General features: G+C 37.2%; 1 protein-coding gene across 1 annotated transcript in view; it reads left to right on the plus strand.

Moving 5' to 3' along the window:
* The window catches only part of stxbp4 (syntaxin binding protein 4), a gene marked incomplete at both ends in the record, with an annotated part of 243,413 nt that extends 236,222 nt beyond the window's left edge, over nt 1-7,191 (plus strand). Inside the window, 2 exons of the mRNA XM_079261137.1 lie at nt 6,916-7,049; nt 7,178-7,191. Of these exons, the coding sequence (XP_079117263.1) occupies nt 6,916-7,049; nt 7,178-7,191 (148 nt within the window). The remainder of the gene's footprint in view (nt 1-6,915; nt 7,050-7,177) is intronic.
* Nucleotides 7,192-288,358: the final 281,167 nt, after the last annotated feature.

Raw genomic sequence — 288,358 nt, forward strand, 5'->3', positions numbered from 1 at the left:
CAAACATATAGAGACACATCCTGTAGGACAAACGGACAGAGACACATCCTGTAGGACAAACGGACAGAGACACATCCTGTAGGACAAACGGACAGAGACACATCCTGTAGGACAAACATATAGAGACACATCCTGTAGGACAAACATATAGAGACACATCCTGTAGGACAAACGGACAGAGACACATCCTGTAGGACAAACATATAGAGACACATCCTGTAGGACAAACGGACAGAGACACATCCTGTGGGACAAACATATAGAGACACATCCTGTAGGACAAACGGACAGAGACACATCCTGTAGGACAAACATATAGAGACACATCCTGTAGGACAAACGGACAGAGACACATCCTGTAGGACAAACATATAGAGACACATCGTGTAGGACAAACAGACAGAGACACATCCTGTAGGACAAACATATAGAGACACATCCTGTAGGACAAACGGACAGAGACACATCCTGTAGGACAAACGGACAGAGACACATCCTGTAGGACAAACATATAGAGACACATCCTGTAGGACAAACGGACAGAGACACATCCCTTAGGACAAACGGACAGAGACACATCCTGTAGGACAAACATATAGAGACACATCCTGTAGGACAAACATATAGAGACACATCCTGTAGGACAAACGGACAGAGACACATCCTGTAGGACAAACGGACAGAGACACATCCTGTAGGACAAACGGACAGAGACACATCCTGTAGGACAAACATATAGAGACACATCCTGTAGGACAAACGGACAGAGACACATCCTGTAGGACAAACGGACAGAGACACATCCTGTAGGACAAACATATAGAGACACATCCTGTAGGACAAACATATAGAGACACATCCTGTAGGACAAACGGACAGAGACACATCCTGTAGGACAAACAGACAGAGACACATCCTGTAGGACAAACATATAGAGACACATCCTGTAGGACAAACATATAGAGACACATCCTGTAGGACAAACGGACAGAGACACATCCTGTAGGACAAACAGACAGAGACACATCCTGTAGGACAAACATATAGAGACACATCCTGTAGGACAAACAGACAGAGACACATCCTGTAGGACAAACATATAGAGACACATCCTGTAGGACAAACGGACAGAGACACATCCTGTAGGACAAACATATAGAGACACATCCTGTAGGACAAACAGACAGAGACACATCCTGTAGGACAAACATATAGAGACACATCCTGTAGGACAAACAGACAGAGACACATCCTGTAGGACAAACATATAGAGACACATCCTGTAGGACAAACGGACAGAGACACATCCTGTAGGACAAACATATAGAGACACATCCTGTAGGACAAACGGACAGAGACACATCCTGTAGGACAAACATATAGAGACACATCCTGTAGGACAAACGGACAGAGACACATCCTGTAGGACAAACGGACAGAGACACATCCTGTAGGACAAACATATAGAGACACATCCTGTAGGACAAACGGACAGAGACACATCCTGTAGGACAAACATATAGAGACACATCCTGTAGGACAAACGGACAGAGACACATCCTGTAGGACAAACATATAGAGACACATCCTGTAGGACAAACGGACAGAGACACATCCTGTAGGACAAACGGACAGAGACACATCCTGTAGGACAAACGGACAGAGACACATCCTGTAGGACAAACGGACAGAGACACATCCTGTAGGACAAACGGACAGAGACACATCCTGTAGGACAAACGGACAGAGACACATCCTGTAGGACAAACGGACAGAGACACATCCTGTAGGACAAACGGACAGAGACACATCCTGTAGGACATGGACATCATCATACATTCTTAACAGGTGGAAAAGGTTGTCCTTGTCCTGGTGGATCTGTCAGGATCTCCCTCTGGCTCTGGCTCTGGTTCTGGTTCTGGTTCTGGCTTTGGTTCTCCCTCTGGCTCTGGTTCTGGCTCTGGTTCTGACTCTGGCTCTGGTTCTGGCTCTGGTTCTCCCTCTGGCTCTGGCTCTGGCTCTGGTTCTGGTTCTCCCTCTGGCTCTGGCTCTGGTTCTGGTTCTGGTTCTGGCTCTGGTTCTCCCTCTGGCTCTGGTTCTGGTTCTGGCTCTGGTTCTGGTTCTGGTTCTGGCTCTGGTTCTGGCTCTGGTTCTGGTTCTGGTTCTGGTTCTGGTTCTCCCTCTGGCTCTGGCTCTGGCTCTGGTTCTGGTTCTGGTTCTGGTTCTGGCTCTGGTTCTGACTCTGGCTCTGGTTCTGGCTCTGGTTCTGGTTCTGGTTCTCCCTCTGGCTCTGGTTCTCCCTCTGGTTCTGGTTCTGGTTCTGGTTCTGGTTCTGGTTCTGGCTCTGGTTCTCCCTCTGGCTCTGGTTCTGGTTCTGACTCTGGCTGTGGTTCTGGTTCTGGTTCTGGTTCTGGCTCTGGTTCTGGCTCTGGTTCTGGTTCTGGTTCTGGTTCTCCCTCTGGCTCTGGTTCTGGTTCTGGTTCTGGCTCTGGCTCTGGTTCTGGTTCTGGCTCTGGCTCTGGCTCTGGTTCTGGCTCTGGCTCTGGTTCTGACTCTGGCTCTGGTTCTGGTTCTGGTTCTGGTTCTGACTCTGGCTCTGGTTCTGGTTCTGGTTCTGGTTCTGGCTCTGGTTCTGGTTCTGGTTCTGGCTCTGGTTCTGACTCTGGCTCTGGTTCTGGCTCTGGCTCTGGTTCTGACTCTGGCTCTGGTTCTGGTTCTGGTTCTGGCTCTGGTTCTGGTTCTGGTTCTGGTTCTTTGTTTGGTTCTGGCTCTGGTTCTGGTTCTGGCTCTGGTTCTGACTCTGGCTCTGGTTCTGGTTCTGGTTCTGGCTCTGGTTCTGGCTCTGGTTCTGGTTCTGGTTCTGGCTCTGGTTCTGACTCTGGCTCTGGTTCTGGCTCTGGTTCTGACTCTGGCTCTGGTTCTGACTCTGGCTCTGGTTCTGGTTCTGGCTCTGGTTCTGGTTCTGGCTCTGGCTCTGGTTCTGGCTCTGGTTCTGGTTCTGGTTCTCCCTCTGGCTCTGGTTCTGGTTCTGGCTCTGGCTCTGGTTCTGACTCTGGCTCTGGTTCTGGTTCTGGTTCTGGTTCTGGTTCTGGCTCTGGTTCTGGCTCTGGTTCTGGCTCTGGTTCTGGTTCTGGCTCTGGCTCTGGTTCTGACTCTGGCTCTGGTTCTGGTTCTGGTTCTGGTTCTGGCTCTGGTTCTGGCTCTGGTTCTGGTTCTGGTTCTGGTTCTCCCTCTGGCTCTGGTTCTGGCTCTGGTTCTGGTTCTGGTTCTGGCTCTGGTTCTGGTTCTGGTTCTCCCTCTGGCTCTGGCTCTGGCTCTGGTTCTGGTTCTGGCTCTGGCTCTGGCTCTGGCTCTGGTTCTGGCTCTGGTTCTGGTTCTGGTTCTGACTCTGGCTCTGGTTCTGGCTCTGGTTCTGACTCTGGCTCTGGTTCTGGCTCTGGTTCTGGTTCTGGTTCTGGTTCTTTGTTTGGTTCTGGCTCTGGTTCTGACTCTGGCTCTGGTTCTGGTTCTGGCTCTGGTTCTGGCTCTGGCTCTGGTTCTGGCTCTGGTTCTGACTCTGGCTCTGGTTCTGGTTCTGGTTCTGGTTCTGGTTCTGGCTCTGGTTCTGGTTCTTTGTTTGGGTCTGGCTCTGGTTCTGGCTCTGGTTCTGACTCTGGCTCTGGTTCTGGTTCTGGTTCTGGCTCTGGTTCTGGTTCTGGTTCTGGCTCTGGTTCTGGTTCTTTGTTTGGTTCTGGCTCTGGCTCTGGCTCTGGCTCTGGTTCTGGTTCTGGCTCTGGTTCTGGTTCTGGTTCTCCCTCTGGCTCTGGTTCTTGTTCTGGTTCTCCCTCTGGCTCTGGTTCTGGTTCTGGCTCTGGCTCTGGTTCTGACTCTGGCTCTGGTTCTGGTTCTGGTTCTGGCTCTGGTTCTGGTTCTGGTTCTGGCTCTGGTTCTGGTTCTGACTCTGGCTCTGGTTCTGGCTCTGGCTCTGGCTCTGACTCTGGCTCTGGTTCTGGTTCTGGTTCTGGCTCTGGTTCTGGTTCTCCCTCTGGCTCTGGTTCTGGTTCTGGCTCTGGTTCTGACTCTGGCTCTGGTTCTGGTTCTGGTTCTGGCTCTGGTTCTGGTTCTGGTTCTGGTTCTGGCTCTGGTTCTGACTCTGGCTCTGGTTCTGGCTCTGGTTCTGACTCTGGCTCTGGTTCTGGTTCTGGCTCTGGTTCTGGTTCTGGTTCTGGCTCTGGTTCTGGTTCTTTGTTTGGTTCTGGCTCTGGTTCTGGTTCTGGCTCTGGCTCTGGTTCTGGCTCTGGTTCTGACTCTGGCTCTGGTTCTGGTTCTGGCTCTGGTTCTGGTTCTGGCTCTGGTTCTGGTTCTGGTTCTGGTTCTGGCTCTGGTTCTGGTTCTTTGTTTGGTTCTGGCTCTGGTTCTGGTTCTGGCTCTGGTTCTGACTCTGGCTCTGGTTCTGGTTCTGGCTCTGGTTCTGGCTCTGGTTCTGGCTCTGGTTCTGACTCTGGCTCTGGTTCTGGTTCTGGTTCTGGTTCTGGCTCTGGTTCTGGCTCTGGTTCTGACTCTGGCTCTGGTTCTGGTTCTGGTTCTGGCTCTGGTTCTGGTTCTTTGTTTGGGTCTGGCTCTGGTTCTGGCTCTGGTTCTGACTCTGGCTCTGGTTCTGGTTCTGGTTCTGGCTCTGGTTCTGGTTCTCGTTCTGGCTCTGGTTCTGGTTCTTTGTTTGGTTCTGGCTCTGGCTCTGGTTCTGGTTCTGGCTCTGGTTCTGGTTCTTTGTTTGGTTCTGGCTCTGGTTCTGGCTCTGGCTCTGGCTCTGGTTCTTCGTTTGGTTCTGGCTCTGGCTCTGGTTCTGGCTCTGGTTCTGGCTCTGGCTCTGGCTCTGGTTCTTCGTTTGGTTCTGGTTCTGGCTCTGGCTCTGGTTCTGGTTCAGGTTCTGGTTCTGGTTCTTTGTTTGGTTCTGGCTCTGGTTCTGGCTCTGGCTCTGGCTCTGGTTCTTCGTTTGGTTCTGGCTCTGGCTCTGGTTCTGGCTCTGGTTCTGGCTCTGGCTCTGGCTCTGGTTCTTCGTTTGGTTCTGGTTCTGGCTCTGGCTCTGGTTCTGGTTCAGGTTCTGGTTCTGGTTCTTCGTTTGGTTCTGGCTCTGGCTCTGGTTCAGGTTCTGATGTCCTCAGAGTTACTAGGGGCTCAGTGTGTTCTGTAAGGAGGACTCCCCCCACCATGAACCCTTTAGTCTGGGTTTTCCTCCCTCGGCGGTCCGGACCGGCCCGGTTCGGTCCAGTTGGACCAGCAGCTGGTCCTTGTTAATGGCCGCCTGCCGTGATGGTGGCAGCCGATTGGACAGGAGGGTGTGAGGTCACAGCAAGCCACCAATCACTGATCAGTGTGTAGAAACGCCACAGAAGCAGAAACACTACTTTTTCTTCTTTCATGTGATGTCATATCAACCTCCATCCTTCCTTTACTGTTTCCTTTCATCCTTTATTCACTGTTTCCTTTCATCCTTCCTTTTTAGTTTCCTTTCATCCTTCGTTTTTAGTTTCCTTTTGTCCTTCTGTTTCAGTTTCCTTTCATCCTTCCTTTTTAGTTTCCTTTCATCCTTCCTTTTTAGTTTCCTTTCATCCTTCGTTTTTAGTTTCCTTTCATCCTTCCGTTTCAGTTTCCTTTCATCCTTCGTTTTTAGTTTCCTTTCATCCTTCCTTTTTAGTTTCCTTTCATCCTTCCGTTTCAGTTTCCTTTCATCCTTCCTTTTTAGTTTCCTTTCATCCTTCCTTTTTAGTTTCCTTTCATCCTTCGTTTTTAGTTTCCTTTCATCCTTCCGTTTCAGTTTCCTTTCATCCTTCCTTTTTAGTTTCCTTTCATCCTTCCTTTTTAGTTTCCTTTCATCTGTCCTTTTTAGTTTCCTTCCTTCTTCATGAAGATTCATTTTCTTTGTCCTTAATGTCGCATCTGCTTCCTTGTTCTGTTCCTCTATCCCTTCATTCATCCCTTTCTTTTCCTTTTCATCTTTTTTACGAACATTTTCATCTGTCCTTTTCTTGTTTTTGTACTTTTCTTCTTTTCCCTCCTTTTCTGTGAATACTAATCCTTTTTGTTTCCTTTTATTTGTTTTTTCCATTTGCTTCTTCTCCTCTTTCTTCCTCCATCTCTCCATCAACTCGTTTCCTTTATGTTTACTTGCATGAAGTTTCTTTCCTTTTCTGACTTTTTGTTTTTCCATCTTCTTGCTCGCCTTCTTCTTCTGTGGTGTTCTGACCTGTGATTAGACGCTGTCCCTCCTGCTTGCATAAGCTGGACGTGTTCTTCAGTCACCCATGGCTGAAACCTCCCGCTAACTTCCCGTCTGTCCCGTCCAGGTCGGTGGGACACCTCAGCTTGTCTTTCGTAACGCCAGACGCCCTGCTTTCATGTCCCCTCACCTGTCCGCCTGTTTCCAGGCCTCTCATTGGCCGAGTCTTTGTTGAGACTTTCTTTCTGAACACTGTTTCATTGAAGTTGCAGCATTTTGTCCAGGTTTGGACAAACGTCCACCTGGCAGTCCGCTCAGAGCACAGCTGAGTTCTGCACAGATTACATGGACAGAAGAACAAAAAGTTTGGTTCTGGACCCAGATCAGAGCAGTACTGGAGTCCCATCAGAGCTGCGATCAGACACTAAATCTGTCCTCATGAGTAGACATAAGTCTCTTCGGTGTCCATTCTTCCATTTTCTCCATCAGTTTGAGACTCCAGGATGGATTTTTCCTCCTTGTTTTTCTTGTTTAGATTTTTCCTTTGACATTCCATCTGTTTGGGTCTAATTCAGGGAGATGAAATGGACAGTTTGTTCTTTCTTCAGGTCTCAAGGTGGACATTCTTTGTCTGTTCCTGATAGATCTACATCTCTATGTGGACTTCTGTAGAAAGGGATTTGGTTTTTGTCCTCTGACTGATGTCCTCTTCTCAGCAGCTCCGGAGATGTCAAGGTTGGCTCGTCTTCTCATGTCCCTCTTCCACGTTATAAGAGTCCATGGACGGCGTCCACGCTGGCCCAGGAGGCGAAGGAGCTTACTCAGACAGTCAGGGCCCTCCTCGAGGTGGACTGTAAGTGATGTCAGCTGCAGGCCTGCATGTCCTCGTCCTCTTGCTGCTCCTCCTTTGTGCCACCCTGCATGCATCTTCGTCCGGATGAAGCTGAAGCCACCGCTAAGTGACTGTCCTCCCCGTTTCAGTGCTGACCTTCTAGAGAAGAAGAGCATCAGATGGACGTCCCTTGCCACTCCTTGTCTCCTGTGAAATCTGCATGAAACATGCTCATCTCTGAGAGGCAGCTGATTGGTCAGCTGATGTCTTCTGGAGCGCCAATGCCGAACAGAAGCTTGTTTCTGGTGAGTCGACCTGCAGTCGACTCGGACGGCGTTCCTGCAGGGCGACACACTGGAAGAAGCTGACGGACTGCAGTTTGTTCTGTCACGTGATCAGAGGAACGGCGCCACATCAGTCAACAAGAAAAAAATTTTTTCTTTAAAAATCCAACAAAGCCTCTTCGATATGATTATTTTTTTGTGACATTTTAGAGTTTTTTTCTTTTTAAACTCCTTCTGTCCTGGAGAGACGGACTTCAGAAGATGTGAAATCTAAAAGGTGCCTGAACTTGTTCCACATCGTGTGAGAAATGGACAAATCTCCCCGAATGTTGGCGATGTCCTCCGCCTTCCAGCCAGACTCCGACGTATTGGTACAAACCTTCATCCAGTAGGACCAGTGCTAGCTTGGCGTTGGTGGCGTTCTGTAGCTTCGCGCTTCTCCTGAACTTCCCGTTTCCTACTCAGCATTCCAACAGCTCATGTTTGTGCAGTAGATTAGCTGACTAAGCGAAACATCGCCCGAAAGCACAGGGGAAGACATCCAACGCGCCAGAAACACCCAGAGAGGTTGAAATGTTTTGGTCCCGATCCGGTCCACCCTGGCTGGGGTTCTCAAACGGATCGGGTTTCAGTTCTTTGCTGAAGCTGCTGCTGTGGAAAATCAGGCAGCAGTTTCTGTGTTTGACCAGCTGGGCTGTGATGTACATGAAGAAATAAAGTTCTGATTCAAACACGCCTTCTGCAGCTTCAGACCTTTTTATCAACGAATCCAGAAAGATCCAAACTGGTTCCAGAGGCTTCCGGTGCTGGTCACCTTTACAGCCTCCCTCTGATTGGTTACATATTATAATCAATATCGTTAGGAATAAATTGAATTGTACCAAATTAACCCTTTCATGCAAAGAGGATACCACAGCAAACACTAGTGCTGCTATCTAGTAGATACCAGTGTAGGCGGATCAATGCAGATAACATCCGTAGTGAAGGTATTGGCTGCTACTGGTCTGATAACTGGTGGTGTCAGAAACAATTTTTTATTTTTACATGAATGCCTTTACACCTGATCAAAGCTACCAAACACTCAATCGTTTGAAGACTTTCAGACTTTTAACCCTTGAAATGCCTTTTAAATAAATTATTAAAACATGGTATGTATTTTTTATAAAATGAATATTATGGAGTGGCATTTTGGTGCCTTGGGTTAGCTTAATAGATTTGTTTCCCTCATCAGCAACGGAACCAACATGTCAAGTCAAAGAAATGTAAGAATGTGAGATTAAAGCACATATTTTTAGTGGAACTCAACGAGACAATTTTGGTTGTGAAGGTCACCAGAGGAAGAATTTCATACATCATAAAAACAATAATAACAGATAATCAATTTATTTGCGTTTTTTCCAGATATTTTTGCAGAAATTCCTTTGTACAATGGGGTACAAACGGCAAATAAACTCTCTGTATCTTCAACAAGTAATCTGCTTTTTAGACATTTACTTTTAGGTTTTTATCTGGCATCAGAACTTCTCTTGAACTTAAAACCCAGTTTTCTTACTTTGAAATCCTCAGCCAATGTTTCTGGTTGATTTGGAAAGTTTAGCCAATCAGAATTCCCGCCCGTTTCAGACGTGACATGTTTCATATGTAACATGTTTCATACGTAACACGTTTCATACGTGACATGTTTCATACGAGACATGTTTCATATGTGACACTACATACACAACACGTTTCTGTAACGTCCTCTCCTCCTTCCCTCCAACGCTCCACATCACCAGCCTACTAATCACCAGTCTGCAGCCTGATACTAAACACCTGTGCACTGGCTCATCATTCTCACCTGTTCACAGCCCTACATACAACCAGCCAGCTCTCACTCAGTGTGGTTTCACTGATCTGACTGCAGTCCTCAATGCATACCAGCCAGCACGTGCCACAGATCCTCGTTGCTCTTCTTTTGGTGAATAAACTGTCACTACTCGCACCTGCATCCTCCTTCTGCGTGCTCTCTGACGGGACAGTTTCATACATAACACGTTAAATATGTGACACGTTTCACACACGACGCGTCTCATACACGTTTTACAGTCAACACGATTCATACGCAACATGTTAAATATGTGACACTTCATACAATACTTCATATTAGAAACGTTTCATACGCGACACACTTCATCCACGACACATTAAATACGCGACACATTTCATACACAACACATTAAATACGCGACATATTAAATACGCGACACATTTCATACGCGACACGTTTCATACACAACACATTAAATACGCGACACATTAAATACGCGACACATTTCATACGCGACACACTTCATCCACGACACATTAAATACGCGACACATTTCATACACAACACATTAAATACGCGACATATTAAATACGCGACACATTTCATACGCGACACGTTTCATACACAACACATTAAATACGCGACACATTTCATACGCGACACATTAAATACGCGACACATTTCATACGCGACACATTTCATACACAACACATTAAATACGCGACACATTTCATACACAACACGTTTCATAAGCGACACGTTTCATATGCGACACGTTTCATACGCGACACATTTCATACACAACACATTAAATACGCGACACATTTCATACACAACACATTAAATACGCGACACGTTTCATACACAACACATTAAATACGCGACACATTTCATACGCGACACGTTTCATACACAACACATTAAATACGCGACACATTTCATACGCGACACGTTTCATACACAACACATTAAATACGCGACACATTAAATACGCGACACATTTCATACGCGACACGTTTCATACACAACACGTTTCATATGCGACACGTTTCATATGCGACACATTTCATACACAACACGTTTCATACGCGACACATTAAATACGCGACACATTTCATACACAACACATTAAATACGCGACACATTAAATACGCGACACATTTCATACGCGACACGTTTCATACACAACACATTAAATACGCGACACATTAAATACGCGACACATTTCATACGTGACACGTTTCATACACAACACATTAAATACGCGACACATTAAATACGCGACACATTTCATACGCGACACGTTTCATACACAACACGTTTCATATGCGACACGTTTCATATGCGACACATTTCATACACAACACGTTTCATACGCGACACATTAAATACGCGACACATTTCATACGCGACACGTTTCATACACAACACGTTTCATATGCGACACGTTTCATACGCGACACATTTCATACACAACACGTTTCATATGCGACACGTTTCATACACAACACATTAAATACGCGACACATTAAATACGCGACACATTTCATACGCGACACGTTTCATACACAACGCGTTTCAAATGCGACACGTTTCATACACAGAACATTAAATACGCGACACATTAAATACGAGACACATTTCATACGCGACACGTTTCATACACAACACGTTTCATATGCGACACGTTTCATACACAACACATTAAATACGCGACACATTTCATACACAACACATTAAATACGTGACACATTTCATATGCGACACGTTTCATACACAACACGTTAAATACGCGACACATTTCATACACAACACGTTTCATAAGCGACACGTTTCATATGCGACACGTTTCATACGCGACACATTTCATACACAACACATTAAATACGCGACACATTTCATACACAACACATTAAATACGCGACACGTTTCATACACAACACATTAAATACGCGACACATTTCATACGTGACACGTTTCATACACAACACATTAAATACGCGACACATTAAATACGCGACACATTTCATACGCGACACGTTTCATACACAACACATTAAATACGCGACACATTAAATACGCGACACATTTCATACGCGACACGTTTCATACACAACACGTTTCATATGCGACACGTTTCATATGCGACACATTTCATACACAACACGTTTCATACGCGACACATTAAATACGCGACACATTTCATACACAACACATTAAATACGCGACACATTAAATACGCGACACATTTCATACGCGACACGTTTCATACACAACACATTAAATACGCGACACATTAAATACGCAACACATTTCATACGTGACACGTTTCATACACAACACATTAAATACGCGACACATTTCATACGCGACACGTTTCATACACAACACGTTTCATATGCGACACGTTTCATATGCGACACATTTCATACACAACACGTTTCATACGCGACACATTAAATACGCGACACATTTCATACGCGACACGTTTCATACACAACACGTTTCATATGCGACACGTTTCATACGCGACACATTTCATACACAACACGTTTCATATGCGACACATTTCATACACAACACGTTTCATATGCGACACGTTTCATACACAACACGTTTCATATGCGACACGTTTCATACACAACACATTAAATACGCGACACAACACATTTCATACGCGACACGTTTCATACACAACACGTTTCAAATGCGACACGTTTCATACACAACACATTAAATACGCGACACATTAAATACGAGACACATTTCATACGCGACACGTTTCATACACAACACGTTTCATATGCGACACGTTTCATACACAACACATTAAATACGCGACACATTTCATACACAACACATTAAATACGTGACACATTTCATATGCGACACGTTTCATACACAACACGTTTCATATGCGACACGTTTCATACACAACACATTAAATACGCGACACATTTCATACACAACACATTAAATAAGCGACACATTTCATACACAACACATTAAATACGCGACACATTTCATACACAACACATTAAATAAGCGATACGTTTCATACACAACACATTACATAAGCGACACGTTTCATACACAACACATTAAATATGCGACACATTTCATACACAACACATTAAATACGTGACACGTTTCATACACAACACATTAAATACGCGACACGTTTCATATGCGACACGTTTCATACACAACACATTAAATACGCGACACGTTTCATACGCGACATGTTTCATACACAACACATTAAATACGTGACACGTTTCATACACAACACATTAAATACGCGACACGTTTCATATGCGACACGTTTCATACACAACACATTAAATACGCGACACGTTTCATACACAACACATTAAATACGTGACACGTTTCATACACAACACATTAAATACGCGACACGTTTGATATGCGACACGTTTCATACACAACACATTAAATACGCGACACGTTTCATATGCGACACGTTTCATACACAACACATTAAATACGCGACACGTTTCATACGCGACATGTTTCATACACAACACATTAAATACTTGACACGTTTCGTACGTGACACATTTCATATGCGACACGTTTCATACGTGACACATTTCATATGCGCCATGTTTCATACGTTTCACAGTCAACACGTTTCATATGCAACACATTTCATACAAAACATGTTGACATATGTGACACTTCATACAACACCTCATATTAGACACGTTTCATATGCAACATGTTACATATGTGACACTTCATACAACAATTCATATTAGACACGTTTCATACACGACACGTTTCATATACAACACATTAAATACACGACAAGTTTCATACACAACACATTAAATACGCGACACGTTTCATACACAGCACATTATATACGTGACATGTTTCATACACGACACGTTTTGTACACAACACATTAAATATGCGACACGTTTCATCCACAACACATTAAATACGCGACATGTTTCATACACAGCACATTAAATACGTGACACGTTTCATACACAACACAATAAATACGTGACACGTTTCATACGCGACACGTTTCATACACAACACATTAAATACGTGACACGTTTCATACGCGACACGTTTCATACACAATACATTAAATATGCGAAACGTTTCATACACAACACATTAAATATGCGACGCGTTTCATATGCGACACGTTTTATACACAACACATTAAATACGCGACACGTTTCATACGCGACACGTTTCATACACAACACATTAAATACGTGACACGTTTCATACGCGACACGTTTCATACACAACACATTAAATACGCGACAAGTTTCATACACAACACATTAAATACGCGACGTTTCATACACAACACATTAAATACGTGACACGTTTCATACACAATACATTAAATACGCAACACGTTTCATATGAGACACATTTCATACGCGACACATTTCATACACAACACATTAAATACGCGACACATTAAATACGCGACACGTTTCATACACAACACGTTTCATATGCGACATGTTTCATACACAACACATTAAATAAGCGACATGTTTCATACACAACACATTAAATACGTGACACGTTTCATACACAACACATTAAATACGCGACACATTTCATATGCGACACGTTTCATACACAACACGTTTCATATGCGACATGTTTCATACACAACACATTAAATACGCGACACATTTCATACACAACACATTAAATACGTGACACGTTTCATACACAACACATTAAATACGCGACACATTTCATATGCGACACGTTTCATACACAACACGTTTCATATGCGACACGTTTCATACACAATACATTAAATATGTGACACGTTTCATGCGCGACACATTTCATACACAACACATTAAATACGCAACACGTTTCATATGAGACACATTTCATACGCGACACATTTCATACACAACACATTAAATACGCGACACATTAAATACGCGACACGTTTCATACACAACACGTTTCATATGCGACACGTTTCATACACAACACATTAAATACGCAACACGTTTCATATGAGACACATTTCATACGCGACACATTTCATACACAACACATTAAATACGCGACACGTTTCATACACAACATGTTTCATATGCGACACGTTTCATACACAACACATTAAATAAGCGACATGTTTCATACACAACACATTAAATACGTGACACGTTTCATACACAACACATTAAATACGCGACACATTTCATATGCGACACGTTTCATACACAACACGTTTCATATGCGACATGTTTCATACACAACACATTAAATACGCGACACATTTCATACACAACACATTAAATACGTGACACATTTCATATGCGACACGTTTCATACACAGCACATTAAATACGTGACACGTTTCATACACAACACATTAAATACGCGACATGTTTCAGACACAGCACATTAAATACGTGACACGTTTCATACACAACACATTAAATACGCGACACGTTTCATACGCGACATGTTTCATACACAACACATTAAATACTTGACACGTTTCGTACGTGACACATTTCATATGCGACACGTTTCATACACAACACATTAAATACGCGACACGTTTCATACACAACACATTAAATACGTGACACGTTTCATAAACAACACATTAAATATGCGACACGTTTCATATGCGACACGTTTCATACACAACACATTAAATACGCGACACGTTTCATACGCGACACGTTTCATACACAACACATTAAATACGTGACACGTTTCATACGCGACACGTTTCATACACAACACATTAAATACGCGACACGTTTCATACACAACACATTAAATACGCGACACGTTTCATATGCGACACGTTTCATACACAGCACATTAAATACGTGACATGTTTCATACACGACACGTTTTGTACACAACACATTGAATACGCGACACGTTTCATCCACAACACATTAAATACGCGACATGTTTCATACACAGCACATTAAATACGTGACACGTTTCATACACAACACATTAAATACGCGACACGTTTCATACGCGACATGTTTCATACACAACACATTAAATACTTGACACGTTTCGTACGTGACACATTTCATATGCGACACGTTTCATACACAACACATTAAATACGCGACACGTTTCATACACAACACATTAAATACGCGACACGTTTCATACACAACACATTAAATACGTGACACGTTTCATACACAACACATTAAATACGCGACACGTTTGATATGCGACACGTTTCATACACAACACATTAAATACGCGACACGTTTCATATGCGACACGTTTCATACACAACACATTAAATACGCGACACGTTTCATACGCGACATGTTTCATACACAACACATTAAATACTTGACACGTTTCGTACGTGACACATTTCATATGCGACACGTTTCATACGTGACACATTTCATATGCGCCATGTTTCATACGTTTCACAGTCAACACGTTTCATATGCAACACATTTCATACAAAACATGTTGACATGTGACACTTCATACAACACCTCATATTAGACACGTTTCATATGCAACATGTTACAAGTGTGACACTTCATACAACAATTCATATTAGACACGTTTCATACACGACACGTTTCATATACAACACATTAAATACACGACAAGTTTCATACACAACACATTAAATACGCGACACGTTTCGTACGCGACACGTTTCATACACAGCACATTATATACGTGACATGTTTCATACACGACACGTTTTGTACACAACACATTAAATATGCGACACGTTTCATCCACAACACATTAAATACGCGACATGTTTCATACACAGCACATTAAATACGTGACACGTTTCATACACAACACAATAAATACGTGACACGTTTCATACGCGACACGTTTCATACACAACACATTAAATACGTGACACGTTTCATACGCGACACGTTTCATACACAATACATTAAATATGCGAAACGTTTCATACACAACACATTAAATATGCGACGCGTTTCATATGCGACACGTTTTATACACAACACATTAAATACGCGACACGTTTCATACGCGACACGTTTCATACACAACACATTAAATACGTGACACGTTTCATACGCGACACGTTTCATACACAACACATTAAATACGCGACAAGTTTCATACACAACACATTAAATACGCGACGTTTCATACACAACACATTAAATACGTGACACGTTTCATACACAATACATTAAATACGCAACACGTTTCATATGAGACACATTTCATACGCGACACATTTCATACACAACACATTAAATACGCGACACATTAAATACGCGACACGTTTCATACACAACACGTTTCATATGCGACATGTTTCATACACAACACATTAAATAAGCGACATGTTTCATACACAACACATTAAATACGTGACACGTTTCATACACAACACATTAAATACGCGACACATTTCATATGCGACACGTTTCATACACAACACGTTTCATATGCGACATGTTTCATACACAACACATTAAATACGCGACACATTTCATACACAACACATTAAATACGTGACACGTTTCATACACAACACATTAAATACGCGACACATTTCATATGCGACACGTTTCATACACAACACGTTTCATATGCGACATGTTTCATACACAACACATTAAATACGCGACACATTTCATACACAACACATTAAATACGTGACACATTTCATATGCGACACGTTTCATACACAGCACATTAAATACGTGACACGTTTCATACACAACACATTAAATACGCGACATGTTTCAGACACAGCACATTAAATACGTGACACGTTTCATACACAACACATTAAATACGCGACACGTTTCATACGCGACATGTTTCATACACAACACATTAAATACTTGACACGTTTCGTACGTGACACATTTCATATGCGACACGTTTCATACACAACACATTAAATACGCGACACGTTTCATACACAACACATTAAATACGTGACACGTTTCATAAACAACACATTAAATATGCGACACGTTTCATATGCGACACGTTTCATACACAACACATTAAATACGCGACACGTTTCATACGCGACACGTTTCATACACAACACATTAAATACGTGACACGTTTCATACGCGACACGTTTCATACACAACACATTAAATACGCGACACGTTTCATACACAACACATTAAATACGCGACACGTTTCATATGCGACACGTTTCATACACAGCACATTAAATACGTGACATGTTTCATACACGACACGTTTTGTACACAACACATTGAATACGCGACACGTTTCATCCACAACACATTAAATACGCGACATGTTTCATACACAGCACATTAAATACGTGACACGTTTCATACACAACACATTAAATACGCGACACGTTTCATACGCGACATGTTTCATACACAACACATTAAATACTTGACACGTTTCGTACGTGACACATTTCATATGCGACACGTTTCATACACAACACATTAAATACGCGACACGTTTCATACACAACACATTAAATACGCGACACGTTTCATACACAACACATTAAATACGTGACACGTTTCATACACAACACATTAAATACGCGACACGTTTGATATGCGACACGTTTCATACACAACACATTAAATACGCGACACGTTTCATATGCGACACGTTTCATACACAACACATTAAATACGCGACACGTTTCATACGCGACATGTTTCATACACAACACATTAAATACTTGACACGTTTCGTACGTGACACATTTCATATGCGACACGTTTCATACGTGACACATTTCATATGCGCCATGTTTCATACGTTTCACAGTCAACACGTTTCATATGCAACACATTTCATACAAAACATGTTGACATGTGACACTTCATACAACACCTCATATTAGACACGTTTCATATGCAACATGTTACATATGTGACACTTCATACAACAATTCATATTAGACACGTTTCATACACGACACGTTTCATATACAACACATTAAATACACGACAAGTTTCATACACAACACATTAAATACGCGACACGTTTCGTACGCGACACGTTTCATACACAGCACATTATATACGTGACATGTTTCATACACGACACGTTTTGTACACAACACATTAAATATGCGACACGTTTCATCCACAACACATTAAATACGCGACATGTTTCATACACAGCACATTAAATACGTGACACGTTTCATACACAACACAATAAATACGTGACACGTTTCATACGCGACACGTTTCATACACAACACATTAAATACGTGACACGTTTCATACGCGACACGTTTCATACACAATACATTAAATATGCGAAACGTTTCATACACAACACATTAAATATGCGACGCGTTTCATATGCGACACGTTTTATACACAACACATTAAATACGCGACACGTTTCATACGCGACACGTTTCATACACAACACATTAAATACGTGACACGTTTCATACGCGACACGTTTCATACACAACACATTAAATACGCGACAAGTTTCATACACAACACATTAAATACGCGACGTTTCATACACAACACATTAAATACGTGACACGTTTCATACACAATACATTAAATACGCAACACGTTTCATATGAGACACATTTCATACGCGACACATTTCATACACAACACATTAAATACGCGACACATTAAATACGCGACACGTTTCATACACAACACGTTTCATATGCGACATGTTTCATACACAACACATTAAATAAGCGACATGTTTCATACACAACACATTAAATACGTGACACGTTTCATACACAACACATTAAATACGCGACACATTTCATATGCGACACGTTTCATACACAACACGTTTCATATGCGACATGTTTCATACACAACACATTAAATACGCGACACATTTCATACACAACACATTAAATACGTGACACGTTTCATACACAACACATTAAATACGCGACACATTTCATATGCGACACGTTTCATACACAACACGTTTCATATGCGACACGTTTCATACACAATACATTAAATATGTGACACGTTTCATGCGCGACACATTTCATACACAACACATTAAATACGCAACACGTTTCATATGAGACACATTTCATACGCGACACATTTCATACACAACACATTAAATACGCGACACATTAAATACGCGACACGTTTCATACACAACACGTTTCATATGCGACACGTTTCATACACAACACATTAAATACGCGACACATTTCATATGCGACACGTTTCATACACAACACGTTTCATATGCGACATGTTTCATACACAACACATTAAATACGCGACACATTTCATACACAACACATTAAATACGTGACACATTTCATATGCGACACGTTTCATACACAGCACATTAAATACGTGACACGTTTCATACACAACACATTAAATACGCGACACATTTCATATGCGACACGTTTCATACACAACACGTTTCATATGCGACATGTTTCATACACAACACATTAAATACGCGACACATTTCATACACAACACATTAAATACGCGACACATTTCATATGCGACACGTTTCATACACAGCACATTAAATACGTGACACGTTTCATACACAACACATTAAATACGCGACACGTTTCATATGCGACACGTTTCATACACAACACATTAAATACGCGACACGTTTCATACGCGACATGTTTCATACACAACACATTAAATACGTGACACGTTTCATACACAACACATTAAATACGCGACACGTTTCATATGCGACACGTTTCATACACAGCACATTAAATACGTGACATGTTTCATACACGACACGTTTTGTACACAACACATTGAATACGCGACTCGTTTCATCCACAACACATTAAATACGCGACATGTTTCAGACACAGCACATTAAATACGTGACACGTTTCATACACAACACATTAAATACGCGACACGTTTCATACGCGACATGTTTCATACACAACACATTAAATACTTGACACGTTTCGTACGTGACACATTTCATATGCGACACGTTTCATACACAACACATTAAATACGCGACACGTTTCATACACAACACATTAAATACGTGACACGTTTCATAAACAACACATTAAATATGCGACACGTTTCATATGCGACACGTTTCATACACAACACATTAAATACGCGACACGTTTCATACGCGACACGTTTCATACACAACACATTAAATACGTGACACGTTTCATACGCGACACGTTTCATACACAACACATTAAATACGCGACACGTTTCATACACAACACATTAAATACGCGACACGTTTCATATGCGACACGTTTCATACACAGCACATTAAATACGTGACATGTTTCATACACGACACGTTTTGTACACAACACATTGAATACGCGACACGTTTCATCCACAACACATTAAATACGCGACATGTTTCATACACAGCACATTAAATACGTGACACGTTTCATACACAACACATTAAATACTCGACACGTTTCATACGCGACATGTTTCATACACAACACATTAAATACTTGCCACGTTTCGTACGTGACACATTTCATATGCGACACGTTTCATACACAACACATTAAATACGCGACACGTTTCATACACAACACATTAAATACGTGACACGTTTCATACACAACACATTAAATACGCGACACGTTTGATATGCGACACGTTTCATACACAACACATTAAATACGCGACACGTTTCATATGCGACACGTTTCATACACAACACATTAAATACGCGACACGTTTCATACACGACATGTTTCATACACAACACATTAAATACTTGACACGTTTCGTACGTGACACATTTCATATGCGACACGTTTCATACGTGACACATTTCATATGCGCCATGTTTTATACGTTTCACAGTCAACACGTTACATATGCAACACATTTCATACCACACATGTTGACATATGTGACACTTCATACAACACCTCATATTAGACACGTTTCATATGCAACATGTTACATATGTGACACTTCATACAACAATTCATATTAGACACGTTTCATACACGACACGTTTCATATACAACACATTAAATACACGACAAGTTTCATACACAACACATTAAATACGCGACACGTTTCGTACGCGACACGTTTCATACACAGCACATTATATACGTGACATGTTTCATACACGACACGTTTTGTACACAACACATTAAATATGCGACACGTTTCATCCACAACACATTAAATACGCGACATGTTTCATACACAGCACATTAAATACGTGACACGTTTCATACACAACACAATAAATACGTGACACGTTTCATACGCGACACGTTTCATACACAACACATTAAATACGTGACACGTTTCATACGCGACACGTTTCATACACAATACATTAAATATGCGAAACGTTTCATACACAACACATTAAATATGCGACGCGTTTCATATGCGACACGTTTTATACACAACACATTAAATACGCGACACGTTTCATACGCGACACGTTTCATACACAACACATTAAATACGTGACACGTTTCATACGCGACACGTTTCATACACAACACATTAAATACGCGACAAGTTTCATACACAACACATTAAATACGCGACGTTTCATACACAACACATTAAATACGTGACACGTTTCATACACAATACATTAAATACGCAACACGTTTCATACGCGACATGTTTCATACACAACACATTAAATACTTGACACGTTTCGTACGTGACACATTTCATATGCGACACGTTTCATACACAACACATTAAATACGCGACACGTTTCATACACAACACATTAAATACGTGACACGTTTCATAAACAACACATTAAATATGCGACACGTTTCATATGCGACACGTTTCATACACAACACATTAAATACGTGACACGTTTCATAAACAACACATTAAATATGCGACACGTTTCAAATGCGACACGTTTCATACACAACACATTAAATACGCGACACGTTTCATACGCGACACGTTTCATACACAACACATTAAATACGCGACACGTTTCATACACAACACATTAAATACGTGACACGTTTCATATGCGACACGTTTCATACGTGACACATTTCATATGCGCCATGTTTTATACGTTTCACAGTCAACACGTTACATATGCAACACATTTCATACCACACATGTTGACATATGTGACACTTCATACAACACCTATTAGACACGTTTCATATGCAACATGTTACATATGTGACACTTCATACAACAATTCATATTAGACACGTTTCATACACGACACGTTTCATATACAACACATTAAATACACGACAAGTTTCATACACAACACATTAAATACGCGACACGTTTCGTACGCGACACGTTTCATACACAGCACATTATATACGTGACATGTTTCATACACGACACGTTTTGTACACAACACATTAAATATGCGACACGTTTCATCCACAACACATTAAATACGCGACATGTTTCATACACAGCACATTAAATACGTGACACGTTTCATACACAACACAATAAATACGTGACACGTTTCATACGCGACACGTTTCATACACAACACATTAAATACGTGACACGTTTCATACGCGACACGTTTCATACACAATACATTAAATATGCGAAACGTTTCATACACAACACATTAAATATGCGACGCGTTTCATATGCGACACGTTTTATACACAACACATTAAATACGCGACACGTTTCATACGCGACACGTTTCATACACAACACATTAAATACGTGACACGTTTCATACGCGACACGTTTCATACACAACACATTAAATACGCGACGTTTCATACACAACACATTAAATACGTGACACGTTTCATACACAATACATTAAATACGCAACACGTTTCATATGAGACACATTTCATACGCGACACATTTCATACACAACACATTAAATACGCGACACATTAAATACGCGACACATTTCATACACAACACATTAAATACGTGACACGTTTCATACACAACACATTAAATACGCGACACATTTCATATGCGACACGTTTCATACACAACACGTTTCATATGCGACACGTTTCATACTCAATACATTAAATATGTGACACGTTTCATGCGCGACACATTTCATACACAACACATTAAATACGCAACACGTTTCATATGAGACACATTTCATACGCGACACATTTCATACACAACACATTAAATACGCGACACATTAAATACGCGACACGTTTCATACACAACACGTTTCATATGCGACACGTTTCATACACAACACATTAAATACGCAACACGTTTCATATGAGACACATTTCATACGCGACACATTTCATACACAACACATTAAATACGCGACACATTAAATACGCGACACGTTTCATACACAACATGTTTCATATGCGACACGTTTCATACACAACACATTAAATAAGCGACATGTTTCATACACAACACATTAAATACGTGACACGTTTCATACACAACACATTAAATACGCGACACATTTCATATGCGACACGTTTCATACACAACACGTTTCATATGCGACATGTTTCATACACAACACATTAAATACGCGACACATTTCATACACAACACATTAAATACGTGACACGTTTCATACACAACACATTAAATACGCGACACATTTCATATGCGACACGTTTCATACACAGCACATTAAATACGTGACACGTTTCATACACAACACATTAAATACGTGACACGTTTCATATGCGACACGTTTCATACGTGACACATTTCATATGCGCCATGTTTTATACGTTTCACAGTCAACACGTTACATATGCAACACATTTCATACCACACATGTTGACATATGTGACACTTCATACAACACCTCATATTAGACACGTTTCATATGCAACATGTTACATATGTGACACTTCATACAACAATTCATATTAGACACGTTTCATACACGACACGTTTCATATACAACACATTAAATACACGACAAGTTTCATACACAACACATTAAATACGCGACATGTTTCATACACAACACATTAAATATGCGACACGTTTCATACGCGACACGTTTCATACACAGCACATTAAATACGTGACACGTTTCATACACAACACATTAAATACGTGACACGTTTCATACACGACACGTTTTGTACACAACACAATACGCGACACGTTTCATACACAACACATTAAATATGCGACACGTTTCATATGCGACACGTTTCATACACAACACATTAAATACGCGACACGTTTCATACGCGACACGTTTAATACACAACACATTAAATACGTGACACGTTTCATATGCGACACGTTTCATACACAACACATTAAATACGCGACACGTTTCATACACAACACATTAAATACGTGACACGTTTCATATGCGACACGTTTCATACGTGACACATTTCATATGCGCCATGTTTTATACGTTTCACAGTCAACACGTTTCATATGCAACACATTTCATACAAAACATGTTGACATATGTGACACTTCATACAACACCTCACATTAGACACGTTTCATATGCAACATGTTACATATGTGACACTTCATACAACAATTCATATTAGACACGTTTCATACACGAAACGTTTCATATACAACACATTAAATACACGACAAGTTTCATACACAACACATTAAATACGCGACATGTTTCATACACAACACATTAAATATGCGACACGTTTCATACGCGACACGTTTCATACACAGCACATTAAATACGCGACACATTAAATACGCGACACGTTTCATACACAACATGTTTCATATGCGACACGTTTCATACACAACACATTAAATAAGCGACATGTTTCATACACAACACATTAAATACGTGACACGTTTCATACACAACACATTAAATACGCGACACATTTCATATGCGACACGTTTCATACACAACACGTTTCATATGCGACATGTTTCATACACAACACATTAAATACGCGACACATTTCATACACAACACATTAAATACGTGACACGTTTCATACACAACACATTAAATACGCGACACATTTCATATGCGACACGTTTCATACACAGCACATTAAATACGTGACACGTTTTATACACAACACATTAAATACGCGACACGTTTCATATGCGACCCGTTTCATACACAACACATTAAATACGCGACACGTTTCATACGCGACATGTTTCATACACAACACATTAAATACGTGACACGTTTCATACACAACACATTAAATACGCGACACGTTTCATATGCGACACGTTTCATACACAGCACATTAAATACGTGACATGTTTCATACACGACACGTTTTGTACACAACACATTGAATACGCGACACGTTTCATCCACAACACATTAAATACGCGACATGTTTCAGACACAGCACATTAAATACGTGACACGTTTCATACACAACACATTAAATACGCGACACGTTTCATACGCGACATGTTTCATACACAACACATTAAATACTTGACACGTTTCGTACGTGACACATTTCATATGCGACACGTTTCATACACAACACATTAAATACGCGACACGTTTCATACACAACACATTAAATACGTGACACGTTTCATAAACAACACATTAAATATGCGACACGTTTCATATGCGACACGTTTCATACACAACACATTAAATACGCGACACGTTTCATACGCGACACGTTTCATACACAACACATTAAATACGTGACACGTTTCATACACAACACATTAAATACGTGACACGTTTCATACGCGACACGTTTCATACACAACACATTAAATACGCGACACGTTTCATACACAACACATTAAATACGTGACACGTTTCATATGCGACACGTTTCATACGTGACACATTTCATATGCGCCATGTTTTATACGTTTCACAGTCAACACGTTACATATGCAACACATTTCATACCACACATGTTGACATATGTGACACTTCATACAACACCTCATATTAGACACGTTTCATATGCAACATGTTACATATGTGACACTTCATACAACAATTCATATTAGACACGTTTCATACACGACACGTTTCATATACAACACATTAAATACACGACAAGTTTCATACACAACACATTAAATACACGACACGTTTCGTACGCGACACGTTTCATACACAGCACATTATATACGTGACATGTTTCATACACGACACGTTTTGTACACAACACATTAAATATGCGACACGTTTCATCCACAACACATTAAATACGCGACATGTTTCATACACAGCACATTAAATACGTGACACGTTTCATACACAACACAATAAATACGTGACACGTTTCATACGCGACACGTTTCATACACAACACATTAAATACGTGACACGTTTCATACGCGACACGTTTCATACACAATACATTAAATATGCGAAACGTTTCATACACAACACATTAAATATGCGACGCGTTTCATATGCGACACGTTTTATACACAACACATTAAATACGCGACACGTTTCATACACAACACATTAAATACGTGACACGTTTCATACGCGACACGTTTCATACACAACACATTAAATACGTGACACGTTTCATAAACAACACATTAAATATGCGACACGTTTCATATGCGACACGTTTCATACACAACACATTAAATACGCGACACGTTTCATACGCGACACGTTTCATACACAACACATTAAATACGTGACACGTTTCATACGCGACACGTTTCATACACAACACATTAAATACGCGACACGTTTCATACACAACACATTAAATACGTGACACGTTTCATATGCGACACGTTTCATACGTGACACATTTCATATGCGCCATGTTTTATACGTTTCACAGTCAACACGTTACATATGCAACACATTTCATACCACACATGTTGACATATGTGACACTTCATACAACACCTCATATTAGACACGTTTCATATGCAACATGTTACATATGTGACACTTCATACAACAATTCATATTAGACACGTTTCATACACGACACGTTTCATATACAACACATTAAATACACGACAAGTTTCATACACAACACATTAAATACGCGACACGTTTCGTACGCGACACGTTTCATACACAGCACATTATATACGTGACATGTTTCATACACGACACGTTTTGTACACAACACATTAAATATGCGACACGTTTCATCCACAACACATTAAATACGCGACATGTTTCATACACAGCACATTAAATACGTGACACGTTTCATACACAACACAATAAATACGTGACACGTTTCATACGCGACACGTTTCATACACAACACATTAAATACGTGACACGTTTCATACGCGACACGTTTCATACACAATACATTAAATATGCGAAACGTTTCATACACAACACATTAAATATGCGACGCGTTTCATATGCGACACGTTTTATACACAACACATTAAATACGCGACACGTTTCATACGCGACACGTTTCATACACAACACATTAAATACGTGACACGTTTCATACGCGACACGTTTCATACACAACACATTAAATACGCGACAAGTTTCATACACAACACATTAAATACGCGACGTTTCATACACAACACATTAAATACGTGACACTTTTCATACACAATACATTAAATACGCAACACGTTTCATACGCGACATGTTTCATACACAACACATTAAATACTTGACACGTTTCGTACGTGACACATTTCATATGCGACACGTTTCATACACAACACATTAAATACGCGACACGTTTCATACACAACACATTAAATACGTGACACGTTTCATAAACAACACATTAAATATGCGACACGTTTCATATGCGACACGTTTCATACACAACACATTAAATACGTGACACGTTTCATAAACAACACATTAAATATGCGACACGTTTCATATGCGACACGTTTCATACACAACACATTAAATACGCGACACGTTTCATACGCGACACGTTTCATACACAACACATTAAATACGCGACACGTTTCATACACAACACATTAAATACGTGACACGTTTCATATGCGACACGTTTCATACGTGACACATTTCATATGCGCCATGTTTTATACGTTTCACAGTCAACACGTTACATATGCAACACATTTCATACCACACATGTTGACATATGTGACACTTCATACAACACCTATTAGACACGTTTCATATGCAACATGTTACATATGTGACACTTCATACAACAATTCATATTAGACACGTTTCATACACGACACGTTTCATATACAACACATTAAATACACGACAAGTTTCATACACAACACATTAAATACGCGACACGTTTCGTACGCGACACGTTTCATACACAGCACATTATATACGTGACATGTTTCATACACGACACGTTTTGTACACAACACATTAAATATGCGACACGTTTCATCCACAACACATTAAATACGCGACATGTTTCATACACAGCACATTAAATACGTGACACGTTTCATACACAACACAATAAATACGTGACACGTTTCATACGCGACACGTTTCATACACAACACATTAAATACGTGACACGTTTCATACGCGACACGTTTCATACACAATACATTAAATATGCGAAACGTTTCATACACAACACATTAAATATGCGACGCGTTTCATATGCGACACGTTTTATACACAACACATTAAATACGCGACACGTTTCATACGCGACACGTTTCATACACAACACATTAAATACGTGACACGTTTCATACGCGACACGTTTCATACACAACACATTAAATACGCGACGTTTCATACACAACACATTAAATACGTGACACGTTTCATACACAATACATTAAATACGCAACACGTTTCATATGAGACACATTTCATACGCGACACATTTCATACACAACACATTAAATACGCGACACATTAAATACGCGACACATTTCATACACAACACATTAAATACGTGACACGTTTCATACACAACACATTAAATACGCGACACATTTCATATGCGACACGTTTCATACACAACACGTTTCATATGCGACACGTTTCATACACAATACATTAAATATGTGACACGTTTCATGCGCGACACATTTCATACACAACACATTAAATACGCAACACGTTTCATATGAGACACATTTCATACGCGACACATTTCATACACAACACATTAAATACGCGACACATTAAATACGCGACACGTTTCATACACAACACGTTTCATATGCGACACGTTTCATACACAACACATTAAATACGCAACACGTTTCATATGAGACACATTTCATACGCGACACATTTCATACACAACACATTAAATACGCGACACATTAAATACGCGACACGTTTCATACACAACATGTTTCATATGCGACACGTTTCATACACAACACATTAAATAAGCGACATGTTTCATACACAACACATTAAATACGTGACACGTTTCATACACAACACATTAAATACGCGACACATTTCATATGCGACACGTTTCATACACAACACGTTTCATATGCGACATGTTTCATACACAACACATTAAATACGCGACACATTTCATACACAACACATTAAATACGTGACACGTTTCATACACAACACATTAAATACGCGACACATTTCATATGCGACACGTTTCATACACAGCACATTAAATACGTGACACGTTTCATACACAACACATTAAATACGTGACACGTTTCATATGCGACACGTTTCATACGTGACACATTTCATATGCGCCATGTTTTATACGTTTCACAGTCAACACGTTACATATGCAACACATTTCATACCACACATGTTGACATATGTGACACTTCATACAACACCTCATATTAGACACGTTTCATATGCAACATGTTACATATGTGACACTTCATACAACAATTCATATTAGACACGTTTCATACACGACACGTTTCATATACAACACATTAAATACACGACAAGTTTCATACACAACACATTAAATACGCGACATGTTTCATACACAACACATTAAATATGCGACACGTTTCATACGCGACACGTTTCATACACAGCACATTAAATACGTGACACGTTTCATACACAACACATTAAATACGTGACACGTTTCATACACGACACGTTTTGTACACAACACAATACGCGACACGTTTCATACACAACACATTAAATATGCGACACGTTTCATATGCGACACGTTTCATACACAACACATTAAATACGCGACACGTTTCATACGCGACACGTTTAATACACAACACATTAAATACGTGACACGTTTCATATGCGACACGTTTCATACACAACACATTAAATACGCGACACGTTTCATACACAACACATTAAATACGTGACACGTTTCATATGCGACACGTTTCATACGTGACACATTTCATATGCGCCATGTTTTATACGTTTCACAGTCAACACGTTTCATATGCAACACATTTCATACAAAACATGTTGACATATGTGACACTTCATACAACACCTCACATTAGACACGTTTCATATGCAACATGTTACATATGTGACACTTCATACAATTCATATTAGACACGTTTCATACACGAAACGTTTCATATACAACACATTAAATACACGACAAGTTTCATACACAACACATTAAATACGCGACATGTTTCATACACAACACATTAAATATGCGACACGTTTCATACGCGACACGTTTCATACACAGCACATTAAATACGTGACACGTTTCATACACAACACATTAAATACGTGACACGTTTCATACACGACACGTTTTGTACACAACACATTAAATACGCGACACGTTTCATACACAACACATTAAATACGCGACATGTTTCATACACAACACAATAAATACGTGACACGTTTCATACACAACACATTAAATACGCGACACGTTTGATATGCGACACGTTTCATACACAACACATTAAATACGCGACACGTTTCATATGCGACACGTTTTGTACACAACACATTAAATACGCGACACGTTTCATACACAACACATTAAATACGCGACATGTTTCATACACAACACATTAAATACGCGACACGTTTCATACACAGCACATTAAATACGTGACACGTTTCATACACAACACATTAAATACGCGACACGTTTCATACGCGACATGTTTCATACACAACACATTAAATACTTGACACGTTTCGTACGTGACACATTTCATATGCGACACGTTTCATACACAACACATTAAATACGCGACACGTTTCATACACAACACATTAAATACGTGACACGTTTCATACACAACACATTAAATACGCGACACGTTTGATATGCGACACGTTTCATACACAACACATTAAATACGCGACACGTTTCATATGCGACACGTTTCATACACAACACATTAAATACGCGACACGTTTCATACGCGACATGTTTCATACACAACACATTAAATACTTGACACGTTTCGTACGTGACACATTTCATATGCGACACGTTTCATACGTGACACATTTCATATGCGCCATGTTTCATACGTTTCACAGTCAACACGTTTCATATGCAACACATTTCATACAAAACATGTTGACATATGTGACACTTCATACAACACCTCATATTAGACACGTTTCATATGCAACATGTTACATATGTGACACTTCATACAACAATTCATATTAGACACGTTTCATACACGACACGTTTCATATACAACACATTAAATACACGACAAGTTTCATACACAACACATTAAATACGCGACACGTTTCGTACGCGACACGTTTCATACACAGCACATTATATACGTGACATGTTTCATACACGACACGTTTTGTACACAACACATTAAATATGCGACACGTTTCATCCACAACACATTAAATACGCGACATGTTTCATACACAGCACATTAAATACGTGACACGTTTCATACACAACACAATAAATACGTGACACGTTTCATACGCGACACGTTTCATACACAACACATTAAATACGCGACACATTTCATATGCGACACGTTTCATACACAACACGTTTCATATGCGACACGTTTCATACACAATACATTAAATATGTGACACGTTTCATGCGCGACACATTTCATACACAACACATTAAATACGCAACACGTTTCATATGAGACACATTTCATACGCGACACATTTCATACACAACACATTAAATACGCGACACATTAAATACGCGACACGTTTCATACACAACACGTTTCATATGCGACACGTTTCATACACAACACATTAAATACGCAACACGTTTCATATGAGACACATTTCATACGCGACACATTTCATACACAACACATTAAATACGCGACACATTAAATACGCGACACGTTTCATACACAACATGTTTCATATGCGACACGTTTCATACACAACACATTAAATAAGCGACATGTTTCATACACAACACATTAAATACGTGACACGTTTCATACACAACACATTAAATACGCGACACATTTCATATGCGACACGTTTCATACACAACACGTTTCATATGCGACATGTTTCATACACAACACATTAAATACGCGACACATTTCATACACAACACATTAAATACGTGACACGTTTCATACACAACACATTAAATACGCGACACATTTCATATGCGACACGTTTCATACACAGCACATTAAATACGTGACACGTTTCATACACAACACATTAAATACGCGACACGTTTCATATGCGACCCGTTTCATACACAACACATTAAATACGCGACACGTTTCATACGCGACATGTTTCATACACAACACATTAAATACGTGACACGTTTCATACACAACACATTAAATACGCGACACGTTTCATATGCGACACGTTTCATACACAGCACATTAAATACGTGACATGTTTCATACACGACACGTTTTGTACACAACACATTGAATACGCGACACGTTTCATCCACAACACATTAAATACGCGACATGTTTCAGACACAGCACATTAAATACGTGACACGTTTCATACACAACACATTAAATACGCGACACGTTTCATACGCGACATGTTTCATACACAACACATTAAATACTTGACACGTTTCGTACGTGACACATTTCATATGCGACACGTTTCATACACAACACATTAAATACGCGACACGTTTCATACACAACACATTAAATACGTGACACGTTTCATAAACAACACATTAAATATGCGACACGTTTCATATGCGACACGTTTCATACACAACACATTAAATACGCGACACGTTTCATACGCGACACGTTTCATACACAACACATTAAATACGTGACACGTTTCATACACAACACATTAAATACGTGACACGTTTCATACGCGACACGTTTCATACACAACACATTAAATACGTGACACGTTTCATACACAACACATTAAATACGTGACACGTTTCATATGCGACACGTTTCATACGTGACACATTTCATATGCGCCATGTTTTATACGTTTCACAGTCAACACGTTACATATGCAACACATTTCATACCACACATGTTGACATATGTGACACTTCATACAACACCTCATATTAGACACGTTTCATATGCAACATGTTACATATGTGACACTTCATACAACAATTCATATTAGACACGTTTCATACACGACACGTTTCATATACAACACATTAAATACACGACAAGTTTCATACACAACACATTAAATACACGACACGTTTCGTACGCGACACGTTTCATACACAGCACATTATATACGTGACATGTTTCATACACGACACGTTTTGTACACAACACATTAAATATGCGACACGTTTCATCCACAACACATTAAATACGCGACATGTTTCATACACAGCACATTAAATACGTGACACGTTTCATACACAACACAATAAATACGTGACACGTTTCATACGCGACACGTTTCATACACAACACATTAAATACGTGACACGTTTCATACGCGACACGTTTCATACACAATACATTAAATATGCGAAACGTTTCATACACAACACATTAAATATGCGACGCGTTTCATATGCGACACGTTTTATACACAACACATTAAATACGCGACACGTTTCATACGCGACACGTTTCATACACAACACATTAAATACGTGACACGTTTCATACGCGACACGTTTCATACACAACACATTAAATACGCGACAAGTTTCATACACAACACATTAAATACGCGACGTTTCATACACAACACATTAAATACGTGACACGTTTCATACACAATACATTAAATACGCAACACGTTTCATACGCGACATGTTTCATACACAACACATTAAATACTTGACACGTTTCGTACGTGACACATTTCATATGCGACACGTTTCATACACAACACATTAAATACGCGACACGTTTCATACACAACACATTAAATACGTGACACGTTTCATAAACAACACATTAAATATGCGACACGTTTCATATGCGACACGTTTCATACACAACACATTAAATACGCGACACGTTTCATACGCGACACGTTTCATACACAACACATTAAATACGTGACACGTTTCATACGCGACACGTTTCATACACAACACATTAAATACGCGACACGTTTCATACACAACACATTAAATACGTGACACGTTTCATATGCGACACGTTTCATACGTGACACATTTCATATGCGCCATGTTTTATACATTTCACAGTCAACACGTTACATATGCAACACATTTCATACCACACATGTTGACATATGTGACACTTCATACAACACCTATTAGACACGTTTCATATGCAACATGTTACATATGTGACACTTCATACAACAATTCATATTAGACACGTTTCATACACGACACGTTTCATATACAACACATTAAATACACGACAAGTTTCATACACAACACATTAAATACGCGACACGTTTCGTACGCGACACGTTTCATACACAGCACATTATATACGTGACATGTTTCATACACGACACGTTTTGTACACAACACATTAAATATGCGACACGTTTCATCCACAACACATTAAATACGCGACATGTTTCATACACAGCACATTAAATACGTGACACGTTTCATACACAACACAATAAATACGTGACACGTTTCATACGCGACACGTTTCATACACAACACATTAAATACGTGACACGTTTCATACGCGACACGTTTCATACACAATACATTAAATATGCGAAACGTTTCATACACAACACATTAAATATGCGACGCGTTTCATATGCGACACGTTTTATACACAACACATTAAATACGCGACACGTTTCATACGCGACACGTTTCATACACAACACATTAAATACGTGACACGTTTCATACGCGACACGTTTCATACACAACACATTAAATACGCGACGTTTCATACACAACACATTAAATACGTGACACGTTTCATACACAATACATTAAATACGCAACACGTTTCATATGAGACACATTTCATACGCGACACATTTCATACACAACACATTAAATACGCGACACATTAAATACGCGACACATTTCATACACAACACATTAAATACGTGACACGTTTCATACACAACACATTAAATACGCGACAAATTTCATATGCGACACGTTTCATACACAACACGTTTCATATGCGACACGTTTCATACACAATACATTAAATATGTGACACGTTTCATGCGCGACACATTTCATACACAACACATTAAATACGCAACACGTTTCATATGAGACACATTTCATACGCGACACATTTCATACACAACACATTAAATACGCGACACAATAAATACGCGACACGTTTCATACACAACACGTTTCATATGCGACACGTTTCATACACAACACATTAAATACGCAACACGTTTCATATGAGACACATTTCATACGCGACACATTTCATACACAACACATTAAATACGCGACACATTAAATACGCGACACGTTTCATACACAACATGTTTCATATGCGACACGTTTCATACACAACACATTAAATAAGCGACATGTTTCATACACAACACATTAAATACGTGACACGTTTCATATGCGACACGTTTCATACACAACACGTTTCATATGCGACATGTTTCATACACAACACATTAAATACGCGACACATTTCATACACAACACATTAAATACGTGACACGTTTCATACACAACACATTAAATACGCGACACATTTCATATGCGACACGTTTCATACACAGCACATTAAATACGTGACACGTTTCATACACAACACATTAAATACGCGACACGTTTCATATGCGACACGTTTTATACACAACACATTAAATACGCGACACGTTTCATACGCGACATGTTTCATACACAACACATTAAATACGTGACACGTTTCATACACAACACATTAAATACGCGACACGTTTCATATGCGACACGTTTCATACACAGCACATTAAATACGTGACATGTTTCATACACGACACGTTTTGTACACAACACATTGAATACGCGACACGTTTCATCCACAACACATTAAATACGCGACATGTTTCAGACACAGCACATTAAATACGTGACACGTTTCATACACAACACATTAAATACGCGACACGTTTCATACGCGACATGTTTCATACACAACACATTAAATACTTGACACGTTTCGTACGTGACACATTTCATATGCGACACGTTTCATACACAACACATTAAATACGCGACACGTTTCATACACAACACATTAAATACGTGACACGTTTCATAAACAACACATTAAATATGCGACACGTTTCATATGCGGCACGTTTCATACACAACACATTAAATACGCGACACGTTTCATACGCGACACGTTTCATACACAACACATTAAATACGTGACACGTTTCATACGCGACACGTTTCATACACAACACATTAAATACGCGACACGTTTCATACACAACACATTAAATACGTGACACGTTTCATATGCGACACGTTTCATACGTGACACATTTCATATGCGCCATGTTTTATACGTTTCACAGTCAACACGTTACATATGCAACACATTTCATACCACACATGTTGACATATGTGACACTTCATACAACACCTCATATTAGACACGTTTCATATGCAACATGTTACATATGTGACACTTCATACAACAATTCATATTAGACACGTTTCATACACGACACGTTTCATATACAACACATTAAATACACGACAAGTTTCATACACAACACATTAAATACGCGACGTTTCATACACAACACATTAAATACGTGACACGTTTCATACACAATACATTAAATACGCAACACGTTTCATACGCGACATGTTTCATACACAACACATTAAATACTTGACACGTTTCGTACGTGACACATTTCATATGCGACACGTTTCATACACAACACATTAAATACGCGACACGTTTCATACACAACACATTAAATACGTGACACGTTTCATAAACAACACATTAAATATGCGACACGTTTCATATGCGACACGTTTCATACACAACACATTAAATACGCGACACGTTTCATACGCGACACGTTTCATACACAACACATTAAATACGTGACACGTTTCATACGCGACACGTTTCATACACAACACATTAAATACGCGACACGTTTCATACACAACACATTAAATACGTGACACGTTTCATATGCGACACGTTTCATACGTGACACATTTCATATGCGCCATGTTTTATACATTTCACAGTCAACACGTTACATATGCAACACATTTCATACCACACATGTTGACATATGTGACACTTCATACAACACCTATTAGACACGTTTCATATGCAACATGTTACATATGTGACACTTCATACAACAATTCATATTAGACACGTTTCATACACGACACGTTTCATATACAACACATTAAATACACGACAAGTTTCATACACAACACATTAAATACGCGACACGTTTCGTACGCGACACGTTTCATACACAGCACATTATATACGTGACATGTTTCATACACGACACGTTTTGTACACAACACATTAAATATGCGACACGTTTCATCCACAACACATTAAATACGCGACATGTTTCATACACAGCACATTAAATACGTGACACGTTTCATACACAACACAATAAATACGTGACACGTTTCATACGCGACACGTTTCATACACAACACATTAAATACGTGACACGTTTCATACGCGACACGTTTCATACACAATACATTAAATATGCGAAACGTTTCATACACAACACATTAAATATGCGACGCGTTTCATATGCGACACGTTTTATACACAACACATTAAATACGCGACACGTTTCATACGCGACACGTTTCATACACAACACATTAAATACGTGACACGTTTCATACGCGACACGTTTCATACACAACACATTAAATACGCGACGTTTCATACACAACACATTAAATACGTGACACGTTTCATACACAATACATTAAATACGCAACACGTTTCATATGAGACACATTTCATACGCGACACATTTCATACACAACACATTAAATACGCGACACATTAAATACGCGACACATTTCATACACAACACATTAAATACGTGACACGTTTCATACACAACACATTAAATACGCGACAAATTTCATATGCGACACGTTTCATACACAACACGTTTCATATGCGACACGTTTCATACACAATACATTAAATATGTGACACGTTTCATGCGCGACACATTTCATACACAACACATTAAATACGCAACACGTTTCATATGAGACACATTTCATACGCGACACATTTCATACACAACACATTAAATACGCGACACATTAAATACGCGACACGTTTCATACACAACACGTTTCATATGCGACACGTTTCATACACAACACATTAAATACGCAACACGTTTCATATGAGACACATTTCATACGCGACACATTTCATACACAACACATTAAATACGCGACACATTAAATACGCGACACGTTTCATACACATGTTTCATATGCGACACGTTTCATACACAACACATTAAATAAGCGACATGTTTCATACACAACACATTAAATACGTGACACGTTTCATATGCGACACGTTTCATACACAACACGTTTCATATGCGACATGTTTCATACACAACACATTAAATACGCGACACATTTCATACACAACACATTAAATACGTGACACGTTTCATACACAACACATTAAATACGCGACACATTTCATATGCGACACGTTTCATACACAGCACATTAAATACGTGACACGTTTCATACACAACACATTAAATACGCGACACGTTTCATATGCGACACGTTTTATACACAACACATTAAATACGCGACACGTTTCATACGCGACATGTTTCATACACAACACATTAAATACGTGACACGTTTCATACACAACACATTAAATACGCGACACGTTTCATATGCGACACGTTTCATACACAGCACATTAAATACGTGACATGTTTCATACACGACACGTTTTGTACACAACACATTGAATACGCGACACGTTTCATCCACAACACATTAAATACGCGACATGTTTCAGACACAGCACATTAAATACGTGACACGTTTCATACACAACACATTAAATACGCGACACGTTTCATACGCGACATGTTTCATACACAACACATTAAATACTTGACACGTTTCGTACGTGACACATTTCATATGCGACACGTTTCATACACAACACATTAAATACGCGACACGTTTCATACACAACACATTAAATACGTGACACGTTTCATAAACAACACATTAAATATGCGACACGTTTCATATGCGGCACGTTTCATACACAACACATTAAATACGCGACACGTTTCATACGCGACACGTTTCATACACAACACATTAAATACGTGACACGTTTCATACGCGACACGTTTCATACACAACACATTAAATACGCGACACGTTTCATACACAACACATTAAATACGTGACACGTTTCATATGCGACACGTTTCATACGTGACACATTTCATATGCGCCATGTTTTATACGTTTCACAGTCAACACGTTACATATGCAACACATTTCATACCACACATGTTGACATATGTGACACTTCATACAACACCTCATATTAGACACGTTTCATATGCAACATGTTACATATGTGACACTTCATACAACAATTCATATTAGACACGTTTCATACACGACACGTTTCATATACAACACATTAAATACACGACAAGTTTCATACACAACACATTAAATACGCGACATGTTTCATACACAACACATTAAATATGCGACACGTTTCATACGCGACACGTTTCATACACAGCACATTGAATACGTGACACGTTTCATACACAACACATTAAATACGTGACACGTTTCATACACGACACGTTTTGTACACAACACAATACGCGACACGTTTCATACACAACACATTAAATATGCGACACGTTTCATATGCGACACGTTTCATACACAACACATTAAATACGCGACACGTTTCATACGCGACACGTTTAATACACAACACATTAAATACGTGACACGTTTCATATGCGACACGTTTCATACACAACACATTAAATACGCGACACGTTTCATACACAACACATTAAATACGTGACACGTTTCATATGCGACACGTTTCATACGTGACACATTTCATATGCGCCATGTTTTATACGTTTCACAGTCAACACGTTTCATATGCAACACATTTCATACAAAACATGTTGACATATGTGACACTTCATACAACACCTCACATTAGACACGTTTCATATGCAACATGTTACATATGTGACACTTCATACAACAATTCATATTAGACACGTTTCATACACGAAACGTTTCATATACGACACATTAAATACACGACAAGTTTCATACACAACACATTAAATACGCGACATGTTTCATACACAACACATTAAATATGCGACACGTTTCATACGCGACACGTTTCATACACAGCACATTAAATACGTGACACGTTTCATACACAACACATTAAATACGTGACACGTTTCATACACGACACGTTTTGTACACAACACATTAAATACGCGACACGTTTCATACACAACACATTAAATACGCGACATGTTTCATACACAACACAATAAATACGTGACACGTTTCATACACAACACATTAAATACGCGACACGTTTGATATGCGACACGTTTCATACACAACACATTAAATACGCGACACGTTTCATATGCGACACGTTTTGTACACAACACATTAAATACGCGACACGTTTCATACACAACACATTAAATACGCGACATGTTTCATACACAACACATTAAATACGTGACACGTTTCATACACAGCACATTAAATACGTGACACGTTTCATACACAACACATTAAATACGCGACACGTTTCATACGCGACATGTTTCATACACAACACATTAAATACTTGACACGTTTCGTACACAACACATTAAATACGCGACACGTTTGATATGCGACACGTTTCATACACAACACATTAAATACGCGACACGTTTCATATGCGACACGTTTCATACACAACACATTAAATACGCGACACGTTTCATACGCGACATGTTTCATACACAACACATTAAATACTTGACACGTTTCGTACGTGACACATTTCATATGCGACACGTTTCATACGTGACACATTTCATATGCGCCATGTTTCATACGTTTCACAGTCAACACGTTTCATATGCAACACATTTCATACAAAACATGTTGACATATGTGACACTTCATACAACACCTCATATTAGACACGTTTCATATGCAACATGTTACATATGTGACACTTCATACAACAATTCATATTAGACACGTTTCATACACGACACGTTTCATATACAACACATTAAATACACGACAAGTTTCATACACAACACATTAAATACGCGACACGTTTCGTACGCGACACGTTTCATACACAGCACATTATATACGTGACATGTTTCATACACGACACGTTTTGTACACAACACATTAAATATGCGACACGTTTCATCCACAACACATTAAATACGCGACATGTTTCATACACAGCACATTAAATACGTGACACGTTTCATACACAACACAATAAATACGTGACACGTTTCATACGCGACACGTTTCATACACAACACATTAAATACGTGACACGTTTCATACGCGACACGTTTCATACACAATACATTAAATATGCGAAACGTTTCATACACAACACATTAAATATGCGACGCGTTTCATATGCGACACGTTTTATACACAACACATTAAATACGCGACACGTTTCATACGCGACACGTTTCATACACAACACATTAAATACGTGACACGTTTCATACGCGACACGTTTCATACACAACACATTAAATACGCGACAAGTTTCATACACAACACATTAAATACGCGACGTTTCATACACAACACATTAAATACGTGACACGTTTCATACACAATACATTAAATACGCAACACGTTTCATATGAGACACATTTCATACGCGACACATTTCATACACAACACATTAAATACGCGACACATTAAATACGCGACACGTTTCATACACAACACGTTTCATATGCGACATGTTTCATACACAACACATTAAATAAGCGACATGTTTCATACACAACACATTAAATACGTGACACGTTTCATACACAACACATTAAATACGCGACACATTTCATATGCGACACGTTTCATACACAACACGTTTCATATGCGACATGTTTCATACACAACACATTAAATACGCGACACATTTCATACACAACACATTAAATACGTGACACGTTTCATACACAACACATTAAATACGCGACACATTTCATATGCGACACGTTTCATACACAACACGTTTCATATGCGACACGTTTCATACACAATACATTAAATATGTGACACGTTTCATGCGCGACACATTTCATACACAACACATTAAATACGCAACACGTTTCATATGAGACACATTTCATACGCGACACATTTCATACACAACACATTAAATACGCGACACATTAAATACGCGACACGTTTCATACACAACACGTTTCATATGCGACACGTTTCATACACAACACATTAAATACGCAACACGTTTCATATGAGACACATTTCATACGCGACACATTTCATACACAACACATTAAATACGCGACACATTAAATACGCGACACGTTTCATACACAACATGTTTCATATGCGACACGTTTCATACACAACACATTAAATAAGCGACATGTTTCATACACAACACATTAAATACGTGACACGTTTCATACACAACACATTAAATACGCGACACATTTCATATGCGACACGTTTCATACACAACACGTTTCATATGCGACATGTTTCATACACAACACATTAAATACGCGACACATTTTATACACAACACATTAAATACGTGACACGTTTCATACACAACACATTAAATACGCGACACATTTCATATGCGACACGTTTCATACACAGCACATTAAATACGTGACACGTTTCATACACAACACATTAAATACGCGACACGTTTCATATGCGACCCGTTTCATACACAACACATTAAATACGCGACACGTTTCATACGCGACATGTTTCATACACAACACATTAAATACGTGACACGTTTCATACACAACACATTAAATACGCGACACGTTTCATATGCGACACGTTTCATACACAGCACATTAAATACGTGACATGTTTCATACACGACACGTTTTGTACACAACACATTGAATACGCGACACGTTTCATCCACAACACATTAAATACGCGACATGTTTCAGACACAGCACATTAAATACGTGACACGTTTCATACACAACACATTAAATACGCGACACGTTTCATACGCGACATGTTTCATACACAACACATTAAATACTTGACACGTTTCGTACGTGACACATTTCATATGCGACACGTTTCATACACAACACATTAAATACGCGACACGTTTCATACACAACACATTAAATACGTGACACGTTTCATAAACAACACATTAAATATGCGACACGTTTCATATGCGACACGTTTCATACACAACACATTAAATACGCGACACGTTTCATACGCGACACGTTTCATACACAACACATTAAATACGTGACACGTTTCATACGCGACACGTTTCATACACAACACATTAAATACGCGACACGTTTCATACACAACACATTAAATACGTGACACGTTTCATATGCGACACGTTTCATACGTGACACATTTCATATGCGCCATGTTTTATACGTTTCACAGTCAACACGTTACATATGCAACACATTTCATACCACACATGTTGACATATGTGACACTTCATACAACACCTCATATTAGACACGTTTCATATGCAACATGTTACATATGTGACACTTCATACAACAATTCATATTAGACACGTTTCATACACGACACGTTTCATATACAACACATTAAATACACGACAAGTTTCATACACAACACATTAAATACGCGACACGTTTCGTACGCGACACGTTTCATACACAGCACATTATATACGTGACATGTTTCATACACGACACGTTTTGTACACAACACATTAAATATGCGACACGTTTCATCCACAACACATTAAATACGCGATAGTGTTTCATACACAGCACATTAAATACGTGACACGTTTCATACACAACACAATAAATACGTGACACGTTTCATACGCGTCACGTTTCATACACAACACATTAAATACGTGACACGTTTCATACGCGACACGTTTCATACACAATACATTAAATATGCGAAACGTTTCATACACAACACATTAAATATGCGACGCGTTTCATATGCGACACGTTTTATACACAACACATTAAATACGCGACACGTTTCATACGCGACACGTTTCATACACAACACATTAAATACGTGACACGTTTCATACGCGACACGTTTCATACACAACACATTAAATACGCGACAAGTTTCATACACAACACATTAAATACGCGACGTTTCATACACAACACATTAAATACGTGACACGTTTCATACACAATACATTAAATACGCAACACGTTTCATACGCGACATGTTTGATACACAACACATTAAATACTTGACACGTTTCGTACGTGACACATTTCATATGCGACACGTTTCATACACAACACATTAAATACGCGACACGTTTCATACACAACACATTAAATACGTGACACGTTTCATAAACAACACATTAAATATGCGACACGTTTCATATGCGACACGTTTCATACACAACACATTAAATACGCGACACGTTTCATACGCGACACGTTTCATACACAACACATTAAATACGTGACACGTTTCATACGCGACACGTTTCATACACAACACATTAAATACGCGACACGTTTCATACACAACACATTAAATACGTGACACGTTTCATATGCGACACGTTTCATACGTGACACATTTCATATGCGCCATGTTTTATACGTTTCACAGTCAACACGTTACATATGCAACACATTTCATACCACACATGTTGACATATGTGACACTTCATACAACACCTCATATTAGACACGTTTCATATGCAACATGTTACATATGTGACACTTCATACAACAATTCATATTAGACACGTTTCATACACGACACGTTTCATATACAACACATTAAATACACGACAAGTTTCATACACAACACATTAAATACGCGACACGTTTCGTACGCGACACGTTTCATACACAGCACATTATATACGTGACATGTTTCATACACGACACGTTTTGTACACAACACATTAAATATGCGACACGTTTCATCCACAACACATTAAATACGCGACATGTTTCATACACAGCACATTAAATACGTGACACGTTTCATACACAACACAATAAATACGTGACACGTTTCATATGCGACACGTTTCATACACAACACATTAAATACGTGACACGTTTCATACGCGACACGTTTCATACACAATACATTAAATATGCGAAACGTTTCATACACAACACATTAAATATGCGACGCGTTTCATATGCGACACGTTTTATACACAACACATTAAATACGCGACACGTTTCATACGCGACACGTTTCATACACAACACATTAAATACGTGACACGTTTCATACGCGACACGTTTCATACACAACACATTAAATACGCGACAAGTTTCATACACAACACATTAAATACGCGACGTTTCATACACAACACATTAAATACGTGACACGTTTCATACACAATACATTAAATACGCAACACGTTTCATATGAGACACATTTCATACGCGACACATTTCATACACAACACATTAAATACGTGACACGTTTCATACACAACACATTAAATACGCGACACATTTCATATGCGACACGTTTCATACACAGCACATTAAATACGTGACACGTTTCATACACAACACATTAAATACGCGACACGTTTCATATGCGACACGTTTCATACACAACACATTAAATACGCGACACGTTTCATACGCGACATGTTTCATACACAACACATTAAATACGTGACACGTTTCATACACAACACATTAAATACGCGACACGTTTCATATGCGACACGTTTCATACACAGCACATTAAATACGTGACATGTTTCATACACGACACGTTTTGTACACAACACATTGAATACGCGACACGTTTCATCCACAACACATTAAATATGCGACATGTTTCAGACACAGCACATTAAATACGTGACACGTTTCATACACAACACATTAAATACGCGACACGTTTCATACGCGACATGTTTCATACACAACACATTAAATACTTGACACGTTTCGTACGTGACACATTTCATATGCGACACGTTTCATACACAACACATTAAATACGCGACACGTTTCATACACAACACATTAAATACGTGACACGTTTCATATGCGACACGTTTCATACGTGACACATTTCATATGCGCCATGTTTTATACGTTTCACAGTCAACACGTTTCATATGCAACACATTTCATACAAAACATGTTGACATATGTGACACTTCATACAACACCTCACATTAGACACGTTTCATATGCAACATGTTACATATGTGACACTTCATACAACAATTCATATTAGACACGTTTCATACACGAAACGTTTCATATACAACACATTAAATACACGACAAGTTTCATACACAACACATTAAATACGCGACATGTTTCATACACAACACATTAAATATGCGACACGTTTCATACGCGACACGTTTCATACACAGCACATTAAATACGTGACACGTTTCATACACAACACATTAAATACGTGACACGTTTCATACACGACACGTTTTGTACACAACACATTAAATACGCGACACGTTTCATACACAACACATTAAATACGCGACATGTTTCATACACAACACATTAAATACGTGACACGTTTCATACACAACACATTAAATACGCGACACGTTTGATATGCGACACGTTTCATACACAACACATTAAATACGCGACACGTTTCATATGCGACACGTTTCATACACAACACATTAAATACGCAACACGTTTCATACGCGACATGTTTCATACACAACACATTAAATACTTGACACGTTTCGTACGTGACACATTTCATATGCGACACGTTTCATACGTGACACATTTCATATGCGCCATGTTTTATACGTTTCACAGTCAACACGTTTCATATGCAACACATTTCATACAAAACATGTTGACATATGTGACACTTCATACAACACCTCATATTAGACACGTTTCATATGCAACATGTTACATATGTGACACTTCATACAACAATTCATATTAGACACGTTTCATACACGACACGTTTCATATACAACACATTAAATACACGACAAGTTTCATACACAACACATTAAATACGCGACACGTTTCGTACGCGACACGTTTCATGCACAGCACATTATATACGTGACATGTTTCATACACGACACGTTTTGTACACAACACATTAAATATGCGACACGTTTCATCCACAACACATTAAATACGCGACATGTTTCATACACAGCACATTAAATACGTGACACGTTTCATACACAACACAATAAATACGTGACACGTTTCATACGCGACACGTTTCATACACAACACATTAAATACGTGACACGTTTCATACGCGACACGTTTCATACACAATACATTAAATATGCGAAACGTTTCATACACAACACATTAAATATGCGACGCGTTTCATATGCGACACGTTTTATACACAACACATTAAATACGCGACACGTTTCATACGCGACACGTTTCATACACAACACATTAAATACGTGACACGTTTCATACGCGACACGTTTCATACACAACACATTAAATACGCGACAAGTTTCATACACAACACATTAAATACGCGACGTTTCATACACAACACATTAAATACGTGACACGTTTCATACACAATACATTAAATACGCAACACGTTTCATATGAGACACATTTCATACGCGACACATTTCATACACAACACATTAAATACGCGACACATTAAATACGCGACACGTTTCATACACAACACGTTTCATATGCGACACGTTTCATACACAACACATTAAATAAGCGACATGTTTCATACACAACACATTAAATACGTGACACGTTTCATACACAACACATTAAATACGCGACACATTTCATATGCGACACGTTTCATACACAACACGTTTCATATGCGACATGTTTCATACACAACACATTAAATACGCGACACATTTCATACACAACACATTAAATACGTGACACGTTTCATACACAACACATTAAATACGCGACACATTTCATATGCGACACGTTTCATACACAACACGTTTCATATGCGACACGTTTCATACACAATACATTAAATATGTGACACGTTTCATGATCGACACATTTCATACACAACACATTAAATACGCAACACGTTTCATATGAGACACATTTCATACGCGACACATTTCATACACAACACATTAAATACGCGACACATTAAATACGCGACACGTTTCATACACAACACGTTTCATATGCGACACGACATGTTTCATACACAACACATTAAATACGTGACACGTTTCATACACAACACATTAAATACGCGACACATTTCATATGCGACACGTTTCATACACAACACGTTTCATATGCGACATGTTTCATACACAACACATTAAATACGCGACACATTTCATACACAACACATTAAATACGTGACACGTTTCATACACAACACATTAAATACGCGACACATTTCATATGCGACACGTTTCATACACAACACGTTTCATATGCGACACGTTTCATACACAATACATTAAATATGTGACACGTTTCATGATCGACACATTTCATACACAACACATTAAATACGCAACACGTTTCATATGAGACACATTTCATACGCGACACATTTCATACACAACACATTAAATACGCGACACATTAAATACGCGACACGTTTCATACACAACACGTTTCATATGCGACACGTTTCATACACAACACATTAAATACGCAACACGTTTCATATGAGACACATTTCATACGCGACACATTTCATACACAACACATTAAATACGCGACACATTAAATACGCGACATTTCATACACAACACATTAAATACGCGACACATTAAATACGCGACACATTAAATACGCGACATTTCATACACAACACATTAAATACACGACACATTAAATACGCGACACGTTTCATACGCGACACGTTTAATACACAACACATTAAATACGTGACACGTTTCATATGCGACACGTTTCATACACAACACATTAAATACGCGACACGTTTCATACACAACACATTAAATACGTGACACGTTTCATACACAACACATTAAATACGCGACACATTTCATATGCGACACGTTTCATACACAGCACATTAAATACGTGACACGTTTCATGCGCGACACATTTCATACACAACACATTAAATACGCAACACGTTTCATATGAGACACATTTCATACGCGACACATTTCATACACAACACATTAAATACGCGACACGTTTCATACACAACACGTTTCATATGCGACACGTTTCATACACAACACATTAAATAAGCGACATGTTTAATACACAACACATTAAATACGTGACACGTTTCATACACAACACATTAAATACGCGACACATTTCATATGCGACATGTTTCATACACAACACGTTTCATATGCGACATGTTTCATACACAACACATTAAATACGCGACACATTTCATACACAACACATTAAATACGTGACACGTTTCATACACAACACATTAAATACGCGACACATTTCATATGCGACACGTTTCATACACAACACATTAAATACGTGACACGTTTCATATGCGACACGTTTAATATGCGACACGTTTCATACACAACACATTAAATACGCAACACGTTTCATACACAACACGTTTCATATGCGACACATTTCATACGCGACACGTTTCATACACAACACATTAAATACGCGACACATTTCATACGCGACACATTTCATACGTGACACGTTTCATACACAACACATTAAATACGCTACACATTTAATACGCGAGACGTTTCATACACAACACGTTTCATATGCGACACGTTTCATACGCGACACGTTTCATACACAACACATTAAATACGCGACACGTTTCATACACAACACATTAAATACGTGACACGTTTCATATGCGACACGTTTCATACGTGACACATTTCATATGCGCCATGTTTTATACGTTTCACAGTCAACACGTTACATATGCAACACATTTCATACCACACATGTTGACATATGTGACACTTCATACAACACCTCATATTAGACACGTTTCATATGCAACATGTTACATATGTGACACTTCATACAACAATTCATATTAGACACGTTTCATACACGACACGTTTCATATACAACACATTAAATACATGACAAGTTTCATACACAACACATTAAATACGCGACATGTTTCATACACAACACATTAAATATGCGACACGTTTCATACGCGACACGTTTCATACACAGCACATTAAATACGTGACACGTTTCATACACAACACATTAAATATGTGACACGTTTCATACACGACACATTAAATATGCGACACGTTTCATATGCGACACGTTTCATACACAGCACATTAAATACGTGACACGTTTCATACACAACACATTAAATACGCGACACGTTTCATACACAACACATTAAATATGCGACACGTTTCATATGCGACACGTTTCATACACAACACATTAAATACGCGACACGTTTCATACGCGACACGTTTAATACACAACACATTAAATACGTGACACGTTTCATATGCGACACGTTTCATACACAACACATTAAATACGCGACACGTTTCATACACAACACATTAAATACGTGACACGTTTCATATGCGACACGTTTCATACGTGACACATTTCATATGCGCCATGTTTTATACGTTTCACAGTCAACACGTTTCATATGCAACACATTTCATACAAAACATGTTGACATATGTGACACTTCATACAACACCTCACATTAGACACGTTTCATATGCAACATGTTACATATGTGACACTTCATACAACAATTCATATTAGACACGTTTCATACACGAAACGTTTCATATACAACACATTAAATACACGACAAGTTTCATACACAACACATTAAATACGCGACATGTTTCATACACAACACATTAAATATGCGACACGTTTCATACGCGACACGTTTCATACACAGCACATTAAATACGTGACACGTTTCATACGCGACACGTTTCATACACAACACATTAAATACGTGACACGTTTCATACACGACACGTTTTGTACACAACACATTAAATACGCGACACGTTTCATACACAACACATTAAATACGCGACATGTTTCATACACAACACATTAAATACGTGACACGTTTCATACACAACACATTAAATACGCGACACGTTTGATATGCGACACGTTTCATACACAACACATTAAATACGCGACACGTTTCATATGCGACACGTTTCATACACAACACATTAAATACGCAACACGTTTCATACGCGACATGTTTCATACACAACACATTAAATACTTGACACGTTTCGTACGTGACACATTTCATATGCGACACGTTCCATACGTGACACATTTCATATGCGCCATGTTTTATACGTTTCACAGTCAACACGTTTCATATGCAACACATTTCATACAAAACATGTTGACATATGTGACACTTCATACAACACCTCATATTAGACACGTTTCATATGCAACATGTTACATATGTGACACTTCATACAACAATTCATATTAGACACGTTTCATACACGACACGTTTCATATACAACACATTAAATACACGACAAGTTTCATACACAACACATTAAATACGCGACACGTTTCGTACGCGACACGTTTCATGCACAGCACATTATATACGTGACATGTTTCATACACGACACGTTTTGTACACAACACATTAAATATGCGACACGTTTCATCCACAACACATTAAATACGCGACATGTTTCATACACAGCACATTAAATACGTGACACGTTTCATACACAACACAATAAATACGTGACACGTTTCATACGCGACACGTTTCATACACAACACATTAAATACGTGACACGTTTCATACGCGACACGTTTCATACACAATACATTAAATATGCGAAACGTTTCATACACAACACATTAAATATGCGACGCGTTTCATATGCGACACGTTTTATACACAACACATTAAATACGCGACACGTTTCATACGCGACACGTTTCATACACAACACATTAAATACGTGACACGTTTCATACGCGACACGTTTCATACACAACACATTAAATACGCGACAAGTTTCATACACAACACATTAAATACGCGACGTTTCATACACAACACATTAAATACGTGACACGTTTCATACACAATACATTAAATACGCAACACGTTTCATATGAGACACATTTCATACGCGACACATTTCATACACAACACATTAAATACGCGACACATTAAATACGCGACACGTTTCATACACAACACGTTTCATATGCGACACGTTTCATACACAACACATTAAATAAGCGACATGTTTCATACACAACACATTAAATACGTGACACGTTTCATACACAACACATTAAATACGCGACACATTTCATATGCGACACGTTTCATACACAACACGTTTCATATGCGACATGTTTCATACACAACACATTAAATACGCGACACATTTCATACACAACACATTAAATACGTGACACGTTTCATACACAACACATTAAATACGCGACACATTTCATATGCGACACGTTTCATACACAACACGTTTCATATGCGACACGTTTCATACACAATACATTAAATATGTGACACGTTTCATGATCGACACATTTCATACACAACACATTAAATACGCAACACGTTTCATATGAGACACATTTCATACGCGACACATTTCATACACAACACATTAAATACGCGACACATTAAATACGCGACACGTTTCATACACAACACGTTTCATATGCGACACGTTTCATACACAACACATTAAATACGCAACACGTTTCATATGAGACACATTTCATACGCGACACATTTCATACACAACACATTAAATACGCGACACATTAAATACGCGACATTTCATACACAACACATTAAATACGCGACACATTAAATACGCGACACATTAAATACGCGACATTTCATACACAACACATTAAATACACGACACATTAAATACGCGACACGTTTCATACGCGACACGTTTAATACACAACACATTAAATACGTGACACGTTTCATATGCGACACGTTTCATACACAACACATTAAATACGCGACACGTTTCATACACAACACATTAAATACGTGACACGTTTCATACACAACACATTAAATACGCGACACATTTCATATGCGACACGTTTCATACACAGCACATTAAATACGTGACACGTTTCATGCGCGACACATTTCATACACAACACATTAAATACGCAACACGTTTCATATGAGACACATTTCATACGCGACACATTTCATACACAACACATTAAATATGCGACACGTTTCATACACAACACGTTTCATATGCGACACGTTTCATACACAACACATTAAATAAGCGACATGTTTAATACACAACACATTAAATACGTGACACGTTTCATACACAACACATTAAATACGCGACACATTTCATATGCGACATGTTTCATACACAACACGTTTCATATGCGACATGTTTCATACACAACACATTAAATACGCGACACATTTCATACACAACACATTAAATACGTGACACGTTTCATACACAACACATTAAATACGCGACACATTTCATATGCGACACGTTTCATACACAACACATTAAATACGTGACACGTTTCATATGCGACACGTTTAATATGTGACACGTTTCATACACAACACATTAAATACGCAACACGTTTCATACACAACACGTTTCATATGCGACACATTTCATACGCGACACGTTTCATACACAACACATTAAATACGCGACACATTTCATACGCGACACATTTCATACGTGACACGTTTCATACACAACACATTAAATACGCTACACATTTAATACGCGAGACGTTTCATACACAACACGTTTCATATGCGACACGTTTCATATGCGACACGTTTCATATGCGACACGTTTCATACGCGACACATTTCATACACAACACATTAAATACGCGACACATTAAATACGCGACATTTCATACACAACACATTAAATACGCGACACATTAAATACGCGACACATTAAATACGCGACATTTCATACACAACACATTAAATACACGACACATTAAATACGCGACACGTTTCATACGCGACACGTTTAATACACAACACATTAAATACGTGACACGTTTCATATGCGACACGTTTCATACACAACACATTAAATACGCGACACGTTTCATACACAACACATTAAATACGTGACACGTTTCATATGCGACACGTTTCATATGCGACACGTTTCATACGTGACACATTTCATATGCGCCATGTTTTATACGTTTCACAGTCAACACGTTTCATATGCAACACATTTCATACAAAACATGTTGACATATGTGACACTTCATACAACACCTCACATTAGACACGTTTCATATGCAACATGTTACATATGTGACACTTCATACAACAATTCATATTAGACACGTTTCATACACGACACGTTTCATATACAACACATTAAATACACGACAAGTTTCATACACAACACATTAAATACGCGACATGTTTCATACACAACACATTAAATATGCGACACGTTTCATACGCGACACGTTTCATACACAGCACATTAAATACGTGACACGTTTCATACACAACACATTAAATACGTGACACGTTTCATACACGACACGTTTTGTACACAACACATTAAATACGCGACACGTTTCATACACAACACATTAAATACGCGACATGTTTCATACACAACACATTAAATACGTGACACGTTTCATACACAACACATTAAATACGCGACACGTTTGATATGCGACACGTTTCATACACAACACATTAAATACGCGACACGTTTCATATGCGACACGTTTCATACACAACACATTAAATACGCAACACGTTTCATACGCGACATGTTTCATACACAACACATTAAATACTTGACACGTTTCGTACGTGACACATTTCATATGCGACACGTTTCATACGTGACACATTTCATACAAAACATGTTGACATATGTGACACTTCATACAACACCTCATATTAGACACGTTTCATATGCAACATGTTACATATGTGACACTTCATACAACAATTCATATTAGACACGTTTCATACACGACACGTTTCATATACAACACATTAAATACACGACAAGTTTCATACACAACACATTAAATACGCAACACGTTTCATATGAGACACATTTCATACGCGACACATTTCATACACAACACAATAAATACGCGACACATTAAATACGCGACACGTTTCATACACAACACGTTTCATATGCGACACGTTTCATACACAACACATTAAATACGCAACACGTTTCATATGAGACACATTTCATACGCGACACATTTCATACACAACACATTAAATACGCGACACATTAAATACGCGACACGTTTCATACACAACACGTTTCATATGCGACACGTTTCATACACAACACATTAAATAAGCGACATGTTTCATACACAACACATTAAATACGTGACACGTTTCATACACAACACATTAAATACGCGACACATTTCATATGCGACACGTTTCATACACAGCACATTAAATACGTGACACGTTTCATGCGCGACACATTTCATACACAACACATTAAATACGCAACACGTTTCATATGAGACACATTTCATACGCGACACATTTCATACACAACACATTAAATACGCGACACGTTTCATACACAACACGTTTCATATGCGACACGTTTCATACACAACACATTAAATAAGCGACATGTTTAATACACAACACATTAAATACGTGACACGTTTCATACACAACACATTAAATACGCGACACATTTCATATGCGACATGTTTCATACACAACACGTTTCATATGCGACATGTTTCATACACAACACATTAAATACGCGACACATTTCATATGCGACACGTTTCATACACAACACATTAAATACGTGACACGTTTCATATGCGACACGTTTCATACACAACACATTAAATACGCGACACGTTTCATACACAACACGTTTCATATGCGACACATTTCATACGCGACACATTTCATACACAACACATTAAATACGCGACACATTTCATACACAACACATTAAATACGTGACACGTTTCATACACAACACATTAAATACGCGACACATTTCATATGCGACATGTTTCATACACAACACGTTTCATATGCGACATGTTTCATACACAACACATTAAATACGCGACACATTTCATACACAACACATTAAATACGTGACACGTTTTATACACAACACATTAAATACGCGACACATTTCATATGCGACACGTTTCATACACAACACATTAAATACGTGACACGTTTCATATGCGACACGTTTCATACACAACACATTAAATACGCGACACGTTTCATACACAACACGTTTCATATGCGACACATTTCATACGCGACACGTTTCATACACAACACATTAAATACGCGACACATTAAATACGCGACACATTTCATACGCGACACATTTCATACACAACACATTAAATACGCGACACATTTCATACGCGAGACGTTTCATACACAACACGTTTCATATGCGACACGTTTCATACACAACACATTAAATACGCGACACGTTTCATACGCGACACGTTTCATACACAACACATTAAATACGCGACACGTTTCATACACAACACATTAAATACGTGACACGTTTCATATGCGCCATGTTTTATACGTTTCACAGTCAACACGTTTCATATGCAACACATTTCATACAAAACATGTTGACATATGTGACACTTCATACAACACCTCATATTAGACACGTTTCATATGCAACATGTTACATATGTGACACTTCATACAACAATTCATATTGGACACGTTTCATACACGACACGTTTCATATACAACACATTAAATACGCGACATGTTTCATACACAACACATTAAATATGCGACACGTTTCATACGCGACACGTTTCATACACAACACATTAAATACGCAACACGTTTCATATGAGACACATTTCATACGCGACACATTTCATACACAACACATTAAATACGCGACACATTACATACGCGACACGTTTCATACACAACATGTTTCATATGCGACACGTTTCATACACAACACATTAAATAAGCGACATGTTTCATACACAACACATTAGATACGTGACACGTTTCATACACAACACATTAAATACGCGACACATTTCATATGCGACACGTTTCATACACAACACGTTTCATATGCGACATGTTTCATACACAACACATTAAATACGCGACACATTTCATACACAACACGTTTCATATGCGACACATTTCATATGCGACACGTTTCATACACAACACATTAAATACGTGACACGTTTCATATGCGACACATTTCATTCACAACACATTAAATACGCGACACATTAAATACGCGACACGTTTCATACACAACACGTTTCATATGCGACACGTTTCATACACAACACATTAAATACACAACACGTTTCATATGAGACACATTTCATACGCGACACTTTTCATACACAACACATTAAATACGCGACACAATAAATACGCGACACGTTTCATACACAACACGTTTCATATGCGACACGTTTCATACACAACACATTAAATAAGCGACATGTTTCATACACAACACATTAAATACGTGACACGTTTCATACACAACACATTAAATACGCGACACATTTCATATGCGACACGTTTCATACACAACACGTTTCATATGCGACATGTTTCATACACAACACATTAAATACGCGACACATTTCATACACAACACATTAAATACGTGACACGTTTCATACACAACACATTAAATACGCGACACATTTCATATGCGACATGTTTCATACACAACACGTTTCATATGCGACATGTTTCATACACAACACATTAAATACGCGACACATTTCATACACAACACATTAAATACGTGACACGTTTTATACACAACACATTAAATACGCGACACATTTCATATGCGACACGTTTCATACACAACACATTAAATACGTGACACGTTTCATATGCGACACGTTTCATACACAACACATTAAATACGCGACACGTTTCATACACAACACGTTTCATATGCGACACATTTCATACGCGACACGTTTCATACACAACACATTAAATACGCGACACATTAAATACGCGACACATTTCATACGCGACACATTTCATACACAACACATTAAATACGCGACACATTTCATACGCGAGACGTTTCATACACAACACGTTTCATATGCGACACGTTTCATACACAACACATTAAATACGCGACACGTTTCATACGCGACACGTTTCATACACAACACATTAAATACGCGACACGTTTCATACACAACACATTAAATACGTGACACGTTTCATATGCGCCATGTTTTATACGTTTCACAGTCAACACGTTTCATATGCAACACATTTCATACAAAACATGTTGACATATGTGACACTTCATACAACACCTCATATTAGACACGTTTCATATGCAACATGTTACATATGTGACACTTCATACAACAATTCATATTGGACACGTTTCATACACGACACGTTTCATATACAACACATTAAATACGCGACATGTTTCATACACAACACATTAAATATGCGACACGTTTCATACGCGACACGTTTCATACACAACACATTAAATACGCAACACGTTTCATATGAGACACATTTCATACGCGACACATTTCATACACAACACATTAAATACGCGACACATTACATACGCGACACGTTTCATACACAACACGTTTCATATGCGACACGTTTCATACACAACACATTAAATAAGCGACATGTTTCATACACAACACATTAGATACGTGACACGTTTCATACACAACACATTAAATACGCGACACATTTCATATGCGACACGTTTCATACACAACACGTTTCATATGCGACATGTTTCATACACAACACATTAAATACGCGACACATTTCATACACAACACGTTTCATATGCGACACATTTCATATGCGACACGTTTCATACACAACACATTAAATACGTGACACGTTTCATATGCGACACATTTCATTCACAACACATTAAATACGCGACACATTAAATACGCGACACGTTTCATACACAACACGTTTCATATGCGACACGTTTCATACACAACGCATTAAATACACAACACGTTTCATATGAGACACATTTCATACGCGACACTTTTCATACACAACACATTAAATACGCGACACAATAAATACGCGACACGTTTCATACACAACACGTTTCATATGCGACACGTTTCATACACAACACATTAAATAAGCGACATGTTTCATACACAACACATTAAATACGTGACACGTTTCATACACAACACATTAAATACGCGACACATTTCATATGCGACACGTTTCATACACAACACGTTTCATATGCGACATGTTTCATACACAACACATTAAATACGCGACACATTTCATACACAACACATTAAATACGTGACACGTTTCATACACAACACATTAAATACGCGACACATTTCATATGCGACATGTTTCATACACAACACGTTTCATATGCGACATGTTTCATACACAACACATTAAATACGCGACACATTTCATACACAACACATTAAATACGTGACACGTTTTATACACAACACATTAAATACGCGACACATTTCATATGCGACACGTTTCATACACAACACATTAAATACGTGACACGTTTCATATGCGACACGTTTCATACACAACACATTAAATACGCGACACGTTTCATACACAACACGTTTCATATGCGACACATTTCATACGCGACACGTTTCATACACAACACATTAAATACGCGACACATTAAATACGCGACACATTTCATACGCGACACATTTCATACACAACACATTAAATACGCGACACATTTCATACGCGAGACGTTTCATACACAACACGTTTCATATGCGACACGTTTCATACACAACACATTAAATACGCGACACGTTTCATACGCGACACGTTTCATACACAACACATTAAATACGCGACACGTTTCATACACAACACATTAAATACGTGACACGTTTCATATGCGCCATGTTTTATACGTTTCACAGTCAACACGTTTCATATGCAACACATTTCATACAAAACATGTTGACATATGTGACACTTCATACAACACCTCATATTAGACACGTTTCAGATGCAACATGTTACATATGTGACACTTCATACAACAATTCATATTGGACACGTTTCATACACGACACGTTTCATATACAACACATTAAATACGCGACATGTTTCATACACAACACATTAAATATGCGACACGTTTCATACGCGACACGTTTCATACACAACACATTAAATACGCAACACGTTTCATATGAGACACATTTCATACGCGACACATTTCATACACAACACATTAAATACGCGACACATTACATACGCGACACGTTTCATACACAACACGTTTCATATGCGACACGTTTCATACACAACACATTAAATAAGCGACATGTTTCATACACAACACATTAGATACGTGACACGTTTCATACACAACACATTAAATACGCGACACATTTCATATGCGACACGTTTCATACACAACACGTTTCATATGCGACATGTTTCATACACAACACATTAAATACGCGACACATTTCATACACAACACGTTTCATATGCGACACATTTCATACGCGACACGTTTCATACACAACACATTAAATACGCGACACATTTCATATGCGACATGTTTCATACACAACACGTTTCATATGCGACATGTTTCATACACAACACATTAAATACGCGACACATTTCATACACAACACATTAAATACGTGACACGTTTTATACACAACACATTAAATACGCGACACATTTCATATGCGACACGTTTCATACACAACACATTAAATACGTGACACGTTTCATATGCGACACGTTTCATACACAACACATTAAATACGCGACACATTAAATACGCGACACATTTCATACGCGACACATTTCATACACAACACATTAAATACGCGACACATTTCATACGCGAGACGTTTCATACACAACACGTTTCATATGCGACACGTTTCATACACAACACATTAAATACGCGACACGTTTCATACGCGACACGTTTCATACACAACACATTAAATACGCGACACGTTTCATACACAACACATTAAATACGTGACACGTTTCATATGCGCCATGTTTTATACGTTTCACAGTCAACACGTTTCATATGCAACACATTTCATACAAAACATGTTGACATATGTGACACTTCATACAACACCTCATATTAGACACGTTTCAGATGCAACATGTTACATATGTGACACTTCATACAACAATTCATATTGGACACGTTTCATACACGACACGTTTCATATACAACACATTAAATACGCGACATGTTTCATACACAACACATTAAATATGCGACACGTTTCATACGCGACACGTTTCATACACAACACATTAAATACGCAACACGTTTCATATGAGACACATTTCATACGCGACACATTTCATACACAACACATTAAATACGCGACACATTACATACGCGACACGTTTCATACACAACACGTTTCATATGCGACACGTTTCATACACAACACATTAAATAAGCGACATGTTTCATACACAACACATTAGATACGTGACACGTTTCATACACAACACATTAAATACGCGACACATTTCATATGCGACACGTTTCATACACAACACGTTTCATATGCGACATGTTTCATACACAACACATTAAATACGCGACACATTTCATACACAACACATTAAATACGCGACACATTTCATATGCGACACGTTTCATACACAACACATTAAATACACAACACATTAAATACGCAACACGTTTCATATGAGACACATTTCATACGCGACACATTTCACACACAACACATTAAATACGCGACACATTAAATACGCGACACGTTTCATACACAACACGTTTCATATGCGACACGTTTCATACACAACACATTAAATACGTGACACGTTTCATACACAACACATTAAATACGCGACACATTTCATTTGCGACACGTTTCATACACAACACGTTTCATATGCGACATGTTTCATACACAACACATTAAATACGCGACACATTTCATACACAACACATTAAATACGTGACACGTTTCATACACAACACATTAAATACGCGACACATTTCATATGCGACACGTTTTATACACAACACATTAAATACGTGACACGTTTCATATGCGACACGTTTCATACACAACACATTAAATACGCGACACGTTTCATACACAACACGTTTCATATGCGACACATTTCATACGCGACACGTTTCATACACAACACATTAAATACGCGACACATTAAATACGCGACACATTTCATACGCGACACATTTCATACACAACACATTAAATACGCGACACATTAAATACGCGACACGTTTTATACACAACACGTTTCATATGCGACACGTTTCATATGCGACACGTTTCATACGCGACACATTTCATACGCGACACATTTCATACACAACACGTTTCATATGCGACACGTTTCATACACAACACGTTTCATATGCGACACGTTTCATACACAACACATTAAATACGCGACACGTTTCATACACAACACATTAAATACGCGACACGTTTCATACGCAACACATTAAATACGTGACACGTTTCATATGCGCCATGTTTTATACGTTTCACAGTCAACACGTTTCATATGCAACACATTTCATACAAAACATGTTGACATATGTGACACTTCATACAACACCTCATATTAGACACGTTTCATATGCAACATGTTACATATGTGACACTTCATACAACAATTCATATTGGACACGTTTCATACACGACACGTTTCATATACAACACATTAAATACGCGACATGTTTCATACACAACACATTAAATATGCGACACGTTTCATACGCGACACGTTTCATACACAACACATTAAATACGCAACACGTTTCATATGAGACACATTTCATACGCGACACATTTCATACACAACACATTAAATACGCGACACATTAAATACGCGACACGTTTCATACACAACACGTTTCATATGCGACACGTTTCATACACAACACATTAAATAAGCGACATGTTTCATACACAACACATTAAATACGTGACACGTTTCATACACAACACATTAAATAAGCGACATGTTTCATACACAACACATTAAATACGCGACACATTTCATATGCGACACGTTTCATACACAACACGTTTCATATGCGACATGTTTCATACACAACACATTAAATACGCGACACATTTCACACACAACACATTAAATACGTGACACGTTTCATACACAACACATTAAATACGCGACACATTTCATATGCGACACGTTTCATACACAACACATTAAATACGTGACACGTTTCATATGCGACACGTTTCATACACAACACATTAAAGACGTGACACGTTTCATGCGCGACACATTTGATACACAACACATGAAATACGCAAAACGTTTCATATGAGACACATTTCATACGCGACACATTTCATACACAACACATTAAATACGCGACACATTAAATACGCGACACGTTTCATGCACAACACATTAAATAAGCGACATGTTTCATTCACAACACATTAAATACGTGACACGTTTCATACTAAATACGCGACACATTTCATATGCGACACGTTTCATACACAACACGTCTCATATGCGACATGTTTCATACACAACTCATTAAATACGTGACACATTTCATACACAACACATTAAATACGTGACACGTTTCATACACAACACATTAAATACGCGACACATTTCATATGCGACACGTTTCATACACAACACATTAAATACGTGACACGTTTCATATGCGACACGTTTCATACACAACACATTAAATACGCGACACGTTTCATACACAACACGTTTCATATGCGACACATTTCATACGCGACACATTTCATACACAACACATTAAATACGCGACACATTTCATACACAACACATTAAATACGTGACACGTTTCATACACAACACATTAAATACGCGACACATTTCATATGCGACATGTTTCATACACAACACGTTTCATATGCGACATGTTTCATACACAACACATTAAATACGCGACACATTTCATACACAACACATTAAATACGTGACACGTTTTATACACAACACATTAAATACGCGACACATTTCATATGCGACACGTTTCATACACAACACATTAAATACGTGACACGTTTCATATGCGACACGTTTCATACACAACACATTAAATACGCGACACGTTTCATACACAACACGTTTCATATGCGACACATTTCATACGCGACACGTTTCATACACAACACATTAAATACGCGACACATTAAATACGCGACACATTTCATACGCGACACATTTCATACACAACACATTAAATACGCGACACATTTCATACGCGAGACGTTTCATACACAACACGTTTCATATGCGACACGTTTCATACACAACACATTAAATACGCGACACATTAAATACGCGACACGTTTCATACGCGACACGTTTCATACACAACACATTAAATACGCGACACGTTTCATACACAACACATTAAATACGTGACACGTTTCATATGCGCCATGTTTTATACGTTTCACAGTCAACACGTTTCATATGCAACACATTTCATACAAAACATGTTGACATATGTGACACTTCATACAACACCTCATATTAGACACGTTTCATATGCAACATGTTACATATGTGACACTTCATACAACAATTCATATTGGACACGTTTCATACACGACACGTTTCATATACAACACATTAAATACGCGACATGTTTCATACACAACACATTAAATATGCGACACGTTTCATACGCGACACGTTTCATACACAACACATTAAATACGCAACACGTTTCATATGAGACACATTTCATACGCGACACATTTCATACACAACACATTAAATACGCGACACATTACATACGCGACACGTTTCATACACAACACGTTTCATATGCGACACGTTTCATACACAACACATTAAATAAGCGACATGTTTCATACACAACACATTAGATACGTGACACGTTTCATACACAACACATTAAATACGCGACACATTTCATATGCGACACGTTTCATACACAACACGTTTCATATGCGACATGTTTCATACACAACACATTAAATACGCGACACATTTCATACACAACACGTTTCATATGCGACACATTTCATACGCGACACGTTTCATACACAACACATTAAATACGCGACACATTAAATACGCGACACATTTCATACGCGACATTTTATACACAACACATTAAATACGCGACACGTTTCATACACAACACGTTTCATATGCGACACGTTTCATACACAACACATTAAATACACAACACGTTTCATATGAGACACATTTTATACGCGACACTTTTCATACACAACACATTAAATACGCGACACATTAAATACGCGACACGTTTCATACACAACACGTTTCATATGCGACACGTTTCATACACAACACATTAAATAAGCGACATGTTTCATACACAACACATTAAATACGTGACACGTTTCATACACAACACATTAAATACGCGACACATTTCATATGCGACACGTTTCATACACAACACGTTTCATATGCGACATGTTTCATACACAACACATTAAATACGCGACACATTTCATACACAACACATTAAATACGTGACACGTTTCATACACAACACATTAAATACGCGACACATTTCATATGCGACATGTTTCATACACAACACGTTTCATATGCGACATGTTTCATACACAACACATTAAATACGCGACACATTTCATACACAACACATTAAATACGTGACACGTTTTATACACAACACATTAAATACGCGACACATTTCATATGCGACACGTTTCATACACAACACATTAAATACGTGACACGTTTCATATGCGACACGTTTCATACACAACACATTAAATACACAACACATTAAATACGCAACACGTTTCAAATGAGACACATTTCATACGCGACACATTTCACACACAACACATTAAATACGCGACACATTAAATACGCGACACGTTTCATACACAACACGTTTCATATGCGACACGTTTCATACACAACACATTAAATACGTGACACGTTTCATACACAACACATTAAATACGCGACACATTTCATTTGCGACACGTTTCATACACAACACGTTTCATATGCGACATGTTTCATACACAACACATTAAATACGCGACACATTTCATACACAACACATTAAATACGTGACACGTTTCATACACAACACATTAAATACGCGACACATTTCATATGCGACACGTTTTATACACAACACATTAAATACGTGACACGTTTCATATGCGACACGTTTCATACACAACACATTAAATACGCGACACGTTTCATACACAACACGTTTCATATGCGACACATTTCATACGCGACACGTTTCATACACAACACATTAAATACGCGACACATTAAATACGCGACACATTTCATACGCGACACATTTCATACACAACACATTAAATACGCGACACATTAAATACGCGACACGTTTTATACACAACACGTTTCATATGCGACACGTTTCATATGCGACACGTTTCATACGCGACACATTTCATACGCGACACATTTCATACACAACACGTTTCATATGCGACACGTTTCATACACAACACGTTTCATATGCGACACGTTTCATACACAACACATTAAATACGCGACACGTTTCATACACAACACATTAAATACGCGACACGTTTCATACGCAACACATTAAATACGTGACACGTTTCATATGCGCCATGTTTTATACGTTTCACAGTCAACACGTTTCATATGCAACACATTTCATACAAAACATTTTGACATATGTGACACTTCATACAACACCTCATATTAGACACGTTTCATATGCAACATGTTACATATGTGACACTTCATACAACAATTCATATTGGACACGTTTCATATGTGACACTTCATACAACAATTCATATTGGACACGTTTCATACACGACACGTTTCATATACAACACATTAAATACGCGACATGTTTCATACACAACACATTAAATATGCGACACGTTTCATACGCGACACGTTTCATACACAACACATTAAATACGCAACACGTTTCATATGAGACACATTTCATACGCGACACATTTCATACACAACACATTAAATACGCGACACATTAAATACGCGACACGTTTCATACACAACACGTTTCATATGCGACACGTTTCATATGCGACACGTTTCATACACAACACATTAAATACACAACACATTAAATACGCAACACGTTTCATATGAGACACATTTCATACGCGACACATTTCATACACAACACATTAAATACGCGACACATTAAATACGCGACACGTTTCATACACAACACGTTTCATATGCGACACGTTTCATACACAACACATTAAATAAGCGACATGTTTCATACACAACACATTAAATACGTGACACGTTTCATACACAACACATTAAATACGTGACACGTTTTATACACAACACATTAAATACGCGACACATTTCATATGCGACACGTTTCATACACAACACATTAAATACGTGACACGTTTCATATGCGACACGTTTCATACACAACACATTAAATAAGCGACATGTTTCATACACAACACATTAAATACGTGACACGTTTCATACACAACACATTAAATACGCGACACATTTCATATGCGACACGTTTCATACACAACACGTTTCATATGCGACATGTTTCATACACAACACATTAAATACGCGACACATTTCACACACAACACATTAAATACGTGACACGTTTCATACACAACACATTAACTACGCGACACATTTCATATGCGACACGTTTCATACACAACACATTAAATACGTGACACGTTTCATATGCGACACGTTTCATACACAACACATTAAATACGCGACACGTTTCATACACAACACGTTTCATATGCGACACATTTCATACGCGACACGTTTCATACACAACACATTAAATACGCGACACATTAAATACGCGACACATTTCATACGCGACATTTTATACACAACACATTAAATACGCGACACGTTTCATACACAACACGTTTCATATGCGACACGTTTCATACACAACACATTAAATACGCGACACATTTCATATGCGACACGTTTCATACACAACACATTAAATACGTGACACGTTTCATATGCGACACATTTCATACACAACACATTAAATACGCGACACATTAAATACGCGACACGTTTCATACACAACACGTTTCATATGCGACACGTTTCATACACAACACATTAAATACACAACACGTTTCATATGAGACACATTTCATACGCGACACTTTTCATACACAACACATTAAATACGCGACACATTAAATACGCGACACGTTTCATACACAACACGTTTCATATGCGACACGTTTCATACACAACACATTAAATAAGCGACATGTTTCATACACAACGCATTAAATACGTGACACGTTTCATACACAACACATTAAATACGCGACACATTTCATATGCGACACGTTTCATACACAACACGTTTCATATGCGACATGTTTCATACACAACACATTAAATACGCGACACATTTCATACACAACACATTAAATACGTGACACGTTTCATACACAACACATTAAATACGCGACACATTTCATATGCGACATGTTTCATACACAACACGTTTCATATGCGACATGTTTCATACACAACACATTAAATACGCGACACATTTCATACACAACACATTAAATACGTGACACGTTTTATACACAACACATTAAATACGCGACACATTTCATATGCGACACGTTTCATACACAACACATTAAATACGTGACACGTTTCATATGCGACACGTTTCATACACAACACATTAAATACGCGACACGTTTCATACACAACACGTTTCATATGCGACACATTTCATACGCGACACGTTTCATACACAACACATTAAATACGCGACACATTAAATACGCGACACATTTCATAAGCGACACATTTCATACACAACACATTAAATACGCGACACATTTCATACGCGAGACGTTTCATACACAACACGTTTCATATGCGACACGTGTCATACACAACACATTAAATACGCGACACGTTTCATACGCGACACGTTTCATACACAACATATTAAATACGCGACACGTTTCATACACAACACATTAAATACGTGACACGTTTCATATGCGCCATGTTTTATACGTTTCACAGTCAACACGTTTCATATGCAACACATTTCATACAAAACATGTTGACATATGTGACACTTCATACAACACCTCATATTAGACACGTTTCATATGCAACATGTTACATATGTGACACTTCATACAACAATTCATATTGGACACGTTTCATACACGACACGTTTCATATACAACACATTAAATACGCGACATGTTTCATACACAACACATTAAATATGCGACACGTTTCATACGCGACACGTTTCATACACAACACATTAAATACGCAACACGTTTCATATGAGACACATTTCATACGCGACACATTTCATACACAACACATTAAATACGCGACACATTACATACGCGACACGTTTCATACACAACACGTTTCATATGCGACACGTTTCATACACAACACATTAAATAAGCGACATGTTTCATACACAACACATTAGATACGTGACACGTTTCATACACAACACATTAAATACGCGACACATTTCATATGCGACACGTTTCATACACAACACGTTTCATATGCGACATGTTTCATACACAACACATTAAATACGCGACACATTTCATACACAACACATAAAATACGCGACACATTTCATATGCGACACGTTTCATACACAACACATTAAATACACAACACATTAAATACGCAACACGTTTCATATGAGACACATTTCATACGCGACACATTTCATACAAAACACATTAAATACGCGACACATTAAATACGCGACACGTTTCATACACAACACGTTTCATATGCGACACGTTTCATACACAACACATTAAATACGTGACACGTTTCATACACAACACATTAAATACGCGACACATTTCATTTGCGACACGTTTCATACACAACACGTTTCATATGCGACATGTTTCATACACAACACATTAAATACGCGACACATTTCATACACAACACATTAAATACGTGACACGTTTCATACACAACACATTAAATACGCGACACATTTCATATGCGACACGTTTTATACACAACACATTAAATACGTGACACGTTTCATATGCGACACGTTTCATACACAACACATTAAATACGCGACACGTTTCATACACAACACGTTTCATATGCGACACATTTCATACGCGACACGTTTCATACACAACACATTAAATACGCGACACATTAAATACGCGACACATTTCATACGCGACACATTTCATACACAACACATTAAATACGCGACACATTAAATACGCGACACGTTTTATACACAACACGTTTCATATGCGACACGTTTCATATGCGACACGTTTCATACGCGACACATTTCATACACAACACATTAAATACGCGACACATTAAATACGCGACATTTCATACACAACACATTAAATACGCGACACATTAAATAGGCGACACATTAAATACGCGACATTTCATACACAACACATTAAATACGCAACACATTAAATACGCGACACATTTCATACGCGACACGTTTCATACACAACACGTTTCATATGCGACACGTTTCATATGCGACACATTTCATACGCGACACATTTCATACACAACACGTTTCATATGCGACACGTTTCATACACAACACATTAAATACGCGACACGTTTCATACACAACACATTAAATACGCGACACATTTCATATGCGACACGTTTCATACACAACATATTAAATACGTGACACGTTTCATGCGCGACACATTTGATACACAACACATTAAATACGCAAAACGTTTCATATGAGACACATTTCATACGCGACACATTTCATACACAACACATTAAATACGCGACACATTAAATACGCGACACGTTTCATACACATCACATTAAATAAGCGACATGTTTCATACACAACACATTAAATACGTGACACGTTTCATACACAACACATTAAATACGCGACACATTTCATATGCGACACGTTTCATACACAACACGTTTCATATGCGACATGTTTCATACACAACACATTAAATACGTGACACATTTCATACACAACATATTAAATACGTGACACGTTTCATACACAACACATTAAATACGCGACACATTTCATATGCGACACGGTTCATACACAACACATTAAATACGTGACACGTTTCATATGCGACACGTTTCATACACAACACATTAAATACACAACACGTTTCATACACAACACGTTTCATATGCGACACGTTTCATACACAACACATTAAATAAGCGACATGTTTCATACACAACACATTAAATACGTGACACGTTTCATACACAACACATTAAATACGCGACACATTTCATATGCGACATGTTTCATACACAACACGTTTCATATGCGACATGTTTCATACACAACACATTAAATACGCGACACATTTCATACACAACACATTAAATAAGCGACATGTTTCATACACAACACATTAAATACGTGACACGTTTCATACACAACACATTAAATACGCGACACATTTCATATGCGACACGTTTCATACACAACACGTTTCATATGCGACATGTTTCATACACAACACATTAAATACGTGACACATTTCATACACAACATATTAAATACGTGACACGTTTCATACACAACACATTAAATACGCGACACATTTCATATGCGACACGGTTCATACACAACACATTAAATACGTGACACGTTTCATATGCGACACGTTTCATACACAACACATTAAATACACAACACGTTTCATACACAACACGTTTCATATGCGACACGTTTCATACACAACACATTAAATAAGCGACATGTTTCATACACAACACATTAAATACGTGACACGTTTCATACACAACACATTAAATACGCGACACATTTCATATGCGACATGTTTCATACACAACACGTTTCATATGCGACATGTTTCATACACAACACATTAAATACGCGACACATTTCATACACAACACATTAAATACGTGACACGTTTCATACACAACACATTAAATACGCGACACATTTCATATGCGACACGTTTCATACACAACACATTAAATACGTGACACGTTTCATATGCGACACGTTTCATACACAACACATTAAATACGCGACACGTTTCATACACAACACGTTTCATATGCGACACATTTCATACGCGACACGTTTCATACACAACACATTAAATACGCGACACATTATATACGCGACACATTTCATACGCGACACATTTCATACACAACACATTAAATACGCGACACATTTCATACGCGAGACGTTTCATACACAACACGTTTCATATGCGACACGTTTCATATGCGACACGTTTCATACGCGACACATTTCATACACAACACATTAAAAACGCGACACATTAAATACGCGACACATTAAATACGCGACATTTCATACACAACACATTAAATACGCGACACATTAAATACGCGACACATTTCATACGCGACACGTTTCATACACAACACGTTTCATATGCGACACGTTTCATATGCGACACATTTCATACGCGACACATTTCATACACAACACGTTTCATATGCGACACGTTTCATACACAACACGTTTAATATGCGACACGTTTTATACACAACACATTAAATACGCGACACGTTTCATACACAACACATTAAATACATGACATGTTTCATACGCGACACCTTTCATACACAACACATTAAATACGCGACACATTTCATATGCGACACGTTTCATACACAACATATTAAATACGTGACACGTTTCATGCGCGACACATTTGATACACAACACATTAAATACGCAAAACGTTTCATATGAGACACATTTCATACGCGACACATTTCATACACAACACATTAAATACGCGACACATTAAATACGCGACACGTTTCATACACAACACATTAAATAAGCGACATGTTTCATACACAACACATTAAATACGTGACACGTTTCATACACAACACATTAAATACGCGACACATTTCATATGCGACACGTTTCATACACAACACGTTTCATATGCGACATGTTTCATACACAACACATTAAATACGTGACACATTTCATACACAACATATTAAATACGTGACACGTTTCATACACAACACATTAAATACGCGACACATTTCATATGCGACACGGTTCATACACAACACATTAAATACGTGACACGTTTCATATGCGACACGTTTCATACACAACACATTAAATACACAACACGTTTCATACACAACACGTTTCATATGCGACACGTTTCATACACAACACATTAAATAAGCGACATGTTTCATACACAACACATTAAATACGTGACACGTTTCATACACAACACATTAAATACGCGACACATTTCATATGCGACATGTTTCATACACAACACGTTTCATATGCGACATGTTTCATACACAACACATTAAATACGCGACACATTTCATACACAACACATTAAATACGTGACACGTTTCATACACAACACATTAAATACGCGACACATTTCATATGCGACACGTTTCATACACAACACATTAAATACGTGACACGTTTCATATGCGACACGTTTCATACACAACACATTAAATACGCGACACGTTTCATACACAACACGTTTCATATGCGACACATTTCATACGCGGCACGTTTCATACACAACACATTAAATACGCGACACATTAAATACGCGACACATTTCATACGCGACACATTTCATACACAACACATTAAATACGCGACACATTTCATACGCGAGACGTTTCATACACAACACGTTTCATATGCGACACGTTTCATATGCGACACGTTTCATACGCGACACATTTCATACACAACACATTAAATACGCGACACATTAAATACGCGACATTTCATACACAACACATTAAATACGCGACACATTAAATACGCGACACATTAAATACGCGACATTTCATACACAACACATTAAATACGCGACACATTAAATACGCGACACATTTCATACGCGACACGTTTCATACACAACACGTTTCATATGCGACACGTTTCATATGCGACACATTTCATACACAACACATTTCATATGCGACACGTTTCATACACAACACGTTTAATATGCGACACGTTTTATACACAACACATTAAATACGCGACACGTTTCATACACAACACATTAAATACATGACATGTTTCATACGCGACACCTTTCATACACAACACATTAAATACGCGACACATTTCATATGCGACACGTTTCATACACAACATATTAAATACGTGACACGTTTCATGCGCGACACATTTGATACACAACACATTAAATACGCAAAACGTTTCATATGAGACACATTTCATACGCGACACATTTCATACACAACACATTAAATACGCGACACATTAAATACGCGACACATTAAATACGCGACACGTTTCATACACAACACATTAAATAAGCGACATGTTTCATACACAACACATTAAATACGTGACACGTTTCATACACAACACATTAAATACGCGACACATTTCATATGCGACACGTTTCATACACAACACGTTTCATATGCGACATGTTTCATACACAACACATTAAATACGTGACACATTTCATACACAACATATTAAATACGTGACATGTTTCATACACAACACATTAAATACGCGACACATTTCATATGCGACACGGTTCATACACAACACATTAAATACGTGACACGTTTCATATGCGACACGTTTCATACACAACACATTAAATACACAACACGTTTCATACACAACACGTTTCATATGCGACACGTTTCATACACAACACATTAAATAAGCGACATGTTTCATACACAACACATTAAATACGTGACACGTTTCATACACAACACATTAAATACGCGACACATTTCATATGCGACATGTTTCATACACAACACGTTTCATATGCGACATGTTTCATACACAACACATTAAATACGCGACACATTTCATACACAACACATTAAATACGTGACACGTTTCATACACAACACATTAAATACGCGACACATTTCATATGCGACACGTTTCATACACAACACATTAAATACGTGACACGTTTCATATGCGACACGTTTCATACACAACACATTAAATACGCGACACGTTTCATACACAACACGTTTCATATGCGACACATTTCATACGCGACACGTTTCATACACAACACATTAAATACGCGACACATTAAATACGCGACACATTTTATACGCGACACATTTCATACACAACACATTAAATACGCGACACATTTCATACGCGAGACGTTTCATACACAACACGTTTCATATGCGACACGTTTCATATGCGACACGTGTCATACGCGACACATTTCATACACAACACATTAAATACGCGACACATTAAATACGCGACATTTCATACACAACACATTAAATACGCGACATGTTTCATACACAACACATTAAATACGTGACACGTTTCATACACAACACATTAAATACGCGACACATTTCATATGCGACATGTTTCATACACAACACGTTTCATATGCGACATGTTTCATACACAACACATTAAATACGCGACACATTTCATACACAACACATTAAATACGTGACACGTTTCATACACAACACATTAAATACGCGACACATTTCATATGCGACACGTTTCATACACAACACATTAAATACGTGACACGTTTCATATGCGACACGTTTCATACACAACACATTAAATACGCGACACGTTTCATACACAACACGTTTCATATGCGACACATTTCATACGCGGCACGTTTCATACACAACACATTAAATACGCGACACATTAAATACGCGACACATTTCATACGCGACACATTTCATACACAACACATTAAATACGCGACACATTTCATACGCGAGACGTTTCATACACAACACGTTTCATATGCGACACGTTTCATATGCGACACGTTTCATACGCGACACATTTCATACACAACACATTAAATACGCGACACATTAAATACGCGACATTTCATACACAACACATTAAATACGCGACACATTAAATACGCGACACATTAAATACGCGACATTTCATACACAACACATTAAATACGCGACACATTAAATACGCGACACATTTCATACGCGACACGTTTCATACACAACACGTTTCATATGCGACACGTTTCATATGCGACACATTTCATACACAACACATTTCATATGCGACACGTTTCATACACAACACGTTTAATATGCGACACGTTTTATACACAACACATTAAATACGCGACACGTTTCATACACAACACATTAAATACATGACATGTTTCATACGCGACACCTTTCATACACAACACATTAAATACGCGACACATTTCATATGCGACACGTTTCATACACAACACGTTTCATATGCGACACGTTTCATATGCGACACGTTTCATACGCGACACATTTCATACACAACACATTAAATACGCGACACATTAAATACGCGACATTTCATACACAACACATTAAATACGCGACACATTAAATACGCGACACATTAAATACGCGACATTTCATACACAACACATTAAATACGCGACACATTAAATACGCGACACATTTCATACGCGACACGTTTCATACACAACACGTTTCATATGCGACACGTTTCATATGCGACACATTTCATACACAACACATTTCATATGCGACACGTTTCATACACAACACGTTTAATATGCGACACGTTTTATACACAACACATTAAATACGCGACACGTTTCATACACAACACATTAAATACATGACATGTTTCATACGCGACACCTTTCATACACAACACATTAAATACGCGACACATTTCATATGCGACACGTTTCATACACAACATATTAAATACGTGACACGTTTCATGCGCGACACATTTGATACACAACACATTAAATACGCAAAACGTTTCATATGAGACACATTTCATACGCGACAAGTTTCATACACAACACATTAAATACGCGACACATTAAATACGCGACACATTAAATACGCGACACGTTTCATACACAACACATTAAATAAGCGACATGTTTCATACACAACACATTAAATACGTGACACGTTTCATACACAACACATTAAATACGCGACACATTTCATATGCGACACGTTTCATACACAACACGTTTCATATGCGACATGTTTCATACACAACACATTAAATACGTGACACATTTCATACACAACATATTAAATACGTGACATGTTTCATACACAACACATTAAATACGCGACACATTTCATATGCGACACGGTTCATACACAACACATTAAATACGTGACACGTTTCATATGCGACACGTTTCATACACAACACATTAAATACACAACACGTTTCATACACAACACGTTTCATATGCGACACGTTTCATACACAACACATTAAATAAGCGACATGTTTCATACACAACACATTAAATACGTGACACGTTTCATACACAACACATTAAATACGCGACACATTTCATATGCGACATGTTTCATACACAACACGTTTCATATGCGACATGTTTCATACACAACACATTAAATACGCGACACATTTCATACACAACACATTAAATACGTGACACGTTTCATACACAACACATTAAATACGCGACACATTTCATATGCGACACGTTTCATACACAACACATTAAATACGTGACACGTTTCATATGCGACACGTTTCATACACAACACATTAAATACGCGACACGTTTCATACACAACACGTTTCATATGCGACACATTTCATACGCGACACGTTTCATACACAACACATTAAATACGCGACACATTAAATACGCGACACATTTTATACGCGACACATTTCATACACAACACATTAAATACGCGACACATTTCATACGCGAGACGTTTCATACACAACACGTTTCATATGCGACACGTTTCATATGCGACACGTGTCATACGCGACACATTTCATACACAACACATTAAATACGCGACACATTAAATACGCGACATTTCATACACAACACATTAAATACGCGACATGTTTCATACACAACACATTAAATACGTGACACGTTTCATACACAACACATTAAATACGCGACACATTTCATATGCGACATGTTTCATACACAACACGTTTCATATGCGACATGTTTCATACACAACACATTAAATACGCGACACATTTCATACACAACACATTAAATACGTGACACGTTTCATACACAACACATTAAATACGCGACACATTTCATATGCGACACGTTTCATACACAACACATTAAATACGTGACACGTTTCATATGCGACACGTTTCATACACAACACATTAAATACGCGACACGTTTCATACACAACACGTTTCATATGCGACACATTTCATACGCGGCACGTTTCATACACAACACATTAAATACGCGACACATTAAATACGCGACACATTTCATACGCGACACATTTCATACACAACACATTAAATACGCGACACATTTCATACGCGAGACGTTTCATACACAACACGTTTCATATGCGACACGTTTCATATGCGACACGTTTCATACGCGACACATTTCATACACAACACATTAAATACGCGACACATTAAATACGCGACATTTCATACACAACACATTAAATACGCGACACATTAAATACGCGACACATTAAATACGCGACATTTCATACACAACACATTAAATACGCGACACATTAAATACGCGACACATTTCATACGCGACACGTTTCATACACAACACGTTTCATATGCGACACGTTTCATATGCGACACATTTCATACACAACACATTTCATATGCGACACGTTTCATACACAACACGTTTAATATGCGACACGTTTTATACACAACACATTAAATACGCGACACGTTTCATACACAACACATTAAATACATGACATGTTTCATACGCGACACCTTTCATACACAACACATTAAATACGCGACACATTTCATATGCGACACGTTTCATACACAACATATTAAATACGTGACACGTTTCATGCGCGACACATTTGATACACAACACATTAAATACGCAAAACGTTTCATATGAGACACATTTCATACGCGACAAGTTTCATACACAACACATTAAATACGCGACACATTAAATACGCGACACATTAAATACGCGACACGTTTCATACACAACACATTAAATAAGCGACATGTTTCATACACAACACATTAAATACGTGACACGTTTCATACACAACACATTAAATACGCGACACATTTCATATGCGACACGTTTCATACACAACACGTTTCATATGCGACATGTTTCATACACAACACATTAAATACGTGACACATTTCATACACAACATATTAAATACGTGACATGTTTCATACACAACACATTAAATACGCGACACATTTCATATGCGACACGGTTCATACACAACACATTAAATACGTGACACGTTTCATATGCGACACGTTTCATACACAACACATTAAATACACAACACGTTTCATACACAACACATTTCATATGCGACACGTTTCATACACAACACATTAAATAAGCGACATGTTTCATACACAACACATTAAATACGTGACACGTTTCATACACAACACATTAAATACGCGACACATTTCATATGCGACATGTTTCATACACAACACGTTTCATATGCGACATGTTTCATACACAACACATTAAATACGCGACACATTTCATACACAACACATTAAATACGTGACACGTTTCATACACAACACATTAAATACGCGACACATTTCATATGCGACACGTTTCATACACAACACATTAAATACGTGACACGTTTCATATGCGACACGTTTCATACACAACACATTAAATACGCGACACGTTTCATACACAACACGTTTCATATGCGACACATTTCATACGCGACACGTTTCATACACAACACATTAAATACGCGACACATTAAATACGCGACACATTTTATACGCGACACATTTCATACACAACACATTAAATACGCGACACATTTCATACGCGAGACGTTTCATACACAACACGTTTCATATGCGACACGTTTCATATGCGACACGTGTCATACGCGACACATTTCATACACAACACATTAAATACGCGACACATTAAATACGCGACATTTCATACACAACACATTAAATACGCGACACATTAAATACGCGACACATTAAATACGCGACACATTAAATACGCGACACATTTCATACGCGACACGTTTCATACACAACACGTTTCATATGCGACACGTTTCATATGCAACACATTTCATACGCGACACATTTCATACACAACACGTTTCATATGCGACACGTTTCATACACAACACGTTTCATATGCGACACGTTTCATACACAACACATTAAATACGCGACACGTTTCATACACAACACATTAAATACATGACATGTTTCATACGCGACACCTTTCATACACAACACATTAAATACGCGACACATTTCATATGCGACACGTTTCATACACAACACATTAAAGACGTGACACGTTTCATGCGCGACACATTTGATACACAACACATGAAATACGCAAAACGTTTCATATGAGACACATTTCATACGCGACACATTTCATACACAACACATTAAATACGCGACACATTTCATATGCGACACGTTTCATACACAACACATTAAAAACGCGACACGTTTCATACACAACACGTTTCATATGCGACACATTTCATACGCGACACATTTCATACGCGACACATTAAATACGCGACACATTTCATACGCGACACGTTTCATACACAACACGTTTCATATGCGACACGTTTCATACACAACACGTTTCATATGCGACACGTTTCATACACAACACATTAAATAAGCGACACGTTTCATACACAACACATTAAATACGCGACATTTCATATGCGACACGTTTCATACACAACACATTAAATACGTGACACGTTTCATATGCGACACATTTCATACACAACACATTAAATACGCGACACATTAAATACGCGACACGTTTCATACACAACACGTTTCATATGCGACACGTTTCATACACAACACATTAAATACGCGACACATTAAATACGCGACACATTTCATACGCGACACGTTTCATACACAACACGTTTCATATGCGACACGTTTCATATGCGACACATTTCATACACAACACATTTCATATGCGACACGTTTCATCCACAACACGTTTAATATGCGACACGTTTTATACACAACACATTAAATACGCGACACGTTTCATACACAACACATTAAATACATGACATGTTTCATACGCGACACCTTTCATACACAACACATTAAATACGCGACACATTTCATATGCGACACGTTTCATACACAACATATTAAATACGTGACACGTTTCATGCGCGACACATTTGATACACAACACATTAAATACGCAAAACGTTTCATATGAGACACATTTCATACGCGACACATTTCATACACAACACATTAAATACGCGACACATTAAATACGCGACACGTTTCATACACAACACATTAAATAAGCGACATGTTTCATACACAACACATTAAATACGTGACACGTTTCATACACAACACATTAAATACGCGACACATTTCATATGCGACACGTTTCATACACAACACGTTTCATATGCGACATGTTTCATACACAACACATTAAATACGTGACACATTTCATACACAACATATTAAATACGTGACACGTTTCATACACAACACATTAAATACGCGACACATTTCATATGCGACACGGTTCATACACAACACATTAAATACGTGACACGTTTCATATGCGACATGTTTCATACACAACACATTAAATACACAACACGTTTCATACACAACACGTTTCATATGCGACACGTTTCATACACAACACATTAAATATGCGACACATTAAATACGCGACACGTTTCATACACAACACATTAAATAAGCGACATGTTTCATACACAACACATTAAATACGTGACACGTTTCATACACAACACATTAAATACGCGACACATTTCATATGCGACACGTTTCATACACAACACGTTTCATATGCGACATGTTTCATACACAACACATTAAATACGTGACACATTTCATACACAACATATTAAATACGTGACATGTTTCATACACAACACATTAAATACGCGACACATTTCATATGCGACACGGTTCATACACAACACATTAAATACGTGACACGTTTCATATGCGACACGTTTCATACACAACACATTAAATACACAACACGTTTCATACACAACACGTTTCATATGCGACACGTTTCATACACAACACATTAAATAAGCGACATGTTTCATACACAACACATTAAATACGTGACACGTTTCATACACAACACATTAAATACGCGACACATTTCATATGCGACATGTTTCATACACAACACGTTTCATATGCGACATGTTTCATACACAACACATTAAATACGCGACACATTTCATACACAACACATTAAATACGTGACACGTTTCATACACAACACATTAAATACGCGACACATTTCATATGCGACACGTTTCATACACAACACATTAAATACGTGACACGTTTCATATGCGACACGTTTCATACACAACACATTAAATACGCGACACGTTTCATACACAACACGTTTCATATGCGACACATTTCATACGCGACACGTTTCATACACAACACATTAAATACGCGACACATTAAATACGCGACACATTTTATACGCGACACATTTCATACACAACACATTAAATACGCGACACATTTCATACGCGAGACGTTTCATACACAACACGTTTCATATGCGACACGTTTCATATGCGACACGTGTCATACGCGACACATTTCATACACAACACATTAAATACGCGACACATTAAATACGCGACATTTCATACACAACACATTAAATACGCGACACATTAAATACGCGACACATTAAATACGCGACACATTAAATACGCGACACATTTCATACGCGACACGTTTCATACACAACACGTTTCATATGCGACACGTTTCATATGCGACACATTTCATACGCGACACATTTCATACACAACACGTTTCATATGCGACACGTTTCATACACAACACGTTTCATATGCGACACGTTTCATACACAACACATTAAATACGCGACACGTTTCATACACAACACATTAAATACATGACATGTTTCATACGCGACACCTTTCATACACAACACATTAAATACGCGACACATTTCATATGCGACACGTTTCATACACAACACATTAAAGACGTGACACGTTTCATGCGCGACACATTTGATACACAACACATGAAATACGCAAAACGTTTCATATGAGACACATTTCATACGCGACACATTTCATACACAACACATTAAATACGCGACACATTTCATATGCGACACGTTTCATACACAACACATTAAAAACGCGACACGTTTCATACACAACACGTTTCATATGCGACACATTTCATACGCGACACATTTCATACGCGACACATTAAATACGCGACACATTTCATACGCGACACGTTTCATACACAACACGTTTCATATGCGACACGTTTCATACACAACACGTTTCATATGCGACACGTTTCATACACAACACATTAAATAAGCGACACGTTTCATACACAACACATTAAATACGCGACATTTCATATGCGACACGTTTCATACACAACACATTAAATACGTGACACGTTTCATATGCGACACATTTCATACACAACACATTAAATACGCGACACATTAAATACGCGACACGTTTCATACACAACACGTTTCATATGCGACACGTTTCATACACAACACATTAAATACGCGACACATTAAATACGCGACACATTTCATACGCGACACGTTTCATACACAACACGTTTCATATGCGACACGTTTCATATGCGACACATTTCATACACAACACATTTCATATGCGACACGTTTCATACACAACACGTTTAATATGCGACACGTTTTATACACAACACATTAAATACGCGACACGTTTCATACACAACACATTAAATACATGACATGTTTCATACGCGACACCTTTCATACACAACACATTAAATACGCGACACATTTCATATGCGACACGTTTCATACACAACATATTAAATACGTGACACGTTTCATGCGCGACACATTTGATACACAACACATTAAATACGCAAAACGTTTCATATGAGACACATTTCATACGCGACACATTTCATACACAACACATTAAATACGCGACACATTAAATACGCGACACGTTTCATACACAACACATTAAATAAGCGACATGTTTCATACACAACACATTAAATACGTGACACGTTTCATACACAACACATTAAATACGTGACACATTTCATACACAACATATTAAATACGTGACACGTTTCATACACAACACATTAAATACGCGACACATTTCATATGCGACACGGTTCATACACAACACATTAAATACGTGACACGTTTCATATGCGACATGTTTCATACACAACACATTAAATACACAACACGTTTCATATGCGACACGTTTCATACACAACACATTAAATATGCGACATGTTTCATACACAACACATTAAATACGTGACACGTTTCATACACAACACATTAAATACGCGACACATTTCATATGCGACATGTTTCATACACAACACGTTTCATATGCGACATGTTTCATACACAACACATTAAATACGCGACACATTTCATACACAACACATTAAATACGTGACACGTTTCATACACAACACATTAAATACGCGACACATTTCATATGCGACACGTTTCATACACAACACATTAAATACGTGACACGTTTCATATGCGACACGTTTCATACACAACACATTAAATACGCGACACGTTTCATACACAACACGTTTCATATGCGACACATTTCATACGCGACACGTTTCATACACAACACATTAAATACGCGACACATTAAATACGCGACACATTTCATACGCGACACATTTCATACACAACACATTAAATACGCGACACATTTCATACGCGAGACGTTTCATACACAACACGTTTCATATGCGACACGTTTCATATGCGACACGTGTCATACGCGACACATTTCATACACAACACATTAAATACGCGACACATTAAATACGCGACATTTCATACACAACACATTAAATACGCGACACATTAAATACGCGACACATTAAATACGCGACACATTAAATACGCGACACATTTCATACGCGACACGTTTCATACACAACACGTTTCATATGCGACACGTTTCATATGCGACACATTTCATACGCGACACATTTCATACACAACACGTTTCATATGCGACACGTTTCATACACAACACGTTTCATATGCGACACGTTTCATACACAACACATTAAATACGCGACACGTTTCATACACAACACATTAAATACATGACATGTTTCATACGCGACACCTTTCATACACAACACATTAAATACGCGACACATTTCATATGCGACACGTTTCATACACAACACATTAAAGACGTGACACGTTTCATGCGCGACACATTTGATACACAACACATGAAATACGCAAAACGTTTCATATGAGACACATTTCATACGCGACACATTTCATACACAACACATTAAATATGCGACACATTTCATATGCGACACGTTTCATACACAACACATTAAAAACGCGACACGTTTCATACACAACACGTTTCATATGCGACACATTTCATACGCGACACATTTCATACGCGACACATTAAATACGCGACACATTTCATACGCGACACGTTTCATACACAACATGTTTCATATGCGACACGTTTCATACACAACACGTTTCATATGCGACACGTTTCATACACAACACATTAAATAAGCGACACGTTTCATACACAACACATTAAATACGTGACACGTTTCATATGCGACACATTTCATACACAACACATTAAATACGCGACACATTAAATACGCGACACGTTTCATACACAACACGTTTCATATGCGACACATTTCATATGCGACACGGTTCATACACAACACATTAAATACGTGACACATTTCATACACAACATATTAAATACGTGACACGTTTCATACACAACACATTAAATACGCGACACATTTCATATGCGACACGGTTCATACACAACACATTAAATACGTGACACGTTTCATATGCGACATGTTTCATACACAACACATTAAATACACAACACGTTTCATACACAACACGTTTCATATGCGACACGTTTCATACACAACACATTAAATATGCGACATGTTTCATACACAACACATTAAATACGTGACACGTTTCATACACAACACATTAAATACGCGACACATTTCATATGCGACATGTTTCATACACAACACGTTTCATATGCGACATGTTTCATACACAACACATTAAATACGCGACACATTTCATACACAACACATTAAATACGTGACACGTTTCATACACAACACATTAAATACGCGACACATTTCATATGCGACACGTTTCATACACAACACATTAAATACGTGACACGTTTCATATGCGACACGTTTCATACACAACACATTAAATACGCGACACGTTTCATACACAACACGTTTCATATGCGACACATTTCATACGCGACACGTTTCATACACAACACATTAAATACGCGACACATTAAATACGCAACACATTTCATACGCGACACATTTCATACACAACACATTAAATACGCGACACATTTCATACGCGAGACGTTTCATACACAACACGTTTCATATGCGACACGTTTCATATGCGACACGTGTCATACGCGACACATTTCATACACAACACATTAAATACGCGACACATTAAATACGCGACATTTCATACACAACACATTAAATACGCGACACATTAAATACGCGACACATTAAATACGCGACACATTTCATACGCGACACGTTTCATACACAACACGTTTCATATGCGACACGTTTCATATGCGACACATTTCATACGCGACACATTTCATACACAACACGTTTCATATGCGACACGTTTCATACACAACACGTTTCATATGCGACACGTTTCATACACAACACATTAAATACGCGACACGTTTCATACACAACACATTAAATACATGACATGTTTCATACGCGACACCTTTCATACACAACACATTAAATACGCGACACATTTCATATGCGACACGTTTCATACACAACACATTAAAGACGTGACACGTTTCATGCGCGACACATTTGATACACAACACATGAAATACGCAAAACGTTTCATATGAGACACATTTCATACGCGACACATTTCATACACAACACATTAAATACGCGACACATTTCATATGCGACACGTTTCATACACAACACATTAAAAACGCGACACGTTTCATACACAACACGTTTCATATGCGACACATTTCATACGCGACACATTTCATACGCGACACATTAAATACGCGACACATTTCATACGCGACACGTTTCATACACAACACGTTTCATATGCGACACGTTTCATACACAACACGTTTCATATGCGACACGTTTCATACACAACACATTAAATAAGCGACACGTTTCATACACAACACATTAAATACGCGACATTTCATATGCGACACGTTTCATACACAACACATTAAATACGTGACACGTTTCATATGCGACACATTTCATACACAACACATTAAATACGCGACACATTAAATACGCGACACGTTTCATACACAACACGTTTCATATGCGACACGTTTCATACACAACACATTAAATACGCGACACATTAAATACGCGACACATTTCATACGCGACACGTTTCATACACAACACGTTTCATATGCGACACGTTTCATATGCGACACATTTCATACACAACACATTTCATATGCGACACGTTTCATACACAACACGTTTAATATGCGACACGTTTTATACACAACACATTAAATACGCGACACGTTTCATACACAACACATTAAATACATGACATGTTTCATACGCGACACCTTTCATACACAACACATTAAATACGCGACACATTTCATATGCGACACGTTTCATACACAACATATTAAATACGTGACACGTTTCATGCGCGACACATTTGATACACAACACATTAAATACGCAAAACGTTTCATATGAGACACATTTCATACGCGACACATTTCATACACAACACATTAAATACGCGACACATTAATTACGCGACACGTTTCATACACAACACATTAAATAAGCGACATGTTTCATACACAACACATTAAATACGTGACACGTTTCATACACAACACATTAAATACGCGACACATTATATATGCGACACGTTTCATACACAACACGTTTCATATGCGACATGTTTCATACACAACACATTAAATACGTGACACATTTCATACACAACATATTAAATACGTGACACGTTTCATACACAACACATTAAATACGCGACACATTTCATATGCGACACGGTTCATACACAACACATTAAATACGTGACACGTTTCATATGCGACACGTTTCATACACAACACATTAAATACACAACACGTTTCATACACAACACGTTTCATATGCGACACGTTTCATACACAACACATTAAATATGCGACATGTTTCATACACAACACATTAAATACGTGACACGTTTCATACACAACACATTAAATACGCGACACATTTCATATGCGACATGTTTCATACACAACACGTTTCATATGCGACATGTTTCATACACAACACATTAAATACGCGACACATTTCATACACAACACATTAAATACGTGACACGTTTCATACACAACACATTAAATACGCGACACATTTCATATGCGACACGTTTCATACACAACACATTAAATACGTGACACGTTTCATATGCGACACGTTTCATACACAACACATTAAATACGCGACACATTAAATACGCAACACATTTCATACGCGACACATTTCATACACAACACATTAAATACGCGACACATTTCATACGCGAGACGTTTCATACACAACACGTTTCATATGCGACACGTTTCATATGCGACACGTGTCATACGCGACACATTTCATACACAACACATTAAATACGCGACACATTAAATACGCGACATTTCATACACAACACATTAAATACGCGACACATTAAATACGCGACACATTAAATACGCGACACATTTCATACGCGACACGTTTCATACACAACACGTTTCATATGCGACACGTTTCATATGCGACACATTTCATACGCGACACATTTCATACACAACACGTTTCATATGCGACACGTTTCATACACAACACGTTTCATATGCGACACGTTTCATACACAACACATTAAATACGCGACACGTTTCATACACAACACATTAAATACATGACATGTTTCATACGCGACACCTTTCATACACAACACATTAAATACGCGACACATTTCATATGCGACACGTTTCATACACAACACATTAAAGACGTGACACGTTTCATGCGCGACACATTTGATACACAACACATGAAATACGCAAAACGTTTCATATGAGACACATTTCATACGCGACACATTTCATACACAACACATTAAATACGCGACACATTTCATATGCGACACGGTTCATACACAACACATTAAATACGTGACACGTTTCATATGCGACACGTTTCATACACAACACATTAAAAACGCGACACGTTTCATACACAACACGTTTCATATGCGACACATTTCATACGCGACACATTTCATACGCGACACATTAAATACGCGACACATTTCATACGTGACACGTTTCATACACAACACGTTTCATATGCGACACGTTTCATACACAACACGTTTCATATGCGACACGTTTCATACACAACACATTAAATAAGCGACACGTTTCATACACAACACATTAAATACGCGACATTTCATATGCGACACGTTTCATACACAACACATTAAATACGTGACACGTTTCATATGCGACACATTTCATACACAACACATTAAATACGCGACACATTAAATACGCGACACGTTTCATACACAACACGTTTCATATGCGACACGTTTCATACACAACACATTAAATACGCGACACATTAAATACGCGACACATTTCATACGCGACACGTTTCATACACAACACGTTTCATATGCGACACGTTTCATATGCGACACATTTCATACACAACACATTTCATATGCGACACGTTTCATACACAACACGTTTAATATGCGAAACGTTTTATACACAACACATTAAATACGCGACACGTTTCATACACAACACATTAAATACATGACATGTTTCATACGCGACACCTTTCATACACAACACATTAAATACGCGACACATTTCATATGCGACACGTTTCATACACAACATATTAAATACGTGACACGTTTCATGCGCGACACATTTGATACACAACACATTAAATACGCAAAACGTTTCATATGAGACACATTTCATACGCGACACATTTCATACACAACACATTAAATACGCGACACATTAAATACGCGACACGTTTCATACACAACACATTAAATAAGCGACATGTTTCATACACAACACATTAAATACGTGACACGTTTCATACACAACACATTAAATACGCGACACATTTCATATGCGACACGTTTCATACACAACACGTTTCATATGCGACATGTTTCATACACAACACATTAAATACGTGACACATTTCATACACAACATATTAAATACGCGACACATTTCATATGCGACACGGTTCATACACAACACATTAAATACGTGACACGTTTCATATGCGACACGTTTCATACACAACACATTAAATACACAACACGTTTCATACACAACACGTTTCATATGCGACACGTTTCATACACAACACATTAAATAAGCGACATGTTTCATACACAAGACATTAAATACGTGACACGTTTCATACACAACACATTAAATACGCAACACATTTCATATGCGACATGTTTCATACACAACACGTTTCATATGCGACATGTTTCATACACAACACATTAAATACGCGACACATTTCATACACAACACATTAAATACGTGACACGTTTCATACACAACACATTAAATACGCGACACATTTCATATGCGACACGTTTCATACACAACACATTAAATACGTGACACGTTTCATATGCGACACGTTTCATACACAACACATTAAATACGCGACACGTTTCATACACAACACGTTTCATATGCGACACGTTTCATACACAACACATTAAATACACAACACGTTTCATATGAGACACATTTCATACGCGACACATTTCATACACAACACATTAAATACGCGACACATTAAATACGCGACACGTTTCATACACAACACGTTTCATATGCGACACGTTTCATACACAACACATTAAATAAGCGACATGTTTCATACACAACACATTAAATACGTGACACGTTTCATACACAACACATTAAATACGCAACACATTTCATATGCGACATGTTTCATACACAACACGTTTCATATGCGACATGTTTCATACACAACACATTAAATACGCGACACATTTCATACACAACACATTAAATACGTGACACGTTTCATACACAACACATTAAATACGCGACACATTTCATATGCGACACGTTTCATACACAACACATTAAATACGTGACACGTTTCATATGCGACACGTTTCATACACAACACATTAAATACGCGACACGTTTCATACACAACACGTTTCATATGCGACACATTTCATACGCGACACGTTTCATACACAACACATTAAATACGCGACACATTAAATACACAACACATTAAATACGCGACACATTTCATACGCGAGACGTTTCATACACAACACGTTTCATATGCGACACGTTTCATATGCGACACGTGTCATACGCGACACATTTCATACACAACACATTAAATACGCGACACATTAAATACGCGACATTTCATACACAACACATTAAATACGCGACACATTAAATACGCGACACATTAAATACGCGACACATTAAATACGCGACACATTTCATACGCGACACGTTTCATACACAACACGTTTCATATGCGACACGTTTCATATGCGACACATTTCATACGCGACACATTTCATACACAACACGTTTCATATGCGACACGTTTCATACACAACACGTTTCATATGCGACACGTTTCATACACAACACATTAAATACGCGACACGTTTCATACACAACACATTAAATACATGACATGTTTCATACGCGACACCTTTCATACACAACACATTAAATACGCGACACATTTCATATGCGACACGTTTCATACACAACACATTAAAGACGTGACACGTTTCATGCGCGACACATTTGATACACAACACATGAAATACGCAAAACGTTTCATATGAGACACATTTCATACGCGACACATTTCATACACAACACATTAAATACGTGACACGTTTCATATGCGACACGTTTCATACACAACACATTAAAAACGCGACACGTTTCATACACAACACGTTTCATATGCGACACATTTCATACGCGACACATTTCATACGCGACACATTAAATACGCGACACATTTCATACGCGACACGTTTCATACACAACACGTTTCATATGCGACACGTTTCATACACAACACGTTTCATATGCGACACGTTTCATACACAACACATTAAATAAGCGACACGTTTCATACACAACACATTAAATACGCGACATTTCATATGCGACACGTTTCATACACAACACATTAAATACGTGACACGTTTCATATGCGACACATTTCATACACAACACATTAAATACGCGACACATTAAATACGCGACACGTTTCATACACAACACGTTTCATATGCGACACGTTTCATACACAACACATTAAATACACAACACGTTTCATATGAGACACATTTCATACGCGACACATTTCATACACAACACATTAAATACGCGACACATTAAATACGCGACACGTTTCATACACAACACGTTTCATATGCGACACGTTTCATACACAACACATTAAATAAGCGACATGTTTCATACACAACACATTAAATACGTGACACGTTTCATACACAACACATTAAATACGCAACACATTTCATATGCGACACGTTTCATACACAACACGTTTCATATGCGACATGTTTCATACACAACACATTAAATACGCGACACATTTCATACACAACACATTAAATACGTGACACGTTTCATACACAACACATTAAATACGCGACACATTTCATATGCGACACGTTTCATACACAGCACATTAAATACGTGACACGTTTCAATGCGCGACACATTTCATACACAACACATTAAATACGCAACACGTTTCATATGAGACACATTTCATACGCGACACATTTCATACACAACACATTAAATACGCGACACGTTTCATACACAACACGTTTCATATGCGACACGTTTCATACACAACACATTAAATAAGCGACATGTTTCATACACAACACATTAAATACGTGACACGTTTCATACACAACACATTAAATACGCGACACATTTCATATGCGACATGTTTCATACACAACACGTTTCATATGCGACATGTTTCATACACAACACATTAAATACGCGACACATTTCATACACAACACATTAAATACGTGACACGTTTCATACACAACACATTAAATACGTGACATGTTTCATATGCGACACGTTTCATACACAACACATTAAATACGCGACACGTTTCATACACAACACGTTTCATATGCGACACATTTCATACGCGACACGTTTCATACACAACACATTAAATACGCGACACATTAAATACGCGACACATTTCATACGCGACACATTTCATACACAACACATTAAATACGTGACACATTTCATACGCGAGACGTTTTATACACAACACGTTTCATATGCGACACGTTTCATATGCGACACGTTTCATACGCGACACATTTCATACACAACACATTAAATACGCGACACATTAAATACGCGACATTTCATACACAACACATTAAATACGCGACACATTAAATACGCGACACATTAAATACGCGACATTTCATACACAACACATTAAATACGCGACACATTAAATACGCGACACATTTCATACGCGACACGTTTCATACACAACACGTTTCATATGCGACACGTTTCATATGCGACACATTTCATACGCGACACATTTCATACACAACACGTTTCATATGCGACACGTTTCATACACAACACGTTTAATATGCGACACGTTTTATACACAACACATTAAATACGCGACACGTTTCATACACAACACATTAAATACATGACATGTTTCATACGCGACACCTTTCATACACAACACATTAAATACGCGACACATTTCATATGCGACACGTTTCATACACAACATTAAATACGTGACACGTTTCATGCGCGACACATTTGATACACAACACATTAAATACGCAAAACGTTTCATATGAGACACATTTCATACGCGACACATTTCATACACAACACATTAAATACGCGACACATTAAATACGCGACACGTTTCATACACAACACATTAAATAAGCGACATGTTTCATACACAACACATTAAATACGTGACACGTTTCATACACAACACATTAAATACGCGACACATTTCATATGCGACACGTTTCATACACAACACGTTTCATATGCGACATGTTTCATACACAACACATTAAATACGTGACACATTTCATACACAACATATTAAATACGTGACACGTTTCATACACAACACATTAAATACGCGACACATTTCATATGCGACACGGTTCATACACAACACATTAAATACGTGACACGTTTCATATGCGACACGTTTCATACACAACACATTAAAAATGCGACACGTTTCATACACAACACGTTTCATACGCGACACATTTCATACGCGACACATTTCATACACAACACATTAAATACGTGACACATTTCATACGCGACATGTTTCATACACAACACGTTTCATATGCGACACGTTTCATATGTGACACGTTTCATACGCGACACATTTCATACACAACACATTAAATACGCGACACATTAAATACGCGACATTTCATACACAGCACATTAAATACGCGACACATTAAATACGCGACATTTCATACACAACACATTAAATACGCAACACATTAAATACGCGACACATTTCATACGCGACACGTTTCATACACAACACGTTTCATATGCGACACGTTTCATATGCGACACATTTCATACGCGACACATTTCATACACAACACGTTTCATGTGCGACACGTTTCATACACAACACGTTTCATATGCGACACATTTCATACACAACACATTAAATACGCGACACGTTTCATACGCGACACGTTTCATACACAACACATTAAATACTTGACACGTTTCATACACAACACATTAAATACGTGACACGTTTGATATGCGCCATGTTTTATACGTTTCACAGTCAACACGTTTCACATGCAACACATTTCATACAAAACATGTTGACATATGTGACACTTCATACAACACCTCATATTAGACACGTTTCATATGCAACATGTTACATATGTGACACTTCATACAACAATTCATATTGGACACGTTTCATACACGACACGTTTCATATACAACACATTAAATACACGACAAGTTTCATACACAACACATTAAATACGCGACATGTTTCATAAACAACACATTAAATATGCGACACGTTTCATACGCGACACGTTTAATACACAACACATTAAATACGTGACACGTTTCATACGCGACACGTTTCATACACAACACATTAAATACGCGACACGTTTCATACACAACAGATTAAATACGTGACACGTTTCATATGCGACACGTTTCATACGTGACACATTTCATATGCGCCATGTTTTATACGTGTCACAGTCAACACGTTACATATGCAACACATTTCATACAAAACATGTTGACATATGTGACACTTCATACAACACCTCATATTAGACACGTTTCATATGCAACATGTTACATATGTGACACTTCATACAACAATTCATATTAGACACGTTTCATACACGACACGTTTCATATACAACACATTAAATACACGACAAGTTTCATACACAACACATTAAATACGCGACATGTTTCATACACAACACATTAAATATGCGACACGTTTCATACGCGACACGTTTCATACACAGCACATTAAATACGTGACACGTTTCATACACAACACATTAAATACGTGACACGTTTCATACACGACACGTTTTGTACACAACACAATACGCGACACGTTTCATACACAACACATTAAATACGTGACACGTTTCATACGCGACACGTTTTATACACAACACATTAAATACGCGACACGTTTCATACACAACACATTAAATACGTGACACGTTTCATACACGATACGTTTTGTACACAACACAATACGCGACACGTTTAATACACAACACATTAAATACGTGACACGTTTCATACGCGACACGTTTTATACACAACACATTAAATACGCGACACGTTTCATACACAACACATTAAATACGTGACACATTTCATATGCGCCATGTTTTATACGTTTCACAGTCAACATGTTTCATATGCAACACATTTCATACAAAACATGTTGACATATGTGACACTTCATACAACACCTCACATTAGACACGTTTCATATGCAACATGTTAAATATGTGACACTTCATACAACAATTCATATTAGACACGTTTCATACACGACACGTTTCATATACAACACATTAAATACACGACAAGTTTCATACACAACACATTAAATACGCGACATGTTTCATACACAACACATTAAATATGCGACACGTTTCATACGCGACACGTTTCATACACAGCACATTAAATACGTGACACGTTTTATACACAACACATTAAATACGTGACACGTTTCATACACGACACGTTTTGTACACAACACATTAAATACGCGACACGTTTCATACACAACACATTAAATACGCGACATGTTTCATACACAACACATTAAATACGTGACACGTTTCATACACAAAACATTAAATACGCGACACGTTTGATATGCGACACGTTTCATACACAACACATTAAATACGCGACGTTTCATACACAACACATTAAATACGCGACACGTTTCATACGCGACATGTTTCATACACAACACATTAAATACTTGACACGTTTCGTACGTGACACATTTCATATGCGACACGTTTCATACGTGACACATTTCATATGCGCCATGTTTTATACGTTTCACAGTCAACACGTTTCATATGCAACACATTTCATACAAAACATATTGACATATGTGACACTTCATACAACACCTCATATTAGACACGTTTCATATGCAACATGTTACATATGTGACACTTCATACAACAATTCATATTAGACACGTTTCATACACGACACGTTTCATATACAACACATTAAATACACGACAAGTTTCATACACAACACATTAAATACGCGACACGTTTCATACGCGACACGTTTCATACACAGCACATTATATACGTGACATGTTTCATACACGACACGTTTTGTACACAACACATTAAATATGCGACACGTTTCATCCACAACACATTAAATACGCGACATGTTTCATACACAGCACATTAAATACGTGACACGTTTCATACACAACACAATAAATACGTGACACGTTTCATACACAACACATTAAATACGTGACACGTTTCATACGCGACACGTTTCATACACAATACATTAAATATGCGAAACGTTTCATACACAACACATTAAATATGCGACGCGTTTCATATGCGACACGTTTTAAACACAACACATTAAATACGCGACACGTTTCATACGCGACACGTTTCATACACAACACATTAAATACGTGATACGTTTCATACGCGACACGTTTCATACACAACACATTAAATACGCGACAAGTTTCATACACAACACATTAAATACGCGACGTTTCATACACGATACGTTTTGTACACAACACAATACGCAACACGTTTAATACACAACACATTAAATACGTGACACGTTTCATACGCGACACGTTTTATACACAACACATTAAATACGCAACACGTTTCATACACAACACATTAAATACGTGACACATTTCATATGCGCCATGTTTTATACGTTTCACAGTCAACATGTTTCATATGCAACACATTTCATACAAAACATGTTGACATATGTGACACTTCATACAACACCTCACATTAGACACGTTTCATATGCAACATGTTACATATGTGACACTTCATACAACAATTCATACTAGACACGTTTCATACACGACACGTTTCATATACAACACATTAAATACACGACAAGTTTCATACACAACACATTAAATACGCGACATGTTTCATACACAACACATTAAATATGCGACACGTTTCATACGCGACACGTTTCATACACAGCACATTAAATACGTGACACGTTTTATACACAACACATTAAATACGTGACACGTTTCATACACGACACGTTTTGTACACAACACATTAAATACGCGACACGTTTCATACACAACACATTAAATACGCGACATGTTTCATACACAACACATTAAATACGTGACACGTTTCATACACAAAACATTAAATACGCGACACGTTTGATATGCGACACGTTTCATACACAACACATTAAATACGCGACGTTTCATACACAACACATTAAATACGCGACACGTTTCATACGCGACATGTTTCATACACAACACATTAAATACGCGACACGTTTCGTACGTGACACATTTCATATGCGACACGTTTCATACGTGACACATTTCATATGCGCCATGTTTTATACGTTTCACAGTCAACACGTTTCATATGCAACACATTTCATACAAAACATATTGACATATGTGACACTTCATACAACACCTCATATTAGACACGTTTCATATGCAACATGTTACATATGTGACACTTCATACAACAATTCATATTAGACACGTTTCATACACGACACGTTTCATATACAACACATTAAATACACGACAAGTTTCATACGCGACACGTTTCATACACAGCACATTATATACGTGACATGTTTCATACACGACACGTTTTGTACACAACACATTAAATATGCGACACGTTTCATCCACAACACATTAAATACGCGACATGTTTCATACACAGCACATTAAATACGTGACACGTTTCATACACAACACAATAAATACGTGACACGTTTCATACACAACACATTAAATACGTGACACGTTTCATACGCGACACGTTTCATACACAATACATTAAATATGCGAAACGTTTCATACACAACACATTAAATATGCGACGCGTTTCATATGCGACACGTTTTAAACACAACACATTAAATACGCGACACGTTTCATACGCGACACGTTTCATACACAACACATTAAATACGTGATACGTTTCATACGCGACACGTTTCATACACAACACATTAAATACGCGACAAGTTTCATACACAACACATTAAATACGCGACGTTTCATACACGATACGTTTTGTACACAACACAATACGCGACACGTTTAATACACAACACATTAAATACGTGACACGTTTCATACGCGACACGTTTTATACACAACACATTAAATACGCGACACGTTTCATACACAACACATTAAATACGTGACACATTTCATATGCGCCATGTTTTATACGTTTCACAGTCAACATGTTTCATATGCAACACATTTCATACAAAACATGTTGACATATGTGACACTTCATACAACACCTCACATTAGACACGTTTCATATGCAACATGTTACATATGTGACACTTCATACAACAATTCATACTAGACACGTTTCATACACGACACGTTTCATATACAACACATTAAATACACGACAAGTTTCATACACAACACATTAAATACGCGACATGTTTCATACACAACACATTAAATATGCGACACGTTTCATACGCGACACGTTTCATACACAGCACATTAAATACGTGACACGTTTTATACACAACACATTAAATACGTGACACGTTTCATACACGACACGTTTTGTACACAACACATTAAATACGCGACACGTTTCATACACAACACATTAAATACGCGACATGTTTCATACACAACACATTAAATACGTGACACGTTTCATACACAAAACATTAAATACGCGACACGTTTGATATGCGACACGTTTCATACACAACACATTAAATACGCGACGTTTCATACACAACACATTAAATACGCGACACGTTTCATACGCGACATGTTTCATACACAACACATTAAATACGCGACACGTTTCGTACGTGACACATTTCATATGCGACACGTTTCATACGTGACACATTTCATATGCGCCATGTTTTATACGTTTCACAGTCAACACGTTTCATATGCAACACATTTCATACAAAACATATTGACATATGTGACACTTCATACAACACCTCATATTAGACACGTTTCATATGCAACATGTTACATATGTGACACTTCATACAACAATTCATATTAGACACGTTTCATACACGACACGTTTCATATACAACACATTAAATACACGACAAGTTTCATACACAACACATTAAATACGCGACACGTTTCATACGCGACACGTTTCATACACAGCACATTATATACGTGACATGTTTCATACACGACACGTTTTGTACACAACACATTAAATATGCGACACGTTTCATCCACAACACATTAAATACGCGACATGTTTCATACACAGCACATTAAATACGTGACACGTTTCATACACAACACAATAAATACGTGACACGTTTCATACACAACACATTAAATACGTGACACGTTTCATACGCGACACGTTTCATACACAATACATTAAATATGCGAAACGTTTCATACACAACACATTAAATATGCGACGCGTTTCATATGCGACACGTTTTATACACAACACATTAAATACGCGACACGTTTCATACGCGACACGTTTCATACACAACACATTAAATACGTGATACGTTTCATACGCGACACGTTTCATACACAACACATTAAATACGCGACAAGTTTCATACACAACACATTAAATACGCGACGTTTCATACACAACACATTAAATACGTGACACGTTTCATACACAATACATTAAATATGTGACACGTTTCATGCGCGACACATTTCATACACAACACATTAAATACGCAACACGTTTCATATGAGACACATTTCATACGCGACACATTTCATACACAACACATTAAATACGCGACACATTAAATACGCGACACGTTTCATACACAACACGTTTCATACACAACACATTAAATACGCGACACATTTCATATGCGACACGTTTCATACACAACACGTTTCATATGCGACATGTTTCATACACAACACATTAAATACGTGACACATTTCATACACAACACATTAAATACGTGACACGTTTCATACACAACACATTAAATACGCGACACATTTTATATGCGACACGTTTCATACACAACACATTAAATACGTGACACGTTTCATATGCGACACGTTTCATACACAACACATTAAATACGCGACACGTTTCATACACAACACGTTTCATATGCGACACATTTCATACGCGACACATTTCATACACAACACATTAAATACGCGACACATTTCATACGCGACACGTTTCATACACAACACGTTTCATATGCGACACGTTTCATATGCGACACGTTTCATACGCGACACATTTCATACACAACACATTAAATACGCGACACATTAAATACGCGACATTTCATACACAACACATTAAATACGCGACACATTAAATACGCGACACATTTCATACGCGACACGTTTCATACACAAATCGTTTCATATGCGACACGTTTCATATGCGACACATTTCATACGCGACACATTTCATACACAACACGTTTCATATGCGACACGTTTCATACACAACACGTTTCATATGCGACACGTTTCATACACAACACATTAAATACGCGACACGTTTCATACGCGACACGTTTCATACACAACACATTAAATACGCGACACGTTTCATACACAACACATTAAATACGTGACACGTTTCATATGCGCCATGTTTTATACGTTTCACAGTCAACACGTTTCATATGCAACACATTTCATACAAAACATGTTGACATATGTGACACTTCATACAACACCTCATATTAGACACGTTTCATATGCAACATGTTACATATGTGACACTTCATACAACAATTCATATTGGACACGTTTCATACACGACACGTTTCATATACAACACATTAAATACGCGACATGTTTCATACACAACACATTAAATATGCGACACGTTTCATACGCGACACGTTTCATACACAACACATTAAATACGCAACACGTTTCATATGAGACACATTTCATACGCGACACATTTCATACACAACACATTAAATACGCGACACATTACATACGCGACACGTTTCATACACAACACGTTTCATATGCGACACGTTTCATACACAACACATTAAATAAGCGACATGTTTCATACACAACACATTAGATACGTGACACGTTTCATACACAACACATTAAATACGCGACACATTTCATATGCGACACGTTTCATACACAACACGTTTCATATGCGACATGTTTCATACACAACACATTAAATACGCGACACATTTCATACACAACACATTAAATACGCGACACATTTCATATGCGACACGTTTCATACACAACACATTAAATACACAACACATTAAATACGCAACACGTTTCATATGAGACACATTTCATACGCGACACATTTCATACACAACACATTAAATACGCGACACATTAAATACGCGACACGTTTCATACACAACACGTTTCATATGCGACACGTTTCATACACAACACATTAAATACGTGACACGTTTCATACACAACACGTTTCATATGCGACATGTTTCATACACAACACGTTTCATATGCGACATGTTTCATACACAACACATTAAATACGCGACACATTTCATACACAACACATTAAATACGTGACACGTTTCATACACAACACATTAAATACGCGACACATTTCATATGCGACACGTTTTATACACAACACATTAAATACGTGACACGTTTCATATGCGACACATTAAATACGTGACACATTTCATATGCGACACGTTTCATACACAACACGTTTCATATGCAACATGTTTCATACACAACACATTAAATACGCGACACATTTCATACACAACACATTAAATACGTGACACGTTTCATACACAACACATTAAATACGCGACACATTTCATATGCGACACGTTTTATACACAAAACATTAAATACGTGACACGTTTCATATGCGACACGTTTCATACACAACACATTAAATACGCGACACGTTTCATACACAACACGTTTCATATGCGACACATTTCATACGCGACACGTTTCATACACAACACATTAAATACGCGACACATTAAATACGCGACACATTTCATACGCGACACATTTCATACACAACACATTAAATATGCGACACATTAAATACGCGACACGTTTTATACACAACACGTTTCATATGCGACACGTTTCATATGCGACACGTTTCATACGCGACACATTTCATACACAACACATTAAATACGCGACACATTAAATACGCGACATTTCATACACAACACATTAAATACGCGACACATTAAATACGCGACATTTCATACACAACATATTAAATACGCGACACATTAAATACGCGACACATTTCATACGCGACACGTTTCATACACAACACGTTTCATATGCGACACGTTTCATATGCGACACGTTTCATACACAACACGTTTAATATGCGACACGTTTTATACACAACACATTAAATACGCGACACGTTTCATACACAACACATTAAATACATGACATGTTTCATACGCGACACCTTTCATACACAACACATTAAATACGCGACACATTTCATATGCGACACGTTTCATACACAACATATTAAATACGTGACACGTTTCATGCGCGACACATTTGATACACAACACATTAAATACGCAAAACGTTTCATATGAGACACATTTCATACGCGACACATTTCATACACAACACATTAAATACGCGACACATTAAATACGCGACACGTTTCATACACAACACATTAAATAAGCGACATGTTTCATACACAACACATTAAATACGTGACACGTTTCATACACAACACATTAAATACGCGACACATTTCATATGCGACACGTTTCATACACAACACGTTTCATATGCGACATGTTTCATACACAACACATTAAATACGTGACACATTTCATACACAACATATTAAATACGTGACACGTTTCATACACAACACATTAAATACGCGACACATTTCATATGCGACACGGTTCATACACAACACATTAAATACGTGACACGTTTCATATGCGACACGTTTCATACACAACACATTAAAAATGCGACACGTTTCATACACAACACGTTTCATATGCGACACATTTCATACGCGACACATTTCATACACAACACATTAAATACGTGACACATTTCATACGCGACACGTTTCATACACAACACGTTTCATATGCGACACGTTTCATATGTGACACGTTTCATACGCGACACATTTCATACACAACACATTAAATACGCGACACATTAAATACGCGACATTTCATACACAGCACATTAAATACGCGACACATTAAATACGCGACATTTCATACACAACACATTAAATACGCGACACATTAAATACGCGACACATTTCATACGCGACACGTTTCATACACAAATCGTTTCATATGCGACACGTTTCATATGCGACACATTTCATATGCGACACGTTTCATACACAACACGTTTCATATGCGACACATTTCATACACAACACATTAAATACGCGACACGTTTCATACGCGACACGTTTCATACACAACACATTAAATACTTGACACGTTTCATACACAACACATTAAATACGTGACACGTTTGATATGCGCCATGTTTTATACGTTTCACAGTCAACACGTTTCACATGCAACACATTTCATACAAAACATGTTGACATATGTGACACTTCATACAACACCTCATATTAGACACGTTTCATATGCAACATGTTACATATGTGACACTTCATACAACAATTCATATTGGACACGTTTCATACACGACACGTTTCATATACAACACATTAAATACACGACAAGTTTCATACACAACACATTAAATACGCGACATGTTTCATAAACAACACATTAAATATGCGACACGTTTCATACGCGACACGTTTAATACACAACACATTAAATACGTGACACGTTTCATACGCGACACGTTTCATACACAACACATTAAATACGCGACACGTTTCATACACAACAGATTAAATACGTGACACGTTTCATATGCGACACGTTTCATACGTGACACATTTCATATGCGCCATGTTTTATACGTGTCACAGTCAACACGTTACATATGCAACACATTTCATACAAAACATGTTGACATATGTGACACTTCATACAACACCTCATATTAGACACGTTTCATATGCAACATGTTACATATGTGACACTTCATACAACAATTCATATTAGACACGTTTCATACACGACACGTTTCATATACAACACATTAAATACACGACAAGTTTCATACACAACACATTAAATACGCGACATGTTTCATACACAACACATTAAATATGCGACACGTTTCATACGCGACACGTTTCATACACAGCACATTAAATACGTGACACGTTTCATACACAACACATTAAATACGTGACACGTTTCATACACGACACGTTTTGTACACAACACAATACGCGACACGTTTCATACACAACACATTAAATACGTGACACGTTTCATACGCGACACGTTTTATACACAACACATTAAATACGCGACACGTTTCATACACGACACATTAAATACGTGACACGTTTCATACACGACACGTTTTGTACACAACACAATACGCGACACGTTTAATACACAACACATTAAATACGTGACACGTTTCATACGCGACACGTTTTATACACAACACATTAAATACGCGACACGTTTCATACACAACACATTAAATACGTGACACATTTCATATGCGCCATGTTTTATACGTTTCACAGTCAACATGTTTCATATGCAACACATTTCATACAAAACATGTTGACATATGTGACACTTCATACAACACCTCACATTAGACACGTTTCATATGCAACATGTTACATATGTGACACTTCATACAACAATTCATATTAGACACGTTTCATACACGACACGTTTCATATACAACACATTAAATACACGACAAGTTTCATACACAACACATTAAATACGCGACATGTTTCATACACAACACATTAAATATGCGACACGTTTCATACGCGACACGTTTCATACACAGCACATTAAATACGTGACACGTTTTATACACAACACATTAAATACGTGACACGTTTCATACACGACACGTTTTGTACACAACACATTAAATACGCGACACGTTTCATACACAACACATTAAATACGCGACATGTTTCATACACAACACATTAAATACGTGACACGTTTCATACACAAAACATTAAATACGCGACACGTTTGATATGCGACACGTTTCATACACAACACATTAAATACGCGACGTTTCATACACAACACATTAAATACGCGACACGTTTCATACGCGACATGTTTCATACACAACACATTAAATACGCGACACGTTTCGTACGTGACACATTTCATATGCGACACGTTTCATACGTGACACATTTCATATGCGCCATGTTTTATACGTTTCACAGTCAACACGTTTCATATGCAACACATTTCATACAAAACATATTGACAAATGTGACACTTCATACAACACCTCATATTAGACACGTTTCATATGCAACATGTTACATATGTGACACTTCATACAACAATTCATATTAGACACGTTTCATACACGACACGTTTCATATACAACACATTAAATACACGACAAGTTTCATACACAACACATTAAATACGCGACACGTTTCATACGCGACACGTTTCATACACAGCACATTATATACGTGACATGTTTCATACACGACACGTTTTGTACACAACACATTAAATATGCGACACGTTTCATCCACAACACATTAAATACGCGACATGTTTCATACACAGCACATTAAATACGTGACACGTTTCATACACAACACAATAAATACGTGACACGTTTCATACACAACACATTAAATACGTGACACGTTTCATACGCGACACGTTTCATACACAATACATTAAATATGCGAAACGTTTCATACACAACACATTAAATATGCGACGCGTTTCATATGCGACACGTTTTATACACAACACATTAAATACGCGACACGTTTCATACGCGACACGTTTCATACACAACACATTAAATACGTGATACGTTTCATACGCGACACGTTTCATACACAACACATTAAATACGCGACAAGTTTCATACACAACACATTAAATACGTGACACGTTTCATACACGACACGTTTTGTACACAACACATTAAATACGCGACACGTTTCATACACAACACATTAAATACGCGACATGTTTCATACACAACACATTAAATACGTGACACGTTTCATACACAAAACATTAAATACGCGACACGTTTGATATGCGACACGTTTCATACACAACACATTAAATACGCGACACGTTTCATACACAACACATTAAATACGCGACACGTTTCATACGCGACATGTTTCATACACAACACATTAAATACTTGACACGTTTCGTACGTGACACATTTCATATGCGACACGTTTCATACGTGACACATTTCATATGCGCCATGTTTTATACGTTTCACAGTCAACACGTTTCATATGCAACACATTTCATACAAAACATTGACATATGTGACACTTCATACAACACCTCATATTAGACACGTTTCATATGCAACATGTTACATATGTGACACTTCATACAACAATTCATATTAGACACGTTTCATACACGACACGTTTCATATACAACACATTAAATACACGACAAGTTTCATACACAACACATTAAATACGCGACACGTTTCATACGCGACACGTTTCATACACAGCACATTATATACGTGACATGTTTCATACACGACACGTTTTGTACACAACACATTAAATATGCGACACGTTTCATCCACAACACATTAAATACGCGACATGTTTCATACACAGCACATTAAATACGTGACACGTTTCATACACAACACAATAAATACGTGACACGTTTCATACACAACACATTAAATACGTGACACGTTTCATACGTGACACGTTTCATACACAACACATTAAATACGTGACACGTTTCATATGCGACACGTTTTATACACAACACATTAAATACGCGACACGTTTCATACGCGACACGTTTCATACACAACACATTAAATACGTGATACGTTTCATACGCGACACGTTTCATACACAACACATTAAATATGCGACGCGTTTCATACGCGACACGTTTTATACACAACACATTAAATACGCGACACGTTTCATACGCGACACGTTTCATACACAACACATTAAATACGTGATACGTTTCATACGCGACACGTTTCATACACAACACATTAAATACGCGACAAGTTTCATACACAACACATTAAATACGCGACGTTTCATACACAACACATTAAATACGTGACACGTTTCATACACAACACATTAAATACGTGACACGTTTCATACACAATACATTAAATATGTGACACGTTTCATACGCGACACATTTCATACACAACACATTAAATACGCGACACATTAAATACGCGACACGTTTCATACACAACACGTTTCATATGCGACACGTTTCATACACAACACATTAAATAAGCGACATGTTTCATACACAACACATTAAATACGTGACACGTTTCATACACAACACATTAAATACGCGACACATTTCATATGCGACACGTTTCATACACAACACGTTTCATATGCGACATGTTTCATACACAACACATTAAATACGCGACACATTTCATACACAACACATTAAATACGTGACACGTTTCATACACAACACATTAAATACGCGACACATTTCATATGCGACACGTTTCATACACAACACATTAAATACGTGACACGTTTCATGCGCGACACATTTCATACACAACACATTAAATACGCAACACGTTTCATATGAGACACATTTCATACGCAACACATTTCATACACAACACATTAAATACGCGACACATTAAATACGCGACACGTTTCATACACAACACGTTTCATATGCGACACGTTTCATACACAACACATTAAATACGTGACACGTTTCATGCGCGACACATTTCATACACAACACATTAAATACGCAACACGTTTCATATGAGACACATTTCATACGCAACACGTTTCATACACAAAACATTAAATACGCGACACGTTTGATATGCGACACGTTTCATACACAACACATTAAATACGCGACACGTTTCATACACAACACATTAAATACGCGACACGTTTCATACGCGACATGTTTCATACACAACACATTAAATACTTGACACGTTTCGTACGTGACACATTTCATATGCGACACGTTTCATACGTGACACATTTCATATGCGCCATGTTTTATACGTTTCACAGTCAACACGTTTCATATGCAACACATTTCATACAAAACATTGACATATGTGACACTTCATACAACACCTCATATTAGACACGTTTCATATGCAACATGTTACATATGTGACACTTCATACAACAATTCATATTAGACACGTTTCATACACGACACGTTTCATATACAACACATTAAATACACGACAAGTTTCATACACAACACATTAAATACGCGACACGTTTCATACGCGACACGTTTCATACACAGCACATTATATACGTGACATGTTTCATACGCGACACGTTTCATACACAACACATTAAATACGCGACATGTTTCATACACAACACATTAAATACGTGACACGTTTCATACACAAAACATTAAATACGCGACACGTTTGATATGCGACACGTTTCATACACAACACATTAAATACGCGACACGTTTCATACACAACACATTAAATACGCGACACGTTTCATACGCGACATGTTTCATACACAACACATTAAATACTTGACACGTTTCGTACGTGACACATTTCATATGCGACACGTTTCATACGTGACACATTTCATATGCGCCATGTTTTATACGTTTCACAGTCAACACGTTTCATATGCAACACATTTCATACAAAACATTGACATATGTGACACTTCATACAACACCTCATATTAGACACGTTTCATATGCAACATGTTACATATGTGACACTTCATACAACAATTCATATTAGACACGTTTCATACACGACACGTTTCATATACAACACATTAAATACACGACAAGTTTCATACACAACACATTAAATACGCGACACGTTTCATACGCGACACGTTTCATACACAGCACATTATATACGTGACATGTTTCATACACGACACGTTTTGTACACAACACATTAAATATGCGACACGTTTCATCCACAACACATTAAATACGCGACATGTTTCATACACAGCACATTAAATACGTGACACGTTTCATACACAACACAATAAATACGTGACACGTTTCATACACAACACATTAAATACGTGACACGTTTCATACGTGACACGTTTCATACACAACACATTAAATACGTGACACGTTTCATATGCGACACGTTTTATACACAACACATTAAATACGCGACACGTTTCATACGCGACACGTTTCATACACAACACATTAAATACGTGATACGTTTCATACGCGACACGTTTCATACACAACACATTAAATATGCGACGCGTTTCATACGCGACACGTTTTATACACAACACATTAAATACGCGACACGTTTCATACGCGACACGTTTCATACACAACACATTAAATACGTGATACGTTTCATACGCGACACGTTTCATACACAACACATTAAATACGCGACAAGTTTCATACACAACACATTAAATACGCGACGTTTCATACACAACACATTAAATACGTGACACGTTTCATACACAACACATTAAATACGTGACACGTTTCATACACAATACATTAAATATGTGACACGTTTCATACGCGACACATTTCATACACAACACATTAAATACGCGACACATTAAATACGCGACACGTTTCATACACAACACGTTTCATATGCGACACGTTTCATACACAACACATTAAATAAGCGACATGTTTCATACACAACACATTAAATACGTGACACGTTTCATACACAACACATTAAATACGCGACACATTTCATATGCGACACGTTTCATACACAACACATTAAATACGTGACACGTTTCATGCGCGACACATTTCATACACAACACATTAAATACGCAACACGTTTCATATGAGACACATTTCATACGCAACACATTTCATACACAACACATTAAATACGCGACACATTAAATACGCGACACGTTTCATACACAACACGTTTCATATGCGACACGTTTCATACACAACACATTAAATACGTGACACGTTTCATGCGCGACACATTTCATACACAACACATTAAATACGCAACACGTTTCATATGAGACACATTTCATACGCAACACGTTTCATACACAAAACATTAAATACGCGACACGTTTGATATGCGACACGTTTCATACACAACACATTAAATACGCGACACGTTTCATACACAACACATTAAATACGCGACACGTTTCATACGCGACATGTTTCATACACAACACATTAAATACTTGACACGTTTCGTACGTGACACATTTCATATGCGACACGTTTCATACGTGACACATTTCATATGCGCCATGTTTTATACGTTTCACAGTCAACACGTTTCATATGCAACACATTTCATACAAAACATTGACATATGTGACACTTCATACAACACCTCATATTAGACACGTTTCATATGCAACATGTTACATATGTGACACTTCATACAACAATTCATATTAGACACGTTTCATACACGACACGTTTCATATACAACACATTAAATACACGACAAGTTTCATACACAACACATTAAATACGCGACACGTTTCATACGCGACACGTTTCATACACAGCACATTATATACGTGACATGTTTCATACGCGACACGTTTCATACACAACACATTAAATACGCGACATGTTTCATACACAACACATTAAATACGTGACACGTTTCATACACAAAACATTAAATACGCGACACGTTTGATATGCGACACGTTTCATACACAACACATTAAATACGCGACACGTTTCATACACAACACATTAAATACGCGACACGTTTCATACGCGACATGTTTCATACACAACACATTAAATACTTGACACGTTTCGTACGTGACACATTTCATATGCGACACGTTTCATACGTGACACATTTCATATGCGCCATGTTTTATACGTTTCACAGTCAACACGTTTCATATGCAACACATTTCATACAAAACATTGACATATGTGACACTTCATACAACACCTCATATTAGACACGTTTCATATGCAACATGTTACATATGTGACACTTCATACAACAATTCATATTAGACACGTTTCATACACGACACGTTTCATATACAACACATTAAATACACGACAAGTTTCATACACAACACATTAAATACGCGACACGTTTCATACGCGACACGTTTCATACACAGCACATTATATACGTGACATGTTTCATACACGACACGTTTTGTACACAACACATTAAATATGCGACACGTTTCATCCACAACACATTAAATACGCGACATGTTTCATACACAGCACATTAAATACGTGACACGTTTCATACACAACACAATAAATACGTGACACGTTTCATACACAACACATTAAATACGTGACACGTTTCATACGTGACACGTTTCATACACAACACATTAAATACGTGACACGTTTCATATGCGACACGTTTTATACACAACACATTAAATACGCGACACGTTTCATACGCGACACGTTTCATACACAACACATTAAATACGTGATACGTTTCATACGCGACACGTTTCATACACAACACATTAAATATGCGACGCGTTTCATACGCGACACGTTTTATACACAACACATTAAATACGCGACACGTTTCATACGCGACACGTTTCATACACAACACATTAAATACGTGATACGTTTCATACGCGACACGTTTCATACACAACACATTAAATACGCGACAAGTTTCATACACAACACATTAAATACGCGACGTTTCATACACAACACATTAAATACGTGACACGTTTCATACACAACACATTAAATACGTGACACGTTTCATACACAATACATTAAATATGTGACACGTTTCATACGCGACACATTTCATACACAACACATTAAATACGCGACACATTAAATACGCGACACGTTTCATACACAACACGTTTCATATGCGACACGTTTCATACACAACACATTAAATAAGCGACATGTTTCATACACAACACATTAAATACGTGACACGTTTCATACACAACACATTAAATACGCGACACATTTCATATGCGACACGTTTCATACACAACACGTTTCATATGCGACATGTTTCATACACAACACATTAAATACGCGACACATTTCATACACAACACATTAAATACGTGACACGTTTCATACACAACACATTAAATACGCGACACATTTCATATGCGACACGTTTCATACACAACACATTAAATACGTGACACGTTTCATGCGCGACACATTTCATACACAACACATTAAATACGCAACACGTTTCATATGAGACACATTTCATACGCAACACATTTCATACACAACACATTAAATACGCGACACATTAAATACGCGACACGTTTCATACACAACACGTTTCATATGCGACACGTTTCATACACAACACATTAAATACGTGACACGTTTCATGCGCGACACATTTCATACACAACACATTAAATACGCAACACGTTTCATATGAGACACATTTCATACGCAACACGTTTCATACACAAAACATTAAATACGCGACACGTTTGATATGCGACACGTTTCATACACAACACATTAAATACGCGACACGTTTCATACACAACACATTAAATACGCGACACGTTTCATACGCGACATGTTTCATACACAACACATTAAATACTTGACACGTTTCGTACGTGACACATTTCATATGCGACACGTTTCATACGTGACACATTTCATATGCGCCATGTTTTATACGTTTCACAGTCAACACGTTTCATATGCAACACATTTCAAACAAAACATTGACATATGTGACACTTCATACAACACCTCATATTAGACACGTTTCATATGCAACATGTTACATATGTGACACTTCATACAACAATTCATATTAGACACGTTTCATACACGACATGTTTCATATACAACACATTAAATACACGACAAGTTTCATACACAACACATTAAATACGCGACACGTTTCATACGCGACACGTTTCATACACAGCACATTATATACGTGACATGTTTCATACACGACACGTTTTGTAAACAACACATTAAATATGCGACACGTTTCATCCACAACACATTAAATACGCGACATGTTTCATACACAGCACATTAAATACGTGACACGTTTCATACACAACACAATAAATACGTGACACGTTTCATACACAACACATTAAATACGTGACACGTTTCATACGCGACACGTTTCATACACAACACATTAAATACGTGACACGTTTCATATGCGACACGTTTTATACACAACACATTAAATACGCGACACGTTTCATACGCGACACGTTTCATACACAACACATTAAATACGTGATACGTTTCATACGCGACACGTTTCATACACAACACATTAAATATGCGACGCGTTTCATACGCGACACGTTTTATACACAACACATTAAATACGCGACACGTTTCATACGCGACACGTTTCATACACAACACATTAAATACGTGATACGTTTCATACGCGACACGTTTCATACACAACACATTAAATACGCGACAAGTTTCATACACAACACATTAAATACGCGACGTTTCATACACAACACATTAAATACGTGACACGTTTCATACACAACACATTAAATACGTGACACGTTTCATACACAATACATTAAATATGTGACACGTTTCATACGCGACACATTTCATACACAACACATTAAATACGCGACACATTAAATACGCGACACGTTTCATACACAACACGTTTCATATGCGACACGTTTCATACACAACACATTAAATAAGCGACATGTTTCATACACAACACATTAAATACGTGACACGTTTCATACACAACACATTAAATACGCGACACATTTCATATGCGACACGTTTCATACACAACACATTAAATACGTGACACGTTTCATGCGCGACACATTTCATACACAACACATTAAATACGCAACACGTTTCATATGAGACACATTTCATACGCAACACATTTCATACACAACACATTAAATACGCGACACATTAAATACGCGACACGTTTCATACACAACACGTTTCATATGCGACACGTTTCATACACAACACATTAAATACGTGACACGTTTCATGCGCGACACATTTCATACACAACACATTAAATACGCAACACGTTTCATATGAGACACATTTCATACGCAACACGTTTCATACACAAAACATTAAATACGCGACACGTTTGATATGCGACACGTTTCATACACAACACATTAAATACGCGACACGTTTCATACACAACACATTAAATACGCGACACGTTTCATACGCGACATGTTTCATACACAACACATTAAATACTTGACACGTTTCGTACGTGACACATTTCATATGCGACACGTTTCATACGTGACACATTTCATATGCGCCATGTTTTATACGTTTCACAGTCAACACGTTTCATATGCAACACATTTCATACAAAACATTGACATATGTGACACTTCATACAACACCTCATATTAGACACGTTTCATATGCAACATGTTACATATGTGACACTTCATACAACAATTCATATTAGACACGTTTCATACACGACACGTTTCATATACAACACATTAAATACACGACAAGTTTCATACACAACACATTAAATACGCGACACGTTTCATACGCGACACGTTTCATACACAGCACATTATATACGTGACATGTTTCATACGCGACACGTTTCATACACAACACATTAAATACGCGACATGTTTCATACACAACACATTAAATACGTGACACGTTTCATACACAAAACATTAAATACGCGACACGTTTGATATGCGACACGTTTCATACACAACACATTAAATACGCGACACGTTTCATACACAACACATTAAATACGCGACACGTTTCATACGCGACATGTTTCATACACAACACATTAAATACTTGACACGTTTCGTACGTGACACATTTCATATGCGACACGTTTCATACGTGACACATTTCATATGCGCCATGTTTTATACGTTTCACAGTCAACACGTTTCATATGCAACACATTTCATACAAAACATTGACATATGTGACACTTCATACAACACCTCATATTAGACACGTTTCATATGCAACATGTTACATATGTGACACTTCATACAACAATTCATATTAGACACGTTTCATACACGACACGTTTCATATACAACACATTAAATACACGACAAGTTTCATACACAACACATTAAATACGCGACACGTTTCATACGCGACACGTTTCATACACAGCACATTATATACGTGACATGTTTCATACACGACACGTTTTGTACACAACACATTAAATATGCGACACGTTTCATCCACAACACATTAAATACGCGACATGTTTCATACACAGCACATTAAATACGTGACACGTTTCATACACAACACAATAAATACGTGACACGTTTCATACACAACACATTAAATACGTGACACGTTTCATACGTGACACGTTTCATACACAACACATTAAATACGTGACACGTTTCATATGCGACACGTTTTATACACAACACATTAAATACGCGACACGTTTCATACGCGACACGTTTCATACACAACACATTAAATACGTGATACGTTTCATACGCGACACGTTTCATACACAACACATTAAATATGCGACGCGTTTCATACGCGACACGTTTTATACACAACACATTAAATACGCGACACGTTTCATACGCGACACGTTTCATACACAACACATTAAATACGTGATACGTTTCATACGCGACACGTTTCATACACAACACATTAAATACGCGACAAGTTTCATACACAACACATTAAATACGCGACGTTTCATACACAACACATTAAATACGTGACACGTTTCATACACAACACATTAAATACGTGACACGTTTCATACACAATACATTAAATATGTGACACGTTTCATACGCGACACATTTCATACACAACACATTAAATACGCGACACATTAAATACGCGACACGTTTCATACACAACACGTTTCATATGCGACACGTTTCATACACAACACATTAAATAAGCGACATGTTTCATACACAACACATTAAATACGTGACACGTTTCATACACAACACATTAAATACGCGACACATTTCATATGCGACACGTTTCATACACAACACGTTTCATATGCGACATGTTTCATACACAACACATTAAATACGCGACACATTTCATACACAACACATTAAATACGTGACACGTTTCATACACAACACATTAAATACGCGACACATTTCATATGCGACACGTTTCATACACAACACATTAAATACGTGACACGTTTCATGCGCGACACATTTCATACACAACACATTAAATACGCAACACGTTTCATATGAGACACATTTCATACGCAACACATTTCATACACAACACATTAAATACGCGACACATTAAATACGCGACACGTTTCATACACAACACGTTTCATATGCGACACGTTTCATACACAACACATTAAATACGTGACACGTTTCATGCGCGACACATTTCATACACAACACATTAAATACGCAACACGTTTCATATGAGACACATTTCATACGCAACACGTTTCATACACAAAACATTAAATACGCGACACGTTTGATATGCGACACGTTTCATACACAACACATTAAATACGCGACACGTTTCATACACAACACATTAAATACGCGACACGTTTCATACGCGACATGTTTCATACACAACACATTAAATACTTGACACGTTTCGTACGTGACACATTTCATATGCGACACGTTTCATACGTGACACATTTCATATGCGCCATGTTTTATACGTTTCACAGTCAACACGTTTCATATGCAACACATTTCATACAAAACATTGACATATGTGACACTTCATACAACACCTCATATTAGACACGTTTCATATGCAACATGTTACATATGTGACACTTCATACAACAATTCATATTAGACACGTTTCATACACGACACGTTTCATATACAACACATTAAATACACGACAAGTTTCATACACAACACATTAAATACGCGACACGTTTCATACGCGACACGTTTCATACACAGCACATTATATACGTGACATGTTTCATACACGACACGTTTTGTAAACAACACATTAAATATGCGACACGTTTCATCCACAACACATTAAATACGCGACATGTTTCATACACAGCACATTAAATACGTGACACGTTTCATACACAACACAATAAATACGTGACACGTTTCATACACAACACATTAAATACGTGACACGTTTCATACGCGACACGTTTCATACACAACACATTAAATACGTGACACGTTTCATATGCGACACGTTTTATACACAACACATTAAATACGCGACACGTTTCATACGCGACACGTTTCATACACAACACATTAAATACGTGATACGTTTCATACGCGACACGTTTCATACACAACACATTAAATATGCGACGCGTTTCATATGCGACACGTTTTATACACAACACATTAAATACGCGACACGTTTCATACGCGACACGTTTCATACACAACACATTAAATACGTGATACGTTTCATACGCGACACGTTTCATACACAACACATTAAATACGCGACAAGTTTCATACACAACACATTAAATACGCGACGTTTCATACACAACACATTAAATACGTGACACGTTTCATACACAATACATTAAATATGTGACACGTTTCATGCGCGACACATTTCATACACAACACATTAAATACGCAACACGTTTCATATGAGACACATTTCATACGCGACACATTTCATACACAACACATTAAATACGCGACACATTAAATACGCGACACGTTTCATACACAACACGTTTCATATGCGACACGTTTCATACACAACATGTTTCATACACAACACATTAAATACGTGACACGTTTCATACACAACACATTAAATACGCGACACATTTCATATGCGACACGTTTCATACACAACACGTTTCATATGCGACATGTTTCATACACAACACATTAAATACGCGACACATTTCATACACAACACATTAAATACGTGACACGTTTCATACACAACACATTAAATACGCGACACATTTCATATGCGACACGTTTCATACACAACACATTAAATACGTGACACGTTTCATGCGCGACACATTTCATACACAACACATTAAATACGCAACACGTTTCATATGAGACACATTTCATACGCAACACATTTCATACACAACACATTAAATACGCGACACATTAAATACGCGACACGTTTCATACACAACACGTTTCATATGCGACACGTTTCATACACAACACATTAAATACGTGACACGTTTCATGCGCGACACATTTCATACACAACACATTAAATACGCAACACGTTTCATATGAGACACATTTCATACGCAACACATTTCATACACAACACATTAAATACGCGACACATTAAATACGCGACACGTTTCATACACAACACGTTTCATATGCGACACGTTTCATACACAACACATTAAATAAGCGACATGTTTCATACACAACACATTAAATACGTGACACGTTTCATACACAACACATTAAATACGCGACACATTTCATATGCGACACGTTTCATACACAACACGTTTCATATGCGACACGTTTCATACACAATACATTAAATATGTGACACGTTTCATGCGCGACACATTTCATACACAACACATTAAATACGCAACACGTTTCATATGAGACACATTTCATACGCGACACATTTCATACACAACACATTAAATACGCGACACATTAAATACGCGACACGTTTCATACACAACACGTTTCATATGCGACACGTTTCATACACAACACATTAAATACGCAACACGTTTCATATGAGACACATTTCATACGCGATACATTTTATACATAACACATTAAATACGCGACACATTAAATACGCGACACGTTTCATACACAACACGTTTCATATGCGACACGTTTAATACACAACACATTAAGTAAGCGACATGTTTCATACACAACACATTAAATACTTGACACGTTTCATACACAACACATTAAATACCCGACACATTTCATATGCGACACGTTTCATACACAACACGTTTCATATGCGACATGTTTCATACACAACACATTAAATACGGGACACATTTCATACACAACACATTAAATACGTGACACGTTTCATACGCGACACGTTTCATACACAACACATTAAATACGCGACACGTTTCATACACAACACATTAAATACGTGACACGTTTGATATGCGCCCTGTTTTATACGTTTCACAGTCAACACGTTTCATATGCAACACATTTCATACAAAACATGTTGACATATGTGACACTTCATACAACACCTCATATTAGACACGTTTCATATGCAACATGTTACATATGTGACACTTCATACAACAATTCATATTGGACACGTTTCATACACGACACGTTTCATATACAACACATTAAATACACGACAAGTTTCATACACAACACATTAAATACGCGACATGTTTCATACACAACACATTAAATATGCGACACGTTTCATACGCGACACGTTTCATACACAACACATTAAATACGTGACACGTTTCATATGCGACACGTTTCATACGTGACACATTTCATATGCGCCATGTTTTATACGTGTCACAGTCAACACGTTACATATGCAACACATTTCATACAAAACATGTTGACATATGTGACACTTCATACAACAATTCATATTAGACACGTTTCATACACGACACATTTCATATACAACACATTAAATACACGACAAGTTTCATACACAACACATTAAATAGGCGACATGTTTCATACACAACACATTAAATATGCGACACGTTTCATACGCGACACGTTTCATACACAGCACATTAAATACGTGACACGTTTCATACACAACACATTAAATACGTGACACGTTTCATACACACGTTTTGTACACAACACAATACGCGACACGTTTCATACACAACACATTAAATATGCGACACGTTTAATACACAACACATTAAATACGTGACACGTTTCATACGCGACACGTTTCATACACAACACATTAAATACGTGACACGTTTCATACGCGACACGTTTCATACACAACACATTAAATACGCGACACGTTTCATACACAACACATTAAATACGTGACACGTTTCATATGCGACACGTTTCATACGTGTCACATTTCATAAGCGCCATGTTTTATACGTTTCACAGTCAACACGTTTCATATGCAACACATTTCATACAAAACATGTTGACATATGTGACACTTCATACAACACCTCACATTAGACACGTTTCATATGCAACATGTTACATATGTGACACTTCATACAACAATTCATATTAGACACGTTTCATACACGACACGTTTCATATACAACACATTAAATACACGACAAGTTTCATACACAACACATTAAATACGCGACATGTTTCATACACAACACATTAAATATGCGACACGTTTCATACGCGACACGTTTCATACACAGCACATTAAATACGTGACACGTTTCATACACAACACATTAAATACGTGACACGTTTCATACACGACACGTTTTGTACACAACACATTAAATACGCGACACGTTTCATACACAACACATTAAATACGCGACATGTTTCATACACAACACATTAAATACGTGACACGTTTCATACACAAAACATTAAATACGCGACACGTTTGATATGCGACACGTTTCATACACAACACATTAAATACGCGACACGTTTCATATGCGACACGTTTCATACACAACACATTAAATACGCGACACGTTTCATACGCGACATGTTTCATACACAACACATTAAATACTTGACACGTTTCGTACGTGACACATTTCATATGCGACACGTTTCATACGTGACACATTTCATATGCGCCATGTTTTATACGTTTCACAGTCAACACGTTTCATATGCAACACATTTCATACAAAACATGTTGACATATGTGACACTTCATACAACACCTCATATTAGACACGTTTCATATGCAACATGTTACATATGTGACACTTCATACAACAATTCATATTAGACACGTTTCATACACGACACGTTTCATATACAACACATTAAATACACGACAAGTTTCATACACAACACATTAAATACGCGACACGTTTCATACGCGACACGTTTCATACACAGCACATTATATACGTGACATGTTTCATACACGACACGTTTTGTACACAACACATTAAATATGCGACACGCTTCATCCACAACACATTAAATACACGACAAGTTTCATACACAACACATTAAATACGCGACACGTTTCATACGCGACACGTTTCATACACAGCACATTATATACGTGACATGTTTCATACACGACACGTTTTGTACACAACACATTAAATATGCGACACCTTTCATCCACAACACATTAAATACGCGACATGTTTCATACACAGCACATTAAATACGTGACACGTTTCATACACAACACAATAAATACGTGACACGTTTCATACGCGACACGTTTCATACACAACACATTAAATACGTGACACGTTTCATACGCGACACGTTTCATACACAATACATTAAATATGCGAAACGTTTCATACACAACACATTAAATATGCGACGCGTTTCATATGCGACACGTTTTATACACAACACATTAAATACGCGACGTTTCATACACAACACATTAAATACGTGACACGTTTCATACACAATACATTAAATATGTGACACGTTTCATGCACGACACATTTCATACACAACACATTAAATACGCAACACGTTTCATATGAGACACATTTCATACGCGACACATTTCATACACAACACATTAAATACGCGACACATTAAATACGCGACACGTTTCATACACAGCACGTTTCATATGCGACACGTTTCATACACAACACATTAAATAAGCGACATGTTTCATACACAACACATTAAATACGTGACACGTTTCATACACAACACATTAAATACGCGACACATTTCATATGCGACACGTTTCATACACAACACGTTTCATATGCGACATGTTTAATACACAACACATTAAATACGCGACACATTTCATACACAACACATTAAATACGTGACACGTTTCATACACAACACATTAAATACGCGACACATTTCATATGCGACACGTTTCATACACAACACATTAAATACGCGACACATTTCATATGCGACACGTTTCATACACAACACGTTTCATATGCGACACGTTTCATACACAATACATTAAATATGTGACACGTTTCATGCGCGACACATTTCATACACAACACATTAAATACGCAACACGTTTCATATGAGACACATTAAATACGCGACACATTTCATACACAACACATTAAATACGCGACACATTAAATACGCGACACGTTTCATACACAACACGTTTCATATGCGACACGTTTCATACACAACACATTAAATACGCAACACGTTTCATATGAGACACATTTCATACGCGACACATTTTATACACAACACATTAAATACGCGACACATTAAATACGCGACACGTTTCATACACAACACGTTTCATATGCGACACGTTTCATACACAACACATTAAATAAGCGACATGTTTCATACACAACACATTAAATACGTGACACGTTTCATACACAACACATTAAATACGCGACACATTTCATATGCGACACGTTTCATACACAACACGTTTCATATGCGACATGTTTCATACACAACACATTAAATACGTGACACATTTCATACACAACACAATAAATACGTGACACGTTTCATACACAACACATTAAACACGCGACACATTTCATATGCGACACGTTTCATACACAACACATTAAATACGTGACACGTTTCATATGCGACACGTTTCATACACAACACATTAAATACGCGACACGTTTCATACACAACACGTTTCATATGCGACACATTTCATACGCGACACATTTCATACACAACACATTAAATACGCGACACATTTCATACGCGACACGTTTCATACACAACACGTTTCATATGCGACACGTTTCATATGCGACACGTTTCATACGCGACACATTTCATACACAACACATTAAATACGCGACACATTAAATACGCGACATTTCATACACAACACATTAAATACGCGACACATTAAATACGCGACACATTTCATACGCGACACGTTTCATACACAAATCGTTTCATATGCGACACGTTTCATATGCGACACATTTCATACGCGACACATTTCATACACAACACGTTTCATATGCGACACGTTTCATACACAACACATTAAATACGCGACACGTTTCATATGCGACACGTTTCATACACAACACATTAAATACGCGACACGTTTCATACACAACACATTAAATACGTGACACGTTTCATATGCGCCATGTTTTATACGTTTCACAGTCAACACGTTTCATATGCAACACATTTCATACAAAACATGTTGACATATGTGACACTTCATACAACACCTCATATTAGACACGTTTCATATGCAACATGTTACATATGTGACACTTCATACAACAATTCATATTGGACACGTTTCATACACGACACGTTTCATATACAACACATTAAATACGCGACATGTTTCATACACAACACATTAAATATGCGACACGTTTCATACGCGACACGTTTCATACACAACACATTAAATACGCAACACGTTTCATATGAGACACATTTCATACGCGACACATTTCATACACAACACATTAAATACGCGACACATTACATACGCGACACGTTTCATACACAACACGTTTCATATGCGACACGTTTCATACACAACACATTAAATAAGCGACATGTTTCATACACAACACATTAGATACGTGACACGTTTCATACACAACACATTAAATACGCGACACATTTCATATGCGACACGTTTCATACACAACACGTTTCATATGCGACATGTTTCATACACAACACATTAAATACGCGACACATTTCATACACAACACATTAAATACGCGACACATTTCATATGCGACACGTTTCATACACAACACATTAAATACACAACACATTAAATACGCAACACGTTTCATATGAGACACATTAAATACGCGACACGTTTCATACACAACACGTTTCATATGCGACACGTTTCATACACAACACATTAAATACGTGACACGTTTCATACACAACACGTTTCATATGCGACATGTTTCATACACAACACGTTTCATATGCGACATGTTTCATACACAACACATTAAATACGCGACACATTTCATACACAACACATTAAATACGTGACACGTTTCATACACAACACATTAAATACGCGACACATTTCATATGCGACACGTTTTATACACAACACATTAAATACGTGACACGTTTCATATGCGACACATTAAATACGTGACACATTTCATATGCGACACGTTTCATACACAACACGGTTCATATGCGACATGTTTCATACACAACACATTAAATACGCGACACATTTCATACACAACACATTAAATACGTGACACGTTTCATACACAACACATTAAATACGCGACACATTTCATATGCGACACGTTTTATACACAACACATTAAATACGTGACACGTTTCATATGCGACACGTTTCATACACAACACATTAAATACGCGACACGTTTCATACACAACACGTTTCATATGCGACACATTTCATACGCGACACGTTTCATACACAACACATTAAATACGCGACACATTAAATACGCGACACATTTCATACGCGACACATTTCATACACAACACATTAAATACGGGACACATTAAATACGCGACACGTTTTATACACAACACGTTTCATATGCGACACGTTTCATATGCGACACGTTTCATACGCGACACATTTCATACACAACACATTAAATACGCGACACATTAAATACGCGACATTTCATACACAACATATTAAATACGCGACACATTAAATACGCGACACATTTCATACGCGACACGTTTCATACACAACACGTTTCATATGCGACACGTTTCATATGCGACACATTTCATACGCGACACATTTCATACACAACACGTTTCATATGCGACACGTTTCATACACAACACGTTTAATATGCGACACGTTTTATACACAACACATTAAATACGCGACACGTTTCATACACAACACATTAAATACATGACGTTTCATACGCGACACCTTTCATACACAACACATTAAATACGCGACACATTTCATATGCGACACGTTTCATACACAACATATTAAATACGTGACACGTTTCATGCGCGACACATTTGATACACAACACATTAAATACGCAAAACGTTTCATATGAGACACATTTCATACGCGACACATTTCATACACAACACATTAAATACGCGACACATTAAATACGCGACACGTTTCATACACAACACATTAAATAAGCGACATGTTTCATACACAACACATTAAATACGTGACACGTTTCATACACAACACATTAAATACGCGACACATTTCATTTGCGACACGTTTCATACACAACACGTTTCATATGCGACATGTTTCATACACAACACATTAAATACGTGACACATTTCATACACAACATATTAAATACGTGACACGTTTCATACACAACACATTAAATACGCGACACATTTCATATGCGACACGTTTCATACACAACACATTAAATACGTGACACGTTTCATATGCGACACGTTTCATACACAACACATTAAAAATGCGACACGTTTCATACACAACACGTTTCATATGCGACACATTTCATACGCGACACATTTCATACACAACACATTAAATACGTGACACATTTCATACGCGACACGTTTCATACACAACACGTTTCATATGCGACACGTTTCATATGTGACACGTTTCATACGCGACACATTTCATACACAACACATTAAATACGCGACACATTAAATACGCGACATTTCATACACAGCACATTAAATACGCGACACATTAAATACGCGACATTTCATACACAACACATTAAATACGCGACACATTAAATACGCGACACATTTCATACGCGACACGTTTCATACACAAATCGTTTCATATGCGACACGTTTCATATGCGACACATTTCATATGCGACACGTTTCATACACAACACGTTTCATATGCGACACATTTCATACACAACACATTAAATACGCGACACGTTTCATACGCGACACGTTTCATACACAACACATTAAATACTTGACACGTTTCATACACAACACATTAAATACGTGACACGTTTGATATGCGCCATGTTTTATACGTTTCACAGTCAACACGTTTCACATGCAACACATTTCATACAAAACATGTTGACATATGTGACACTTCATACAACACCTCATATTAGACACGTTTCATATGCAACATGTTACATATGTGACACTTCATACAACAATTCATATTGGACACGTTTCATACACGACACGTTTCATATACAACACATTAAATACACGACAAGTTTCATACACAACACATTAAATACGCGACATGTTTCATAAACAACACATTAAATATGCGACACGTTTCATACGCGACACGTTTAATACACAACACATTAAATACGTGACACGTTTCATACGCGACACGTTTCATACACAACACATTAAATACGCGACACGTTTCATACACAACAGATTAAATACGTGACACGTTTCATATGCGACACGTTTCATACGTGACACATTTCATATGCGCCATGTTTTATACGTGTCACAGTCAACACGTTACATATGCAACACATTTCATACAAAACATGTTGACATATGTGACACTTCATACAACACCTCATATTAGACACGTTTCATATGCAACATGTTACATATGTGACACTTCATACAACAATTCATATTAGACACGTTTCATACACGACACGTTTCATATACAACACATTAAATACACGACAAGTTTCATACACAACACATTAAATACGCGACATGTTTCATACACAACACATTAAATATGCGACACGTTTCATACGCGACACGTTTCATACACAGCACATTAAATACGTGACACGTTTCATACACAACACATTAAATACGTGACACGTTTCATACACGACACGTTTTGTACACAACACAATACGCGACACGTTTCATACACAACACATTAAATACGTGACACGTTTCATACGCGACACGTTTTATACACAACACATTAAATACGTGACACGTTTCATACACAACACATTAAATACGTGACACGTTTCATACACGACACGTTTTGTACACAACACAATACGCGACACGTTTAATACACAACACATTAAATACGTGACACGTTTCATACGCGACACGTTTTATACACAACACATTAAATACGCGACACGTTTCATACACAACACATTAAATACGCGACACGTTTCATACACAACACATTAAATACGCGACATGTTTCATACACAACACATTAAATACGTGACACGTTTCATACACAACACATTAAATACGCGACACATTTCATATGCGACACGTTTCATACACAACACATTAAATACGTGACACGTTTCATATGCGACACGTTTCATACACAACACATTAAATACGCGACACGTTTCATACACAACACGTTTCATATGCGACACATTTCATACGCGACACATTTCATACACAACACATTAAATACGCGACACATTTCATACGCGACACGTTTCATACACAACACGTTTCATATGCGACACGTTTCATATGCGACACGTTTCATACGCGACACATTTCATACACAACACATTAAATACGCGACACATTAAATACGCGACATTTCATACACAACACATTAAATACGCGACACATTAAATACGCGACACATTTCATACGCGACACGTTTCATACACAAATCGTTTCATATGCGACACGTTTCATATGCGACACATTTCATACGCGACACATTTCATACACAACACGTTTCATATGCGACACGTTTCATACACAACACGTTTCATATGCGACACGTTTCATACACAACACATTAAATACGCGACACGTTTCATACACAACACATTAAATACGTGACACGTTTCATATGCGCCATGTTTTATACGTTTCACAGTCAACACGTTTCATATGCAACACATTTCATACAAAACATGTTGACATATGTGACACTTCATACAACACCTCATATTAGACATGTTTCATATGCAACATGTTACATATGTGACACTTCATACAACAATTCATATTGCACACGTTTCATACACGACACGTTTCATATACAACACATTAAATACGCGACATGTTTCATACACAACACATTAAATATGCGACACGTTTCATACGCGACACGTTTCATACACAACACATTAAATACGCAACACGTTTCATATGAGACACATTTCATACGCGACACATTTCATACACAACACATTAAATACGCGACACATTATATACGCGACACGTTTCATACACAACACGTTTCATATGCGACACGTTTCATACACAACACATTAAATAAGCGACATGTTTCATACACAACACATTAGATACGTGACACGTTTCATACACAACACATTAAATACGCGACACATTTCATATGCGACACGTTTCATACACAACACGTTTCATATGCGACATGTTTCATACACAACACATTAAATACGCGACACATTTCATACACAACACATTAAATACGCGACACATTTCATATGCGACACGTTTCATACACAACACATTAAATACACAACACATTAAATACGCAACACGTTTCATATGAGACACATTTCATACGCGACACATTTCATACACAACACATTAAATAAGCGACACATTAAATACGCGACACGTTTCATACACAACACGTTTCATATGCGACACGTTTCATACACAACACATTAAATACGTGACACGTTTCATACACAACACGTTTCATATGCGACATGTTTCATACACAACACGTTTCATATGCGACATGTTTCATACACAACACATTAAATACGCGACACATTTCATACACAACACATTAAATACGTGACACGTTTCATACACAACACATTAAATACGCGACACATTTCATATGCGACACGTTTTATACACAACACATTAAATACGTGACACGTTTCATATGCGACACATTAAATACGTGACACATTTCATATGCGACACGTTTCATACACAACACGTTTCATATGCGACATGTTTCATACACAACACATTAAATACGCGACACATTTCATACACAACACATTAAATACGTGACACGTTTCATACACAACACATTAAATACGCGACACATTTCATATGCGACACGTTTTCTACACAACACATTAAATACGTGACACGTTTCATATGCGACACGTTTCATACACAACACATTAAATACGCGACACGTTTCATACACAACACGTTTCATATGCGACACATTTCATACGCGACACGTTTCATACACAACACATTTAATACGCGACACATTAAATACGCGACACATTTCATACGCGACACATTTCATACACAACACATTAAATACGCGACACATTAAATACGCGACACGTTTTATACACAACACGTTTCATATGCGACACGTTTCATATGCGACACGTTTCATACGCGACACATTTCATACACAACACATTAAATACGCGACACATTAAATACGCGACATTTCATACACAACACATTAAATACGCGACACATTAAATACGCGACATTTTATACACAACATATTAAATACGCGACACATTAAATACGCGACACATTTCATATGCGACACGTTTCATATGCGACACATTTCATACGCGACACATTTCATACACAACACGTTTCATATGCGACACGTTTCATACACAACACGTTTAATATGCGACACGTTTTATACACAACACATTAAATACGCGACACGTTTCATACACAACACATTAAATACATGACATGTTTCATACGCGACACCTTTCATACACAACACATTAAATACGCGACACATTTCATATGCGACACGTTTCATACACAACATATTAAATACGTGACACGTTTCATGCGCGACACATTTGATACACAACACATTAAATACGCAAAACGTTTCATATGAGACACATTTCATACGCGACACATTTCATACACAACACATTAAATACGCGACACATTAAATACGCGACACGTTTCATACACAACACATTAAATAAGCGACATGTTTCATACACAACACATTAAATACGTGACACGTTTCATACACAACACATTAAATACGCGACACATTTCATTTGCGACACGTTTCATACACAACACGTTTCATATGCGACATGTTTCATACACAACACATTAAATACGTGACACATTTCATACACAACATATTAAATACGTGACACGTTTCATACACAACACATTAAATACGCGACACATTTCATATGCGACACGGTTCATACACAACACATTAAATACGTGACACGTTTCATATGCGACACGTTTCATACACAACACATTAAAAATGCGACACGTTTCATACACAACACGTTTCATATGCGACACATTTCATACGCGACACATTTCATACACAACACATTAAATACGTGACACATTTCATACGCGACACGTTTCATACACAACACGTTTCATATGCGACACGTTTCATATGTGACACGTTTCATACGCGACACATTTCATACACAACACATTAAATACGCGACACATTAAATACGCGACATTTCATACACAGCACATTAAATACGCGACACATTAAATACGCGACACATTAAATACGCGACACATTTCATACGCGACACGTTTCATACACAAATCGTTTCATATGCGACACGTTTCATATGCGACACATTTCATATGCGACACGTTTCATACACAACACGTTTCATATGCAACACATTTCATACACAACACATTAAATACGCGACACGTTTCATACGCGACACGTTTCATACACAACACATTAAATACTTGACACGTTTCATACACAACACATTAAATACGTGACACGTTTGATATGCGCCATGTTTTATACGTTTCACAGTCAACACGTTTCACATGCAACACATTTCATACAAAACATGTTGACATATGTGACACTTCATACAACACCTCATATTAGACACGTTTCATATGCAACATGTTACATATGTGACACTTCATACAACAATTCATATTGGACACGTTTCATACACGACACGTTTCATATACAACACATTAAATACACGACAAGTTTCATACACAACACATTAAATACGCGACATGTTTCATAAACAACACATTAAATATGCGACACGTTTCATACGCGACACGTTTAATACACAACACATTAAATACGTGACACGTTTCATACGCGACACGTTTCATACACAACACATTAAATACGCGACACGTTTCATACACAACAGATTAAATACGTGACACGTTTCATATGCGACACGTTTCATACGTGACACATTTCATATGCGCCATGTTTTATACGTGTCACAGTCAACACGTTACATATGCAACACATTTCATACAAAACATGTTGACATATGTGACACTTCATACAACACCTCATATTAGACACGTTTCATATGCAACATGTTACATATGTGACACTTCATACAACAATTCATATTAGACACGTTTCATACACGACACGTTTCATATACAACACATTAAATACACGACAAGTTTCATACACAACACATTAAATACGCGACATGTTTCATACACAACACATTAAATATGCGACACGTTTCATACGCGACACGTTTCATACACAGCACATTAAATACGTGACACGTTTTATACACAACACATTAAATACGTGACACGTTTCATACACGACACGTTTTGTACACAACACATTAAATACGCGACACGTTTCATACACAACACATTAAATACGCGACATGTTTCATACAAATCACATTAAATACGTGACACGTTTCATACACAAAACATTAAATACGCGACACGTTTGATATGCGACACGTTTCATACACAACACATTAAATACGCGACACGTTTCATACACAACACATTAAATACGCGACACGTTTCATACGCGACATGTTTCATACACAACACATTAAATACTTGACACGTTTCGTACGTGACACATTTCATATGCGACACGTTTCATACGTGACACATTTCATATGCGCCATGTTTTATACGTTTCACAGTCAACACGTTTCATATGCAACACATTTCATACAAAACATATTGACATATGTGACACTTCATACAACATCTCATATTAGACACGTTTCATATGCAACATGTTACATATGTGACACTTCATACAACAATTCATATTAGACACGTTTCATACACGACACGTTTCATATACAACACATTAAATACACGACAAGTTTCATACACAACACATTAAATACGCGACACGTTTCATACGCGACACGTTTCATACACAGCACATTATATACGTGACATGTTTCATACACGACACGTTTTGTACACAACACATTAAATATGCGACACGTTTCATCCACAACACATTAAATACGCGACATGTTTCATACACAGCACATTAAATACGTGACACGTTTCATACACAACACAATAAATACGTGACACGTTTCATACACAACACATTAAATACGTGACACGTTTCATATGCGACACGTTTCATACACAATACATTAAATATGCGAAACGTTTCATACACAACACATTAAATATGCGACGCGTTTCATATGCGACACGTTTTATACACAACACATTAAATACGCGACACGTTTCATACGCGACACGTTTCATACACAACACATTAAATACGTGATACGTTTCATACGCGACACGTTTCATACACAACACATTAAATACGCGACAAGTTTCATACACAACACATTAAATACGTGACACGTTTCATACACGACACGTTTTGTACACAACACATTAAATACGCGACACGTTTCATACACAACACATTAAATACGCGACATGTTTCATACACAACACATTAAATACGTGACATGTTTCATACACAAAACATTAAATACGCGACACGTTTGATATGCGACACGTTTCATACACAACACATTAAATACGCGACACGTTTCATACACAACACATTAAATACGCGACACGTTTCATACGCGACATGTTTCATACACAACACATTAAATACTTGACACGTTTCGTACGTGACACATTTCATATGCGACACGTTTCATACGTGACACATTTCATATGCGCCATGTTTTATACGTTTCACAGTCAACACGTTTCATATGCAACACATTTCATACAAAACATTGACATATGTGACACTTCATACAACACCTCATATTAGACACGTTTCATATGCAACATGTTACATATGTGACACTTCATACAACAATTCATATTAGACACGTTTCATACACGACACGTTTCATATACAACACATTAAATACACGACAAGTTTCATAAACAACACATTAAATACGCGACACGTTTCATACGCGACACGTTTCATACACAGCACATTATATACGTGACATGTTTCATACGCGACACGTTTCATACACAACACATTAAATACGCAACACGTTTCATATGAGACACATTTCATACGCGACACATTTCATACACAACACATTAAATACGCGACACATTATATACGCGACACGTTTCATACACAACACGTTTCATATGCGACACGTTTCATACACAACACATTAAATAAGCGACATGTTTCATACACAACACATTAGATACGTGACACGTTTCATACACAACACATTAAATACGCGACACATTTCATATGCGACACGTTTCATACACAACACGTTTCATATGCGACATGTTTCATACACAACACATTAAATACGCGACACATTTCATACACAACACATTAAATACGCGACACATTTCATATGCGACACGTTTCATACACAACACATTAAATACACAACACATTAAATACGCAACACGTTTCATATGAGACACATTTCATACGCGACACATTTCATACACAACACATTAAATAAGCGACACATTAAATACGCGACACGTTTCATACACAACACGTTTCATATGCGACACGTTTCATACACAACACATTAAATACGTGACACGTTTCATACACAACACGTTTCATATGCGACATGTTTCATACACAACACGTTTCATATGCGACATGTTTCATACACAACACATTAAATACGCGACACATTTCATACACAACACATTAAATACGTGACACGTTTCATACACAACACATTAAATACGCGACACATTTCATATGCGACACGTTTTATACACAACACATTAAATACGTGACACGTTTCATATGCGACACATTAAATACGTGACACATTTCATATGCGACACGTTTCATACACAACACGTTTCATATGCGACATGTTTCATACACAACACATTAAATACGCGACACATTTCATACACAACACATTAAATACGTGACACGTTTCATACACAACACATTAAATACGCGACACATTTCATATGCGACACGTTTTCTACACAACACATTAAATACGTGACACGTTTCATATGCGACACGTTTCATACACAACACATTAAATACGCGACACGTTTCATACACAACACGTTTCATATGCGACACATTTCATACGCGACACGTTTCATACACAACACATTTAATACGCGACACATTAAATACGCGACACATTTCATACGCGACACATTTCATACACAACACATTAAATACGCGACACATTAAATACGCGACACGTTTTATACACAACACGTTTCATATGCGACACGTTTCATATGCGACACGTTTCATACGCGACACATTTCATACACAACACATTAAATACGCGACACATTAAATACGCGACATTTCATACACAACACATTAAATACGCGACACATTAAATACGCGACATTTTATACACAACATATTAAATACGCGACACATTAAATACGCGACACATTTCATATGCGACACGTTTCATATGCGACACATTTCATACGCGACACATTTCATACACAACACGTTTCATATGCGACACGTTTCATACACAACACGTTTAATATGCGACACGTTTTATACACAACACATTAAATACGCGACACGTTTCATACACAACACATTAAATACATGACATGTTTCATACGCGACACCTTTCATACACAACACATTAAATACGCGACACATTTCATATGCGACACGTTTCATACACAACATATTAAATACGTGACACGTTTCATGCGCGACACATTTGATACACAACACATTAAATACGCAAAACGTTTCATATGAGACACATTTCATACGCGACACATTTCATACACAACACATTAAATACGCGACACATTAAATACGCGACACGTTTCATACACAACACATTAAATAAGCGACATGTTTCATACACAACACATTAAATACGTGACACGTTTCATACACAACACATTAAATACGCGACACATTTCATTTGCGACACGTTTCATACACAACACGTTTCATATGCGACATGTTTCATACACAACACATTAAATACGTGACACATTTCATACACAACATATTAAATACGTGACACGTTTCATACACAACACATTAAATACGCGACACATTTCATATGCGACACGGTTCATACACAACACATTAAATACGTGACACGTTTCATATGCGACACGTTTCATACACAACACATTAAAAATGCGACACGTTTCATACACAACACGTTTCATATGCGACACATTTCATACGCGACACATTTCATACACAACACATTAAATACGTGACACATTTCATACGCGACACGTTTCATACACAACACGTTTCATATGCGACACGTTTCATATGTGACACGTTTCATACGCGACACATTTCATACACAACACATTAAATACGCGACACATTAAATACGCGACATTTCATACACAGCACATTAAATACGCGACACATTAAATACGCGACACATTAAATACGCGACACATTTCATACGCGACACGTTTCATACACAAATCGTTTCATATGCGACACGTTTCATATGCGACACATTTCATATGCGACACGTTTCATACACAACACGTTTCATATGCAACACATTTCATACACAACACATTAAATACGCGACACGTTTCATACGCGACACGTTTCATACACAACACATTAAATACTTGACACGTTTCATACACAACACATTAAATACGTGACACGTTTGATATGCGCCATGTTTTATACGTTTCACAGTCAACACGTTTCACATGCAACACATTTCATACAAAACATGTTGACATATGTGACACTTCATACAACACCTCATATTAGACACGTTTCATATGCAACATGTTACATATGTGACACTTCATACAACAATTCATATTGGACACGTTTCATACACGACACGTTTCATATACAACACATTAAATACACGACAAGTTTCATACACAACACATTAAATACGCGACATGTTTCATAAACAACACATTAAATATGCGACACGTTTCATACGCGACACGTTTAATACACAACACATTAAATACGTGACACGTTTCATACGCGACACGTTTCATACACAACACATTAAATACGCGACACGTTTCATACACAACAGATTAAATACGTGACACGTTTCATATGCGACACGTTTCATACGTGACACATTTCATATGCGCCATGTTTTATACGTGTCACAGTCAACACGTTACATATGCAACACATTTCATACAAAACATGTTGACATATGTGACACTTCATACAACACCTCATATTAGACACGTTTCATATGCAACATGTTACATATGTGACACTTCATACAACAATTCATATTAGACACGTTTCATACACGACACGTTTCATATACAACACATTAAATACACGACAAGTTTCATACACAACACATTAAATACGCGACATGTTTCATACACAACACATTAAATATGCGACACGTTTCATACGCGACACGTTTCATACACAGCACATTAAATACGTGACACGTTTTATACACAACACATTAAATACGTGACACGTTTCATACACGACACGTTTTGTACACAACACATTAAATACGCGACACGTTTCATACACAACACATTAAATACGCGACATGTTTCATACAAATCACATTAAATACGTGACACGTTTCATACACAAAACATTAAATACGCGACACGTTTGATATGCGACACGTTTCATACACAACACATTAAATACGCGACACGTTTCATACACAACACATTAAATACGCGACACGTTTCATACGCGACATGTTTCATACACAACACATTAAATACTTGACACGTTTCGTACGTGACACATTTCATATGCGACACGTTTCATACGTGACACATTTCATATGCGCCATGTTTTATACGTTTCACAGTCAACACGTTTCATATGCAACACATTTCATACAAAACATATTGACATATGTGACACTTCATACAACATCTCATATTAGACACGTTTCATATGCAACATGTTACATATGTGACACTTCATACAACAATTCATATTAGACACGTTTCATACACGACACGTTTCATATACAACACATTAAATACACGACAAGTTTCATACACAACACATTAAATACGCGACACGTTTCATACGCGACACGTTTCATACACAGCACATTATATACGTGACATGTTTCATACACGACACGTTTTGTACACAACACATTAAATATGCGACACGTTTCATCCACAACACATTAAATACGCGACATGTTTCATACACAGCACATTAAATACGTGACACGTTTCATACACAACACAATAAATACGTGACACGTTTCATACACAACACATTAAATACGTGACACGTTTCATATGCGACACGTTTCATACACAATACATTAAATATGCGAAACGTTTCATACACAACACATTAAATATGCGACGCGTTTCATATGCGACACGTTTTATACACAACACATTAAATACGCGACACGTTTCATACGCGACACGTTTCATACACAACACATTAAATACGTGATACGTTTCATACGCGACACGTTTCATACACAACACATTAAATACGCGACAAGTTTCATACACAACACATTAAATACGTGACACGTTTCATACACGACACGTTTTGTACACAACACATTAAATACGCGACACGTTTCATACACAACACATTAAATACGCGACATGTTTCATACACAACACATTAAATACGTGACATGTTTCATACACAAAACATTAAATACGCGACACGTTTGATATGCGACACGTTTCATACACAACACATTAAATACGCGACACGTTTCATACACAACACATTAAATACGCGACACGTTTCATACGCGACATGTTTCATACACAACACATTAAATACTTGACACGTTTCGTACGTGACACATTTCATATGCGACACGTTTCATACGTGACACATTTCATATGCGCCATGTTTTATACGTTTCACAGTCAACACGTTTCATATGCAACACATTTCATACAAAACATTGACATATGTGACACTTCATACAACACCTCATATTAGACACGTTTCATATGCAACATGTTACATATGTGACACTTCATACAACAATTCATATTAGACACGTTTCATACACGACACGTTTCATATACAACACATTAAATACACGACAAGTTTCATAAACAACACATTAAATACGCGACACGTTTCATACGCGACACGTTTCATACACAGCACATTATATACGTGACATGTTTCATACACGACACGTTTTGTACACAACACATTAAATACGCGACAAGTTTCATACACAACACATTAAATACGCGACGTTTCATACACAACACATTAAATACGTGACACGTTTCATCCACAACACATTAAATACGCGACATGTTTCATACACAGCACATTAAATACGTGACACGTTTCATACACAACACAATAAATACGTGACACGTTTCATACACAACACATTAAATACGTGACACGTTTCATACGCGACACGTTTCATACACAATAAATTAAATATGCGAAACGTTTCATACACAACACATTAAATATGCGACGCGTTTCATATGCGACACGTTTTATACACAACACATTAAATACGCGACACGTTTCATACGCGACACGTTTCATACACAACACATTAAATACGTGATACGTTTCATACGCGACACGTTTCATACACAACACATTAAATACGCGACAAGTTTCATACACAACACATTAAATACGCGACGTTTCATACACAACACATTAAATACGTGACACGTTTCATACACAATACATTAAATATGTGACACGTTTCATGCGCGACACATTTCATACACAACACATTAAATACGCAACACGTTTCATATGAGACACATTTCATATGCGACACATTTCATACACAACACATTAAATACGCGACACATTAAATACGCGACACGTTTCATACACAACACGTTTCATATGCGACACGTTTCATACACAACACATTAAATAAGCGACATGTTTCATACACAACACATTAAATACGTGACACGTTTCATACACAACACATTAAATACGCGACACATTTCATATGCGACACGTTTCATACACAACACGTTTCATATGCGACATGTTTCATACACAACACATTAAATACGCGACACATTTCATACACAACACATTAAATACGTGACACGTTTCATACACAACACATTAAATACGCGACACATTTCATATGCGACACGTTTCATACACAACACATTAAATACGTGACACGTTTCATGCGCGACACATTTCATACACAACACATTAAATACGCAACACGTTTCATATGAGACACATTTCATACGCAGCACATTTCATACACAACACATTAAATACGCGACACATTAAATACGCGACACGTTTCATACACAACACGTTTCATATGCGACACGTTTCATACACAACACATTAAATACGTGACACGTTTCATGCGCGACACATTTCATACACAACACATTAAATACGCAACACGTTTCATATGAGACACATTTCATACGCAACACATTTCATACACAACACATTAAATACGCGACACATTAAATACGCGACACGTTTCATACACAACACGTTTCATATGCGACACGTTTCATACACAACACATTAAATAAGCGACATGTTTCATACACAACACATTAAATACGTGACACGTTTCATACACAACACATTAAATACGCGACACATTTCATATGCGACACGTTTCATACACAACACGTTTCATATGCGACACGTTTCATACACAATACATTAAATATGTGACACGTTTCATGCGCGACACATTTCATACACAACACATTAAATACGCAACACGTTTCATATGAGACACATTTCATACGCGACACATTTCATACACAACACATTAAATACGCGACACATTAAATACGCGACACGTTTCATACACAACACGTTTCATATGCGACACGTTTCATACACAACACATTAAATACGCAACACGTTTCATATGAGACACATTTCATACGCGACACATTTTATACATAACACATTAAATACGCGACACATTAAATACGCGACACGTTTCATACACAACACGTTTCATATGCGACACGTTTAATACACAACACATTAAGTAAGCGACATGTTTCATACACAACACATTAAATACTTGACACGTTTCATACACAACACATTAAATACCCGACACATTTCATATGCGACACGTTTCATACACAACACGTTTCATATGCGACATGTTTCATACACAACACATTAAATACGCGACACATTTCATACACAACACATTAAATACGTGACACGTTTCATACGCGACACGTTTAATACACAACACATTAAATACGCGACACGTTTCATACACAACACATTAAATACGCGACACATTTCATACACAACACATTAAATACGTGACACGTTTCATACACGACACGTTTTGTACACAACACATTAAATACGCGACACGTTTCATACACAACACATTAAATACGCGACATGTTTCATACACAACACATTAAATACGTGACATGTTTCATACACAAAACATTAAATACGCGACACGTTTGATATGCGACACGTTTCATACACAACACATTAAATACGCGACACGTTTCATACACAACACATTAAATACGCGACACGTTTCATACGCGACATGTTTCATACACAACACATTAAATACTTGACACGTTTCGTACGTGACACATTTCATATGCGACACGTTTCATACGTGACACATTTCATATGCGCCATGTTTTATACGTTTCACAGTCAACACGTTTCATATGCAACACATTTCATACAAAACATTGACATATGTGACACTTCATACAACACCTCATATTAGACACGTTTCATATGCAACATGTTACATATGTGACACTTCATACAACAATTCATATTAGACACGTTTCATACACGACACGTTTCATATACAACACATTAAATACACGACAAGTTTCATAAACAACACATTAAATACGCGACACGTTTCATACGCGACACGTTTCATACACAGCACATTATATACGTGACATGTTTCATACACGACACGTTTTGTACACAACACATTAAATACGCGACGTTTCATACACAACACATTAAATACGTGACACGTTTCATCCACAACACATTAAATACGCGACATGTTTCATACACAGCACATTAAATACGTGACACGTTTCATACACAACACAATAAATACGTGACACGTTTCATACACAACACATTAAATACGTGACACGTTTCATACGCGACACGTTTCATACACAATACATTAAATATGCGAAACGTTTCATACACAACACATTAAATATGCGACGCGTTTCATATGCGACACGTTTTATACACAACACATTAAATACGCGACACGTTTCATACGCGACACGTTTCATACACAACACATTAAATACGCGACATGTTTCATATGCGACACGTTTTATACACAACACATTAAATACGCGACATGTTTCATACACAACACATTAAATACGTGACATGTTTCATACACAAAACATTAAATACGCGACACGTTTGATATGCGACACGTTTCATACACAACACATTAAATACGCGACACGTTTCATACACAACACATTAAATACGCGACACGTTTCATACGCGACATGTTTCATACACAACACATTAAATACTTGACACGTTTCGTACGTGACACATTTCATATGCGACACGTTTCATACGTGACACATTTCATATGCGCCATGTTTTATACGTTTCACAGTCAACACGTTTCATATGCAACACATTTCATACAAAACATTGACATATGTGACACTTCATACACCTCATATTAGACACGTTTCATATGCAACATGTTACATATGTGACACTTCATACAACAATTCATATTAGACACGTTTCATACACGACACGTTTCATATACAACACATTAAATACACGACAAGTTTCATAAACAACACATTAAATACGCGACACGTTTCATACGCGACACGTTTCATACACAGCACATTATATACGTGACATGTTTCATACACGACACGTTTTGTACACAACACATTAAATACGCGACAAGTTTCATACACAACACATTAAATACGCGACGTTTCATACACAACACATTAAATACGTGACACGTTTCATCCACAACACATTAAATACGCGACATGTTTCATACACAGCACATTAAATACGTGACACGTTTCATACACAACACAATAAATACGTGACACGTTTCATACACAACACATTAAATACGTGACACGTTTCATACGCGACACGTTTCATACACAATACATTAAATATGCGAAACGTTTCATACACAACACATTAAATATGCGACGCGTTTTATATGCGACACGTTTTATACACAACACATTAAATACGCGACATGTTTCATACGCGACACGTTTCATACACAACACATTAAATACGTGATACGTTTCATACGCGACACGTTTCATACACAACACATTAAATACGCGACAAGTTTCATACACAACACATTAAATACGCGACGTTTCATACACAACACATTAAATACGTGACACGTTTCATACACAATACATTAAATATGTGACACGTTTCATGCGCGACACATTTCATACACAACACATTAAATACGCAACACGTTTCATATGAGACACATTTCATATGCGACACATTTCATACACAACACATTAAATACGCGACACATTAAATACGCGACACGTTTCATACACAACACGTTTCATATGCGACACGTTTCATACACAACACATTAAATAAGCGACATGTTTCATACACAACACATTAAATACGTGACACGTTTCATACACAACACATTAAATACGCGACACATTTCATATGCGACACGTTTCATACACAACACGTTTCATATGCGACATGTTTCATACACAACACATTAAATACGCGACACATTTCATACACAACACATTAAATACGTGACACGTTTCATACACAACACATTAAATACGCGACACATTTCATATGCGACACGTTTCATACACAACACATTAAATACGTGACACGTTTCATGCGCGACACATTTCATACACAACACATTAAATACGCAACACGTTTCATATGAGACACATTTCATACGCAGCACATTTCATACACAACACATTAAATACGCGACACATTAAATACGCGACACGTTTCATACACAACACGTTTCATATGCGACACGCTTCATACACAACACATTAAATACGTGACACGTTTCATGCGCGACACATTTCATACACAACACATTAAATACGCAACACGTTTCATATGAGACACATTTCATACGCAACACATTTCATACACAACACATTAAATACGCGACACATTAAATACGCGACACGTTTCATACACAACACGTTTCATATGCGACACGTTTCATACACAACACATTAAATAAGCGACATGTTTCATACACAACACATTAAATACGTGACACGTTTCATACACAACACATTAAATACGCGACACATTTCATATGCGACACGTTTCATACACAACACGTTTCATATGCGACACGTTTCATACACAATACATTAAATATGTGACACGTTTCATGCGCGACACATTTCATACACAACACATTAAATACGCAACACGTTTCATATGAGACACATTTCATACGCGACACATTTCATACACAACACATTAAATACGCGACACATTAAATACGCGACACGTTTCATACACAACACGTTTCATATGCGACACGTTTCATACACAACACATTAAATACGCAACACGTTTCATATGAGACACATTTCATACGCGACACATTTTATACATAACACATTAAATACGCGACACATTAAATACGCGACACGTTTCATACACAACACGTTTCATATGCGACACGTTTAATACACAACACATTAAGTAAGCGACATGTTTCATACACAACACATTAAATACTTGACACGTTTCATACACAACACATTAAATACCCGACACATTTCATATGCGACACGTTTCATACACAACACGTTTCATATGCGACATGTTTCATACACAACACATTAAATACGCGACACATTTCATACACAACACATTAAATACGTGACACGTTTCATACGCGACACGTTTAATACACAACACATTAAATACGCGACACGTTTCATACACAACACATTAAATACGTGACACGTTTGATATGCGCCATGTTTTATACGTTTCACAGTCAACACGTTTCATATGCAACACATTTCATACAAAACATGTTGACATATGTGACACTTCATACAACACCTCATATTAGACACGTTTCATATGCAACATGTTACATATGTGACACTTCATACAACAATTCATATTGGACACGTTTCATACACGACACGTTTCATATACAACACATTAAATACACGACAAGTTTCATACACAACACATTAAATACGCGACATGTTTCATACACAACACATTAAATATGCGACACGTTTCATACGCGACACGTTTCATACACAACACATTAAATACGTGACACGTTTCATATGCGACACGTTTCATACGTGACACATTTCATATGCGCCATGTTTTATACGTGTCACAGTCAACACGTTACATATGCAACACATTTCATACAAAACATGTTGACATATGTGACACTTCATACAACAATTCATATTAGACACGTTTCATACACGACACGTTTCATATACAACACATTAAATACACGACAAGTTTCATACACAACACATTAAATACGCGACATGTTTCATACACAACACATTAAATATGCGACACGTTTCATACGCGACACGTTTCATACACAGCACATTAAATACGTGACACGTTTCATACACAACACATTAAATACGTGACACGTTTCATACACACGTTTTGTACACAACACAATACGCGACACGTTTCATACACAACACATTAAATATGCGACACGTTTAATACACCACATTAAATACGTGACACGTTTCATACGCGACACGTTTCATACACAACACATTAAATACGTGACACGTTTCATACGCGACACGTTTCATACACAACACATTAAATACGTGACACGTTTCATACGCGACACGTTTCATACACAACACATTAAATACGCGACACGTTTCATACACAACACATTAAATACGCGACACATTTCATATGCGACACGTTTCATACACAACACGTTTCATATGCGACATGTTTAATACACAACACATTAAATACGCGACACATTTCATACACAACACATTAAATACGTGACACGTTTCATACACAACACATTAAATACGCGACACATTTCATATGCGACACGTTTCATACACAACACATTAAATACGCGACACATTTCATATGCGACACGTTTCATACACAACACGTTTCATATGCGACACGTTTCATACACAATACATTAAATATGTGACACGTTTCATGCGCGACACATTTCATACACAACACATTAAATACGCAACACGTTTCATATGAGACACATTAAATACGCGACACATTTCATACACAACACATTAAATACGCGACACATTAAATACGCGACACGTTTCATACACAACACGTTTCATATGCGACACGTTTCATACACAACACATTAAATACGCAACACGTTTCATATGAGACACATTTCATACGCGACACATTTTATACACAACACATTAAATACGCGACACATTAAATACGCGACACGTTTCATACACAACACGTTTCATATGCGACACGTTTCATACACAACACATTAAATAAGCGACATGTTTCATACACAACACATTAAATACGTGACACGTTTCATACACAACACATTAAATACGCGACACATTTCATATGCGACACGTTTCATACACAACACGTTTCATATGCGACACATTTCATACACAACACATTAAATACGCAACACGTTTCATATGAGACACATTTCATACGCGACACATTTCATACACAACACATTAAATACGCGACACATTAAATACGCGACACGTTTCATACACAACACGTTTCATATGCGACACGTTTCATACACAACACATTAAGTAAGCGACATGTTTGATACACAACACATTAAATACGTGACACGTTTCATACACAACACATTAAATACGCGACACATTTCATATGCGACACGTTTCATACACAACACGTTTCATATGCGACATGTTTCATACACAACACATTAAATACGTGACACATTTCATACGCAACACATTAAATACGTGACACGTTTCATACACAACACATTAAATACGCGACACATTTCATATGCGACACGTTTCATACACAACACATTAAATACGTGACACGTTTCATATGCGACACGTTTCATACACAACACATTAAATACGCGACACGTTTCATACACAACACGTGTCATATGCGACACATTTCATACGCGACACGTTTCATACACAACACATTAAATACGCGACACATTAAATACGCGACACATTTCATACGCGACACATTTCATACACAACACATTAAATACGCGACACATTTCATACGCGACACGTTTCATACACAACACGTTTCATATGCGACACGTTTCATATGCGACACGTTTCATACGCGACACATTTCATACACAACACATTAAATACGCGACACATTAAATACGCGACATTTCATACACAACACATTAAATACGCGACACATTAAATACGCAACACATTAAATACGCAACATTTCATACACAACACATTAAATACGCGACACATTTCATACGCGACACGTTTCATACACAACACGTTTCATATGCGACACGTTTCATATGCGACACATTTCATACGCGACACATTTCATACACAACACGTTTCATATGCGACACGTTTCATACACAACACGTTTCATATGCGACACGTTTCATACACAACACATTAAATACGTGACACGTTTCATACACAACACATTAAATACATGACATGTTTCATACGCGACACCTTTCATACACAACACATTAAATACGCGACACATTTCATATGCGACACGTTTCATACACAACACATTAAAGACGTGACACGTTTCATGCGCGACACATTTGATACACAACACATGAAATACGCAAAACGTTTCATATGAGACACATTTCATACGCGACACATTTCATACACAACACATTAAATAAGCGACATGTTTCATTCACAACACATTAAATACGTGACACGTTTCATACACAACACATTAAACACGCGACACATTTCATATGCGACACGTTTCATACACAACACGTTTCATATGCGACATGTTTCATACACAACACATTAAATACGTGACACATTTCATACACAACACATTAAATACGTGACACGTTTCATACACAACACATTAAATACGCGACACATTTCATATGCGACATGTTTCATACACAACACATTAAATACGTGACACATTTCATATGCGACACGTTTCATACACAACACATTAAATACGCGACACATTTCATATGCGACACGTTTCATACACAACACGTTTCATATGCGACATGTTTCATACACAACATATTAAATACGCGGCAAATTTCATACACAACACATTAAATACGTGACACGTTTCATACACAACACATTAAATACGCGACACATTTCATATGCGACACGTTTCATACACAGCACATTAAATACGTGACACGTTTCATGCGCGACACATTTCATACACAACACATTAAATACGCGACACATTAAATACGCGACACGTTTCATACACAACACGTTTCATATGCGACACGTTTCATACACAACACATTAAGTAAGCGACATGTTTCATACACAACACATTAAATACGTGACACGTTTAATACACAACACATTAAATACGCGACACATTTCATATGCGACACGTTTCATACACAACACGTTTCATATGCGACATGTTTCATACACAACACATTAAATACGTGACACATTTCATACACAACACATTAAATACGTGACACGTTTCATACACAACACATTAAATACGCGACACATTTCATATGCGACACGTTTCATACACAACACATTAAATACGCGACACATTTCATATGCGACATGTTTCATACACAACACATTAAATACGTGACACGTTTCATATGCGACACGTTTCATACACAACACATTAAATACGCGACACATTTCATATGCGACACGTTTCATACACAACACGTTTCATATGCGACATGTTTCATACACAACATATTAAATACGCGGCAAATTTCATACACAACACATTAAATACGTGACACGTTTCATACACAACACATTAAATACGCGACACATTTCATATGCGACACGTTTCATACACAGCACATTAAATACGTGACACGTTTCATGCGCGACACATTTCATACACAACACATTAAATACGCAACACGTTTCATATGAGACACATTTGATACGCGACACATTTCATACACAACACATTAAATACGCGACACATTAAATACGCGACACGTTTCATACACAACACGTTTCATATGCGACACGTTTCATACACAACACATTAAGTAAGCGACATGTTTCATACACAACACATTAAATACGTGACACGTTTCATACACAAGACATTAAATACGCGACACATTTCATATGCGACACGTTTCATACACAACACGTTTCATATGCGACATGTTTCATACACAACACATTAAATACGTGACACATTTCATACGCGACACATTTCATACGCGACACATTTCATACACAACACATTAAATACGCGACACATTTCATACGCGACACGTTTCATACACAACACGTTTCATATGCGACACGTTTCATATGCGACACGTTTCATACGCGACACATTTCATACACAACACATTAAATACATGACATGTTTCATACGCGACACCTTTCATACACAACACATTAAATACGCGACACATTTCATATGCGACACGTTTCATACACAACACATTAAAGACGTGACACGTTTCATGCGCGACACATTTGATACACAACACATGAAATACGCAAAACGTTTCATATGAGACACATTTCATACGCGACACATTTCATACACAACACATTAAATACGCGACACATTAAATACGCGACACGTTTCATACACAACACATTAAATAAGCGACATGTTTCATTCACAACACATTAAATACGTGACACGTTTCATACACAACACATTAAACACGCGACACATTTCATATGCGACACGTTTCATACACAACACGTTTCATATGCGACATGTTTCATACACAACACATTAAATACGTGACACATTTCATACACAACACATTAAATACGTGACACGTTTCATACACAACACATTAAATACGCGACACATTTCATATGCGACACGTTTCATACACAACACATTAAATACGTGACACGTTTCATATGCGACACGTTTCATACACAACACATTAAATACGCGACACATTTCATATGCGACACGTTTCATACACAACACGTTTCATATGCGACATGTTTCATACACAACATATTAAATACGCGACACATTTCATACACAACACATTAAATACGTGACACGTTTCATACACAACACATTAAATACGCGACACATTTCATATGCGACACGTTTCATACACAGCACATTAAATACGTGACACGTTTCATGCGCGACACATTTCATACACAACACATTAAATACGCAACACGTTTCATATGAGACACATTTGATACGCGACACATTTCATACACAACACATTAAATACGCGACACATTAAATACGCGACACGTTTCATACACAACACGTTTCATATGCGACACGTTTCATACACAACACATTAAGTAAGCGACATGTTTCATACACAACACATTAAATACGTGACACGTTTCATACACAACACATTAAATACGCGACACATTTCATATGCGACACGTTTCATACACAACACGTTTCATATGCGACATGTTTCATACACAACACATTAAATACGTGACACATTTCATACACAACACATTAAATACGTGACACGTTTCATACACAACACATTAAATACGCGACACATTTCATATGCGACACGTTTCATACACAACACATTAAATACGCGACACGTTTCATACACAACACGTTTCATATGCGACACATTTCATATGCGACACGTTTCATACACAACACATTAAATACGTGACACGTTTCATATGCGACACGTTTCATACACAACACATTAAATACGCGACACATTTCATATGCGACACGTTTCATACACAACACGTTTCATATGCGACATGTTTCATACACAACATATTAAATACGCGACACATTTCATACACAACACATTAAATACGTGACACGTTTCATACACAACACATTAAATACGCGACACATTTCATATGCGACACGTTTCATACACAGCACATTAAATACGTGACACGTTTCATGCGCGACACATTTCATACACAACACATTAAATACGCAACACGTTTCATATGAGACACATTTGATACGCGACACATTTCATACACAACACATTAAATACGCGACACATTAAATACGCGACACGTTTCATACACAACACGTTTCATATGCGACACGTTTCATACACAACACATTAAGTAAGCGACATGTTTCATACACAACACATTAAATACGTGACACGTTTCATACACAACACATTAAATACGCGACACATTTCATATGCGACACGTTTCATACACAACACGTTTCATATGCGACATGTTTCATACACAACACATTAAATACGTGACACATTTCATACACAACACATTAAATACGTGACACGTTTCATACACAACACATTAAATACGCGACACATTTCATATGCGACACGTTTCATACACAACACATTAAATACGCGACACGTTTCATACACAACACGTTTCATATGCGACACATTTCATACGCGACACGTTTCATACACAACACATTAAATACGCGACACATTAAATACGCGACACATTTCATACGCGACACATTTCATACACAACACATTAAATACGCGACACATTTCATACGCGACACGTTTCATACACAACACGTTTCATATGCGACACGTTTCATACGCGACACATTTCATACACAACACATTAAATACGCGACACAATAAATACGCGACATTTCATACACAACACATTAAATACGCGACACATTAAATACGCAACACATTAAATACGCAACATTTCATACACAACACATTAAATACGCGACACATTTCATACGCGACACGTTTCATACACAACACGTTTCATATGCTACACGTTTCATACACAACACGTTTCATATGCGACACGTTTCATACACAACACATTAAATACGTGACACGTTTCATACACAACACATTAAATACATGACATCTTTCATACGCGACACCTTTCATACACAACACATTAAATACGCGACACATTTCATATGCGACACGTTTCATACACAACACATTAAAGACGTGACACGTTTCATGCGCGACACATTTGATACACAACACATGAAATACGCAAAACGTTTCATATGAGATACATTTCATACGCGACACATTTCATACACAACACATTAAATACGCGACACATTAAATACGCGACACGTTTCATACACAACACATTAAATAAGCGACATGTTTCATTCACAACACATTAAATACGTGACACGTTTCATACACAACACATTAAACACGCGACACATTTCATATGCGACACGTTTCATACACAACACGTTTCATATGCGACATGTTTCATACACAACACATTAAATACGTGACACATTTCATACACAACACATTAAATACGTGACACGTTTCATACACAACACATTAAATACGCGACACATTTCATATGCGACACGTTTCATACACAACACATTAAATACGTGACACGTTTCATATGCGACACGTTTCATACACAACACATTAAATACGCGACACGTTTCATACACAACACGTTTCATATGCGACACATTTCATACGCGACACATTTCATACACAACACATTAAATACGCGACACATTTCATACGCGACACGTTTCATACACAACACGTTTCATATGCGACACGTTTCATATGCGACACGTTTCATACGCGACACATTTCATACACAACACATTAAATACGCGACACATTAAATACGCAACATTTTATACACAGCACATTAAATACGCGACACATTAAATACGCGACACATTAAATACGCGACATTTCATACACAACACATTAAATACGCGACACATTAAATACGCGACACATTTCATACGCGACACGTTTCATACACAAATCGTTTCATATGCGACACGTTTCATATGCGACACATTTCATACGCGACACATTTCATACACAACACGTTTCATATGCGACACGTTTCATACACAACACGTTTCATATGCGACACGTTTCATACACAACACATTAAATACGCGACACGTTTCATACGCGACACGTTTCATACACAACACATTAAATACGTGACACGTTTCATATGCGCCATGTTTTATACGTTTCACAGTCAACTCGTTTCATATGCAACACATTTCATACAAAACATGTTGACATATGTGACACTTCATACAACACCTCATATTAGACACGTTTCATATGCAACATGTTACATATGTGACACTTCATACAACAATTCACATTGGACACGTTTCATACACGACACGTTTCATATACAACACATTAAATACGCGACATGTTTCATACACAACACATTAAATATGCGACACGTTTCATACGCGACACGTTTCATACACAACACATTAAATACGCAACACGTTTCATATGAGACACATTTCATACGCGACACATTTCATACACAACACATTAAATACGCGACACATTAAATACGCGACACGTTTCATACACAACACGTTTCATATGCGACACGTTTCATACACAACACATTAGATACGTGACACGTTTCATACACAACACATTAAATAAGCGACATGTTTCATATGCGACACGTTTCATACACAACACGTTTCATATGCGACACGTTTCATACACAACACATTAAATACGCGACACATTTCATATGCGACACGTTTCATACACAGGACATTAAATACGTGACACGTTTCATGCGCGACACATTTCATACACAACACATTAAATACGCAACACGTTTCATATGAGACACATTTCATACGCGACACATTTCATACACAACACATTAAATACGCGACACATTAAATACGCGACACGTTTCATACACAACACGTTTCATATGCGACACGTTTCATACACAACACATTAAGTAAGCGACATGTTTCATACACAACACATTAAATACTTGACACGTTTCATACACAACACATTAAATACCCGACGCATTTCATATGCGACACGTTTCATACACAACACGTTTCATATGCGACATGTTTCATACACAACACATTAAATACGCGACACATTTCATACACAACACATTAAATACGTGACACGTTTCATACGCGACACGTTTCATACACAACACATTAAATACGCGACACGTTTCATACACAACACATTAAATACGTGACACGTTTGATATGCGCCATGTTTTATACGTTTCACAGTCAACACGTTTCATATGCAACACATTTCATACAAAACATGTTACATATGTGACACTTCATACAACAATTCATATTGGACACGTTTCATACACGACACGTTTCATATACAACACATTAAATACACGACACGTTTCATGCGCGACACATTTCATACACAACACATTAAATACGCAACACGTTTCATATGAGACACATTTGATACGCGACACATTTCATACACAACACATTAAATACGTGACACGTTTCATATGCGACACGTTTCATACGTGACACATTTCATATGCGCCATGTTTTATACGTGTCACAGTCAACACGTTACATATGCAACACATTTCATACAAAACATGTTGACATATGTGACACTTCATACAACAATTCATATTAGACACGTTTCATACACGACACGTTTCATATACAACACATTAAATACACGACAAGTTTCATACACAACACATTAAATACGCGACATGTTTCATACACAACACATTAAATATGCGACACGTTTCATACGCGACACGTTTCATACACAGCACATTAAATACGTGACACGTTTCATACACAACACATTAAATACGTGACACGTTTCATACACACGTTTTGTACACAACACAATACGCGACACGTTTCATACACAACACATTAAATATGCGACACGTTTAATACACAACACATTAAATACGTGACACGTTTCATACGCGACACGTTTCATACACAACACATTAAATACGTGACACGTTTCATACGCGACACGTTTCATACACAACACATTAAATACGCGACACGTTTCATACACAACACATTAAATACGTGACACGTTTCATATGCGACACGTTTCATACGTGACACATTTCATAAGCGCCATGTTTTATACGTTTCACAGTCAACACGTTTCATATGCAACACATTTCATACAAAACATGTTGACATATGTGACACTTCATACAACACCTCACATTAGACACGTTTCATATGCAACATGTTACATATGTGACACTTCATACAACAATTCATATTAGACACGTTTCATACACGACACGTTTCATACACAACACATTAAATACGCGACATGTTTCATACACAACACATTAAATATGCGACACGTTTCATACGCGACACGTTTCATACACAGCACATTAAATACGTGACACGTTTCATACACAACACATTAAATACGTGACACGTTTCATACACGACACATTAAATACGTGACACGTTTCATACGCGACACGTTTCATACACAACACATTAAATACGCGACACGTTTCATACACAACAGATTAAATACGTGACACGTTTGATATGCGCCATGTTTTATACGTTTCACAGTCAACACGTTTCATATGCAACACATTACATACAAAACATGTTGACATATGTGACACTTCATACAACACCTCATATTAGACACGTTTCATATGCAACATGTTACATATGTGACACTTCATACAACAATTCATATTGGACACGTTTCATACACGACACGTTTCATATACAACACATTAAATACACGACAAGTTTCATACACAACACATTAAATACGCGACATGTTTCATACACAACACATTAAATATGCGACACGTTTCATACGCGACACGTTTCATACACAACACATTAAATACGTGACACGTTTCATATGCGACACGTTTCATACGTGACACATTTCATATGCGCCATGTTTTATACGTGTCACAGTCAACACGTTACATATGCAACACATTTCATACAAAACATGTTGACATATGTGACACTTCATACAACAATTCATATTAGACACGTTTCATACACGACACGTTTCATATACAACACATTAAATACACGACAAGTTTCATACACAACACATTAAATACGTGACACGTTTCATACACAACACATTAAATACGCGACACGTTTCATACGCGACACGTTTCATACACAGCACATTATATACGTGACATGTTTCATACACGACACGTTTTGTACACAACACATTAAATATGCGACACGTTTCATCCACAACACATTAAATACACGACAAGTTTCATACACAACACATTAAATACGCGACACGTTTCATACGCGACACGTTTCATACACAGCACATTATATACGTGACATGTTTCATACACGACACGTTTTGTACACAACACATTAAATATGCGACACGTTTCATCCACAACACATTAAATACGCGACATGTTTCATACACAGCACATTAAATACGTGACACGTTTCATACACAACACAATAAATACGTGACACGTTTCATACGCGACACGTTTCATACACAACACATTAAATACGTGACACGTTTCATACGCGACACGTTTCATACACAATACATTAAATATGCGAAACGTTTCATACACAACACATTAAATATGCGACGCGTTTCATTTGCGACACGTTTTATACACAACACATTAAATACGCGACACGTTTCATACGCGACACGTTTCATACACAACACATTAAATACGTGACACGTTTCATACGCGACACGTTTCATACACAACACATTAAATACGCGACAAGTTTCATACACAACACATTAAATACGCGACGTTTCATACACAACACATTAAAGACGTGACACGTTTCATACACAATACATTAAATATGTGACACGTTTCATGCGCGACACATTTCATACACAACACATTAAATACGCAACACGTTTCATATGAGACACATTTCATACGCGACACATTTCATACACAACACATTAAATACGCGACACATTAAATACGCGACACGTTTCATACACAACACGTTTCATATGCGACACGTTTCATACACAACACATTAAATAAGCGACATGTTTCATACACAACACATTAAATACGTGACACGTTTCATACACAACACATTAAATACGCGACACATTTCATATGCGACACGTTTCATACACAACACGTTTCATATGCGACATGTTTAATACACAACACATTAAATACGCGACACATTTCATACACAACACATTAAATACGTGACACGTTTCATACACAACACATTAAATACGCGACACATTTCATATGCGACACGTTTCATACACAACACATTAAATACGCGACACATTTCATATGCGACACGTTTCATACACAACACGTTTCATATGCGACACGTTTCATACACAATACATTAAATATGTGACACGTTTCATGCGCGACACATTTCATACACAACACATTAAATACGCAACACGTTTCATATGAGACACATTAAATACGCGACACATTTCATACACAACACATTAAATACGCGACACATTAAATACGCGACACGTTTCATACACAACACGTTTCATATGCGACACGTTTCATACACAACACATTAAATAAGCGACATGTTTCATACACAACACATTAAATACGTGACACGTTTCATACACAACACATTAAATACGCGACACATTTCATATGCGACACGTTTCATACACAACACGTTTCATATGCGACATGTTTCATACACAACACATTAAATACGCGACACATTTCATACACAACACATTAAATACGTGACACGTTTCATACACAACACATTTCATACACAACACATTAAATACGCAACACGTTTCATATGAGACACATTTGATACGCGACACATTTCATACACAACACATTAAATACGCGACACATTAAATACGCGACACATTAAATACGTGACACGTTTCATACACAACACATTTCATACACAACACATTAAATACGCGACTCATTTCATATGCGACACGTTTCATACACAGCACATTAAATACGTGACACGTTTCATGCGCGACACATTTCATACACAACACATTAAATACGCAACACGTTTCATATGAGACACATTTCATACGCGACACATTTCATACACAACACATTAAATACGCGACACATTAAATACGCGACACGTTTCATACACAACACGTTTCATATGCGACACGTTTCATACACAACACATTAAGTAAGCGACATGTTTCATACACAACACATTAAATACGTGACACGTTTCATACACAACACATTAAATACGCGACACATTTCATATGCGACACGTTTCATACACAACACGTTTCATATGCGACATGTTTCATACACAACACATTAAATACGTGACACATTTCATACACAACACATTAAATACGTGACACGTTTCATACACAACACATTAAATACGCGACACATTTCATATGCGACACGTTTCATACACAACACATTAAATACGTGACACGTTTCATATGCGACACGTTTCATACACAACACATTAAATACGCGACACGTTTCATACACAACACGTTTCATATGCGACACATTTCATACACGACACGTTTCATACACAACACATTAAATACGCGACACATTAAATACGCGACACATTTCATACGCGACACATTTCATACACAACACATTAAATACGCGACACATTTCATACGCGACACGTTTCATACACAACACGTTTCATATGCGACACGTTTCATATGCGACACGTTTCATACGCGACACATTTCATACACAACACATTAAATACGCGACACATTAAATACGCGACATTTCATACACAACACATTAAATACGCGACACATTAAATACTCAACACATTAAATACGCAACATTTCATACACAACACATTAAATACGCGACACATTTCATACGCGACACGTTTCATACACAACACGTTTCATATGCGACACGTTTCATATGCGACACATTTCATACGCGACACATTTCATACACAACACGTTTCATATGCGACACGTTTCATACACAACACGTTTCATATGCGACACGTTTCATACACAACACATTAAATACGTGACACGTTTCATACACAACACATTAAATACATGACATGTTTCATACGCGACACCTTTCATACACAACACATTAAATACGTGACACGTTTCATACACAACACATTAAATACATGACATGTTTCATACGCGACACCTTTCATACACAACACATTAAATACGCGACACATTTCATATGCGACACGGTTCATACACAACACATTAAAGACGTGACACGTTTCATGCGCGATGCATTTGATACACAACACATGAAATACGCAAAACGTTTCATATGAGACACATTTCATACGCGACACATTTCATACACAACACATTAAATACGCGACACATTAAATACGCGACACGTTTCATACACAACACATTAAATAAGCGACATGTTTCATTCACAACACATTAAATACGTGACACGTTTCATACACAACACATTAAACACGCGACACATTTCATATGCGACACGTTTCATACACAACACGTTTCATATGCGACATGTTTCATACACAACACATTAAATACGTGACACATTTCATACACAACACATTAAATACGTGACACGTTTCATACACAACACATTAAATACGCGACACATTTCATATGCGACACGTTTCATACACAACACATTAAATACGTGACACGTTTCATATGCGACACGTTTCATACACAACACATTAAATACGCGACACATTTCATATGCGACACGTTTCATACACAACACGTTTCATATGCGACATGTTTCATACACAACATATTAAATACGCGACACATTTCATACACAACACATTAAATACGTGACACGTTTCATACACAACACATTAAATACGCGACACATTTCATATGCGACACGTTTCATACACAGCACATTAAATACGTGACACGTTTCATGCGCGACACATTTCATACACAACACATTAAATACGCAACACGTTTCATATGAGACACATTTGATACGCGACACATTTCATACACAACACATTAAATACGCGACACATTAAATACGCGACACGTTTCATACACAACACGTTTCATATGCGACACGTTTCATACACAAGACATTAAATACGTGACACGTTTCATACACAACACATTAAATACGCGACACATTTCATATGCGACACGTTTCATACACAACACGTTTCATATGCGACATGTTTCATACACAACACATTAAATACGTGACACATTTCATACACAACACATTAAATACGTGACACGTTTCATACACAACACATTAAATACGCGACACATTTCATATGCGACATGTTTCATACACAACACATTAAATACGCGACACGTTTCATACACAACACGTTTCATACGCGACACGTTTCATACACAACACATTAAATACGCGACACATTAAATACGCGACACATTTCATACGCGACACATTTCATACACAACACATTAAATACGCGACACATTTCATACGCGACACGTTTCATACACAACACGTTTCATATGCTACACCTTTCATATGCGACACGTTTCATACGCGACACATTTCATACACAACACATTAAATACATGACATGTTTCATACGCGACACCTTTCATACACAACACATTAAATACGCGACACATTTCATATGCGACACGTTTCATACACAACACATTAAAGACGTGACACGTTTCATGCGCGACACATTTGATACAAAACACATGAAATACGCAAAACGTTTCATATGAGACACATTTCATACGCGACACATTTAATACACAACACATTAAATACGCGACACATTAAATACGCGACACGTTTCATACACAACACATTAAATAAGCGACATGTTTCATTCACAACACATTAAATACGTGACACGTTTCATACACAACACATTAAACACGCGACACATTTCATATGCGACACGTTTCATACACAACACGTTTCATATGCGACATGTTTCATACACAACACATTAAATACGTGACACATTTCATACACAACACATTAAATACGTGACACGTTTCATACACAACACATTAAATACGCGACACATTTCATATGCGACACGTTTCATACACAACACATTAAATACGTGACACGTTTCATATGCGACACGTTTCATACACAACACATTAAATACGCGACACATTTCATATGCGACACGTTTCATACACAACACGTTTCATATGCGACATGTTTCATACACAACATATTAAATACGCGACACATTTCATACACAACACATTAAATACGTGACACGTTTCATACACAACACATTAAATACGCGACACATTTCATATGCGACACGTTTCATACACAGCACATTAAATACGTGACACGTTTCATGCGCGACACATTTCATACACAACACATTAAATACGCAACACGTTTCATATGAGACACATTTGATATGCGACACATTTCATACACAACACATTAAATACGCGACACATTAAATACGCGACACGTTTCATACACAACACGTTTCATATGCGACACGTTTCATACACAACACATTAAGTAAGCGACATGTTTCATACACAACACATTAGATACATGACACGTTTCATACACAACACATTAAATACGCGACACATTTCATATGCGACACGTTTCATACACAACACGTTTCATATGCGACATGTTTCATACACAACACATTAAATACGTGACACATTTCATACACAACACATTAAATACGTGACACGTTTCATACACAACACATTAAATACGCGACACATTTCATATGCGACACGTTTCATACACAACACGTTTCATATGCGACATGTTTCATACACAACACATTAAATACGTGACACATTTCATACACAACACATTAAATACGTGACACGTTTCATACACAACACATTAAATACGCGACACATTTCATATGCGACACGTTTCATACACAACACATTAAATACGCGACACGTTTCATACACAACACGTTTCATATGCGACACATTTCATACGCGACACGTTTCATACACAACACATTAAATACGCGACACATTAAATACGCGACACATTTCATACGCGACACATTTCATACACAACACATTAAATACGCGACACATTTCATACGCGACACGTTTCATACACAACACGTTTCATATGCGACACGTTTCATATGCGACACGTTTCATACGCGACACATTTCATACACAACACATTAAATACGCGACACAATAAATACGCGACATTTCATACACAACACATTAAATACGCGACACATTAAATACGCAACACATTAAATACGCAACATTTCATACACAACACATTAAATACGCGACACATTTCATACGCGACACGTTTCATACACAACACGTTTCATATGCGACACGTTTCATATGCGACACATTTCATACGCGACACATTTCATACACAACACGTTTCATATGCTACACGTTTCATACACAACACGTTTCATATGCGACACGTTTCATACACAACACATTAAATACGTGACACGTTTCATACACAACACATTAAATACATGACATGTTTCATACGCGACACCTTTCATACACAACACATTAAATACGCGACACATTTCATATGCGACACGTTTCATACACAACACATTAAAGACGTGACACGTTTCATGCGTGACACATTTGATACACAACACATGAAATCTGCAAAACGTTTCATATGAGACACATTTCATACGCGACACATTTCATACACAACACATTAAATACGCGACACATTAAATACGCGACACGTTTCATACACAACACATTAAATAAGCGACATGTTTCATTCACAACACATTAAATACGTGACACGTTTCATACACAACACATTAAACACGCGACACATTTCATATGCGACACGTTTCATACACAACACGTTTCATATGCGACATGTTTCATACACAACACATTAAATACGTGACACATTTCATACACAACACATTAAATACGTGACACGTTTCATACACAACACATTAAATACGCGACACATTTCATATGCGACACGTTTCATACACAACACATTAAATACGTGACACGTTTCATATGCGACACGTTTCATACACAACACATTAAATACGCGACACGTTTCATACACAACACGTTTCATATGCGACACATTTCATACGCGACACGTTTCATACACAACACATTAAATACGCGACACATTAAATACGCGACACATTTCATACGCGACACATTTCATACACAACACATTAAATACGCGACACATTTCATACGCGACACGTTTCATACACAACACGTTTCATATGCTACACGTTTCATATGCGACACGTTTCATACGCGACACATTTCATACACAACACATTAAATACGCGACACATTTCATATGCGACACGTTTCATACACAACACATTAAAGACGTGACACGTTTCATGCGCGACACATTTGATACACAACACATGAAATACGCAAAACGTTTCATATGAGACACATTTCATACGCGACACATTTCATACACAACACATTAAATACGCGACACATTAAATACGCGACACGTTTCATACACAACACATTAAATAAGCGACATGTTTCATTCACAACACATTAAATACGTGACACGTTTCATACACAACACATTAAACACGCGACACATTTCATATGCGACACGTTTCATACACAACACGTTTCATATGCGACATGTTTCATACACAACACATTAAATACGTGACACATTTCATACACAACACATTAAATACGTGACACGTTTCATACACAACACATTAAATACGCGACACATTTCATATGCGACACGTTTCATACACAACACATTAAATACGTGACACGTTTCATATGCGACACGTTTCATACACAACACATTAAATACGCGACACATTTCATATGCGACACGTTTCATACACAACACGTTTCATATGCGACATGTTTCATACACAACATATTAAATACGCGACACATTTCATACACAACACATTAAATACGTGACACGTTTCATACACAACACATTAAATACGCGACACATTTCATATGCGACACGTTTCATACACAGCACATTAAATACGTGACACGTTTCATGCGCGACACATTTCATACACAACACATTAAATACGCAACACGTTTCATATGAGACACATTTGATACGCGACACATTTCATACACAACACATTAAATACGCGACACATTAAATACGCGACACGTTTCATACACAACACGTTTCATATGCGACACGTTTCATACACAACACATTAAGTAAGCGACATGTTTCATACACAACACATTAAATACGTGACACGTTTCATACACAACACATTAAATACGCGACACATTTCATATGCGACACGTTTCATACACAACACGTTTCATATGCGACATGTTTCATACACAACACATTAAATACGTGACACATTTCATACACAACACATTAAATACGTGACACGTTTCATACACAACACATTAAATACGCGACACATTTCATATGCGACACGTTTCATACACAACACATTAAATACGCGACACGTTTCATACACAACACGTTTAATATGCGACACATTTCATACGCGACACGTTTCATACACAACACATTAAATACGCGACACATTAAATACGCGACACATTTCATACGCGACACATTTCATACACAACACATTAAATACGCGACACATTTCATACGCGACACGTTTCATACACAACACGTTTCATATGCGACACGTTTCATATGCGACACGTTTCATACGCGACACATTTCATACACAACACATTAAATACGCGACACAATAAATACGCGACATTTCATACACAACACATTAAATACGCGACACATTTTATACGCGACACGTTTCATACACAACACGTTTCATATGCGACACGTTTCATATGCGACACATTTCATACGCGACACATTTCATACACAACACGTTTCATATGCTACACGTTTCATACACAACACGTTTCATATGCGACACGTTTCATACACAACACATTAAATACGTGACACGTTTCATACACAACACATTAAATACATGACATGTTTCATACGCGACACCTTTCATACACAACACATTAAATACGCGACACATTTCATATGCGACACGTTTCATACACAACACATTAAAGACGTGACACGTTTCATGCGTGACACATTTGATACACAACACATGAAATACGCAAAACGTTTCATATGAGATACATTTCATACGCGACACATTTCATACACAACACATTAAATACGCGACACATTAAATACGCGACACGTTTCATACACAACACATTAAATAAGCGACATGTTTCATTCACAACACATTAAATACGTGACACGTTTCATACACAACACATTAAACACGCGACACATTTCATATGCGACACGTTTCATACACAACACGTTTCATATGCGACATGTTTCATACACAACACATTAAATACGTGACACATTTCATACACAACACATTAAATACGTGACACGTTTCATACACAACACATTAAATACGCGACACATTTCATATGCGACACGTTTCATACACAACACATTAAATACGTGACACGTTTCATATGCGACACGTTTCATACACAACACATTAAATACGCGACACGTTTCATACACAACACGTTTCATATGCGACACATTTCATACGCGACACATTTCATACACAACACATTAAATACGCGACACATTTCATACGCGACACGTTTCATACACAACACGTTTCATATGCGACACGTTTCATATGCGACACGTTTCATACGCGACACATTTAATACACAACACATTAAATACGCGACACATTAAATACGCAACATTTCATACACAGCACATTAAATACGCGACACATTAAATACGCGACACATTAAATACGCGACATTTCATACACAACACATTAAATACGCGACACATTAAATACGCGACACATTTCATACGCGACACGTTTCATACACAAATCGTTTCATATGCGACACGTTTCATATGCGACACATTTCATACGCGACACATTTCATACACAACACGTTTCATATGCGACACGTTTCATACACAACACGTTTCATATGCGACACGTTTCATACACAACACATTAAATACGCGACACGTTTCATACGCGACACGTTTCATACACAACACATTAAATACGTGACACGTTTCATATGCGCCATGTTTTATACGTTTCACAGTCAACACGTTTCATATGCAACACATTTCATACAAAACATGTTGACATATGTGACACTTCATACAACACCTCATATTAGACACGTTTCATATGCAACATGTTACATATGTGACACTTCATACAACAATTCACATTGGACACGTTTCATACACGACACATTAAATATGCGACACGTTTCATACGCGACACGTTTCATACACAACACATTAAATACGCAACACGTTTCATATGAGACACATTTCATACACAACACATTAAATACGCGACACGTTTCATACACAACACGTTTCATATGCGACACGTTTCATACACAACACATTAGATACGTGACACGTTTCATACACAACACATTAAATAAGCGACATGTTTCATATGCGACACGTTTCATACACAACACGTTTCATATGCGACATGTTTCATACACAACACATTAAATACGCGACACATTTCATACACAACACATTAAATACGTGACACGTTTCATACACAACACATTAAATACGCGACACATTTCATATGCGACACGTTTCATACACAGGACATTAAATACGTGACACGTTTCATGCGCGACACATTTCATACACAACACATTAAATACGCAACACGTTTCATATGAGACACATTTCATACGCGACACATTTCATACACAACACATTAAATACGCGACACATTAAATACGCGACACGTTTCATACACAACACATTAAGTAAGCGACATGTTTCATACACAACACATTAAATACTTGACACGTTTCATACACAACACATTAAATACCCGACACATTTCATATGCGACACGTTTCATACACAACACGTTTCATATGCGACATGTTTCATACACAACACATTAAGTAAGCGACATGTTTCATACACAACACATTAAATACTTGACACGTTTCATACACAACACATTAAATACCCGGCACATTTCATATGCGACACGTTTCATACACAACACGTTTCATATGCGACATGTTTCATAGACAACACATTAAATACGCGACACATTTCATACACAACACATTAAATACGTGACACGTTTCATACGCGACACGTTTCATACACAACACATTAAATACGCGACACGTTTCATACACAACACATTAAATACGTGACACGTTTGATATGCGCCATGTTTTATACGTTTCACAGTCAACACGTTTCATATGCAACACATTTCATACAAAACATGTTGACATATGTGACACTTCATACAACACCTCATATTAGACACGTTTCATATGCAACATGTTACATATGTGACACTTCATACAACAATTCATATTGGACACGTTTCATACACGACACGTTTCATATACAACACATTAAATACACGACAAGTTTCATACACAACACATTAAATACGCGACATGTTTCATACACAACACATTAAATATGCGACACGTTTCATACGCGACACGTTTCATACACAGCACATTAAATACGTGACACGTTTCATACACAACACATTAAATACGTGACACGTTTCATACACACGTTTTGTACACAACACAATACGCGACACGTTTCATACACAACACATTAAATATGCGACACGTTTCATACGCGACACGTTTCATACACAACACATTAAATACGCGACACGTTTCATACACAACACATTAAATACGTGACACGTTTCATATGCGACACGTTTCATACGTGACACATTTCATAAGCGCCATGTTTTATACGTTTCACAGTCAACACGTTTCATATGCAACACATTTCATACAAAACATGTTGACATATGTGACACTTCATACAACACCTCACATTAGACACGTTTCATATGCAACATGTTACATATGTGACACTTCATACAACAATTCATATTAGACACGTTTCATACACGACACGTTTCATATACAACACATTAAATACACGACAAGTTTCATACACAACACATTAAATACGCGACATGTTTCATACACAACACATTAAATATGCGACACGTTTCATACGCGACACGTTTCATACACAGCACATTAAATACGTGACACGTTTCATACACAACACATTAAATACGTGACACGTTTCATACACGACACGTTTTGTACACAACACATTAAATACGCGACACGTTTCATACACAACACATTAAATACGCGACATGTTTCATACACAACACATTAAATACGTGACACGTTTCATACACAAAACATTAAATACGCGACACGTTTGATATGCGACACGTTTCATACACAACACATTAAATACGCGACACGTTTCATATGCGACATGTTTCATACACAAGACATTAAATACGCGACACGTTTCATACGCGACATGTTTCATACACAACACATTAAATACTTGACACGTTTCGTACGTGACACATTTCATATGCGACACGTTTTATACGTGACACATTTCATATGCGCCATGTTTTATACGTTTCACAGTCAACACGTTTCATATGCAACACATTTCATACAAAACATGTTGACATATGTGACACTTCATACAACACCTCATATTAGACACGTTTCATATGCAACATGTTACATATGTGACACTTCATACAACAATTGATATTAGACACGTTTCATACACGACACGTTTCATATACAACACATTAAATACACGACAAGTTTCATACACAACACATTAAATACGCGACACGTTTCATACGCGACACGTTTCATACACAGCACATTATATACGTGACATGTTTCATACACGACACGTTTTGTACACAACACATTAAATATGCGACACGTTTCATCCACAACACATTAAATACACGACAAGTTTCATACACAACACATTAAATACGCGACACGTTTCATACGCGACACGTTTCATACACAGCACATTATATACGTGACATGTTTCATACACGACACGTTTTGTACACAACACATTAAATATGCGACACGTTTCATCCACAACACATTAAATACGCGACATGTTTCATACACAGCACATTAAATACGTGACACGTTTCATACACAACACAATAAATACGTGACACGTTTCATACGCGACACGTTTCATACACAACACATTAAATACGTGACACGTTTCATACGCGACACGTTTCATACACAATACATTAAATATGCGAAACGTTTCATACACACATTAAATATGCGACGCGTTTCATATGCGACACGTTTTATACACAACACATTAAATACGCGACACGTTTCATACGCGACACGTTTCATACACAACACATTAAATACGTGACACGTTTCATACGCGACACGTTTCATACACAACACATTAAATACGCGACAAGTTTCATACACAACACATTAAATACGCGACGTTTCATACACAACACATTAAATACGTGACACGTTTCATACACAATACATTAAATATGTGACACGTTTCATGCGCGACACATTTCATACACAACACATTAAATACGCAACACGTTTCATATGAGACACATTTCATACGCGACACATTTCATACACAACACATTAAATACGCGACACATTAAATACGCGACACGTTTCATACACAACACGTTTCATATGCGACACGTTTCATACACAACACATTAAATAAGCGACATGTTTCATACACAACACATTAAATACGTGACACGTTTCATACACAACACATTAAATACGCGACACATTTCATATGCGACACGTTTCATACACAACACGTTTCATATGCGACATGTTTAATACACAACACATTAAATACGCGACACATTTCATACACAACACATTAAATACGTGACACGTTTCATACACAACACATTAAATACGCGACACATTTCATATGCGACACGTTTCATACACAACACATTAAATACGCGACACATTTCATATGCGACACGTTTCATACACAACACGTTTCATATGCGACACGTTTCATACACAATACATTAAATATGTGACACGTTTCATGCGCGACACATTTCATACACAACACATTAAATACGCAACACGTTTCATATGAGACACATTAAATACGCGACACATTTCATACACAACACATTAAATACGCGACACATTAAATACGCGACACGTTTCATACACAACACGTTTCATATGCGACACGTTTCAAACACAACACATTAAATACGCAACACGTTTCATATGAGACACATTTCATACGCGACACATTTTATACACAACACATTAAATACGCGACACATTAAATACGCGACACGTTTCATACACAACACGTTTCATATGCGACACGTTTCATACACAACACATTAAATAAGCGACATGTTTCATACACAACACATTAAATACGTGACACGTTTCATACACAAGACATTAAATACGCGACACATTTCATATGCGACACGTTTCATACACAACACGTTTCATATGCGACATGTTTCATACACAACACATTAAATACGCGACACATTTCATACACAACACATTAAATACGTGACACGTTTCATACACAACACATTAAATACGCGACACATTTCATATGCGACACGTTTCATACACAGCACATTAAATACGTGACACGTTTCATGCGCGACACATTTCATACACAACACATTAAATACGCAACACGTTTCATATGAGACACATTTCATACGCGACACATTTCATACACAACACATTAAATACGCGACACATTAAATACGCGACACGTTTCATACACAACACGTTTCATATGCGACACGTTTCATACACAACACATTAAGTAAGCGACATGTTTCATACACAACACATTAAATACGCGACACATTTCATATGCGACACGTTTCATACACAACACTTTTAATATGCGACATGTTTCATACACAACACATTAAATACGTGACACATTTCATACACAACACATTAAATACGTGACACGTTTCATACACAACACATTAAATACGCGACACATTTCATATGCGACACGTTTCATACACAACACATTAAATACGTGACACGTTTCATATGCGACACGTTTCATACACAACACATTAAATACGCGACACATTTCATACACAACACATTAAATACGCAACACATTAAATACGCGACACATTTCATACGCGACACATTTCATACACAACACATTAAATACGCGACACATTTCATACGCGACACGTTTCATACACAACACGTTTCATATGCGACACGTTTCATATGCGACACGTTTCATATGCGACACGTTTCATACGCGACACATTTCATACACAACACATTAAATACGCGACACATTAAATACGCGACATTTCATACACAACACATTAAATATGCGACACATTAAATACGCAACACATTAAATACGCAACATTTCATACACAACACATTAAATACGCGACACATTAAATACTCGACACATTTCATACGCGACACGTTTCATACACAACACGTTTCATATGCGACACGTTTCATATGCGACACATTTCATACGCGACACATTTCTTACACAACACGTTTCATATGCGACACGTTTCATACACAACACGTTTCATATGCGACACGTTTCATACACAACACATTAAATACGTGACACGTTTCATACACAACACATTAAATACATGACATGTTTCATACGCGACACCTTTCATACACAACACATTAAATACGCGACACATTTCATATGCGACACGTTTCATACACAACACATTAAAGACGTGACACGTTTCATGCGCGACACATTTGATACACAACACATGAAATACGCAAAACGTTTCATATGAGACACATTTCATACGCGACACATTTCATACACAACACATTAAATACGCGACACATTAAATACGCGACACGTTTCATACACAACACATTAAATAAGCGACATGTTTCATTCACAACACATTAAATACGTGACACGTTTCATACACAACACATTAAATACGCGACACATTTCATATGCGACACGTTTCATACACAACACGTTTCATATGCGACATGTTTCATACACAACACATTAAATACGTGACACATTTCATACACAACACATTAAATACGTGACACGTTTCATACACAACACATTAAATACGCGACACATTTCATATGCGACACGTTTCATACACAACACATTAAATACGTGACACGTTTCATATGCGACACGTTTCATACACAACACATTAAATACGCGACACGTTTCATACACAACACGTTTCATATGCGACACATTTCATACGCGACACATTTCATACACAACACATTAAATACGCGACACATTTCATACGCGACACGTTTCATACACAACACGTTTCATATGCGACACGTTTCATATGCGACACGTTTCATACGCGACACATTTCATACACAACACATTAAATACGCGACACATTAAATACGCAACATTTCATACACAGCACATTAAATACGCGACACATTAAATACGCGACAAATTAAATACGCGACATTTCATACACAACACATTAAATACGCGACACATTAAATACGTGACACATTTCATACGCGACACGTTTCATACACAAATCGTTTCATATGCGACACGTTTCATATGCGACACATTTCATACACGACACATTTCATACACAACACGTTTCACATGCGACACGTTTCATACACAACACGTTTCATATGCGACACGTTTCATACACAACACGTTTCATATGCAACACATTTCATACACAACACATTAAATACGCGACACGTTTCGTACGTGACACATTTCATATGCGACACGTTTCATACGTGACACATTTCATATGCGCCATGTTTTATACGTTTCACAGTCAACACGTTTCATATGCAACACATTTCATACAAAACATGTTGACATATGTGACACTTCATACAACACCTCATATTAGACACGTTTCATATGCAACATGTTACATATGTGACACTTCATACAACAATTCATATTGGACACGTTTCATACACGACACGTTTCATATACAACACATTAAATACACGACAAGTTTCATACACAACACATTAAATACGCGACATGTTTCATACACAACACATTAAATATGCGACACGTTTCATACGCGACACGTTTCATACACAACACATTAAATACGTGACACGTTTCATACGCGACACGTTTCATACACAACACATTAAATACGCGACACGTTTCATACACAACACATTAAATACGTGACACGTTTCATATGCGACACGTTTCATACGTGACACATTTCATATGCGCCATGTTTTATACGTTTCACAGTCAACACGTTACATATGCAACACATTTCATACAAAACATGTTAACATATGTGACACTTCATACAACACCTCATATTAGACACGTTTCATATGCAACATGTTACATATGTGACACTTCATACAACAATTCATATTAGACACGTTTCATACACGACACGTTTCATGTACAACACATTAAATACACGACAAGTTTCATACACAACACATTAAATACGCGACATGTTTCATACACAACACATTAAATATGCGACACGTTTCATACGCGACACGTTTCATACACAGCACATTAAATACGTGACACGTTTCATACACAACACATTAAATACGTGACACGTTTCATACACGACACGTTTTGTACACAACACAATACGCGACACGTTTCATACACAACACATTAAATATGCGACACGTTTCATATGCGACACGTTTCATACACAACACATTAAATACGCGACACCTTTCATACGCGACACGTTTAATACACAACACATTAAATACGTGACACGTTTCATACGCGACACGTTTCATACACAACACATTAAATACGTGACACGTTTCATATGCGACACGTTTTATACGTGACACATTTCATACACAACACATTAAATACGCGACACATTAAATACGCGACATTTCATACACAGCACATTAAATACGCGACACATTAAATACGCGACATTTCATACACAACACATTAAATACGCGACACATTAAATACGCGACACATTTCATACGCGACACGTTTCATACACAACACGTTTCATATGCGACACGTTTCATATGCGACACATTTCATACGCGACACATTTCATACACAACACGTTTCATATGCGACACGTTTTATACACAACACATTAAATACGCGACACGTTTCATACACAACACATTAAATACATGACATGTTTCATACGCGACACCTTTCATACACAAAACATTAAATACGCGACACATTTCATATGCGACACGTTTCATACACAACACATTAAATACGTGACACGTTTCATGCGCGACACATTTGATACACAACACATTAAATACGCAAAACGTTTCATATGAGACACATTTCATACACAACACATTAAATACGCGACACATTAAATACGCGACACGTTTCATACACAACACATTAAATAAGCGACATGTTTCATACACAACACATTAAATACGTGACACGTTTCATACACAACACATTAAATACGCGACACATTTCATATGCGACACGTTTCATACACAACACGTTTCATATGCGACATGTTTCATACACAACACATTAAATACGTGACACATTTCATACACAACATATTAAATACGTGACACGTTTCATACACAACACATTAAATACGCGACACATTTCATATGCGACACGGTTCATACACAACACATTAAATACGTGACACGTTTCATATGCGACACGTTTCATACACAACACATTAAAAACGCGACACGTTTCATACACAACACGTTTCATATGCGACACATTTCATACGCGACACATTTCATACACAACACATTAAATACGCGACACATTTCATACGCGACACGTTTCATACACAACACGTTTCATATGTGACACGTTTCATATGTGACACGTTTCATACGCGACACATTTCATACACAACACATTAAATACGCGACACATTAAATACGCGACATTTCATACACAGCACATTAAATACGCGACACATTAAATACGCGACATTTCATACACAACACATTAAATACGCGACACATTAAATACGCGACACATTTCATACGCGACACGTTTCATACACAACACGTTTCATATGCGACACGTTTCATATGCGACACATTTCATACGCGACACATTTCATACACAACACGTTTCATATGCAACACATTTCATACACAACACATTAAATACGCGACACGTTTCGTACGTGACACATTTCATATGATACACGTTTCATACGTGACACATTTCATATGCGCCATGTTTTATACGTTTCACAGTCAACACGTTTCATATGCAACACATTTCATACAAAACATGTTGACATATGTGACACTTCATACAACACCTCATATTAGACACGTTTCATATGCAACATGTTACATATGTGACACTTCATACAACAATTCATATTGGACACGTTTCATACACGACACGTTTCATATACAACACATTAAATACACGACAAGTTTCATACACAACACATTAAATACGCGACATGTTTCATACACAACACATTAAATATGCGACACGTTTCATACGCGACACGTTTCATACACAACACATTAAATACGTGACACGTTTCATACGCGACACGTTTCATACACAACACATTAAATACGCGACACGTTTCATACACAACACGTTTCATATGCGACACATTTCATACGCGACACATTTCATACACAACACATTAAATACGCGACACATTTCATATGCGACACGTTTCATACACAACACGTTTCATATGCGACATGTTTCATACACAACACATTAAATACGTGACACATTTCATACACAACATATTAAATACGTGACACGTTTCATACACAACACATTAAATACGCGACACATTTCATATGCGACACGGTTCATACACAACACATTAAATACGTGACACGTTTCATATGCGACACGTTTCATACACAACACATTAAAAACGCGACACGTTTCATACACAACACGTTTCATATGCGACACATTTCATACGCGACACATTTCATACACAACACATTAAATACGCGACACATTTCATACGCGACACGTTTCATACACAACACGTTTCATATGTGACACGTTTCATATGTGACACGTTTCATACGCGACACATTTCATACACAACACATTAAATACGCGACACATTAAATACGCGACATTTCATACACAGCACATTAAATACGCGACACATTAAATACGCGACATTTCATACACAACACATTAAATACGCGACACATTAAATACGCGACACATTTCATACGCGACACGTTTCATACACAACACGTTTCATATGCGACACGTTTCATATGCGACTCATTTCATACGCGACACATTTCATACACAACACGTTTCATATGCAACACATTTCATACACAACACATTAAATACGCGACACGTTTCGTACGTGACACATTTCATATGATACACGTTTCATACGTGACACATTTCATATGCGCCATGTTTTATACGTTTCACAGTCAACACGTTTCATATGCAACACATTTCATACAAAACATGTTGACATATGTGACACTTCATACAACACCTCATATTAGACACGTTTCATATGCAACATGTTACATATGTGACACTTCATACAACAATTCATATTGGACACGTTTCATACACGACACGTTTCATATACAACACATTAAATACACGACAAGTTTCATACACAACACATTAAATACGCGACATGTTTCATACACAACACATTAAATATGCGACACGTTTCATACGCGACACGTTTCATACACAACACATTAAATACGTGACACGTTTCATATGCGACACGTTTCATACGTGACATTTCATATGCGCCATGTTTTATATGTTTCACAGTCAACACGTTACATATGCAACACATTTCATACAAAACATGTTGACATATGTGACACTTCATACAACACCTCATATTAGACACGTTTCATATGCAACATGTTACATATGTGACACTTCATACAACAATTCATATTAGACACGTTTCATACACGACACGTTTCATATACAACACATTAAATACACGACAAGTTTCATACACAACACATTAAATACGCGACATGTTTCATACACAACACATTAAATATGCGACACGTTTCATACGCGACACGTTTCATACACAGCACATTAAATACGTGACACGTTTCATACACAACACATTAAATACGTGACACGTTTCATACACGACACGTTTTGTACACAACACAATACGCGACACGTTTCATACACAACACATTAAATATGCGACACGTTTCATATGCGACACGTTTCATACACAACACATTAAATACGCGACACCTTTCATACGCGACACGTTTAATACACAACACATTAAATACGTGACACGTTTCATACGCGACACGTTTCATACACAACACATTAAATACGCGACACGTTTCATACACAACACATTAAATACGTGACACGTTTCATATGCGACACGTTTCATACGTGACACATTTCATACACAACACATTAAATACGCGACACATTAAATACGCGACACGTTTCGTACGTGACACATTTCATATGCGACACGTTTCATACGTGACACATTTCATATGCGCCATGTTTTATACGTTTCACAGTCAACACGTTTCATATGCAACACATTTCATACAAAACATGTTGACATATGTGACACTTCATACAACACCTCATATTAGACACGTTTCATATGCAACATGTTACATATGTGACACTTCATACAACAATTCATATTGGACACGTTTCATACACGACACGTTTCATATACAACACATTAAATACACGACAAGTTTCATACACAACACATTAAATACGCGACATGTTTCATACACAACACATTAAATACGCGACACGTTTCATACGCGACACGTTTCATACACAACACATTAAATACGTGACACGTTTCATACGCGACACGTTTCATACACAACACATTAAATACGCGACACGTTTCATACACAACACATTAAATACGTGACACGTTTCATATGCGACACGTTTCATACGTGACACATTTCATATGCGCCATGTTTTATACGTTTCACAGTCAACACGTTACATATGCAACACATTTCATACAAAACATGTTGACATATGTGACACTTCATACAACACCTCATATTAGACACGTTTCATATGCAACATGTTACATATGTGACACTTCATACAACAATTCATATTAGACACGTTTCATACACGACACGTTTCATGTACAACACATTAAATACACGACAAGTTTCATACACAACACATTAAATACGCGACATGTTTCATACACAACACATTAAATATGCGACACGTTTCATACGCGACACGTTTCATACACAGCACATTAAATACGTGACACGTTTCATACACAACACATTAAATACGTGACACGTTTCATACACGACACGTTTTGTACACAACACAATACGCGACACGTTTCATACACAACACATTAAATATGCGACACGTTTCATATGCGACACGTTTCATACACAACACATTAAATACGCGACACCTTTCATACGCGACACGTTTAATACACAACACATTAAATACGTGACACGTTTCATACGCGACACGTTTCATACACAACACATTAAATACGTGACACGTTTCATATGCGACACGTTTTATACTTGACACATTTCATACACAACACATTAAATACGCGACACATTAAATACGCGACATTTCATACACAGCACATTAAATACGCGACACATTAAATACGCGACATTTCATACACAACACATTAAATACGCGACACATTAAATACGCGACACATTTCATACGCGACACGTTTCATACACAACACGTTTCATATGCGACACGTTTCATATGCGACACATTTCATACGCGACACATTTCATACACAACACGTTTCATATGCGACACGTTTTATACACAACACATTAAATACGCGACACGTTTCATACACAACACATTAAATACATGACATGTTTCATACGCGACACCTTTCATACACAAAACATTAAATACGCGACACATTTCATATGCGACACGTTTCATACACAACACATTAAATACGCAAAACGTTTCATATGAGACACATTTCATACGCGACACATTTCATACACAACACATTAAATACGCGACACATTAAATACGCGACATTTCATACACAACACATTAAATACGCGACACATTAAATACGCGACACATTTCATACGCGACACGTTTCATACACAACACGTTTCATATGCGACACGTTTCATATGCGACACATTTCATACGCGACACATTTCATACACAACACGTTTCATATGCGACACGTTTCATACACAACACGTTTCATATGCAACACATTTCATACACAACACATTAAATACGCGACACGTTTCGTACGTGACACATTTCATATGCGACACGTTTCATACGTGACACATTTCATATGCGCCATGTTTTATACGTTTCACAGTCAACACGTTTCATATGCAACACATTTCATACAAAACATGTTGACATATGTGACACTTCATACAACACCTCATATTAGACACGTTTCATATGCAACATGTTACATATGTGACACTTCATACAACAATTCATATTAGACACGTTTCATACACGACACGTTTCATATACAACACATTAAATACACGACAAGTTTCATATACAACACATTAAATACGCGACATGTTTCATACACAACACATTAAATATGCGACACGTTTCATACGCGACACGTTTCATACAGAGCACATTAAATACGTGACACGTTTCATACACAACACATTAAATACGTGACACGTTTCATACACGACACGTTTTGTACACAACACAATACGCGACACGTTTCATACACAACACATTAAATACGCGACACCTTTAATACGCGACACGTTTAATACACAACACATTAAATACGTGACACGTTTCATACGCGACACGTTTCATACACAACACATTAAATACGCGACACGTTTCATACACAACACATTAAATACGTGACACGTTTCATATGCGACACGTTTCATACGTGACACATTTCATATGCGCCATGTTTTATACGTTTCACAGTCAACACGTTTCATATGCAACACATTTCATACAAAACATGTTGACATATGTGACACTTCATACAACACCTCACATTAGACACGTTTCATATGCAACATGTTACATATGTGACACTTCATACAACAATTCATATTAGACACGTTTCATACACGAAACGTTTCATATACAACACATTAAATACACGACAAGTTTCATACACAACACATTAAATACGCGACATGTTTCATACACAACACATTAAATATGCGACACGTTTCATACGCGACACGTTTCATACACAGCACATTAAATACGTGACACGTTTCATACACAACACATTAAATACGTGACACGTTTCATACACGACACGTTTTGTACACAACACAATACGCGACACGTTTCATACACAACACATTAAATATGCGACACGTTTCATATGCGACACGTTTCATACACAACACATTAAATACGCGACACCTTTCATACGCGACACGTTTAATACACAACACATTAAATACGTGACACGTTTCATACGCGACACGTTTCATACACAACACATTAAATACGCGACACGTTTCATACACAACACATTAAATACGTGACACGTTTCATATGCGACACGTTTCATACGTGACACATTTCATACACAACACATTAAATATGCGACACATTAAATACGCGACATTTCATACACAGCACATTAAATACGCGACACATTAAATACGCGACATTTCATACACAACACATTAAATACGCGACACATTAAATACGCGACACATTTCATACGCGACACGTTTCATACACAACACGTTTCATATGCGACACGTTTCATATGCGACACATTTCATACGCGACACATTTCATACACAACACGTTTCATATGCGACACGTTTCATACACAACACGTTTCATATGCAACACATTTCATACACAACACATTAAATACGCGACACGTTTCGTACGTGACACATTTCATATGCGACACGTTTCATACGTGACACATTTCATATGCGCCATGTTTTATACGTTTCACAGTCAACACGTTTCATATGCAACACATTTCATACAAAACATGTTGACATATGTGACACTTCATACAACACCTCATATTAGACACGTTTCATATGCAACATGTTACATATGTGACACTTCATACAACAATTCATATTGGACACGTTTCATACACGACACGTTTCATATACAACACATTAAATACACGACAAGTTTCATACACAACACATTAAATACGCGACATGTTTCATACACAACACATTAAATATGCGACACGTTTCATACGCGACACGTTTCATACACAACACATTAAATACGTGACACGTTTCATACGCGACACGTTTCATACACAACACATTAAATACGCGACACGTTTCATACACAACACATTAAATACGTGACACGTTTCATATGCGACACGTTTCATACGTGACACATTTCATATGCGCCATGTTTTATACGTTTCACAGTCAACACGTTACATATGCAACACATTTCATACAAAACATGTTGACATATGTGACACTTCATACAACACCTCATATTAGACACGTTTCATATGCAACATGTTACATATGTGACACTTCATACAACAATTCATATTAGACACGTTTCATACACGACACGTTTCATATACAACACATTAAATACACGACAAGTTTCATACACAACACATTAAATACGCGACATGTTTCATACACAACACATTAAATATGCGACACGTTTCATACGCGACACGTTTCATACAGAGCACATTAAATACGTGACACGTTTCATACACAACACATTAAATACGCGACACCTTTAATACGCGACACCTTTAATACACAACACATTAAATACGTGACACGTTTCATACGCGACACGTTTCATACACAACACATTAAATACGCGACACGTTTCATACACAACACATTAAATACGTGACACGTTTCATATGCGACACGTTTCATACGTGACACATTTCATATGCGCCATGTTTTATACGTTTCACAGTCAACACGTTTCATATGCAACACATTTCATACAAAACATGTTGACATATGTGACACTTCATACAACACCTCACATTAGACACGTTTCATATGCAACATGTTACATATGTGACACTTCATACAACAATTCATATTAGACACGTTTCATACACGAAACGTTTCATACACAACACATTAAATACGCGACATGTTTCATACACAACACATTAAATATGCGACACGTTTCATACGCGACACGTTTCATACACAGCACATTAAATACGTGACACGTTTCATACACAACACATTAAATACGTGACACGTTTCATACACGACACGTTTTGTACACAACACATTAAATACGCGACACGTTTCATACACAACACATTAAATACGCGACATGTTTCATACACAACACATTAAATACGTGACACGTTTCATACACAACACATTAAATACGCGACACGTTTGATATGCGACACGTTTCATACACAACACATTAAATACGCGACACGTTTCATATGCGACACATTAAATACGCGACACGTTTCATATGCGACACGTTTCATACACAACACATTAAATACGCGACACGTTTCATACGCGACATGTTTCATACACAACACATTAAATACTTGACACGTTTCGTACGTGACCCATTTCATATGCGACACGTTTCATACGCGACACGTTTCATAGACAACACATTAAATACGTGACACGTTTCATACGCGACACGTTTCATACACAACACATTAAATACGCGACACGTTTCATACACAACACATTAAATACGCGACACCTTTAATACGCGACACGTTTAATACACAACACATTAAATACGTGACACGTTTCATACGCGACACGTTTCATACACAACACATTAAATACGCGACACGTTTCATACACAACACATTAAATACGTGACACGTTTCATATGCGACACGTTTCATACGTGACACATTTCATATGCGCCATGTTTTATACGTTTCACAGTCAACACGTTTCATATGCAACACATTTCATACAAAACATGTTGACATATGTGACACTTCATACAACACCTCACATTAGACACGTTTCATATGCAACATGTTACATATGTGACACTTCATACAACAATTCATATTAGACACGTTTCATACACGAAACGTTTCATATACAACACATTAAATACACGACAAGTTTCATACACAACACATTAAATACGCAACACGTTTCATATGAGACACATTTCATACGCGACACATTTCATACACAACACATTAAATACGCGACACATTAAATACGCGACACGTTTCATACACAACACGTTTCATATGCGACACGTTTCATACACAACACATTAAATACGCGACGTTTCATACACAACACATTAAATACGTGACACGTTTCATATGCGACACGTTTCATACGTGACACATTTCATACACAACACATTAAATACGCGACACATTAAATACGCGACATTTCATACACAGCACATTAAATACGCGACACATTAAATACGCGACATTTCATACACAACACATTAAATACGCGACACATTAAATACGCGACACATTTCATACGCGACACGTTTCATACACAACACGTTTCATATGCGACACGTTTCATATGCGACACATTTCATACGCGACACATTTCATACACAACACGTTTCATATGCGACACGTTTCATACACAACACGTTTCATATGCAACACATTTCATACACAACACATTAAATACGCGACACGTTTCGTACGTGACACATTTCATATGCGACACGTTTCATACGTGACACATTTCATATGCGCCATGTTTTATACGTTTCACAGTCAACACGTTTCATATGCAACACATTTCATACAAAACATGTTGACATATGTGACACTTCATACAACACCTCATATTAGACACGTTTCATATGCAACATGTTACATATGTGACACTTCATACAACAATTCATATTGGACACGTTTCATACACGACACGTTTCATATACAACACATTAAATACACGACAAGTTTCATACACAACACATTAAATACGCGACATGTTTCATACACAACACATTAAATATGCGACACGTTTCATACGCGACACGTTTCATACACAACACATTAAATACGTGACACGTTTCATACGCGACACGTTTCATACACAACACATTAAATACGCGACACGTTTCATACACAACACATTAAATACGTGACACGTTTCATATGCGACACGTTTCATACGTGACACATTTCATATGCGCCATGTTTTATACGTTTCACAGTCAACACGTTACATATGCAACACATTTCATACAAAACATGTTGACATATGTGACACTTCATACAACACCTCATATTAGACACGTTTCATATGCAACATGTTACATATGTGACACTTCATACAACAATTCATATTAGACACGTTTCATACACGACACGTTTCATATACAACACATTAAATACACGACAAGTTTCATACACAACACATTAAATACGCGACATGTTTCATACACAACACATTAAATATGCGACACGTTTCATACGCGACACGTTTCATACAGAGCACATTAAATACGTGACACGTTTCATACACAACACATTAAATACGCGACACCTTTAATACGCGACACCTTTAATACACAACACATTAAATACGTGACACGTTTCATACGCGACACGTTTCATACACAACACATTAAATACGCGACACGTTTCATACACAACACATTAAATACGTGACACGTTTCATATGCGACACGTTTCATACGTGACACATTTCATATGCGCCATGTTTTATACGTTTCACAGTCAACACGTTTCATATGCAACACATTTCATACAAAACATGTTGACATATGTGACACTTCATACAACACCTCACATTAGACACGTTTCATATGCTACATGTTACATATGTGACACTTCATACAATTCATATTAGACACGTTTCATACACGAAACGTTTCATACACAACACATTAAATACGCGACATGTTTCATACACAACACATTAAATATGCGACACGTTTCATACGCGACACGTTTCATACACAGCACATTAAATACGTGACACGTTTCATACACAACACATTAAATACGTGACACGTTTCATACACGACACGTTTTGTACACAACACATTAAATACGCGACACGTTTCATACACAACACATTAAATACGCGACATGTTTCATACACAACACATTAAATACGTGACACGTTTCATACACAACACATTAAATACGCGACACGTTTGATATGCGACACGTTTCATACACAACACATTAAATACGCGACACGTTTCATATGCGACACATTAAATACGCGACACGTTTCATATGCGACACGTTTCATACACAACACATTAAATACGCGACACGTTTCATACGCGACATGTTTCATACACAACACATTAAATACTTGACACGTTTCGTACGTGACCCATTTCATATGCGACACGTTTCATACGCGACACGTTTCATAGACAACACATTAAATACGTGACACGTTTCATACGCGACACGTTTCATACACAACACATTAAATACGCGACACGTTTCATACACAACACATTAAATACGCGACACCTTTAATACGCGACACGTTTAATACACAACACATTAAATACGTGACACGTTTCATACGCGACACGTTTCATACACAACACATTAAATACGCGACACGTTTCATACACAACACATTAAATACGTGACACGTTTCATATGCGACACGTTTCATACGTGACACATTTCATATGCGCCATGTTTTATACGTTTCACAGTCAACACGTTTCATATGCAACACATTTCATACAAAACATGTTGACATATGTGACACTTCATACAACACCTCACATTAGACACGTTTCATATGCAACATGTTACATATGTGACACTTCATACAACAATTCATATTAGACACGTTTCATACACGAAACGTTTCATATACAACACATTAAATACACGACAAGTTTCATACACAACACATTAAATACGCGACATGTTTCATACACAACACATTAAATATGCGACACGTTTCATACGCGACACGTTTCATACACAGCACATTAAATACGTGACACGTTTCATACACAACACATTAAATACGTGACACGTTTCATACACGACACGTTTTGTACACAACACAATACGCGACACGTTTCATACACAACACATTAAATATGCGACACGTTTCATATGCGACACGTTTCATACACAACACATTAAATACGCGACACCTTTCATACGCGACACGTTTAATACACAACACATTAAATACGTGACACGTTTCATACGCGACACGTTTCATACACAACACATTAAATACGCGACACGTTTCATACACAACACATTAAATACGTGACACGTTTCATATGCGACACGTTTCATACGTGACACATTTCATACCCAACACATTAAATACGCGACACATTAAATACGCGACATTTCATACACAGCACATTAAATACGCGACACATTAAATACGCGGCATTTCATACACAACACATTAAATACGCGACACATTAAATACGCGACACATTTCATACGCGACACGTTTCATACACAACACGTTTTATATGCGACACGTTTCATATGCGACACATTTCATACGCGACACATTTCATACACAACACGTTTCATATGCGACACGTTTCATACACAACACGTTTCATATGCAACACATTTCATACACAACACATTAAATACGCGACACGTTTCGTACGTGACACATTTCATATGCGACACGTTTCATACGTGACACATTTCATATGCGCCATGTTTTATACGTTTCACAGTCAACACGTTTCATATGCAACACATTTCATACAAAACATGTTGACATATGTGACACTTCATACAACACCTCATATTAGACACGTTTCATATGCAACATGTTACATATGTGACACTTCATACAACAATTCATATTGGACACGTTTCATACACGACACGTTTCATATACAACACATTAAATACACGACAAGTTTCATACACAACACATTAAATACGCGACATGTTTCATACACAACACATTAAATATGCGACACGTTTCATACGCGACACGTTTCATACACAACACATTAAATACGTGACACGTTTCATACGCGACACGTTTCATACACAACACATTAAATACGCGACACGTTTCATACACAACACATTAAATACGTGACACGTTTCATATGCGACACGTTTCATACGTGACACATTTCATATGCGCCATGTTTTATACGTTTCACAGTCAACACGTTACATATGCAACACATTTCATACAAAACATGTTGACATATGTGACACTTCATACAACACCTCATATTAGACACGTTTCATATGCAACATGTTACATATGTGACACTTCATACAACAATTCATATTAGACACGTTTCATACACGACACGTTTCATATACTACACATTAAATACACGACAAGTTTCATACACAACACATTAAATACGCGACATGTTTCATACACAACACATTAAATATGCGACACGTTTCATACGCGACACGTTTCATACAGAGCACATTAAATACGTGACACGTTTCATACACAACACATTAAATACGCGACACCTTTAATACGCGACACCTTTAATACACAACACATTAAATACGTGACACGTTTCATACGCGACACGTTTCATACACAACACATTAAATACGCGACACGTTTCATACACAACACATTAAATACGTGACACGTTTCATATGCGACACGTTTCATACGTGACACATTTCATATGCGCCATGTTTTATACGTTTCACAGTCAACACGTTTCATATGCAACACATTTCATACAAAACATGTTGACATATGTGACACTTCATACAACACCTCACATTAGACACGTTTCATATGCAACATGTTACATATGTGACACTTCATACAACAATTCATATTAGACACGTTTCATACACGAAACGTTTCATACACAACACATTAAATACGCGACATGTTTCATACACAACACATTAAATATGCGACACGTTTCATACGCGACACGTTTCATACACAGCACATTAAATACGTGACACGTTTCATACACAACACATTAAATACGTGACACGTTTCATACACGACACGTTTTGTACACAACACATTAAATACGCGACACGTTTCATACACAACACATTAAATACGCGACATGTTTCATACACAACACATTAAATACGTGACACGTTTCATACACAACACATTAAATACGCGACACGTTTGATATGCGACACGTTTCATACACAACACATTAAATACGCGACACGTTTCATATGCGACACATTAAATACGCGACACGTTTCATATGCGACACGTTTCATACACAACACATTAAATACGCGACACGTTTCATACGCGACATGTTTCATACACAACACATTAAATACTTGACACGTTTCGTACGTGACCCATTTCATATGCGACACGTTTCATACGCGACACGTTTCATAGACAACACATTAAATACGTGACACGTTTCATACGCGACACGTTTCATACACAACACATTAAATACGCGACACGTTTCATACACAACACATTAAATACGTGACACGTTTCATATGCGACACGTTTCATACGTGACACATTTCATATGCGCCATGTTTTATACGTTTCACAGTCAACACGTTTCATATGCAACACATTTCATACAAAACATGTTGACATATGTGACACTTCATACAACACCTCATATTAGACACGTTTCATATGCAACATGTTACATATGTGACACTTCATACAACAATTCATATTAGACACGTTTCATACACGACACGTTTCATATACAACACATTAAATACACGACAAGTTTCATACACAACACATTAAATACGCAACACGTTTCATACGCGACACGTTTCATATACAGCACATTATATACGTGACATGTTTCATACACGACACGTTTTGTACACAACACATTAAATATGCGACACGTTTCATCCACAACACATTAAATACGCGACATGTTTCATACACAGCACATTAAATACGTGACACGTTTCATACACAACACAATAAATACGTGACACGTTTCATACGCGACACGTTTCATACACAACACATTTCATACGCGACACATTTCATACACAACACATTAAATACGCGACACATTAAATACGCGACACGTTTCATACACAACACGTTTCATATGCGACACGTTTCATACACAACACATTAAATAAGCGACATGTTTCATACACAACACATTAAATACGTGACACGTTTCATACACAACACATTAAATACGCGACACATTTCATATGCGACACGTTTCATACACAACACGTTTCATATGCGACACGTTTCATACACAACACATTAAATAAGCGACATGTTTCATACACAACACATTAAATACGTGACACGTTTCATACACAACACATTAAATACGCGACACGTTTCATACGCGACATGTTTCATACACAACACATTAAATACTTGACACGTTTCGTACGTGACACATTTCATATGCGACACGTTTCATACGTGACACATTTCATATGCGCCATGTTTTATACGTTTCACAGTCAACACGTTTTATATGCAACACATTTCATACAAAACATGTTGACATATGTGACACTTCATACAACACCTCATATTAGACACGTTTCATATGCAACATGTTACATATGTGACACTTCATACAACAATTCATATTAGACACGTTTCATACACGACACGTTTCATATACAACACATTAAATACACGACAAGTTTCATACACAACACATTAAATACGCAACACGTTTCATACGCGACACGTTTCATATACAGCACATTATATACGTGACATGTTTCATACACGACACGTTTTGTACACAACACATTAAATATGCGACACGTTTCATACACAACACATTAAATACGCGACACGTTTCATACACAACACATTAAATACGTGACACGTTTCATATGCGACACGTTTCATACGTGACACATTTCATATGCGCCATGTTTTATACGTTTCACAGTCAACACGTTTCATATGCAACACATTTCATACAAAACATGTTGACATATGTGACACTTCATACAACACCTCATATTAGACACGTTTCATATGCAACATGTTACATATGTGACACTTCATACAACAATTCATATTAGACACGTTTCATACACGACACGTTTCATATACAACACATTAAATACACGACAAGTTTCATACACAACACATTAAATACGCAACACGTTTCATACGCGACACGTTTCATATACAGCACATTATATACGTGACATGTTTCATACACGACACGTTTTGTACACAACACATTAAATATGCGACACGTTTCATCCACAACACATTAAATACGCGACATGTTTCATACACAGCACATTAAATACGTGACACGTTTCATACACAACACAATAAATACGTGACACGTTTCATACGCGACACGTTTCATACACAACACATTAAATACGCGACACGTTTCATACGCGACACGTTTCATACACAATACATTAAATATGCGACACGTTTCATACACAACACATTAAATACGCGACACATTTCATACGCGACACGTTTCATACACAATACATTAAATATGCGAAACGTTTCATACACAACACATTAAATATGCGACGCGTTTCATATGCGACACGTTTTATACACAACACATTAAATACGCGACACGTTTCATACGCGACACGTTTCATACACAACACATTAAATACGTGACACGTTTCATACGCGACACGTTTCATACACAACACATTAAATACGCGACAAGTTTCATACACAATACATTAAATACGCGACGTTTCATACACAACACATTAAATACGTGACACGTTTCATTCACAATACATTAAATATGTGACACGTTTCATGCGCGACACATTTCATACACAACACATTAAATACGCAACACGTTTCATATGAGACACATTTCATACGCGACACATTTCATACACAACACATTAAATACGCGACACATTAAATACGCGACACGTTTCATACACAACACGTTTCATATGCGACACGTTTCATACACAACACATTAAATACGCGACGTTTCATACACAACACATTAAATACGTGACACGTTTCATACACAATACATTAAATATGTGACACGTTTCATGCGCGACACATTTCATACACAACACATTAAATACGCAACACGTTTCATATGAGACACATTTCATACGCGACACATTTCATACACAACACATTAAATACGCGACACATTAAATACGCGACACGTTTCATACACAACACGTTTCATATGCGACACGTTTCATACACAACACATTAAATAAGCGACATGTTTCATACACAACACATTAAATACGTGACACGTTTCATACACAACACATTAAATACGCGACACATTTCATATGCGACACGTTTCATACACAACACGTTTCATATGCGACACGTTTCATACACAACACATTAAATAAGCGACATGTTTCATACACAACACATTAAATACGTGACACGTTTCATACACAACACATTAAATACGCGACACGTTTCATACGCGACATGTTTCATACACAACACATTAAATACTTGACACGTTTCGTACGTGACACATTTCATATGCGACACGTTTCATACGTGACACATTTCATATGCGCCATGTTTTATACGTTTCACAGTCAACACGTTTTATATGCAACACATTTCATACAAAACATGTTGACATATGTGACACTTCATACAACACCTCATATTAGACACGTTTCATATGCAACATGTTACATATGTGACACTTCATACAACAATTCATATTGGACACGTTTCATACGCGACACGTTTCATACACAGCACATTATATACGTGACATGTTTCATACACGACACGTTTTGTACACAACACATTAAATATGCGACACGTTTCATCCACAACACATTAAATACGCGACATGTTTCATACACAGCACATTAAATACGTGACACGTTTCATACACAACACAATAAATACGTGACACGTTTCATACGCGACACGTTTCATACACAACACATTAAATACGTGACACGTTTCATACGCGACACGTTTCATACACAATACATTAAATATGCGAAACGTTTCATACACAACACATTAAATATGCGACGCGTTTCATATGCGACACGTTTTATACACAACACATTAAATACGCGACACGTTTCATACGCGACACGTTTCATACACAACACATTGAATACGTGACACGTTTCATACGCGACACGTTTCATACACAACACATTAAATACGCGACAAGTTTCATACACAACACATTAAATACGCGACGTTTCATACACAACACATTAAATACGTGACACGTTTCATACACAATACATTAAATATGTGACACGTTTCATGCGCGACACATTTCATACACAACACATTAAATACGCAACACGTTTCATATGAGACACATTTCATACGCGACACATTTCATACACAACACATTAAATACGCGACACATTAAATACGCGACACGTTTCATACACAACACGTTTCATATGCGACACGTTTCATACACAACACATTAAATAAGCGACATGTTTCATACACAACACATTAAATACGTGACACGTTTCATACACAACACATTAAATACGCGACACATTTCATATGCGACACGTTTCATACACAACACGTTTCATATGCGACATGTTTCATACACAACACATTAAATATGCGACACATTTCATACACAACACATTAAATACGTGACACGTTTCATACACAACACATTAAATACGCGACACATTTCATATGCGACACGTTTCATACACAACACGTTTCATATGCGACACGTTTCATACACAACACATTAAATATGCGACATGTTTCATACACAACACATTAAATACGTGACACGTTTCATACACAACACATTAAATACGCGACACATTTCATATGCGACACGTTTCATACACAACACGTTTCATATGCAACACGTTTCATACACAACACATTAAATAAGCGACATGTTTCATACACAACACATTAAATACCTGACACGTTTCATACACAACACATTAAATACGCGACACGTTTCATACGCGACATGTTTCATACACAACACATTAAATACTTGACACGTTTCGTACGTGACACATTTCATATGCGACACGTTTCATACGTGACACATTTCATATGCGCCATGTTTTATACGTTTCACAGTCAACACGTTTCATATGCAACACATTTCATACAAAACATGTTGACATATGTGACACTTCATACAACACCTCATATTAGACACGTTTCATATGCAACATGTTACATATGTGACACTTCATACAACAATTCATATTAGACACGTTTCATACACGACACGTTTCATATACAACACATTAAATACACGACAAGTTTCATACACAACACATTAAATACGCAACACGTTTCATACGCGACACGTTTCATATACAGCACATTATATACGTGACATGTTTCATACACGACACGTTTTGTACACAACACATTAAATATGCGACACGTTTCATACACAACACATTAAATACGCGACACGTTTCATACACAACACATTAAATACGTGACACGTTTCATATGCGACACGTTTCATACGTGACACATTTCATATGCGCCATGTTTTATACGTTTCACAGTCAACACGTTTCATATGCAACACATTTCATACAAAACATGTTGACATATGTGACACTTCATACAACACCTCATATTAGACACGTTTCATATGCAACATGTTACATATGTGACACTTCATACAACAATTCATATTAGACACGTTTCATACACGACACGTTTCATATACAACACATTAAATACACGACAAGTTTCATACACAACACATTAAATACGCAACACGTTTCATACGCGACACGTTTCATATACAGCACATTATATACGTGACATGTTTCATACACGACACGTTTTGTACACAACACATTAAATATGCGACACGTTTCATCCACAACACATTAAATACGCGACATGTTTCATACACAGCACATTAAATACGTGACACGTTTCATACACAACACAATAAATACGTGACACGTTTCATACGCGACACGTTTCATACACAACACATTAAATACGCGACACGTTTCATACGCGACACGTTTCATACACAATACATTAAATATGCGAAACGTTTCATACACAACACATTAAATATGCGACGCGTTTCATATGCGACACGTTTTATACACAACACATTAAATACGCGACACGTTTCATACGCGACACGTTTCATACACAACACATTAAATACGTGACACGTTTCATACGCGACACGTTTCATACACAACACATTAAATACGCGACAAGTTTCATACACAACACATTAAATACGCGACGTTTCATACACAACACATTAAATACGTGACACGTTTCATACACAATACATTAAATATGTGACACGTTTCATGCGCGACACATTTCATACACAACACATTAAATACGCAACACGTTTCATATGAGACACATTTCATACGCGACACATTTCATACACAACACATTAAATACGCGACACATTAAATACGCGACACGTTTCATACACAACACGTTTCATATGCGACACGTTTCATACACAACACATTAAATACGCGACGTTTCATACACAACACATTAAATACGTGACACGTTTCATACACAATACATTAAATACGCGACACATTTCATATGCGACACGTTTCATACACAACACGTTTCATATGCGACACGTTTCATACACAACACATTAAATAAGCGACATGTTTCATACACAACACATTAAATACGTGACACGTTTCATACACAACACATTAAATACGCGACACGTTTCATACGCGACATGTTTCATACACAACACATTAAATACTTGACACGTTTCGTACGTGACACATTTCATATGCGACACGTTTCATACGTGACACATTTCATATGCGCCATGTTTTATACGTTTCACAGTCAACACGTTTTATATGCAACACATTTCATACAAAACATGTTGACATATGTGACACTTCATACAACACCTCATATTAGACACGTTTCATATGCAACATGTTACATATGTGACACTTCATACAACAATTCATATTAGACACGTTTCATACACGACACGTTTCATATACAACACATTAAATACACGACAAGTTTCATACACAACACATTAAATACGCAACACGTTTCATACGCGACACGTTTCATATACAGCACATTATATACGTGACATGTTTCATACACGACACGTTTTGTACACAACACATTAAATATGCGACACGTTTCATACACAACACATTAAATACGCGACACGTTTCATACACAACACATTAAATACGTGACACGTTTCATATGCGACACGTTTCATACGTGACACATTTCATATGCGCCATGTTTTATACGTTTCACAGTCAACACGTTTCATATGCAACACATTTCATACAAAACATGTTGACATATGTGACACTTCATACAACACCTCATATTAGACACGTTTCATATGCAACATGTTACATATGTGACACTTCATACAACAATTCATATTAGACACGTTTCATACACGACACGTTTCATATACAACACATTAAATACACGACAAGTTTCATACACAACACATTAAATACGCAACACGTTTCATACGCGACACGTTTCATATACAGCACATTATATACGTGACATGTTTCATACACGACACGTTTTGTACACAACACATTAAATATGCGACACGTTTCATCCACAACACATTAAATACGCGACATGTTTCATACACAGCACATTAAATACGTGACACGTTTCATACACAACACAATAAATACGTGACACGTTTCATACGCGACACGTTTCATACACAACACATTAAATACGCGACACGTTTCATACGCGACACGTTTCATACACAATACATTAAATATGCGAAACGTTTCATACACAACACATTAAATATGCGACGCGTTTCATATGCGACACGTTTTATACACAACACATTAAATACGCGACACGTTTCATACGCGACACGTTTCATACACAACACATTAAATACGTGACACGTTTCATACGCGACACGTTTCATACACAACACATTAAATACGCGACAAGTTTCATACACAACACATTAAATACGCGACGTTTCATACACAACACATTAAATACGTGACACGTTTCATACACAATACATTAAATATGTGACACGTTTCATGCGCGACACATTTCATACACAACACATTAAATACGCAACACGTTTCATATGAGACACATTTCATACGCGACACATTTCATACACAACACATTAAATACGCGACACATTAAATACGCGACACGTTTCATACACAACACGTTTCATATGCGACACGTTTCATACACAACACATTAAATACGCGACGTTTCATACACAACACATTAAATACGTGACACGTTTCATACACAATACATTAAATATGTGACACGTTTCATGCGCGACACATTTCATACACAACACATTAAATACGCAACACGTTTCATATGAGACACATTTCATACGCGACACATTTCATACACAACACATTAAATACGCGACACATTAAATACGCGACACGTTTCATACACAACACGTTTCATATGCGACACGTTTCATACACAACACATTAAATAAGCGACATGTTTCATACACAACACATTAAATACGTGACACGTTTCATACACAACACATTAAATACGCGACACATTTCATATGCGACACGTTTCATACACAACACGTTTCATATGCGACACGTTTCATACACAACACATTAAATAAGCGACATGTTTCATACACAACACATTAAATACGTGACACGTTTCATACACAACACATTAAATACGCGACACGTTTCATACGCGACATGTTTCATACACAACACATTAAATACTTGACACGTTTCGTACGTGACACATTTCATATGCGACACGTTTCATACGTGACACATTTCATATGCGCCATGTTTTATACGTTTCACAGTCAACACGTTTTATATGCAACACATTTCATACAAAACATGTTGACATATGTGACACTTCATACAACACCTCATATTAGACACGTTTCATATGCAACATGTTACATATGTGACACTTCATACAACAATTCATATTGGACACGTTTCATACACGACACGTTTCATATACAACACATTAAATACACGACAAGTTTCATACACAACACATTAAATACGCGACACGTTTCATACGCGACACGTTTCATACACAGCACATTATATACGTGACATGTTTCATACACGACACGTTTTGTACACAACACATTAAATATGCGACACGTTTCATCCACAACACATTAAATACGCGACATGTTTCATACACAGCACATTAAATACGTGACACGTTTCATACACAACACAATAAATACGTGACACGTTTCATACGCGACACGTTTCATACACAACACATTAAATACGTGACACGTTTCATACGCGACACGTTTCATACACAATACATTAAATATGCGAAACGTTTCATACACAACACATTAAATATGCGACGCGTTTCATATGCGACACGTTTTATACACAACACATTAAATACGCGACACGTTTCATACGCGACACGTTTCATACACAACACATTGAATACGTGACACGTTTCATACGCGACACGTTTCATACACAACACATTAAATACGCGACAAGTTTCATACACAACACATTAAATACGCGACGTTTCATACACAACACATTAAATACGTGACACGTTTCATACACAATACATTAAATATGTGACACGTTTCATGCGCGACACATTTCATACACAACACATTAAATACGCAACACGTTTCATATGAGACACATTTCATACGCGACACATTTCATACACAACACATTAAATACGCGACACATTAAATACGCGACACGTTTCATACACAACACGTTTCATATGCGACACGTTTCATACACAACACATTAAATAAGCGACATGTTTCATACACAACACATTAAATACGTGACACGTTTCATACACAACACATTAAATACGCGACACATTTCATATGCGACACGTTTCATACACAACACGTTTCATATGCGACATGTTTCATACACAACACATTAAATATGCGACACATTTCATACACAACACATTAAATACGTGACACGTTTCATACACAACACATTAAATACGCGACACATTTCATATGCGACACGTTTCATACACAACACGTTTCATATGCGACACGTTTCATACACAACACATTAAATAAGCGACATGTTTCATACACAACACATTAAATACGTGACACGTTTCATACACAACACATTAAATACGCGACACATTTCATATGCGACACGTTTCATACACAACACGTTTCATATGCAACACGTTTCATACACAACACATTAAATAAGCGACATGTTTCATACACAACACATTAAATACCTGACACGTTTCATACACAACACATTAAATACGCGACACGTTTCATACGCGACATGTTTCATACACAACACATTAAATACTTGACACGTTTCGTACGTGACACATTTCATATGCGACACGTTTCATACGTGACACATTTCATATGCGCCATGTTTTATACGTTTCACAGTCAACACGTTTCATATGCAACACATTTCATACAAAACATGTTGACATATGTGACACTTCATACAACACCTCATATTAGACACGTTTCATATGCAACATGTTACATATGTGACACTTCATACAACAATTCATATTAGACACGTTTCATACACAACACGTTTCATATACAACACATTAAATACACGACAAGTTTCATACACAACACATTAAATACGCGACACGTTTCATACGCGACACGTTTCATACACAGCACATTATATACGTGACATGTTTCATACACGACACGTTTTGTACACAACACATTAAATATGCGACACGTTTCATGCACAACACATTAAATACGCGACATGTTTCATACACAGCACATTAAATACGTGACACGTTTCATACACAACACAATAAATACGTGACACGTTTCATACGCGACACGTTTCATACAAAACACATTAAATACGTGACACGTTTCATACGCGACACGTTTCATACACAATACATTAAATATGCGAAACGTTTCATACACAACACATTAAATATGCGACGCGTTTCATATGCGACACGTTTTATACACAACACATTAAATACGCGACACGTTTCATACGCGACACGTTTCATACACAACACATTAAATACGTGACACGTTTCATACGCGACACGTTTCATACACAACACATTAAATACGCGACAAGTTTCATACACAACACATTAAATACGCGACGTTTCATACACAACACATTAAATACGTGACACGTTTCATACACAATACATTAAATATGTGACACGTTTCATGCGCGACACATTTCATACACAACACATTAAATACGCAACACGTTTCATATGAGACACATTTCATACGCGACACATTTCATACACAACACATTAAATACGCGACACATTAAATACGCGACACGTTTCATACACAACACGTTTCATATGCGACACGTTTCATACACAACACATTAAATAAGCGACATGTTTCATACACAACACATTAAATACGTGACACGTTTCATACACAACACATTAAATACGCGACACATTTCATATGCGACACGTTTCATACACAACACGTTTCACATGCGACATGTTTCATACACAACACATTAAATACGCGACACATTTCATACACAACACATTAAATACGTGACACGTTTCATACACAACACATTAAATACGCGACACATTTCATATGCGACACGTTTCATACACAACACGTTTCATATGCGACAAGTTTCATACACAATACATTAAATATGTGACACGTTTCATGCGCGACACATTTCATACACAACACATTAAATACGCAACACGTTTCATATGCGACACGTTTCATACACAACACATTAAATACGCAACACGTTTCATATGAGACACATTTCATACGCGACACATTTCATACACAACACATTAAATACGCGACACATTAAATACGCGACACGTTTCATACACAACACGTTTCATATGCGACACGTTTCATACACAACACATTAAATAAGCAACATGTTTCATACACAACACATTAAATACGTGACACGTTTCATACACAACACATTAAATACGCGACACATTTCATATGCGACACGTTTCATACACAACACGTTTCATATGCGACATGTTTCATACACAACACATTAAATACGCGACACATTTCATACACAACACATTAAATACGTGACACGTTTCATACACAACACATTAAATACGCGACACATTTCATATGCGACACGTTTCATACACAGCACATTAAATACGTGACACGTTTCATGCGCGACACATTTCATACGCGACACATTTCATACACAACACATTAAATACGCAACACGTTTCATATGAGACACATTTCATACGCGACACATTTCATACACAACACATTAAATACGCGACACGTTTCATACACAACACATTAAATAAGCGACATGTTTCATACACAACACATTAAATACGTGACACGTTTCATACACAACACATTAAATATGCGACACATTTCATATGCGACATGTTTCATACACAACACGTTTCATATGCGACATGTTTCATACACAACACATTAAATACGCGACACATTTCATACACAACACATTAAATACGTGACACGTTTCATACACAACACATTAAATACGCGACACATTTCATATGCGACACGTCTCATACACAACACATTAAATACGTGACACGTTTCATATGCGACACGTTTCATACACAACACATTAAATACGCGACACGTTTCATACACAACACGTTTCATATGCGACATATTTCATACGCGACACGTTTCATACACAACACATTAAATACGCGACACATTAAATACGCGACACATTTCATACGCGACACATTTCATACACAACACATTAAATACGCGACACATTTCATACGCGAGACGTTTCATACACAACACGTTTCATATGCGACACGTTTCATATGCGACACGTTTCATATGCGACACGTTTCATACGCGACACATTTCATACACAACACATTAAATACGCGACACATTAAATACGCGATATTTCATACACAACACATTAAATACGCGACACATTAAATACGCGACACATTAAATACGCGACACATTAAATACGCGACATTTCATACACAACACATTAAATACGCGACACATTAAATACGCGACACATTTCATACGCGACACGTTTCATACACAACACGTTTCATATGCGACACGTGTCATATGCGACACATTTCATACGCGACACATTTCATACACAACACATTAAATACGCAACACGTTTCATATGAGACACATTTCATACGCGACACATTTTATACACAACACATTAAATACGCGACACGTTTCATACACAACACATTAAATAAGCGACATGTTTCATACACAACACATTAAATACGTGACACGTTTCATACACAACACATTAAATATGCGACACATTTCATATGCGACATGTTTCATACACAACACGTTTGATATGCGACATGTTTCATACACAACACATTAAATACGCGACACATTTCATACACAACACATTAAATACGTGACACGTTTCATACACAACACATTAAATACGCGACACATTTCATATGCGACACGTCTCATACACAACACATTAAATACGTGACACGTTTCATATGCGACACGTTTCATACACAACACATTAAATACGCGACACGTTTCATACACAACACGTTTCATATGCGACATATTTCATACGCGACACGTTTCATACACAACACATTAAATACGCGACACATTAAATACGCGACACATTTCATACGCGACACATTTCATACACAACACATTAAATACGCGACACATTTCATACGCGAGACGTTTCATACACAACACGTTTCATATGCGACACGTTTCATATGCGACACGTTTCATATGCGACACGTTTCATACGCGACACATTTCATACACAACACATTAAATACGCGACACATTAAATACGCGATATTTCATACACAACACATTAAATACGCGACACATTAAATACGCGACACATTAAATACGCGACACATTAAATACGCGACATTTCATACACAACACATTAAATACGCGACACATTAAATACGCGACACATTTCATACGCGACACGTTTCATACACAACACGTTTCATATGCGACACGTGTCATATGCGACACATTTCATACGCGACACATTTCATACACAACACGTTTCATATGCGACACGTTTCATACACAACACGTTTCATATGCGACACGTTTCATACACAACAAATTAAATACGCAACACGTTTCATATGAGACACATTTCATACGCGACACATTTCATACACAACACATTAAATACGCGACACATTAAATACGCGACACGTTTCATACACAACACGTTTCATATGCGACACGTTTCATACACAACACATTAAATAAGCGACATGTTTCATACACAACACATTAAATACGTGACACGTTTCATACACAACACATTAAATACGCGACACATTTCATATGCGACACGTTTCATACACAACACGTTTCATATGCGACATGTTTCATACACAACACATTAAATACGCGACACATTTCATACACAACACATTAAATACGTGACACGTTTCATACACAAAACATTAAATACGCGACACATTTCATATGCGACACGTTTCATACACAGCACATTAAATACGTGACACGTTTCATGCGCGACACATTTCATACACAACACATTAAATACGCAACACGTTTCATATGAGACACATTTCATACGCGACACATTTCATACACAACACATTAAATACGCGACACGTTTCATACACAACACATTAAATAAGCGACATGTTTCATACACAACACATTAAATACGTGACACGTTTCATACACAACACATTAAATATGCGACACATTTCATATGCGACATGTTTCATACACAACACGTTTCATATGCGACATGTTTCATACACAACACATTAAATACGCGACACATTTCATACACAACACATTAAATACGTGACACGTTTCATACACAACACATTAAATACGCGACACATTTCATATGCGACACGTCTCATACACAACACATTAAATACGTGACACGTTTCATATGCGACACGTTTCATACACAACACATTAAATACGCGACACGTTTCATACACAACACGTTTCATATGCGACATATTTCATACGCGACACGTTTCATACACAACACATTAAATACGCGACACATTAAATACGCGACACATTTCATACGCGACACATTTCATACACAACACATTAAATACGCGACACATTTCATACGCGAGACGTTTCATACACAACACGTTTCATATGCGACACGTTTCATATGCGACACGTTTCATATGCGACACGTTTCATACGCGACACATTTCATACACAACACATTAAATACGCGACACATTAAATACGCGATATTTCATACACAACACATTAAATACGCGACACATTAAATACGCGACACATTAAATACGCGACACATTAAATACGCGACATTTCATACACAACACATTAAATACGCGACACATTAAATACGCGACACATTTCATACGCGACACGTTTCATACACAACACGTTTCATATGCGACACGTGTCATATGCGACACATTTCATACGCGACACATTTCATACACAACACGTTTCATATGCGACACGTTTCATACACAACACGTTTCATATGCGACACGTTTCATACACAACACATTAAATACGCAACACGTTTCATATGAGACACATTTCATACGCGACACATTTCATACACAACACATTAAATACGCGACACATTAAATACGCGACACGTTTCATACACAACACGTTTCATATGCGACACGTTTCATACACAACACATTAAATAAGCGACATGTTTCATACACAACACATTAAATACGTGACACGTTTCATACACAACACATTAAATACGCGACACATTTCATATGCGACACGTTTCATACACAACACGTTTCATATGCGACATGTTTCATACACAACACATTAAATACGCGACACATTTCATACACAACACATTAAATACGTGACACGTTTCATACACAACACATTAAATACGCGACACATTTCATATGCGACACGTTTCATACACAGCACATTAAATACGTGACACGTTTCATGCGCGACACATTTCATACACAACACATTAAATACGCAACACGTTTCATATGAGACACATTTCATACGCGACACATTTCATACACAACACATTAAATACGCGACACGTTTCATACACAACACATTAAATAAGCGACATGTTTCATACACAACACATTAAATACGTGACACGTTTCATACACAACACATTAAATATGCGACACATTTCATATGCGACATGTTTCATACACAACACGTTTCATATGCGACATGTTTCATACACAACACATTAAATACGCGACACATTTCATACACAACACATTAAATACGTGACACGTTTCATACACAACAAATTAAATACGCGACACATTTCATATGCGACACGTCTCATACACAACACATTAAATACGTGACACGTTTCATATGCGACACGTTTCATACACAACACATTAAATACGCGACACGTTTCATACACAACACGTTTCATATGCGACATATTTCATACGCGACACGTTTCATACACAACACATTAAATACGCGACACATTAAATACGCGACACATTTCATACGCGACACATTTCATACACAACACATTAAATACGCGACACATTTCATACGCGAGACGTTTCATACACAACACGTTTCATATGCGACACGTTTCATATGCGACACGTTTCATATGCGACACGTTTCATACGCGACACATTTCATACACAACACATTAAATACGCGACACATTAAATACGCGATATTTCATACACAACACATTAAATACGCGACACATTAAATACGCGACACATTTCATACGCGACACGTTTCATACACAACACGTTTCATATGCGACACGTGTCATATGCGACACATTTCATACGCGACACATTTCATACACAACACATTAAATACGCAACACGTTTCATATGAGACACATTTCATACGCGACACATTTCATACACAACACATTAAATACGCGACACGTTTCATACACAACACATTAAATAAGCGACATGTTTCATACACAACACATTAAATACGTGACACGTTTCATACACAACACATTAAATATGCGACACATTTCATATGCGACATGTTTCATACACAACACGTTTCATATGCGACATGTTTCATACACAACACATTAAATACGCGACACATTTCATACACAACACATTAAATACGTGACACGTTTCATACACAACACATTAAATACGCGACACATTTCATATGCGACACGTCTCATACACAACACATTAAATACGTGACACGTTTCATATGCGACACGTTTCATACACAACACATTAAATACGCGACACGTTTCATACACAACACGTTTCATATGCGACATATTTCATACGCGACACGTTTCATACACAACACATTAAATACGCGACACATTAAATACGCGACACATTTCATACGCGACACATTTCATACACAACACATTAAATACGCGACACATTTCATACGCGAGACGTTTCATACACAACACGTTTCATATGCGACACGTTTCATATGCGACACGTTTCATATGCGACACGTTTCATATGCGACACGTTTCATACGCGACACATTTCATACACAACACATTAAATACGCGACACATTAAATACGCGATATTTCATACACAACACATTAAATACGCGACACATTAAATACGCGACACATTAAATACGCGACACATTAAATACGCGACATTTCATACACAACACATTAAATACGCGACACATTAAATACGCGACACATTTCATACGCGACACGTTTCATACACAACACGTTTCATATGCGACACGTGTCATATGCGACACATTTCATACGCGACACATTTCATACACAACACGTTTCATATGCGACACGTTTCATACACAACACGTTTCATATGCGACACGTTTCATACACAACACATTAAATACGCGACACGTTTCATACACAACACATTAAATACATGACATGTTTCATACGCGACACCTTTCATACACAACACATTAAATACGCAAAACGTTTCATATGAGACACATTTCATACGCGACACATTTCATACACAACACATTAAATACGCGACACATTAAATACGCGACACGTTTCATACACAACACATTAAATAAGCGACATGTTTCATTCACAACACATTAAATACGTGACACGTTTCATACACAACACATTAAATACGCGACACATTTCATATGCGACACGTTTCATACACAACACGTTTCATATGCGACATGTTTCATACACAACACATTAAATACGTGACACATTTCATACACAACACATTAAATACGTGACACGTTTCATACACAACACATTAAATACGCGACACATTTCATATGCGACACGTTTCATACACAACACATTAAATACGTGACACGTTTCATATGCGACACGTTTCATACACAACACATTAAATACGTGACACGTTTCATACACAACACGTTTCATATGCGACACATTTCATACGCGACACATTTCATACACAACACATTAAATACGCGACACATTTCATACGCGACACGTTTCATACACAACACGTTTCATATGCGACACGTTTCATATGCGACACGTTTCATACGCGACACATTTCATACACAACACATTAAATACGCGACACATTAAATACGCGACATTTCATACACAACACATTAAATACGCGACACATTAAATACGCGACACATTTCATACGCGACACGTTTCATACACAAATCGTTTCATATGCGACACGTTTCATATGCGACACATTTCATACGCGACACATTTCATACACAACACGTTTCATATGCGACACGTTTCATACACAACACGTTTCATATGCGACACGTTTCATACACAACACATTAAATACGCGACACGTTTCATACGCGACACGTTTCATACACAACACATTAAATACGCGACACGTTTCATACACAACACATTAAATACGTGACACGTTTCATATGCGCCATGTTTTATACGTTTCACAGTCAACACGTTTCATATGCAACACATTTCATACAAAACATGTTGACATATGTGACACTTCATACAACACCTCATATTAGACACGTTTCATATGCAACATGTTACATATGTGACACTTCATACAACAATTCATATTGGACACGTTTCATACACGACACGTTTCATATACAACACATTAAATATGCGACACGTTTCATACGCGACACGTTTCATACGCAACACATTAAATACGCAACACGTTTCATATGAGACACATTTCATACGCGACACATTTCATACACAACACATTAAATAAGCGACATGTTTCATACACAACACATTAGATACGTGACACGTTTCATACACAACACATTAAATACGCGACACATTTCATATGCGGCACGTTTCATACACAACACGTTTCATACGCGACACATTTCATACACAACACATTAAATACGCGACACATTAAATACGCGACACGTTTCATACACAACACATTAAATAAGCGACATGTTTCATACATAACACATTAAATACGTGACACGTTTCATACACAACACATTAAATACGCGACACATTTCATATGCGACACGTTTCATACACAACACGTTTCATATGCGACATGTTTCATACACAACACATTAAATACGTGACACATTTCATAAACAACATATTAAATACGTGACACGTTTCATACACAACACATTAAATACGCGACACATTTCATATGCGACACGTTTCATACACAACACGTTTCATATGCGACATGTTTCATACACAACACATTAAATACGTGACACATTTCATAAACAACATATTAAATACGTGACACGTTTCATACACAACACATTAAATACGCGACACATTTCATATGCGACACGGTTCATACACAACACATTAAATACGTGACACGTTTCATATGAGACACATTTCATACGCGACACGTTTCATACACAACACATTAAATACGTGACACGTTTCATACACAACACATTAAATACGCGACACGTTTCATACACAACACGTTTCATATGCGACATGTTTCATACACAACACATTAAATACGCGACACATTTCATACACAACACATTAAATACGTGACACGTTTCATACACAACACATTAAATACGCGACACATTTCATATGCGACACGTTTCATACACAACACATTAAATACGTGACACGTTTCATATGCGACACGTTTCATACACAACACATTAAATACGCGACACGTTTCATATGAGACACATTTCATACGCGACACGTTTCATACACAACACATTAAATACGCGACACATTAAATACGCGAAACATTTCATACGCGACACATTTCATACACAACACATTAAATAAGCGACACATTAAATACGCGACACGTTTCATACACAACACGTTTCATATGCGACACGTTTCATATGCGACACGTTTCATACGCGACACATTTCACACACAACACATTAAATACGCGACACATTAAATACGCGACTTTTCATACACAACACATTAAATACGCGACACATTAAATACGCGACACATTAAATACGCGACATTTCATACACAACACGTTTCATATGCGACACGTTTCATATGCGACACATTTCATACGCGACACATTTCATACACAACACGTTTCATATGCGACACGTTTCATACACAACACGTTTCATATGCGACACGTTTTATACACAACACATTAAATACGCGACACGTTTCATACACAACACATTAAATACATGACATGTTTCATACGCGACACCTTTCATACACAACACATTAAATACGCGACACATTTAATATGCGACACGTTTCATACACAACATATTAAATACGTGACACGTTTCATGCGCGACACATTTGATACACAACACATTAAATACGCAAAACGTTTCATATGAGACACATTTCATACGCGACACATTTCATACACAACACATTAAATACGCGACACATTAAATACGCGACACGTTTCATACACAACACATTAAATAAGCGACATGTTTCATACATAACACATTAAATACGTGACACGTTTCATACACAACACAATAAATACGTGACACGTTTCATACGCGACACGTTTCATACACAATACATTAAATATGCGACACGTTTCATAGACAACACGTTTCATATGCGACATGTTTCATACACAACACGTTTCATATGCGACATGTTTCATACACAACACATTAAATACGTGACACGTTTCATACACAACACAATAAATACGTGACACGTTTCATACGCGACACGTTTCATACACAATACATTAAATATGCGACACGTTTCATACACAACACGTTTCATATGCGACATGTTTCATACACAACACATTAAATACGCGACACATTTCATACACAACACATTAAATACGTGACACGTTTCATACACAACACATTAAATACGCGACACATTTCATATGCGACACGTTTCATACACAGCACATTAAATACGTGACACATTTCATATGCGACACGTTTCATACACAACACGTTTCATATGCGACATGTTTCATACACAACACATTAAATACGTGACACGTTTCATACACAACACAATAAATACGTGACACGTTTCATACGCGACACGTTTCATACACAATACATTAAATATGCGACACGTTTCATACACAACACATTTCATATGCGACATGTTTCATACACAACACATTAAATACGCGACACATTTCATACACAACACATTAAATACGTGACACGTTTCATACACAACACATTAAATACGCGACACGTTTCATGCGCGACACATTTCATACACAACACATTAAATACGCAACACGTTTCATATGAGACACATTTCATACGCGACACATTTCATACACAACACATTAAATACGCGACACGTTTCATACACAACACATTAAATAAGCGACATGTTTCATACACAACACATTAAATACGTGACACGTTTCATACACAACACATTAAATATGCGACACATTTCATATGCGACATGTTTCATACACAACACGTTTCATATGCGACATGTTTCATACACAACACATTAAATACGCGACACATTTCATACACAACACATTAAATACGTGACACGTTTCATACACAACACATTAAATACGCGACACATTTCATATGCGACACGTCTCATACACAACACATTAAATACGTGACACGTTTCATATGCGACACGTTTCATACACAACACATTAAATACGCGACACGTTTCATACACAACACGTTTCATATGCGACATATTTCATACGCGACACGTTTCATACACAACACATTAAATACGCGACACATTAAATACGCGACACATTTCATACGCGACACATTTCATACACAACACATTAAATACGCGACACATTTCATACGCGAGACGTTTCATACACAACACGTTTCATATGCGACACGTTTCATATGCGACACGTTTCATATGCGACACGTTTCAAACGCGACACATTTCATACACAACACATTAAATACGCGACACATTAAATACGCGATATTTCATACACAACACATTAAATATGCGACACATTAAATACGCGACACATTAAATACGTGACATTTCATACACAACACATTAAATACGCGACACATTAAATACGCGACACATTTCATACGCGACACGTTTCATACACAACACGTTTCATATGCGACACGTTTCATACACAACACATTAAATAAGCGACATTTTTCATACACAACACATTAGATACGCGACACATTTCATATGCGGCACGTTTCATACACAACACGTTTCATACGCGACACATTTCATACACAACACATTAAATACGCGACACATTTCATATGCGGCACGTTTCATACACAACACGTTTCATACGCGACACATTTCATACACAACACATTAAATACGCGACACATTAAATACGCGACACGTTTCATACACAACACATTAAATAAGCGACATGTTTCATACATAACACATTAAATACGTGACACGTTTCATACACAACACATTAAATACGCGACACATTTCATATGCGACACGTTTCATACACAACACGTTTCATATGCGACATGTTTCATACACAACACATTAAATACGTGACACATTTCATAAACAACATATTAAATACGTGACACGTTTCATACACAACACATTAAATACGCGACACATTTCATATGCGACACGGTTCATACACAACACATTAAATACGTGACACGTTTCATATGAGACACATTTCATACGCGACACGTTTCATACACAACACATTAAATACGTGACACGTTTCATACACAACACATTAAATACGCGACACGTTTCATACACAACACGTTTCATATGCGACATGTTTCATACACAACACATTAAATACGCGACACATTTCATACACAACACATTAAATACGTGACACGTTTCATACACAACACATTAAATACGCGACACATTTCATATGCGACACGTTTCATACACAACACATTAAATACGTGACACGTTTCATATGCGACACGTTTCATACACAACACATTAAATACGCGACACGTTTCATATGAGACACATTTCATACGCGACACGTTTCATACACAACACATTAAATACGCGACACATTAAATACGCGACACGTTTCATACACAACACATTAAATAAGCGACATGTTTCATTCACAACACATTAAATACGTGACACGTTTCATACACAACACATTAAATACGCGACACATTTCATATGCGACACGTTTCATACACAACACGTTTTATATGCGACATGTTTCATACACAACACATTAAATACGTGACACATTTCATACACAACACATTAAATACGTGACACGTTTCATACACAACACATTAAATACGCGACACATTTCATATGCGACACGTTTTATACACAACACATTAAATACGTGACACGTTTCATATGCGACACGTTTCATACACAACACATTAAATACGTGACACGTTTCATACACAACACGTTTCATATGCGACACATTTCATACGCGACACATTTCATACACAACACATTAAATACGCGACACATTTCATACGCGACACGTTTCATACACAACACGTTTCATATGCGACACGTTTCATATGCGACACGTTTCATACGCGACACATCTCATACACAACACATTAAATACGCGACACATTAAATACGCGACATTTCATACACAACACATTAAATACGCGACACATTAAATACGCGACACATTAAATACGCGACACGTTTCATACACAACACGTTTCATATGCGACACGTTTCATACACAACACATTAAATAAGCGACATGTTTCATACACAACACATTAGATACGCGACACATTTCATATGCGGCACGTTTCATACACAACACGTTTCATACGCGACACATTTCATACACAACACATTAAATACGCGACACATTTCATATGCGGCACGTTTCATACACAACACGTTTCATACGCGACACATTTCATACACAACACATTAAATACGCGACACATTAAATACGCGACACGTTTCATACACAACACATTAAATAAGCGACATGTTTCATACATAACACATTAAATACGTGACACGTTTCATACACAACACATTAAATACGCGACACATTTCATATGCGACACGTTTCATACACAACACGTTTCATATGCGACATGTTTCATACACAACACATTAAATACGTGACACATTTCATAAACAACATATTAAATACGTGACACGTTTCATACACAACACATTAAATACGCGACACATTTCATATGCGACACGGTTCATACACAACACATTAAATACGTGACACGTTTCATATGAGACACATTTCATACGCGACACGTTTCATACACAACACATTAAATACGTGACACGTTTCATACACAACACATTAAATACGCGACACATTTCATATGCGACACGTTTCATACACAACACATTAAATACGTGACACGTTTCATATGCGACACGTTTCATACACAACACATTAAATACGCGACACGTTTCATATGAGACACATTTCATACGCGACACGTTTCATACACAACACATTAAATACGCGACACATTAAATACGCGAAACATTTCATACGCGACACATTTCATACACAACATATTAAATACGCGACACGTTTCATACACAACACGTTTCATATGCGACACGTTTCATATGCGACACGTTTCATATGCGACACGTTTCATATGCGACACGTTTCATACGCGACACATTTCATACACAACACATTAAATACGCGACACATTAAATACGCGACTTTTCATACACAACACATTAAATACGCGACACATTAAATACGCGACATTTCATACACAACACATTAAATACGCGACACATTAAATACGCGACACATTTCATACGCGACACGTTTCATACACAACACGTTTCATATGCGACACGTTTCATATGCGACACATTTCATACGCGACACATTTCATACACAACACGTTTCATATGCGACACGTTTCATACACAACACGTTTCATATGCGACACGTTTTATACACAACACATTAAATACGCGACACGTTTCATACACAACACATTAAATACATGACATGTTTCATACGCGACACCTTTCATACACAACACATTAAATACGCGACACATTTAATATGCGACACGTTTCATACACAACATATTAAATACGTGACACGTTTCATGCGCGACACATTTGATACACAACACATTAAATACGCAAAACGTTTCATATGAGACACATTTCATACGCGACACATTTCATACACAACACATTAAATACGCGACACATTAAATACGCGACACGTTTCATACACAACACATTAAATAAGCGACATGTTTCATACATAACACATTAAATACGTGACACGTTTCATACACAACACATTAAATATGCGACACATTTCATATGCGACACGTTTCATACACAGCACGTTTCATATGCGACATGTTTCATACACAACACATTAAATACGTGACACGTTTCATACACAACACAATAAATACGTGACACGTTTCATACGCGACACGTTTCATACACAATACATTAAATATGCGAAACGTTTCATACACAACACATTAAATATGCGACGCGTTTCATATGCGACACGTTTTATACACAACACATTAAATACGCGACACGTTTCATACGCGACACGTTTCATACACAACACATTAAATACGTGACACGTTTCATACGCGACACGTTTCATACACAACACATTAAATACGCGACAAGTTTCATACACAACACATTAAATACGCGACGTTTCATACACAACACATTAAATACGTGACACGTTTCATACACAATACATTAAATATGTGACACGTTTCATGCGCGACACATTTCATACACAACACATTAAATACGCAACACGTTTCATATGAGACACATTTCATACGCGACACATTTCATACACAACACATTAAATACGCGACACATTAAATACGCGACACGTTTCATACACAACACGTTTCATATGCGACACGTTTCATACACAACACATTAAATACGTGACACGTTTCATGCACGACACGTTTCATACACAACACATTAAATACGCGACACATTAAATATGCGACACGTTTCATACACAACACGTTTCATATGCGACATGTTTCATACACAACACATTAAATACGCGACACATTTCATACACAACACATTAAATACGTGACACATTTCATACACAACACATTAAATACGTGACACGTTTCATACGCGACACGTTTCATACACAACACATTAAATACGCGACACGTTTCATACACAACACATTAAATACGTGACACGTTTGATATGCGCCATGTTTTATACGTTTCACAGTCAACACGTTTCATATGCAACACATTTCATACAAAACATGTTGACATATGTGACACTTCATACAACACCTCATATTAGACACGTTTCATATGCAACATGTTACATATGTGACACTTCATACAACAATTCATATTGGACACGTTTCATACACGACACGTTTCATATACAACACATTAAATACACGACAAGTTTCATACACAACACATTAAATACGCGACATGTTTCATACACGACACATTTTGTACACAACACATTAAATATGCGACACGTTTCATCCACAACACATTAAATACGCGACATGTTTCATACACAGCACATTAAATACGTGACACGTTTCATACACAACACAATAAATACGTGACACGTTTCATACGCGACACGTTTCATACACAACACATTAAATACGTGACACGTTTCATACGCGACACGTTTAATACACAACACATTAAATACGCGACATGTTTCATACACAACACATTAAATACGTGACACGTTTCATACACAACACATTAAATACGCGACACGTTTGATATGCGCCATGTTTTATACGTTTCACAGTCAACACGTTTCATATGCAACACATTTCATACAAAACATGTTGACATATGTGACACTTCATACAACACCTCATATTAGACACGTTTCATATGCAACATGTTACATATGTGACACTTCATACAACAATTCATATTGGACACGTTTCATACACGACACGTTTCATATACAACACATTAAATACACGACAAGTTTCATACACAACACATTAAATACGCGACATGTTTCATACACGACACGTTTTGTACACAACACATTAAATATGCGACACGTTTCATCCACAACACATTAAATACGCGACATGTTTCATACACAGCACATTAAATACGTGACACGTTTCATACACAACACAATAAATACGTGACACGTTTCATACGCGACACGTTTCATACACAACACATTAAATACGTGACACGTTTCATACGCGACACGTTTAATACACAACACATTAAATACGCGACATGTTTCATACACAACACATTAAATACGTGACACGTTTCATACACAACACATTAAATACGCGACACGTTTGATATGCGACACGTTTCATACACAACACATTAAATACGCGACACGTTTCATACGCGACATGTTTCATACACAACACATTAAATACTTGACACGTTTCGTACGTGACACATTTCATATGCGACACGTTTCATACGTGACACATTTCATATGCGCCATGTTTTATACGTTTCACAGTCAACACGTTTCATATGCAACACATTTCATACAAAACATGTTGACATATGTGACACTTCATACAACACCTCATATTAGACACGTTTCATATGCAACATGTTACATATGTGACACTTCATACAACAATTCATATTAGACACGTTTCATACACGACACGTTTCATATACAACACATTAAATACACGACAAGTTTCATACACAACACATTAAATACGCGACACGTTTCATACGCGACACGTTTCATACACAGCACATTATATACGTGACATGTTTCATACACGACACGTTTTGTACACAACACATTAAATATGCGACACGTTTCATCCACAATACATTAAATACGCGACATGTTTCATACACAGCACATTAAATACGTGACACGTTTCATACACAACACAATAAATACGTGACACGTTTCATACGCGACACGTTTCATACACAACACATTGAATACGTGACACGTTTCATACGCGACACGTTTCATACACAATACATTAAATACGTGACACGTTTCATACGCGACACGTTTCATACACAACACATTAAATACGCGACACGTTTCATACGCGACACGTTTCATACACAACACAATAAATACGTGACACGTTTCATACGCGACACGTTTCATACACAATACATTAAATACGTGACACGTTTCATACGCGACACGTTTCATACACAACACATTAAATACGCGACAAGTTTCATACACAACACATTAAATACGCGACAAGTTTCATACACAACACATTAAATACGCGACGTTTCATACACAACACATTAAATACGTGACACGTTTCATACACAATACATTAAATATGTGACACGTTTCATGCGCGACACATTTCATACACAACACATTAAATACGCAACACGTTTCATATGAGACACATTTCATACGCGACACATTTCATACACAACACATTAAATACGCGACACATTAAATACGCGACACGTTTCATACACAACACGTTTCATATGCGACACGTTTCATACACAACACATTAAATAAGCGACATGTTTCATACACAACACATTAAATACGCGACACATTTCATATGCGACACGTTTCATACACAACACGTTTCATATGCAACATGTTTCATACACAACACATTAAATACGCGACATGTTTCATACACAACACATTAAATATGCGACACGTTTCATACGCGACACGTTTCATAGACAACACATTAAATACGTGACACGTTTCATACGCGACACGTTTCATACAAAACACATTAAATACGCGACACGTTTCATACACAACACATTAAATACGTGACACGTTTCATATGCGACACGTTTCATACGTGACACATTTCATATGCGCCATGTTTCATACGTTTCACAGTCAACACGTTACATATGCAACACATTTCATACAAAACATGTTGACATATGTGACACTTCATACAACACCTCATATTAGACACGTTTCATATGCAACATGTTACATATGTGACACTTCATACAACAATTCATATTAGACACGTTTCATACACGACACGTTTCATATACAACACATTAAATACACGACAAGTTTCATACACAACACATTAAATACGCGACATGTTTCATACACAACACATTAAATATGCGACACGTTTCATACGCGACACGTTTCATACACAGCACATTAAATACGTGACACGTTTCATACACAACACATTAAATACGTGACACGTTTCATACACGACACGTTTTGTACACAACACAATACGCGACACGTTTCATACACAACACATTAAATATGCGACACGTTTAACACACAACACATTAAATACGTGACGTTTCATACACAACACATTAAATACGTGACACGTTTCATACACAACACATTAAATACGCGACACGTTTGATATGCGACACGTTTCATACACAACACATTAAATACGCGACACGTTTCATATGCGACACGTTTCATACACAACACATTAAATACGCGACACGTTTCATACGCGACATGTTTCATACACAACACATTAAATACTTGACACGTTTCGTACGTGACACATTTCATATGCGACACGTTTCATACGTGACACATTTCATATGCGCCATGTTTCATACGTTTCACAGTCAACACGTTACATATGCAACACATTTCATACAAAACATGTTGACATATGTGACACTTCATAAAACACCTCATATTAGACACGTTTCATATGCAACATGTTACATATGTGACACTTCATACAACAATTCATATTAGACACGTTTCATACACGACACGTTTCATATACAACACATTAAATACACGACAAGTTTCATACACAACACATTAAATACGCAACACGTTTCATACGCGACATGTTTCATACACAACACATTAAATATGCGACACGTTTCATACGCGACACGTTTCATACACAGCACATTAAATACGTGACACGTTTCATACACAACACATTAAATACGTGACACGTTTCATACACGACACGTTTTGTACACAACACAATACGCGACACGTTTCATACACAACACATTAAATATGCGACACGTTTAATACACAACACATTAAATACGTGACATGTTTCATACACAACACATTAAATACGTGACACGTTTCATACACAACACATTAAATACGCGACACGTTTGATATGCGACACGTTTCATACACAACACATTAAATACGCGACACGTTTCATATGCGACACGTTTCATACACAACACATTAAATACGCGACACGTTTCATACGCGACATGTTTCATACACAACACATTAAATACTTGACACGTTTCGTACGTGACACATTTCATATGCGACACGTTTCATACGTGACACATTTCATATGCGCCATGTTTTATACGTTTCACAGTCAACACGTTTCATATGCAACACATTTCATACAAAACATGTTGACATATGTGACACTTCATACAACACCTCATATTAGACACGTTTCATATGCAACATGTTACATATGTGACACTTCATACAACAATTCATATTGGACACGTTTCATACACGACACGTTTTGTACACAACACATTAAATATGCGACACGTTTCATCCACAACACATTAAATACGCGACATGTTTCATACACAGCACATTAAATACGTGACACGTTTCATACACAACACAATAAATACGTGACACGTTTCATACGCGACACGTTTCATACACAACACATTAAATACGTGACACGTTTCATACGCGACACGTTTCATACACAATACATTAAATATGCGAAACGTTTCATACACAACACATTAAATATGCGACGCGTTTCATATGCGACACGTTTTATACACAACACATTAAATACGCGACACGTTTCATACGCGACACGTTTCATACACAACACATTAAATACGTGACACGTTTCATACGCGACACGTTTCATACACAACACATTAAATACGCGACAAGTTTCATACGCGACACGTTTCATACACAACACATTAAATACGCGACGTTTCATACACAACACATTAAATTCGTGACACGTTTCATATACAATACATTAAATATGTGACACGTTTCATGCGCGACACATTTCATACACAACACATTAAATACGCAACACGTTTCATATGAGACACATTTCATACGCGACACATTTCATACACAACACATTAAATACGCGACACATTAAATACGCGACACGTTTCATACACAACACGTTTCATATGCGACACGTTTCATACACAACACATTAAATAATAGACATGTTTCATACACAACACATTAAATACGTGACACGTTTCATACACAACACATTAAATACGCGACACATTTCATATGCGACACGTTTCATACACAACACGTTTCATATGCGACATGTTTCATACACAACACATTAAATACGCGACACATTTCATACACAACACATTAAATACGTGACACGTTTCATACACAACACATTAAATACGCGACACATTTCATATGCGACACGTTTCATACACAACACGTTTCATATGCGACACGTTTCATACACAATACATTAAATATGTGACACGTTTCATGCGCGACACATTTCATACACAACACATTAAATACGCAACACGTTTCATATGAGACACATTTCATACGCGACACATTTCATACACAACACATTAAATACGCGACACATTAAATACGCGAGACGTTTCATACACAACACGTTTCATATGCGACGCGTTTCATACACAACACATTAAATAAGCGACATGTTTCATACACAACACATTAAATACGTGACACGTTTCATACACAACACATTAAATACGCGACACATTTCATATGCGACACGTTTCATACACAACACGTTTCATATGCGACATGTTTCATACACAACACATTAAATACGCGACACATTTCATACACAACACATTAAATACGTGACACGTTTCATACACAACACATTAAATACGCGACACATTTCATATGCGACACGTTTCATACACAGCACATTAAATACGTGACACGTTTCATGCGCGACACATTTCATACACAACACATTAAATACGCAACACGTTTCATATGAGACACATTTCATACGCGACACATTTCATACACAACACATTAAATACGCGACACGTTTCATACACAACACGTTTCATATGCGACACGTTTCATACACAACACATTAAATAAGCGACATGTTTCATACACAACACATTAAATACGTGACACTTTTCATACACAACACATTAAATACGCGACACATTTCATATGCGACATGTTTCATACACAACACGTTTCATATGCGACATGTTTCATACACAACACATTAAATACGCGACATTTCATACACAACACATTAAATATGTGACACGTTTCATACACAACACATTAAATACGCGACACATTAAATACGCGACACATTTCATACACAACACAGTAAATACGCGACACATTTCATACGCGAGACGTTTCATACACAACACGTTTCATATGCGACACGTTTTATATGCGACACGTTTCATACGCGACACATTTCATACACAACACGTTTCATATGCGACACGTTTCATACACAACACATTAAATACGCGACATTTCATACACAACACATTAAATACGCGACACATTAAATACGCGACATTTCATACACAACACATTAAATACGCGACACATTAAATACGCGACACATTTCATACGCGACACGTTTCATACACAACACGTTTCATATGCAACACGTTTCATATGCGACACATTTCATACGCGACACATTTCATACACAACACGTTTCATATGCGACACGTTTCATACACAACACGTTTCATATGCGACACGTTTCATACACAACACATTAAATACGCGACACGTTTCATACACAACACATTAAATACATGTCATGTTTCATACGCGACACCTTTCATACACAACACATTAAATACGCGACACATTTCATATGCGACACGTTTCATACACAACACATTAAAGACGTGACACGTTTCATGCGCGACACATTTGATACACAACACATGAAATACGCAAAACGTTTCATATGAGACACATTTCATACGCGACACATTTCATACACAACACATTAAATACGCGACACATTAAATACGCGACACGTTTCATACACAACACATTAAATAAGCGACATGTTTCATTCACAACACATTAAATACGTGACACGTTTCATACACAACACATTAAATACGCGGCACATTTCATATGCGACACGTTTGATACACAACACGTTTCATATGCGACATGTTTCATACACAACACATTAAATACGTTACACATTTCATACACAACACATTAAATACGTGACACGTTTTATACACAACACATCAAATACGCGACACATTTCATATGCGACATGTTTCATACACAACACATTAAATACGTGACACGTTTCATATGCGACACGTTTCATACACAACACATTAAATACGCGACACGTTTCATACACAACACGTTTCATATGCGACACATTTCATACGCGACACATTTCATACACAACACATTAAATACGCGACACATTTCATACGCGACACGTTTCATACACAACACGTTTCATATGCGACACGTTTCATATGCGACACGTTTCATACGCGACATTTCATACACAACACATTAAATACGCGACACATTAAATACGCGACATTTCATACACAACACATTAAATACGCGACACATTAAATACGCGACACATTTCATACGCGACACGTTTCATACACAAATCGTTTCATATGCGACACGTTTCATATGCGACACATTTCATACGCGACATTTCATACACAACACGTTTCATATGCGACACGTTTCATACACAACACGTTTCATATGCGACACGTTTCATACACAACACATTAAATACGCGACACGTTTCATACGCGACACGTTTCATACACAACACATTAAATACGCGACACGTTTCATACACAACACATTAAATACGTGACACGTTTCATATGCGCCATGTTTTATACGTTTCACAGTCAACACGTTTCATATGCAACACATTTCATACAAAACATGTTGACATATTTGACACTTCATACAACACCTCATATTAGACACGTTTCATATGCAACATGTTACATATGTGACACTTCATACAACAATTCATATTGGACACGTTTCATACACGACACGTTTCATATACAACACATTAAATACGCGACATGTTTCATACACAACACATTAAATATGCGACACGTTTCATACGCGACACGTTTCATACACAACACATTAAATACGCAACACGTTTCATATGAGACACATTTCATACGCGACACATTTCATACACAACACATTAAATACGCGACACATTAAATACGCGACACGTTTCATACACAACACGTTTCATATGCGACACGTTTCATACACAACACATTAAATAAGCGACATGTTTCATACACAACACATTAGATACGTGACATGTTTCATACACAACACATTAAATACGCGACACATTTCATATGCGACACGTTTCATACACAACACGTTTCATATGCGACATGTTTCATACACAACACATTAAATACGCGACACATTTCATACACAACACATTAAATACGCGACACATTTCATATGCGACACGTTTCATACACAACACATTAAATACACAACACATTAAATACGCAACACGTTTCATATGAGACACATTTCATACGCGACACATTTCATACACAACACATTAAATACGCGACACATTAAATACGCGACACGTTTCATACACAACACGTTTCATATGCGACACGTTTCATACACAACACATTAAATAAGCGACATGTTTCATACACAACACATTAAATACGTGACACGTTTCATACACAACACATTAAATACGCGACACATTTCATATGCGACACGTTTCATACACAACACGTTTCATATGCGACATGTTTCATACACAACACATTAAATACGCGACACATTTCATACACAACACATTAAATACGTGACACGTTTCATACACAACACATTAAATACGCGACACATTTCATATGCGACACGTTTCATACACAACACATTAAATACGTGACACGTTTCATATGCGACACGTTTCATACACAACACATTAAATACGCGACACATTTCATATGCGACACGTTTCATACACAGCACATTAAATACGTGACACGTTTCATGCGCGACACATTTCATACACAACACATTAAATACGCAACACGTTTCATATGAGACACATTTCATACGCGACACATTTCATACACAACACATTAAATACGCGACACGTTTCATACACAACACGTTTCATATGCGACACGTTTCATATGTGACACGTTTCATACGCGACACATTTCATACACAACACATTAAATACGCGACACATTAAATACGCGACATTTCATACACAGCACATTAAATACGCGACACATTAAATACGCGACATTTCATACACAACACATTAAATACGCGACACATTAAATACGCGACACATTTCATACGCGACACGTTTCATACACAACACGTTTCATATGCGACAAATTTCATACACAACACATTAAATACACGACACGTTTCATACGCGACACGTTTCATACACAACACATTAAATACGCGACACGTTTCATACACAACACATTAAATACGTGACACGTTTGATATGCGGCATGTTTCATACGTTTCACAGTCAACACGTTACATATGCAACACATTTCATACAAAACATGTTGACATATGTGACACTTCATACAACACCTCATATTAGACACGTTTCATATGCAACATGTTACATATGTGACACTTCATACAACAATTCATATTGGACACGTTTCATACACGACACGTTTCATATACAACACATTAAATACACGACAAGTTTCATACACAACACATTAAATACGCGACACGTTTCATACGCGACACGTTTCATACACAGCACGTTTCATATACAACACATTAAATACACGACAAGTTTCATACACAACACATTAAATACGCGACATGTTTCATACACAACACATTAAATATGCGACACGTTTCATACGCGACACGTTTAATACACAACACATTAAATACGTGACACGTTTCATACGCGACACGTTTCATACACAACACATTAAATACGCGACACGTTTCATACACAACACATTAAATACGTGACACGTTTCATATGCGACACGTTTCATACGTGACACATTTCATATGCGCCATGTTTTATACGTGTCACAGTCAACACGTTACATATGCAACACATTTCATACAAAACATGTTGACATATGTGACACTTCATACAACACCTCATATTAGACACGTTTCATATGCAACATGTTACATATGTGACACTTCATACAACAATTCATATTAGACACGTTTCATACACAACACGTTTCATATACAACACATTAAATACACGACAAGTTTCATACACAACACATTAAATACGCGACATGTTTCATACACAACACATTAAATATGCGACACGTTTCATACGCGACACGTTTCATACACAGCACATTAAATACGTGACACGTTTCATACACAACACATTAAATACGTGACACGTTTCATACACGACACGTTTTGTACACAACACAATACGCGACACGTTTCATACACAACACATTAAATATGCGACACGTTTCATATGCGAGACGTTTCATACACAACACATTAAATACGCGACACGTTTCATACGCGACACGTTTAATACACAACACATTAAATACGTGACACGTTTCATACGCGACACGTTTTGTACACAACACATTAAATATGCGACACGTTTCATCCACAACACATTAAATACGCGACATGTTTCATACACAGCACATTAAATACGTGACACGTTTCATACACAACACAATAAATACGTGACACGTTTCATACGCGACACGTTTCATACACAACACATTAAATACGTGACACGTTTCATACGCGACACGTTTCATACACAATACATTAAATATGCGAAACGTTTCATACACAACACATTAAATATGCGACGCGTTTCATATGCGACACGTTTTATACACAACACATTAAATACGCGACACGTTTCATACGCGACACGTTTCATACACAACACATTAAATACGTGACACGTTTCATACGCGACACGTTTCATACACAACACATTAAATACGCGACAAGTTTCATACACAACACATTAAATACGGGACGTTTCATACACAACACATTAAATACGTGACACGTTTCATACACAATACATTAAATATGTGACACGTTTCATACGCGACACGTTTCATACACAACACATTAAATACGTGACACGTTTCATACGCGACACGTTTCATACACAACACATTAAATACGCGACAAGTTTCATACGCGACACGTTTCATACACAACACATTAAATACGCGACGTTTCATACACAACACATTAAATTCGTGACACGTTTCATACACAATACATTAAATATGTGACACGTTTCATGCGCGACACATTTCATACACAACACATTAAATACGCAACACGTTTCATATGAGACACATTTCATACGCGACACATTTCATACACAACACATTAAATACGCGACACATTAAATACGCGAGACGTTTCATACACAACACGTTTCATATGCGACGCGTTTCATACACAACACATTAAATAAGCGACATGTTTCATACACAACACATTAAATACGTGACACGTTTCATACACAACACATTAAATACGCGACACATTTCATATGCGACACGTTTCATACACAACACGTTTCATATGCGACATGTTTCATACACAACACATTAAATACGCGACACATTTCATACACAACACATTAAATACGTGACACGTTTCATACACAACACATTAAATACGCGACACATTTCATATGCGACACGTTTCATACACAGCACATTAAATACGTGACACGTTTCATGCGCGACACATTTCATACACAACACATTAAATACGCAACACGTTTCATATGAGACACGTTTCATACACAACACATTAAATAAGCGACATGTTTCATACACAACACATTAGATACGTGACATGTTTCATACACAACACATTAAATACGCGACACATTTCATATGCGACACGTTTCATACACAACACGTTTCATATGCGACATGTTTCATACACAACACATTAAATACGCGACACATTTCATACACAACACATTAAATACGCGACACATTTCATATGCGACACGTTTCATACACAACACATTAAATACACAACACATTAAATACGCAACACGTTTCATATGAGACACATTTCATACGCGACACATTTCATACACAACACATTAAATACGCGACACATTAAATACGCGACACGTTTCATACACAACACGTTTCATATGCGACACGTTTCATACACAACACATTAAATAAGCGACATGTTTCATACACAACACATTAAATACGTGACACGTTTCATACACAACACATTAAATACGCGACACATTTCATATGCGACACGTTTCATACACAACACGTTTCATATGCGACATGTTTCATACACAACACATTAAATACGCGACACATTTCATACACAACACATTAAATACGTGACACGTTTCATACACAACACATTAAATACGCGACACATTTCATATGCGACACGTTTCATACACAACACATTAAATACGTGACACGTTTCATATGCGACACGTTTCATACACAACACATTAAATACGCGACACATTTCATATGCGACACGTTTCATACACAGCACATTAAATACGTGACACGTTTCATGCGCGACACATTTCATACACAACACATTAAATACGCAACACGTTTCATATGAGACACATTTCATACGCGACACATTTCATACACAACACATTAAATACGCGACACGTTTCATACACAACACGTTTCATATGCGACACGTTTCATATGTGACACGTTTCATACGCGACACATTTCATACACAACACATTAAATACGCGACACATTAAATACGCGACATTTCATACACAGCACATTAAATACGCGACACATTAAATACGCGACATTTCATACACAACACATTAAATACGCGACACATTAAATACGCGACACATTTCATACGCGACACGTTTCATACACAACACGTTTCATATGCGACAAATTTCATACACAACACATTAAATACACGACACGTTTCATACGCGACACGTTTCATACACAACACATTAAATACGCGACACGTTTCATACACAACACATTAAATACGTGACACGTTTGATATGCGGCATGTTTCATACGTTTCACAGTCAACACGTTACATATGCAACACATTTCATACAAAACATGTTGACATATGTGACACTTCATACAACACCTCATATTAGACACGTTTCATATGCAACATGTTACATATGTGACACTTCATACAACAATTCATATTGGACACGTTTCATACACGACACGTTTCATATACAACACATTAAATACACGACAAGTTTCATACACAACACATTAAATACGCGACACGTTTCATACGCGACACGTTTCATACACAGCACGTTTCATATACAACACATTAAATACACGACAAGTTTCATACACAACACATTAAATACGCGACATGTTTCATACACAACACATTAAATATGCGACACGTTTCATACGCGACACGTTTAATACACAACACATTAAATACGTGACACGTTTCATACGCGACACGTTTCATACACAACACATTAAATACGCGACACGTTTCATACACAACACATTAAATACGTGACACGTTTCATATGCGACACGTTTCATACGTGACACATTTCATATGCGCCATGTTTTATACGTGTCACAGTCAACACGTTACATATGCAACACATTTCATACAAAACATGTTGACATATGTGACACTTCATACAACACCTCATATTAGACACGTTTCATATGCAACATGTTACATATGTGACACTTCATACAACAATTCATATTAGACACGTTTCATACACAACACGTTTCATATACAACACATTAAATACACGACAAGTTTCATACACAACACATTAAATACGCGACATGTTTCATACACAACACATTAAATATGCGACACGTTTCATACGCGACACGTTTCATACACAGCACATTAAATACGTGACACGTTTCATACACAACACATTAAATACGTGACACGTTTCATACACGACACGTTTTGTACACAACACAATACGCGACACGTTTCATACACAACACATTAAATATGCGACACGTTTCATATGCGAGACGTTTCATACACAACACATTAAATACGCGACACGTTTCATACGCGACACGTTTAATACACAACACATTAAATACGTGACACGTTTCATACGCGACACGTTTTGTACACAACACATTAAATATGCGACACGTTTCATCCACAACACATTAAATACGCGACATGTTTCATACACAGCACATTAAATACGTGACACGTTTCATACACAACACAATAAATACGTGACACGTTTCATACGCGACACGTTTCATACACAACACATTAAATACGTGACACGTTTCATACGCGACACGTTTCATACACAATACATTAAATATGCGAAACGTTTCATACACAACACATTAAATATGCGACGCGTTTCATATGCGACACGTTTTATACACAACACATTAAATACGCGACACGTTTCATACGCGACACGTTTCATACACAACACATTAAATACGTGACACGTTTCATACGCGACACGTTTCATACACAACACATTAAATACGCGACAAGTTTCATACACAACACATTAAATACGGGACGTTTCATACACAACACATTAAATACGTGACACGTTTCATACACAATACATTAAATATGTGACACGTTTCATACGCGACACGTTTCATACACAACACATTAAATACGTGACACGTTTCATACGCGACACGTTTCATACACAACACATTAAATACGCGACAAGTTTCATACGCGACACGTTTCATACACAACACATTAAATACGCGACGTTTCATACACAACACATTAAATTCGTGACACGTTTCATACACAATACATTAAATATGTGACACGTTTCATGCGCGACACATTTCATACACAACACATTAAATACGCAACACGTTTCATATGAGACACATTTCATACGCGACACATTTCATACACAACACATTAAATACGCGACACATTAAATACGCGAGACGTTTCATACACAACACGTTTCATATGCGACGCGTTTCATACACAACACATTAAATAAGCGACATGTTTCATACACAACACATTAAATACGTGACACGTTTCATACACAACACATTAAATACGCGACACATTTCATATGCGACACGTTTCATACACAACACGTTTCATATGCGACATGTTTCATACACAACACATTAAATACGCGACACATTTCATACACAACACATTAAATACGTGACACGTTTCATACACAACACATTAAATACGCGACACATTTCATATGCGACACGTTTCATACACAGCACATTAAATACGTGACACGTTTCATGCGCGACACATTTCATACACAACACATTAAATACGCAACACGTTTCATATGAGACACATTTCATACGCGACACATTTCATACACAACACATTAAATACGCGACACGTTTCATACACAACACGTTTCATATGCGACACGTTTCATACACAACACATTAAATAAGCGACATGTTTCATACACAACACATTAAATACGTGACACGTTTCATACACAACACATTAAATACGCGACACATTTCATATGCGACATGTTACATACACAACACGTTTCATATGCGACATGTTTCATACACAACACATTAAATACGCGACACATTTCATACACAACACATTAAATATGTGACACGTTTCATACACAACACATTAAATACGCGACACATTAAATACGCGACACATTTCATACACAACACATTAAATACGCGACACATTTCATACGCGAGACGTTTCATACACAACACGTTTCATATGCGACACGTTTTATATGCGACACGTTTCATACGCGACACATTTCATACACAACACATTAAATACGCGACACATTAAATACGCGACATTTCATACACAACACATTAAATACGCGACACATTAAATACGCGACATTTCATACACAACACATTAAATACGCGACACATTAAATACGCGACACATTTCATACGCGACACGTTTCAAACACAACACGTTTCATAAGCAACACGTTTCATATGCGACACATTTCATACGCGACACATTTCATACACAACACGTTTCATATGCGACACATTTCATACACAACACGTTTCATATGCGACACGTTTCATACACAACACATTAAATACGCGACACGTTTCATACACAACACATTAAATACATGACATGTTTCATACGCGACACCTTTCATACACAACACATTAAATACGCGACACATTTCATATGCGACACGTTTCATACACAACACATTAAAGACGTGACACGTTTCATGCGCGACACATTTGATACACAACACATGAAATACGCAAAACGTTTCATATGAGACACATTTCATACGCGACACATTTCATACACAACACATTAAATACGCGACACATTAAATACGCGACACGTTTCATACACAACACATTAAATAAGCGACATGTTTCATTCACAACACATTAAATACGTGACACGTTTCATACACAACACATTAAATACGCGGCACATTTCATATGCGACACGTTTGATACACAACACGTTTCATATGCGACATGTTTCATACACAACACATTAAATACGTTACACATTTCATACACAACACATTAAATACGCGACACATTTCATATGCGACATGTTTCATACACAACACATTAAATACGTGACACGTTTCATATGCGACACGTTTCATACACAACACATTAAATACGCGACACGTTTCATACACAACACGTTTCATATGCGACACATTTCATACGCGACACATTTCATACACAACACATTAAATACGCGACACATTTCATACGCGACACGTTTCATACACAACACGTTTCATATGCGACACGTTTCATATGCGACACGTTTCATACGCGACATTTCATACACAACACATTAAATACGCGACACATTAAATACGCGACATTTCATACACAACACATTAAATACGCGACACATTAAATACGCGACACATTTCATACGCGACACGTTTCATACACAAATCGTTTCATATGCGACACGTTTCATATGCGACACATTTCATACGCGACATTTCATACACAACACGTTTCATATGCGACACGTTTCATACACAACACGTTTCATATGCGACACGTTTCATACACAACACGTTTCATATGCGACACGTTTCATACACAACACATTAAATACGCGACACGTTTCATACGCGACACGTTTCATACACAACACATTAAATACGCGACACGTTTCATACACAACACATTAAATACGTGACACGTTTCATATGCGCCATGTTTTATACGTTTCACAGTCAACACGTTTAATATGCAACACATTTCATACAAAACATGTTGACATATTTGACACTTCATACAACACCTCATATTAGACACGTTTCATATGCAACATGTTACATATGTGACACTTCATACAACAATTCATATTGGACACGTTTCATACACGACACGTTTCATATACAACACATTAAATACGCGACATGTTTCATACACAACACATTAAATATGCGACACGTTTCATACGCGACACGTTTCATACACAACACATTAAATACGCAACACGTTTCATATGAGACACATTTCATACGCGACACATTTCATACACAACACATTAAATACGCGACACATTAAATACGCGACACGTTTCATACACAACACGTTTCATATGCGACACGTTTCATACACAACACATTAGATACGTGACACGTTTCATACACAACACATTAAATACGCGACACATTTCATATGCGACACGTTTCATACACAACACATTAAATACACAACACATTTCATACGCAACACGTTTCATATACAACACATTAAATACACGACAAGTTTCATACACAACACATTAAATACGCGACATGTTTCATACACAACACATTAAATATGCGACACGTTTCATACGCGACACGTTTCATACACAGCACATTAAATACGTGACACGTTTCATACACAACACATTAAATACGTGACACGTTTCATACACGACACGTTTTGTACACAACACAATACGCGACACGTTTCATACACAACACATTAAATATGCGACACGTTTCATATGCGACACGTTTCATACACAACACATTAAATACGCGACACGTTTCATACGCGACACGTTTAATACACAACACATTAAATACGTGACACGTTTCATACGCGACACGTTTTGTACACAACACATTAAATATGCGACACGTTTCATCCACAACACATTAAATACGCGACATGTTTCATACACAGCACATTAAATACGTGACACGTTTCATACACAACACAATAAATACGTGACACGTTTCATACGCGACACGTTTCATACACAACACATTAAATACGTGACACGTTTCATACGCGAAACGTTTCATACACAATACATTAAATATGCGAAACGTTTCATACACAACACATTAAATATGCGACGCGTTTCATATGCGACACGTTTTATACACAACACATTAAATACGCGACACGTTTCATACGCGACACGTTTCATACACAACACATTAAATACGTGACACGTTTCATACGCGACACGTTTCATACACAACACATTAAATACGCGACAAGTTTCATACACAACACATTAAATACGGGACGTTTCATACACAACACATTAAATACGTGACACGTTTCATACACAATACATTAAATATGTGACACGTTTCATGCGCGACACATTTCATACACAACACATTAAATACGCGACACATTAAATACGCGACATTTCATACACAACACATTAAATACGCGACATTTTATACACAACACATTAAATACGCGACACATTAAATTCGCGACACATTAAATATGCGACATTTCATACACAACACATTAAATACGTGACACATTAAATACGCGACACATTTCATACACAACACATTAAATACGCGACATTTTATACACAACACATTAAATACGCGACACATTAAATTCGCGACACATTAAATATGCGACATTTCATACACAACACATTAAATACGTGACACATTAAATACGCGACACATTTCATACGCGACACGTTTCATACATAACACGTTTCATATGCGACACGTTTCATATGCGACACATTTCATACGCGACACATTTCATACACAACACGTTTCATATGCGACACGTTTCATACACAACACATTAAAAACGCGACACGTTTCATACACAACACATTTCATATGCGACACATTTCATACGCGACACATTTCATACACAACACATTAAATACGCGACACATTTCATACGCGACACGTTTCATACACAACACGTTTCATATGCGACACGTTTCATATGTGACACGTTTCATACGCGACACATTTCATACACAACACATTAAATACGCGACACATTAAATACGCGACATTTCATACACAGCACATTAAATACGCGACACATTAAATACGCGACATTTCATACACAACACATTAAATACGCGACACATTAAATACGCGACACATTTCATACGCGACACGTTTCATACACAACACGTTTCATATGCGACACGTTTCATATGCGACACATTTCATACGCGACACATTTCATACACAACACGTTTCATATGCGACACGTTTCATACACAACACGTTTCATATGCGACACATTTCATACACAACACATTAAATACGCGACACGTTTCATACGCGACACGTTTCATACACAACACATTAAATACGCGACACGTTTCATACACACCACATTAAATACGTGACACGTTTGATATGCGCCATGTTTCATACGTTTCACAGTCAACACGTTTCATATGCAACACATTTCATACAAAACATGTTGACATATGTGACACTTCATACAACACCTCATATTAGACACGTTTCATATGCAACATGTTACATATGTGACACTTCATACAACAATTCATATTGGACACGTTTCATACACGACACGTTTCATACACAACACATTAAATACGTGACACGTTTCATACGCGACACGTTTCATACACAATACATTAAATATGCGAAACGTTTCATACACAACACATTAAATATGCGACGCGTTTCATATGCGACACGTTTTATACAGAACACATTAAATACGCGACACGTTTCATACGCGACACGTTTCATACACAACACATTAAATACGTGACACGTTTCATACGCGACACGTTTCATACACAACACATTAAATACGCGACAAGTTTCATACACAACACATTAAATACGGGACGTTTCATACACAACACATTAAATACGTGACACGTTTCATACACAATACATTAAATATGTGACACGTTTCATGCGCGACACATTTCATACACAACACATTAAATACGCGACACATTAAATACGCGACATTTCATACACAACACATTAAATACGCGACATTTTATACACAACACATTAAATACGCGACACATTAAATTCGCGACACATTAAATATGCGACATGTCATACACAACACATTAAATACGTGACACATTAAATACGCGACACATTTCATACACAACACATTAAATACGCGACATTTTATACACAACACATTAAATACGCGACACATTAAATTCGCGACACATTAAATATGCGACATTTCATACACAACACATTAAATACGTGACACATTAAATACGCGACACATTTCATACGCGACACGTTTCATACATAACACGTTTCATATGCGACACGTTTCATATGCGACACATTTCATACGCGACACATTTCATACACAACACGTTTCATATGCGACACGTTTCATACACAACACATTAAAAACGCGACACGTTTCATACACAACACATTTCATATGCGACACATTTCATACGCGACACATTTCATACACAACACATTAAATACGCGACACATTTCATACGCGACACGTTTCATACAAAACACGTTTCATATGCGACACGTTTCATATGTGACACGTTTCATACGCGACACATTTCATACACAACACATTAAATACGCGACACATTAAATACGCGACATTTCATACACAGCACATTAAATACGCGACACATTAAATACGCGACATTTCATACACAACACATTAAATACGCGACACATTAAATACGCGACACATTTCATACGCGACACGTTTCATACACAACACGTTTCATATGCGACACGTTTCATATGCGACACATTTCATACGCGACACATTTCATACACAACACGTTTCATATGCGACACGTTTCATACACAACACGTTTCATATGCGACACATTTCATACACAACACATTAAATACGCGACACGTTTCATACGCGACACGTTTCATACACAACACATTAAATACGCGACACGTTTCATACACACCACATTAAATACGTGACACGTTTGATATGCGCCATGTTTCATACGTTTCACAGTCAACACGTTTCATATGCAACACATTTCATACAAAACATGTTGACATATGTGACACTTCATACAACACCTCATATTAGACACGTTTCATATGCAACATGTTACATATGTGACACTTCATACAACAATTCATATTGGACACGTTTCATACACGACACGTTTCATATACAACACATTAAATACACGACAAGTTTCATACACAACACATTAAATACGCGACATGTTTCATACACAACACATTAAATATGCGACACGTTTCATCCACAACACATTAAATACGCGACATGTTTTATACACAGCACATTAAATACGTGACACGTTTCATACACAACACATTAAATACGTGACACGTTTCATACGCGACACGTTTCAAACACAACACATTAAATACGTGACACGTTTTATACACAACACATTAAATATGCGACACGTTTCATACACAACACATTAAATACGTGACACGTTTCATGCGCGACACATTTCATACACAACACATTAAATACGCAACACGTTTCATATGAGACACATTTCATACGCGACACATTTCATACACAACACATTAAATACGCGACACATTAAATACGCGACACGTTTCATACACAACACATTAAATACGCGACACATTTCATATGCGACACGTTTCATACACAACACATTAAATACGTGACATTTCATATGCGACACGTTTCATACACAACACATTAAATACGCGACACGTTTCATACACAACACGTTTCATATGCGACACATTTCATACGCGACACGTTTCATACACAACACATTAAATACGCGACACATTTCATACGCGACACATTTCATACACAACACATTAAATACGCGACACATTTCATACGCAACACGTTTCATACACAACACGTTTCATATGCGACACGTTTCATATGCGACACGTTTCATATGCGACACGTTTCATACGCGACACATTTCATACACAACACATTAAATACGCGACACATTAAATACGCGACATTTCATACACAACACATTAAATACGCGACACATTAAATTCGCGACACATTAAATATGCGACATTTCATACACAACACATTGAATACGCGAAACATTTCATACGCGACACGTTTCATACACAACACGTTTCATATGCGACACGTTTCATATGCGACACATTTCATACGCGACACATTTCATACACAACACGTTTCATATGCGACACGTTTCATACACAACACGTTTCATATGCGACACGTTTCATACACAACACATTAAATACGCGACACGTTTCATACACAACACATTAAATACATGACATGTTTCAAACGCGACACCTTTCATACACAACACATTAAATACGCGACACATTTCATATGCGACACGTTTCATACACAACACATTAAATACGTGACACGTGTCATGCGCGACACATTTGATACACAACACATTAAATACGCAAAACGTTTCATATGAGACACATTTCATACGCGACACATTTCATGCACAACACATTAAATACGCGACATGTTTCATACACAACACATTAAATATGCGACACGTTTCATACGCGACACGTTTCATGCACAGCACATTAAATACGTGACATGTTTCATACACGACACGTTTTGTACACAACACATTAAATACGCGACACGTTTCATCCACAACACATTAAATACGCGACATGTTTTATACACAGCACATTAAATACGTGACACGTTTTATACACAACACATTAAATATGCGACACGTTTCATACACAACACATTAAATACGTGACACGTTTCATGCGCGACACATTTCATACACAACACATTAAATACGCAACACGTTTCATATGAGACACATTTCATACGCGACACATTTCATACACAACACATTAAATACGCGACACGTTTCATACACAACACATTAAATACGCGACACATTTCATATGCGACACGTTTCATACACAACACATTAAATAGGTGACATTTCATATGCGACACGTTTCATACACAACACATTAAATACGCGACACGTTTCATACACAACACGTTTCATATGCGACACATTTCATACGCGACACGTTTCATACACAACACATTAAATACGCGACACATTAAATACGCGACACATTTCATACGCGACACATTTCATACACAACACATTAAATACGCGACACATTTCATACGCAACACGTTTCATACACAACACGTTTCATATGCGACACGTTTCATATGCGACACGTTTCATACGCGACACATTTCATACACAACACATTAAATACCCGACACATTAAATACGCGACATTTCATACACAACACATTAAATACGCGACACATTAAATACGCGACACATTAAATACGCGACATTTTATACACAACACATTAAATATGCGACACGTTTCATACACAACACATTAAATACGTGACACGTTTCATGCGCGACACATTTCATACACAACACATTAAATACGCAACACGTTTCATATGAGACACATTTCATACGCGACACATTTCATACACAACACATTAAATACGCGACACATTAAATACGCGACACGTTTCATACACAACACATTAAATACGCGACACATTTCATATGCGACACGTTTCATACACAACACATTAAATACGTGACATTTCATATGCGACACGTTTCATACACAACACATTAAATACGCGACACGTTTCATACACAACACGTTTCATATGCGACACATTTCATACGCGACACGTTTCATACACAACACATTAAATACGCGACACATTAAATACGCGACACATTTCATACGCGACACATTTCATACACAACACATTAAATACGCGACACATTTCATACGCAACACGTTTCATACACAACACGTTTCATATGCGACACGTTTCATATGCGACACGTTTCATATGCGACACGTTTCATACGCGACACATTTCATACACAACACATTAAATACGCGACACATTAAATACGCGACATTTCATACACAACACATTAAATACGCGACACATTAAATACGCGACATTTTATACACAACACATTAAATACGCGACACATTAAATTCGCGACACATTAAATATGCGACATTTCATACACAACACATTAAATACGCGACACATTAAATACGCGACACATTTCATACGCGACACGTTTCATACATAACACGTTTCATATGCGACACGTTTCATATGCGACACATTTCATACGCGACACATTTCATACACAACACGTTTCATATGCGACACGTTTCATACACAACACGTTTCATATGCGACACGTTTCATACACAACACATTAAATACGCGACACGTTTCATACACAACACATTAAATACATGACATGTTTCAAACGCGACACCTTTCATACACAACACATTAAATACGCGACACATTTCATATGCGACACGTTTCATACACAACACATTAAATACGTGACACGTGTCATGCGCGACACATTTGATACACAACACATTAAATACGCAAAACGTTTCATATGAGACACATTTCATACGCGACACATTTCATACACAACACATTAAATACGCGACATGTTTCATACACAACACATTAAATATGCGACACGTTTCATACGCGACACGTTTCATGCACAGCACATTAAATACGTGACATGTTTCATACACGACACGTTTTGTACACAACACATTAAATACGCGACACGTTTCATCCACAACACATTAAATACGCGACATGTTTTATACACAGCACATTAAATACGTGACACGTTTTATACACAACACATTAAATATGCAACACGTTTCATACACAACACATTAAATACGTGACACGTTTCATGCGCGACACATTTCATACACAACACATTAAATACGCAACACGTTTCATATGAGACACATTTCATACGCGACACATTTCATACACAACACATTAAATACGCGACACATTAAATACGCGACACGTTTCATACACAACACATTAAATACGCGACACATTTCATATGCGACACGTTTCATACACAACACATTAAATACGTGACATTTCATATGCGACACGTTTCATACACAACACATTAAATACGCGACACGTTTCATACACAACACGTTTCATATGCGACACATTTCATACGCGACACGTTTCATACACAACACATTAAATACGCGACACATTAAATACGCGACACATTTCATACGCGACACATTTCATACACAACACATTAAATACGCGACACATTTCATACGCAACACGTTTCATACACAACACGTTTCATATGCGACACGTTTCATATGCGACACGTTTCATATGCGACACGTTTCATACGCGACACATTTCATACACAACACATTAAATACCCGACACATTAAATACGCGACATTTCATACACAACACATTAAATACGCGACACATTAAATACGCGACATTTTATACACAACACATTAAATATGCGACACGTTTCATACACAACACATTAAATACGTGACACGTTTCATGCGCGACACATTTCATACACAACACATTAAATACGCAACACGTTTCATATGAGACACATTTCATACGCGACACATTTTATACACAACACATTAAATACGCGACACATTAAATACGCGACACGTTTCATACACAACACATTAAATACGCGACACATTTCATATGCGACACGTTTCATACACAACACATTAAATACGTGACATTTCATATGCGACACGTTTCATACACAACACATTAAATACGCGACACGTTTCATACACAACACGTTTCATATGCGACACATTTCATACGCGACACGTTTCATACACAACACATTAAATACGCGACACATTTCATACGCAACACGTTTCATACACAACACGTTTCATATGCGACACGTTTCATATGCGACACGTTTCATATGCGACACGTTTCATATGCGACACGTTTCATACGCGACACATTTCATACACAACACATTAAATACCCGACACATTAAATACGCGACATTTCATACACAACACATTAAATACGCGACACATTAAATACGCGACATTTTATACACAACACATTAAATATGCGACACGTTTCATACACAACACATTAAATACGTGACACGTTTCATGCGCGACACATTTCATACACAACACATTAAATACGCAACACGTTTCATATGAGACACATTTCATACGCGACACATTTTATACACAACACATTAAATACGCGACACATTAAATACGCGACACGTTTCATACACAACACATTAAATACGCGACACATTTCATATGCGACACGTTTCATACACAACACATTAAATACGTGACATTTCATATGCGACACGTTTCATACACAACACATTAAATACGCGACACGTTTCATACACAACACGTTTCATATGCGACACATTTCATACGCGACACGTTTCATACACAACACATTAAATACGCGACACATTAAATACGCGACACATTTCATACGCGACACATTTCATACACAACACATTAAATACGCGACACATTTCATACGCAACACGTTTCATACACAACACGTTTCATATGCGAAACGTTTCATATGCGACACGTTTCATATGCTTCACGTTTCATACGCGACACATTTCATACACAACACATTAAATACGCAACACATTAAATACGCGACATTTCATACACAACACATTAAATACGCGACACATTAAATACGCGACATTTTATACACAACACATTAAATACGCGACACATTAAATTCGCGACACATTAAATATGCGACATTTCATACACAACACATTAAATACGCGACACATTAAATACGCGACACATTTCATACACAACACATTAAATACCCGACACATTAAATACGCGACATTTCATACACAACACATTAAATACGCGACACATTAAATACGCGACATTTTATACACAACACATTAAATATGCGACACGTTTCATACACAACACATTAAATACGTGACACGTTTCATGCGCGACACATTTCATACACAACACATTAAATACGCAACACGTTTCATATGAGACACATTTCATACGCGACACATTTTATACACAACACATTAAATACGCGACACATTAAATACGCGACACGTTTCATACACAACACATTAAATACGCGACACATTTCATATGCGACACGTTTCATACACAACACATTAAATACGTGACATTTCATATGCGACACGTTTCATACACAACACATTAAATACGCGACACGTTTCATACACAACACGTTTCATATGCGACACATTTCATACGCGACACGTTTCATACACAACACATTAAATACGCGACACATTAAATACGCGACACATTTCATACGCGACACATTTCATACACAACACATTAAATACGCGACACATTTCATACGCAACACGTTTCATACACAACACGTTTCATATGCGAAACGTTTCATATGCGACACGTTTCATATGCTACACGTTTCATACGCGACACATTTCATACACAACACATTAAATACGCAACACATTAAGTACGCGACATTTCATACACAACACATTAAATACGCGACACATTAAATACGCGACATTTTATACAAAACACATTAAATACGCGACACATTAAATTCGCGACACATTAAATATGCGACATTTCATACACAACACATTAAATACGCGACACATTAAATATGCGACACATTTCATACGCGACACGTTTCATACATAACACGTTTCATATGCGACACGTTTCATATGCGACACATTTCATACACAACACATTAAATACGTGACACGTGTCATGCGCGACACATTTGATACACAACACATTAAATACGCAAAACGTTTCATATGAGACACATTTCATACGCGACACATTTCATACACAACACATTAAATACGCGACATGTTTGATACACAACACATTAAATATGCGACACGTTTCATACGCGACACGTTTCATGCACAGCACATTAAATACGTGACATGTTTCATACACGACACGTTTTGTACACAACACATTCAATACGCGACACGTTTCATCCACAACACATTAAATACGCGACATGTTTTATACACAGCACATTAAATACGTGACACGTTTTATACACAACACATTAAATATGCGACACGTTTCATACACAACACATTAAATACGTGACACGTTTCATGCGCGACACATTTCATACACAACACATTAAATACGCAACACGTTTCATATGAGACACATTTCATACGCGACACATTTCATACACAACACATTAAATACGCGACACATTAAATACGCGACACGTTTCATACACAACACATTAAATACGCGACACGTTTCATACACAACACGTTTCATATGCGACACATTTCATACGCGACACGTTTCATACACAACACATTAAATACGCGACACATTAAATACGCGACACATTTCATACGCGACACATTTCATACACAACACATTAAATACGCGACACATTTCATACGCAACACGTTTCATACACAACACGTTTCATATGCGACACGTTTCATATGCGACACGTTTCATACGCGACACATTTCATACAAAACACATTAAATACCCGACACATTAAATACGCGACATTTCATACACAACACATTAAATACGCGACACATTAAATACGCGACATTTTATACACAACACATTAAATACGCGACACATTAAATACGCGACACATTAAATATGCGACATTTCATACACAACACATTAAATACGCGACACATTAAATACGCGACACATTTCATACGCGACACATTTCATACACAACACGTTTCATATGCGACACATTTCATACGCGACACATTTAATACACAACACGTTTCATATGCGACACGTTTCATACACAACACGTTTCATATGCGACACATTTCATACACAACACATTAAATACGCGACACGTTTCATACACAACACATTAAATACATGACATGTTTCATACGCGACACCTTTCATACACAACACATTAAATACGCGACACATTTCATATGCGACACGTTTCATACACAACACATTAAATACGTGACATGTTTCATGCGCGACACATTTGATACACAACACATTAAATACGCAAAACGTTTCATATGAGACACATTTCATACGCGACACATTTCATACACAACACATTAAATACGCGACATGTTTCATACACAACACATTAAATATGCGACACGTTTCATACGCGACACGTTTCATGCACAGCACATTAAATACGTGACATGTTTCATACACGACACGTTTTGTACACAACACATTAAATACGCGACACGTTTCATCCACAACACATTAAATACGCGACATGTTTTATACACAGCACATTAAATACGTGACACGTTTCATACACAACACATTAAATACGTGACACGTTTCATACGCGACACGTTTCAAACACAACACATTAAATACGTGACACATTTCATACACAACACATTAAATACGCGACACATTAAATACGCGACACGTTTCATACACAACACATTAAATACGCGACACATTTCATATGCGACACGTTTCATACACAACACATTAAATACGTGACTTTTCATATGCGACACGTTTCATACACAACACATTAAATACGCGACATGTTTCATACACAACACATTAAATATGCGACACGTTTCATACGCGACACGTTTCATGCACAGCACATTAAATACGTGACATGTTTCATACACGACACGTTTTGTACACAACACATTAAATACGCGACACGTTTCATCCACAACACATTAAATACGCGACATGTTTTATACACAGCACATTAAATACGTGACACGTTTTATACACAACACATTAAATATGCGACACGTTTCATACACAACACATTAAATACGTGACACGTTTCATGCGCGACACATTTCATACACAACACATTAAATACGCAACACGTTTCATATGAGACACATTTCATACGCGACACATTTCATACACAACACATTAAATACGCGACACATTAAATACGCGACACGTTTCATACACAACACATTAAATACGCGACACATTTCATATGCGACACGTTTCATACACAACACATTAAATACGTGACATTTCATATGCGACACGTTTCATACACAACACATTAAATACGTGACACGTTTCATACACAACACGTTTCATATGCGACACATTTCATACGCGACACGTTTCATACACAACACATTAAATACGCGACACATTAAATACGCGACACATTTCATACGCGACACATTTCATACACAACACATTAAATACGCGACACATTTCATACGCAACACGTTTCATACACAACACGTTTCATATGCGACACGTTTCATATGCGACACGTTTCATACGCGACACATTTCATACACAACACATTAAATACCCGACACATTAAATACGCGACATTTCATACACAACACATTAAATACGCGACACATTAAATACGCGACATTGTATACACAACACATTAAATACGCGACACATTAAATACGCGACACATGCGACATTTCATACACAACACATTAAATACGCGACACATTAAATACGCGACACATTTCATACGCGACACATTTCATACGCGACACGTTTCATACACAACACGTTTCATATGCGACACATTTCATACGCGACACATTTCATACACAACACGTTTCATATGCGACACGTTTCATACACAACACGTTTCATATGCGACACATTTCATACACAACACATTAAATACGCGACACGTTTCATACACAACACATTAAATACATGACATGTTTCATACGCGACACCTTTCATACACAACACATTAAATACGTGACACATTTCATATGCGACACGTTTCATACACAACACATTAAATACGTGACATGTTTCATGCGCGACACATTTGATACACAACACATTAAATACGCAAAACGTTTCATATGAGACACATTTCATACGCGACACATTTCATACACAACACATTAAATACGCGACATGTTTCATACACAACACATTAAATATGCGACACGTTTCATACGCGACACGTTTCATGCACAGCACATTAAATACGTGACATGTTTCATACACGACACGTTTTATACACAGCACATTAAATACGTGACACGTTTCATACACAACACATTAAATACGTGACACGTTTCATACGCGACACGTTTCAAACACAACACATTAAATACGTGACACGTTTTATACACAACACATTAAATATGCGAAACGTTTCATACACAACACATTAAATACGTGACACGTTTCATGCGCGACACATTTCATACACAACACATTAAATACGCAACACGTTTCATATGAGACACATTTCATACGCGACACATTTCATACACAACACATTAAATACGCGACACGTTTCATACACAACACATTAAATACGCGACACATTTCATATGCGACACGTTTCATACACAACACATTAAATACGTGACTTTTCATATGCGACACGTTTCATACACAACACATTAAATACGCGACACGTTTCATACACAACACGTTTCATATGCGACACATTTCATACGCGACACGTTTCATACGCGACACATTAAATACGCGACACATTTCATACGCGACACATTTCATACACAACACATTAAATACGCGACACATTTCATACGCAACACGTTTCATACACAACACGTTTCATATGCGACACGTTTCATACGCGACACATTTCATACACAACACATTAAATACCCGACACATTAAATACGCGACATTTCATACACAACACATTAAATACGCGACACATTAAATATGCGACATTTCATACACAACACATTAAATACGCGACACATTAAATACGCGACACATTTCATACGCGACACGTTTCATACACAACACGTTTCATATGCGACACGTTTCATATGCGACACATTTCATACGCGACACATTTCATACACAACACGTTTCATATGCGACACGTTTCATACACAACACGTTTCATATGCGACACGTTTCATACACAACACATTAAATACGCGACACGTTTCATACACAACACATTAAATACATGACATGTTTCATACGCGACACCTTTCATACACAACACATTAAATACGCGACACATTTCATATGCGACACGTTTCATACACAACACATTAAATACGTGACACGTTTCATGCGCGACACATTTCATACACAACACATTAAATACGCGACACATTAAATACGCGACACGTTTCATACACAACACATTAAATAAGCGACATGTTTCATGCGCGACACATTTCATACACAACACATTAAATACGCAAAACGTTTCATATGAGACACATTTCATACGCGACACATTTTATACACAACACATTAAATACGCGACACATTAAATACGCGACACGTTTCATACACAACACATTAAATAAGCGACATGTTTCATACACAACACATTAAATACGCGACACGTTTCATACACAACACATTAAATACGTGACACGTTTCATATGCGACACGTTTCATACGTGACACATTTCATATGCGCCATGTTTTATACGTTTCACAGTCAACACGTTTCTTATGCAACACATTTCATACAAAACATGTTGACATATGTGACACTTCATACAACACCTCATATTAGACACGTTTCATATGCAACATGTTACATATGTGACACTTCATACAACAATTCATATTAGACACGTTTCATTCACGACACGTTTCATATACAACACATTAAATACACGACAAGTTTCATACACAACACATTAAATACGCGACACATTTCATACGCGACACGTTTCATACACAGCACATTAAATACGTGACACGTTTCATACACAACACATTAAATACGTGACACGTTTCATACACGACACGTTTTGTACACAACACATTAAATACGCGACACGTTTCATACACAACACATTAAATACGCGACATGTTTCATACACAACACATTAAATACGTGACACGTTTCATACACAACACATTAAATACGCGACACGTTTCATCCACAACACATTAAATACGCGACATGTTTTATACACAGCACATTAAATACGTGACACGTTTCATACACAACACATTAAATACGTGACACGTTTCATACGCGACACGTTTCAAACACAACACATTAAATACGTGACACGTTTTATACACAACACATTAAATATGCGAAACGTTTCATACACAACACATTAAATACGTGACACGTTTCATGCGCGACACATTTCATACACAACACATTAAATACGCAACACGTTTCATATGAGACACATTTCATACGCGACACATTTCATACACAACACATTAAATACGCGACACGTTTCATACACAACACATTAAATACGCGACACATTTCATATGCGACACGTTTCATACACAACACATTAAATACGTGACTTTTCATATGCGACACGTTTCATACACAACACATTAAATACGCGACACGTTTCATACACAACACGTTTCATATGCGACACATTTCATACGCGACACGTTTCATACGCGACACATTAAATACGCGACACATTTCATACGCGACACATTTCATACACAACACATTAAATACGCGACACATTTCATACGCAACACGTTTCATACACAACACGTTTCATATGCGACACGTTTCATACGCGACACATTTCATACACAACACATTAAATACCCGACACATTAAATACGCGACATTTCATACACAACACATTAAATACGCGACACATTAAATATGCGACATTTCATACACAACACATTAAATACGCGACACATTAAATACGCGACACATTTCATACGCGACACGTTTCATACACAACACGTTTCATATGCGACACGTTTCATATGCGACACATTTCATACGCGACACATTTCATACACAACACGTTTCATATGCGACACGTTTCATACACAACACGTTTCATATGCGACACGTTTCATACACAACACATTAAATACGCGACACGTTTCATACACAACACATTAAATACATGACATGTTTCATACGCGACACCTTTCATACACAACACATTAAATACGCGACACATTTCATATGCGACACGTTTCATACACAACACATTAAATACGTGACACGTTTCATGCGCGACACATTTCATACACAACACATTAAATACGCGACACATTAAATACGCGACACGTTTCATACACAACACATTAAATAAGCGACATGTTTCATGCGCGACACATTTCATACACAACACATTAAATACGCAAAACGTTTCATATGAGACACATTTCATACGCGACACATTTCATACACAACACATTAAATACGCGACACATTAAATACGCGACACGTTTCATACACAACACATTAAATAAGCGACATGTTTCATACACAACACATTAAATACGCGACACGTTTCATACACAACACATTAAATACGTGACACGTTTCATATGCGACACGTTTCATACGTGACACATTTCATATGCGCCATGTTTTATACGTTTCACAGTCAACACGTTTCTTATGCAACACATTTCATACAAAACATGTTGACATATGTGACACTTCATACAACACCTCATATTAGACACGTTTCATATGCAACATGTTACATATGTGACACTTCATACAACAATTCATATTAGACACGTTTCATACACGACACGTTTCATATACAACACATTAAATACACGACAAGTTTCATACACAACACATTAAATACGCGACACATTTCATACGCGACACGTTTCATACACAGCACATTAAATACGTGACACGTTTCATACACAACACATTAAATACGTGACACGTTTCATACACGACACGTTTTGTACACAACACATTAAATACGCGACACGTTTCATACACAACACATTAAATACGCGACATGTTTCATACACAACACATTAAATACGTGACACGTTTCATACACAACACATTAAATACGCGACACGTTTCATATGCGACACGTTTCATATGCGACACGTTTCATACACAACACATTAAATACGCGACACGTTTCATATGCGACACGTTTCATACACAACACATTAAATACGCGACACGTTTCATACGCGACATGTTTCATACACAACACATTAAATACTTGACACGTTTCGTACGTGACACATTTCATATGCGACACGTTTCATACGTGACACATTTCATATGCGCCATGTTTTATACGTTTCACAGTCAACAGGTTTCATATGCAACACATTTCATACAAAACATGTTGACATATGTGACACTTCATACAACACCTCATATTAGACACGTTTCATATGCAACATGTTACATATGTGACACTTCATACAACAATTCATATTAGACACGTTTCATACACGACACGTTTTATATACAACACATTAAATACACGACAAGTTTCATACACAACACATTAAATACGCGACACGTTTCATACGCGACACGTTTCATACACAGCACATTATATACGTGACACGTTTCATACACAACACATTAAATATGCGACACATTTCATAGGCGACACGTTTCATACACAACACGTTTCATATGCGACATGTTTCATACACATCACATTAAATACGCGACACATTTCATACACAACACATTAAATACGTGACACGTTTCATACACAACACATTAAATACGCGACACATTTCATATGCGACGCGTTTCATACACAACACATTAAATACGTGACACGTTTCATGCGCGACACATTTCATACACAACACATTAAATACGCAACACGTTTCATATGAGACTCATTTCATACGCGACACATTTCATACACAACACATTAAATACGCGACACATTAAATACGCGACACGTTTCATACACAACACGTTTCATATGCGACACGTTTCATACACAACACATTAAATAACCGACATGTTTCATACACAACACATTAAATACGTGACACGTTTCATACACAACACATTAAATACGCGACACATTTCATATGCGACACGTTTCATACACAACACGTTTCATATGCGACATGTTTTATACACAACACATTAAATACGCGACACATTTCATACACAACACATTAAATACGCGACACGTTTCATACACAACACGTTTCATATGCGACACATTTCATACGCGACACGTTTCATACACAACACATTAAATACGCGACACATTAAATACGCGACACATTTCATACGCGACACATTTCATACACAACACATTAAATACGCGACACATTTCATACGCGACACGTTTCATACACAACACGTTTCATACACAACACGTTTCATATACGACACGTTTCATATGCGACACGTTTCATATGCGACACATTTCATACACAACACATTAAATACGCGACACATTAAATACGCGACATTTCATACACAACACATTAAATACGCGACACATTAAATACGCGACACATTAAATACGCGACATTTCATACACAACACATTAAATATGCGACACATTAAATACGCGACACATTTCATACGCGACACGTTTCATACACAACACGTTTCATATGCGACACGTTTCATATGCGACACATTTTATACGCGACACATTTCATACACAACACGTTTCATATGCGACACGTTTCATACACAACACGTTTTATATGCGACACGTTTCATACACAACACATTAAATACGTGACACGTTTCATACACAACACATTAAATACGCGACACATTTCATATGCGACACGTTTCATACACAACACATTAAATACGTGACACGTTTCATGCGCGACACATTTCATACACAACACATTAAATACGCAACACGTTTCATATGAGACTCATTTCATACGCGACACATTTCATACACAACACATTAAATACGCGACACATTAAATACGCGACACGTTTCATACACAACACGTTTCATATGCGACACGTTTCATACACAACACATTAAATAACCGACATGTTTCATACACAACACATTAAATACGTGACACGTTTCATACACAACACATTAAATACGCGACACATTTCATATGCGACACGTTTCATACACAACACGTTTCATATGCGACATGTTTTATACACAACACATTAAATACGCGACACATTTCATACGCGACACATTTCATACACAACACATTAAATACGCGACACATTTCATACGCGACACGTTTCATACACAACACGTTTCATACACAACACGTTTCATATACGACACGTTTCATATGCGACACGTTTCATATGCGACACATTTCATACACAACACATTAAATACGCGACACATTAAATACGCGACATTTCATACACAACACATTAAATACGCGACACATTAAATACGCGACACATTAAATACGCGACATTTCATACACAACACATTAAATATGCGACACATTAAATACGCGACACATTTCATACGCGACACGTTTCATACACAACACGTTTCATATGCGACACGTTTCATATGCGACACATTTTATACGCGACACATTTCATACACAACACGTTTCATATGCGACACGTTTCATACACAACACGTTTTATATGCGACACGTTTCATACACAACACATTAAATACGTGACACGTTTCATACACAACACATTAAATACGCGACACATTTCATATGCGACACGTTTCATACACAACACATTAAATACGTGACACGTTTCATGCGCGACACATTTCATACACAACACATTAAATACGCAACACGTTTCATATGAGACTCATTTCATACGCGACACATTTCATACACAACACATTAAATACGCGACACATTAAATACGCGACACGTTTCATACACAACACGTTTCATATGCGACACGTTTCATACACAACACATTAAATAACCGACATGTTTCATACACAACACATTAAATACGTGACACGTTTCATACACAACACATTAAATACGCGACACATTTCATATGCGACACGTTTCATACACAACACGTTTCATATGCGACATGTTTTATACACAACACATTAAATACGCGACACATTTCATACACAACACATTAAATACGCGACACGTTTCATACACAACACGTTTCATATGCGACACATTTCATACGCGACACGTTTCATACACAACACATTAAATACGCGACACATTAAATACGCGACACATTTCATACGCGACACATTTCATACACAACACATTAAATACGCGACACATTTCATACGCGACACGTTTCATACACAACACGTTTCATACACAACACGTTTCATATACGACACGTTTCATATGCGACACGTTTCATATGCGACACATTTCATACACAACACATTAAATACGCGACACATTAAATACGCGACATTTCATACACAACACATTAAATACGCGACACATTAAATACGCGACACATTAAATACGCGACATTTCATACACAACACATTAAATATGCAACACATTAAATACGCGACACATTTCATACGCGACACGTTTCATACACAACACGTTTCATATGCGACACGTTTCATATGCGACACATTTTATACGCGACACATTTCATACACAACACGTTTCATATGCGACACGTTTCATACACAACACGTTTTATATGCGACACGTTTCATACACAACACATTAAATACGCGACACGTTTCATACACAACACATTAAATACGTGACACGTTTCATGCGCGACACATTTGATACACAACACATTAAATACGCAAAACGTTTCATATGAGACACATTTCATACGCGACACATTTCATACACAACACATTAAATACGCGACACATTAAAGACGCGACACGTTTCATACACAACACATTAAATAAGCGACATGTTTCATACACAACACATTAAATACGTGACACGTTTCATACACAACACATTAAATACGCGACACGTTTCATGCACAACACATTAAATACGTGACACGTTTCATATGCGACACGTTTCATACGTGACACATTTCATATGCGCCATGTTTTATACGTTTCACAGTCAACACGTTTCATATGCAACACATTTCATACAAAACATGTTGACATATGTGACACTTCATACAACACCTCATATTAGACACGTTTCATATGCAACATGTTACATATGTGACACTTCATACAACAATTCATATTAGACACGTTTCATACACGACACGTTTCATATACAACACATTAAATACACGACAAGTTTCATACACAACACATTAAATACGCGACATGTTTCATACACAACACATTAAATATGCGACACGTTTCATACGCGACACGTTTCATACACAGCACATTAAATACGTGACACGTTTCATACACAACACATTAAATACGTGACACGTTTCATACACGACACGTTTTGTACACAACACATTAAATACGCGACACGTTTCATATGCAACACATTTCATACAAAACATGTTGACATATGTGACACTTCATACAACACCTCATATTAGACACGTTTCATATGCAACATGTTACATATGTGACACTTCATACAACAATTCATATTAGACACGTTTCATACACGACACGTTTCATATACAACACATTAAATACACGACAAGTTTCATACACAACACATTAAATACGCGACACGTTTCATACGCGACACGTTTCATACACAGCACATTATATACGTGACATGTTTCATACACGACACGTTTTGTACACAACACATTAAATATGCGACACGTTTCATCCACAACACATTAAATACGCGACATGTTTCATACACAGCACATTAAATACGTGACACGTTTCATACACAACACAATAAATACGCGACACGTTTCATACACAATACATTAAATATGCGAAACGTTTCATACACAACACATTAAATATGCAACGCGTTTCATATGCGACACGTTTTATACACAACACATTAAATACGCGACACGTTTCATACGCGACACGTTTAATACACAACACATTAAATACGTGACACGTTTCATACGCGACACGTTTCATACACAACACATTAAATACGCGACAAGTTTCATACACAACACATTAAATACGCGACGTTTCATACACAACACATTAAATACGTGACACGTTTCATACACAATACATTAAATATGTGACACGTTTCATGCGCGACACATTTCATACACAACACATTAAATACGCAACACGTTTCATATGAGACACATTTCATACGCGACACGTTTCACACACAACACATTAAATACGCGACACGTTTCATACACAACACGTTTCATATGCGACAAGTTTCATACACAACACATTAAATATGCGACACATTTCATATGCGACACGTTTCATACACAACACGTTTCATATGCGACATGTTTCATACACAACACATTAAATACGCGACACATTTCATACACAACACATTAAATACGTGACACGTTTCATACACAACACATTAAATACGCGACACATTTCATATGCGACACGTTTCATACACAACACATTAAATACGTGACACGTTTCATGCGCGACACATTTCATACACAACACATTAAGTACGCAACACGTTTCATATGAGACACATTTCATACACAACACATTAAATACGTGACACGTTTCATACACGACACGTTTTGTACACAACACATTAAATACGCGACACGTTTCATACACAACACATTAAATACGCGACATGTTTCATACACAACACATTAAATACGTGACACGTTTCATACACAACACATTAAATACGCGACACGTTTCATACGCGACATGTTTCATACACAACACATTAAATACGTGACATTTCATATGCGACACGTTTCATACGTGACACGTTTCATATGCGACACGTTTCATACGCGACACGTTTCATACACAGCACATTATATGCGTGACATGTTTCATACACGACACGTTTTGTACACAACACATTACATATGCGACATGTTTCATACACAGCACATTAAATACGTGACACGTTTCATACACAACACAATAAATACGTGACACGTTTCATACACAACACAATAAATACGTGACACGTTTCATACACAACACATTAAATACGAGACACATTTCATATGCGACACGTTTCATACACAACACATTAAATACGCGACACGTTTCATACACAACACGTTTCATATGCGACACATTTCATACGCGACACGTTTCATACACAACACATTAAATACGCGACACATTAAATACGCGACACATTTCATACGCGACACATTTCATACACAACACATTAAATACGCGACACATTAAATACGCGACATTTCATACAAAACACATTAAATATGCGACACATTAAATACGCGACACATTTCATACGCGACACGTTTCATACACAACACGTTTCATATGCGACACGTTTCATATGCGACACATTTCATACGCGACACATTTCATACACAAAACGTTTCATATGCGACACGTTTCATACACAACACGTTTCATATGCGACACGTTTCATACACAACACATTAAATACGCGACACGTTTCATACACAACACATTAAATACGTGACACGTTTCATGCGCGACACATTTGATACACAACACATTAAATGCGCAAAACGTTTCATATGAGACACATTTCATACGCGACACATTTCATACACAACACATTAAATACGCGACACATTAAAGACGCGACACGTTTCATACACAACACATTAAATAAGCGACATGTTTCATACACAACACATTAAATACGTGACACGTTTCATACACAACACATTAAATACGCGACACGTTTCATGCACAACACATTAAATACGTGACACGTTTCATATGCGACACGTTTCATACGTGACACATTTCATATGCGCCATGTTTTATACGTTTCACAGTCAACACGTTTCATATGCAACACATTTCATACAAAACATGTTGACATATGTGACACTTCATACAACACCTCATATTAGACACGTTTCATATGCAACATGTTACATATGTGACACTTCATACAACAATTCATATTAGACACGTTTCATACACGACACGTTTCATATACAACACATTAAATACACGACAAGTTTCATACACAACACATTAAATACGCGACATGTTTCATACACAACACATTAAATATGCGACACGTTTCATACGCGACACGTTTCATACACAGCACATTAAATACGTGACACGTTTCATACACAACACATTAAATACGTGACACGTTTCATACACGACACGTTTTGTACACAACACATTAAATACGCGACACGTTTCATATGCAACACATTTCATACAAAACATGTTGACATATGTGACACTTCATACAACACCTCATATTAGACACGTTTCATATGCAACATGTTACATATGTGACACTTCATACAACAATTCATATTAGACACGTTTCATACACGACACGTTTCATATACAACACATTAAATACACGACAAGTTTCATACACAACACATTAAATACGCGACACGTTTCATACGCGACACGTTTCATACACAGCACATTATATACGTGACATGTTTCATACACGACACGTTTTGTACACAACACATTAAATATGCGACACGTTTCATCCACAACACATTAAATACGCGACATGTTTCATACACAGCACATTAAATACGTGACACGTTTCATACACAACACAATAAATACGCGACACGTTTCATACACAATACATTAAATATGCGAAACGTTTCATACACAACACATTAAATATGCAACGCGTTTCATATGCGACACGTTTTATACACAACACATTAAATACGCGACACGTTTCATACGCGACACGTTTAATACACAACACATTAAATACGTGACACGTTTCATACGCGACACGTTTCATACACAACACATTAAATACGCGACAAGTTTCATACACAACACATTAAATACGCGACGTTTCATACACAACACATTAAATACGTGACACGTTTCATACACAATACATTAAATATGTGACACGTTTCATGCGCGACACATTTCATACACAACACATTAAATACGCAACACGTTTCATATGAGACACATTTCATACGCGACACGTTTCACACACAACACATTAAATACGCGACACGTTTCATACACAACACGTTTCATATGCGACAAGTTTCATACACAACACATTAAATATGCGACACATTTCATATGCGACACGTTTCATACACAACACGTTTCATATGCGACATGTTTCATACACAACACATTAAATACGCGACACATTTCATACACAACACATTAAATACGTGACACGTTTCATACACAACACATTAAATACGCGACACATTTCATATGCGACACGTTTCATACACAACACATTAAATACGTGACACGTTTCATGCGCGACACATTTCATACACAACACATTAAGTACGCAACACGTTTCATATGAGACACATTTCATACACAACACATTAAATACGTGACACGTTTCATACACGACACGTTTTGTACACAACACATTAAATACGCGACACGTTTCATACACAACACATTAAATACGCGACATGTTTCATACACAACACATTAAATACGTGACACGTTTCATACACAACACATTAAATACGCGACACGTTTCATACGCGACATGTTTCATACACAACACATTAAATACGTGACATTTCATATGCGACACGTTTCATACGTGACACGTTTCATATGCGACACGTTTCATACGCGACACATTTCATACACAACACATTAAATACGCGACACATTAAATACGCGACACGTTTCATACGCGACACGTTTCATACACAGCACATTATATGCGTGACATGTTTCATACACGACACGTTTTGTACACAACACATTAAATATGCGACATGTTTCATACACAGCACATTAAATACGTGACACGTTTCATACACAACACAATAAATACGTGACACGTTTCATACACAACACATTAAATACGAGACACATTTCATATGCGACACGTTTCATACACAACACATTAAATACGCGACACGTTTCATACACAACACGTTTCATATGCGACACATTTCATACGCGACACGTTTCATACACAACACATTAAATACGCGACACATTAAATACGCGACACATTTCATACGCGACACATTTCATACACAACACATTAAATACGCGACACATTAAATACGCGACATTTCATACAAAACACATTAAATATGCGACACATTAAATACGCGACACATTTCATACGCGACACGTTTCATACACAACACGTTTCATATGCGACACGTTTCATATGCGACACATTTCATACGCGACACATTTCATACACAAAACGTTTCATATGCGACACGTTTCATACACAACACGTTTCATATGCGACACGTTTCATACACAACACATTAAATACGCGACACGTTTCATACACAACACATTAAATACGTGACACGTTTCATGCGCGACACATTTGATACACAACACATTAAATGCGCAAAACGTTTCATATGAGACACATTTCATACGCGACACATTTCATACACAACACATTAAATACGCGACACATTAAAGACGCGACACGTTTCATACACAACACATTAAATAAGCGACATGTTTCATACACAACACATTAAATACGTGACACGTTTCATACACAACACATTAAATACGCGACACGTTTCATGCACAACACATTAAATACGTGACACGTTTCATATGCGACACGTTTCATACGTGACACATTTCATATGCGCCATGTTTTATACGTTTCACAGTCAACACGTTTCATATGCAACACATTTCATACAAAACATGTTGACATATGTGACACTTCATACAACACCTCATATTAGACACGTTTCATATGCAACATGTTACATATGTGACACTTCATACAACAATTCATATTAGACACGTTTCATACACGACACGTTTCATATACAACACATTAAATACACGACAAGTTTCATACACAACACATTAAATACGCGACATGTTTCATACACAACACATTAAATATGCGACACGTTTCATACGCGACACGTTTCATACACAGCACATTAAATACGTGACACGTTTCATACACAACACATTAAATACGTGACACGTTTCATACACGACACGTTTTGTACACAACACATTAAATACGCGACACGTTTCATATGCAACACATTTCATACAAAACATGTTGACATATGTGACACTTCATACAACACCTCATATTAGACACGTTTCATATGCAACATGTTACATATGTGACACTTCATACAACAATTCATATTAGACACGTTTCATACACGACACGTTTCATATACAACACATTAAATACACGACAAGTTTCATACACAACACATTAAATACGCGACACGTTTCATACGCGACACGTTTCATACACAGCACATTATATACGTGACATGTTTCATACACGACACGTTTTGTACACAACACATTAAATATGCGACACGTTTCATCCACAACACATTAAATACGCGACATGTTTCATACACAGCACATTAAATACGTGACACGTTTCATACACAACACAATAAATACGCGACACGTTTCATACACAATACATTAAATATGCGAAACGTTTCATACACAACACATTAAATATGCAACGCGTTTCATATGCGACACGTTTTATACACAACACATTAAATACGCGACACGTTTCATACGCGACACGTTTAATACACAACACATTAAATACGTGACACGTTTCATACGCGACACGTTTCATACACAACACATTAAATACGCGACAAGTTTCATACACAACACATTAAATACGCGACGTTTCATACACAACACATTAAATACGTGACACGTTTCATACACAATACATTAAATATGTGACACGTTTCATGCGCGACACATTTCATACACAACACATTAAATACGCAACACGTTTCATATGAGACACATTTCATACGCGACACGTTTCACACACAACACATTAAATACGCGACACGTTTCATACACAACACGTTTCATATGCGACAAGTTTCATACACAACACATTAAATATGCGACACATTTCATATGCGACACGTTTCATACACAACACGTTTCATATGCGACATGTTTCATACACAACACATTAAATACGCGACACATTTCATACACAACACATTAAATACGTGACACGTTTCATACACAACACATTAAATACGCGACACATTTCATATGCGACACGTTTCATACACAACACATTAAATACGTGACACGTTTCATATGCGACACGTTTCATACGTGACACATTTCATATGCGCCATGTTTTATACGTTTCACAGTCAACACGTTTCATATGCAACACATTTCATACAAAACATGTTGACATATGTGACACTTCATACAACACCTCATATTAGACACGTTTCATATGCAACATGTTACATATGTGACACTTCATACAACAATTCATATTAGACACGTTTCATACACGACACGTTTCATATACAACACATTAAATACACGACAAGTTTCATACACAACACATTAAATACGCGACATGTTTCATACACAACACATTAAATATGCGACACGTTTCATACGCGACACGTTTCATACACAGCACATTAAATACGTGACACGTTTCATACACAACACATTAAATACGTGACACGTTTCATACACGACACGTTTTGTACACAACACATTAAATACGCGACACGTTTCATATGCAACACATTTCATACAAAACATGTTGACATATGTGACACTTCATACAACACCTCATATTAGACACGTTTCATATGCAACATGTTACATATGTGACACTTCATACAACAATTCATATTAGACACGTTTCATACACGACACGTTTCATATACAACACATTAAATACACGACAAGTTTCATACACAACACATTAAATACGCGACACGTTTCATACGCGACACGTTTCATACACAGCACATTATATACGTGACATGTTTCATACACGACACGTTTTGTACACAACACATTAAATATGCGACACGTTTCATCCACAACACATTAAATACGCGACATGTTTCATACACAGCACATTAAATACGTGACACGTTTCATACACAACACAATAAATACGCGACACGTTTCATACACAATACATTAAATATGCGAAACGTTTCATACACAACACATTAAATATGCAACGCGTTTCATATGCGACACGTTTTATACACAACACATTAAATACGCGACACGTTTCATACGCGACACGTTTAATACACAACACATTAAATACGTGACACGTTTCATACGCGACACATTTCATACACAACACATTAAATACGCGACAAGTTTCATACACAACACATTAAATACGCGACGTTTCATACACAACACATTAAATACGTGACACGTTTCATACACAATACATTAAATATGTGACACGTTTCATGCGCGACACATTTCATACACAACACATTAAATACGCAACACGTTTCATATGAGACACATTTCATACGCGACACGTTTCACACACAACACATTAAATACGCGACACGTTTCATACACAACACGTTTCATATGCGACAAGTTTCATACACAACACATTAAATATGCGACACATTTCATATGCGACACGTTTCATACACAACACGTTTCATATGCGACATGTTTCATACACAACACATTAAATACGCGACACATTTCATACACAACACATTAAATACGTGACACGTTTCATACACAACACATTAAATACGCGACACATTTCATATGCGACACGTTTCATACACAACACATTAAATACGTGACACGTTTCATGCGCGACACATTTCATACACAACACATTAAGTACGCAACACGTTTCATATGAGACACATTTCATACACAACACATTAAATACGTGACACGTTTCATACACGACACGTTTTGTACACAACACATTAAATACGCGACACGTTTCATACACAACACATTAAATACGCGACATGTTTCATACACAACACATTAAATACGTGACACGTTTCATACACAACACATTAAATACGCGACACGTTTCATACGCGACATGTTTCATACACAACACATTAAATACGTGACATTTCATATGCGACACGTTTCATACGTGACACGTTTCATATGCGACACGTTTCATACGCGACACATTTCATACACAACACATTAAATACGCGACACATTAAATACGCGACACGTTTCATACGCGACACGTTTCATACACAGCACATTATATGCGTGACATGTTTCATACACGACACGTTTTGTACACAACACATTAAATATGCGACATGTTTCATACACAGCACATTAAATACGTGACACGTTTCATACACAACACAATAAATACGTGACACGTTTCATACACAACACATTAAATACGAGACACATTTCATATGCGACACGTTTCATACACAACACATTAAATACGCGACACGTTTCATACACAACACGTTTCATATGCGACACATTTCATACGCGACACGTTTCATACACAACACATTAAATACGCGACACATTAAATACGCGACACATTTCATACGCGACACATTTCATACACAACACATTAAATACGCGACACATTAAATACGCGACATTTCATACAAAACACATTAAATATGCGACACATTAAATACGCGACACGTTTCATATGAGACACATTTCATACGCGACACGTTTCACACACAACACATTAAATACGCGACACGTTTCATACACAACACGTTTCATATGCGACAAGTTTCATACACAACACATTAAATATGCGACACATTTCATATGCGACACGTTTCATACACAACACGTTTCATATGCGACATGTTTCATACACAACACATTAAATACGCGACACATTTCATACACAACACATTAAATACGTGACACGTTTCATACACAACACATTAAATACGCGACACATTTCATATGCGACACGTTTCATACACAACACATTAAATACGTGACACGTTTCATATGCGACACGTTTCATACGTGACACATTTCATATGCGCCATGTTTTATACGTTTCACAGTCAACACGTTTCATATGCAACACATTTCATACAAAACATGTTGACATATGTGACACTTCATACAACACCTCATATTAGACACGTTTCATATGCAACATGTTACATATGTGACACTTCATACAACAATTCATATTAGACACGTTTCATACACGACACGTTTCATATACAACACATTAAATACACGACAAGTTTCATACACAACACATTAAATACGCGACATGTTTCATACACAACACATTAAATATGCGACACGTTTCATACGCGACACGTTTCATACACAGCACATTAAATACGTGACACGTTTCATACACAACACATTAAATACGTGACACGTTTCATACACGACACGTTTTGTACACAACACATTAAATACGCGACACGTTTCATATGCAACACATTTCATACAAAACATGTTGACATATGTGACACTTCATACAACACCTCATATTAGACACGTTTCATATGCAACATGTTACATATGTGACACTTCATACAACAATTCATATTAGACACGTTTCATACACGACACGTTTCATATACAACACATTAAATACACGACAAGTTTCATACACAACACATTAAATACGCGACACGTTTCATACGCGACACGTTTCATACACAGCACATTATATACGTGACATGTTTCATACACGACACGTTTTGTACACAACACATTAAATATGCGACACGTTTCATCCACAACACATTAAATACGCGACATGTTTCATACACAGCACATTAAATACGTGACACGTTTCATACACAACACAATAAATACGCGACACGTTTCATACACAATACATTAAATATGCGAAACGTTTCATACACAACACATTAAATATGCAACGCGTTTCATATGCGACACGTTTTATACACAACACATTAAATACGCGACACGTTTCATACGCGACACGTTTAATACACAACACATTAAATACGTGACACGTTTCATACGCGACACGTTTCATACACAACACATTAAATACGCGACAAGTTTCATACACAACACATTAAATACGCGACGTTTCATACACAACACATTAAATACGTGACACGTTTCATACACAATACATTAAATATGTGACACGTTTCATGCGCGACACATTTCATACACAACACATTAAATACGCAACACGTTTCATATGAGACACATTTCATACGCGACACGTTTCACACACAACACATTAAATACGCGACACGTTTCATACACAACACGTTTCATATGCGACAAGTTTCATACACAACACATTAAATATGCGACACATTTCATATGCGACACGTTTCATACACAACACGTTTCATATGCGACATGTTTCATACACAACACATTAAATACGCGACACATTTCATACACAACACATTAAATACGTGACACGTTTCATACACAACACATTAAATACGCGACACATTTCATATGCGACACGTTTCATACACAACACATTAAATACGTGACACGTTTCATGCGCGACACATTTCATACACAACACATTAAGTACGCAACACGTTTCATATGAGACACATTTCATACACAACACATTAAATACGTGACACGTTTCATACACGACACGTTTTGTACACAACACATTAAATACGCGACACGTTTCATACACAACACATTAAATACGCGACATGTTTCATACACAACACATTAAATACGTGACACGTTTCATACACAACACATTAAATACGCGACACGTTTCATACGCGACATGTTTCATACACAACACATTAAATACGTGACATTTCATATGCGACACGTTTCATACGTGACACGTTTCATATGCGACACGTTTCATACGCGACACATTTCATACACAACACATTAAATACGCGACACATTAAATACGCGACACGTTTCATACGCGACACGTTTCATACACAGCACATTATATGCGTGACATGTTTCATACACGACACGTTTTGTACACAACACATTAAATATGCGACATGTTTCATACACAGCACATTAAATACGTGACACGTTTCATACACAACACAATAAATACGTGACACGTTTCATACACAACACATTAAATACGAGACACATTTCATATGCGACACGTTTCATACACAACACATTAAATACGCGACACGTTTCATACACAACACGTTTCATATGCGACACATTTCATACGCGACACGTTTCATACACAACACATTAAATACGCGACACATTAAATACGCGACACATTTCATACGCGACACATTTCATACACAACACATTAAATACGCGACACATTAAATACGCGACATTTCATACAAAACACATTAAATATGCGACACATTAAATACGCGACACATTTCATACGCGACACGTTTCATACACAACACGTTTCATATGCGACACGTTTCATATGCGACACATTTCATACGCGACACATTTCATACACAAAACGTTTCATATGCGACACGTTTCATACACAACACGTTTCATATGCGACACGTTTCATACACAACACATTAAATACGCGACACGTTTCATACACAACACATTAAATACGTGACACGTTTCATGCGCGACACATTTGATACACAACACATTAAATGCGCAAAACGTTTCATATGAGACACATTTCATACGCGACACATTTCATACACAACACATTAAATACGCGACACATTAAAGACGCGACACGTTTCATACACAACACATTAAATAAGCGACATGTTTCATACACAACAAATTAAATACGTGACACGTTTCATACACAACACATTAAATACGCGACACGTTTCATGCACAACACATTAAATACGTGACACGTTTCATATGCGACACGTTTCATACGTGACACATTTCATATGCGCCATGTTTTATACGTTTCACAGTCAACACGTTTCATATGCAACACATTTCATACAAAACATGTTGACATATGTGACACTTCATACAACACCTCATATTAGACACGTTTCATATGCAACATGTTACATATGTGACACTTCATACAACAATTCATATTAGACACGTTTCATACACGACACGTTTCATATACAACACATTAAATACACGACAAGTTTCATACACAACACATTAAATACGCGACATGTTTCATACACAACACATTAAATATGCGACACGTTTCATACGCGACACGTTTCATACACAGCACATTAAATACGTGACACGTTTCATACACAACACATTAAATACGTGACACGTTTCATACACGACACGTTTTGTACACAACACATTAAATACGCGACACGTTTCATATGCAACACATTTCATACAAAACATGTTGACATATGTGACACTTCATACAACACCTCATATTAGACACGTTTCATATGCAACATGTTACATATGTGACACTTCATACAACAATTCATATTAGACACGTTTCATACACGACACGTTTCATATACAACACATTAAATACACGACAAGTTTCATACACAACACATTAAATACGCGACACGTTTCATACGCGACACGTTTCATACACAGCACATTATATACGTGACATGTTTCATACACGACACGTTTTGTACACAACACATTAAATATGCGACACGTTTCATCCACAACACATTAAATACGCGACATGTTTCATACACAGCACATTAAATACGTGACACGTTTCATACACAACACAATAAATACGCGACACGTTTCATACACAATACATTAAATATGCGAAACGTTTCATACACAACACATTAAATATGCAACGCGTTTCATATGCGACACGTTTTATACACAACACATTAAATACGCGACACGTTTCATACGCGACACGTTTAATACACAACACATTAAATACGTGACACGTTTCATACGCGACACGTTTCATACACAACACATTAAATACGCGACAAGTTTCATACACAACACATTAAATACGCGACGTTTCATACACAACACATTAAATACGTGACACGTTTCATACACAATACATTAAATATGTGACACGTTTCATGCGCGACACATTTCATACACAACACATTAAATACGCAACACGTTTCATATGAGACACATTTCATACGCGACACGTTTCACACACAACACATTAAATACGCGACACGTTTCATACACAACACGTTTCATATGCGACAAGTTTCATACACAACACATTAAATATGCGACACATTTCATATGCGACACGTTTCATACACAACACGTTTCATATGCGACATGTTTCATACACAACACATTAAATACGCGACACATTTCATACACAACACATTAAATACGTGACACGTTTCATACACAACACATTAAATACGCGACACATTTCATATGCGACACGTTTCATACACAACACATTAAATACGTGACACGTTTCATGCGCGACACATTTCATACACAACACATTAAGTACGCAACACGTTTCATATGAGACACATTTCATACACAACACATTAAATACGTGACACGTTTCATACACGACACGTTTTGTACACAACACATTAAATACGCGACACGTTTCATACACAACACATTAAATACGCGACATGTTTCATACACAACACATTAAATACGTGACACGTTTCATACACAACACATTAAATACGCGACACGTTTCATACGCGACATGTTTCATACACAACACATTAAATACGTGACATTTCATATGCGACACGTTTCATACGTGACACGTTTCATATGCGACACGTTTCATACGCGACACATTTCATACACAACACATTAAATACGCGACACATTAAATACGCGACACGTTTCATACGCGACACGTTTCATACACAGCACATTATATGCGTGACATGTTTCATACACGACACGTTTTGTACACAACACATTAAATATGCGACATGTTTCATACACAGCACATTAAATACGTGACACGTTTCATACACAACACAATAAATACGTGACACGTTTCATACACAACACATTAAATACGAGACACATTTCATATGCGACACGTTTCATACACAACACATTAAATACGCGACACGTTTCATACACAACACGTTTCATATGCGACACATTTCATACGCGACACGTTTCATACACAACACATTAAATACGCGACACATTAAATACGCGACACATTTCATACGCGACACATTTCATACACAACACATTAAATACGCGACACATTAAATACGCGACATTTCATACAAAACACATTAAATATGCGACACATTAAATACGCGACACATTTCATACGCGACACGTTTCATACACAACACGTTTCATATGCGACACGTTTCATATGCGACACATTTCATACGCGACACATTTCATACACAAAACGTTTCATATGCGACACGTTTCATACACAACACGTTTCATATGCGACACGTTTCATACACAACACATTAAATACGCGACACGTTTCATACACAACACATTAAATACGTGACACGTTTCATGCGCGACACATTTGATACACAACACATTAAATGCGCAAAACGTTTCATATGAGACACATTTCATACGCGACACATTTCATACACAACACATTAAATACGCGACACATTAAAGACGCGACACGTTTCATACACAACACATTAAATAAGCGACATGTTTCATACACAACACATTAAATACGTGACACGTTTCATACACAACACATTAAATACGCGACACGTTTCATGCACAACACATTAAATACGTGACACGTTTCATATGCGACACGTTTCATACGTGACACATTTCATATGCGCCATGTTTTATACGTTTCACAGTCAACACGTTTCATATGCAACACATTTCATACAAAACATGTTGACATATGTGACACTTCATACAACACCTCATATTAGACACGTTTCATATGCAACATGTTACATATGTGACACTTCATACAACAATTCATATTAGACACGTTTCATACACGACACGTTTCATATACAACACATTAAATACACGACAAGTTTCATACACAACACATTAAATACGCGACATGTTTCATACACAACACATTAAATATGCGACACGTTTCATACGCGACACGTTTCATACACAGCACATTAAATACGTGACACGTTTCATACACAACACATTAAATACGTGACACGTTTCATACACGACACGTTTTGTACACAACACATTAAATACGCGACACGTTTCATATGCAACACATTTCATACAAAACATGTTGACATATGTGACACTTCATACAACACCTCATATTAGACACGTTTCATATGCAACATGTTACATATGTGACACTTCATACAACAATTCATATTAGACACGTTTCATACACGACACGTTTCATATACAACACATTAAATACACGACAAGTTTCATACACAACACATTAAATACGCGACACGTTTCATACGCGACACGTTTCATACACAGCACATTATATACGTGACATGTTTCATACACGACACGTTTTGTACACAACACATTAAATATGCGACACGTTTCATCCACAACACATTAAATACGCGACATGTTTCATACACAGCACATTAAATACGTGACACGTTTCATACACAACACAATAAATACGCGACACGTTTCATACACAATACATTAAATATGCGAAACGTTTCATACACAACACATTAAATATGCAACGCGTTTCATATGCGACACGTTTTATACACAACACATTAAATACGCGACACGTTTCATACGCGACACGTTTAATACACAACACATTAAATACGTGACACGTTTCATACGCGACACGTTTCATACACAACACATTAAATACGCGACAAGTTTCATACACAACACATTAAATACGCGACGTTTCATACACAACACATTAAATACGTGACACGTTTCATACACAATACATTAAATATGTGACACGTTTCATGCGCGACACATTTCATACACAACACATTAAATACGCAACACGTTTCATATGAGACACATTTCATACGCGACACGTTTCACACACAACACATTAAATACGCGACACGTTTCATACACAACACGTTTCATATGCGACAAGTTTCATACACAACACATTAAATATGCGACACATTTCATATGCGACACGTTTCATACACAACACGTTTCATATGCGACATGTTTCATACACAACACATTAAATACGCGACACATTTCATACACAACACATTAAATACGTGACACGCTTCATACACAACACATTAAATACGCGACACATTTCATATGCGACACGTTTCATACACAACACATTAAATACGTGACACGTTTCATGCGCGACACATTTCATACACAACACATTAAGTACGCAACACGTTTCATATGAGACACATTTCATACACAACACATTAAATACGTGACACGTTTCATACACGACACGTTTTGTACACAACACATTAAATACGCGACACGTTTCATACACAACACATTAAATACGCGACATGTTTCATACACAACACATTAAATACGTGACACGTTTCATACACAACACATTAAATACGCGACACGTTTCATACGCGACATGTTTCATACACAACACATTAAATACGTGACATTTCATATGCGACACGTTTCATACGTGACACGTTTCATATGCGACACGTTTCATACGCGACACATTTCATACACAACACATTAAATACGCGACACATTAAATACGCGACACGTTTCATACGCGACACGTTTCATACACAGCACATTATATGCGTGACATGTTTCATACACGACACGTTTTGTACACAACACATTAAATATGCGACATGTTTCATACACAGCACATTAAATACGTGACACGTTTCATACACAACACAATAAATACGTGACACGTTTCATATGCGACACGTTTCATACACAACACATTAAATACGTGACACGTTTCATACGCGACACGTTTCATACACAATACATTAAATATGCGAAACGTTTCATACACAACACATTAAATATGCGACGCGTTTCATATGCGACACGTTTTATACACAACACATTAAATACGCGACACGTTTCATACGCGACACGTTTAATACACAACACATTAAATACGTGACACGTTTCATACGCGACACGTTTCATACACAACACATTAAATACGCGACAAGTTTCATACACAACACATTAAATACGCGACGTTTCATACACAACACATTAAATACGTGACACGTTTCATACACAATACATTAAATATGTGACACGTTTCATACACAATACATTAAATATGTGACACGTTTCATGCGCGACACATTTCATACACAACACATTAAATACGCAACACGTTTCATATGAGACACATTTCATACGCGACACATTTCATACACAACACATTAAATACGCGACACATTAAATACGCGACACGTTTCATACACAACACGTTTCATATGCGACAAGTTTCATACACAACACATTAAATATGGAACACATTTCATATGCGACACGTTTCATACACAACACATTAAATACGTGACACGTTTCATGCGCGACACATTTGATACACAACACATTAAATGCGCAAAACGTTTCATATGAGACACATTTCATACGCGACACATTTCATACACAACACATTAAATACGCGACACATTAAAGACGCGACACGTTTCATACACAACACATTAAATAAGCGACATGTTTCATACACAACACATTAAATACGTGACACGTTTCATACACAACACATTAAATACGCGACACGTTTCATGCACAACACATTAAATACGTGACACGTTTCATATGCGACACGTTTCATACGTGACACATTTCATATGCGCCATGTTTTATACGTTTCACAGTCAACACGTTTCATATGCAACACATTTCATACAAAACATGTTGACATATGTGACACTTCATACAACACCTCATATTAGACACGTTTCATATGCAACATGTTACATATGTGACACTTCATACAACAATTCATATTAGACACGTTTCATACACGACACGTTTCATATACAACACATTAAATACACGACAAGTTTCATACACAACACATTAAATACGCGACATGTTTCATACACAACACATTAAATATGCGACACGTTTCATACGCGACACGTTTCATACACAGCACATTAAATACGTGACACGTTTCATACACAACACATTAAATACGTGACACGTTTCATACACGACACGTTTTGTACACAACACATTAAATACGCGACACGTTTCATATGCAACACATTTCATACAAAACATGTTGACATATGTGACACTTCATACAACACCTCATATTAGACACGTTTCATATGCAACATGTTACATATGTGACACTTCATACAACAATTCATATTAGACACGTTTCATACACGACACGTTTCATATACAACACATTAAATACACGACAAGTTTCATACACAACACATTAAATACGCGACACGTTTCATACGCGACACGTTTCATACACAGCACATTATATACGTGACATGTTTCATACACGACACGTTTTGTACACAACACATTAAATATGCGACACGTTTCATCCACAACACATTAAATACGCGACATGTTTCATACACAGCACATTAAATACGTGACACGTTTCATACACAACACAATAAATACGCGACACGTTTCATACACAATACATTAAATATGCGAAACGTTTCATACACAACACATTAAATATGCAACGCGTTTCATATGCGACACGTTTTATACACAACACATTAAATACGCGACACGTTTCATACGCGACACGTTTAATACACAACACATTAAATACGTGACACGTTTCATACGCGACACGTTTCATACACAACACATTAAATACGCGACAAGTTTCATACACAACACATTAAATACGCGACGTTTCATACACAACACATTAAATACGTGACACGTTTCATACACAATACATTAAATATGTGACACGTTTCATGCGCGACACATTTCATACACAACACATTAAATACGCAACACGTTTCATATGAGACACATTTCATACGCGACACGTTTCACACACAACACATTAAATACGCGACACGTTTCATACACAACACGTTTCATATGCGACAAGTTTCATACACAACACATTAAATATGCGACACATTTCATATGCGACACGTTTCATACACAACACGTTTCATATGCGACATGTTTCATACACAACACATTAAATACGCGACACATTTCATACACAACACATTAAATACGTGACACGTTTCATACACAACACATTAAATACGCGACACATTTCATATGCGACACGTTTCATACACAACACATTAAATACGTGACACGTTTCATGCGCGACACATTTCATACACAACACATTAAGTACGCAACACGTTTCATATGAGACACATTTCATACACAACACATTAAATACGTGACACGTTTCATACACGACACGTTTTGTACACAACACATTAAATACGCGACACGTTTCATACACAACACATTAAATACGCGACATGTTTCATACACAACACATTAAATACGTGACACGTTTCATACACAACACATTAAATACGCGACACGTTTCATACGCGACATGTTTCATACACAACACATTAAATACGTGACATTTCATATGCGACACGTTTCATACGTGACACGTTTCATATGCGACACGTTTCATACGCGACACATTTCATACACAACACATTAAATACGCGACACATTAAATACGCGACACGTTTCATACGCGACACGTTTCATACACAGCACATTATATGCGTGACACATTAAATACGCGACATTTCATACAAAACACATTAAATATGCGACACATTAAATACGCGACACATTTCATACGCGACACGTTTCATACACAACACGTTTCATATGCGACACGTTTCATATGCGACACATTTCATACGCGACACATTTCATACACAAAACGTTTCATATGCGACACGTTTCATACACAACACGTTTCATATGCGACACGTTTCATACACAACACATTAAATACGCGACACGTTTCATACACAACACATTAAATACGTGACACGTTTCATGCGCGACACATTTGATACACAACACATTAAATGCGCAAAACGTTTCATATGAGACACATTTCATACGCGACACATTTCATACACAACACATTAAATACGCGACACATTAAAGACGCGACACGTTTCATACACAACACATTAAATAAGCGACATGTTTCATACACAACACATTAAATACGTGACACGTTTCATACACAACACATTAAATACGCGACACGTTTCATGCACAACACATTAAATACGTGACACGTTTCATATGCGACACGTTTCATACGTGACACATTTCATATGCGCCATGTTTTATACGTTTCACAGTCAACACGTTTCATATGCAACACATTTCATACAAAACATGTTGACATATGTGACACTTCATACAACACCTCATATTAGACACGTTTCATATGCAACATGTTACATATGTGACACTTCATACAACAATTCATATTAGACACGTTTCATACACGACACGTTTCATATACAACACATTAAATACACGACAAGTTTCATACACAACACATTAAATACGCGACATGTTTCATACACAACACATTAAATATGCGACACGTTTCATACGCGACACGTTTCATACACAGCACATTAAATACGTGACACGTTTCATACACAACACATTAAATACGTGACACGTTTCATACACGACACGTTTTGTACACAACACATTAAATACGCGACACGTTTCATATGCAACACATTTCATACAAAACATGTTGACATATGTGACACTTCATACAACACCTCATATTAGACACGTTTCATATGCAACATGTTACATATGTGACACTTCATACAACAATTCATATTAGACACGTTTCATACACGACACGTTTCATATACAACACATTAAATACACGACAAGTTTCATACACAACACATTAAATACGCGACACGTTTCATACGCGACACGTTTCATACACAGCACATTATATACGTGACATGTTTCATACACGACACGTTTTGTACACAACACATTAAATATGCGACACGTTTCATCCACAACACATTAAGTACGCGACATGTTTCATACACAGCACATTAAATACGTGACACGTTTCATACACAACACAATAAATACGCGACACGTTTCATACACAATACATTAAATATGCGAAACGTTTCATACACAACACATTAAATATGCAACGCGTTTCATATGCGACACGTTTTATACACAACACATTAAATACGCGACACGTTTCATACGCGACACGTTTAATACACAACACATTAAATACGTGACACGTTTCATACGCGACACGTTTCATACACAACACATTAAATACGCGACAAGTTTCATACACAACACATTAAATACGCGACGTTTCATACACAACACATTAAATACGTGACACGTTTCATACACAATACATTAAATATGTGACACGTTTCATGCGCGACACATTTCATACACAACACATTAAATACGCAACACGTTTCATATGAGACACATTTCATACGCGACACGTTTCACACACAACACATTAAATACGCGACACGTTTCATACACAACACGTTTCATATGCGACAAGTTTCATACACAACACATTAAATATGCGACACATTTCATATGCGACACGTTTCATACACAACACGTTTCATATGCGACATGTTTCATACACAACACATTAAATACGCGACACATTTCATACACAACACATTAAATACGTGACACGTTTCATACACAACACATTAAATACGCGACACATTTCATATGCGACACGTTTCATACACAACACATTAAATACGTGACACGTTTCATGCGCGACACATTTCATACACAACACATTAAGTACGCAACACGTTTCATATGAGACACATTTCATACACAACACATTAAATACGTGACACGTTTCATACACGACACGTTTTGTACACAACACATTAAATACGCGACACGTTTCATACACAACACATTAAATACGCGACATGTTTCATACACAACACATTAAATACGTGACACGTTTCATACACAACACATTAAATACGCGACACGTTTCATACGCGACATGTTTCATACACAACACATTAAATACGTGACATTTCATATGCGACACGTTTCATACGTGACACGTTTCATATGCGACACGTTTCATACGCGACACATTTCATACACAACACATTAAATACGCGACACATTAAATACGCGACACGTTTCATACGCGACACGTTTCATACACAGCACATTATATGCGTGACATGTTTCATACACGACACGTTTTGTACACAACACATTAAATATGCGACATGTTTCATACACAGCACATTAAATACGTGACACGTTTCATACACAACACAATAAATACGTGACACGTTTCATACACAACACATTAAATACGAGACACATTTCATATGCGACACGTTTCATACACAACACATTAAATACGCGACACGTTTCATACACAACACGTTTCATATGCGACACATTTCATACGCGACACGTTTCATACACAACACATTAAATACGCGACACATTAAATACGCGACACATTTCATACGCGACACATTTCATACACAACACATTAAATACGCGACACATTAAATACGCGACATTTCATACAAAACACATTAAATATGCGACACATTAAATACGCGACACATTTCATACGCGACACGTTTCATACACAACACGTTTCATATGCGACACGTTTCATATGCGACACATTTCATACGCGACACATTTCATACACAAAACGTTTCATATGCGACACGTTTCATACACAACACGTTTCATATGCGACACGTTTCATACACAACACATTAAATACGCGACACGTTTCATACACAACACATTAAATACGTGACACGTTTCATGCGCGACACATTTGATACACAACACATTAAATGCGCAAAACGTTTCATATGAGACACATTTCATACGCGACACATTTCATACACAACACATTAAATACGCGACACATTAAAGACGCGACACGTTTCATACACAACACATTAAATAAGCGACATGTTTCATACACAACACATTAAATACGTGACACGTTTCATACACAACACATTAAATACGCGACACGTTTCATGCACAACACATTAAATACGTGACACGTTTCATATGCGACACGTTTCATACGTGACACATTTCATATGCGCCATGTTTTATACGTTTCACAGTCAACACGTTTCATATGCAACACATTTCATACAAAACATGTTGACATATGTGACACTTCATACAACACCTCATATTAGACACGTTTCATATGCAACATGTTACATATGTGACACTTCATACAACAATTCATATTAGACACGTTTCATACACGACACGTTTCATATACAACACATTAAATACACGACAAGTTTCATACACAACACATTAAATACGCGACATGTTTCATACACAACACATTAAATATGCGACACGTTTCATACGCGACACGTTTCATACACAGCACATTAAATACGTGACACGTTTCATACACAACACATTAAATACGTGACACGTTTCATACACGACACGTTTTGTACACAACACATTAAATACGCGACACGTTTCATATGCAACACATTTCATACAAAACATGTTGACATATGTGACACTTCATACAACACCTCATATTAGACACGTTTCATATGCAACATGTTACATATGTGACACTTCATACAACAATTCATATTAGACACGTTTCATACACGACACGTTTCATATACAACACATTAAATACACGACAAGTTTCATACACAACACATTAAATACGCGACACGTTTCATACGCGACACGTTTCATACACAGCACATTATATACGTGACATGTTTCATACACGACACGTTTTGTACACAACACATTAAATATGCGACACGTTTCATCCACAACACATTAAATACGCGACATGTTTCATACACAGCACATTAAATACGTGACACGTTTCATACACAACACAATAAATACGCGACACGTTTCATACACAATACATTAAATATGCGAAACGTTTCATACACAACACATTAAATATGCAACGCGTTTCATATGCGACACGTTTTATACACAACACATTAAATACGCGACACGTTTCATACGCGACACGTTTAATACACAACACATTAAATACGTGACACGTTTCATACGCGACACGTTTCATACACAACACATTAAATACGCGACAAGTTTCATACACAACACATTAAATACGCGACGTTTCATACACAACACATTAAATACGTGACACGTTTCATACACAATACATTAAATATGTGACACGTTTCATGCGCGACACATTTCATACACAACACATTAAATACGCAACATGTTTCATATGAGACACATTTCATACGCGACACGTTTCACACACAACACATTAAATACGCGACACGTTTCATACACAACACGTTTCATATGCGACAAGTTTCATACACAACACATTAAATATGCGACACATTTCATATGCGACACGTTTCATACACAACACGTTTCATATGCGACATGTTTCATACACAACACATTAAATACGCGACACATTTCATACACAACACATTAAATACGTGACACGTTTCATACACAACACATTAAATACGCGACACATTTCATATGCGACACGTTTCATACACAACACATTAAATACGTGACACGTTTCATGCGCGACACATTTCATACACAACACATTAAGTACGCAACACGTTTCATATGAGACACATTTCATACACAACACATTAAATACGTGACACGTTTCATACACGACACGTTTTGTACACAACACATTAAATACGCGACACGTTTCATACACAACACATTAAATACGCGACATGTTTCATACACAACACATTAAATACGTGACACGTTTCATACACAACACATTAAATACGCGACACGTTTCATACGCGACATGTTTCATACACAACACATTAAATACGTGACATTTCATATGCGACACGTTTCATACGTGACACGTTTCATATGCGACACGTTTCATACGCGACACATTTCATACACAACACATTAAATACGCGACACATTAAATACGCGACACGTTTCATACGCGACACGTTTCATACACAGCACATTATATGCGTGACATGTTTCATACACGACACGTTTTGTACACAACACATTAAATATGCGACATGTTTCATACACAGCACATTAAATACGTGACACGTTTCATACACAACACAATAAATACGTGACACGTTTCATATGCGACACGTTTCATACACAACACATTAAATACGTGACACGTTTCATACGCGACACGTTTCATACACAATACATTAAATATGCGAAACGTTTCATACACAACACATTAAATATGCGACGCGTTTCATATGCGACACGTTTTATACACAACACATTAAATACGCGACACGTTTCATACGCGACACGTTTAATACACAACACATTAAATACGTGACACGTTTCATACGCGACACGTTTCATACACAACACATTAAATACGCGACAAGTTTCATACACAACACATTAAATACGCGACGTTTCATACACAACACATTAAATACGTGACACGTTTCATACACAATACATTAAATATGTGACACGTTTCATACACAATACATTAAATATGTGACACGTTTCATGCGCGACACATTTCATACACAACACATTAAATACGCAACACGTTTCATATGAGACACATTTCATACGCGACACATTTCATACACAACACATTAAATACGCGACACATTAAATACGCGACACGTTTCATACACAACACGTTTCATATGCGACAAGTTTCATACACAACACATTAAATATGGAACACATTTCATATGCGACACGTTTCATACACAACACGTTTCATATGCGACATGTTTCATACACAACACATTAAATACGCGACACATTTCATACACAACACATTAAATACGTGACACGTTTCATACAAAACACATTAAATACGCGACACATTTCATATGCGACACGTTTCATACACAACACATTAAATACGCAACACGTTTCATATGAGACATTTCATACACAACACATTAAATACGTGACACGTTTCATACACGACACGTTTTGTACACAACACATTAAATACGCGACACGTTTCATACACAACACATTAAATACGCGACATGTTTCAAACACAACACATTAAATACGTGACACGTTTCATACACAACACATTAAATACGCGACACGTTTGATATGCGACACGTTTCATACACAACACATTAAATACGCGACACGTTTAATATGCGACACGTTTCATACACAACACATTAAATACGCGACACGTTTCATACGCGACACATTTCATACACAACACATTAAATACGCGACACATTAAATACGCGACACGTTTCATACACAACACATTAAATAAGCGACATGTTTCAAACACAACACATTAAATACGTGACACGTTTCATACACAACACATTAAATACGCGACACGTTTCATACACAACACATTAAATACGTGACACGTTTCATATGCGACACGTTTCATACGTGACACATTTCATATGCGCCATGTTTTATACGTTTCACAGTCAACACGTTTCATATGCAACACATTTCATACAAAACATGTTGACATATGTGACACTTCATACAACACCTCATATTAGACACGTTTCATATGCAACATGTTACATATGTGACACTTCATACAACAATTCATATTGGACACGTTTCATACACGACACGTTTCATATACAACACATTAAATACACGACAAGTTTCATACACAACACATTAAATACGCGACACATTAAATACGCGACACGTTTCATACGCGACACGTTTCATACACAGCACATTATATACGTGACATGTTTCATACACGACACGCTTTGTACACAACACATTAAATATGCGACACGTTTCATCCACAACACATTAAATACGCGACATGTTTCATACACAGCACATTAAATACGTGACACGTTTCATACACAACACAATAAATACGTGACACGTTTCATACGCGACACGTTTCATACAAAACACATTAAATACGTGACACGTTTCATACGCGACACGTTTCATACACAATACATTAAATATGCGAAACGTTTCATACACAACACATTAAATATGCGACGCGTTTCATATGCGACACGTTTTATACACAACACATTAAATACGCGACACGTTTCATACGCGACACGTTTAATACACAACACATTAAATACGTGACACGTTTCATACGCGACACGTTTCATACACAACACATTAAATACGCGACAAGTTTCATACACAACACATTAAATACGCGACGTTTCATACACAACACATTAAATACGTGACACGTTTCATACACAATACATTAAATATGTGACACGTTTCATGCGCGACACATTTCATACACAACACATTAAATACGCAACACGTTTCATATGAGACACATTTCATACGCGACACATTTCATACACAACACATTAAATACGCGACACATTAAATACGCGACACGTTTCATACACAACACGTTTCATATGCGACAAGTTTCATACACAACACATTAAATATGCGACACATTTCATATGCGACACGTTTCATACACAACACGTTTCATATGCGACATGTTTCATACACAACACATTAAATACGCGACACATTTCATATGCGACACGTTTCATACACAACACATTAAATACGTGACACGTTTCATGCGCGACACATTTCATACACAACACATTAAATACGCAACACGTTTCATATGAGACACATTTCATACACAACACATTAAATACGCGACACGTTTCATACACAACACATTAAATACGCGACATGTTTCATACACAACACATTAAATACGTGACACGTTTCATACACAACACATTAAATACGCGACACGTTTGATATGCGACACGTTTCATACACAACACATTAAATACGCGACACGTTTCATATGCGACACGTTTCATACACAACACATTAAATACGCGACACGTTTCATACGCGACATGTTTCATACACAACACATTAAATACGTGACATTTCATATGCGACACGTTTCATACGTGACACGTTTCATATGCGACACGTTTCATACGCGACACATTTCATACACAACACATTAAATACGCGACACATTAAATACGCGACACGTTTCATACACAACACATTAAATAAGCGACATGTTTCATATGCGACACGTTTCATACGTGACACATTTCATATGCGCCATGTTTTATACGTTTCACAGTCAACACGTTTCATATGCAACACATTAAATACGCGACACGTTTCATACACAACACATTAAATAAGCGACATGTTTCAAACACAACACATTAAATACGTGACACGTTTCATACACAACACATTAAATACGCGACACGTTTCATACACAACACATTAAATACGTGACACGTTTCATATGCGACACGTTTCATACGTGACACATTTCATATGCGCCATGTTTTATACGTTTCACAGTCAACACGTTTCATATGCAACACATTTCATACAAAACATGTTGACATATGTGACACTTCATACAACACCTCATATTAGACACGTTTCATATGCAACATGTTACATATGTGACACTTCATACAACAATTCATATTGGACACGTTTCATACACGACACGTTTCATATACAACACATTAAATACACGACAAGTTTCATACACAACACATTAAATACGCGACACATTAAATACGCGACACGTTTCATACGCGACACGTTTCATACACAGCACATTATATACGTGACATGTTTCATACACGACACGCTTTGTACACAACACATTAAATATGCGACACGTTTCATCCACAACACATTAAATACGCGACATGTTTCATACACAGCACATTAAATACGTGACACGTTTCATACACAACACAATAAATACGTGACACGTTTCATACGCGACACGTTTCATACAAAACACATTAAATACGTGACACGTTTCATACGCGACACGTTTCATACACAATACATTAAATATGCGAAACGTTTCATACACAACACATTAAATATGCGACGCGTTTCATATGCGACACGTTTTATACACAACACATTAAATACGCGACACGTTTCATACGCGACACGTTTAATACACAACACATTAAATACGTGACACGTTTCATACGCGACACGTTTCATACACAACACATTAAATACGCGACAAGTTTCATACACAACACATTAAATACGCGACGTTTCATACACAACACATTAAATACGTGACACGTTTCATACACAATACATTAAATATGTGACACGTTTCATGCGCGACACATTTCATACACAACACATTAAATACGCAACACGTTTCATATGAGACACATTTCATACGCGACACATTTCATACACAACACATTAAATACGCGACACATTAAATACGCGACACGTTTCATACACAACACGTTTCATATGCGACAAGTTTCATACACAACACATTAAATATGCGACACATTTCATATGCGACACGTTTCATACACAACACGTTTCATATGCGACATGTTTCATACACAACACATTAAATACGCGACACATTTCATATGCGACACGTTTCATACACAACACATTAAATACGTGACACGTTTCATGCGCGACACATTTCATACACAACACATTAAATACGCAACACGTTTCATATGAGACACATTTCATACACAACACATTAAATACGCGACACGTTTCATACACAACACATTAAATACGCGACATGTTTCATACACAACACATTAAATACGTGACACGTTTCATACACAACACATTAAATACGCGACACGTTTGATATGCGACACGTTTCATACACAACACATTAAATACGCGACACGTTTCATATGCGACACGTTTCATACACAACACATTAAATACGCGACACGTTTCATACGCGACATGTTTCATACACAACACATTAAATACGTGACATTTCATATGCGACACGTTTCATACGTGACACGTTTCATATGCGACACGTTTCATACGCGACACATTTCATACACAACACATTAAATACGCGACACATTAAATACGCGACACGTTTCATACACAACACATTAAATAAGCGACATGTTTCATATGCGACACGTTTCATACGTGACACATTTCATATGCGCCATGTTTTATACGTTTCACAGTCAACACGTTTCATATGCAACACATTAAATACGCGACACGTTTCATACACAACACATTAAATACGTGACACGTTTCATATGCGACACGTTTCATACGTGACACATTTCATATGCGCCATGTTTTTTACGTTTCACAGTCAACACGTTTCATATGCAACACATTTCATACAAAACATGTTGACATATGTGACACTTCATACAACACCTCATATTAGACACGTTTCATATGCAACATGTTACATATGTGACACTTCATACAACAATTCATATTGGACACGTTTCATACACGACACGTTTCATATACAACACATTAAATACACGACAAGTTTCATACACAACACATTAAATACGCGACATGTTTTATACACAACACATTAAATATGCGACACGTTTCATACGCGACACATTTCATACACAGCACATTAAATACGTGACACGTTTCATACACAACACATTAAATACGTGACACGTTTCATACACGACACGTTTTGTACACAACACATTAAATACGCGACACGTTTCATATGCAACACATTTCATACAAAACATGTTGACATATGTGACACTTCATACAACACCTCATATTAGACACGTTTCATATGCAACATGTTACATATGTGACACTTCATACAACAATTCATATTAGACACGTTTCATACACGACACGTTTCATATACAACACATTAAATACACGACAAGTTTCATACACAACACATTAAATACGCGACACGTTTCATACGCGACACGTTTCATACACAGCACATTATATACGTGACATGTTTCATACACGACACGTTTTGTACACAACACATTAAATATGCGACACGTTTCATCCACAACACATTAAATACGCGACATGTTTCATACACAGCACATTAAATACGTGACACGTTTCATACACAACACAATAAATACGCGACACGTTTCATACACAATACATTAAATATGCGAAACGTTTCATACACAACACATTAAATATGCGACGCGTTTCATATGCGACACGTTTTATACACAACACATTAAATACGCGACACGTTTCATACGCGACACGTTTAATACACAACACATTAAATACGTGACACGTTTCATACGCAACACGTTTCATACACAACACATTAAATACGCGACAAGTTTCATACACAACACATTAAATACGCGACGTTTCATACACAACACATTAAATACGTGACACGTTTCATACACAATACATTAAATATGTGACACGTTTCATGCGCGACACATTTCATACACAACACATTAAATACGCAACACGTTTCATATGAGACACATTTCATACGCGACACATTTCATACGCAACACATTAAATACGCGACACATTAAATACGCGACACGTTTCATACACAACACGTTTCATATGCGACAAGTTTCATACACAACACATTAAATATGCGACACATTTCATATGCGACACGTTTCATACACAACACGTTTCATATGCGACATGTTTCATACACAACACATTAAATACGCGACACATTTCATACACAACACATTAAATACGTGACACGTTTCATACACAACACATTAAATACGTGACACGTTTCATATGCGACACGTTTCATACGTGACACATTTCATATGCGCCATGTTTTATACGTTTCACAGTCAACACGTTTCATATGCAACACATTTCATACAAAACATGTTAACATATGTGACACTTCATACAACACCTCATATTAGACACGTTTCATATGCAACATGTTACATATGTGACACTTCATACAACAATTCATATTGGACACGTTTCATACATGACACGTTTCATATACAACACATTAAATACACGACAAGTTTCATACACAACACATTAAATACGCGACACGTTTCATACGCGACACGTTTCATACACAGCACATTATATACGTGACATGTTTCATACACGACACGTTTTGTACACCACACATTAAATATGCGACACGTTTCATCCACAACACATTAAATACGCGACATGTTTCATACACAGCACATTAAATACGTGACACGTTTCATACACAACACATTAAATACGCGACAAGTTTCATACACAACACATTAAATACGCGACGTTTCATACACAACACATTAAATACGTGACACGTTTCATACACAATACATTAAATATGTGACACGTTTCATGCGCGACACATTTCATACACAACACATTAAATACGCAACACGTTTCATATGAGACACATTTCATACGCGACACATTTCATACACAACACATTAAATACGCGACACATTAAATACGCGACACGTTTCATACACAACACGTTTCATATGCGACAAGTTTCATACACAACACATTAAATATGCGACACATTTCATATGCGACACGTTTCATACACAACACGTTTCATATGCGACATGTTTCATACACAACACATTAAATACGCGACACGTTTCATGCGCGACACATTTCATACACAACACATTAAATACGCAACACGTTTCATATGAGACACATTTCATACACAACACATTAAATACGTGACACGTTTCATACACGACACGTTTTGTACACAACACATTAAATACGCGACACGTTTCATACACAACACATTAAATACGCGACATGTTTCATACACAACACATTAAATA

Source organism: Telmatherina bonti (assembly GCF_933228915.1).
Source record: "Telmatherina bonti genome assembly, chromosome: 21".
In the NCBI taxonomy this organism is placed as follows: Eukaryota; Metazoa; Chordata; class Actinopteri; order Atheriniformes; family Telmatherinidae; genus Telmatherina; species Telmatherina bonti.